Consider the following 285611-nt stretch of genomic DNA (forward strand, 5'->3'; position numbering starts at 1 on the left):
GACACGGTTACTTTAGCTACCTTGCTTAACAATAGGCATGGCCTCACTGCTGTTACTGCCTGGAAGAGAAAAGAAGAATAAAGATTCGTAATATTTTCATTTATGAAGATCAACACTCACCACTGGTGGAAGTACTGGTGGCATCCATCCCCTGGTCTCTCGGTCTCACATAAATTGTTCGCACTTTAATCTTTCTTCCATTTCCATCACGCATTCCTCCTTCAAACAGTCCATGGGATGGATTTTGATGGAACGGCAACAGGAGGCCAGCAGCTCTCTCATCCTGCGCAGACCGGAACATCTAGGGGAGAGCTGTGCTGGAGCTTCTGGCCTCACTGCTGTCACTGCCTGGAAGAGAAAAGAAGAAAAAGGTTTCGTAATATTTTCATTTATGAAGATCAACACTCAACCCTGGTGGAAGTACTGGTGGCATCCATCCCCTGGTCTCGCGGTCTCACATAAATTGTTCGCACTTTAAACTTTCTTCCATCAACCATCACAGTATCTTCGTCCAGAGGATGGATTTTTATGGAGCGGCAACAGGAGGCCTGCAGCTCTCTCAACCTGCGCACACCGGTGCATCTAGGGAAGAATGTTCACCTCCTCCTATTCATCCTCCTCACAGACCAGGGGATGGATCTTTAACATACGACAGTAGGAGACCAGCAGCCTATGGAGCCTTCTCAGACTTCGAAACCTAGGGAAGAAGAGGGAAAATAATCAGGGAATGGGTTCTAAATGCTTCCTTGATACTCTCTATCTTTCCTTTCCCTTCTCCATCACCATCACAGTCTCCTCCTCCAAACAGACCAGGGGATGGATCTTAGTGGCACGACAGCAGGAGACAGTTCAACACTCACCACTGGTAGAAGCACTGGTGGCATCCATCCCCTGGTCTCTCGGTCTCACATAAATTGTTCGCACTTTAATCTTTCTTCCATTTCCATCACGCATTCCTCCTTCAAACAGTCCAGGGGATGGATTTTGATGGAACGGCAACAGGAGGCCAGCAGCTCTCTCATCCTGCGCAGACTGGAACATCTAGGGAAGAAAAGGAAGAAGGTCACGAAATGGATTCTAGTTATTTATCCCTGCACTGCAAGCCATTTCCCTCAAAGCATCTAAGGGGCCCCTGAGGACAATCTTGAAAAATAAATCTAACCATGACCTGGTTCCCTATGTGTCTAAATCTTAAGGGATAGCAAAAGAAACAGACTGTGGAAAGAATATGTGATCCTACTTACAAGCAAGATCATGAAATCTTCATTTCGTCCCAAAACACAAGTCAGAAACCAACTCCTCTCTCACTAAATTCAAATAGTCACTCTTCCCAAAGTTCTCAGCCAAGTCACTCAGCAGGGGGACATGTCACAATGGAGGACATGACACGGTTACTTTAGCTACCTTGCTTAACAATGGGCATGGCCTCACTGCTCTTACTGCCTGGAAGAGAAAAGAAGAAAAAAGATTCGTAATATTTTCACACTCTCACTAAATTCACTCTCTCACTAAATTCTCTCACTAAATTTAGGAATAGCTAAAGAAACGGGAAACCATCAAGCTCTGCTCCGGGAGTCAGGTGACCTGGGATTTCCACCCATGCGCACAACTGTTGGACAAAAGCACTCCCAAGGAATAACAAGAGAAATATTTATTAATTTATTTTTCTAACTGGATTTCTGGGGAAGGGGAACTGAGCAAAGGCAGGGGGAGAGCTGTGCTGGAGCTTCTGGCCTCACTGCTGTCACTGCCTGGAAGAGAAAAGAAGAAAAAGGTTTCGTAATGTTTTCATTTATGAAGATCAACACTCACCACTGGTAGAAGCACTGGTGGCATCCATCCCCTGGTCTCTCGGTCTCACATAAATTGTTCGCACTTTAAACTTCTTCCATCAACCATCACAGTATCTTCGTCCAGAGGATGGATTTTTATGGAGCGGCAACAAGAGGCCTGCAGCTCTCTCAACCTGCGCAGACCGGAACATCTAGGGAAGAAAAGGAAGAAGGTCACGAAATGGATTCTCGTTATTTCCTCGATACTCTCTATTCCTGCACTGCAAGCTATTTCCCTCAAAGCATGTAAGGGGCCCTGAGGACAATCTTGAAAAATAAATCTAACCATGACCTGGTTCCCTATGTGTCTAAACCTTAAGGGATAGCAGAAGAAACAGACTGTGGAAAGAATAAGAGACCCTACTTACAAGCGAGATGAAGGAACCTTCATTATGTCCACAAACACACTCTCACCAAATTCACTCTCTCACTAAATTCTCTCACTAAATTTAGGAATAGCTAAAGAAACGGGAAACCATCAAGCTCTGCTCCGGGGTCAGGTGACTTGGGATTTCCACCCATGCCCACAACTGTTGGACAAAATCACCCCAAAGGAATAACAAGAGAAATATTTATTAATTTATTTTTCTAACTGGATTTCTGGGGAAGGGGAACTGGGCAAAGGGAGGGGGACACCTGAACAGGAGCTTCTAGCCTCACTGCTGTCACTGCCTGGGAGAGAAAAGAAGAAAAATGTTTCGTAATATTTTCATTTATGAAGATCAACACTCAACCCTGGTGGAAGCACTGGTGGCATCCATCCCCTGGTCTCTCGGTCTCACATAAATTGTTCGCACTTTAATCTTTCTTCCATGTCTATCACACATTCCTCCTTCAAACAGTCCAGGGGATGGATTTTGATGGAACGGCAACAGGAGGCCAGCAGCTCTCTCATCCTGCGCAGACCGGAACATCTAGGGGAGAGCTGTGCTGGAGCTTCTGGCCTCACTGCTGTCACTGCCTGGAAGAGAAAAGAAGAAAAAGGTTTCGTAATATTTTCATTTATGAAGATCAACACTCAACCCTGGTGGAAGCACTGGTGGCATCCATCCCCTGGTCTCTCGGTCTCACATAAATTGTTCGCACTTTAAACTTTCTTCCATCAACCATCACAGTATCTTCGTCCAGAGGATGGATTTTTATGGAGCGGCAACAGGAGGCCTGCAGCTCTCTCAACCTGCGCAGAATGGAACATCTAGGGAAGAAAAGGAAGAAGGTCACGAAATGGATTCTCGTTATTTCCTCGATACTCTCTATCCCTGCACTGCAAGCCATTTCCCTCAAAGCATCTAAGGGGCCCCGAGGACAATCTTGAAAAATAAATCTAACCATGACCTGGTTCCCTATGTGTCTAAATCTTAAGGGATAGCAAAAGAAACAGACTGTGGAAAGAATATGAGATCCTACTTACAAGCAAGATCATGAAATCTTCATTTCGTCCCAAAACACAAGTCAGAAACCAACTCCTCTCTCACTAAATTCAAATAGTCACTCTTCCCAAAGTTCTCAGCCAAGTCACTCAGCAGGGGGCGTGTCACAATGGAGGACATGACACGGTTACTTTAGCCACCTTGCTTAACAATGGGCATGGCACCCCTTAATATTCATTTTTCAAATGTATCTTTCAGTGGGTTAAGCGGTTTTATTCAATTTATTTAGAAAAGATCTAGAGCTAGCTTCATCCAGCACGGTGCATTTTTGGACAGGACAGGAAACAACTTGCAAATGCACACACTTTTCAACATGGCGGGGTCACCAATGGAAAAGACGTCTGGCCTAGACTCCCTTCTAGCCTATTTTTTTCAGTCCTTTTCCTTATTAAGATAATAATAACATTGATAATAGTAACAATAATATTAGCACCATTTTTGCCACCTGCTGGCACAACCGAACAAAAAGGGGTCATTTCTCCACCTGGCTCACGTAAGGGCATGGCAAAGGGCGCTCCTAGCCAAGCTGTGCAGATGGCTAAAAAGATTCAGAAGACGTGCAATCTTCAGTTAGGAAGCGTGCCTCCACAAATCCTGTTTCTGATGGAGGCAAGAAGGCAACATTGGTTGGCTCTCCCACACATTTGGGAGCCTTGCGACCACCATCAAGCGGTCAGCTCTCTGCTCCAGGCGTCAGGTGACCTGGGATTTCCATCCATGCCCACAACTGTTGGACAAAAGCACCCCCAAGGATCAAAGACTTTATTAGAATAACAATAGAAATATTTATGAATTTATTTTTCTAACTGGATTTATGGGGAAGGGGAACTGGGCAAGGCGGGGGGACAGCTGTACTGGAGCTTCTGGCCTCACTGCTGTCACTGCCTGGAAGAGAAAAGAAGAAAAAGGTTTCGTAATATTTTCATTTATGAAGATCAACACTCACCACTGGTAGAAGCACTGGTGGCATCCATCCCCTGGTCTCTCGGTCTCACATAAATTGTTCGCACTTTAATCTTTCTTCCATTTCCATCACGCATTCCTCCTTCAAACAGTCCAGGGGATGGATTTTGATGGAACGGCAACAGGAGGCCAGCAGCTCTCTCATCCTGCGCAGACCGGAACATCTAGGGGAGAGCTGTGCTGGAGCTTCTGGCCTCACTGCTGTCACTGCCTGGAAGAGAAAAGAAGAAAAAGGTTTCGTAATATTTTCATTTATGAAGATCAACACTCAACCCTGGTGGAAGCACTGGTGGCATCCATCCCCTGGTCTCGCGGTCTCACATAAATTGTTCGCACTTTAAACTTTCTTCCATCAACCATCACAGTATCTTCGTCCAGAGGATGGATTTTTATGGAGCAGCAACAGGAGGCCTGCAGCTCTCTCAACCTGCGCAGAAATCAGGATCTAGGGAAGAAAAGGAAGAAGGTCACGAAATGGATTCTCGTTATTTCCTCGATACTCTCTATCCCTGCACTGCAAGGCATTTCCCTCACAGCATCTAAGGGGGTCCTGAGGACAATCTTGAAAAATAAATCTAACCATGACCTGGTTCCCGATGTGTGTAAATCTTAAGGAATAGCTAAAGAAATGGGAAAGAATAAGAGATCCTACTTACAGACGAGATGATGGTTTCATTTTTGCCCAAACCACAATTCACTTCTCATACTTTCCCTCTCTCACTCAACTCTAATAGATGCTCTGTCCAAAGTTCTCGGCCAAGTCACTTAGCAGGGGGACATGTCACAATGGAGGACATGACACGGTTACTTTAGCTACCTTGCTTAACAATGGGCATGGCCTCACTGCTGTTACTGCCTGGAAGAGAAAAGAAGAAAAAAGATTCGTAATATTTTCATTTATGAAGATCAACACTCACCACTGGTAGAAGCACTGGTGGCATCCATCCCCTGGTCTCTCGGTCTCACATAAATTGTTCGCACTTTAATCTTTCTTCCATTTCCATCACGCATTCCTCCTTCAAACAGTCCAGGGGATGGATTTTGATGGAACGGCAACAGGAGGCCAGCAGCTCTCTCATCCTGCGCAGACCGGAACATCTAGGGGAGAGCTGTGCTGGAGCTTCTGGCCTCACTGCTGTCACTGCCTGGAAGAGAAAAGAAGAAAAAGGTTTCGTAATATTTTCATTTATGAAGATCAACACTCAACCCTGGTGGAAGCACTGGTGGCATCCATCCCCTGGTCTCGCGGTCTCACATAAATTGTTCGCACTTTAAACTTTCTTCCGTCAACCATCACAGTATCTTCGTCCAGAGGATGGATTTTTATGGAGCGGCAACAGGAGGCCTGCAGCTCTCTCAACCTGCGCACACCGGTGCATCTAGGGAAGAAAAGGAAGAAGGTCACAAAATGGATTCTCGTTATTTCCTCGATACTCTCTATTCCTGCACTGCAAGCTATTTCCCTCAAAGCATGTAAGGGGCCCTGAGGACAATCTTGAAAAATATATCTAACCATGACCTGGTTCCCTATGTGTCTAAACCTTAAGGGATAGCAGAAGAAACAACTGTGGAAAGAATAAGAGACCCTACTTACAAGTGAGATGAAGGAACCTTCATTATGTCCACAAACACACTCTCACCAAATTCACTCTCTCACTAAATTCTCTCACTAAATATAGGAATAGCTAAAGAAACGGGAAACCATCAAGCTCTGCTCCGGGGTCAGGTGACTTGGGATTTCCACCCATGCGCACAACTGTTGGACAAAATCACCCCAAAGGAATAACAAGAGAAATATTTATTAATTTATTTTTCTAACTGGATTTCTGGGGAAGGGGAACTGGGCAAAGGCAGGGGGACACCTGAACAGGAGCTTCTGGCCTCACTGCCGTCACTGCCTGGAAGAAAAAAAGAAGAAAAAGGATTCTTAATATTTTCATTTATGAAGATCAACACTCACCACTGGTAGAAGCACTGGTGGCATCCATCCCCTGGTCTCTCGGTCTCACATAAATTGTTCGCACTTTAATCTTTCTTCCATTTCCATCACGCATTCCTCCTTCAAACAGTCCAGGGGATGGATTTTGATAGAACGGCAACAGGAGGCCAGCAGCTCTCTCATCCTGCGCAGACCGGAACATCTAGGGGAGAGCTGTGCTGGAGCTTCTGGCCTCACTGCTGTCACTGCCTGGAAGAGAAAAGAAGAAAAAGGTTTCGTAATATTTTCATTTATGAAGATCAACACTCAACCCTGGTGGAAGCACTGGTGGCATCCATCCCCTGGTCTCGCGGTCTTACATAAATTGTTCGCACTTTAAACTTTCTTCCATCAACCATCACAGTATCTTCGTCCAGAGGATGGATTTTTATGGAGCGGCAACAGGAGGCCTGCAGCTCTCTCAACCTGCGCACACCGGTGCATCTAGGGAACAAAAGGAAGAAGGTCACGAAATGGATTCTCGTTATTTCCTCGATACTCTCTATCCCTGCACTGCAAGGCATTTCCCTCAAAGCATCTAAGGGGCACCTGAGGACAATCTTGAAAAATAAATCTAAGCATGACCTGGTTCCCTATGTGTGTAAACCTTAAGGGATAGCTAAAGAAATGGGAAAGAATAAGAGATCGTACTTGCAGACAAGATGATGGTTTCATTTTTCCCCAAACCACAATTCACTTCTCACACTTTCCCTCTCTCACTCAACTCTAATAGATGCTCTGTCCAAAGTTCTCGGCCAAGTCACTCAGCAGGGGGACATGTCACAATGGAGGACATGACACGGTTACTTTAGCTACCTTGCTTAACAATAGGCATGGCCTCACTGCTGTTACTGCCTGGAAGAGAAAAGAAGAAAAAGGATTCGTAATATTTTCATTTATGAAGATCAACACTCACCACTGGTGGAAGTACTGGTGGCATCCATCCCCTGGTCTCTCGGTCTCACATAAATTGTTCTCACTTTAATCTTTCTTCCATTTCCATCACGCATTCCTCCTTCAAATAGTCCAGGGGATGGATTTTGATGGAACGGCAACAGGAGGCCAGCAGCTCTCTCATCCTGCGCAGATCGGAACATCTAGGGGAGAGCTGTGCTGGAGCTTCTGGCCTCACTGCTGTCACTGCCTGGAAGAGAAAAGAAGAAAAAGGTTTCATAATATTTTCATTTATGAAGATCAACACTCAACCCTGGTGGAAGTACTGGTGGCATCCATCCCCTGGTCTCGCGGTCTCACATAAATTGTTCGCACTTTAAACTTTCTTCCATCAACCATCACAGTATCTTCGTCCAGAGGATGGATTTTTATGAAGCGGCAACAGGAGGCCTGCAGCTCTCTCAACCTGCGCAGACATCAGGATCTAGGGAAGAAAAGGAAGAAGGTCACAAAATGGATTCTCGTTATTTCCTCGATACTCTCTATACCTGCACTGCAAGCCATTTCTCTCAAAGCATCTAAGGGGCCCTGAGGACAATCTTGAAAAATAAATCTAACCATGACCTGGTACCCTATGTGTCTAAATCTTAAGGAATAGCTAAAGAAATGGGAAAGAATAAGAGATCCTACTTACAGACGAGATGAAGGAACCTTCATTATGTTGAAAACCACAAGTGTCAAACTAACTCTTCTCTCACTAAATTCAAATAGTTGCTCTTCCAAAGTTCTCAGCCAAGTCACTCAGCAAGGGGACGTGTCACAATGGAGGACATGACATCATCACTTTAGCTACCTTGCTTAAGAATGGGCATTGTTTCCATTAACATTTATTTTTCAAATATATCTTCCAGTGGTTTAAGTGGTTTTATTCAATTTATTTAGAAAAGAACTAGAGCTGGCTTCATCCAGCACGGTGCACTTCTGGACAGGAGAAGAAACACGGTGGAAGTCTTTTTTTAAAAAAAAACCACACACTTTATTTAAGGTAGATAAGGACAAATTGAAATTATACAATTGAATATAAATATAGATGGGAAATGGCTATGTATTGTGAGTACTTATCTCCTTTTAAAAATTTTCACCTATGATCTTTTTCTTTTACTTCTTTATTTTTTCTTTGTTCTTTTTTTCTTTTTCCTGATATCTTATCTTTCATTTCACTGCATTATTGTGAATGGCATTTTATAGAGGTATAAATAACTGTAAATATGAAAAGAGACAAAATATTCTCTATTTTCCCCCCTTGGTTATATGTAATTTCTTTTTCTTTTCTGTTTTCTTTTGTTGTAAATATGTATGTTTTCTAATTTGTACTTAATAAAAATATTTAAAAAAAAATTTTAAAGGGGAAAAAAGAAACACCTTGCAAACCCACACACTTTTCAACATGGCGGAGTCACCAAGGGACAACACTTCTGGGCTAGACTATGAATGCTGTTTCTCACTTAATAGTTAAAAATAACCCCTCTCAACACCCTATAGTAATGTGTCCAGTATTATGATGGACAGGAGCAGGACTTCACCCTTAGACCTCCTCATCCCCCTGTTTCTTTCAGTTTCTGCCCAGTGTGTTCTGCCAATAAACAGCTTTCCTTAGGCTGCAAGGAAGTGAAATGTCATGAGTTTCTGGGTGCCAGGCACTGAACCCCTGGACCCTGAACATCTGGGGAGTTGATCTAAGCCTTGTTTAAATTTACCCAGTGCTTTTTTCTGGGGGGGGGATGCAGGGGTACATATACCCCTAAACATTTTGGGAATCTAACAGGAGAAGAAACAAAGATTTCAGAATTTCTTAGTTTCTTCTCTAGTACGGTGAATCGTCAGTTCCAATGCTATCCCCAATTGCAGCCTCATTTCCATTCCCGGTGTTTCCTGAGTCTCAGACGTAAGCGAGCGTTTAATGTGTGGAATGGGGATGTGTGGTGTTTTAGCGATGAAAGTTTGGCCTCATTGAAGGGCAGTATTTTAATATAAGTAGGAAAATTACAAACTATTTTTCATCAACACAGCCAGAAAAGAAGTGTAAAGTTAATGAGGACTCTGTAAAAACAAAAGATGGGACAACGGTGTTGTGTAATATGAGGTAATGCATGTTCTTTGTACTTTTGTCTATTTACTGTTTTTATTTTCCTCGATTTGAACTGCAAAACGGTGATTTCCTCGAGTCAAAATGAGAGTACCCCTAAACATTTTTAAAGAAAAAAAGCACTGAAGGTACCCCAAGCTCTTCGTTTGATTGTTGAAACCATTTTATTTCATTCACAAAAGAAAATCTGACATGTGATTATGATAAAGGTTTATATAATAAAGGTGACACGTTTATTGATCCTTTTTGTAAGTTGTTTTTTGTCTACTTTAATGTATGCTTTATATATAGTAATCAATGAGGGGGTGAGAAGCAGTTTTGAATATGAAACTGGTGGGTGGCTGTCATTAATCCAGATCAATTTCATAGAATCATAGAATCTTAGAGTCGGAAGGGACCCAGGGGTCATCTAGTCCAACCCTCTGCAATGCAAGAATCTCAGCGAAAGCTTCCATGGCAGATGGCCATGCAAGCTCTTCTTAAAAACCTCCATGGAAGAAGAGTCCACCATGTCTCGTGGGAGTCTGTTCCACTGCCAAACAGATCTTACTGTCAGAAAGTTTTACGAATGTTTAGTCAGAATCTCATTTCTTGTAACTTGAAGTCATGGGTTTGAGTCCTACCCTCCAGAGCAGGAGAAAATAAACTTTCTCCATCTTCCATGTGGCAACCCTTTTGATATGTGAAGATGGCTATCAGATCTCCTCTCAGTCTCCTCTTTTCCAGGCTAAACATACCCAGCTCCTTCAAGCGTTCCTCATAAGGCTTAGTTTCCAGACCCTTGATCATCTCAGTTGCCCTCCTCTGCACACATTCCAGCTTGTCAACATCCGTCTTAAATTGTGGTGCCCAGAACTGGACACAGGACTCCAGGTGTGGTCTGACCAAGGCAGGAGAGAGCTGGACTGTGACTTCCCTTGATCAGGACCCTGTTGATGCAGCCTAGAATAGTGTTAACATTTTTCTGCTGCTGCACATTCCTTGTGGCCGAGGCTCAGAGTAACACCGGGACCCTTCAGTTCATGGTGTCCACATGACTGTGAGGTGTTGAAAGTCATTAACTCCTAGCCTCATGGCCATGTCTCTGAAAACACAAACAATCCCAGCTTTTCAGAGCCGGCTATCATGGCTTCTTTAATCTTTGTGTATTGCTCCACCATGTGGCTGAATCATATAAAGCACTGATTTTTATATATCTATTTTCACTTCCAAACGTTGCGGGGGGCCGTTTTCCCACAGTTTGGTGCCGCATTGGAATGAATCGGACAATGAGAACTCCAAGATAAGTAATAATATTGGATGCATTAAGGACATCTCACAATGGGGCAGCAACAAAGAGGAAACCATTCTGTCACACCCATTTCTGTGCCACTGAAAAACAGCAGCTGTTAAATTTTGGTCTTTTGTCAGCATCTGGTTCTGTAGTTTTTCTACTTTTTTTTAACCTCAGATCCTCTTTGGACAATCATTGTCTTTTTTAGCCATATTATATGACAACTATGATTATGGTCATGGTTGCTAGTAAGATCTGCAACAGAGGCTGTTTTTTTAAAATGATTTTTTTTTAAATGATTTTTTTAAAAAATGATTTTTTAAAAAAAAATCTGCGTAACAATTTAAAATAATTTTACATCCTTAAGATATCAATGACTTACCTTCTTCTCTTTCCATGGTTCATTTTACATATCATAAATCCCTGCATATTTTACAAAAAACTATACCAATCAGTTTTCCATTATTGCATCCATCAAAACTTATTTCCATTGTTGAATTTATCTTAATGCTGCCAGTGGTTTCAGCTGTACACAATTCAATATATTCAATAAACTTTTTCCAAGCCTCTTTAAATGTATGTTCTTCTTCTCTTATTCTATATGTTAAGTCTGCAAGTTGTGCATATTCTGTCAACTTAAGTTGCCATTCTTCTTTGGTTGGGACCTCACTCGTTTTCCATTTTGGGGCTAACAGAACACGGGCCGCAGTTGTAGCGTACATAAATAACCTCTTTTTTTTATACCTGGGAATTTCAGTCTGAATTATCCCCAACAAAAAGGACTCTGGGTTTTTTTCCGGGGGGGGGGGGGATTACTGAATTACTTTTAAATGTGCTTTTCAATTCATCACGGATCATTTCCCAATACTCTTTTACCCTTTTACATGTCCACCATATATGAAAAAACATTGGGAGCTGGGCCAGATGTTCTGGGCATCTCTTGACTCTACACTTGAATCCACTACTCACATTTTTCCAGGTTAGGAACGGTAAACATTTCAGGTTCATTGCGTGCGGGCAGATTGCTCAGTGATTATGAGTTTATCTCAGTGAAGACCTTACTTGGAAAATCAAAACATCCCAGTTCTCGCAGTGAGGACATAGCTGTCAACTGTTCCCTTTTTTAAAAGGAAAATTCCCTTATTCCAAATAGGATTCCTCGCAAGAAAAGGGAAAAGTTGACAGCTATGCCCAGGTGGTTAAGAAAGCCCAACAGAGACTCCATCTCCTCAGAGTATTGCGAAAGAACGATGTCAATCGACATTTGGTGATCTCCTTCTACCGGTTCACAATAGAAAGTGTCCTTTCATACTGCATCACGGTGTGGTACACTGGTTTGACAACAACTGATAGGAAGTGCCTACAGAGGGTGGTGAATACAGCACAAGATATTATGGGCTGTCCCGTGAATAGTGGAAGAACCTTGCCTCTGGAGAGTGAGGAAAATTCTCAGGGATGATTCACACCCTGGCCGGCACTTTCTTGATCTCCTGCCCTCAGGCAGAAGATATAGAAGCATGATTAGTCGCACCAACAGGGTAAAGAACAGCTTCTGTCCGTGGGCTGTTAGGCTGCTGAATGAAAAGATAACAACAGGGCAACTGACTTTCGGGTTTGGTGGGTGTGCGTCAGTAAACGAGGGGAATTAAGAGAGCTGAGTGGGGGGTGCTCGTGTAATCTCACTGTATACAAGTCGTACAAGTGACAACAAAGTATTTCAATTTAATTTCAATTAATCATAGCGTTATCCAAAAGGGATGAGACTGTGGCTGCAAGGGATGCTCTCCAACGTCAACTCTTGGCTGCTCCCAAGTGGGGGGACGGACATTTAACTAATGTGCTACTCTAGCCGAGCAACTGATCACAGGCTGCAATTCTCACAGTTCATCTGTCTGTTATGCTTCTGCCCCGAACTCTGCCTTTTTCTCCCATTTTGGGAGGTTTTTGTTTTATTTCCATAAACAGCGAGAAGGCGCAATCATTAAGTGCGTGCAACTGGACCTCCATGCACCAGTAGCCATGGAAACTCCTCCGAGAGCTTCAGTTTCCTCCTCAAGAATTAATTTACATGAAAATGCAGGTGTGGGAGCAGCGCAGATCTCTAACAAGCAACGCTATTTATAGCACAGATCCATAGGCTTTTCATAGACCGGGAGGCAGGGCTGAGGAGCCCATGGTGCTAGCAGGACACATCTGGGTTTGTCAGGGTTTCCATGGTCTCTGGCTGAAGATGTTTTGCAAGGTTCTCCCCCCCCTTCCGCCCGCAATGTCTCAAGGCCCTGCTTTTCAGGTGGTTGAACTTGTACCACCTGATTTACTGCGAAGCACCACTGCAAGGGACGCGGGTGGCGCTGTGGGTTAAACCACAGAGCCTAGGACTTGCCGATCAGAAGGTCGGCGGTTCGAATCCCCGCGACGGGATGAGCTCCCATTGCTCGGTCCCTGCTCCTGCCAACCTAACAGTTGCACATCAAAGTGCAAGTAGATAAATAGATACTGCTCCAGCGGGAAGGCAAATGGTGTTTCCGTGCGCTGCTCTAGTTCGCCAGAAGAGGCTTAGTCATGCTGGCCACATGACCCAGAAGCTGTACGCTGGCTCCCGCAGCCAGTAAAGCGAGATGAGCGCTGCAACCCCAGAGTCGGTCACGACTGGACCTAATGGTCAGGGGTCCCTTTACCTTTACCGTACCACTGCTTTAAAGGTACACCCGAAAAGCTGGATTCTGTGCAATCTGCATGTATTTTGCTACAGCCACCTGTGACACCAAGATGAAGCCCTAAGGCTTCCAGATTCACTTTCTGGGACTGGCTGGATGCTGAGGAGTGCTGGGAGGAACAGGCTGGGGAAGAAGGCTCAGAGCCAGGGGATTGGTGGTGGGACAACGATGCGTGGTCAGAGGGAGAAGAGGGAGCAGATGATGATGATGGCGGCGGTGGTGATGATGATTATATTTTATATACCGCCCAGCACTCAGAGGTCTCAGGTTGGTTCACTGAAAAGATCACAACATACCGTATTGGCCCGAATATAAGCTGCAGCAGAAAATAAGCTGCACCTTTAAAATTCGGGGGGGGGGGGGGAGAGAGAAAAAAAGACAATACCCGAATATAAGCCGCTCCCTTAATATTCCACAGTCACACCCGTTCCGTTTTACCATATGTCTGTTTCAGCATATGCCAAGACCACATAACACTGGTCTTGAAAGACCTACACTGGCTCCCAGTATGTTTCTGAGCACAATTCAAAGTGTTGGTGTTGACCTTTAAAGCCCTAAACGGCCTCAGCCCAGTATACCTGAAGGAGCATCTCCACCCCATCTTTCAGCCCGGACACTGAGGTCCAGCTCCGAGGGCCTTCTGGCGGTTCCCTCCCTGCGAGAAGCCAAGTTACAGGGAACCAGGCACTGGGCCTTCTCAGTAGTGGCACCCGCCCTGTGGGACGCCCTCCCACCAGATGTCAAAGAGAAAAATAACTACCAAACTTTTAGAAGACATCTGAAGGCAGCCCTGTTTAGGGAAGCTTTTAATGTTTAACATACCACTGTATTTTAATACTTTGTTGGAAGCCTCCCAGAGTGTCTGGGGAAACCCAGCCAGATGGGCAGGGTATAAATGATAAATTATTATTATGTCGTGAATTTAAGCTGCACATAAATTTTTGTTTGTGAGACATTCCTAGCCTTCTCATGCCTTGAGAGTGTGTCAGCAGCTGGGGTCTGATGCAGATCAGCAATAAAACAACCGCTTTCAGTGAATTCTTTCTTCAAAAACCCCCCACACCACAACAGCTCATGCTTGGTGATCACACCCACTCTTCCCAGTAGGTCTTGCCCCACTGAAGCTGTTGCAAGGACTGAAGGTCGTCACCTTTCCACCGCTCTCTAAGCCTCCTTCCCCAGCAGCCTAAGGCTCCTTTGTTTTGTCCTCTACATTTATCTGCATGTTCTGGGAGACCAGGGGCAGGGGAGCTGGTCGCAGCAGGAGGGGAAGACTCCCTGGATTCTTCAGCAGTCCGCCTGATTTCTGTTTCCTGGTTCCCCCTCCTCTCCTGCCTCTGAGTCTGGACTGCCCTCTGCCCCATCCGCTTCCTGCTCACTGAACCCTGTTGCTTCTTCAGCTTCCAGCGCCTCCTTCTCCTAGCTTTGTTTCCGGGCCCACTTCAAATTCCTGGCTTTGAGCTATCAAGCCTTAAATGGCTCAGGACTGCAACACCTCAAGGACCGCCTCTTTCCATATGAACCTACCTGGACCCTGAGATCATCTTCTGAGGCCTTCCTTCGTGTGCCTCCTCCTCCAGAGGTCTGGAGGGTGGCAACACAAGAACAGGGCCTTCTCAGCAGTGGCTCCTCATCTGTGGAATGCTCTCCCCAGGGAAGTTTGCCTGACCCCTTCATTATACACCATTAGGCGCCAGGCAAAAACGTTCCTTTTTGACCAGGACTTTGGTTGACCTGATCAACATCCTATACCCTTTTAAAATGTAAGTCTTTTGGTGGGGGGGGGGGCAGTGTTATTGGGTTGTTGTTTCCATTTTGATTACAGTGGTACCTCAGGTTAAGTACTTAATTCGTTCTGGAGGTCTGTTCTTAACCTGAAACTGCTCTTAACCTGAAGCACCACTTTAGCTAATGGGGCCTCCAGCTGCCGCCTCGCTGCTGCTGCACGATTTCTGTTCTCATCCTGAAGCAAAGTTCTTAACCCGAGGTAATATTTCTGGGTTAGCGGAGTCTGTAACCTGAAGCGTCTGTAACCCGAGGTACCACTGTATTTGTTGTGGTGTTTTATGTTGATCTTGTTCTGTGAGCAGCCCTGAGACCCTCTGGGTCTAGGGCGGTATAATTAATTACAATATTCTTTCCATAGACAGAATTATGGAGTAGAAGACCACCAATGGCGACTAATCCCGACGGCGCTTGTACTGCCTTCAGGCACAGAGGCAGCCTCTCGGTGGCAGATTTGGGGGATCGTGGGGAGGGAGGGAGGTTTTGCCCCCCTTTCCAGAGGCATATGGTGGTCTCTGGGGAAGGAGGATATTGCATTAAATAAGCCTTTTGTCAGGTCCAGCGGGGCTCCTAAGAAGGGAAGGAAAGAACAGCTGCTGCCACTATAAGCATCCAAAACAGTTTCAGTGATGAGACTGCAGTTCCGCCCCCCCCCCCCCCATGCCCAAGTTGTCACTGAACCATCCCTCAGTACATCACCTACTGGCAGGGGCAGCCTGGCAAAACAGGAAGGTGCCCCCGCCCCCCCAGGACACTGCTCCTTCCCCCATCCTGGAAGCCTTGCCTGCCAGGGTCCTGCAGCTGCAGTGGATTCCAGCAGAGTTCCACAAGATCCAGCTACAAGCTGCTGCAGCTGTGCCCCCAAGGGAGGAGTCTTCAGGGAACTGTCTCGCAGGAATCGGCCGCCCGAAGTGGCTGCTTCAGTCTGTCTCATGAGCAAGCCGGCCCTCCCTGGTGACCATTTTCACTTCAGCCCCCGATCTCCCTTTTCCTCCAATATAAAGGTAAGAGGTATAGGACCCCTGGACAGTTAAATCCAGTCAAAGGCGACCACGGGGTTGCAGCGCTCATCTCGCTTTCAGGCCGAGGGAGCCGGCGTTTGTCCACAGACAGCTTTCTGGGTCATGGGCCAGCAGGACTAAACAGCTTCTGGCACAACGGAACACCGTGACGGAAACCAGAGTGCACGGAAACTCCATTTACCTTCCCGCCACAGCGATACCTATTTATCTACTCGCACTGTTGTGCTTTCAAACTGATAGGTTGGCAGGAGCTGGGACAGAGCAATGGGAGCTCACCTCATCATGGGGATTCAAACCGCTGACCTTCCGATTGGAAAGCCCAAGAGAATCAGTGGTTTGGACCACAATGCTACCCATGTCCCATGCAAGGAGCTGAAGGTGGCATGAGAAGTTTCCCTCTTCCCAGTTCAGTTCTAGTACAGTGGTACCTCAGGATAAGTACTTAATTCGTTTCGGAGGTCTGTTCTTAACCTGAAACTGTTCTTAACCTGAAGCACCACTTTAGCTAATGGGGCCTCCTGCTGTTGCCACACTGCCGGAGCACGATTTCTGTTCTCATCCTGAAGCAAAGTTCTTAACTTGAAGCACTATTTCTGGGTTAGCTGAGTATGCAACCTGAAGCGTATGTAACCTGAAGCGTATGTAACCCGAGGTACCACTGTACTATGAGAGGGAGAGAAAAGAACCTGCTTCCTCCATGCCACGCATAATTGTATAAACCTCCATCATTGCTAAGCCGCCCTCTCCCCCTGCTTCGGCAACCTGGTCATTCAGTAGCCTCTTCCTGAACCTTTTCCCTTTGGAGACAAGGCTGCCCAGAGCTGAACACGAGATCCAATTGTGGCTGCACCACAGATTTGTAGAAAGGGCAGCTGTGATCAAGGTGAACCCCACACTTGTGGGATGTGAAACACATAGCAGTCAAGTACAACATTCCTAGAATGGTCATGCTAGGGGATGCTTTGTACCAGCCAGGAGAAAACTTTCTGTTTCCTCCTGAGCTGAGACAAACTTCCTCTGCATGTGACTAGATGTGGGTGTGGCCTAATCTAGGTAGGGGAGCACACGTTCTTCTTTTCCTTCTTCTTCTCCATTTTGTTTTTTCACGTGTTAGCAGAAGTGACTGTCGGCAGTCACTTGGGACTAACTCCCTTATGAGATAGTTCCACATGTATATATACTTTTGTAACCTAAGTCTGCCTTCAGGGATCCAACTGTGAACTGAATGAATGTGAGTAAATTGCTTTTATACAGACTCTAATAAGATTGCCGTGTCTATTCTTTTTAAGAGGGACAAGAAGGGATCTTACCAGGAATCTTATATAGAGAGGCTCAGACGAGCCTGCAACAAGCCAGAAGGAACAAGAGATCATTAGGAAAGGGATCCAAAGGGATCCAAAACAAGACTGCCAGTGCCACGATCTCTTAACATGACATTCGCCCTTTTCACAGCTGCCACAGGCTGAGCCAGGGGTTGGATTAAGCTGCCTGCCATGAGTTGCAGGATTTGTTCAACCAGGAACTTGAGTATTAGCATCTAAATAGGAGGGAGTGACACAGAATGGTCCCTAAAATGATGGGGAAGGGAGCCTCCATCGAGTCCTGCTGGTGGCTGTTTTTAGCTGCCTCTTTCGGTTACTCCTCACCCTGCTCCCCCCACACAAAAATTTCTTATCCTCCCACTGTGACTCTGAGATCTCTTCCCTAGTTTAGTATAAGCCTCGTCCTTTGAAAGGATTTGCTGCCAAGGAACTACATAGCATCACTTCCGAATGGATTGCTTATTCTTTGGAAGAAAATAGGTCATCTCTCCTTCCTTCTGGCTTTCATCCAAAGGAAGACTCCCTCTCCATGCCTGCCCCACTGCTCCCTTCGCCGGCAGCATCTTTTCTAACGGCATAGACCATGCCGAGCGTGCAGAAAGCTTAGCATGATGCTCCGAGTCTGGGACTGAATCATTGACTGTCATACAGCCGTTAAAAGCTGACACTCTCTACCTGGGGCAGGGGAGGGGAAGAGCTGCAGCAACAGCACCTAGCTAAGAGGTGAGTCGCAGCATCCTTTGAATTCGGGGCGGTCCCTTGGAGTCCTCCCTGGAACTTGCCTTCATCTTGGTTCCTTTGTACCTCTGCAGGCTGGGCAAGCCAGGGGAAGGCAGGCAATGTTGCTACCACTGTAGCCCTCCAAGGAAGCCCCATCTGGGAAAACTGGCCCAAAGGGCCCCGATGTTGCAACTTAAAAGGAGCTGCCAAATTAAGGGCAATGTTCTGGCACAGATCTAAACTTCCTGGCCAAGTCCTGTAGGAGACACCCTGCACATGCCTGCTAAAAGGGACGAGGGTGGCGCTGTCATCTAAACTAGGGTTACCAGATGTCCCCGGTACCCGGGGACAGTCCCCAGATTTGCAAATCTGTCCCTGGGAAACGTGGCAGAGACAGCAGCAGCAGTCAGCAGCCCAGAGCCTGCCCGGTAGCGCAGTGGGCTCTGGCTGGCTTCAGGAGCTGCTCGCTCCTGGGGACTTCCAGTGAGGAAAAATGGCGGGTGCCACAGCAGCGAGTGGCGAGCAGCTCCTGAAGCCAGCCAGAGCCCACTGCGCTACCAGGCAGGCTCCAGGCTGCTGACTGCCGCTGCCGCTGCCACTGCCAAAGGGGAACCGGGGACGTCCAGCGGTGCAGATCTCCTGCCCACTTCCCTCCTTGTTTTGACTGATCGGGGGAAGATCAGGAGTTGTGGGCGGGCGGCCGTTGCCCAGTTTTTTAAAAATTCTGCGCATTTATGTTTCACAGGGTGCGAAAGAAGGGCTTTGCACCTTTATACAATATGCATGTGTGCTTGGGCCCAGGGTCTTTTGCCTCAGCATCCCCACTATGGACTCCCTGTTGCTACTCAGCTTAAAAAAAAAAAAATTCATTGAAAAAAATCTGGTACCCATAGTCTAAACCACTGAGCCTCTTGGGCTTGCCGATCAGAAGGTTGGTGTGTTTTTGAACCGCTAGGTTGGCAGGAGCTGGGACAGAGCAACGGGAGCTCACCCCGTCGTGGGGATTCGATCCGCTGACCTTCCGACCGGCAAGCCCAAGAGGCTCAGTGGTTCAGACCACAGCACCACCCGTGTCCCTATAACAAGCAACCACTACAAAATAAGGATCCATGTCCAATCACAAAAGCAAAAACCCATCAGGTGACGGCAAGAGCAGCTGTCAGCCTTCCTGGCGGACTGCTTGGCGATGTGCTGGTCCGCTCCTAGGAAGTGGGCTTCTTTCCCCCTTAACCTTACTTTCCTGCATGCAGAGGTACAAAATCAGCTGGTCCTAGTTCTGCAACGGGGGCTGCAAGGTAGTAGGATGGGTTTGGGGAAGAATATCAGCTGGAGGAGTTCTCTGCCATAATTTGGCTTAATGAAACTGGGTAGCTGGCCTCCTGAGAAAGACCGGGAGGAGGATCCTACAGAGATGGACTTCCTGTACAGGTGTTTGCAGATGTTGTTCGGACCTCTGGAGAAGAGCAGGGATGAAATTGAAGTGTTGGCAAATAAGACACACAGATAGTGAAAGCAGCTGCCCGCTGGGTATCCAGAACCCTTTATTACATAAAAACAGAACGGTCTTCAAACAAAATAAAAACAGAGTCCTGTGCAGGGACCAAACTCTCCCTCGGAACTGTGTCGCTTCCCAGGCAAGTGACAACGTGATCTGAGAGTGCCCTCCTGTTGGGTGAGCTCAGCACCTTTCTATACTTCCTTTTCAGGATGGCTGCAGCTGGATGACTCCAAAACACACACCCTGCTGTTATGGCCTGAGAGTAGCGGCTTCGTAGGAGTGGTGGATATGCAAAGAAGGCCCCCCTGGAGGCAAGGGAGGGTTTCAGGACCCAAGAAGCTGCTGCTCCCATGCACAGCACCTTGCAAAACAAGACTCCGCAGCACAGACCCCCTTGAGTCACCCACATTTTCCCAGACACACCCCGTCTCTGCTCACCCTCTGTTTCCATCTCCTCATATCTCTCCCCGCCATTACTTGGCGGAGCGACAATTCCATGGGTCAGAAAGCTCAAACCTTTCCTCTGCCGCTGAGCCTCGGGGTCCCCCTCCTCCTATGCCATCCAATTGGTGGCATGGAACACAATGGCTGGGTATTGCTTGCCCGGTTGAGGGGGACAGGTTAGAGGAAGAAATGGCAACCCATGGGGTTTGCCAGCCCTCTTCCTTTTGCCCCAAGGCCCACCTTCTCAGAGAGGCACCCCATTGTTGGTTTGCATAAGGGAACTGATGTATTCTGTTCTGACACCCAGGCCGAGGTATCAAAATGTACAATGAAAACACGGGCTGGTGGCAACCTCAGCACAATTGGGAACTTGACCGCTTGGGCTATGGCAGCAGGCTGCCAAACGGGACCCCTTCTCCTGTGCAGCTGAATGGGGCAAGTGAGCAATGGGCCTCATGGCTGAAGGGGGTAGGGAGGTGTATGGCGCATGGCGCATGACACATGCAATGGGAGCAGCTGCCCCCAGACACTGCGAGGCTGCCCAGGAGAAGCCAGAGCTTTGTGTGGAAATAGGAGAAAAGATCACCGATAAGGAAGGGGCCACTGGGACACGGCCCTGCTTGGGTGTCAGCCTAATTTGCTGCTAGCAGCTTCAAGGCGGGACAGAGACACTGCAAGACCTTATGTCGGCTTGGTTGGGACCTCCAGTCTTGGTAGCGTTTTCATGGTGCTTGGATCCGACTGCTGCCCATTCTCTGCTGGATCTGACTGCTGCTCCTCTGACCTGCACGGAGGGACCGGCTCCTGCTCTCGCCTAGAGAAAGACTGTGTGGTTTATACAAAAGCAGCCCTGTTTTAAATTCAGCTGCTGCTGCTGCTGCTGCTGCTGGAATAAAAATGAACCTGCATCATCCTTAGGGTTGCAGCTTCCACTTGTAGCCCCATCCGGCCGCTCTCCTCACCCTGACCCCCTCTGGCGAAACACGCCCCCCCCCTGGAAAAATCAAGCCACCAGGACTGAGAGTTGGAAAATGAGAAAATCGTCCTACCCCCCCCCCCAACCCCCAAATAAAATAAACCCAGGAAACTTGTGCTGAATTATTTGACAAAGCATCAGAATGACCCTTACAAAGCATTCCGTTGGCTGTCAAACGCTGTTCCTGGTGCGGCTGCCTTAGCACTTTGGCCACATTGGAGGTCCTCTTTTCCCAGCGAATTGCCATGCCTCAACTTTTGCACCTACACCTGAAGAGAACCAGGAGCTGCTGCCGGATGTTATAAAACCGTTCAGACTCTGCTGGAGTTCCCAGCAATGATCAAACGGGTGTGGCTTTTTCGTCTTAAAAATAAGAAACTGTAAACACAGCGATTTTAAATAAGACACCCATGTTTACAGGGACACTGGAAAAAGTGCAAGGCCTGATTCTCCCCCCCTCCCCGCCCTCCCCTTCCCTTCCTTAGAAAAGACTGTGATAACAAAAATCCTCATTCCCGTCATGTTGTGATGCACAGGTAACAAACAGATAGAAAAGATCAGATGCTGACTGGGGCAGAGTTCTTCTCCGGAGGTCCATTTGGTTTTGTTTTCTTTCTAGAGGGCCCCAAGGAAATACCTGAGATGCATGGGGTGTCCCACCACTGTGATCAGAACCTTGTGCCGGGGGTGGGGGCAGCTCTGGGTGCTGGGGTGAGAGCACAATCCCCCTCTCCCACTCCGCCAAGGGAAGGTGAGCGAGCGCCAACGCCCGAGGAGCCCTGTCATGTGTCCAAGATCTCCCTGGTGGGCGACTGCTCGTGGGCAATGCCCTGCGAACTGTGGACCGTCTGGTTGTGGGGCACCGAGTTCTGCTGCAGCTCAAGCGCAATGGCGTTTTGGGGAAACTCCTTCACCTGCTTCTTGTACTCCAGGAACGTGCAGGCCTTGGTGGCGATAGCGATGATGTTCTTGCCGATGAAGATGGTTGAGACTCTGCTGTCTTGGAACAACACCATGTTGATGGCGCGGATGAAGATGGTGACGACGTTGATGGTCACCAGGCTCAGGACAGGGTAGAGCATCATTTTCTGCGGAGCAATGTGCTCCCCTTGCATGCTGATTTCGCTGAGCGATACGCAAGGGAGGATCAGGAGAAGAATGTAGCAGTAGAAGAACATGAGACCTTCTGCCCAGATGGGCAGCCCCGTCTTGTGTGGCTCCCACAGATTGGCTTGAATGTCCAAGATGTCCAGGAGGTCTAAGGCTACCCAGAAGAGCCTTCCTCGCAAGTCCTCTTTCTTTCGAAAAGTGCGGATGTATTCCATGCTGTCCAAAGCCACGAGCACCAAGTATAGTCCTGGCACGCAGATGGAGAGCAGCAAGGTCAGTGCCTTCCTGGCCACTGTCTCCAGGTTTCTCTTATCAGCCTTGTAGTTCTGGAATATAAAGTAGAGTTTGATTTCCAGTACAAAGATGTAGAGGAACCACAGAATCATAGCATAGCCACGCTTGGCCGTTTTGACCTCAGCCCCCACCCAGACAGCCACGTAGCGCAGCACAATCAGAAAGCAGATGTCTCCTACCAGGACGATGATGCAGACGCCAATCTTACGGGGCCCCTGATTCTGCTCCACTAGATAAGCATCCATGAATGCCATGCTGGTCATTATAACAATAGTGGTGAGACACACATGCCGCTTGTCCGGGGGTGGAAGCACCATGGTGAGACGATGGAAGCGCCCACTCTTCCCTCGGGCCTCCTTGCTACAAAGGCAGGCCTGCGCTCATCTCTGATGGAGTGTCACGAGGCGGGCAGCAGAAGTCCTCTGCCGCAGAAGAAGTTCCAGCAAAGCAATGGCAGATGGACCAGAGACTTCATGTGATGTCCTCAGGCTCCAGTAGCCCAGAAACACAGCTCTCTCGACACAACCATTGCTCCCAAAGGCTTTGCAATGTATGGATGGAGGTTCCTTCATGGAATGACCTCAAGCAAATCCTTCGCTGCCCACTACTGGAACTGCCTTCTGCCCAGGACTATTCTCAGTACCCCTGAAAGCACCAACCTTTCCCTTCCTCCCCCTTCCGTCCCTTCCCACTCTCGATTCTCTCTGACTTTTCACTACTAATTTCCTTCTTAGAGGTAAGAGGAGTCCCGCACTGGCTGGAGGGCAATCTTTCTTATGGACCTCCTGGCAACAACTTGTTCAGATCTTCAACAATTAGAGAAACTATCGGACAGCCGTATCAGTGTAAAAGGGGAATATGTTACTCCTCAGCTGGTTCAGACTCTTCCAGAGCCGCAGACAGGACCAGCACAGACATTCCCCAGGGTATCCTTTCTCCTGTGACATGTTCTGCTCCTCCTGACCCAAACCTATTTGGAGCAGGATCCATGGTGAACAAGACTTGCATTTCCAAGCAAGGGTTCTGCTCAGCCATCGCTTTCCGGGAGACATCCATTCAGATCTGAAATAAACCAAAGGAAAGACATGAGAGGATGTATCGAGAACCTGCATCCCATTCGATGGCGATCTGAGCTAATACCTCACCAGTAAACATCACATTTTTCATTCATTTAGGCAAAGCTGGGAGATCACAGAAGCTTTTGTCAGTCTTGTTGGCATCCTGAAAACTTCTGGGGAGTTGGCTGCCAGCTAGCGTGGCCAATGTGCTCACAGAATCACTTGGTGGGGTTTATTAGATCCCATGAAAAAATTAAAAAATCGTCCAGTAGCACTTTAGAAACCAGCTAAGTCTGTTCTGGATATAAGCTTTCGTGTGCATGCTCACTTCTTCAGATGCCATGCACACGAAAGCTTATACACAGAACAAACTTTTTTTATATAATAATTTTTATTAATTTTAACATATAAATTATAATACATACCACAAAACTTCACCACTTATACAATCTTTTTTTGGACTTCCATCAGCACCTCTGATGATCCACTGTTTTAACCACTTCTTATGCATTTCTTAAATTCATATTGCCTTTAATTATCTTAACTAACCATCCTCCCCTTTATCCATTTTTGCAATAGTTCCAATAATTCACCTCACAAAACTTCTTGCAAACCTACAAACGTAGTCTGATCATCACAATTATTTTTCAAATAGTCTGTAAATTTACACCAGTCTTCTGTGAATTTCTGGTCCCGTAGATTTCGAATCCTTCCTGTTAATTTATCCAGTTCTGCATAGTCCATTAATTTCATCCATTCTTCTTTCATCGGTAATTCTTCTTGCTTCCATTTTAGTGCCAATAATATTCTTGCTGCCGTCGTTGCATATAAAAACAGCTTACATTCTTTTCTATTTATATCACTTCCTACCATGCCCAGTAAAAATGCTTCTGGTTTCTTTATGAATATATATTTCAACATTTTTTTCATCTCATTATATATCATTTCCCAGAAGCTTTTCACTTTTTTACATTCCCACAACATGTGATAAAATGTTCCTTCTTTTTCTTTACATTTCCATATACGCAGAACAAACTTAGTTGGTCTCTAAGGTGCTACTGGACAATTTTTTAATTTTTTAATTTATTTCGACAGCGTCAGACCAACACGGCTACCTACCTGAGTCTAGATTCAATGAGTCTTGGATAACAGATGCATCGGAGGCTCCAAACCAGCCTTCTCCAACTTGATGCCCTCCAGATGTTTTGGACTATAACCTCCATCTTTCCCAGCAAGAACAGCTCTGGAGGGCAGCTGGTTTGAAATATCTGGAGGGTATCGTATTGGGGAAGGCTGCTCGGCACTCCCAGGGCAGAGACGATGAGCAGTCAGATGTGGGGACCAGCAAATGGGAAGGTCTAGATATTGCCACCTTTTCACGCCTGAGACTTTCCCTGTGGCATCTGGCCAGCCGCTGTCAGAATGCTGAGCCATTCCTTTCTCTGTGTGCAGTCCCTGTGCTCTCATTCATTTCCCAGCAGCGAGCAAAGATCTCTATGGAAATCAGAGCTGTGGCAATTGGCAATTGTTGCGATCAAAGGAATGGAGATTCAAAGGCAGCCGGGCTCATGACTTCAGGGGTTCCATTCTGGTTTTGCATGAAAGTGTTTGTTTGTTGCTTCGAATCCCAGATGAGTCCGCAAAGACACCCAATTTGCATATTTGCTTCCCTCATGAATTTGCCTGGCAAGAGCAAGACATGGGCCGGCAAAAGTGGAACTCCCAGAATTAACGCAGCAGAACAGCCTGCGGCAAGGTACCAAAGGCAAGCTTATTCCTAAAAATGGCAGAATTGTTTTAATAACTTGACCTCACTTTTCAATATTTAATTAAATTGTCTCTGCCTTTCTGTGGGTTGTTCTGAATAGCCTGCAGCTACGCACTGAAGAACAACATGGCTCTTCCTACATATCGTATGAAGCAATTCTCCTCCTCAATATAATACATGTCTTTCAAGGCAGAGCTTGTCTGTCATCCATCTTAGGCCCCTCATGCATGCACTTTGGACTGGGGAAACCCAAACATTGGGAAGCATTGAACTCAAGCCCTAGTACGCAGGCAGACCCAAGCCCTTCAAAGTGGCTTTAGTGGAGGTCAGGGCCAGATTTAGGTTTTGATGAGGCCCTGAGCTACTGAAGGTAATGGGGCACTTTAAATGTCCACCCGTCCTTTGTCAACAACAAATGGTCACTGTTTTGGCACTGTGGGTTAAACCACAGAGCCTGGGACTTGCCGATCAGAAGGTTCGAATCCCCGCGATGGGGGGAGCTCCCGTTGCTCAGTCCCTGCTCCTGCCAATCTAGCAGTTCGAAAGCACCTTCCGGCGGGAAGGTAAACAGTGTTTCCATGCACTGCTCTGGTTTGTCAGAAGCGGTTTAGTCATGCTGGCAACATGACCCAGAAGCTGTAAGCCCGCTCCCTCGGCCAATAAAGAGAGATGAGCGCCACAACGCCAGAGTTGGCCACGACTGGACCTAATGGTCAGGGGGTCCCTTTATATGCTATATGATGATTTATGGACCTAATAGGAATCTAAAGCCATTTGCACATGCAGAATGTAGGCACCCTATATATCAGTGGTGTTCAAACTTTGAAAAGAGGGCCAGATTTGATGAAGAGGGCCAGATTTTGATGCATGAGAGCTGGCCAAAGTTGTTGAACTTTTTTTTAAGGATTTCACCCCAAAGTAGAGAGGGTGCCTGCGCGAGCCAGCCAATGGCCAGAAAACAGAACAGGGCGTATGCGCAAGCCGGCAAGTGGACAGTTCCAAGGGTTGATGCAGGAGAGTTGCAGCTCTTCACAGATGCATTGGTTCCTGGGCAGAACAAGCTGACCAGCAGGTGCTCGGAGGCCACAACAGATTCATTTCCCAAATTGCTTGGGGGGCCAGATTAAATCGACCAGGGGGCCGGATTTGGCCCTCGGGCCGGACTTTGGACATGCCTGCTATATACAGAAATGAGCAAACCAGTAATATTTTAGGGAGCAGGCTATAGGAGCCTACACAACACAAAACGCTGTTGCTGTTTGTAGGTTTTATTTTATTTGTTTTTTATCTTATATTTTGGAAATGTACATCCAGGTTTTTTTTTCCTTTGAATTTTTGGGGGCCCCCCAAGAGAGTGGGGCCCTAAGCTATAGCTTGTTTAGCTTATTCGTAAATCCGGCACTGGTGGTGGTAGTGGTTGCTACTGTTCATTTGGGAGAGGGCTGAGGGAGTGCAACCGTGGCATCTCTACTTAGCAAGCACTGGGATCCACCTCTTCTTGGGATCCACTACCAGTCTGAGTCTACAGAATGGCCATGCTAGTTTATTGCAACAAGGTCACCTTAGATCAGGGGCCAGCAACCTTTTTCAGCCGTGGGCTTGTCCACCATCCCTCAGAGCATGTGGTGGACTGGACTATATATTTTTTTGTGGAGGGGATGAACGAATTCCTATGCCCCACAAATAACCCAGAGGGATGCATTTTAAATAAAAGCACACATTCTACTCATGTCAAAACACCAGGCAGGCCCCACAAATAACCCAGAGATGCGTTTTAAATAAAAGGACACATTCTACTCATGTAAAAACACGCTGATTCCTGGACTGTCCGTGGGCTGGATTTAGAAGGCGATTGGGCCAAATCCGGCCCCTGGGCCTTAGTTTGCCTACCCTTGCCTTAGATAATGAATGACGTCAATGTTTATTTCCCTGCCCCCATTCCATATCTGCATATATGGGTGGGTGTGTTTAGGGTGTCACAATAAAAGTGAGGGGTGCCCACTTAGGTGAGCACCCTTGCTTGATTTCTGCAACAAAAATCTGGGTCAGCCTTAAGTGGGCACCTGTCCCAGTCCTGCTTCCATGCTCCCCAATTCTCCTCTCCAGAGGAAATTGTACCAAGCAGGCAGCTATGACACAGCGGTTTCTGTCGGATGAGAGATCCACACCTAGCCTCACTTTCTCCTTTCCCACATTTGTCTGAAAAGGAAAAAGTGCACTTGTAGAGATAGACAGAGATGGTTTTTTAATAAGGAACACTGCCTTGGGGAAAGGAGCAAGTCTGAAAAGCTGCTTAAATATAATTGGAGGGGTGGGGGAAATAAACTGATGCCTCCCCAGGTCAAAGAGATAAGTAACTATACAACGTTTAGAAGACAACCTTTAGAACAATGGCAAGAAAAACTGATGAGCTACGCGGAGTTGGCAAAGTTGACATATAAATTATGTGAGAAGGGCAACCATGACTTCAAGGAAGAATGGGAACTTAACAAACTGTCTAAAAACAACAACAAAATGATTTGGACTCCTTGGCAGGTTTTGAATAAACATCCACAAATTTATTAGTAGAATATATGACAGATAAGGGACGCGGGTGGCGCTGTGGGTAAAAGCCTCAGCGCCTAGGGCTTGCCGATCGAAAGGTCGGCAGTTCGAATCCCCGCGGTGGGGTGCGCTCCCGTTGCTTGGTCCCAGCGCCTGCCAACCTAGCAGTTCGAAAGCACCTCCGAGTGCAAGTAGATAAATAGGGACCGCTTACTAGCGGGAAGGTAAACGGCATTTCCGTGTGCGGCTCTGGCTCGCCAGAGCAGCGATGTCATGCTGGCTACGTGACCCGGAAGTGTCTGCGGACAGCGCTGGCCCCCGGCCTCTTGAGTGAGATGGGCGCACAACCCTAGAGTCTGCCAAGACTGGCCCGTACGAGCAGGGGTACCTTTTTATGACAGATAAGGTAATGATATGTACAATTTTTAACATGCAGAGAATAATATGTGTGAACAAATCAGAGAGGTGAGCTGAGGGAAGTCATTAGGGGGTGGGAAGGGGGGAAAGGGGGTAAATGTAATTGGTTCTTTTGATTGATAATTGTTTTGTTAAAATGGTTTAATAAAAATATATTTTTTAAAAAAGAAGACATCTGGAGGCAGCCCTGTATGGGGAAGCTTTTTCATGTTTTATTATGTTTTCATATATGTTGTAAGCAGCCCAGAGTGGCTGGGGCAACCCAGTCAGATGGGTGGGGTACAAATAATAAATTACAGCCGTACCTTGGAAGTCGAACGGAATCTGTTCTGGAAGTCCGTTTGACTTCCAAAACGTTCGAAAACCAAAGCGCAGCTTATGATTGGCTGCAGGAAGCTCTTGCAGCCAATCAAAAGCTGTGGAAGCCCCATTGGATGTTCGGCTTCCGAAAGAACATTCAAAAACCGGAACACACACTTCCGAATTTTGATCGTTTGGGAGCTGATTTGTTTGGGAGCCAAGACATTTGAGATCCGAGGTACGGCTGTATTATTATTGATATTCTAAGCTAAGGAGGGGTGGGTGTATGGGAGGCCAAGTTGTAAGAGATTTCCAAAAAATAGACAGCCCTGAGCTCTCCTATAAGCAACCTGGAAGTCACTGTTAATTACTCCTTAGCGCTTTCACTGGATGACAGTTGTGCTAACAGAATCATGGCATAAAAGTATCCCTTCCTTGCTCAAGTAAGCTATAAAATGAGCTCCAGTCTGAGTTCAGCCAGAATCAGCAATGCTTGATGTTCTTACATCCCAGGCTGATCCCAGCTGCAAAATCTCTAGTTGAGTTAGCAACAGAAAATGAAGGTAGAACGGCGGGGAGGGGGGAGTATGAAGTAAAATCTGCCATAAATCTAGCATTACTTTTCTTGAAACTGGTGACTTTGCAACTTTAAAAAAATTAAAAATGCTCATATAGACATTCTGGTAACAGTTCCAGAGGACCACTCTTGTCTCCCATCACAATTCTGGGGAACTTTAGACATAGTTGTGCAGCTCATAAATATGAAATACTGATTTTCAAACCTAATGTAAGAAGGAACAGAAGATACATCGTTGGTGTTATGTACTGAAGTTCTCACCCTGGGCCAGCAGGGGGATACTGTAGATAGTTATGCAAATGAAGGATCGAAAGTGACGTTCAGTGATTGGATAGTTTTAGAAAGTTGTTACTGTAACGTTGTACTGGAGCTCTATATAAGCAGGCTGACTGAACCCTTCAGTTCAGTTCTGTTCTGGCCTCTGAATAAACAAGAGCTGTTTGAAGAATCGCTGTGTCGTCTGATATGTTCACCCACAACTTAACAGTTTGGCCCTCAGTTCACTGTGAGGAGAAAGACCCACAGACAGCTCAAGCTGGGGCTCTCGCAGCACAAAGCACAATCCTTCTGCTCATGGGAATGACCTGGTGCCAGGGACCCAATCCTGTCTCACTGCCTGCTGCACTCACTTTCAGCTATTTGCTGCTGAGGAGGTTCGTCCATCTATTCTTCTTTGCTGCCTGCCAGGCTGCAAGCCCACCTGCGGTCTCTTTTTCCATAACTCATATCTGAGCACCTGATTCACACTCTAGAGAGGACTTCCTCTCCATCCCAATCCTGAATTTGCCTTCTCTGCCTGCATGCAAATGCCATCATCCTGCACCGTGTGGGCATGCGCTTAATTAAACAATATATAGTGTCAATAATGTTAATCAAATCCAATTTCTAGGCATTATCCACGAGCAAAGACTGGCATTTATTTTCATTTAAAATCTCAGCCGCTAATTCCAGGATGGATCAGACAGTATTGCCAGTGAGGCGAGGAGAGAGGGGGGGGGAACCACCTGGCGAGATCAGAGCACTGATAGTGACACATGCCAAGCAGCTAAAACTGTATTAAGCGAGTAACATTAATTCATGGTAATTGTGAGAATAACAACAGTGGTGGTGTGAGAGAGCAAGGAGGAGAATGGAGGAGAGTCGCTGCCCTCCTAGCTCCATCCCAAGTGCTGCAGAAGACATGGAGTGATGGTGGGGACTTCACTGACAATTTAGGGAGGTTGAAGATGGGGTCTTGAGAATCTAGGCAACTCTACATGTTATTTCTTGAAGGAGAACTACCATATTTTTTGCTCTATAGGACACACCCGACCATAGGACGCACCTTGTTTTAGAGGGGGAGAACAAGAAAAAAATAATTCTCCCCCTCTCTGCTTAGCGCCCCTTCAGCGAAGCAGCAGGAGAAACGGAGCCCCTTCCATTTCTCCTCCCGCTTGGCTGAAGGGGCGCTGTGCAGCTCTCCCTCTCTGCTGAAGCCAGGAGAGTCTTGCTCTCCCAGCTTCAGCAAAAGGAACCCAAAGCCTCCGGAGCGCAGCAGCTATCCCTGAAGCCTTTGGAGCACAGCGCGAGATCCTGCTGCGCTCCAGAGGCTTCGGGTTCCTTTCGCTGAAGCCGGAAAAGCAAGACTCTCCTGGCTTCAGCGAAAGGAACCTGAAGCCTGTGGAGCGCAGTGGGAACTCGCGCTGCACTCCGAAGGCTTGAGGCAGCTATCCCTGAAGCCTGGAGAGTGAGAGGGATCAGTGCACACCGACCCCTCTCGCTCTCCAGGCTTCAGCGAAAGCAACACAAAAGCAGCGAAAGGAGCGCTCCCTCTGCGCTTTGGAGGCTTCACATTGCTATCGCTGAAGCCAAGGAGCCTGCATTCGCTCCACAGGACGCACACACATTTCCCCTTAATTTTTGGAGGGGGAAAAGTGCATCCTATAGAGCGAAAAATACGGTAGTTGAAAATGGTTTACAGATGGTACCTAACTCTGAGTAGGCTTGCTAAGATGTATAAGACTGAATCAGATAAGTGCTGGAGATGCAATGAGGTTGAGGGAAGGTTCTTTCATATGTTGTGAACTTGTAAAGGGTAAAAGAGTATTGGGAAATGATTTATAATGAATTGAAAAAAATGTTTAAAAGCACTTTTCCAAAACAAAAAACAAAAGCCCAGAGTCCTTTTTGTTGGGGATAATTCAGACTGAAATTCCCAGGTGTCAAAAAAGGTTATTTATGTATGCCAGCACTGCAGCCTGTGTTTTGTAAGCCCCAAAATGGAAAACGAGTGAGGTCCCAACCAAAGAAGAATGGCAACTTAAACTGATGGAATATCTGCAGCTTGTGGACTTAACATATAGAATAAGAGAACAAGAAGAACCTACGTTTAGAGAAGATTGGAAAACGTTTATTTAATATATGGGGGGGGAGATTGTGTGGACTTGAAAACGTGGGCAGCATTAAGATAAATTCAACAGTGTAAATAAGTTTTGATGGATGTACAGTGGTACCTCGGGTTACATACGCTTCAGGTTACATACACTTCAGGTTACACACTCCGGTAACCCAGAAATAGTACTTCAGGTTAAGAACTTTGCTTCAGGATAAGAACAGAAATCGGGCTTCGGTGGTGCGGCGGCAGCAGGAGGCCCCAGTAGCTAAAGTGGTGCTTCAGGTTAAGAACAGTTTCAGGTGAAGAACGGACCTCTGGAACGAATTAAGTACTTAACCCGGGGTACCACTGTAACAACGCAATACTGAATGGTTTAGTTTATATAAAATATGCAGGGATTTATGTTATACAAAATGAACCATGGAAAGAGCACAAGGGAAGTCACTGAAATTTTAAGGTTGTTTAAATGAATATTCAAAATTGTAAAACAGAAAATTTAAATATATATGTGTGTGTGTGTGTGTGTGTGTTTGTGTGTGTGTTTGTGTGTGTGTGTAAGAATCTAAGCAACTCTACACAGCACCTCATTTCACACCATGTGCACAAGTTGCTGATCAATAAGCTTTTAAATATAAAAGACAGGAAATCCTTCTGCCCCTGCCCTCCCTATGCACACACAGAGCCAGATTCCTCCTGCAATTTGGTGACTGGGAGTTTCCTCCCGTGAGAGCTCTGAGCATCTCCTCTCATTCCCCCTGTCAGATTCCCCTTCAGCTCCGACTGGGAGAGCAATCTCTCTAAACAGTTAGGCAGTGGCTGCCACGTTTCCAGCTGAAAGATACTTTAGAATATTACCAGCCTGGACAGCAAGAGAAGGGAAATAGAGAGTCTGCATTGCAGAAAATTTGAGTGACAAGGCAAGATGGAGTAGGTGGGATTTGAAAGAGGACTGCAATTTGGTATCCACGGGTAGAGGAATGGTTTTTTTGCACTTGTAGCCAGCGCTTTCCCCCCCTAAAAAAAAATGTTTAGGGGTACTCTCATTTTGATTCAAGAAAGTCACCATTTTATAGTTCAAATCATGAAAAATAAATACAGCAAATGGACAAAAATACACAGATTCACAAAATGTTTAGGGGTATACGTACCCCTGCGTACCCCCAGAAAAAAGCACTGCTTGCAGCCCTCCCTTCACCACGCAGTTACATAAAATTCATTGAAAATATTGAATTAAAACCACAAAACAACACAAAATCAACGGGGCAGCACACCAGGCATGCAACAAGGCAACAGGAGGTGAAGGCAGCCCTGTCACTAAAAGAGCTAGGTCCTGATCTAGGCAGGTTGAAGACGAATGAGACATTTATTCAGATAGCTAGGGTTGTATATGTCAACATCAACAACACCTTAAATTGGTCTAGGGAGCAGGGGGCAAGATTTTGTAAGATCGGGATAGCACTAAGGTCCTTTTTATGCTTCTGACCATTAAGGTTGCAAGGTTTTTAGCCAGAGCCGTCTTTCTCATAGGGCTTCGTGCTGCGTTGCGCCAGGTCGCAGGCTTTGCCAGCGGCCTCCCCTTTCCCTGCACGCCCGCCAGCTGTGCCACACCAACCATATGGCTGGCGGGCGTGCAGTTTCCCTCCCAAGCCTCTGTGGGGATCGCTCTCCTCCAGTGTGGTGTAGTGGTTAAGAGCGGTAGACTCGTAATCTGGGGAACCGGATTCGCGTCTCCGCTCCTCCACATGCAGCTGCTGGGTGACCTTGGGCCAGTCACACTTCTCTGAGGTCTCTCAGCCCCACTCACCTCACAGAGTGTTTGTTGTGGGGGAGGAAGGAAAAAGGAGATTGTTAGCCGCTTTGAGACTCCTTCGGGTAGTGATAAAGCGGGATATCAAATCCAAACTCTTCTTCTCCTTCTCCTGAGGAGGCTTGGGAGGGGCGCAACTTCACTTCCAAGCCTCTGTGAGGATTGCCCTCCTGCAGCAGCATGGGGGAGAGTTGCACCCCCCCCCCCAGATGGCTGGCAGTGCGCAGATATGACCACCTCAACACTATCCATGGTAATTTGGAGGCGCTGGGTGGATATTTGCACCCCGGTGCCGCATCTGCTAAAGACGGCCCTGTTTTTAGCTGGGGCAATCAGAATAAGATCCACTATTTGACTATTGATTCAAAACCCTAAAATGTATTTCACAGTGGTACCTCTGGATACGAACGCTTCTGGTTGCGCATGAGTTGCGTTACGAGCTGCGCTAACCTGGAAATGAACTTTGCCCCCGGATGCGAGCAGAAATTGTGCGCTAGAGGTGCGCGCAAAGTGGGAGGCATGCTTTTGCTAATGGTGCTTCATGTTAAGAACAGTTTCAGGATAAGAACGGACCTCCGGAACGAATTAAGTTCGTAACCGGAGGTATCACTGTATATAATTGACTTTTTATTTCTATGATTTGTATATCGTATTGTTGTTTTATTGCTATGGCCGATGGCTGACGCAAATAAAGATTCATTCATTCATTCATGCTTCTAATCATGTTTTCAAGGTGTGATGGGGACTGAATTTCAGAATGGAGCTTATTCATAATAAACCAAGCTATAATCTATTGAAAGAGAAGGCTCTCAGTTTTGCTGAGCCCAATTCCAAACCATGCTGCAGCAAGGAGTTACCTTTCTGTATCTCCAAACATCCAAACGCTCTCTCCCAGCGATGCTACCGGTTTGAGAGCATTAAAAGCTGCAATGCCTTCCGTTCTGCACACCCTTCCTGTCCATATTTAGCTCTCTCTCTCTCTCCCCCCCCCCAGCACAGCACTGCCCTATTTATCACCCTCTGCTTCATTTCAATGAAGGGAAAGTAGCAACCGAGGAAAAATATGGCAGAAAGACAGGACGGCAGAAGACTTCCACAAACAGCGTCTTTAACTACAAGTCAGAAAGACCTGACAAATTGCACCACCGAAAGTGATTGAAACAGAGACAAGTTTCCAGAAGGCTGGAGAACTGCAAACGAAGCCTTGAGTGCAAGTCACATCCCTGGAAAGTAATTGCAGCAACATAAAAAAAAAATGGGGGGGGGAATTCACTTTAACATCTAGAAGAAACAGGAATGATATATTTGCAATCAACATGGATTTATTAAGAACAAATCATATCAAACTAACCATGGTAATTTCATTTCATGAATGATTTAGATGAATGATGGAGTCACAGGACTAGAATGTGCCCACTTGTCCCCGGCTTGTCTTAATGCAAGATGTGCATTATGTATGTATGTATAGATTAATTCTTTGCCAATTCACAAAACGGGCACACTTTCAGATTCATTTTTGTTTGGATTCATTAAGACAGGACAAACAGTGCGGCAATGTTTTCAAAAGAAGGGACATGGATTCACAATTACCTCCCCCTGAGACCAAGGTCATTTATTTTGCGAAGCTGCTTCCGTAAGGTTTCCGGTTTCTTGTTCTCATCAGATTTTGGGTTCTCACAGTTATTACAGAAGAGCTCTTAAAATCCTGTGCCTGTGATTTCTGGTTCAGAATTATTACTGATCAATCTTCAAGGCAGTGAGGAGGGTCTGTGGCAGAACCCTTTTGACCAAGTAGGAAGAGGGGCTTTTCTGGGTCGCCCTCCCCCTGTTTTGTTTTGAGGGGTTTCCCTTCATTTCTCCTCCCATTAATATCCAGCGCTGGTGGATAACCCTGGCACATTTTCCGGATCTTTCCAGCAGTTTCTCTCCTCCAGTGGTCATAGACTGGGTGTAGGATTGCAGTCTAAGTAAATGAACAACCAATTATTTAAAGTACAGTGGTACCTCGGGTTAAGAACTTAATTTGTTCTGGAGGTCAGAAACTATTCTTAACCTGAGGTTCCACTATAGCTAATGGGGCCTCCCGCTGCTGCCGCCGTGCGATTTCTGTTCTCATCCTGAAGCAAATTTCTTAACCTGAGATACTATTTCTGGGTTAGCGGAGTCTGTAACCTGAAGCATCTGCAACCTGAAGTGTCTGTAACCCGAGGTACCACACTGTATTCAACTGTCTTTTAAAATTTAAATATAATATCTCAGTTCAGGTGATATTTTGCATCTAGTTAAACTAGGTGGCAGTTTTTAAAAAAATCCTAGGGGTTCGTATAGTTTTCTCATGGTCTGCTTCCGCTTTGTTTCCTATCTGGTGTAACAGAAACTTTCCCCCCTGTTTTTTAAAAAGTTGCCTATGGGTGGGGGGGGGGTAAAGCCGCCACCGGCTGCCACCACAGCAAACACCTGCAACCCATAAACCAAGAAGTCATGCCAGACTAAACTTATCTCCCTTTATGATAGCTCTACTAGCCTGATAGATCAGGGGAATTTTGTGGATTTAGTATACCTTCATTTTAGCAAGGCTTTCCACAAAGTGTGTCGTGATGTTATTGTCAGAATGTGGGCTAGACAATGCTGATGGCGGGGTGTGTGTGTGTGTGTGTGTGTGTGTTTGCTTGCTGGACCAAACCGTGCTCATCAATAGCTCCTTGTCATTCTGAGAAGAAGTGACAAGCAAAGGGCCAAAGGGCTCTGTCCCGGGTGCAGAGCTGTTCCACACATTTATAAATGACTCGTTGAAAGGAATAGCAGGGATGCTCATCAAATTCTCAGATGACACCAAGACGAGAGGGATAGCCAATGCCTTAGGAGACAGAAACAGGATCCAAGAGAATAGGATGGACCCAAACAAACAACTTGCATGTCAACAGATAAATATAAAGCTCTTTCTACAGGTAGGGAAAATCGGATCCACAAACAGAGGATGGATAACGTGTGATAAATACCTAGGTGACAAGCTAAAAAAAGGCTAACACAATTCTAAGCTGGATCAAGAGAAGTAGGGAGTTCAGATCATTAGAAATAATGGTACTGTCCTAGTCTGCTTTGATCGGACCTCATGAGGAATACGGTGCCTGTTTCTCGGAACCTCAGCAGAAGAAGGTGGAACAAGTTCAGAGAAGGGTGACAAAGATGATGAAGGGCCTGGGAACCCAGCTCCTATGAAGGTTGAAAGAGTTAGGGTGTGTTTGGTCTGGAAGCGGGACCATTGATAGGTGAGAGGAGAGCCATCGTCAAAGATATGAAAGGCTGTCACACAACCAGATTTGTTTTCCGTTCCCCCTACGGATGCAATAGATTCACATTACAAGAAAACAGGTCTAGACTAAACATTAGGAAGCTCTTCCTGAATATAAGAGCTGTTGTTTGGCCGTGGAACAGGTTACCTCAGAAGGTGGCGGACTCTCTTTAGCTAATGAATTGTAAGTGTTGACCATGTAAAGGTAAAAAATAAAGGTAAAGGACCCCTGGATGGTTAAGTCCAGTCAAAGGCGACTATGGGGTTGCGGCACTCATCTTGCTTTCAGGCCGAGGGAGCCGGCGTTTGTCCACAGACAGCTTTACGGGTCATGTGGCCAGCAGGACTAAACCACTTCTGGTACAACAGGACACAGTGACAGAAACCAGAGCACATGGAAACGCCGTTTACCTTCCCGCCGCAGCGGTACCTATTTATCTACTTGCACTTTGACATGCTTTCAAACTGCTAGGTTGGCAGGAACTGGGACAGAACAACGGGAGCTCACCCTGTCATGAGGATTCGAACTGCCAACCTTCTGATCGGCAGGCCCAAGAGGCTCAGTGGTTTAGACGACAGTGCCACCCACATCCCCCATGTATCAAGGATGCTGCAGTACAGTGGTACCTCAGGTTAAGAACTTAATTCGTTCTGGAGGTCCGTTCTTAACCTGAAACTGTTCTTAACCTGAGGTACCACTTTAGTTAATGGGGCCTCCCGCTGCCGCTGCCATGCGATTTCTGTTCTCCTCCTGAAGGAAAGGTCTTAACCTGAGGTACTATTTATGAGTTAGCAGAATCCATAACCTGAAGCATCTGCAACCTGAAGTGTCTGTAACCCGAGGTACCACTGTATTGGGTTGTCTGGGAGTTGGGCTAGATGATGTAGCCCAACTCCATCTTTGTGGCGGTGTGGTCACTTTGTGCTTCCTTACACAGAACTTCTTTTGCCCATTTTGCTCCTCATCTCCTAGACTGGAGAGATCTTTGGAGAGCTCTTCATAGTATGAATTGGTTTTCATCACTGAGATTTACTATGAAACTATTCTGAGTGCTCTTGTTAACATGCAAGGCATAAGAATGTTACTTTGATGTATTTATATTGATTCGGTTTTTCATGCTTTACCGCAAATCACCGTGAGTGTAATGTCCCTGGAAAAGCACTATAAAAGGGAGGCAACCAGATTCCCTCACCATCTTGATCACTCTCAGACTTTTCAGACTGAATGTATACTTGCTATATTGAGAATGTCAGTGTGCTGCACACTCAGAACTGTGGGAAAGCCCCTGTGTACGTTTCTATCTCGGGTTCTAGAAACTGTGATCAAGTTCAATTTGTGCAGGACTCGGAAGACAACCTACTTGTCTACAGCTTCCTATAACATCTATCCAACCATTTCACACTGAACATGCGTTATAATTCTGCTTGTCTTGCAACTGTCGGAGAGCCAAAACCGTATCGAGGAAGGTCTGATATACATACAATTTGATATACAGATGTTGTTTTGCTTTCAGAATAGTCGGTGCTGTCTTGTAATCTCACTTTGTATGTTCAACAGCTTCTCTGCTATCTTCATGGCTCACACAGCCTACGAGGAAGTTCGGCTCCAGCCTCATGAAGCTCAATCACAATAAATGCAGCGATATCTCATTTGGGACCTGGTGTTACGAAGGAGGGTGGTGCCTTCAGCCGGTGGGAGTTGTGTACAAAGCAAATATCAAACCCTCCAATTGTCCAGCAAATGAAATGATACAAGACGTAAGAGATATGACCCTGACCTTTACTGGTGCATCTGAGAGAACATTCCACTATGCATTTAAGAAACACGGGATTCTCTGTTGTTTCTGCCATGACAGACCAATATTGAAACGGTTCTGGAAGAGTGCTGATGTATGAGGATTCTTAGGAGATACAAGATGTTGATTCTATAGAGTCACTTGAGCACAAAGGGCAGCTCTTTTTGCAGCACTGTGCCCATTTGAGCTAAAATAATAATAATAATACCGTAATTTGTTATTTATACCCTGCCCATCTGGCTGGGTTTCCACAGCCACTCTGGGCGGATCCCAACACAATTTTAAAAACACGATAAAACATCAAGCATTGAAAACTTCCCTAAACAGGGTTTCCTTCAGATGCCTTCTAAAAGTCAAATAGTTGTTTATTTCCTTGACATCTGATGGGAGGGCGTTCCACAGGGCGGGCGCCACAACCGAGAAGGCCCTCTGCCTGGTTCCCTGTAACCTCACTTCTCGCAGTGAGGGAACCGCCAGAAGGCCCTTAGAGCTGGACCTTAGTGTCCGGGCAGAACGATTGGGGTGGAGACACTCCTTCAGGTATACTGGGCCGAGGCCATTTAGGGCTTTAAAGGTCAGCACCAACACTCTGCCAAGTTACATGTAACCCTATTTCAGCCGCCTAGTGAATATGTACATGGATCATGTACATAGTGATTACATACATGTACAGGGGAACTAATGCCAGTCTACTGGAAGAAGCAAAGATCCCCAGTGTCGAAGCAATGATTCTTCAACATCAACTTCGTTGGAATGGTCAAGTTGTGCGGATGCCTAATTGTTGCCTTCCAAAGCAAGTACTCTATTCTGAACTTAAAAATGGAAAGTGTAGTGCTGGTAATCAACAAAAGAAGTTCAAAGACTCTCTCAAGGCAAATCTTAAAAAATGTAGTATAAACACTGACAACTGGGAAACACTGGCCTGCGAGCGCACCAGTTGGAGAACATCCTTTACCAAAGGTGTCATGGGCTTTGAAGACAATTGAACTCAGGACAAAAGGGAGAAACGTGCTAAGAGAAAGGCATACTTGGCAAACTCTGTGATCAACTCCCACCCAGAAACCTATGTCCTCACTGTGGAATAATAATAATAATAATAATAATAATTTATTATTTATACCCCGCCCATCTGGCTGGGCCTCCCCAGCCACTCTGGGCGGCTTCCATAAAAACCAAAAATACAATAAAATATCACATGTTAAAAACTTCCCTGAACAGGGCTGCCTTAAGATGTCTCTTAAATGTCAGGTAGTTATTTATCACTTTGACATCTGCATCCAGGACGTGTGCATCCAGAATTGGCCTCCACAGTCACTTACGGACTCACTGTTAAAACCAAGTTCATGGAAGACCATCTTTAATCGACTACGAGGGATCGCCAAAGAAGAAGAAGAAGATTAGGTACATGGAAATTTGCTTCCATACATGTATGGCTCCTAGAGTAGGGTTGCCATACATCCGGATTTTCCTGGACATATATGAAATACCACATTTGTCAGTGGCGTCTGGGTGGAAATAGGCTAAATGTCCAGAAAAATCCAGACATGTGGCAGCCCATGTTGGCAGTGCCGATTTTCCCTTAAAATAGCTTGAAATAGTTTGAAACGTGGCAACCCTACTGTAGACAATTTAAAGCAGATCAACAGCATATCATAGAATTGTACAGCTGGAAGGAACCACGGGAGTCTAGTCCAACTTCCTGCAATGCAGGAATATTTTGCCCAACCACGGGCTTGAACCCATAGCTCTGCGATTAAGAGCATGGCTGCGATAACCCATGGCCCTGTGATAAAACAGCATGGCTTAACTACAGAAGCCAACCGCAACAGAATCACCTCTGCAAGCACAGATACACAAATCTACATCAGATTAAACAGCCCCAATAAACAATATTAGAAGGATGGTTGATAAAAGACGCTAAGATTGTTAAAAATGGCTGCAAGCCACTGAAAGTCCTGGAAGGAAAGAAAGGCACTTGCTTGCCACAGAAAAGATTGTCTCAAGCGGGTACCAGGGAAGCCGTTCTCGAAAGAGGTGTCGCCAAAATTCTTGCCAACTGGAAGTAAATGCACACGAGAGTTTTTAACCCTGTTTTTGAGAGTCAGAAGGGGGAAACAGAGAGGAGCCTTTTCAGCAGGGTTAAAAATTCTCGTGTGCATTTACTTGTACGCTTCATTTCATGTCTGGTGGATTTTTGTAATAATAGCATGTGTTTCTTTATAAATAATACTTATTCTGTGCTAAAATTCTTGCTAACTGGAAGCCTTAATACTGCTATCTGGAAGGGGCAAGTTCTAGAGACAAGGAGCCACTAAAAAATGTGCCCTGGGCCACATCACAAGTCGACTAGCATTCGGTACATTAGATGGCAATACATTATGTCCTCACCTTGAAGTAGTTTTATTTATTTTAAAATTCATATTTAAACGGACCAATATACCTATGCACGCTGTTCGTTTGTTATCAAAGTAGTAAACATATGAGGGGGTTTCTTTCCAGCATTTTCTTCATTAAAATATTTGTCACACAAGGCAGCAACAGAATGCTGACTGGCCGGCTGGGTATTGGAATGACACACCCCCACCCGCCAAAAAATGCTAGGAAAATTGAATGCGGTCTCCGGGAAAAGTGCATAGCTGACTGGCCGTAACGCTGAACAGAGCGCGCCACGTGGCAACCTTTTCTTGCAGGTCCCATTTATCTTCAAAAAATGTCACAATAGCTGAAGAGGTTTCAGATTTGTTGGTTTCTTAAGCCCTCCTTGGGCGTTCAGTTGGAACGTGGAAAGGGGTGAGCAGGAAAAGCTCAGGGAGACGCCAGCCACTTTCTTTAATGCTGTATTGTTTTTAACACTCGATTGGGAGCTGCCCAGAGTGGCTGGGGAAAATCAGCCAGATGGGCAGGGTATTAATAATAATAATAATAATAATAATAATAATAATAATAATTTCTTGACTCTGCATGCAGCTTCCCAGCATGTTTGCACTCCTGTCTCAGTGATGCCTACGCTGCCTTGGTCATATCCACAGAACAGAAGATGGCAGGAAGAAGAAGAGGAGGAGGAGGAGTTCGGATTTGATACCCCGCTTTATCACTACCCCAAGGAGACTCAAAGGGGCTAACATTCTCCTTTCCCTTCCTCCCCCACAACAAACACTCTGTGAGGTGAGTGGGGCTGAGAGACTTCAGAGAAGTGTGACTGGCCCAAGGTCACCCAGCAGCTGCATGTGGAGGAGCGGAGACGCGAACCCGGTTCCCCAGATTACGAGTCTACCGGTCTTAACCACTACACCACACTGGCTCTCCACACTGGAACCCCAAGGAGCTGCTGGGATCTGGCTTCTGGCACCAGGCCTGTTGGCAGGCCCACTCTGCGTTACGAAGATGTCTGCAAACGAGTCATGAAGGCTGGCAACATCAGCCCTGCCGTGTGGGAATCCCTTGCAAATGGTGGCAGTGCCAGGAGACAGTCAAGTCATGTATCCCTAGCAGCGACCAGAAGAGGAATGGCAACAAGGAGGAGCTCAAGGAGAAGAAATGCAGTGGTGCATCTGCAGCAGCACAACTGGATGCCTTAATCTGCCCCCGCTGCAACAAAACATGTCTCTCCCGCACCGGTCTCTGCAGCCACAGCAGGCACCGTAACCTTCCAACAGGTTGACCTCACCCACAAAGGCACATTCCTCCGTTGCCTCCTGTGATGGACGGGTGCCAACAACAACTCCCCAGCCAATACAGGGTCAGTGCCAGCCTGACGGGGACTGTCTGACTTGTGAAGGGAGATTGCCAGACAGAGATGGCCACTGTGATCTACCTTTGTTGCTGCCCCCATGCAGGGGCGTCGCAAGGGGTGTGTGGGGGGGGATGCGCCCCTCTTGAGTGTCATGCCTGGGGGGTGGCCAAATACCCTTGGGCATATCGGCGTGGCGGCGCTCACACCCTCAGAGGGCGGATTTTCGTGATTGGCGCAATCGCCGCCGCGAAAATTCGCCCGCTGATTGTGCAAATACGACCCGTGTGTGGTTCTGGCTGCCAGGGATGCACCCCTGCACGGGCAGCGTTCGCACCCTCCCAGCGGGCAGCGCCACATGCTGGGCATATTTGCGTGATCGGCAGGTGGCACTGGCACCCCTAGGAGGAGCGATGCACCCCCATGGGCAGATCGCCCCGCCCCCGGGTGTACATCATGTTTTCCCCTCCGCCACTGCCTCCATGTTGGAAACCCTGCTCCCCTTAAGACTCCTGCGCAGCCGGCATGCATTGGTGGGTTGGGGGTGTCTGGAGGATGCCTAGCTGTTGAGAGGGTGAGGCCCACCCCTGGGTCGCAGCTTGCCTCTTTGCACACTCAAGCCGAATGCCTAAAGAGGGCACCAGTCCAGTATGATGTCAGAATAACGTACAAGTAAAGGGGACCCCTACCATTAGGTCCAGTCGTGACCAACTCTGGGGTTGCGGTGCTCATCTCGCTTTATTGGCTGAGGGAGCCGGCATACAGCTTCTGGGTCATGTGACCAGCATGACTAAGCCGCTTCTGGCGAACCAGAGCAGTGCACGGAAACACCATTTACCTTCCCACCGGAGCGGTACCTATTTATCTACTTGCACTTTGACATGCTTTCGAACTGCTAGGTTGGCAGGAGCAGGGACCGAGCAACGGGAGCTCACCCTGTCATGAGGATTCGAACTGCCGACCTTCTGATCGGCAAGCCCTAGGCTCTGTGATTTAACCCACAGCGCCACCCGCGTCCCTTGATGTCAGAATACCATACTGAATAAATTGTTCCAGTTGTTTATGACTTTTGTATTTTGACTTGAATTTACTGATTCCTTTCCCTTGAAAAATGCATCGAAAAGTACTGGGAATAAAGAAGAACAATTCCTAGCCATGCCCTTGCTTTGAAATTCTTTCGCCACAAATTGGGGCCGATTTCCTTTCAGGGTCAAGTCAAATCCATTTTATTAGCCTAGCACTTTTTTAGATATGTTAATGTTAACTATGTTTTATTGTGAAATATTGCCAGCTTCAATGTCTTATTTTTTGGTATTATTTTACAGTATCGATTTTGTTTGCAATCCTGTGCACACTTATCTGGAAGTGAGCCGAGTGAATGCAGTGGGAGCAGGGCCAGATTATAATGGTGCAATTGGAGCAATTGCACCAGGATCCATGCGTACAAGGGCCTCAGGTTCTAAGCTTTCATTTTTTAAAAGGGCAGAATTCAATGTTGCACAGACTGTCTTCCTCTCTCCTTCTCGCGCTCCTCCAGAGCAGATCTGGGGAAGATTTAGTGGGGAGGATAGGGAAGAAAGCTGTGTTACACTAGCAGTCATCCTTGTGCTGGCTTCTGATAGCAGAAGAGGGGGGTGGGGGCTGAATCTGTCCCAAAGTTTATATCCCTCCTGGAAACAAAGTTCTAGACCAAAACATGAAGGCAACTTTCTAAATGATTTTTATGAGATGAACTGCTCGTACTTCTCAGTCTTCTTACCAAATGATAGAAGTCATATCTATGATTTGCAGGGGAGTCTCCTGTCTTGCGGGACATCTTCGGGAGAAGAACAGGCTCAGGCTACACAAATTGAGAGTGGAGCTCCTAAGGTGGTTAGAGGGCACTTTGCACACCACCTTCTGGAAACCCTTGCAGCCAAGCTGGTGCCCAATTTGTGCATGAATAGGGGGAGCCTGTGACCTGGATTCAGGAACTGAAGTATTAGCCATCACCAAAGAATGGCCAGGCTGCCCATGTAATGCAATCAGTGACCATTATCAGGTATCTTGGCAGACAGGGTTTCTGCTGCCTCCTATGCTGTATGTATTTTGGGGTAGTCTTTGGCTAAGGGGGTTGGGCAATGTCCAAAGTCTTTAAAGGTTCCTGCACACTTTTGTTTGGAGTCTCTCCCTCCTTGCAAGGAGGGAAGAGAACTCTGCTGCAACAGAACAAATAAATATCTGCCTTGCTTTCCACTGGATCCTGCCTCCATCTATTCTTCTCTAACCCATCATAGACTTAGGGGGCTCAGTGTCCCATGGGGAGCTGGGCAGCAAAAGCCAAACCCCATTTTTTTAAATCAGCAGCCAAACCTGAGAGTAGTGGACTCTCCATCTAAAACATGTAATAATCAGACTAGGACAAGATTGGCTTGCAGCCTTGGAGCTGTTCTAATTTGCAGGGGTAACATACGCAGAGAAATAGGAACCTTTACATAGAAAAACACATCACCTGGTTATAATGCAATCCAAACTTGATATCTCTGAAAAAAGCACTCATCCCCCTTTCGCAGCCATTCTCTATATTCGTTAGAGTTGTGTGAGGTCGCTTAGGTTGAGAATAGGTGACGGGCCCAGGACAGGAAGTCAGCAAAGGCAAGGACGAGTTAACTGAACTTAAAAGAGTATTTTCTTTACGATTCTCAAGGTTCCCGAAATGTTTTTGATGTTGTGAAACACCACACGTTCAGCGATTTTTTTGCAGTTCCCAAGGACTTGTGCCATGCTAAATTTCTTAAGTCTTTAAGATACCACCACAAGGCTTTACTTAGCGCAATAACTGTCCCATGTGTTCCTTTTGCAGAGTGGGAAGCAGCCCCTACTTGGGGACTGCAACAGGGCCCCCAACCACCTTGAGTGGCACTTAAAAAGGTAAAGAGACCCCTGACCATTAGGTCCAGTTGCGGATGACTCTGGGGTTGTGGCGCTCATCTTGCTCTATAGGCCGAGGGAGCCGACGTTTGTCCGCAGACAGCTTCCGGGTCATGTGGCCAGCATGACTAAGCCGCTTCTGGCGAACCAGAGCAGCGCAGGGAAACACCGTTTACCTTCCCACCAGAGTGGTACCTATTTATCTTCTTGCACTGGTGTGCTTTTGAACTGCTGGGTTGGCAGGAGCAGGGACCGAGGAATGGGAGCTCACCCTGTCGCGGGTATTCAAACCGCCGACCTTCTGATCGGCAAGCCCTAAGCTCTGTGGTTTAGACCACAGTGCCACCCGTGCTCCTGAGTGACACTTACTTCTGAGTAAATAAAATATGCATCTTGTGCTGTACCTACCCAAACCTAAAGGTGGGTACTGAACTGGGGTGTAGCATGGTGAGGGCCAGGAGGGCCATAGCCCTGGGCACATGATTCTGAGGGGGTGAGAGCCAGGCGCCCCCATACAGGGTTTCCTGTCCTCCCTGCCGCCGGGGTTCTCTGGGCCCCAGAGCCTGGTCTGGCCTTGCCTCCGGTCCTGGCTGAATGTCCCCCTGGCCAGCGTTGGTGTGGATGCTCCTGCCAAGGGCCACGTCAGCCAGCCTCCATGCCCCATGCCCGCCTGGTGGTGGTAGTGAGGGTTGGGCTAGTGTGGGTTTTGTTTACCCTCCACACCCAGCCCTTGGTGCTGCTTGGTGTGCACGCCCGGGGCACCAGCAAAGGACGCAACGCCTCTGCCCCTGACCATTGGCCAACAACTGGGTAGCCCTATGAACAAATGAAACTACACAGCTGCTTCTTTCTATGTTGCAAGATTGGAAAGGAAAAGATGTACGGAAAAGATACACAGATTTCATATCAGCGCTAATTTGTAGTAATCAAGCATCTTCTCCTAGAAATGTGTTAACAAGCATGCTGTAGCGCAGGCAAGAATCAGCTTGAATTGTGGATTAAGCAGCAGCCTATAGCTCCATGGCAGATCGCCTGCTTTGCATGCAAAAGCTCCCAGTTTCAGTCTCTGGCACGACTGGGAAAGACCCCTGCATGAATGCCCAAAGAGGTGCTGCCTGGACAATCCTGGGCTAGAGGGACTCCCTTGGTTTGAGGCAGCTTGCTATCTTCACCTGGAGTCCGCCAGAGCGGCTCTACGGTCTCTAAAAACGTACAGGCCACTTAGGATACCTCGCTTGGCAGATGAATGTAATATTCATTTCACCACTGCCTCATTGAATGCACTCACAGATGCCAGCACTTAAATACTGGATAAGCAAACAAGCTTAATGTTTCCACAGGCTATCTCAATGCTATAGTATGAAAAGGAAATTGACATTTTAGTAAGGTGTAACGGTGCTGCTCTACTCTACTTTGTCAGCTCAGTTCTGATGTTCAGTTCTGAGCACTGCAGTTTAAGAAGGAAACTGCCGAACTAGAAAATGCCCACAGAAGGTTGACAAAAGCAGCGAGGGCCATTGACCAAGTCCTGGGAGGAAAGGTTGAAGGAGAAGCATAGCCTAGAGGCAAGATGAGAGCCATCTTCAGATATCTGAAGGGCTATCATAGAGATGATGGAACAGATTCATCTTGCTATTTCAGAGGGAAGGACCTGTAGCCATGGGTTCAAATTGCAAGAAAAAGCATGTAGAACTAATATGACAGAAAACTTGTTGACTGCATGAGCTGTTTGACAGCAAAACAGACTGGGGACTCTCCTTCTAACCTGAGGCCAGGGATGCAACTATCAGGGATGGATTTCCTGCATTGGCCATGAGTTGGACAGGATGACCTTTGGATCCCTTCCAGTTCTGTGCTTCTATAGCACATCTGTTTCAGATTAGCGGCATTAGAAACCTCCAAGTCAGTCGATGCCCTAGCAATGTTTGATCCAAAGAGAGGCAATGCACAGAGTGCTCATAAGCACATAGAAAAAGCTCCAGCAGGAACACACACAGAGAGAGTCACAGATGGATGGATGGATGGATGGATGGATGGATAGATAGATAGATGATAGATAGATAGATATAGATAGATAGATGATAGATAGATGATAGATAGATAGATAGATGATAGATAGATAGATAGATGATAGATAGATGATAGATAGATAGATAGATAGATGATAGATAGATGATAGATAGATAGATAGATAGATAGATAGATAGATAGATAGATAGATAGATAGATGATAGATAGATAGATAGATGATAGATAGATAGATAGATAGGAGTTTCTAGGGCTGGTTTACACGGAGAAATCTCCACACCCCACCCAGTACATTTTTCAAATGAGTACTGCTGCAGCCTGCCTGGAGGCCAGTCCTTTCCCTAAAAGGCTCACCCCCAACCCTCTCATTCACAGGTTCTTTTTTTTGGGGGGGCGGTGTAAACTGGTTATTCAATTAAGTGAGCATATCGAACAGCTTACCAGGAAAGCCCCAGCCCTTTCAAAGGAGAATGAAAATCCATTTGCGGCTAGCAAGACCCTACCACGTCTCAATCTAGAAGCATTCAGAAAAGCAACGTTCTCCAGACTCGGAACGGCAGCAGCAAAATATCCTGCTGACACCGTCTGCATGCACAACGGCGAGGATGAAATGTATGGAAAAGAAGCTCCCTTTCCTCTCATGACCGGCCGAGTCTCAGCCATCTTAGCCAAGGGATCTTGGGAGCAGGCTGGCCCTGGGAACCAGAGGGTTCTTCTGTTCCAGGGCCTCCCTGACCGAGGCACCATGGAGAGCGACTGGAGAGCATTTGTACAGTACTGCCTTTTGCTGCTGGGGCTGGGATTCTCACTTGAATGCTACAAGTAGTGGAGCATTTGGAGAACAGCTCCCGATTCTTAGGACAGCCATAATCCCTCCCCACCCCTGCCCCAAATCCACATCCGCCCAGCAACACCAGCCTGGCGAGCCCTACTTTGTCAAGATGAAGTGGGACTTTGTCCAAGAGTTGGGAAGATGCAAAATTCGCGAGGATGGGAGCCTTGTCTCTGCATCTGGGAGTAGCAGCAGGGGGAAATCTGCTCCCTTTGCATGCACGCTGTTCCTCTCCGTCTCCACCTCAGCAGCTGAGAGCCAAGAGTCGCCTGGAGAAGCTTTGCAAGCCCCGGTCCCATAGCCCCCCACACCCCTGGCTCCCCTGCGCTTGCCGTCCGAGCCGTGGGGCTGGCGGAGGGCCTGGCGTGTGTGCTCAAGCCCCCCCTCCAGGGCCGGCTGCCCCCCTTCCCTCTCATCGGGGGCGGCCCAGCAGAGAGGGCCCCCACCCCAAAGCCGCCCCCCACCCGTAGGGCCCTGGGGAGGGCAGAGGGACGAATCCGGGGCGCTCGGTCGGAAGAGCATCCAGCTGCGGCCGCCTGGCCCACCTTGCGCGCTCCCCGACGGGCTGCGGGACTGCGGATGGGGCCCGGCAGGCCCGGAGATGCCCAGAGGAAGAGGGCATCGCCGAGGGGGAGGGCGAGGGGCGACCCCTACCCGCCACCAATACCCCCCTGGCGTGCACGCGCCCGAGCATCCTCGACTTCCTGGGCGGGGCGGGGGGCACCGAGATGCCCTCCTCCCCCGAGGCACATGGCCACGATCCACGAAGGGCCTGTGGCTGGAGCCCCCTCGGCGCCGGGATGGGGGGCGCCCGGCCGGCTCTGCGCTCTCCTTACCTGGCCTCGGCCGAGCGGGTTCCGACGGCCGCTTCCAGCCCCCGTCGTGGCCGGGCGCGTCCCCGGCCGCCGACCCGCCTCTCGGCGCGGGCGCCGGGCTGGCCGAGGCGAGCTTGGCCGGCGGGGCTGCTGCGCGACGGGGCGAGCGGAGCGGCGGCGGCGGGAGCGCGCGCGGGCGCGCCGCTTGCGATGACGCGGCCGGGGGCGCGGCTCCGCGGATCGGCCTGGCCCACCCGTCGCAGGAGGACCCCCGTCCCCGCCGCCAGCCAGCCAGCTGCCTCCGATGGGGCGCGCGCGCACGCGGGGATGCCCGGCCTCGGCGCCCCAGAGGAGCCTCGCCGGAATCCCCCGAGGGGCGCCTCGCCGCCTCTGCGCCAGGCGCCCATCTGGCAGGAGGATGCAGATATGGGGGCGCCCTCCTTTCTCCGGGGATGGACGCGCCATAGGATGCCCCGGGTGGCGGAGCCAAGCGCAGGTGCCCGTCTGGCAGGAGGAAGCAGCACAGCTGGACGGGGCGCCCGCGGGCGCAGATATGGGGCGCCCAAAGGACCCCGAGCGCCTGCCTGCCGCTGCACGGTGCCCTCATTTCCCCGGGGATGGATGCGCTATATTATGCCCCAGGTGGAGGAGCCACATGCGTCCCACCCCCCTTGGTGTTTCCCTTTTAAAGAAAAAAATATTTTCAGGTTGATACATTTCACTAATTATGCAATCATTTTAACATTTCAAAGCTTGACTTCCTTCCCCCTCTTTCTGCGGTTTCTTAAATTTATTTTTAAAATCTTCTGCATATCCAAATTAACTTAATTTGCTCATTTATTCATCTACTTTAAATATATACTCTTGTAAAACTGCAGGTTATTACAATAATCCTGCCCATGTTCTTGTCTGCTTACAGTTTATTTGCAAATATTCAAGGAACCATTTCCATTCTTTTATATAAAGCTTGTTATCTTTATTTCTTATTCTTCCGGTAAGTTTCGCTAGTTCTTCATATCCCATAAGTTTTTGTATCCATTCTCCCTTTGCTGGGACTTCTTCGTTCCATTTTGCGGCAAGTAACATCCTTGCCACTTTAGTAGCATACATGAATAAGTTTCTATACAATTTAGGTAGTTCTGTACCTATAATTCCCAAAAGAAAAGCTTCTGGGTTTGGTTGTTGTTGTTTTTTAACAAACATTATTTTACACATCCTTTTCGATTCATCATATATCATCTCCCAGTAAGCTTGGTGTTTCTGTTATCCACAAGCGAATGCTGGCAGGTTGCTTCCCCAACGTGCCGCCCCCGCCTCACTTACCTTCAGGGCTTGGGAGGAACCGGGCGCACCACACAAGTGTGCATTGAGACGGCTGTGCAAATGGAGATGGTGGCTGTCTGACGTCTTCCCATGCTTTGCAATGTGGCCCACAGCTCCTTCAGCAAAGGTGTGTGTGTGTGTGTGTGTGTGTGTGTGTGTGTGTGTGTGTGGATTCAAGCCCTGGTTCAAAAGATCTTAGATCCCTGAAACAATGTCCCTAACTCAGAGCTCCTCCCACCGACTAGTTCATTTCACTTTTAATTTGCATACGGCCTTTCTGTTTTCTAAGATCACCCAGTAGAGTCCCATCCAGCTCTCCCCACGAAAGCCCACCCTAGCCCCACAGTCACTATGTGGAGCCTTTGTACTGGGGGGGGGGGGGCTATATCTCTGAATACAGCAGGGAGCCTGGAATACATAATTCTCTTTTTTAAATACAGTGGTACCTCGGGTTACATACGCTTCAGGTTACATACGCTTCAGGTTACAGACTCCGCTAACCCAGAAATAGTACCTCGGGTTATAGAACTTTGCTTCAGGATGAGAACAGAAATTGTGCTCCGGTGGCGCAGCGGCAGCAGGAGGCCCCATTAGCTAAAGTGGTGCTTCAGGTTAAAACAAAAAAAATTCCTTCCAGTAGCACCTTAAAGACCAACTAAGTTAGTTCTTGGTATGAGCTTTCGTGTGCATGCACACTTCTTCAGATACTTCTTCAGAGTGTATCTGAAGAAGTGTGCATGCACACGAAAGCTCATACCAAGAACTAACTTAGTTGGTCTTTAAGGTGCTACTGGAAGGAATTTTTTTTGTTTTGACTATGGCAGACCAACACGGCTACCCATCTGTAACTGGAACTACTTCAGGTTAAGAACAGTTTCAGGTTAAGAATGGACCTCCGGAACGAATTAAGTACTTAACCCGAGGTACCACTGTACAGTGGACGCTCGGGTTACGAACATGATCCATGCGGAATGCACATTTGCATCCTGCAGCGTCCGCAACCCACAGCGGCGCGTCTGTGCACGCGCGGGTTGCGATTCAGCGCTTCTGTGCATGCGCAACCACCGAAACTCAGAAGTAACCCATTCCGGTACTTCCGGGTTTCAGCGGTCCGTAACCTGAAAAAACGCAACCTGGAGCATCTGTAACCCGAGGTATGACTGTATAATTTTTATTAATTTTTCTATTTTACAATTTAAAGTACTCATTTTTACATCCTTAAAATATCAACAACTTCCCTTCTTCTCTTTCCATGGTTCATTTTACATATCATAAATCCCTGCATATTTTGCAGAAACTAAACCATTCACTATACCATTATTATATCCATCATAATTTATTTACACTGTTGAATTTATCTTAACGCTGCCAGCGTTTTCAGCTGTATGGAATACATAATTCACCGGAACACCTGTCCTGGGTCTTATGCATGGGCTCAGGCATCCCAAAGGATTTCTTTTCGCCAGCGATCCTTCAGGGACAGAATTCCCTTCTGAGTTCCCTGTGGCCACAGTCAGTGGAATGAAGCTTCCCAGCAACACACACTCCTCATGAGTAAACAAAAGGGACTCATTTAAGGTTGAGTCCTAATGGCTAGGGACGCGGGTGGCCCTGTGGGTTAAACCACAGAGCCTAGGACTTGCCGATCAGAAGGTCGGCGGTTCGAATCCCTGTGATGGAGTGAGCTCCCGTTGCTCGGTCCCTGCTCTTGCCAACCTAGCAGTTTGAAAGCACATCAAAGTGCAAATAGATAAATAGGTACTGCCCCAGTGGGAAGGCAAACGGCATTTCCGTGCGCTGCTCTGGTTCGCCAGAAGCGGCTTAGTCATGCTGGCCACATGACCCGGAAGCTGTACGCTGGCTCCCTTGGCCAATAAAGCGATATGAGCGCCGCAACCCCAGAGTCGGTCACGACTGGACCTAATGGTCAGGGGTCCCTTTACCTTTACCTTTACCTAATGGCTAGCAAGACTGGTTTGCTGGCAGGATTAAGCCTCCCCCCCCAAAAGAAAACATGCACCCCCTGACCAAGCCAAATCAGATGCAAGGGCCAAAAATAATGGCACAGCATCCCAGTTTCAAATGCAGTAACAAAAACCCATTTCCACACACAGTTACGTATAAAAATGTTACTTTAATGCAAAGTTACTAATTTATATAGATCAATAACAATTCATTTTCCTTCCTAACCCCCCCACCCCACCCCACCCAAACAGACCTTTCCGGGTTGAAACTCTGCTTGCTTTTTCATCCTGCCTGACACTCTAAATTTGGTGGGGCTTATTTCAGAACAAACAGACCTAGGTTTGGATTGTGTAATCCTCCGCTTCTGATAAAACCAAACGGCGAGCTCTCTGTTCTGCACTGCTTGTCAAGCATGGAAAGGTGAAGTATTTCTGCAGACACTCGGGAACTATGTGGCTGAGCATAAAAAAATAAAAATAAAATCAGTCGAGATCATGAGAGATGGAAGCATCTTGACATTGGCAGTAGCACTGGAACGGAGGGAAAAAATAAGGAGGTCACCTAGTGACTGTGCCCTAGGAGAGAGCTCCTGAGAGAGAGCACAAATGTGAGAATTTTGCCCATCCTTAAGGTTCTCCTGTGGAAAAACGAGAAGCTCCCCTGTTAATTAATCATTTTAAAGAGGCTCTAATTAACCACCATATGCTCAGCCTCACTGAGTACGGAGCATAACACATGATGCTATCACTAATCATGCTGCTCATCATTGAAGGAACGGGTAGGTAGCCGTGTTGGTCTGCCGTGGTTGAAACAAAATAATTTTCTTCTTCTTCCAGTAGCACCTTAGAGATCAACTGAATTGGCCTCTAAGGTGCTACTGGAAGAATTTTTTTTAAAATCATTGAAGGAAACGCCTTTACAGAAGTATTGGAAAGTGTGGCCGTGTGACAGAAGAGGAACAATACAGTGGTACGTCAGGTTAAGAACTTAATTTGTTCTGGAGGTCCGTTCTTAACCTGAATTAAGTTCTTAACCCAAGGTACCGCTGTATTTCACTTGCCCTCGATCATAGTTTAGGCAGATTATGCTCATGCCTGATTAATTCCATTGCCAATCGCTTGTAGAGTTTACTTTTCTACAGTTGTTCAGAATAGCCAGCACGGAGCCTCCGAGATGACTTTGGAAACATTGCAATAATGCAGGAAGACCCAAGTGCCTTCCAAGTCCCAGGAAAATTTGTTGTTGTTGTTTAGTCGTTTAGTCGTGTCCGACTCTTCGTGACCCCATGGACCAGAGCACGCCAGGCACTCCTGTCTTCCACTGCCTCCCGCAGTTTGGTCAAACTCATGCTGGTAGCTTCGAGAACACTGTCCAACCACCTCGTCCTCTGTCGTCCCCTTCTCCTTGTGCTCTCCATCTTTCCCAACATCAGGGTCTTTTCCAGGGAGTCTTCTCTTCTCATGAGGTGGCCAAAGTATTGGAGTCTCAGCTTCAGGATCTGTCCTTCCAGTGAGCACTCAGGGCTGATTTCCTTCAGAATGGAGAGGTTTGACCTTCTTGCAGTCCATGGGACTCTCAAGAGTCTCCTCCAGCACCATAATTCAAAAGCATCAATTCTTCGGCAATCAGCCTTCTTTATGGTCCAGCTCTCACTTCCATACATCACTACTGGGAAAACCATAGCTTTAACTATACGGACCTTTGTCGGCAAGGAAGATAGTTAAGATAATTACTTGAGATTAGGGCAAAACATCCTTACTTGCAGAAGGAAGCAACTGCTCGTCCTAGCATGGCACACCAATTGGACCATCTGATTTTAGCTTCCAGCACTGAACCAGAATTCTGGTTACTGTTTTGTGATCTCTGCTCTGCTTAAATGGAACATTTGTCTGCTGGCAGAGCAATGGATAATCTCTCAAAAACAGGCCCGTTTCTGGCTTCCTTCCTTGATTACAGCCTTCATCCTCTCCTGCCTCTGCCTGGCGACCCACAACTACTGTCCCTGCCAGGGTTGGACCTTCCAGTATTGGTATTGCTAGGGGCCTGGCAGGCAAGTGGCTTTGGGAAAGCAGCAGCTTCCAGTGAGTCCATGACAAGGATCAGGTTGAATTATTGTTGGGGATAATTCAGACTGAAATTCCCAGGTGTCAAAAAAGGTTATTTTTGTATGCAACAACTGCGGCCTGTGTTGTGTTTGCCCCAAAATGGAAAATGAGCAAGGTCCCAACTAAAGAAGAATGGCAACTTAAGTTGACAGAATATGCACAGCTTGCAGACTTAACATATAGAATAAGAGGACAAGAAGAACATAGGGTTAAAGAAGATTGGAAAACGTTTATTGAGTCTAGGGAAATAACTGTGTACAGCCATAAATACTGGCAGCATTAAGATAAATCCAACAGGGTAAATAACCTTTGATTGATGTAATAATGGAAAACCGATTGGTATAGTTTCTTGGGAGTAAAATATGCAGAGATATAAGATATGCAAAACGAACCATGGACAGAGAAGAAGGGAAGTCACTGATATTTTAAGTATGTAAAAGGTTTATCTGGAATTGTAAAATGGAAAATTTAATAAAAAATATATTATACATACAGTGGTACCTCGGGTGAAGTACTTCATTCGTTCCGGAGGTCCGTTCTTAACCTGAAACTGTGCTTAACCTGAAGCACCACTTTAGCTAATGGGGCCTCCTGCTGCTGCCGCTGTGCCGCCGGAGCACGATTTTTGTTCTTATCCTGAAGCAAAGTTCTTAACCTGAAGCACTATTTCTGGGTTAGCGGAGTGTGTAACCTGAAGTGTATGTAACCTGAAGCGTATGTAACCCGAGGTACCACTGTACATACATACCTCTGAAGGACCCTTCCTTTGTTTTGTTTTGTTTTGTTTTGTTTTGTTTTGTTTATCCTGGGATACTCAGAGCAATCAGGGAGTCGCTTCAAAGAGTCAACATGACAGCAGCAGCAGAATCGTTTATTTTGTCATGACGAAAATGGTACAGACAAGCGTTTGCCCGATGTCTGCCCCCCGAATTCTGAGCGAGCCAGCTTTTTTATACATTTGCAGAATACAATACCACCTGATTTCTTGTAAACCACCTGATTTCTGGGAAATCGAAAGTTATAGTAAGTTCCTATTACCATGTAAGGTCTTGGCCTCCCCGCTTCCTGCAATCTCCCTCCTCCCTGCCATGTGCATTCCTGAGTTTGCTTATCTCTTTACAACCTTGAATCATAAACATCTGAGCCTGTTCCATCAATGCCAGCCTTGTTCTCCTGACGGACCTCTCCTTTCTCAGAAAGGTCTTTGAGGGGGGTTTCTTATGGCCCTACACCTCCACGGAAGGAGAGGCCACAATATCCTGAGGGACACTGTAAATGTAGGCGTGCCTGTGAAATGTGCACTTGTCCATTTGCTGAAAAAACGGGGCCAGGGTGGTATTCTCCTTTTCAAAGCAAAATGAGCAAGTGTGGGAGGGGGATGAAACGCCCCACCCTCCTCACCTTGCTCTCTTTGGGTAGCTTAAGGCCTTTCCCCAAGACTAGTTCAGATACTAGTGCAGTGGTGGCGAACCTGTGGCATGCGTGCCAGAGAGGGCACTCAGAGCCCTCTCTGTGGGCACATGCGCTGTCGCCCCAGCAGGGCCTTAGTTCCATGCCGGGGGTGGGTGAGGAAGAGGAGGAGGGCTCGCGCCGTCCAAAGCCTGCGGCACCAGGGCCTGGCGAGCGAGCGAGGGGCTGAGCAGGCATTGACTTTTGATGCTCCAGGGCTTCCGCCTTGAGTCCAGCAGGGCTTAACTCCCAGGTCAGTGAGCATATAAAGATGGCAACCTAAGAAGGGGCTGCTGGGTTTACATGTTTGCTGGGCTTTCCCACGGAAGCCAACAGAGAAATTCATTCCATGGAGGCTGCGATTAGACAGCAGCTGAAGAAACAGGAAAATATAATATATTTATACACCACCCATCTGGCTGGGTTTATTTATTTATATTTATCTGTATATGCGCAAGCAGACAATCATTATCATCTCTTATTAAAAATTGGAAGAGGGTGGCTCTTAGTACAGCCCTCCAGTGTACACTAGTGGCCAAAATTGTGGAACCTTCTGGGGAAAATGTACTATTTCCGAGGTTTGATGGCTCATAACAGCACTTTGTTTTGGAGTATTACCAGTGCTTTTTTCCCTGTGGGGACGCAGGGGGACGCATACCCCTAAACATTTCGTGAATTTAACGAGAGAAGAAATTCAATGTATTTATTTTTCCTGATTTGAACTGTATTTATTTTTCCCTGGTGGTGATTTTCTTTCATCAAAATGAGAGTACCCCAAACATTTTTATTTATTTTTTTTAGAAAAAAAAGCATTGAGTTATACCATAAAATTATATATCAATGGAAAGAAAATTTAATGAAGAATGTAATGCAATAACTTTTACGAAGCATTCTTTATTACAACAGCAGTTGCAAAGAAGACACGTGAAACACACAGAAAAAATGAGATACAGTGGTACCTCTGGATGCGAACGTGATCCGTTCCGGAGCCCCGTTCGCATCCTGAGTAGAACGTAACACGCGTCAGCGCGTGTCATGTTTCGCCGCTTCCACGCATGCGCGGGACATCATTTTGAGCATCTGCACATGCGCGAGCAGTGAAACTTCCGGCGTTCCGTTACTTCCGGGTCACCATGGAGCGTAACCTGAAAACGCTCAACCTGAAGCATATTTAACCCGAGGTATGACTGTATATGCTTGGGACACGGGTGGCGCTGTGGGTTAAACCACAGAGCCTAGGACTTGCCAATCAGAAAGTCGGTGGTTTGAATCCCCGCGACGGGGTGAGCTCCCATTGCTCGGTCCCTGCTCCTGCCAACCTAGCAGTTCGAAAGCACATCAAAGTGCAAGTAGATAAATAGGTACCACTCCGGCGGGAAGGTAAACGGCATTTCCATGCGCTGCTCTGGTTTGCCAGAAGCGGCTTAGTCATGCTGGCCACATGACCCGGAAGCTGTGGCCAATAAAGCGAAATGAGCGCCACAACCCCAGAGTCAGTCATGACTGGACCTAATGGTCAGGGGTCCCTTTACCTTTTTATGACTGTATACAGGTTAAATTGCCGTGTTGGCACTTTGTGATGAATAAGTGGTTTTTGGGTTGCGGTTTGGGCACTCGGTCTCTAAAAAGTTCACCATCACTGCACTGGTGCAACTGTTCAGTTCAGCTAGGCCCCAATTTTTGCTTTCTCTGCTGTGCTTGCACAAATCCTTGCAGAGGGAACCTGAAGACGCCCAAGGGTGTGCTTGGAGTGCCAGCCAGATTGTGCACCCTCACGCCCCGAAAAACACGGCACAACTGACAATCGCCATAAAGAGCGCAGTTGGCGATGCGACCTTTCAGTTACAAAGGGCGTCTTTTTACTCTCTTTTTTTTAACACTTATAGCTGAAAATGTATCGCCTCGCAGGCTCTTTTCCCCGAGTCATGTGCTACGCTCATGTCACCGCTTATTTGCATGTTAATTAAAATTGCCTAGTTGCCTTTCATGATGCTTAGCTACGAGGGGAGGGAAAAAAAACCCTAACAGATTGGCACCGCTGAGTGTTTTGCGCTTGGCCAATCAGTGTCTGGTTCGCAAGTATCACTTTCCTTAATTAGCAAGCTCTTCGGAGACTTCATCTCGTCCATCTGAGAAGCAGTCGAGTTTGTCGCTGGACCAGGGCTGTGCCATTTCAAGCTGCGCATAAGTGAGCCTGGCCAGGCAGAGATGCGATGGTTAAGAGCTCTGCTCCACTGGCCTTTTCCTCAGCAATAAACTCCTTTCTGCAGTTAATTAAGGACTGCATGCCAGTTCCCCAGAGCAGCTGTAGCCACACTTCAGTTTAGCATTGGCCAAGATGACCATTCCAGGGCTTATTTTCACGCGGTAATTGCTCCTTTTGTTTGCCTGTGCTAGATGTGAAGTTGTAGCCAGGAGGGAGAAGTCTTATTCCAAGTGCCTAATTTCATTTCATTTCATTACATTTTATTTATGCTTTTCAGGTTTATACATTTCACTAATTTTACCATCCTTTTAACATTTCAAAACTTGACTTCTTTCCCCCTCTTTCTGCGGTTCCTCAAACTTATTTTTAATATCTTCTACATATCCTAATTAACTTAATTTGCTCATTTATTCATCTCTTTTAAATATATACTCTTATAAAACTGCACGTTATTACAATAATAATCCTGCCAATGTTCTTATCTGTTTGCAATTTAGCTGTAAATCTTCAATAAACCATTTCCATTCTTTTATAAAATGTTTGTTATCTTGATTTCCTATTCTTCCGGCAAGTTTCGCCATTTCTACATATTCCATAAGTTTTTGCATCCATTCTTCCTTTGCTGGGGCTTCTGCTTCTTTCCATTTTGGGGCAAGTAACATTCTTGCCACTATAATTGGCATACATGAATAAATTTCTATGCAGTTTTGGTAGTTCTGTCCCTATAATTCCCAAAAGAAAAGCTTCTGGGTTGTTGGTTTTTGTTGTTGTTGTTGTTGTTTTTACTCAAGACATTGATTCCATAAAACATATTTTGTTGCACTATGCAAAATATGAGAAAACCAGGGCTGAACTGATACTACCCTTGCTGGTACCTTTTCCGGGAAAATCAAAGGCTCACTATGTCAGGTTCCTATTGGAAGACTGGACAAATGCTAGAACATTAGCAGCGGCAAAGTTTTTATCGGTGGTTGCCAATGATCCCTATATTCTGAACAAAATGCTTGTTTAACCTGGAGGTAGGCTGTATGAATTGTGTATTGCTTTGTAACGATTTGTTGGGTCTTGGACTGTAATAAAGATTGTTGTTGTTGTTTTTTACAAATGATATTTTGAACATCCTTTCCATTTCATTATATATCATTTCCCAGTAAGCTTTAACCTTACTACAAGACCGCCACATATGATAAAAAGAACTCGCTTTCTCTTTACATTTCCAACACTTATTTGATTTAGATTTATACATTTTTACCAGTTTACTCGGTGTTAGGTACAATCGATATATCATTTCTGTCTACGTACAGTCGTACCATGAAAGTTGAACGGAATCCGTTCCGGAAGTCCGTTCAACTTCCAAAACATTCGAAAACCAAATCGCGGCTTCTGATTGGCTGCAGGAAGTTCCTGCAGCCAATCAGAATACGCGGAAGCCCCATTGGATGTTTGGCTTCCAAAAATAGTTCCCAAACCGGAACAGTCACTTCCGGGTTTGAGACATTTGGGAGCCAAAATGTTCGGGAACTAAGCTGTTTGAAAACCAAGGTCCGACAGTAATTTTGTCTTAAACCATAGCAAGCTGTGAATTTTATATCCCTATTCCACAATCGTTCCCATGCTTCCATGTCTATATTATGACCAATATCTTTTGCCCAATGTATCATTGAGGATTTTGTTATGTACTGAAGTTCTCACCCTGGGCCAGCAAGGGGATACTGTAGATAGTTATGCAAATAAGGGATCGAAAGTGACATTCAGTGATTGGATAGTTTTAGAAAATTGTTACAGTTATGTTGTACTGGAGCTCTATATAAGCAGGCTGACTGAACCCTTCAGTTCAGTTCTGTTCTGGTCTGTGAATAAACAAGAGCTGTTTGAAGAATCGCTGTGTCGTCTGATATGCTCACCCACAACTTAACAGATTTTACTTGCTCATCCTTTGTCTCCCATTCCAATAATATTTTGTATATTTTAGGCAGCACTTTTATATTACATTCCAACAGGTCCCTCTCCAGTTGTGTCACTGTCATGATTTAGCCCCTCCACATTCAATCCAGACTAAGGCAAAAAGCCCTGAGGACTGGAAGGAAGTTCCAAAACCAATGGCGGAAGGGTGATTGGCCTATTGTGGACTCAGACTTGTTATGATAAAGTTCATAGTTATTACATCTCAGGTTCATATTTATTTCACTATATTATATATTAGGTGCCCTTAGAAAATCTGTTTATAAAAAGCTAGAATTGCATTCCCCAGGTTTATTCCACGGAAATAACACCTTTACACAACGAAGGAGGTCCTTTCGCGTTCCTTCCAAGGGAAATACTTTTCATCACCTGAGCATAAGAAAATAAGGAGCACATCTAAATGTTGAAGGTTGGCTTCCCTTAATCTCCCTAAAGGACCTGAAGCATCTGAAATGCGTTGGGTCAATAAATATCTCCTTGGCCTACCCTTGTCGCTTTTTGCTCTTACTTCCAGTTCCTTCTGAAGGTTCCTACTTTTGTTTCATTGAATCACCGAAAAGACCTAGAATTGCAGAGCTGGAGGAGGCTGTCCAGTCGAACCTGCAGCTCAGTGGAGGATCGGCAGGGCAGAATCAGCTACTGCGGCGTCTCTGGCAACTGCCTGCCTGGCCTCTGCTTAAATGCTTACAGTGAAAGAGAGCTCCCACCTCCCAGGGCAGTCTATCTGTCCCACTGGCTTACAAAGTCAGGCCAGTGAATTGGGCAGGGGCAGCTGGGCACACGTGGGACGCAGGTGGTGCTGTGGGTTAAACCACAGAGCCTAGGACTTGCCGATCAGAAGGTCGGCAGTTTGAATCCCCGTGACGGAGTGAGCTCCCGTTGCTCGGTCCCTGCTCCTGCCAACTTAGCAGTTCGAAAGCATGTCAAAGTGCAAGTAGATAAATAGGTATCACTCCGGCGGGAAGGTAAACGGCGTTTCCGTGTGCTGCTCTGGTTCGCCAGAAGCGGCTTAGTCATGCTGGCCACATGACCTGGAAGCTGTACGCCGGCTCCCTCAGCCAATAAAGCGAGATGAGCGCAGGAACCCCAGAGTCGGTCACGACTGGACCTAATGGTCAGGGGTCCCTTTACCTTTAGCTGGGCACACTGGCCCCAGGCCAGGGGTCAGCAACCTTTTCCAGCTGTGAGCCGGTCCACTGTCCCTCAGACTATGTGGTGGGCCGGAGTATTTTTTGGGGGGGGCGGGGGAATGAACAAATTCCTATGCCCCACAAATAACCCAGAGATGCATTTTAAAGAAAAGGACACATTCTACTCATGTAAAAACACGCTGACTCCCGGACCGTCCGCGGGCCGAATTGAGAAGGCGATTGGGCCGCATCCGGCCGCCGGGCTTTAGGTTGCCTACCCCTGGATTAACCCCTACATTGCTCCATGGGATAGCTCAACCAGACATGCCATCATGGGATAGGTGTTCAGGATCTCGTGTATGTGTGTGTGTGTGTGTGTGTGTGTGTGTGTGCGCGCGCGTGCTTGTTTTTAAAAATTGGCCCCACGAGGCTGCTTCTTTGAGCTGGAAAAAGACAACCCTCCCCAAAGCTGCTATTTTCCCTACAGAGGAAAGCATATAATACAGTGGACGCTTGGGTTGCAAACGTGATCCGTGTGGGATGCACATTCGCAACCCGCAGCGTTCACAACCCGCAGCGGCGCGTCTGCACACACACAGGTTGAGATTCGGCGCTTCTGTGCATGTGCAAAGCACGATTTAGAGCTTCTGCGCTTGCGCGACAACTGAAACCCGGAAGGAACCCGTTCCAGTACTTCCAGGTTTCGGTGGTCCGTAACACAAAAAAAAAAAAAACAACCTGAAGCATCTGTAACCCGAGGTATGACTATACAGTGGTACCTCGGGTTACATACGCTTCAGGTTACAGACTCCGCTAACCCAGAAATAGTGCTTCAGGTTAAGAACTTTGCTTCAGGATGAGAACAGAAATCGTGCTCCGGCGGCCCAACAGCAGCAGGAGGCCCCCATTAGCTAAAGTGGTGCTTCAGGTTAAGAACAGTTTCAGGTTAAGAACAGACCTCTGGAACGAATTAAGTACTTAACCTGAGGTACCACTGTACTTCTGGGTTTTGGTGGTCTGTAACCCAAAAAAACACAACCTGAAGCACCTATAACCCGAGGTACCACTGTAATTCAATGGCTGCTGTTTGTTTTCCCAACCAGAGAACATATATTTAATTTGTAAGGGAAAGAACAGCCCGCTCCCTCAGTGTAGCATCACAGGTCAAATTAACAGATTTCTGCAGCTGCTGGAAAAGTGGGTGATCTGGACCATTGATCTCCCCGTGACATCTAGTCTGTCCCTGGGATGCAGCATCAAATGTTTTTCCAGGATATGTTCTGCGGAGTGACGCTTGGAGGCTGCAGCCTGCCAGGAGGTTGGCAGGAACTTCCATGGGCTCTGTAATTTGTCTACCTCTTCCGTGGCTCCCCAGCTGGGCTGCCCTCCTTTGTGCCTGTCATCTGCCAGGTCTCAGACACACCCAGAAGGCATTATTACAAAGGAAATTAGAGGCCTGCCCACAGCTGACTTGTGCCTGCTTTCTTCTGAGCCTTATTTTCAGCTGTAAGTAAAGGTTTGCAGCAGCTGTAATCACTAGGTTTTCATTTAGTGTCTTTAGTTTCCAAAGCAAGAGGGTGGGAAGGGAGTGGGGTTTTGTTGTTGCTTTTAAAGGTTATGGGGAGCAAATATATGTGTGTGTGTGTGTGTGTGTGTGTGTGTGTGTGTGTGTGTGTGTGTAAGTAAATTACTGTCTTGCATTCTATACTTTCAGCAAATTCCACGGGGCTGCTGCTCCATATATATATAGTGGTACCTCGGGTTACAGACGCTTCAGGTTACAGACTCCGCTAACCCAGAAATAGTACCTCGTGTGGAGGCAGCGGGAAGCTAAAGTGGTACCTCAGGTTAAGAACAGTTTCAGGTTAAGAACGGACCTCCAGAACTAATTAAGTTCTTAACCCGAGGTACCACTGTATAAGATTTCTCTTTATTTTCTATTTTATAATATACTACGTTCACATCATAACACTCCACTTTATGTCCCTGGCTCTTTAGAGCCTGTCAACTTCCTTCCCTCCCGCCTCATATATTTCAAAATTAACCTTTATATAATTGCATTTTGCACGTATTCCAATTCTAGTTACACACATTACAAAGTAACTCAAAATTTAAATAAATATAGAAAGGTAGTACTTTTCTCTTTACAAGTCTTCAACCAACCCTGCTAGAGATGTTAATTGCTTACAATAATCTTTCAGATATCATATATAATTTACTCCAGTCCTTTTGGAATGCTTGATTGGGCTGGTTTTGGATTTTTCCTGTCAGCTTCGCCAGTTCTGCAAAGTCCATCATCTTCACCTGCCACTCTTCTTTCGTTGGTACTTCTTCTTGTTTCCATTTCTGGGCTAAAATAATTCTTGCCGCAGTTGTTGCATACATAAACAGTCTTTTCTCTTCCCTTGGTATCTTTTCACCCACTATACCCAGTAAAAAGGCTTCTGGTTTTTTTAACAAAAGTATTTTTAAACATTTTCTTTAACTCATTATATATCATTTCCCAGAAAGCCTTTACCTCTTTAAAAGTCCACCACATGTGGTAAAATATACCTTCCTTTTCTTTACATTCCCAGCACTCATTAGTTCTTGTCTTGTACATTTTGGCAAGTTTAGCTGGTGTTAAATACCATCTATACATCATTTTCATAACATTTTCTTTAAGTGCACTGCATGCAGTTAAATTAATACCTTCCTCCTATAACCTTTCCCATGATTCTAATTGAACATTATATCCAAAATCTTTAGTCCAGTGTATTGGGGCTGCTGCTCCCTCATCTCTTCTCAAATTTATCTCAAACCTCTCTACCTGCCTGCCTGCTTTGGAGCAACACATTGCTCTTGCATTTGCTAACGGGAGTAGGACAATTTCTGTGCTCAAGGCAGCATGAGCACAATTTCTGCTTTTCCTTTTTGAATCAAACCAGTTTCTGACAGCGGAAATTGACCAGTCTGTTCACCATCCCAGAACATTTCATTTCCTGAAAGCACCCTTGCACCCAGACAGAGAGAGCTGCTTGTGCACATAACATACCCCTTTTCCCCTCTGAAGAAGCTGTGTTATATGGCAATATAGGGTTTGTACAAATGGGATGCGAGTGGTGCTGTGGGTTAAACCACAGAGCCTAGACTTGCCGATCAGAAGGTCAGCAGTTCGAATCCCCGCGACGGGGTGAACTCCCGTCGCTCAGTCCCTGCTCCTGTCAACCTAGCAGTTTGAAAGCACGTCAGAGTGCAAGTAGACAAATAGGTTAGCGGAGTCTGTAACCTGAAGCGTCTGTAACCTGAAGCGTCTGTGACCCGAGGTACCACTGTATTTGCAAAGTCTGCCTCTCTGCCGATACATGCTGCTTTTATCTACTCACAGAACATCTGCTTGCAGAGTGAGGAGTTACAGTTGCACACATTGTACATCGACACCCTTTTCTCTCTCAGATGCTCTCTGGTGAGTGTCAGGTGCTCAGCCTACACTCGAGTAGGACCCTGGCAGAGACACATGTCCGACTGGCATTCTCTCTCCCTCCTGGTTGATCGTTCAGGAGCTTCAAAAGCTTTCTTCAGCCCAAACATCACAATGACCGATGCCAACAGACATCGGCACACTTAGGGTTCCACAGAGCTTGTGCAGTTGCGTAACAGACCTCAGCAACTCAGCATTTTGGCTAATCTACTTTATTTACATATAAGCACACACGGAGCACTGCAACATGGCTCCCTCTCTCTCTAGCATCAGACAGCAAGAGAAAAAGAACAAAGGACAATAATTCCACTTCCCGGAACACAGTAACACAAACATCCTGTCTCCATCACTTCCCACTCTGTGGGGTCAAAACATACACCGTCATGTGATAGACAGCAATCCCATGACTGCAATCATGGAGCAGGAATTCTAACAGTGAGCCGGAGGGTTCCCAGAAGTGCCAACAACTATAGCTTGCATCCAGCCGGGGTGGGGGTGGGGTGGAGAGGTAGTCAGGGTCCCCCACCCTGCTCAAAAAGCAAAATAGGGGCCTGGTTCAGATGTTACCTTTATCCTATCCCAAAGCACCGAGTGCAACAAGGACTTGTTATGAGTCCTCTAAATTTGCCACCCTTCGCAGGTGGCACATTTTGGGAGGACAGAGTTGATTTTGGAGGGGGTGAGCATTTAGGATGCTACCTGTATTGCACACACACATTTTATTGGACCGGCTTTTGTCTGCCAGGCCATGGCCAGAACTCTGCATTTGCCCCCACCTAGGTATCCTTGCGTCCACAAAACGTCCATGGGTATGGGCTCACCTTAGTGGATGATCACAAGGTGGGTCGAGCTTGCCACAGTGCTTTCAGATTTAAAAATAAAATAAAATTGTGCAGATAAATCCCATGAAGTTCCTTTTTCAGGAGAGAGACTTCATACCAGAGACTTCACAAATCTTAGAGGTGCCCCCACACGAGCAGGGAAAGCTGTTTGACAAGTTTGCTTTTAACCCAACCAGTGCATGCTGGGTTATTTTATGCCTGTGCCATTTTAGTGCATTGAAATTCTACGGAGCTGTTCCTAGCTCTTCAAAGGCAGCTTTTGGAAAACATTGAGGGGAAGAAGAGATGGCTGAGCAGCATTTCTTTCTTTCTTTCTTTCTTTCTTTCTTTCTTTCTTTCTTTCTTTCTTTCTTTCTCTAGTTGAGAGATTATTTAGTTCAATTGAAACTCTTTGGGTGACGAGGAATTACCGTATTTTTCGCTCTATAAGACACACTTTTTCCCTCCTAAAAAGTATGCATATGTAACTTTAAACCACATGAGAGCACTTGCTTGTAGCCTATCTGTCTAAGTTAATTCCACCTCTAAAAGTTGAGCCATTTTTGTTTCTCTCTCTCTCTCCTGACATGTTGAGACAAGATGTCTGCTGCTTACTCTCTCTTATTCCCACTCATCCCTGTACATTGTTCCTTCATGAATAAAGCCTTTGAACTCCAGAAACTGTAAGAGATCGTTTCAATCTAATTCACCCAAGCGACAAGCTTTCCTAACACTTGTCAAGATACCTGTCTTCATATTGTTTAAGTTAGAGAGCCTTCTGTGGGTTCCCTGTTGAGGCTACCAGAGAAAGAGCTCTTGTTAATATCCTAGTTGTGGAATTAGTCTCTCCAGAGAGATTCGCCTAGTGCCTATTTTATTGTCTTTTGGGTTTCAGGCGAACACTTTTTAATTTTCCCAATCTTACTGTGTTTACGCCGCTTGTGTGAATTTATGATCTAGAAATTATTATGGGCTTTCTTTCGTACTTACATTTAAGTTATTTCCTGTAACCTGTCTATGGATATGATTGAAGGGGGGCATAAAGATACTTAGAGAAGCTTTTTAAAAATAGCAAGATTCTGTGAGTTCAAGTATTATTATCCCAGGGGAAGGGCATATGCCCACAGGCTTCTGATTGTCTCCTGGGAGTCAAGGCTAAGAGGGTTGCAAATGTTTCCACGCTACATGCTACAGAGATTATCGTGAACCTTCCTTCCCTTTATAGAGCATCTCCATGGCAACTACATGGAGATTTATTAGTCCTCTATTGACATGCTCACTGGGTCACTTTCTGCTTCAGCTCACTTTCTATCTCTAGTCCTCCACTGCATTCATAGAATCATAGAATAATATAATGGTGCAGCTGGAAGGGACCCCAGGGGTCATCTAGTCCAACCCCTTGCAATGCAGGAATCTCAACTAAAGCAACCATGACATAGGACCATCCAACTGCTGCTTGAAAACCTCCAAGGAAGGAGAGTCTACCACAGGCTTCCTCAACCTCGGCCCTCCAGATCTTCTGAGACTACAATTCCCATCATCTCTCACCACTGGTCCTGCTAGCTAGGGATCATAGGAGTTGTAGGCCAAAAACATATGGAGGGCCGTTCCGTTGCCAAACAGCTTTTACTGTCAGAAAGTTCCCCCCAAACTTTATTCAGAATCTCCTTTCTCACAACTTGAATTCATTGGTTTGGAACCTACCCTCCAGAGAAGGAGAAAATAAACTTTCTCCATCTTCCATGTAGCAACCCTTTTGATATGTGAAGATGGCTATCAGATCTCCTCTCAATCGCCTCTTTTCCAGGCTAAACATACCCAGCTCCTTCAAGCGTTCCTCATAAGGTTTAGTTTCCAGACCCTTGATCATCTTGGCTGCCCTCCTCTGCACACAGTCTGGTTCATCAACATCCTTCTTAAATTGTGGTGCCCAGAACTGGACACATAATTCCAGGTGTGATCTGACCATGGCAGATAGAATGGTACTGTTACTTCCATTGACCTGGACACTATACTTCTGTTGATGCAGCCTAGAATAGCATTAGCTTTTTTTGCTGCTGCATCACATTGTTGACTCATGTTAACATGAGTGATCTACTAAGACCCCTAAATCTATCTCTCTCTCTCTCTCTCTCTCTCTCTCTCTCTCTCTCTCTCTCTCTCACACACACACACACACACACACACACACACACACACACACTTCTGGCAAGCCAGGTCTCCCCTGTCTTATATTGATGCAGCTAGTTATTCCTGCTTAAGTATAGAACCTTACATTTTGTCTCTACTGAAATAACAATAATATTATTTACTATTTACTATTTACTATTTATTATTTATTATTTATTATTTATTATTTATTATTTATTATTTATTATTTATTATTTATTATTTATTATTTATTATTTATTATTTATTATCTGTACCCCGCCCATCTGGCTGAGTTTCCCCAGCCACTCTGGGTGGCTCCCAATCAAGTGTTAAAAACAGTACAGCATTAAATATTAAAAACTTCCCTGAACAGGGCTGCTTCAGATGTCTTTTAAAGATAGGATAGCTGCTTATTTCCTTCACATCTGAAGGGAGGCTGTTCCACAGGGTGGGCGCCACTACAGAGAAGGACCTCTGTCTGGTTCCCTGTAACCTCACTTCTCACAATGAGTGAACCGCCAGAAGGCCCTCGGCGCTGGATCTCAGTGTCCGGGCTGAACGATGGGGGTGGAGACGCTCCTTCAGGTATACAGGACCGAGGCCGTTTAGGGCTTTAAATGTCAGCACCAACACTTTGAATTGTGCTCGGAAACGTACTGGGAGCCAATGCAGATCTCTCAGGACAGGTGTTATGTGGTCCCGGCGACCACTCCCAGTCACCAGTCTAGCTGCCGCATTCTGGATTAATTGCAGTTTCCGGGTCACCTTCAAAGGTATCCCCACACGTTGCAGTAGTCCAAGCAAGAGTTAACTAGAGCATGCACCACTCTGGCGAGACAGTCTGCAGGCAGGTAGGGTCTCAGTCTGTGTACCAGATGGAGATGATAGACAGCTGTCCTGGACACAGAATTGACCTGCGCCTCCATGGACAGCTGTGAGTCCAAAATGACTCCCAGGCTGCACACCTGGTCCTTCAGGGGCACAGTTACCCCATTCAGGACCAGGGAATATATTCTTCTAGTTCTGAATTTCAATAGGGACAAATGTATGGTTACCACAATCGATAAAGCAGGGCTTGTCCTCACACCCAGAAATGTTTGGACCTCGTAACATGCAGACACACTCACACCTTGCTGTGTTCTCCCATGGCCTTATGGGTAAATTGGCATTTTTCTACAGCTATGTTCAAATATGGGGCAACATTTGAAGTGATATAGCTGGCAGCTAAGGAGCCCTGATTTTAAATTTTTTTTTTTTGTTAGGGTCTTCCACCCTAAACATACTAATCTTGAAAGTTTAACGAGCCAAATGTTTTCCTTTACACAGTTATGTCCTCTGCTCTGAGATCACAAGATATTAGGTCTTGGCTGTGTACAGGAAAACCTTGGGTCAGCTGCACTTTTAAGATTAGAATGTTAGATATTGTTAACGGGTTCCCTTAAATTTTGCCATAAATTATGATTAGAAATTGTTTTCTATTTAGCAAATGGTTGTTTGGTTCGATTTTATGATGTATCATCACCACCAGCTTTCAAAATGTTATTATAATTAAATTTCTTGAATTTGTGAATCCTTCTGTTTATGGAATCACTTCTACAATCATGATTAAATCTAATACTAGTACTTTTTTCTGTTGGGGTATTGAGTCATGCAAATATAAAGTAGATGAATAAATGAACAAATTAAGTTTCTTTTGGATATGCAGGAAATATTTAAAATAAATTTAAGGAAGCGCAGAAAGAGGGGGAAGGAAGTCAAGTTCTGAAATGTTAAAATGACTGTAAAATTATTGAAATGTATAAACCTGAAAATTATAAATTATATATATACATAGTTATGCAAATACGCAAGTAGCAGCTTTAATGGTGTTTATGGTAACTCAGGCTCTTAATAGTTTTAGCTACCTCCTTCCAAAACCACAGAATCCTACCACATGCAAACAGCATCTGCTTATAATACAACACGTCTTCAACCCAAATGCCTCCCAGAATTATTTGTTTTACTTATTTTTAAAGGACTCAAATGCCAGTTAAAATGATTTCTGATCAATGCTGCCGAACAGAAAAATTCATTCACAAATATTGTTCTGTACTGTTTACAGGTTTTCATTCATCTCTTTCTCACCATCATTTTGTGTTCAAGAAGTGAACTTTCATTTTTCTTCCTTCCTCCATCAAGCCCTAAATAGCATCCTTTGAGTGTCTTGTAACTGTGCTAACAATTTTTTCAAAACATAGCTCCACATGCAGCACATTTAAAGTTGAACCAATTTAACAACCATGGCTTTCTCCAAAGAATTCCAAAGGGAGCTGGGAGATTTTAGGAGATTCCCAGTGTGGTTTAGCATCTAATCCCTCTTCCTGGGGAACTCTGGGAATTGTAGTTCTGCCAGAGGAATTCGGGCCTCCTAACAACTCCCAGGATCCTTAGCAAACTACAGCTCCCAGGATTCTCGGGAGCCACGACTGTTTAAAGCGGTATAAAAATGCTTTATGGTGTGGATGTGGTCCAAGTTGAATTCTGGTGTAGTAAATTGTTTCATAAATGGAATACAATAAATAAATAAGGAGGAATTTCATGCAGTCCTGTGACAATTGTTCAGCCAGTGCAAGCAATAACGTGTGACCTTGAAAATGACCTGGTAATTCACTTTCCAAAGGACTCCCTGGCACATTAAAATACACAAATAAAAAGAAAACATGAATGCAAGTAAATCAGACTTCTCACATCGATATATAGATATAGATAGATAGATAGATAGATAGATAGTTGATAGATAGATGATAGATAGATAGATATAATTGCAGTTGTTTCCTGTACTTGCATACTAAACTGTATTCCTGTATTAAAGCAACAGCATATTATCAATCTCAGGCAGTGTTTTTAACATAAATGTCACCAATTCAAGGTGGAAATTGACCTTATAGCATTATATTTCATACAGAAATGCTGGCAGATCAAATTTCTCATCCAAATCACTAGGTGTAACTCTAAAATCTCACATACTTCCCCTTGAGAAAATCAAGTAATCGGTATATACCATATTTTCCCATGTAGAACATGCCCCCTATTTTGGGGGGCCCAAAATTAAGAAAATGGGGGGAAGAAATGCCCAAAATTGTTGAGCTTTTTTGGGGGGGAGAAGATCAAGCACTCACATGTGTCAAAAACGCAACCAATCCACTGTCCACCCGCCTTATTGCTGCACCAATGGCCAATCAAGCTCAGCCCTTTCTGCAGCCACCAATAACACACCCAATAGCAAAGGACAGTCTCTGGCTCCCGAAAGCAACATATAACATGCCCCCCTGATGCGCTAAGGGTAAAGGGTAAAGGGACTCCTGACTGTTAGGTCCAGTGGCATACGACTCTGGGGTTGCAGCGCTCATCTCACTTTATTGGCCAAGGGAGCCGGCGTACAGCTTCCGGGTCATGTGGCCAGCATGACTTAGCCACTTCTGGCGAACCAGAGCAGCGCATGGAAACCTCGGGTGGTACCTCGGGTCACAGATGCTTCAGGTTACAGACACTTCAGGTTACAGACTCCGCTAACCTATTTGTCTACTTGCACTGTGATGTGCATGACTAAGCCGCTTCTAGCGAAACCAGAGCAGCGCATGGAAATGCCGTTTACCTTCCCGCTGGAGCGGTACCTATTTATCTACTTGCACTTTAATGTGCTTTCAAACTGCTAGGTTGGCAGGAGCAGGAACCAAGCGAAGGGAGCTCACCCCGTTGCGGGGATTCAAACCTCCAAACTTCTGATTGGCAAGCCCTAGGCTCTGTGGTTTAGACCACAGCGCCACCCGCGTGTATAAGATGAGCCCCAAAATGTAACATGCTATTTTAATTTTTTTAAACCTTATCTTACACACGGAAAAATACGGTATTTGATATCGTGCAGGCAGCACCACCAAAGCATGCATTTGTGCCTGTGTTTATAAGTAACTTTACCATAGATTAAGCTGTCTGCCGTTTGACCAAACTGCGGGAAGTAGTGGAGGACAGAGGTGCCTGGCATGCTCTGGTCCATGGGGTCGCGAAGAGTCGGACACGACTAAACGATTAAACAAAAACAACAACAAGCTGTCTGCCAGGATTAGCTAGGTCACAACCCCTCACCTTGCGAGGAAGGACCACCAAACTCCTTGTTGTCTCTTTTTCCACCATGTGAACTGACTAGTAAGGATGTCTAAACTGGATGCTCCAGGCTTAGACTGTGTGGCTTTTGCAAGCCATCTCCGTGTTTCTATACAAATAGTTTAGAAACACCAATTTTGAAAACAAAGTTGTACTGCTTGTCTTTTTTTTTTGTTGCTGTATGGAGAAGCACATGAATCTGACCTTTGAAGCGTTTGTAAGTAAATCATCTTTAACTTACCAAACATGTGGCATCTTTCTATGCTAAAGGAAGCTTTGTAAAAATAAAAATAAAAAACTTAGAAGGGGATATTTTAAAGTTCTAACAGCCCATATTTCCATGCTTTAGTTTGCAGCACGTTTTGTGATTTAAAATGTCTGCTGGGGCTCCTGCACCAACAAGGTACTGTACTTGCTTCAAACCTGAATCTAGGCATTCAGGAAATTCTGCTTTTATTCTTTATAACTATGACCATTCTGAATATGCCTGTGTACTTGGTGCAGGCGGCAGTAAAAAGTTTTTTTTAAAATAAGTGGCAGTGTCCCCAGCTAGCTGAGGATGGGAGAGCAAATCAACTATTCATTGTGGAGCATCCTGCATCATTCTAGTTTCCTGTCAATTTCCCCAAGTAATAAAGAAGTAATTAAATTTGTCAGGCTATTCGGCATGAAAGCCCACCCAGTGTCAACAGTGCCTTGAGTATCCGAAGCTCCTGAGAGCAAGCACAGGTCCCCTAATTAAAGATGTTTACTGGTTTCATGCACTCTCATTTACTACAAGGGCCATAATGAATTTCGGAATTAATTGTCTGCCCATATAAAGTGGGGATCCTTCTGAATTCCACCTCGGTCCCCAAGGCCTCGGAGTAATTTAATATTCTAGTGAGAAAGATAATTGATAGTAATTGGAAAATCAATTTTTCATTGTTTAATTCTCCTTTCCACAGGGTATGTGGGAAACAAATCACCTCCTGGACTGGGTATTCCTGGGACCAGCAAAGCATCGCTTTGCCTGTCACGGTAAAAGCTCAATTGCCAGGTTGCCGCTGTGGGTTGGCTGTCTTTTCTGGAGGGTTTGAAGTGTCTGAAAACATGTGGTAAGAAGCACTCGCCATATCCTTCCTGAGCGACGTGAATCCTTTTCAAACGTCACAGAAAAAGATGCTGTTAAACCACGGTGGTAGTGATGTATGGAAGTGAGAGCTGGACCATCAAGAAGGCTGATCGCCGAAGAATTGATGCTTTTGAATTATGGTGCTGGAGGAGACTCTGGAGAGTCCCATGGACTGCAAGAAGATCAAACGCATCCATTCTTAAGGATATCAGCCCTGAGTGCTCACTGGAAGGACAGATCGTGAAGCTGAGGCTCCAGTACTTTGGCCACCTCATGAGAAGAGAAGACTCCCTGGAAAAGACACTGATGCTGGGAAAGATGGAGGGCACAAGGAGAAGGGGGCGACAGAGGACGAGATGGTTGGATAGTGTTTTCAAGGTTACCAGCATGAGTTTGACCAAACTGCGGGAGGTAGTGGAGGACAGAGGTGCCTGGCATGCTCTGGTCCATGGGGTCACGAAGAGTCGGACACGACTAAACGACTAAACAACAAAACCACGGTGGAAACACAGGGCTCTTTGTGGTTTCCCCCCTGTACTGTGATGGCCTGGGACTCGGGCTCAGACTCAGAACCAGAGGAGACTTGGTCCACACTGGATCCTTTGCCTCAGGCATCATCTGAACCAAGCCTCTATTGGCAAAACCAATTTGGTGTTTCGCAACTTACTGACTAGTTGCAGGACCTTAGCCAGACCTAGCAGAGTCAACGCAGAATCCACGGAAGCAATTGGCAACTTGGCTGCAGGCAGGATAGACGAAGCAGGAACCAGGAACTTGGAGTTAGGTGTTTATTATATACAGTGGACTATTTACAGGAACAGAACATGGATCTTTCGCTAGCTCTCTCTGACACAACTCTCAACACCCACACTGAGACAGAACTCTGAACTCAAACACTGAAGTACCAGTTAGTAGGCTATATCACTCCTTTGAGAGAGCTTGACCAATCAGGGAGCGGTCTCCATGTCTCTGTTATCACCAGGCAGACTTACTCCTTCAGATTGCCTTCTGGCTGTCTGCCAAACCTTAATTGACTCTGTGTGAGTAGCTGCACGTACACAGTTTCCCAACAGTCTGGGGCTTGATCCTGAAGAGTCCTAGTCTGCACAGGTTCCCCTGCAACAAACACAAATAATCTGTATGTAATGTCCAATCCTCTTTCAGCCTCTTGTCATCTTTATTTATTAATCTATTTGTAATACTGGGTAGTTCTATATATTCTAACAACAACTGGGCAAGTGGGGAGGGTGGCAGAGATGAGGAAAACACTAATACTCAAATATGCAAAAACAATAATAAAAACACATTTGTGTTATTTATGTTCACTTAAAGGTAAACAGCATGTTGTACTGTTTTAGTGTTGTTAGCCGCCCTGAGCCCGGCTTCGGCTGGGGAGGGCGGGATATAAATAAAATTTATTATTATTATTATTATTATAAAGGGACTCCTGACCATTAGGTCCAGTCGTGGCTGACTCTGGGGTTGTGGCGCTCATCTCACTTTATTGGCAGAGGGAGCTGGCATACCGCTTCCGGGTCATGTGGCCAGCAGGACTAAGCCGCTTCTGGCGAACCAGAGCAGCACACGGAAACGCCGTTTACCTTCCCGCCAGAGCAGTACCTATTTATCTACTTGCACTTTGACGTGCTTTCGAACTGCTAGCTTGGCAGGAGCAGGGACCAAGCAATGGGAGCTCACGCCGTCATGGGGATTCGAACCACCGACCTTCTGATCGGCAAGTCCTACGCTCTGTGGTTTAACGCCACAGTGTTCACTTACAACCTATCAAAGAATGTGGCAATCTTTTACTCACTTACCTGGGAGCAAGCCCTATTGAACTCAATGAAACTTCCTTCTGAGGAGACACGTATAGGGCTGGGCTGTTAATTTCCTTAGAAATATGTTCAACTGCATCAATAAAGGTTGAAATAATAAAGGAAATAGGTCACTATCTTTAGATGTGCTTATTGACTTATTCAAATGGATCAGTGCTGTATATATTGTGTGTGTTTTACTGTTTTGCTAGATTTTGATAATTTAAATGCATTTTTGTAATGTTGCCATTTTTTTTTAAAGTGAGCATAGTGCAATCCTATACTCAGAAGTAAGTCCTAGTTAAGTAGGCACAGGGGTCAAGCCAGAAACAAAAATTTCCACAAGATGACATCAATGAATCAGGCCTTCGTCTCACGGCCAGTGTGCTGCTTTCGTGTTCATTTTGATGGGCCTATATTTTTTGCCTATTGCATCCGAATAAGTGAAGTCACCTGAACTTTAATGGAAAAACTTTGTTTCCTGGCACACATTTCCTAAAGATGCACAACACCTAGAAGGTATAATTACCTACAAGGCTGCACATTAATCTAAATACAGCCTCCTATCCCATTCTTTACCTTTCCCATTATTTATATTGATTTAGTACTCTCCTCACCACCTTCAATGTTTCGCTTGGTCTTGGTGTAAATCTGCTCCAAATTTAGGAACTGGTGCAGTAAATAAATACTAGAATAACAACTGCGAGGTTTTGTAATAGATCCTCTGCCTCACTAGTTTCTTCTTCTTCTTCTTCTTTGTCTTCTTTGTCGTCTTCTTCTTTCACGATCACTCGTAGCCAAGTAACATTGTCTTCCATAAACACAGTTTTAACAATGAGTCCATAAGTGACTGTGGAGGATAATTCTGGATCCACACGTCCTTCCACAGTGGGGACATAGGTTTCTGGGCAGGAGCTGATCACGGTATCGATTTGGCAAGAGCGCCTTCCTCTTAGCATGTTTCTCCCTTTCATCCTGAGTTTGAGCGTCTTCAAAGCCCATGACACCTTTGGTAAAGGCTGTTCCCCAATTGGAGCACTCGCAGGCCGGTGTTTCCCAATTGTTGGTGTTTATACGACATTTTTTTAGATTTGCCTTGAGACAGTCTTTAAACCTTTTCTGTTGACCACTAGTTCCACCTCCTGGCTGACACCAACCACCACCCAAACCATATTGCGTGGACAGGCGGAGTCCCCTAAACCCTGGGCAGCCCCTGTGTGGACTAATAAGACAACGTGCTATAGGATTAAATTTGGCCACAACTTTATTATGTTTCAGATGTGGGTAGACCTTGGCTCAGGCATTGGGCATTTATCCCTCCCAGTCCCCTGCCAGGGATCTGGGGCACATCAGGGTTATCAGAGTGTGTCTGTGTGGGGAGATGGGCTGGCTCTGGAGAACATATGTTCAAGGAGAGAGAGCCCGCCCCTGTTACGCCGCCGTCACAGGGGAGAGCAATGACAACCTCTAGGCGTATGGCCAAAGCCTCCCCTCAAAACAACCCCTTTAACGGGGAACCCTGGTATTGCCGCCACAAAGAGGAGGGGGTGTGGGTCACCGCTACATGCCCACCCCTATTTAGGGAAGATAGACTAAAAGAGTCTGCCCAAGGTCTGATGCCGCCAAAGTTGTGACGGCGAACCTGCCAATGCAGGAGAATTCCTTTCTGGCCCTTCAACAGCGACCTTGACATAGCAGCGCCTGCATACTTGTGGAGAAAAGGTTAACCTGCAAAAGAAGTCTTAACTGAGGGTGGGTAGGGTGGGAGAATCTCTGGAGCCAACTGACGATGCCCAGGTAAGATCCTCCCCCTATTGTGTGGGCAGGTGGTCCCTCCCCCTACCTGGCCTGGTCACCTTGGCAACACCTCCCCAGGAGGGTTTGGGCAACTGGCTGAGGTAGGCTAATGGGGCTGCATAGGGTCCAGGGGGCTGCGCACGACCACGCAAAGGGCATCCCCCATTTAATGTGGGGAGCGGTCATTCTGTAACCCCTGTTGAGTAGCAGAATTGAACAGGAGGAGTTCACAGCCACGGTCACTCTGCAATGCAGCACAGAGCACACCCTGAAGTCAGGTGGGTCAGTGTTATGCATGCTAGAAGCAAGGAGAGGCATGTGGGGGGCCGGTTCAAGATTGATCGGCACAGCTACTTTGGACACAGGGAGTTTCACATCTTCCGAGCACAGCAATGTCTTCCGAGTCCGGCGCTCATGGCTAGGCTTGTCATCATCTATCAGAGAGTCACAGGCCACCCTGACAGCTTCATCTGCATTCTCCACAAGGCAAATTCTTGTAAAATGGAGATTAAGACACTCTTTCCCCACTTAACCTGCTGCCCACCCACTGAGGAGGCTCTGCTTTGGGTCCCACTAATCACCAGAAGCGAGGCTGGCTGGGACACAGAACAAGCCCTTTTCAGATATTCTGACCCTTGCTCTCTCCAGAGACCCATTAGCCCCCACTTTACAGGCATTTTATTAGTGTTTGTTATTTTTGTTTATTTTATATTCTTTGTTTCAATAACATCTATACAGTGGTACCTCAGGTTAAGTACTTAATTTGTTCCGGAGGTCCGTACTTAACCTGAAACTGTTCTTAACCTGAAGCACCACTTTAGCTAATGGGGCCTCCTGCTGCTGCTGCCATGCCGCTGCTGCACAATTTCTGTTCTCATCCTGAAGCAAAGTTCCTAACTTGAAGCACAATTTCTGGGTTAGCGGAGTCTGTAACCTGAAGCATATGTAACCTGAGGTACCACTGTAATAACATTATTATTTCCATTTTCCATGCTCGAATCCTAAGCTAAATGAATGGGAGGGTGTTTCCCATCCCGCGCCCCCAAAGGGTCAGGAATCATCCTGAACAGTGTGGCAGACTGGTCAAAATTGAGCCAAGACCCACTTGATCAGGGGTGAATCCCCTCCCTCCAGCAGCCCCCCCACCCCAAACTCTTCCAGAGGGCCCTCAACTCCCTGTAGAGGATTTTCAGGCAGGCTCAGGAACTAGGGAGGGAAACTTTCCTCCCATGAACTTCTTTCAGTTCTCTTACCTTAGTATGCAAGGGACGCGGGTGGCGCTGTGGTCTAAACCACTGAGCCTCTTGGGCTTGCTGATCAGAAGGTCGGCGGTTCAAATCCCGTGACGGAGTGAGCTCCTGTTGCTCTGTCCCAGCTCCTGCCAACCTAGCAGTTTGAAAGCACATCAAAGTGCAAGTAGATAAATAGGTACCACTGTGGTGGGAAGGTAAATGGCGTTTCTGTGCACTCTGGCTTTCATCACAGTGTCCCGTTGCGACAGAAGCCGTTTAGTCCTGCTGGCCACATGACCCAGAAAGCTGTCTGTGGACAAACGCCGGCTCCCTCAGCCTGAAAGCGAGATGAGCGCCGCAACCCCAGAGTCACCTTTAACTGGACTTAACCATCCAGGTTAACTCTTAGTCTTAAGCAGGATGCCTAGTTAGGGAAGTTGCCCAAGAAGAAAGCAATTCGTTACCAGGCGGAACAGGTAACAACAAGGCAAGACTTGGAACAACCCTGCCAGCTGATTCTTGCCTCACAGGTACATGTGGAGCCTCAGATCTGAACCTAACGGGGGACCACCTTCATCCCAGTGTGGGCTTCTCGATTTGTGTTTATGAAAGGCTCTTCACTGAAAATCAAGCTACTTAATTTCTTTCTTCTTCCCCCCCCCCCCTTGCAACTCTCTCTGACCACTGAGATAGCTTCTTGCCAATTTAGCTTAAAATGGTACCTTTACCTTTTCAGTATGCAAGCCAATAGGTTTAAATCTAAATACGAACTGGTACCAGCCAGCAAAAGATTATGCTTGAAGCCCATGACCCCCCCCCCCACACCCCAGAGTATGAAATCTTCCCCAACAGGCTCAGAAGCAGCAGGTCTGAGCAGCAAGGTGGACCAGAGCAGGCTGGTTAACCATAGCTTATCAAAACCGACACAACACGGAGATCCGTTTCCCATTATGCCAGCTCTGTAAAATACCGTATTTTTCGCTCTATAGGACACACTTTTCCCCCTCCAAAAATGAAGGGGAAATGTGTGTGTGTCCTATGGAGCGAATGCAGGCTCCTTGGCTTCAGCGATAGCAACGTGAAGCCTCCGAAGCGCAGAGGGAGCGCTCCCTCTGCGCTCCTTGGCTTCGCGTTGCTTTCCCTGAAGCCTGGAGAGCGAGAGGGGTCGGTGCGCACTGACCCCTCTCGCTCTCCAGGCTTCAGGGATAGCCGCCTGAAGCCTTTAGAGCACAGCGGGACCTCGCGCTGCGCTCCAAAGGCTTTGGGTTCCTTTCGCTGAAGCCGGGAGAGCAAGACTCTCCTGGTTTCAGCAGAGAGGGAGAGCTGCGCAGCGCCCCTTCAGCGAAGTGGGAGGAGAAATGGAAGGGGCTCCGTTTCTCCTGCCGCTTCGCTGAAGGGGCACTGAGCAGAGAGGGGGAGAATTATTTTTTTCTTGTTCTCCCCCTCTAAAACAAGGTGCGTCCTATGGTCGGGTGCGTCCTATAGAGCGAAAAATACGGTATTTATTTTGTGCAAATTAAATTCAGAAGAACTTCAGGTCCTGCCTCTTTTGCAATAGTCTGTTCTCCATCCGACCTCCATGCTCCCTGTAGGATTTAGAGAGTCATTTGTTCCTCCCTGTTTTCTTAGGTTAGCAAAAGATGCCCTCCTGACAAAAATGTAAGAGGGGCGTATTTCAGTCGTGGGGCTCACTTTAGGCAATGCACGCTTGGAAAGTCACTTGGCTCCATCTTTGTTTTTTTCTTTTATTAATTATTATTATTCTTTATAATCACATTTTCCTCCAGGGACGTTGAATAACTTACAAAAAAACCATTCAGTCGAAAATCTAACTATAACATACATCAAAATCCTCCTCCTATTAGTTATGCATAACAGTATATTCTTTTGTCCCTACTCATTTATCCTAATTTCCCCCCCTTCCTCCCTCCCCTTTAACCCAAAATTGTTCTCTCTTCAAATTTTTAACCATGTGCACAGATTATTCATTCTAATTTGGATGCTTGGGTTGGCTCCTCCCCCCCGTGCTATCCAATTCCTATAACTTGTCCATTTATTCAAAATCTTTTGACATTTGTTTTCCCATGTATCTTCCGTCATTACCTATTCAGATATATCAGATTGTATATATTCAAAAACATTAGGGACCCCTGACCATTAGGTCCAGTCGTGACCGACTCTGGGGTTGCGGCACTCATCTCACTTTATTGGCCGAGGGAGCCGGCGTACAGCTTCCGGGTCATGTGGCCAGCATGACTAAGCCACTTCTGGCGAACCAGAGCAGCGCACAGAAACGCCGTTTACCTTCCCACCACAGCAGTACCTATTTATCTACTTGCACTTTGACGTGCTTTCGAACTGCTAGGTTGGCAGGAGCTGGGACCGAGCAACGGGAGCTCACCCCGTTGTGGGGATTCGAACCGCCGACCTTCTGATCGGCAATTCCTAGGCTCTGTGGTTTAACCCACTGCGCCACCTGCATCCCTCCATTCAAAAACATAGTCGTTCCATTTTTCCATTGTCCAATTATCCTTTTCTTTCCATCCTGATGCAATAACAAGCATAGCAGCTAAGATCATAATTTTATACCAATCTTGCTCTTTTCTTTCTATTTTACTATTCCCCAGTATTCCTGAGATAAGCCTTTCTCTATTGACTTGTATCTTAACCTGCAATTCATCAGAAATAACTTTTATAATCTTTTGCCAATATTCCTTTACACAAATACACTCCCACCACATATGTGCATATACCCCTAACTCTTGACCGCAATGCCAACACTTAGGACACCATCTTTGTTGTCATTCTGTCGGCAAGCTCTTCAAAACCTGTTTCCTTTTGACTGGCATATTTTGTAATTGTAACTCCAGCTGGCTTTTCAGGGTTTTTTTTTGGTTTTTTTAGAGTTGATTTTACACATTAACGTTCTATGAATTTTGTTTGCTACTCTGTGTTGGGGAGGAATGATTCATAAATGCCTGAAGTGAGTAAGGGAATAAATGACAGGAGTCGCACAGAGAAGCTCAGCAAAACGAATGAATGAAAAGGAATTTAAATAATGCGTATCAACTTTTTAAAATACTGTAGAATGACAGAAAGCAAAGCAAAATGAATATAAGGCAGCTTAACTAAATCTTCATTTAGCATTATGTTATTTGCTTAAGCCAGATGCAGAATGTCGGAGACATCCCATTTAGAGACAGAAAGGATGAGCTACTTCCCTCTCCCATTTTAAACAAAGACTATTCAGCCTCAGTGAGGGCCAGTTGGGATAACATTTCTATTCTAACCAGTTTCAACCTTAGAAAAGGAAGAACTGTGGACACATTGCCAAAGAAAGAGAAATCTCCCGTAATCTATACAATTTTTTCCTAATTATATGATTTGCAAATCCTTGGTGTACTTTCACCTTTTCATACCATAAATAAGCATATTACCAAAATATTACCATGACCTTCTAAGTCTAGAATATGTGAATTCTCTAATGCCACCCATTCCTTCAACCAACAATGACAAGATGCTTCATAGTATAGTCTCATACCAGAGAGGGGAAAACCTTCTTTCTCTTTTGCATCTATCAATATTTTATATTTTATTCTTGGTTTTCCCCCTTGCCAAATATATTTAGAAATATCTATTTGCCATGCGTTGAAACAATCTGTCTTGCCAATCACCGGAATCAATTGAAACAGAAATAACATTCTAGGTAATACATCATGTTTATAGTTGACACTTTGCCTAATAGTTAAAGATTCATTTTGTTCCAAATTTGCAAATTTCTTTTAATATCTTCTCAGGTTTTTAAATAATTATCTTTATACAAACTTATATTGTTTGTTTTTACCCATACACCTAAATACTTAACCTTTCTTTCCATCTTTAATCCAGATACATCTTGTGATTTGTTCTTATTCTCATCATTCATAGTTTTAACCAAGAGTTTGGTTTTATCTTTATGAATCTTAAGACCTGCTACCTCACCAAAAAAAAAATCTCTCTTGTAAAACTGTCAGGATTGACTCTATTGGTTCTTCTACAGACCAGGTAAAGGTAAAGGGACCCCTGACCATTAGGTCCAGTCTTGGCCGACTCTGGGGTTGCAGCGCTCATCTCGCTTTATTGGCTGAGGGAGCCGGCGTTCAGCTTCCGGGTCATGTGGCCAGCATGACTAAGTCGTTTCTAGTGAACCAGAGCAGCGCATGGAAATGCCGTTTACCTTCCCGCCGGAGCAGTACCTATTTATCTACTTGCACTTTGATGTGCTTTCGAACTGCTAGGTTGGCAGGAGCAGGGACCGAGCAACGGGAGCTCACCCTGTCGCAGGGATTTGAATCGACCTTCCGATAGGCAAGCCCCAGGCTCTGTGGTTTAACCCACAGCGCCACCCGCGTCCCTGTACAGACCAACCCAAAGGCTTTTCTTAATTTGTTGAGGGGAGATTTGAGCCCTTTCCAAAGTGTTTGCAACTTGGCAAATTTGCTAAGTAAGGCGGGGGGGGGGGGGAGTTCAGTGGAAGGCAACTGTGTGAAGAAGGAGGCCTGTTTTATTTGTGGAGCACAGAACACTCATCCCCACTGGCCTCCCTCAGGTGATAACTTAACCCCTTTTCAGATGCTCACCATCTGGTGAATTCTTTTCCAGCACATGGTCCCCTCGGACGTATCTTGTGCGATTCGCTTTACTTGCTCCTTATTTTAAAAAAAGACTTGCCTTTGTTCCTTTCAGACTCAAAAGTGAACTGACTTTACTTAGCACTGGGAATCTTAACACGGGGCAGAGATGGTGAGGCTAGCTGGGAACAGCTGCTATAAGAATTTTAAGGTCTCAAATATAGAATATTCATAAATGCACACATATCTAAATATATAAACCATGTGTCTGAAATTGTACAGGAGAGCAATCCTGAAGCCATTTTGACTCTCCCAATGACCTCAAATATTCCTCTGCCTTCTCATTGTATTTTTGCTTGCATATTTGTGTATCTGTGGGTTAAACCACAGAGCCTAGGATTTGCAGATCAGAAGGTCGGCGGTTCGAATCCCTGTGACGGGGTGAGCTCCTGTTCCTCGGTCTCTGCTCCTGCCAACCTAGCAGTTCAAAAGCACGTCAAAGTGCAAGTAGATAACTAGGTACCGCTCCGGCAGGAAGGTAAATGGCGTTTCCGTGCGCTGCTCTGGTTCGCCAGAAGCAGCTTAGTCATGCTGGCCACAGGACCCGGAAGCTGTACGCTGGCTCCCTCGGCCAATAAAGCGAGATGAGCGCTGCAACCCCAGAGTTGGCCACGACTGGACCTAACGGTCAGGGGTCCCTTTACCTTTACCTAGTGTGAGCCTGTGACCTTGATTCAAAACTAAAGTATTAATCATCACAAAAGAATGGCCAGGTTGCCCAGGTAATGGAACCAGTGACCATGATCAGGTATCCTGGCAGACAGGATTTCTGCTGTAGACCCGCCTCCAATGATGTATGTATGATGATTTTGGGGTGGTCTTTGGCTAAGGGGGTTGGGCAATGTCCAAAGTCTTTAAAGGTTCCTGCACACTTTTGTTCGGGGTCTCTCCCTCCTTGCAAGGAGGGGAGGGAACTCTGCTGCAACAAAAAAATAAAGACCTGCCTTGCTTTCTGCCGGATCCTGCCTCCATCCATTCTTTTCTGACCGATCATGGACTTAGGGGACTCAGAGCCCCATGGGGAGTTGGGCAGCAAAAGCCAAATCCCAATTTTTACACCACGGCCAAGAGGTTTTTGATTCAGGTTCCCACTATGCTTGCTGCAGCTTTTAATTCCACTCATATACAAAGGTCCGTATAGTTAAAGCCATGGCTTTCCCAGTAGTGATGTATGGAAGTGAGAGCTGGACCACAAAGAAGGCTGATCGCCGAAGAATTGATGCTTTTGAATTATGGTGCTGGAGGAGACTCTTGAGAGTCCCATGGACTGCAAGAAGGTCAAACCTATCCATTCTGAAGGAAATCAGCCCTGAGTGCTCACTGGAAGGACAGATCCTGAAGCTGAGGCTCCAATGAGAGCCAGTGTGGTGTAGTGGTTAAGAGCGGTAGTCTTGTAATCTGGGGAACCGGGTTCGCGTCTCCGCTCCTCCACATGCAGCTGCTGGGTGACCTTGGGCCAGTCACACTTCTCTGAAGTCTCTCAGCCCCACTCACCTCACAGAGTGTTTGTTGTGGGGGAGGAAGGGAAAGGAGATTGTTAGCCGCTTTGAGACTCCTTAAAGGGAGTGAAAGGCGGGATATCAAATCCAAACTCTTCTTCTTCTTCTTCAATACTTTGGCCACCTCATGACAAGAGAAGGCTTCCTGGAAAAGACTCTGATGCTGGGAAAGATTGAGGGCACAAGGGGAAGAGATGGTTGGACAGTGTTCTCCAAGCTACCAGCATGAGTTTGACCAAACTGCGGGAGGCAGTGGAAGACAGGAGTGCCTGGTGTGCTCTGGTCCATGGGGTCACGAAGAGTCGGACACGACTAAACGACTAAACAACAACAACAATGTATGTGTGGGCACGAACTCTTGGAAGCAGGATTCTGCCTGCTGGCCCCTGCCCTAGCCTCCATTCATATGCATGCACCTAGGCTACATTCAGAGCCCCAGGTGAACCTGTGCTAAGGTTAGGATAGGGCTAGGAGTCATGGTCTCACGTATCCTTGGATCTGTTGCATGAACAGAGATTCCTTGTGGTCTTAACGGAATAGCTGCTCTCATCCTCTCTTCTCCAGCTGCAAAGTGAGAGCGAATTTCAAGCAGGGACACTGTCCGGGTAAATAAGCAAAGGACTGCAATGCAGTTTGGAACTCAAAGGGCTAAATGACTATCAAACAGAAGAGGTAACCACTCTTGAGGGTGTGGCAGCCTCGCAATCTACTAGCCCATTCTGGGGGTGCTCAAAAGCGCCAGGACTCTCATTTCCCTCTCTGCACTTCCTCTCCTCGGCTTCTGCCGGCTGTTGCCATGGCGATGGCTATAACGTTGCAGATGTGCTACAGCCATTTATAAATGACTAATTGTTCTAGGTTTTAAATGGCAGGCTAAATGCCCAAGAAGCCCAAAATAGACTATTGTATCCAACAAATAAAAAGCAGCTGGATTTCTTTTTATTTTAAAAAAATCTCATTTCACACTTTTCAGTATTTATTGTCAAAGGGGCGGACTGGCTCTGCATCTACTGGGGGCATTGGTGCTGTTGATCTTTGCTGTTTGCCAGCAAAGGCTGCTGCTAGCACCTGCTCCCCTGCCCTGCCACTTAGATGGGCTGCGCAGGTCACTGGGAGCCACATTGACCAGCAAAGACAGGGGCAACAGGAGGGAAAGGGAAGAGAAAGGACAGGGGGAGGCTTGCAAGATCTTAGACGTTCATTTGTGAGGAACTGGGTTTAAAAAATAATTGCTTTCTCTAGCAACAAATACAGTGGTACCTCAGGTTACATACGCTTCAGGTTACAGATTCCGCTAACCCAGAAATAGTGCTTCAGGTTAAGAACTTTGCTTCAGGATGAGAACAGAAATCGTGCTCCGGCGGCGCGGCGGCAGCAGGAGGCCCCATTAGCTAAAGTGGTGCTTCGGGTTAAGAACAGTTTCAGGTCAAGAATGGACCTCCAGAACGAATTAAGTACTTAACCCGAGGTACCACTGTACATGTTTCCATGTCATTGTATATCTCAGTCCAACAAAGTTGAGGTCATGTTGTGCAGATGCCTGATTGTTGTCTTCCAAAGCAACTACTCTATTCCGAACTTAAAAATGGAAAATGTAATGCTGGTGGTCAACAAAAGAGGTTTAAAGACTCTCTCAAGGCAAATCTTAAAAAATGTTGTATAAACGCTGACAACTGGGGAACACTGGCCTGAGAGCGCCCCAATTGGAGAACAACCTTTATCAAAGGTGTCATGGGCTTTGAAGACGCTCGAACTCAGGACAAAAGGGAGAAATGTGCTAAGAGGAAGGCATGCTTGGCAAATCCTCACCGTGATCAACTCCTACCCCAGACACCTATGTCCCCACTGTGGAAGGATGTGTGGATCCAAAATTGGCCTCCACAGTCACTCATGGACTCACTGTAAAACCATGTTCATGGAAGACAATCTTACTTGGCTACGAGTGATCGCCGAAGAAGGTACAGTGGTACTTCGGGTTAAGGACTTAATTCGTTCTGGAGGTCTGTTCTTAACCTGAAATTGTTCTTAACCTGAAGCACCACTTAAGCTAATGGGGCCTCCTGCTGCCGCCGCACAATTTCTGTTCTCATCCTGAAGCAAAGTTCTTAACCCGAGGTAATAGTTCTGGGTTAGTGGAGTCTGTAACCTGAAGCGTATGTAACCTGAAGCTTATGTAACCCGAGGTACCACTGTAGTTCAGTGGTCAGAGAGAGTTGCAAGGGGGAAAAAGAAAGAAGGATAGAAATTAAGTAGATTGATTTACAGTGAAGAGCTTTTCATAAACACAAATCAAGACACCCACACTGGGATGAAGGTGGTCCCCATTAGGTTCAGATCTGGGCCTCCACATGTACCTCTGGGGCAAGAATCAGCTGGCAGGCTTGTTCCAAGTCTTGCCTTGTTGTTACCTGTTCCGCCTGGTAACAAATTGCTTTCTTCTTGGGCAACTTCCCTAACTGGGCATCCTGCTTAAGACTAAGAGTTAAAGGACCCCTGGATGGTCAAGTCCAGTCAAAGGTGACTATGGGGTTGCGCTGCTCATCTTGCTTTCAGGCTGAGGGAGCCGGCGTTTGTCCAGTTTTCTGGGTCATGTGGCCAGCATGGCTAAACCACATCTGGTGCAATGGGATACTGTGACAGAAACTAGAGCGCATGGAAACGCTGTTTACCTTCCCGCCACAGTGGTACCTATTTATCTACTTGCATTGGCATGCTTTTGAACTGTTAGGTTTGCAGGAGCTGGGACGAGGAGCTCACCCCGTTGCGGGGATTCGAACCGCCAACCTTCTGATCGGCAAGCCCAAGAGGCTCAGTGGCTTAGACCACAGCGCCACCATATCCCATTAGGGATGGTTAGGACTACAACCCCTATTGGCCCCAGTCAGCACAGGCAGTCTAAAACATGAAATGGTCAGCAGGCTGGGCAAGGCTGAGTTCCACGATAGAAAAGGCAGCATGAGTTCTGTGTCTGTTCTTGTCAAATTTCTTGAAAACAAAACACTGAACATAAATATAGGATATTCTTTCTCCCTGCTAAGCTGCTCGTTATTTCTATGCTGGCTCCTAACTGCAAGCTGAGTTCTCATCTTCTTATTTGATTTGACATCTTTCTGCAGGGCCTACAAGATGGAGCTGTTCCGCCTGGCCTTTGGGTTGGACTCAGTCTACCCCGCCCCCCATTTATTTTTTGATGGAACCCCTCATATGGGATTTTGTATATAAATTTGACGTTTTCTCCCCTTACGGCTTTGATCTATAGGCTACCACTAAAACGAGGCTGCATTTTAAACTGTATTCTAACTTATATTTTAATCAACTGTTTGGGTTTTTTTTTGTTTTTACTGTATTTATAGTCGGTGTTAACCGCCCTGAGCCCTTTTTTGCCCAGGGTATAAATTATTTTTTTATTATCATTATTAAATAAACATTCACAAATTTATTAGTAGAACATAGGGTAGATAAGGTATAACATATATAACATGAAGAATAATATGTGCAAACAAATCAGAGAGGGGAGCGGAGGGAAGTCTCTGGAGGGTGGGAGAGGGAGGGATGGGAGGGAATAAAAGGGGGGAATGTAATTGGTTATATTGATTGATAATTTGTTAAAATTGTTCAATAAAAACATATATATCTATTTTTTAAAAGAATATTATTATTATTATTATTATTAGTAGTAGTAGTAGTAGTAGTAGTAGTAAAGGTAAAGGGACCCCTGACCATTAGGTCCAGTCGTGACCGACTCTGGGGTTGCGGCGCTCGTCTCACTTTATTGGCCGAGGGAGCCGGCGTACAGCTTCTGGGTCATGTGGCCAGCATGACTAAGCCGCTTCTGGCAAACCAGAGCAGCGCACAGAAACGCCGTTTACCTTCCCGCCGGAGCGGTACCTATTTATCTACTTGCACTTTCACGTGCTTTCGAACTGCTAGGTTGGCAGGAGCAGGGACCGAGCAACGGAAGCTCACCCCGTCGCGGGGATTTGAACTGCCGGCCTTCTGATCGGCAAGTCCTAGGCTCTGTAGTTTAACCCACAGCGCCACCCACATCCCTTTTATTATTATAGTTTGACGTTATTGTTCGGTTCCGCAGCTGGTAGTGGCTTTGGGGGGGGGGATGTAGGAAGAGCTACAATTCACCCACTGAAAGCTCAAAGGAAGGAAACCAAAGACTGTACAGTAACATGCAGGCTAAGGCAGGCTCACCACGTTCCAATTGCCAAGCTGAGGGTGGCGAGGTTCAGATGCCTCTGCCGATTGCTTGCCAGGGAACTGTCAAACATAAACGGGTGCATTACTCTTTAAAGTAAAAACCAGGATGTCTTTGGAACATAAAGTTCTCCCTCTGCCCCAAATACCAGCAGTTGTACACTACTTAAGATGGCGGCATTATTTTGGAGGCATACTTCTGGGAGCTGGGTTGTTTAAATGTTTAAAATGCCAAACGGCAGACAGATGACTTTACTTTGCCTGTAACAGCAACCACAACAATTTTATTATTTATTTGGCATCCATCTGACTGGGCTGCCCCAGCCACTCTGGGTAGCTCCCAACAGAATATTAAAATCACACTAAAACATCAACCATTAAAAACTTCCCTGAGCAGGGCTGCCTCCAGATGCCTTCGAAAAGTCAGATTGTTGTTTTATCTGTTTGACATTTGATGGGAGCGCGTTCCACAGGGCGGAACCCCTGTGTTGAGAGAAGAGACTGCCAGTACCAAAAGCACCCAGGGTTTAGATGGTCTCCCACTTTTTTGCCTTGGAAAGCAGCTTTTAAAGGGGTGCCATAAATTGGATAAATGTGTGTCTGGGAGCAGGAGGGAGAGGATCCCTGCCTGGATAGGGACCAAGGCACAGGGACAAGCAGATTTAACTTTTTCGTCTCTGTGCTATTTTCCCACTGAAAATCATCCTGTCACCATAATTTGCCTCCAAGGTGCTATCTGCTGAATACAGCATCTTTGGATGCTAATAGTAGCGTGATTATTTTTTTTTTTGGGGGGGGGGGGAGGAATACAGCTCAGGAAGGAAAGGATTACTCGCCCCACCCCTTCTCCTCACACCAGTTCCAATCGACACAGAACACCCCCTGAACTGCTTTTTGCGAGTGAACAGTTGTTAGGCGTGCAGCTTGACCCTTTACTGCATCTTTTAGACAGAAAGTCTCAGATTTCTTTTGATTTCTTTCTTTCGCACTAGGGTGGAGGGCATCAGATTCCAAAACATGTGAGTATTATTCCACCCACCATTTTGAACTTAGAAACTTAATTTTATAAATCTATTTGCACTTACTGCTGGTTTTGTAAGCTACCTCGAGGGTTTTTATTCTAAAAGGTAGGCTATAAAAACGTCTTACGGAAATTACGGGGGGGGCACATCTTTAAAGTTGTCAAATGTTACAAATACTATGCATAAATGTATCCTTTCGACTTGACAGCTCAGGGAAGTTACCTAGCTTTAAAAATAATATAAAATCAATTCCTTTTCCTTCATTCCACCGCCAATTTGCTTCATTGGCCAAGGACTTGGAAACCACTCGGTCCCGCCATGGCGGTCACGTACTCACAGGAAGGTACTCATAGGTGCCAATCGCTGGGCAAAGGCACTCCTCCAGACTTGCCCAGGTGGCAGACTATGCAAACCAAAGTTCTGTTGTCCCTTTGTAGTAGGTGCTTAGAATGTACTTCCCAGTACATATCCTGTATCCACCTTTTGCCCCAACACATTCCTCCTATGTTAATCATGCATAACCCTCCCCTTTTCTGATGTAGCAATGATGTAGTGATGATGCTTAATTAACTGTATGCTGGGATAAGACAGAAACTTTTAAAAGTCCTTTTCACCCCATCCTCGGGGTTCAAAATTCTTCTTTGAACCTGTTGCGCAATATACTTTGGTCTACAGCTATTTGCTCTGGCTGGTGGCTGGACTCCTTCCTTTATTCCGCAGGGACCCGCGGACTCTGCCCGACGAGCTGGGTGACTGAGCAGCCTCGCACCTAGATTTTTCCGTAACATTAAAACTATCAAATAATTATGTCAGCTTCAACCAAGGGAGGCAGTCGGTGGAGCTCCTCCATTTCACTGGTGCCAGGAGATGGGGAATTCCCATACAGGTGAAGTTCAGAAGTCCTTAGTAGGGCAAGACAGCACCACTCAAACTAATGAAGTTTTTTGCAGGGTATTTATATCACATTACATCACATATATCTTCTTCTTCCAGAAATGGAGGTGGCAGTCTCATTGCAGACACTAGCGATTCAGTGATCACTCAGCAGCAGCTGGATTTCACCACATGGGGCCCTGAATGCTGATGACAAAAGATTGTCCCATAAATTTTGCTGAGTCCAGATGTAGACATTGTTCCCCCTCATTCTTATTGTGAGCTGCAAGGATAATATAGAACCATATGCTTGATTCTTGGTACAAAGCAAAGTGGCAAGGATGATTTGTGCAGTCTTATGGATGATTCTGGAGTGCTTAAGATGTTTACCCTCATCCCACGAGGCCGGCGCTTTCTGTTGTGGCATTCATGATTCCACATTAACAGTCAGGATATTGAAGCAACACATTTTGCAAATACAAGTACAGTGGAACCATGGTTCTCGAATGGCTTAATGGACAAACAAATAGGCTCCTGAATGCCGAAAACCCAGAAGTGTTCTGGTTTTAGAACGTTTTTCGGAAGCCGAACGTCTGATGTGGCTGCCAGCTGTTGTTTCTGGGGCGCTGGCACCAATCGGAAGCCACACCTTGATTTTTGAACGTTTTGGGAGTCAAAGGGACTTCTGCAACAGATTAAGTTTGAGAACCAAGGTACCAATGTATCTGTTATCTTTGTTCACTTCTAAGGCATTATAAGCTTTTGTTTTTAAGGAGCTTTCATTTTAATGTTATATTTACAACTGCTCCAGAATACAAACAGTAGCATAATATCTCATTACTGGTGTGTATGGGTGTGTGTGCAGAATGCTTTGGGACGTTTTGCAGAGCATTCACAATACTGGATACACTACTAAGAGAATGAATTCCATCTTCCCAGTAGAAAAAAAATATGTCTACATTTCCCCAACATTCAGTGCTACTGCAAGGAAAGTACAGTGGTACCCCGCAAGACGAACGCCTCGCAAGACGGAAAACCCGCTAGACGAAAGGGTTTTCCATTTTGGAGGCGCTTCGCAAAACGAATTTCCCTATGGGCCTGCTTCGCAAGACGACAGCCCATAGGGAAATCTCCGGGACAGCGGGGAAGCGCGTCTTCCCCACTGTCCTCGGACCTCCTCCCGCCGCCAGGCTTCGGAAGGCTGCTCCGAAGCCTGGCCGGGGCGGAGAGGTTTTTTAAAAACCCCGGGACAGCGGGGGACTTCTCCGCTGTCCGGGGCGATTTTAAAATGCTGCCAGGTGGCAGCGCTGCCGCCCAGCAGCATTTTAAAAAACCCGGGACAGCGGGTTTAAAATCGCCCCGGGCAACGCGATTCTCCGCTGTCCCGGACGGCTTTTGAAGGCAGGCGGGGGGAGCAAAGACTTTCGCCCCCCTCCCGCCTTCAGAAGAGGTCCTGGAGGTCTTCTGAAGGCAGGCGGGGGGCGAAAGTCTTTGCTCCCCCCTGCCTGCCTTCCCGGGGGAGCGGAGAAACGTGCAGCCTCTCCTTGCGGAGGGGTTGCGCGCAGCTATGGAAGAAGGCAAGGCAGCGAGCAGGATGGATCCCGCTCGCTGTTTTGCCTTCCCCTTTAGCCCCGTGCAGCCTCTCCTTGCGGAGGGGTTGCGCGCAGCTATGGAAGAAGGCAAGGCAGTGAGAGGGATGGATCCCGCTCGCTGTTTTGCCTTCCCCTTTAGCCCCGTGCAGCCTCTCCTTGCGGAGGGGTTGCGCGCAGCTATGGAAGAAGGCAAGGCAGCGAGCGGGATGGATCCCGCTCGCTGTTTTGCCTTCCCCTTTAGCCCCGCGCAGCCTCTCCTTGCCGGGAGACACTGCGCAGGGCTTCCCTGGCTTTTCTGGGAGGTGGGGGAATTCCCCCACCTCCCGCAAAACCGGCAGAAGCCGCGCGCACTTTAAAAGGGCTGCACGGCTTCTCCTGGCTTTCCTGTCCCCGACGGCTTTTGAAGGCAGGCGGGGGGAGCAAAGATTTTCGCCCCCCGCCCGCCTTCAGAAGAGGTCCTGGACCTCTTCTGAAGGCTGGCGGGGGGGGGGCAAAAGGCTTTGTCCCCCCTGCCTGCCTTCCCAGGGGCTTTTAAATCGCCCCGGACAGCGGAGAAGTCCTCCGCTGTCCCGGGGCGATTTTAAAATGCCGCCTGCCAGCATTTTAAGATCGCCCCGGACAGTGGAGAAGCCCTCCGCTGTCCCTGGGTTTTTTAAAATGCTGGGGGTGGGTGGGAAGAAAAGCCCTTGTCCCCCCCCCCCAGCCTTCAGAAGAGGTCGGGGGACAGACTGTCCCCGGACCTGGTCCGAAGTCGGTTCCCATAGGAACGCATTAATTGATTTTCAATGCATTCCTATGGGAAACCGTGCATCGCAAGACGAAAAACTCGCAAGACGAAGAGACTTGCGGAACGAATTAATTTCGTCTTGCGAGGCACCACTGTACTATCTTGAGGACACCCACAGAACCAACGCAAATAAAACAGCCTATTTATAGGATGTTAAAGATGATCACACTCTGCTGGCTGACATGCCACTTCCACAGTTGGGATAAAGGTCTTCTTCCTGAACTTGAAAGCAACGGATGGCATCCAACCAAGTCATACTCAGAATAGATCCACTGAAAGCAATGGATCACGGCCATGCTCATTGTTGCCAGTACTTCCCATCTTCATGGGTGGCCCCTTCCAAAGGGCTTCAGTGATGCCCTTCGGTTTCTTAGGCGCCACTGTGGTCTAGACTCTAGAGGACAGAGCTGAAAGCAAGCCCAGCTTGTGTCTACTGCAGGGATGCAAAAGATGAATTTTGTGACACCCTTTAAACAGATTTCACAAAGGGTACTTTACATTAGTACCTTAAAAAGCAGAGACCTCACCTTACCAAGAAAGGTCCATATAGTTAAAGCCATGGTTTTCCCAGTAGTGATGTATGGAAGTGAGAGCTGGACCATAAAGAAGGCTGATCGCTGAAGAATTGAGGCTTTTGAATTATGGTGCTGGAAGAGACTCTTGAGAGTCTCATGGACTGCAAGAAGATCAAACCTCTCCATTCTTAAGGAAATCAGCCCTGAGTGCTCACTGGAAGGACAGATCGTGAAGCTGAGGCTCCAATACTTTGGCCACCTCATGAGAAGAGAAGACTCCCTGGAAAAGACCCTGATGTTGGGAAAGATGGAGGGCACAAGGAGAAGGGGACGACAGAGGACGAGATGGTTGGGCAGTGTTCTCGAAGCTGCCAGCATGAGTTTGACCAAAGTTCAAGCAAAGCTGCTTATGGTACCCCCCTTTTTTTACAACTAACACCTCTTGTCTGTATATTTAACATGGCAATTTAGTGCCCTCTGCCTGGTTGAGGGCTGCTTTATCTCCACTGAAACCGAGCACTGAATGACAGATACACACACACGAGAAAGTAAAGGGATTGGGGAGGGAGTCTTGTAACTCCTGCCTGCAGACCGCTGCTAACATTAATTCAGTCATTATATCAATTAAGTAGTTAATTAAATGTAATATTAATTTTCTGCTTAAGATTAAGTTGATGGATTATGCCGAAATGGCAAAAATGACCGGAAGAATCAGAAATCAGGAAGACCAAAATTTAAATAATGGGGAAAATTTATAATAAAAACCATTGTAAGCAGTTAAAATTGTTAGTAGGATTGGAATAACACTTGTAGTTTAATGGTGAATTTTGGATATAATGCAGCTGTAAAAGATTTGATTATAAAAGATGTAGGAGGAAATGACTAACAGACTAGATCCACAAAGGGGATGAGGGAAGTCCAGGAGATTCTTTGGAATCTTGTATTTATGCTGGATATGTGATTGTAAAACTGTAATTTGAAAAACCACATATATATATTTAAAAATGTAGTATTAATTTTATTCTCTCTCTCTCTAACACACACACACACACACACACACACACACACACACACACTCTACAGCAAAACCCAAGATGCAAAAAATCACAGTAATCATAGACAACATAGTTGCTCCTAGAAGATAGGAACAGGCATGGACAACAGCCTCATGGAAGGCCCAAGACTGTCCCTTCAAAGCTAATGAACAGCACCAACTTCTACATTCAGTTGGCATCTCTGGTTTGTGCTCTTTTCATGGGTGGGATGCAAAGCACCTGGCCGAGTCCTTGGGCAGCTTCATAAACCTTCTGCTTGCCTTCTTCCTGTCTCCGCTTCAGCTCTGCTTTCAGCCTTGCTTCTTTTTTTCTCAGATCCCTGATCACATCTGTTGCTGTTGCACCTTCTGCGATGGATTTCTGAGGCTTTGCTGACCTGACCGTTTTGCTGGTCTTTAAACACTTGCCTTTAAATACAAGTCTGTATGGTCCGTGCATTGCACCGATTCTATTGCCACTACTGTGGCATTTCAGATCAGACAGCTTCAGCTCCACAATGTCTTGTGTTTTTTTGACAGCCGTGCAAAACTCACTCTCTCCTAGCTGCTCCTGCACTCTTGCTCGGACCTGCGAAGAGGAAAGGACAACTCAGCTGATAATATGTGATCTAAAAGAGCAATGAGAGAACAGTTTTATTTTGTCAGTCTTAAGTTAATTAACAGAGCTCAATGAAACCCTTGTTGTCTTTATAAACAGGACCCCAGGCATCTTGTTACAATTTCTATTAACAGGCCAAAAACATAAATACAGAGTTCTGAAATCAATCTGTCTAGATTTCTAACAGGCCCCCAAATCAACCCTTACCATTCCACAGCAGCTCAGTTTCCTGTAGGCTATAAGCTCACCCAGCCCATCATATAGAGTCAACAGATCTTTCCTGTATCTGTCCAGTTCTTGAATTGTTCTCTTAATGCCATAACAATACAGATCAGCACTTGGCAAAATAGTGTCCTTGTTAAACGTGTTGTGGGGTTTTGCATCTTCTGTTTCAGGACTGAAAAGGGTCTCCTGGAAGGTGGAGAGAGGGGAATTCCAAAGTTGTATTAATTTTTCTTAATGAGGAACTTATTGCCACATTTGTCTAGAGACTGGTGCAACAGATAAACAAGCCAGGTTAGCTTTATATCCAACCTCTGTTTGTGAAATGGTATGCAGTTCTTGAGCAACATATTCTATTCTCAGAGAATACAGAAAAGTTGCTTATTCCTAGCAAAAGGATTTGTTTAGGCACTTGCAAATGGAAACTGGTACCCTCATAAGAGCAAAAAAACTGTGTCGGGAGAGACTTTGCAAGAAAAGCAGATGCAAGACTTCTTAAATCTTTGTCACAACAACTAAAACCACACCACCTTCTGATCCTTTTGTTAATGGCTGTGTTGGAAGGAAACACAGACACATCACTTTAAAAAGAATTGCCCAAAATTAAAATTCCTAACCTTGCTAAATTTAAAAAGAGGGAGAAAAACCTTAGAATTCTACGCCATTTTTGCATTAAGGGATTATATTGCTGATTAACATATTGCAAAAACAGCTGCTTGCTATAGAACTTGTCTAGCTGAATTTACTGCAAATATTTAAAAGATTTGAGCAGAGCTGGAAGAGCTCCAGGTCTGGAATCTAGAATATCTGGAAACGTTGCACAATTTCACCAGTGATCAAGTTGGTGTGCAAAAGTGTTATCGGCTCCTATGCAAGTCAGTGCAAATGCATTTGTGGGTTTTGAACTACTTTACAGAAAGATTCCTAACCTCTTTGCTACATGGGAACAGAATCCAAATACTCATTCTGTCAACACATTGTCTTTAAGGAATATTTTCCGCAGCTGTAAATGTGCTGAATGGTTACATTATATATGTATTTGCTCTTGAAGACTTCATCAGATGCAAAGAGGATTTTATTGATTCTTAAAATCATTCAACACTGTCCAGGGAAATCTGCAATTCCACAATGCTACCTGACTGCAATTCTAGTGGCTCACAAAATTTAGTGCCCTGCAGTTTGTAATGAAGGCATTTTGTTTACAGCAACGTTTGTACTGTCATATTTTAAAAAGTACAAAAGGAGAAGAACAGACATTTCTTTCATTTACAATTACTGCAGATGTACGGCACGGCGCTTTGCTCCTGTCAGCCGAAGTCCAGCATTGCAATTGAGATAAAATTAAGCAGCACAGGGAGTTCTTAGGAAGCTCTTTCACTGGTACTCGTAAGTCCACAAAAAATATGGAATACATGTGGTTTGAAGCAAGATCTCCTAATTTGAGTGTTACGCTTATCATAGCAGGGAAGGAGAGCAGGCATGGTGCCGAATGAGCTGGAGAATGTTTTGGAGTGGAGCAAGACTTACAAGAACCAAGTTTACATTACTGCTTTGACATTCTCATCAGCAAAGAGGGCAGCCATGCACTGGCATAGGCCTCAACATAAGCTCCCACCACAAATACTGTCTTAGACCTAGAGCAAGCATTGTACATTGCCTAGCTTTTAATGAGGTTTTTATTCATAATGATAATCTTCTCCACCTTCTAAGCAGGAACTCTTGCTGGCTATGACCAGCTGGAACAAAAGGCCGGGAAAATATACCTGTGTAGCATTTCCCCCACCCCCCAGAAAAACAATACACAACTTGTCCCTCAAGTATTTAATCATACCATCCAATGCCAGTAAACTGGTTCCAGGAGCTTCCACTTGAGAAAGGCTTCTAGTCGAGAGCTATCCGATTCAACCAACTGCAACAACTGAACGAAAAGGGGGGGTGGGGAGAGAGGAAAGTTTTCCACTATTGCTATGAGACTGAAAGTAATACAGCCACTCAGCACAGATCAGATAGGATTCTGTAACAGATCAATCCAAATTCTGCACACCAACCACCAAAGTTTTGAAGCCAGATTTAAAAAAATTGCTTCCCATCAATATCAATGTTTTGCATTTATGTAAAGGGACCCCTGACCATTAGGTCCAGTCGTGGCCGACTCTGGGATTGTGGAGCTCATCTCGCTTTACTGGCCGAGGGAGCCGGCGTACAGCTTCCGGGTCATGTGGCCAGCATGACTAAGCCGCTTCTGGTGAACCAGAGCAGCGCACGGAGCAGTAGCTATTTACCTTCCTGCTGGAGCGGTACATATTTATCTACTTGCACTTTGATGTGCTTTCGAACTGCTAGGTTGGCAGGAGCAGGGACTGAGCAACGGGAGCTCACCCCGTTGCAGGGATTCGAACTGCTGACCTTCTGATTGGCAAGTCCTAGGCTCTGTGGTTTAACCCACAGCGCCACCCGCGTTCCTTACATTTATGTAGCACTTTACAATTCTTCACATATATTGGGGGGGGGGGGTAAGATCACATCCGTCTAATGCAGAGGTGGAGGAAGGTAAGAAGAGCCAACGTGCCAATGGCCAATCCAGCCCAACGTCCTGTTCTCACAGTCAACAACCAGAAGGTCCCAGTGTGGTCCCTCAAGCCCCCACTGATGTCAGCAGCTGCAGCAGAAAGGGAAAGAAGAAGACATAGCAGTGGAGCAGGCAGGGGGATGCAAATCACACCATCCCCAGGTGTTTGAGGAGTGGGGGGAACTCACCCCCACCTCGGCTGGTCTGCATGGCAGCTGCAGCCTTGTATCAGCAAGCGCATTTGTGTATTTCAGCAATACCCACTGCTGGGATGCAGCCCCAGAATGTTGGCACCTGGGCCAGAAATGTTAGCCAGCCCTGATCCACAGAACACACAGGAATTACCATTCTCTAATGCTGAAAGCTGCTTTGCATAAAAAAAATTCACACTAGACATTTTGAATGTCTCCAAAAGCATTTCATTCCTTCCAAAGGGAACATATTTCACCGGAGTGTCCTTTTCAGTGTCCTCCAAAATTTCCTTTGTTGTTGGAAAAACGGAAAGAAGTCTTTGGGGGGAGGGGGAGAAACCCACCAGTTTTTTCTCCCCGGGACTTCACATATCTAGCTGAACAATACAGATACAGTGGTACCTCAGATTACGTTACCTTTGGGTAACGTAATTTCAAGTTACGAACGTGGCAAACCCGGAAGTGTGTACTTCCGGGTTTTGCCATGTACACATGTGCAGAAGCGCTCTATCACGCTGCGTGCAGAAGCGGCATCTCCGGGTATGGACTTTTCGGGTAAGCATGGACCCCCGGTACAATTTAAGTTCGTATCCGGAGGGTCCATATATAATATATACAACTAACAATGAATCTCACTATCAAATGATCAGCTGCAACAAGGGGGAAAGTTGGAGGAGCAGCTCTTGGGAAATCTTCTCAATGCAACACATGCCATCCTCATTTTGCGGCTGCACCCAGCCTCTCCACTGCCCTCCTAGTCATCGGTTTCATTTCAATTTTCATTGGCAATCTCAGCTCTTATTCCAAAGCACGCTGGGCCTCATTGTATCCAAGATAAAACCAAAGTCAGTGAAAGTCCTAGCTTTGCTGAAACTAAAGTTGCATTCCAAGGCAAATAAGAATAAAGCTGGAAGGGGCTTCTAAGGCCACCCAGTCCTGCAAATGCAGGAAATCTACTTCTACAGCATCCCTAGGAGGCGGCCATCCTGCCCTCTGCTTAAAAATGGCTAACAAAACAGAGCCTAGCCGTTTCCAAGGCAGTCTATTCTGCTGTCAAACAACTCATACGCGAAGGAAGTTCATCCTGCTGTTTAAATGAAATCCTGATTTGTAATTGGGAGCCGCTGCTTTTGGGCCCTACTGTCTGGAGCCACACATGACAAAATTGCTAAACTCCTTCATCCTTTCCTCCTAGCACTCGGACTTCATGCCACGCACCATCTGCCGCCCTCCACTGGGTATTTGCCAATATTCTTAAACTGTGGTTCTCAGAAATGGACACAGTACTCCAAGTAAGGTCTGAACAGAACAATTTAGCTTCTTGTGATCCGGACACTGCACTTCTGTGGACGCAGCAGAGAACTGCGTTAGCCTTTTTTTCCTGCATCACGGAGCTGGTTAGTTTGCGTTCTATTGTTGTTGAGCCAGTTGTGCATCTGATTCTTACTGCCTAAAAGTTTATATATCTCTGAGAGAATTAATTTTGTTTGGCCCAGTTCTCCACCCTCTCAAGACCATATTGGATTCAGTTCCTGTCTTCTAATTCACTAGCTAACCCACCCAGCTTGATGCCATCTGCAAAAAATATAATGGTTTATTCCTTTGTCCAAATCATTTACAAAGAAGTTGAGCCGTGTAGTTCCCACAAGCCACTCCTGGCCAGGTTGATGAGGAACTGTTGCTTGGCACTTTTTTTGGTATGATCGATCAACCAGCTACAAATCCAGCTAATAACAGTATTGTCTAGCCCACATATTAGCAGCTTGCCAAAAAGAATATTATGAGGAACCTTGTCAAAGGCTTTACTGAAATCAAAATATACTATGTTGGAGTCATCAAAGCAAAATGGCAAGGATGCCTTCTGGCAGCCATCTGTCGACAAAAGCAAACTGCTGATGTAGGTTTCTGGAGCTAGAAAGGAGTCTCTGTAGGGCTGTTCATCTGAGGTTTCCCAGCTGCCCCCAAATTCCTGTTCCTCACTCTCCCTCCATATTATAGTGGCGACAAAGTTCGTTTCAAATGTTACCTCAGCCACAAATGTACTTGTGGTCTGAGGCTAGCCCATATTTCTCTGCCTCAACCACCCAAAGGCGTGGTTTAAAAATACATACCTCAAAAGGTGGTTGTAAGAATGACTGTCGTAGTTTATGTGTGAACACTGTAAAGCACTATATAAATGCAAAATAAAAATTCCAAAGACTACAAATATAACATTTAGCATGCAGCCTCAATGTATTACATTAGTTCAGTGCATTACAATGGGGGGGGGGGGGGAGGATTTTAGTTAACGTTAAACAAACTTTTCAAAATAGACCAGAACGAAATAAAATTATGCTGAACTATGAATTGCCAAAACCTGAAATAGGGTACAGTGGTACCTTGGGTTAAGTACTTAATTCATTCCAGAGGTCCGTTCTTAACCTGAAGCTGTTCTTAACCTGAAGCACCACTTTAGCTAATGGGGCCTCCTGCTGCTGCTGCGCCACCAGAGCACGATTTCTGTTCTCATCCTGAAGCAAAGTTCTTAACCTGACATATTATTTATGGGTTAACCGAGTCTGTAACCTGAAGCGTATGTAACCTGAAGCGCATGTAACCCGAGGTACCACTGTATTTACTAATTGATCTGCACTATAAAAGAGGCGTACTTTACTATTATAATGAGGTATACTGCCTTACTCAGATTTAGTAACCAGCAATTTTACACAGAAGAAGAAATATTGGGCACTTCTTCATGAGATGTCCCTCACACTAGAGCCAGGCGATGTCAGGTTTTCAACATCACAATATATTGTTGTTTAGTCGTGTCCGACTCTTCGTGACCTCATGGACCAGAGCACGCCAGGCACTCCTGTCTTGCACTGCCTCCCGCAGTTTGGTCAAACTCATGCTGGTAGCTTCGAGAACACTGTCCCACCATCTCGTCCTCTGTCGTCCCCTTCTCCTTGTGCCCTCCATCTTTCCCAACATCTGCGTCTTTTCCAGGGAGTCTTCTCTTCTCATGAGGTGGTCAAAGTATTGGAGCCTCAGCTTCAGGATCTGTCCTTCCAATGAGCACTCAGGGCTGATTTCCTTAAGAATGGATAGGTTTGCTCTTCTTGCAGTCCATGGGACTCTCAAGAGTCTCCTCCAGCACCATAATTCAAAAGCATCCATTCTTCGGCGATCAGCCTTCTTTATGGTCCAGCTCTCACTTCCATACATCACTACTGGGAAAACCATGGCTTTAACTATAAGGACCTTTGTTGGCAAGGTGATGTCTCTGCTTTTTAAGATGCTGTCTAGGTTCACCCTAGGTTCACATCGCAATATATCGCCAGGCAAACATTGTGATCTGGTGATCAACCGTGATGTTCAAAACACTGCTTCCCACCACAGCACTGCTAGGCGTGGAGGTGAAATTGCTGAGGCAGTTTCACCCCAGTGCCTCACCACACCAGGGAGGAAGCAGCTTCACACTTTCCAGCTGAGCAGCCCCATCCTTCTCCGGCTTGCACATGAGCCCGAGAAGCATCAGGACTGTTCAGCTGGGAGGTGCAATCCAATCTCTTTCCTCCCGGTGGATCGCTCTGGAGGAAAAAGACCAGCTGCCCATCCCGCTGGCTCCCACGGTGGCAAACAAGCAGCCAGCCAGGAAGATGGGAGAGGCTCCCTCTGCCTGGCTGGCTGTGTGTTTGCCTCCTCGTGAGCAAGGCCAGCCGGGGCGCAAAAAGGCTCTTGCCTCCCAGCTGAGCAATCCCCATGTCCCTCCTGCTCTCATGCAAGCCAGAGGGACCTGGGGCATCGGTGGGAGGAACAAGCTGTACCGGTGCCTCGCCGATTGTTTTCCCCTCTGCCGGTATGAGAGGCGGACCATGATGGTGGTTTCACTCAGCAGTATATTGCTGGCGAAACTGCTGTCACTCCTGAGTCCCACTGCCTCCAGTGCCCGGCTGCAGTTTGTTTCTCCCTCATTTGACTCTCCACAGATGTCAGCTATGGACTTGCCTGGTTTTGCTAGTTTGCCTCACAGATCATTCAGAATCTGAGTATTTTCGGCTTTAATGCACATTAGAATGCTTCTGAATCTATTAAGAAAAAATTCTGCAGCAAGACTAAAAGAAATCTGCACCATGTCCAGCGATTGGGACCAGGATGAGAAAACTGAACAAACTAATGATTAAGAAAACTCAACAGGAATAGAGAAGACCACACATCCTTCCTAATTTGTTTGAACGATCACTCAAGTTTGTCAGTAGTGTATATTGCTTTTCCAGTTCTCCTAAGAAAGGAACGAATATAAATGACAACCAGAAATTCTTTGAATACTTGCATCAGTTACCTTCCATTAACACCCACATTTTAAATCTGTGCTTGATACAGTATATCAAGTGATTAATCCATGACATCCTTCTTTAATAAGTTAACTATTTTACAATCTTGTTGTTCCACCTGCTACAAGGTCAGCATTGGGAGATCATGCAGGGACAAAGGAAAGACAGAGATACTGAAGGTACTGGGAAGGGGCAAATTTATAGGTTAAAGCTACGCAAACAGTTCTGCTTCTTTCCAACTAGAATAATCAAGAGTAAAAAGAAAAATTTGCACAGAAACACCTTTTCATGTCCATCAAAGTGTTCTCAGAGTGGAGCGTATTATAATTATTTCAATTTAGTACCTGCCCTTAACCATCAATTCCCAGGACAGGTTAAATCTCTGGAAAGGGTGTCCACAGATTTCCATTTGGGGGGGGGGGGTACCATATAAAGTAACCATCAGAAAAAAGTATGCTTGCTACACAGTCCAGTAATTTATAAAGGCCTTGATAAGCCAGAGTATCATTTTTCAAGAAGCAATAACTCCACGTGCTTGGCCAATAAAACGTGGCAAGCAATGACTCTTTTCTGAAGCTTCCCTTTAAAACGGTGACAGCAACTATAGCACTGCAGCTCTATTAATTCTCTTTCTGGTGTGGAAAATTTTCAACTGAGGGCACATACAGGTGACAGATTACGGCCAAGGGAAAATTTTAGCTCAAGGCAATAATGCCGCCAAGTAGAAATGACCAGCTTGAACATTATTAAACATCACTGGAACGCTGCCAGGGCTTCCCAGTGGGGCACTAATTGCCTAGCTAAAAAAATAATACCTGAAGAAATATGTTGCAGGGGACCTCAGATGCATTCACCCCCACAAGCAGAGCTCCAGGTACTCTGGATCTCAAATATCACACTTGTTCTAATGTGAAGGGCAGATTAATGTATTCCTTGGTATCTCAGCAGTGCTATCTATCATCCATCCATCCATTTATCATCTGTATTTGCCAGTAGAGAAATTACAGCATTGTCTCTTGTAGCCAGGATGATGCCATATTCTGCCAGTGGTGGAGATATGGTATATTTCAGCCTGCTTATGCAGGTGTCTCGGTGGCTACCAAACTTGGGGCAGCAGCAGATGAGGCCCTGCCAAAGATTCTTAGCGGAGGTGATGGGAAAGGCAAGGACAACACTTTTTCTACAGGCCAGTCCATTTTGGTGGACTGGGCCTTTCCCCTCCCAGAGGCAATTGGAACCAATGTGAGGAAGAACAGCAGGACCCTCTGCCCTGGCATGAAGGTGTGTCACTTGGACTCCCCTGAACCTTTACTGCTGCAGCATGTGCAATGAGATCACCGGCAGATTCAAGCAAGGCCACACCCTAAACCACAGTCACTTCAAGGAAGCTCAGGATGACAGGCTATTTCTTGAAAGCACATCCAATCCCTTTACCTTCTGAGTCTTTTTTTGTTTCAGTCTCTGAGCCAGAGGGGAGAGATGGTTTTACTACTAGTATCTCTACTACTAGTAATTCTGGGGGCCTTTTTTTTTAGTTTGAAGAGGATGGTAAAAATGCTTTAAATAAATGGAATTTCATTTGTAGGGAACAACCTTTTTTTTCCAGACAAGTAAAAATGTTGTTGCTTCAGTTGGCCTTTGAGAATTAACAACGGCTCAGCCTTGTTTGTTCTGACTGCTGCATTGTTGCTTTCAGCTCATATTATATACAGTATTTGTTGTTGTTTTGTTATCTTAATTGTAAACCACTATAGGAGCTTATTACAAATATTTCTACAGCACAATAATTGTGTTACATTACAAAATATTACTATACAGTACCATCAGAATAGGATGATTTGCACACGGTGATCTCAGGAGAATGAATGCGTGGCCACATGGCAAAAGTGTCACTAAAATGTTCATCATTTGCTCAGCAAGTCAGACAGTTTTCCCATTTGTCTCATTACCCACTGAATGGCAATCCCAGGAAACTGCCATCTACCCTGTCAAGAGGTCAAGCATGAAGCACATTCATCTTCCCTGAGGACACTCCTGGCACAGGCTTGCATTTTTGTCCATTGTGACTGCCTTGCAAACCTGAAGCAGGTAAGAAAAGGAGCAGTGACAGGTCGGGGGACTAAAGAACAACAAACAGAACAGGAGAGGCAGCAGTGACCTGCCAGGGAGCACCATGAAGGGAAGCAAAGGGCTGCCTTCAGTGATCACACAAACTACACTGCAGAGAAGAAGAACTTGCATTTCTGGGCAACCTGCTTGCACATCTATGATCTATCCCTACAAAGTAGCTGATTACCTGGAACCCTCTCAGATTGGCAACCCAGATTACTTGTTATTTCAAGATGTGACCATCATTCTGATATATTATACAAATCTGTTTGAACTGTTTATGTTAATACTAAAAGTGTTGTAAGTCATTCTGAGCCTTTGGAATATGGCTGGATAATAGTTTTAAATTAAATACAAAAATAGTGACTGGAAATATCCACAGATAAAACTATGCTGAAGAGAAACTTTGAAAGGCAATTTCTTTACATTTAAAAGCAGGTGCTGAAGTCTGACAGCTGGTGAAATAGCTGTATTTTAATTGGAAACGTCCTGTCATTCCTCCCCCACCCCCCAAAAAAATTACACCTTATCTGTCAGAACCAGATTGCTCACTTTATGATAGTTTTCAATGAAAATGAATTATATGCTTCACTAAAAGCAGGCTAACACTTTTAGGATGGCTAGTGGCAGACATAAACACTGTATAGGTCTATCCTTTGAGGGGAAGCTAGAACACAAAGTAATTTGTATCATCATCACCATCATACAGCAAAGGGGCTATTTGCAGTAAGATATACTAATACGGGGAAGCGGGTGGCGCAGTGGTCTAAACCTAGGGCTTGCCAATCGGAAGGTCGGCAGTTTGAATCTCTGCAACAGGGTGAGCTCCTGTTGTTCGGTCCCAGTTCCTGCCCACCTAGCAGTTTGAAAGCAAGTCAAGTGCAAGTAGATAAATAGGTACTGCTCCGGCAGGAAGGTAAACGGCGTTTCCGTGTGCTGCTCTGGTTTGCCAGAAGCAGCTTAGTTATGCTGGCCACATGACCCGGAAAAACTGTTTGTGGTCAAACGCCGGCTCCCTTGGCCTATAGAGCGAGATGAGCATGCAACCCCAGAGTCCTCCGCGACTGGACCTAACGGTCAGGGGTACCTTTACCTTTTATACTAATATGCTGGCTTTTTCATTCAAGTGTGGTATAATTATTCAAAGAAACTTTAACTGAAGTGTGATACAGTTTTGAGAAAGGTCAGTCTCCCTATTATGCCAAGCTAAGAGGAAAAGCAGTAGCAGCTGCCGTCAGGTACCTTCCATCATGTCTGGATCTCACCTGGCTTTCAGCCACTGACTGCCATCACTGAGGCTCCTAGAAGGAGAGGAAGCAGCAGCCCTCCCGCTGTGTTGCATGGCCTGCAGAACCTTGTAACTAAGAACTGGTGCCTGACTTTGCTTTTTACCTATTCCATTCTCATCCCCTTTCCTGTTAGACTGTAAGCCAGAGGGCAGAGATTGCCTTTTCCTATGGTCTTTGTAAGCTGAAAATTGAAGCAAAATCCTTTAAATAAACAAAGTAACTTATGCCAGAGCGGCATGGTTTGAATTTGCATAAGGCCACTTAGGCTTTAGCTGGATGATTCTCAAAAACATATCTGTATGTGAATTATTTAAATGTTTTTTCCCCTCCTTAGTCCCAAACACTTGGATATTTCTCTACTGTCAAGCCAACGTAGAGCCACCCTCAGGTAGTAGATAGCACTCACTGGTGTTTTCGTTTTCCTTGTTTTGTGTCCAAAGAGCAGTAAAAATTAAGCTATGAAGTCCAAAATGTAACAAAATCCTGGCACCGAGGCCTGAGTAGACTGGACAATCAGCAAAAAAGGTCTTAAAAACTTGGGACAGGTATAGGGACAAAGATAAAGGAAAGTCAAAGCCAACAAATGCTTAATACCACCAATTAGAAGCAAAATAGATGTAGATCCTCGCTAGCTGATCGAAAGGATTCTATGGAAAAAGATACTGAAATCTATTAGCATGAAGGGGAGGAGCACAAAGCTCTATTTCCTGTGCCTCAAGGAAGTTAGAGGCTGGAATCTGACCTTTCTAAGTGTACATACTATAGAGAATGGAATTTCCTATGAATCTAGGCATATATGAGTGCTATGCTCTTTGGAATGCATGCAACCTACACAACACACAAATTGGCTCTCCATGCTCCCCTGTCAAGTGAGGTCCACAGTGTGTGTGTGTGTCTATGGGAAGATTCTCTCTGTGGTGTCTCCATGCTTATGCAATGACCTCCTCTTTAAGGTGCATTATGCTTGGCACTGCTCTCCTTTTAAGGCATACCTCTTTGTGCAGGCTTTTGAGGAGGGCTACGGTGCACTGGGGACTGAGAGTGCTTCTGCCTCATTTTTGCTGCTTTTCAGCTTTCTTACTGGGATTTTACTGCAAACTGTTACTGTTAAAGCTTACTGTTAATGATACGGATGTGGGTTTTTTAGTTTATATATCAACTTTTGGTTTTAACAGAGATGTATTCCCCACCCTGGGACATTTGAGTGAAGGGTGGATTGCAAGCGCTTGTAACAATTCTCTTGCAAAGGCCTCAAGGTGCTGGTACAGTCCAATGGCATCAGCCTGCATCTAGGCACCCAGCACATCAAGAGACCAGCCAGTCCGCTTGGGGAATCACAGAACTAGAAGTCTTCTATTTCTGGTGGATTATGGCTTGAGGGCTGAAAATCTAGTCCTCCAATTCTGGCATACATATTGATTCACAGAATTCTCCATAGTTTCTAACATAGCACTATGCCACAAAAGGATTACCTGTTTGTAATTCTCTGGTTGCCTTACAACATCTGCTTCTGTGATGGAGAAATGACCAATAATGGGATCAGTATGAGAACCAATTGTGTATGAATGTACCTGGAACAGAGAGATGTGGGTTTAGAAATTATATCTATCTGTATACATGCACGCACCACTTATCACATAATCACTATACTAATACTATTGGTACACTTGAGGCTAACAGATTACAAGCACGCATGTCAATTTCTAAAGAAAACTATGAATGAATTTTCATTCTGTTTTGATCTCAAATAGTCTTCAAAATTAGAAAGAAAAAAAATCTCAGGATTTGAATAAGGCAGCTTGCTGTTATTTTTTTCTGCGAAGTGTAGTCTGCAGCAAAATAACGTTAGATGGGTTACATCTACAACCCAAAACTAGTTTTACTTTAACCTTAATGCAGAAAGATGAAATATCTACAAGCCAAATCATTACCTTATTCAGGAGCTTGCATTGTTCTTGCTGTTCAGTGTGGCATTTTCGCCACTGGAACTGCAGACGGCCATTTAACCACTGCAGGTATCGGACATCCCTTTGGTCTTTCATATGAGATTTTGGAGGCAGGCTTTCTCCATCCTGCAGGCTTTTCAAAGGGGTATCACACTAAAATTGGAAGAAAGGAACAAAATCTTGAAAAAAATACTTTCCCCCAATATGTGTATCTTTAGACTAGGAATGGCTAAGCTTTTGGGATCAAAGAGCCACAGTCTGCCACTGCAACTCTTCTGGGGGGTGCAAACCAGCAGTTGGTGTGGCCCCCCACCTACTTTCACATGAATGCTTTCACATGCATGCACACAGCCACAGAGACAATAAGCATCACCACACACAGCTTCTGCTTCTTTCTGTCGAGGCTGGGTGGGCAAAGCCACCAGCCCCATGAGGCACAGGGCAAATCTGCCACTCCTCCAGCGCCTGCCTGCTTGTGTTAAGGCGGTCGAGGCAGCCCCACGAATGCAAGGCAGCTCTCATCATTGTGCACAGATGCAGAATTAATTCTTATGGGTTTAATAGATTTATTGAAAGTAAGTTCATGCTTTCACACATTCGATAATGCTTTATAATTGCAAATATGTTTTTCTGCTATACTGACTTTCATTCTGATATTTTGTGTTAATCAAGTTGCTGTTTTCTGTGAGCCGCTTTAGGTTTCCCTCAGGAAAGACAGTTAGAATATAAGAAAGAAACCAATGAAATGAAAATGAATTATTATTCTTGATCATTGCAAGTGGCAGCCTTTTTCTGCTCAAGAGTGGAGTAAAATGTTTTCAATAAATAAATAAAAAGATTCAGGAGATTCAGAAAACTTTCTAAACCCCAGAAGAAAAGGCAGAGAATAGCGATCACAACAAAGCAAAGCAATTCTCACAGCAGCCATATTGCTAGGGAGCATTTTGAATCCATTTAAAGAAGCGGGAAATATGAAAGTCCTCCCCATAAAGTCCACAATCAAGACAACTAAGTTATTGGACTCAGGCAGAGATGGGAGACGAGGAATTGGGGGGGGGGGGGGGGGGAGAGCCAGCTGAATTGCCCACCAGCACAGTGATCACATGAACAAGGCTGGCACAAAAGCTAATAAATCTTTTGCAAACCTTTTAAAAATCATTCTGTGTTCTTGAGGTGCAATGAACCAGTAAAACTGAGGAAGGACCTGTGCCCTTGTTCTCTTAGCTACTCCAAACCCCATTGTATTGCCTGTAGATTCTGTATGATGCTGCAAATTCTCAAAGAGCCCCATTGGAGTCATACCTGTGGCACAACTACACTATCTTGGGGAGCATCAAATATTTATATTTCAATCATTTTTAACATAACCAGCAAGCTGGGGAAATGTGTTCTGCAAGAAAAAGCAAGCTCAAGATGCCTCTGCATTGCTGCAAGTGTAAAACGTTGCTCAATGGAACAATTTTCCTATTGAAAAGACTTTCCACTATAACTGTGCTGCCACCTATTGGCAATTTAAGCAGCACTTACAGAAGTGGGTTGTGGAACAAGGTGCAAAGTTCAAGAAATGCATTTTGCAGGCAACCAAGAGATATATTAATGACTCAATTCTGAGGCTACTACAGCAGTAGTATATTTAAAACCAGGCATTACTATACAACAAGCTCCAGCGTTGGTCTCTGGTGTCTAAATTTTTACAGTTTTATGATCCTCCCCCCTATGTAAACTGCCTCATGAGGGCTTCCTCTAAAACAAGGGTGGGGAACCTCTGGTCCCCAAACCTCTAGATCTGGTCCATGGCCTCCCCTCTTCAGACCTGCTTCCCCATGGCAAACGGAAATGTGCCTGGCCCCAGCTCCCACAAAGTCCAAGTAGACTTTGAAATTAAATATGTTTATTCTGTAATGTTTTTAACTGCTTCTACTTTGGTTTTATTTTTAAGTGGCAGACTGTCCTGAATAAAGTTTCTAAAAAAATAGTGGGATACTAATTATTAATAAAACTAGGTTATTGCATAAGTTAACTTATCCAGTTACAGATAGGTAGCCGTGTTGGTCTGCCATAGTCAAAACAAAAAAATTCCTTCCAGTAGCACCTTAAAGACCAACTAAGTTAGTTCTTGGTATGAGCTTTCGTGTGCATGCACACTTCTTCAGATGTGTATCTGAAGAAGTGTGCATGCACACGAAAGCTCATACCAAGAACTAACTTAGTTGGTCTTTAAGGTGCTACTGGAAGGAATTTTTTTGTTTTAACTTATCCAGTATCAGTTCACAATGAATACAACTGTTTCCTTTAACATTACTCTGGCGGTCTGTTGGCAAATCTTTCCTACCAATAATCCAAAGTTCGATAAATTACAGAAGACAGACAGAGCACAAACACATACCGTACCTGTCAGCTCCTCCACTACAATGTGACCCCAAAGTCACAGAAGGGACTACTGAACTGACATTGCATGCAAAGAGAAGATTGGCAACAGTTGCAGAAAATGCAACAATGAAAAGAACAACTGCTGTGCACAACTAATGTTTCCTGATGTCTTTCAGGAAAGTTTTGATACTTAATGCTTCTTGTTAAAAATGGATCAAGACCTCTTTCGTAATTCAGCTCACCTAAGCAGACTAAAATGTAATGTATCCAACAAGGTATACAGTGGTGCCCCGCAAGACGAATGCCTCGCAAGACGAAAAACCCGCAAGACGAAAGGGTTTTCCGTCGCGGAGGCGCTTCGCAAGACGAATTTCCCTATGGGCTTGCTTCGCAAGACGAAAACGTCTTGCGAGTCTCGCCATATTTTTTTTTGCTCCCCCCCCTTTTTCAAAGCCGCTAAGCCGTTAATAGCCTTTTAACAGCTTAGCCGCTAAGAGCGCTAAATCGCTAATAGCGCTAATCCGCTTAGCCGCTAATGGGGTTGCTTCGCAAGACGAAAAAACCGCTAGACGAAGAGAATCGCGGAATGGATTCTTTTCGTCTTGCGAGGCACCACTGTACATCAGATTATTCCTGAACCCAGGAATTAAATATATTCCTCAAAATGCATTGGGAACCACATCTACTGTATAAGAGTCTTTTCTTAAACCAGCACTGTCATTTTCACGAAACAAGCAACAGCAACAAAACTGAAATACACATTCAAGTCCAGCCCTACCCTCCAATATCTTGTTCCTAGTTTAAAAAAAAGGATACCTGAAAATTATTACCAAAAAAATTACTCACCATGCAAACAGTTGCTTCATCCCAAAGTTTCACTCTATTTAGGGCCAATAACTGCTCCATTAAGCTGATTCTGCATAGAAGCCAAGAAAACACCAATAGTAGTTCTCTGCTGCCCTCTGAACCATCAGGAGGAAGCTGATAAAATTCTGGTCTTCTGTAGCCAAGGCTCAACGCTACACTCCTGACGAATCTGACTTGGGTACCTAGGAAGCAGGTGATGATGATTATTATTAATAGTAGTACTCTGCGCATTTAATAACTGGGTTGCCCCAGCCACTCTGGGCGCCTTCCAACATACATAAAAACATTGCGGATTAAAAAGCTTCCCTATACAGGGAAGGCAGATAAGGCAGCAGTTGTCACTTTCCACAATTTCAAAATCAACTGTGTCCTGGGGGAACAAAGCTCCAGAACAAATTCACACTGCAGGTGGGCTATGCAAATAACAGCAATGCAACCTTCCCCTCTATACAGCAAGTTTACTGGTTGCTTTCAAAGCATGGAATACTCTCCCCGAGGGAGTTTCTGTTGATCATGTGAATGCCCTTTGGGTGCCAGGCCAGAAGCCTTTAATTTCCCAAGACGTTGCAACAGCTGAGGAGATTGCAGACTTGGTTATAGCTATGAGATATTTTTACTCTCCTGTTTTACTAATTGTGGCTCTTTCCTAATGTGGTTGTTCTATTTTGGTTTTTTTTAATGGAAATATCTATTAAACAAATAAAAAGCGCTGTATTATGCATACACTTATCACTAATTTTTGCCAACAAATTAATATGTTCCCAGACTAATAATAATTTGCTACCTGTGTCAGCAGGCTCCATCCATCCTCCGCCTTGGAATTGCTTCAGAAGAGAGTACAGTAGTTTCCAGAATACTACAGTCTGTTTAAGGAAGACAACAGCACTAAAACATTTGCTGTATTGTTTACAATGCAATTCAACTGGGTGAAAGAAATCCACTAATCGCCATTCCGCAACACACAAACCCAAGCTTCCTTCTGGAGGGGAGTAGAATACCACAGTGGGTGGTATTCAACTTCAGTTTTAAACCTACTGAAAGCAATGGTGTTAACTTATTCATTAATTTCCATGGGTCTGCTCTAAGTAAAAGTTAAGCTGAAAACCACTCAGTGCTTCTAGTCAATTTTAGGTGGTTTCATTTTTCAAAAAGTAACGTGTCAAGAGAAATTGGGATTACAAATGGCAAAACCTAGAGGCCACAGTGGAACTTGAAGAGTGCAGGTTCTGCTCTGCTGTCCCCACAAACTGGGGGGAGGAAGCAAGGCTGCCTTCCTTAAGCATGCCAACCACTCATAAAACATTAAACCAACAGAATGCAATTCTCATGAGAGAGTAACCTTGGCTGATAGAAACACATCCAGGTCACAGAATGGAGCACTCCAGGCAGGCCTGAGCTGCATATCTACCCCAATATTAACCCCCCCCCAAAAAACCTAACCACCCTATGTAAGGATCACAACATTTGGGCCAAGACAAATGTAGATGGCTCTAGAACAGAGCTTCCCAAACTTTTCACGTTGGTGACACACTTTGTAGACATGCATCATTTTGCGATGCAGTAATTCAGTTTTGCATCATTTTGTGACACAGTAATTCAGTTTTACAGACCGGTTAAACTAACACTACCTCTTTTAAAAACGCCCTGGGAGGAGTGTGGGGAGCGTTCACATCAAACCTACACACTGGCACACTAAGGTGTCGCTACAGTTTGGAAAGCTCTGCTACAGAAACTGTGCAGTTGTGTCCAATTCAGTGGGACTTCACTCCCTTATAAATGTGCATAGGACTGAAGCTGAACCTTACAGCAATGAGTCTTAGTAGCTCTGGAAGCCTCCCCCCCCCCCAAAAAAAAATCTAGCTCAGCCACAAAGGAGCAGAGCTTTCCCCTTGTGCACTTGCAGAATGGGGATCCTAAGAGGAGGAAGGAGGGATATCTTTTATGCAAACACTTGGGTTGGGCCCTCCTCCTTTTCATGAACTGACATCTAAAGGGCTGCACAGTGCTGTTTTTGCTCAAGTTACCTATATTTTATATATGGTTTTTTAAAAATTAAAGTTTTAATTCTATTGATGCCCAACTGATTGCCGATCTGCTGGGGGGTCCGAGTTGAAGACGCATATGAGGCTCTTAACAACGATCCTGGGTCCACTTCGCCCATGAGATCGCCTTTCGGGGGCACGGACGGCCCCCTTCTACCGGGGGAATAGCAACCCGACTACAGGCGCCACATAAGGGCCCCTGACCATTAGGTCCCATCGTGGCCGACTCTGGGGTTGCAGCGCTCATCTCGCTTTATTGGCCAAGGGAGCCAGCTTCCGGGTCATGTGGCCAGCATGACTAAGCCGCTTCTTGCGAACCAGAGCAGCGCACGGAAACGCAGTTTACCTTCCTGCCGGAGCGGTATCTATTTATCTACTTGCACTTTGACGTGCTTTCGAACTGCTAGGTTGGCAGGAGCAGGGACTGAGCAATGAGAGCTCACCCCGTCGCGGAGATTCGAAATAACCCCCACCTATTTCTCCACGGAGCGCGGTGGCGCCCACCCTGCGGAACTCCCTGCCTCTTGAGAACAGGGCGGCGCCTTCCTGCTTCGGCACTTGCTGGGAAGCGGAAGGACGACCCCGGGGGCTCGGAAACGCTATGGGGAACTTTTTGTGAGGCGATGCCTTTGTCTCGGTTTTTTTAAACCTTTCTCCTATCCCCCCCCCCCCCCGCCAAGCGCTTCGAGGTTCCTCCTGCTTTTCTGGGGTGTTTCGCGAAACAAAGGCGTGAGGCTGAGCGGGGCTGAGGGATCTCCCGCCAGGCCGCCCGCCCTCACAGACAGGCCGCTCGCGCGCCTTCCACCCACCGCATGGGGCCGGCCGAGCTTGGCGAGGCGGAAGGCCTCCGGGGGGACGCGGGGCCCTGGCAAGGCGGCGCCGAGAGCCCCCACGGCCGCCGGGAGACGCGACGCGGACGCCGCCCGCGCAGCCATCGCCCTCAGCGCCGCTTCCCTTTCGCGCCTCTCGCTCAAAGCGAGGCGCGGAGCCCACTGCGCATGGGCAGGGAGGCGCGGGCGCATGCGCGACTCCTTCCCCGGTGCCCTTCTACCCTCCTCCCTTCCTCCTCCTCGCGCCTGTCACTCAAAGCGAGGCGCGGGCCTCACTGCGCATGACAGGAAGCGCGCCCACGGCGGGCGCATGCGCGACAGGCCCCTCCCTACAGCTGCCCTCCCGCCCTTCTCCCCTACTCCTCGTCTTCGCGCCTCGAAGCTCACTGCGCATGGCAGGGAGCACGCGCATGCGCGGCGGAGACCCGCCGACGCTAACCAGCGCTAGGGCCGCGGAGAGACCAGGAGTTTACGGGGCGAGTGCGGAGAGTGGCCTGCAGGGGGCGCTCTTCGGATGGAGGGCGCTCCACAAATTAAATAAATATGTATGCTGCATATATGATGATTTATGGGATGGTCTTTGGCTAAGGGAGTTGGGCAATGTCAAGAGTCTTTAAATTGTTAAAGATATATTGTTAGAAGAAGTATACATGTAAAAATCAATAAAAATTATTTAAAAAAATAAAATAAAGGTTCCTGCATACTTTTGTTCAGGATTTGTCCCTCCTTGCAAGGAGGGGAGCGAGCGAACTCTGTTGCAACAGAAAAATAAGTTTCTGCCTTGCTTTCCACTGGATCCTGCCTCCACCCATTCTTCTCTGACCGATCATGGACTTAGGAGGCGCAGAGTCCAATGGGGAGCTGGGCAGCAAAAGCTAAATTTTTACATCAGAGGCACATGAAGAAGGGCCTCAGAGGATGATCTCAGGGTCCAGGTAGCTTCATATGGAAAGAGGCGGCCCTTGAGGTATTGTGGCCCTGAGCCATATTTGGTCAAACCCAGCATTTTGAATTGGGGGGGGGGGGTGTTATTGGGCTATTGTTTTTATTTTGAATTTATATATTGTGATCTTTTCTGTGAACCGCCCTGAGAACTCTGGATATAGGGCGGCATATTAATTCAATAATTGAACTGAAATATTTTATTGTCACTTGTACAACTTGTATACAGTGAGATCACACGAGCACCCCCCACTCATTTTTTCAAATTATTATTTAATTTAATAATAATTAGAAAATAACCACAGTTTTTACCATGTGCTGCCTGTGCAGGGCTAGAGCTCTTGGCCACAGGAAAGTGTCTGGTGTGGAGAGGAATAAGGCTTACAAACAGATCATACCAAGAATGAAGGGAAAGAGAGCAGTTATGGTTAGTGTTGGCTTTTATTTGATTTTTTTAATAATTAAAATATAATTGCATTATTGAAAGATTTAAAGGTTTCCCAGGAAGCCATAGAGGAGGTGTCATCTAGTGATCGCACACCCAGCCAAGATGAACCAAAGCAGAGTAAACGGTGGTCCCTGCCAATCCGAGAAGCGCCAAAGAGCCGAGGACTCCGCGGTTTCGTTTCTTGGGATCTGTAAGGAAAAGGTGAGGTTCACACGACTCACTCTCGGTATGAGAAGCAAGGTGAGCAGCTGATATCCCGGCTTCACTTGTTGCAAGAAGCCTGTCTTTTCAGCTACCCAGCCAGAGCGCCAAGACTTTCAAACCGTGCAGGATGGAGAAAGGGCAGTTGGCGTGCACAGTATACAGTCATATCTCGGGTTACAGCCGCTTCAGATTGCGTTTTTTCGGGTTGCGGACAGCCGAAACCCGGAAGTACCGGAACGGGTTACTTCCGGGTTTCGGCGGCCGCGCATGTGCAGAAGTGCTAAATCACGCTTTGCGCATGCGCAGAAGTACCAAATCGCAATCCGTGTGTGCGCAGATGCGGGTTGTGAATGTGCATTCCGCACGGATCACTGTACTGCAATCTACCTAGGATAAACGTCTCAGTGGTTGTTTTGTACCTCTAAAACAGACACAGGCAAGCTCGGCCCTCCAGATGTTTTGGGACTACAACTCCCATCATCCCTAGCCAACAGGACCAGTGGTCAGGGATGATGGGAATTGTAGTCTCAAAAAACATCTAGAGGGCCAAGTTTGCCTATGCCTGCTCTAAAACATGAGGTTTTCATTTTTTACCGTCCCCTTCAAGATATCCTATCAAAGGCAAGACACAGGCTTCAATACAAAAAGTTAAAGAGGCTTTGGCGGCCAAATGTCAGCAGGACACACGTTCATGAACTACTATTTCTGCTTTCCTAGACTGCTCCTTCTCACACCTTCTAGAGAGGACCTCCATGCACACTGCCCAGGTTTGCACCCCAGAGAGGTCACTTTGGTCCTACTAATGAAGGAAAAACAATGCAGGAGGCAGCAGTTACGAGTTAACAGTCTCTGCAGCCACAGCAGGCGCTGTGATTCTCCAGCAGTTTGACTTCAGCAGAGGCACACTCCATTGTCTCTTGAGACAGAAGGATGCCAGCTGTTAGTAGCTAGCCCTAAGCTGGGTGGACCAATGGCCCAACTCAGGATAAGGCAGCTTCCTAATAATTAACAGTCTGTTAATTAACAGAGTTAACAGTCTTTGCAGCCACAGCAGGCGCTGTGATTCTCCAGCCGTTTGAATTCACTCTGGAAGGTGCACTCCACTGTCTCTCAAGACAGGTGGATGACAACCAACCACAACAATGTATTTTTAAAATAATGTTGCACACTGCCTTGATGTTATGCATGAGAAGGTGGTCTATAAGCATTTTACAAATAAATAAATTTGATAACGAAAACCAGCAACCTTGCTGATTCTAAGCAGGGAGAAGTCTGGTAGTTTTGAGATTTCAGGGTGTGTTTGGAGGGGGGGTATGTGTGCAACCTTGAGACCCCCTGTGTACATCATCTAGTGTTCCATATGTGAAATATTTATTTTATTGATTTCCCAAAATTTATATTCTGCTTGATTGTAAAACCACCACCACCACCCCAAAGCGGTTTGCAAAAAAAAGCAATGAAATTATCAGTGTACTTCTCTACTCTTGAGTCAACACTTCAGTACAGTGGTACCTCGGGTTAAGTACTTAATTTGTTCTGGAGGTCCGCACTTAACCTGAAACTGTTCTTAACTTGAAGCACGACTTTAGCTAATGGGGCCTCCAGCTGCTGCCGCGCCACCGGAGCACAATTTCTGTTCTCATCCTGAAGCAAAGTTCATAACCCGAGGTACTATTTCTGGGTTAGCAGAGTCTGTAACCTGAAGCGTATGTAACCCGAGGTACCACTGTATGTGCTCCAGAGAATGTATAGGGCTTTCTCTTTTTCTGGCAAAGGAGGATGGAGTTAAGGCACTGCGTAAGCAGGGGTCAGCAAACTTTTTCAGCAGGGGGCCAGTCCACTGTCCCTCAGACCTTGTGGGGGGCTGGACTATATTTTGGAAAGAAAAAAAAATGAATGAATTCCTATGCCCCACAAATAACCCAGAGATGCATTTTAAATAAAAGGGCACATTCTACTCATGTAAAAACACGCTGATTCCCGGACAGTCTGTGGGCTGGATTTAGAAGGCGACTGGGCCGGATCCGGCCCCCAGGTCTTAGTTTGCCTACCCATGGCATAATGGGATAAAATCCCACTATTTTCATTCTAAACATAGCTTCCTACCCTTATGGAGGGGGGGGGGGGAGCATAAGATAGACTGTTCCTGGTTTCCAAGCTCTTGCACACTGCATGGAAGAGTTTGGCAACAGATCCAATTGGGAATCCAAGGGAAACTGTCCAATCGGAGCAGCTCTGCAGGCGACGAATGGATTGCGTTTAACCAGCCCCATAAACCCACCTCCTGTGTAGTAGCCGTAAGCATAAAGCAGTCTTCCGATGATCCAAGATGCACCGAGTCCTGTAGCGACACGCTGGGGGGGAAAAAGCAGAAATCGTCACTGCAAACTGAGAGAACTGGTGCTGATATGAATGTGCAATAGGGAAGAGGACATCAGCTTCCATTTTGTCCCCAGTTTTGTTTTAACATCTGTATGACTTTTAGAAGACATCTGAAGGCAGCCCTGTTTAGGGAAGCTTTTAATGTGTTATACATTACTGTATTTTAATATTTTGTTGGAAGCAGCCCAGAGTGGCTGGGGAAGCCCAGCCAGATGGATGGGGTATAATAATAATAATAATATACTACTACTATTATTATTATTATTATTGAACAACAGGGGGCAGTCACTAGAGGTTTCGGAGGGAGTGGTCATCAGTATGATGACACTGAGAGCTGTTCCGACAGTGGAACGGACTCCCCTCGGATGGCTGTGGGTTCTCCTTCCTTAGACATTTTTAAGCAGAGGTTGGGTGGCCATCTGTCATGGATGCTTTAGTTTGAGATCCCTACATTGCAGGGGGTTGGACTGGATGACCCTTGGGGTCCCTTGCAACAATTCTATGGCAACGTTTGAATCAGGAACAGCTGCCTGGACACAGTGGAGTGCAGAATGGGAACCAATAAGAGGCGTTTCAGTCCTGAGAAGGCAGAGACCCAGTTGAGCGGTGGTTCCCATGTCCAGGAAACTGGTCAACTGCCTTTTCTGGACTTGATTACACTCTCCTGTAAAGGAGTTTTGGAGTCCTCCTGGGATTTGATATCCCGCTTTATCACTACCCTAAGGAGTCTCAAAGCGGCTAACAATCTCCTTTCCCTTCCTCCCCCACAACAAACACTCTGTGAGGTGAGTGAGGCAGAGAGATAATAATATAATAATAATTTATTATTTATACCCCACCCATCTGGCTGGGTTTCCCCAGCCACTCTGGGTGGCTTCCAACAGAACACTAAAATACAATAACCTATTAAACATTAAAATCTTCAGAGAGAAGTGTGACTAGCCCAAGGTCACCCAGCAGTTGCATGTGGAAGAGCGGGGAATCGAACCCGGTTCACCAGATTACGAGTCCACTGCTCTTAACCACCACACCACACTGTATGGATGTTGCTGAGCTCTGTTCCAGAGAAACTTCAGCAGGGAATCAAGTACCTTGGGCTTCGCAGTCACACCCGGGCTTTGCTCCCACTGAGCAGCCTGGGGAAAAACAAACCCCCAAGTCTCTCATCTTGGTACTTACCGGGAAGTAGATTCCGCTCACTCCAAGAAAGAATAAGAAGGAGGAATACACTTCTAACCTGCAAGAACAGAGACAGGTGTGTGCGTTGTGGCTTTGTATCTGTTTTTAAATGGCCTGGAATGAGCTCCCTCATTCTTGCCAGCTGGTGTCAGAGACCAGGACCATCATTCTCAACAAGAGACTGCAAGGAAGAAGGCAGCAGATTTCACAGCTGTCCCTGAATAATTTGCACGCTTGCAATGATTCCTTCCTGTTACGGGAAAGTCAGGCCTCTGCAGCTCTCTCAGGGCACCATGGAGTGTATCCCTTATTGCACAGTGTATCCCTTATTGCATCTTCCCCATTCCAACCTCTGGGATGTGCACACATGAATTAAGAGGAGGTTCAGAGCAGAATACAGTGGTACCTCGGGTTACATATGCTTCAGGTTACATACGTTTCAGGTTACAGACTCTGCTAACCCAGAAATAGTACCTCAGGTTAAGAACTTTGCTTCAGGATGAGAAGAGAAATCATGTGGCGGCAGCACAGCGGCAGCGGGAGGCCCCATTAGCTAAAGTGGTGCTTCAGGTTGAGAACAGTTTCAGGTTAAGTACAGACCTCCGGAACGAATTAAGTACCTACCTCGAGGTACCACTGTATCGAGAATTTGTATATAAGGGGGAGAAAACGAAGGCCGAGGCAGGTACACAGTTGATGTGCAAAGGTCCAAAGACAGGGACTCCCAACATATATTGATGTAGGAATTGCATGCTCTCTCTCGGCAGGAAAGGTCAGCAAAATTTCGCTTCCGCAAGCTGCAATTTCCCCTGGGATTCCGTAACCCACCTTCCTGGCTGTTGCACGAGCTCTGTGCTCCAGCAATGCAGACTTCTGAACCACCTGCCTCCGACAAGCCTTTTGCTGACAAGCCACTGGCCGTAGCAAGACACTCGGCAGTCAAAAGGCAATCTCAAGAGCTGACACATGGAAGAGGGAACAGGCTTGTTTTCTCCTGCACTGGAGGGTAGGACTCGAACCCATGGCTTCAGGTTACAAGAAAGGAGATTCCAGCTAAACACCAGGAGGAACTTTCTGGTGGTAAGGGCCATTTGACTCCCTTGGAAGGTGTTGGATTCTCCTTGCTTGGAGGTATTTAAGCAGAGACTGGATGGCCATCTCTCAGGGAAAGCTTTTGCTGAGATTCTTGCATTGCAGGGGGCTGGACAGGCGTTTAGAAGATGGATTTCCTCAAGCGATTTTATCACGGCTGCTACAGGCAGCACGGCAGGGATTGCTGCATTGAGAATGGTTTCCCAAAACAGCAGCGGCTGCACCAGTCGAGGCATTAAACACTTAAGAAACCAAAATTAAACTCCTTGTGCGGAGGGCTACTCACGTATTCTGGTGTGCCCTCTGGATACAGTTGAAGAGATGTCCATTTTCAGGGTCTGTGCTGTACATGTTTGGGTACTTTTGAGGGAGGTTAGTGGGGGAAGGGAGAGAGAGAGAAAGAGAGAAAGAGAGAAAGAAAGAAAGAGAGAGAGAGAGAGAGAGAGAGAGAGAGAGAGAGAGAGAACATAAATGTCCACACCTCATCAACTGTGGAGTTGGAGGAGAAAAATGTTGTTGTTGTTGTTATTGTTGTAATTTATATACCGCCCTATACCTGGGGGTCTCAGGGTGGTTCACAGAATAAAATAATAATTATAAATATTATATAATATTATTATATAATAATAATAAATAAATATCAAAATATAAAACCACAAAATACATAATAAAAATAAAAACAACAACCCAATAGCCCCCCACAAAAAAGCCACCCACATTTTAAAAGGGCATAGGATGTCAATCAGTTCAACCAAAGGCCTGGTTAAAACGGAACATTTCTGCCTGGCGCCTAAAGGTGTATAATGAAGGCGTCGGGTGAACTTCCCTGGGGAGATCATTCCACAGACAGGGAGCCACTGCAGAGAAGGCCCCGTTCTTGTGTTGCCACCCTCTAGACCTCTCAAGGAGGAGGCACACGAAGGAGGGCCTCAGAAGATGATCTCAGGGTCTGGGTAGGTTCATACGGAAAGAGGCGGTCCTTGAGGTATTGCGGTCCTGAGCTGTTTAAGTGTTCCATGTGCTACCTAGTTATCAATGTGTTACTCTATTCCCACACCCAATGGGCACACAAGGAATGGAGCTATAGTAGCTACTGACTGATTGGGCTTCTGTTTTGCACTTTGCCGGAAACACACATTCATAGACATACCATGTCAGGTGGGTGAATTAAAACTTTGTGTCTGAGTGGGCTCCTTCTGTGTGAGACTTTCCTGTTTTCTGCCATCTTTCCCTTGCCTTCTGCTACAAGCCTTCCCACCATGGCAGCAGAGGAAGAAACTCTCTTTTTTTCCCCAGACCTGGAAGCAGCCACGGCGTCTCAAGCAAAAGTCAACAAAGGCTTCAGCAAACAGTAGCAGGTGAAACAAGCCGGGTCACTCGCCACAAGGGGGAATAAGAGCCCAAACACAACAGAAGCAACCCTCCCCTCCCAAGTTGCTTCTTCTCCCTTTATGTTTGCCTGCAAAGTGCATTTCAAAGGCTCTTTGCAGGAGTTACTGTATTTTTCGCTCCTTAAGGCGCACCTGATAAAAAGACCCACCTAGTTTTTAGAGGAGGAAAACAAGAAAAAAATAATTCTGAACGAAACAGTGGATGTATGATTTTTGTGGTTCATGCTGTGGCCACAGACATGTGATCTGATGGTGAATTTGGGTTGACCCAGTGCAAAAATCCTGAGAATCCATGTGGATCCGTGCCTTTTAACCACGTTTTAAGTGGGGAGGGAAGGAAAAGCACTGAAGGGACAAGGAGCACGCGTGGGGTGTGTGGAGAAGGAGGCTGCTAACAACGGAGGAGAGGGGTTTAATGGGAGGGAAGGAAAAACACTGAAGCGAGAAAGAGCACGTGTGGGGTGTGTGGAGGAGCTTTTCAGCTCGCTGAGCCGGGGAGGGAGGGAAAGAGAGCCTGGTTGCTTTAAAGGAGCCAACCGGACAAGAGCCGCTTACACCCGTGTAAGCGGCTCCTCTCCTCTCCTGCTTTGTTCCTTTAAAGCAAGCAGGCTCTCCTTCTATCCCTCCTCCCCGCTCAGCGAGCTGAAAAGCTTTGCTGCTATTTAGCAAGCTAAGTGGGGAGGAGGAAGGGAAAGAGAGCACGCTTGCTTTAAAACAGCCAACCCGACAGGAGCTGCTTACACCCATGTAAGCGGCTCCTCTCCCGCTTTGATGTTTCAGAGCGAGCCACGGACGAGGGAAGGAAGGGGAACCATGGATCCTGCAGCAGATCCCCCCGCCATCCGTAGACATCCGCTGCATAAGAGGCACAGACATTTCCCCTTACTTTTTAGGAGGGAAAAAGTGTGTCCTATGGAGCGAAAAATACGGTAACTAACACAGAAGCGAGAGTGCCAAGGCAGAGGAGTGGTAGGGACACGGCTTGCCAGTCTTGTGGCTGAAGTCCCCCACCCATCCCTGAGCCACGAGAAACCATTCACAAAGCCTGGCTCCAGTTGTTTTTAGAGGGGCTTATGACTCACCGACTGAGAGCAGAGCAGACACACCCTCTGGCCTCCTTCCTAACTGCGGCACCAAAGCCTTCCAGGGAGAGGAGAGGAAGTTTTTTCTGTGCACAAATTGGAGCGGAGGGTTTCTAACAAGACTCCTCTGTTTCAGAGACCCCTGCAAAACGGCTCCCCAAGTGATGCTAGCAGCTGAGAACCACAGAAACCAGCAAGAGCGGCGATACAGCTCGTTCCCCCGCGGCAGCTTTCAGATCAGAAACATTTGTGCAGCGTTGCCAGCTGTGGGCGTTTGCAAAAGCCAACTCCCAAATTCCTTGCCCAAGTCCTCACAGATTAAAAAACCAGGGAGAGTTGGAAGCTATGATGTGAAGATCAAATCTACTATCAAGGACGCCCCGAGCCACCTTCAAGGCCTGCCTACATAATGCGTGCAAACACCAGAACTGGAACAGATTCATGGTCTATCTAGGCCGTTTCCACCAACGGCCATCCAAGTGCTATTTGGGCGTTTGCAAGCAGGACATGAAGGGAAGAGCCATCTCAGCGGTACACTGCCTTTGACTATGGAGGTTCCACTGAGGCAGCATGTCACCTGGCAGAAAGTAGCGATAGCTGCCTGCATTGTTCCATTTCCACACGGCTTACTCAAGAGCGCACCAAAGGAAAGGGGCGGGGGGAAACCCACCCACTTTCCAGCCACCAAAGGGGGAAAATCCCACGCCACTGGCCATGAGGTCTGAAAAAACATGGCTCTTTGAAAAAAGGAAGAACAGACCCCACAGGAAATAAGCAGAATGATCAGATTATATGGGATATGCTGCGTCTTTACTCTTGTCTTCCCAGAGTCGTGATGCAGCAACTCACCTGAACATTGTATTTCTTGCGGGCTTTCCCCACATTGATGGCAAGGTGTGTTACCAAGATGAAACTGGCAGCACCGGTGAGAATCACATAGCCGTATTCCTTTGAGAGAACCACCATCTTGGCACTGAGGAGAGGGGGAAAGGGGAAGGTTAGCACAAGCCCAAGAATCAGAATCGCTACCCCTCCCCCGCCCGGCCTTTTCTGCGGTGGTGCCTCTGCTACTGAGCTCCCTCCCTCCTGAGATTTATCGATGCTGCTGCTGGTCATTTTTCTGAACCCCATGAAAAACCTGTTTATTTCTCTACTATTATATCTAGAGCCATCAACATTACTGTTGAGGAGTCAGACATGAGAGCCAGCGCTATTTTTCCAGAGGCCAACAATCTTATCTCTCCTCCATAAACAAGTCCCATGAGGGCAATGTCTGATTTGAGTCGCTGTTAATAAAATTAATGTTCCCCAAAATGCCCCTGACTCTAGATTAGTGTGTCAGTCTGCGCATATTCAGATCAGATAGACGATGCCTTTGCAACAAGTCCTTGCAGGATCGAGGAGTGAAGAGCTGTTGTTGCAGCACATACATGCGCCAGGGTGCAAGCACAATTTCAAACTACTGGCATGTTTCCCCCTGGCATTCTCTATCTCCAAATGCCTGCATCAAACATGCCAGATACTCCACTCTGTCTTAACCAACCACCCTAGATCTCCGGGTACCTGCCAAACTTGCCTATGAAGTTGAAATCTATACACTCAAGGGAGGCTTTTCGCAAGCAACACCTGCCTCCCACAATGGCAAAAATCCTAGGCTGAAAACCCCAGCGATGCACCCACAGGAACCGCCTGAGCTTGAAGTACTGGAAAGGAGGAAGACAAAGATCAAAGGATGCCAGGAGGCAGCTATAAAGTGCTCTGGGCCAAAGGCTGGCTTTTTGCAGGATTTCCCCTCTACTATGTCTCAGTGACAAAGGAAATTGCACTTTGTGCGGCAGCCAAGTCTGGGCAAAGTTGAGGGCCCAGGGACTCGAAGACCTGGTCCAGAAGAAAAAGCAACAGCGAGCGGGTTCACCTTGTGTAAAGTTGCCCCACCAAGAGCCGTTAAGGTGTAAAGTCCAAACACACAGGGGCGGCTTATCTGCAACCTGATGTCCTTTCACCCCATCAAGTTAAACTGTACAACTGCTGTGCCCACCTCCCTTGCAAGGCTCAGTCCTTAGGAGCAGGTGCCAGCCGGCGTGATTTGCCCCAGATATATCAGGTCATCCATTCTGAAGGAAATCAGCCCTGAGTGCTCACTGGAAGGACAGATCCTGAAGCTGAGGCTCCAGTACTTTGGCCACCTCATGAGAAGAGAAGACTCCCTGGAAAAGACCCTGATGCTGGGAAAGATGGAGGGCACAAGGAGAAAGGGACGACAGAGGACGAGATGGTGGGACAGTGTTCCCGAAGCTACCAGCATGTGTTTGACCAAACTGTGGGAGGCAGTGGAAGACAGGAGTGCCTGGCGTGCTCTGGTCCATGGGGTCACGAAGAGGCGGACACGACTAAACAGCAGCAACAACAACATACCAGGTCAAGCCCACACTTCATTCCAGAGGTGTCCGCTTGCCACAAAGGGGAGAAAGCCCCTCCACTGAGTCAACTGCTTGTGTGAAAAGCCTAGCATGTGGTTTCGGAGAATGGGAACGGCGCTAGGAAAGCGCAAACCAGTTGCTTGGGGCAAAATTATGCGAGGGAACCGACTTGCCGCCAACGCACTACTCTAATACCCCTTGCTCATCCCACAAGGCTGAAAGTCAAGACACCCCCTGCTGAAGGACGCCCCCCCCACCCCCCACCCATGGCAAGGGGTTGGCAGCATCCTGCCAGCCCTGGACAAGAGCCCCATCTTCCAGCATGTTGAGCTCAGTTGGTGAGAGTGTGGTGCTGAGAACGCCAAGGTTGCAGGTTCGATCCCCGCATGGGGCAGCTGCATACTCATTGCAGTAGGGTTGGACTAGATGATGCCCAGGGTCACCTTGCACCCCTATGATCTCTATGCTATTTGATCACAAGCCCTGCCGTTTTCAAGACTCGCCACAATCTCAGTCCAACCGGCAGCTGCTTGCAGCCGGCAGGATTCGCACTCGAGGTCCGGGAGCCGCCAGCTTCGCCGCTGGGACTGGGAGCCGCCCGCAAAGGGCAAAAGCGCCCCGGCGGACGGGGCGGGAGGAACTTGGCCCGCGACGCCCGAGCTGAGCCAGGGGACACCGGGCCCAAGAGCCGGGGAAAGGGCCGAGCCGGGCGTAGGGCTGCGGGAAGCTCCGCCCGGCTCCGAAGACCCTCGTCCTCCCGTCCGACCGCCCCGTCGACCCGGACTCACCACCACCGTCGCCGCTGCCGCCCAGCAAGTGCACACCGAGAAACGCAGCGCCGCCCCGGGCCGAGAGCGAAGGGTTGCCCGGGAAGCCCAGCCCACGCCGGGGCGGATCCACCCGAGGGCGCGGCTGCTCCGAAACGCGGAGCGCGCAAGAGCGCCCTCTCCTATGGAGAGAGGAAAGTTTGAGTACCTCTCTCTCTCTCTGTGAACATTAGCATTGCCTAGTTAGGTCTAGTTAGGCCTAGTATAAAGAAAATTTAATAATGGTTTTTTAAAAAGCATTGCCTAGTTAGCCCTTTTAAAAAAAAAAAAATGTTTTTCAGGTTTATGTTGTTGTTTAGTCGTTTAGTCGTGTCCGACTCTTCGTGACCCCCTGGACCAGAGCACGCCAGGCACTCCTGTCTTCCACCGCCTCCCGCAGTTTGGTCAGGCTCATGTTTGTAGCTTCGAGAACACTGTCCAACCATCTCATCCTCTGTCGTCCCCTTCTCCTTGTGCTCTCAATCTTTCCCAACATCAGGGTCTTTTCCAGGGAGTCTTCTCTTCCCATGAGGTGGCCAAAGTATTGGAGCCTCAGCTTCACGATCTGTCCTTCCAGTGAGCACTCAGGGCTAATTTCCTTAAGAATGGATGAATTTGATCTTCTTGCAGTCCACTGGACTCTCAAGTGTCTCCTCCAGCACCATAATTCAAAAGCATCAATTCTTTATGGTCCAGCTCTCACTTCCATATATCACTACTGGGAAAACCATGGCTTTAACTATACGGACCTTTGTTGGCAAGGTGATGTCTCTGCTTTTTAAGATGCTGTCTAGGTTTGTCATTGCTTTTCTCCCAAGAAGCAGGCGTCTTTTAATTTCATGGCTGCTGTCACCATCTGCAGTGATCATGGAGCCCAAGAAAGTAAAATCTCTCACTGCCTCCCATTTCTTCCCCTTCTATTTGCCAGGAGGTGATGGGACCAGTGGCCATGATCTTCGTTTCACTAACTTTTATACCTGTCAACTTTCAGATTTGAAAATAAGTGATCAGCAGCCTCAAAAATAAGGGATCAGCAGTCTCACCTGTCCCGGGGACAGTCTACAGGATATCTAACAATCTGGGATAGCAGCGGGAAGCAGCGTGAAAGAATTTCCCGCAAAAAAGGGAAGGTTGACAGCTATGCTAACTATACAATCTTTTTGACATTTAAAACTCAACTTCCTTCCCCCTCTTTCTGCGGTTCCTTAAATTTACAGTGGTACCTCTGGTTGCAAATGGGATCCGTCCCGGAGGCCCGTTCGCAACCTGAAAAGAACACAACCCGCGTCTGTGCATGCGCGGGTCACGATTCGCTGCTTCTGCACATGCGTGTGACGTCATTTTGTGCGTTTGCGCATGTGGCGAAACCCGGAAGTAACCTGTTCCATTACTTCTAGTTCGCTGTGGGACACAACCTGAAAACATGCAACCTGAAGCAAACGTAACATGAGGTATGACTGTATCTTCTTTTGCACATCCAAATTAACTTAATTTGCTCATTCATTATTTTAAATATATACTGTTATGAAACTGCAGGTTATTACAATAACCCTGACAATGTTCTTATCTGTTTACAGTTTGTAAATATTCAAGGAACCATTTCCATTCTTTTATAAAAAGTTTGTTATCCTGATTTCTTATTCTTCTGGTAAGTTTCGCCATTTCTGCATATTCCGTATGTTTTTGTATCCATTCTTCCTTTGCTGGGACTTTCACTTATATTACCACTTATATTTCTCTTCTTTGCATCTGTATGGAGGTTCTGCCTTGTTTATTTGTTTGTTTGTTTGTTTGTTTATGTTATCTTCTTTTTTAAATAAAAAATATTTAGTTATTTACAACCATTTTATGCTGCCCAATAACACATTTCCCTGGACAACTAATATAACAATAAAAACTTGAAAATATAATGAAAGTCTCTTGCATTAATGTGGCTGTGTCCTTTGTGAATTTGTACTATATACTGACAGATAAAAGCACACATTGAACAGCCTTGGGAATTATATATATATGAAGAATAAGCTCGCGAAGCAGTGTGGGCACATTCTTCAACATCTGGAGGGAGTGCCCAAAATGTGGGGAAGTTTTGAAGCACACAGCTGATAAGGAAATGAAGCTTATGCTATTGTGCAATATCGACAGTGACTATCTGTTGTACCTGTGAAGGAAGTCACTGTCTTGCTTGTTCCTGGTACCTCCGACAGCTCGGCTGAGCAAGTGGCGTCTTCCATCTTCTCCCAGCCATGTGGACTAGATGGCAAAAAATGTGGGAGGTTATATCATACACTCACATATCAGATTAGGAAGGCGAAAACACAAAAGACTTGGCAATTCTTTTATGACACGCAATTCCTGAAGAAAAAGGCGATACATCAACCAAGGCTATATACAAGCACAAGTCTTTATTGATACATCAAGTTTGTGCAACTCCTCAAAAAGGGAGGAAGCTGAATGGAGTGGGTTTGAGAGAGGGTAAGTAAGAGAGGTTAATATTCATTGATTTGTGAAATTTCTCTACTCACAGCTACCTCTGATTTATTGCATGCCAAAGTAACTTTCACTTCGTCAATTTGTGAATAATAGTAATAATAGTAATAATAATAATAATAATAATAATAATAATAATAATATATTGTTTATACCCCACCCATCTGGCTGGGTTTCCCCAGCCACTCTGGGCAGATCCCAACAGAATATTAAAAACACAATAAAACATCAAACATTAAAAACTTCCTTAAACAGGATTGCCTTCAGATGTCTTCTGAAAGTCAAGTAGTTGTTTATTTCCTTGACATCTGACGGGCGGGCATTCCACAGGGCAGGCGCCACTACCGAGAAGGCCCTCTGCCTGGTTCCTTGTAACCTCGCTTCTTGCAGTGAGGGAACCACCAGAAGGCCCTCGGCGCTGGACCTCAGTGTCCGGGCTGAATGATGGGGGTGGAAATGCTCCTTCAGGTATACTGGGGCGAGGCTGTTTAGGGCTTTAAAGGTCAGCCATATCAGGCTGAGGAGGAGAGCCAGTGAAAAATTGTTTCAACCTGAGATATATAGTAGTTAGACTCAATTAATTGGGGATGGGGGTGGTCTTTCCTTGGCAGTCAGCAGTGTTCGTGCTGGAAAGGAGCTTATTTTATGTGCTTCAAATCCATGTTTTCAGTAAGCATCTGAAAGGGTTGCTATCGCATTGCATCTCGCTAATAATATTTCTATTGCAAGTAAAGAGCAATTCTGAGCCATTACCAAATACAGTGGTACCTCGCAAGACGAATGCCTTGCAAGACGAAAAACTCGCAAGACGAAAGGGTTTTTGGTTTTTTGAGTGGCTTTGCAAGACAAATTTCCCTATGGGCTTGCTTTGCAAGACGAAAACGTCTTGCAAGTTTGTTTCCTTTTTCTTAAAACCGTTAATACAGTTGCAACTTGACTTCAAGGAGCAACTCATAGCATGTGGTGTGGTAGCCTTTTTTGAGGTTTTTGAAGACTTTGGTGATTTTTGAAGCTTTTCCAAAACTTCTTTTGAAACTGTGCTTCGCAAGACGAAAAATTCGCAAGACGAAAAATTCGCAAGACGAAAAAACTCGCAGAACGAATTAATTTCGTCTTGCGAGGCACCACTGTATGAGGAAAGCTGCACTCCAATCTAGCGCCAGGCATAGCAGCAACATCTTAACAGAATAATATCACTCTCCAAAGCCAAACTATTCCAGTAAGGTAATTTGCTGTCATTTGCTGTCATAGAGTTTCAAATATGATTCTGAGGATGTCTTAACTTTCAGGCATTTTACGCTTATTTACTCTGAAGTATGCCCCACTGTCTTCAAAAAGGATTGCTTCCTAGGACATGCGTGGTGGACTGCAGTCCTGGTCACATTGTGATCAGCGGGGTTTACTTCCAAGTAAAGATACATAGGACGACGCTCTCAATATATCACCAAGTCCATTTTCAGAGTCTACTAGGCTCATTCGTCCCAGTCCTCTTCGTTTTCATCGTCTCCTGACGCAGTTAAGAATTCATATACAGCCGCGCAAACTCCCAGGAGCCAGGCAAACACCGTGCCGGCAGAGAAGATGCAGAATCCAACCAGACCCAGGAAAAGATAGTCTTGGTCATCAAAATGGATGAAGCATTTATAATTCAGTTGCTCCTGTGCCTCTTCCAGCATCTTCAGGTCATGCACAAAAGCTGGGCTGTAGCAGGTGACGTTGTCAGAGTCTGCAGAGGAAACGCAAGAGGGACAAGAAGTCTCGACTTGTGCATAAAAAACATGTCAATTAAGGACATGTCTACAGGCCTGTGGCCTTGATCCTCACCAGACCCATGAAGACACCCTCCCCTTTAAACTCAGACCTAACTTGCTTTCATGTTTGTTCCAGTCAAGTGGTATATACATTTCAGGAAACAAAATAAATCAGCATTTATGGTTGTTATCTTTCTACTAAACATCTAAAATGGCAGGCCAGAGTGCTTACTGCCCAATAGACTGATTACTGGACCCATTCCCAGGGGAAAAATATTCTTGGAGGGGGAGGCAGAATTCTCCATCACTTTGGGGGGAAAGATTTCTGCAGCTGAGGTGGGTTTTCTTGGTAATCCTTCTGAAATAATTGTCTTGGTGCATACTGAATGAAAAGCTATTATTAGTCCATGTTAGTGGGTGAACCCAAGAGTGATCTGGCTATGACAGGGGTCCCCAAACTAAGGCCCGTGGGCTGGATAAGGCCCAAGGGACTCGTTTATCCGGCCTGTGGCGACCCCCGCTGCCCACTGCTGACACCCGCTCTTACTGGCGCTGCGCAGCACGGCTGCCCACTTCCAGGTTGGAGCAGCACTGGAAACAGCTTGTGTGCATGCGCAAGCGTTATTTGCGCATGCACAAGCGTTATTTGCGCATGCACAAGCGTTATTTCCTTCTCCCCTGGCAGCGGCAAGCCCGCCATTTTGTGGTTTGCCTCGGGTGCCAAAATGTCTTGGGCCAGCCCTGCAGATGGGTCACATTCACCTGGTTTTGGGCCTAGTAAAGTCCGGTAAAGTCCAGTCAAAGGCGACGATGGGGTTGCGGCGCTCATCTCACTTTCAGGCCGAGGGAGCAGGCGTTTGTCCACAGACAGCTTTCTGGGTCATGTGACCAGCAGGACTAAACCACTTCTGGTGCAGTGGGACACCGTGACGGAAACCACAGCGCACGGAAACACCATTTACCTTCCTGCTGCAGCAGTACCTACTTATCTACTTGCACTGGCATGCTTTTGAACTGCTAGGTTGGCAGGAGCTGGGACAGAGCAACGGGAGCTCACTCCGTCATGGGGATTTGAACCGCTAGCCTTCTGATTGGCAAGCCCAAGAGGCTCAGTGGTTTAGACCACAGCGCCACCTGCATCCCCCATGTACCAAGGATGCTGTGGCATTGGGTTGGCTGGGAGTTGGGCTAGATGACGTAGCCCAACTCCATCTTTGTGACAGTGTGGTCCCTCTGTGCTTCCTTACACAGAACCTCTTTTGCCCATTTTGCTACCCATCTCCTAGTTTGGAGAGATCTTTGGGGAGCCATTGGTAGGAGCTGGGACAGAAAAATGGGAACTCACCCTGTCGCGGGGATTCGAACCGCCAACCTTCTGACTGGCAAGTCCAAGAGGCTCAGTGGTTTAGAGCACAGTGCCAGCTGTTTCCCAACTTCCCCAAACGGTGTGGATGCCATTGGCAGAACTCATGCAGTGTTGGACCACCCAACTCTGGCACTAGAGCCCCCTAATTTTATTGGACTTCTACCCTTCGCCTAGTGCAGACAGGTTGCCTGCCCTGAGCTGGCTCTCATACTGTAGAAGACAGCTGTCAAGTGGGGCCACAAAGTTATCATGATGTGCCATTTTGTGCCACCAGCTGGCATGGAGCATGGTGTGTCTTATTTCATTTCCAGAAGGAAAGAGGAGCTCTCGTTGCCAGATAAGCTTGCAGCCAGCATTAAAGTTTAACCGCTGCTCTCAAACAAGGCGCAGAGGAATGCAAAGGGATGTGTCTGTTTCACACACAAACAGTGATGCTGGCTATTTGAAACAGCCGTGGCAAGGCTATAAGGTGAGTTGTGTGACATAAGTGGGAAACAGAACTGCCTTCCCTGACACATAAGCAGCCTCCTTCTTCCCCCTTCCCCTTCTCTGAGAGTTACGACGCAGGAATAGAAATTTTCTTCTGGAAGCGTAGCTTTGTCTCTGCTTGGAATATGGGAAGGGAGGGGAGGATTCAGAAAGGGAGTAGTGTATCAGAATTAATGGGAAAGGGCCTCCTCTTTGGTAAACGCGTGAGGGAAGGATTGAAACTCTGTATTAGCAGAAATTGAGTGATATTTGTAAATAAAAAGATCGAAGGAATATATACAAAGCAGAAAGAAATGATATTATACAGTGTAAACCTGTGTAAAAAAGAATGTTATATCAAACAATATGATGAGAAGGATGGGAAGAATTGTGCTGATGAGTACTTTTACTATGTAAATAACTTTGTCTCTCTCTCTTTTTTTAAAATTGATTTCTTTGTTACTTCTTTATTTCCTTTTTTTCCTTTATAAATTTTCTATTTTATATAATTTTCTTTTTTTACCTGTTAAGAGATAGTACATAATGTTTGTATAGACATGCAAACCTTTTAATCAATAAAGAATTGATGATGATAATAATAATAATAATAATAATAATAATAATAATAATAATAATGAAATATTGTAACGTAAAAGAAACACCTTTGTGAATTGCATGGGTTGCCCCCCCCCAAAAAAAACTACCATGATAACACAGCAAGCCTTTTAGGTGGTTCTTCAACAATAAGAAGCAACAACAGCTGAAAAGAATGGCATCAGCAAAACTGCAGATAATAAGGCAAGAAACACTCCGCTCAGAATAGTGGAGAAGCTTGCACACAATATTTTGACTCGGGAATCACAAGAAATTCAGGATAAACAGCAGCAGAGCTCTCTGTTGCCTTGATGGCTGATGAGGGGAGAAGGGGGCAAGACAAAATATTTGTGTGTGTTTGCTTGACATTTTCAAAGAGCTTCTTATTCTCCCATTAACTTTGGCAAGAAAGTACCTTCCTAGTGCAATAGTTATACAGTGGTACCTCGGGTTAAGAACTTAATTTGTTCTGGAGGTCTGTTCTTAACCTGAAACTGTTCTTAACCTGAGGTGACACTTTAACTAATGGGGCCTCCCGCTGCCGCTGCTGCGCGATTTCTGTTCTCGTCCTGAAGCAAAGTCCTTAACCCGAGGTACTATTTCTGGGTTAGCGGAGTCTGTAACCTGATGCGTATGTAACCTGAAGCATCTGTAACCTGAGGTACCACTGTACTGCCACTTCATTGAAAAGTAAATTATTGCTGTCCTTCCTTGGCTTTGACTCTTCTGAGGCAGAGGAGCAAAGTCGTGGTACATGCCTTTGCTCTAAGCATAGGAATGCAGAGGACTTATTTTTAAAGGCCAAACGCCAGAGGGACATAGTTGTCCTAAGTCCACAGACTGCTCACCCTCTCAGCCCAGCAGCTGGGTAAGCGCCCTACAGCTCACCTGGAGATGGGACCCCATCCCCTAGATGCTCAGAATTCCCACTCACCTGGGATAGTTATGCCACTCTCTTTTATGAAGCTGCACAGTTCCATGAAGGAGCAGTTGCAGAACCAGGGATTCCCGCTTAAGCCCAGGCTTCTCAGGTTGGGCAGGTCCCTGAGGGTAATTGCATCAAGGAACGTCAGGCTACAGCGGCTCACATCCAGGTGCCTCAGCCAGGTATTGTTGGCAAAGGAGTCCTTCTCAATCTCCACCAGGCCGGGGTTGTCGGAGAGCTTGAGGACAACCAGGCTGCCCAGCTGGGAAAAGGTCCCAAACGTGATCAGGGTGAGGTTGTTGAAACTGAGGTCCAAGTAGACCAGCCTGATGATGCTCACAAAGGTGAAGTCCAGGTCCTGGCCCAAAGCATTGCCGCTGCAGTCTAGATAGATCAAGTCGCTGAGGAAGTTCAGCTCCACGGACGGCAAGTAGCTGAGCTGGTTTTGAGCCAGGATCAGCTGCCTGGTGTCCAGAGGGATGGTCGCCGGGAACTCTGCAAGCCCCTTCCCTGTGCAGTTCACGGCCAGATACTCGCAAGTGCACCCCTGGGGACACGACACACCTTCTGCCGTCCCACCAATTCCTAGGAGCAGCACCACCCACCGCAAGCAGCAGCCGGCTCCCTTTGCACCCCAATGTTCTCCACTCCATTCTGGGCGGGGAGCCATTTCTTCTCCGCACCGATCCTGTGGAGAGCTCAGGGTGCTCTGCTTTCTGCAAACTCTTCGCTCGTCAACATCTCGGGCAAACGGCCAACTGAAGCACCTGGGGCAGAGAGCTCACTTTCTTGAATGTGCAAAACGGCCACTTGCTGCTCTGTATCGTGTTGACTGCCAGTTGACACCTTTATGTCATCCAAGGTTCATCCCTGCACAGGTTTTGGGCATGCTTTGTGTGTATACACAAGAGAAAGTGTACGTCTTCTGCCAATGGCAAATGAAGATGATGGATTTTTCGGAGCTAGCCGACCTAACCGGAAGAGTCCGCAACCGGAAGGAGGAGGAGTATCAGGAAAAGTGGATTAAATTTAATGATTATTTAGTTAAATATGTTAAGTTAAATTAACTGAAAACAGCTTGCAGATACTTAATTGGCTTAGGGTTTTATTTATGTTAAGTGATGAATTAATATGTTTAATTTCGTAATGTGAAGATTTAAGGATGTTAAAGTTAAATTTTATGAGAATTGTGATTTGGAAAACCGTTAAAAGTATATACAGTGAAATTCAACCAAGGGGAAGCAAGGAAGTCACTTAACAAAGTTAATAAGTGTGATTTTCAATAAGGCTATGATTTATGTTTGTTTGTCTTATGTGTTTGTTTGTTTATAATTTTGTGAAAACCAATAAATTTTTTTTGGAAAAAAAGAAAGAAAGTGTCCGTCTTCTGTACCTGAGGCAGACTAGGGTGCCTGACAATCACCAAGAAAATTTTAGAGAGTCCAAGGCTGAGAAGCCAGGTAGGGCTTGTGTGATGGAACTTAATTAAGACTTCTAAACCCCCCCCCCCATCTTTTAGAGTGCATTACATAAATAAATACAACCAAGGTGCATAGCTGTCAACTTTCCCCTTTTTAAAAGGGAAATTCCCTTATTCCGAATAGGATTCCTCGCAAGAAAAGGGAAAAGCTGACAGCTATTCCCAGGTGGTTAAGAAAGCCCAACAGAGACTCCACCTCCTCAGAGTATTGTGGAAGAATGATGTCAATCAACATTTGATGATCTCCTTCTACCGGTCCACAATAGAAAGTGTCCTTTCATACTGCATCACGGTGTGGTACGCTGGTTTGACATCATCTGACAGGAAGTGCCTACAGAGGGTGGTAAATACAGCACAAGATATTATGGGCTGTCCCGTGAATCCGCTGGATGAAATAGTGGAAGAACGTTTCCTCAGGAGAGTGAGGAAAATTCTTAGGGATGATTCACTCCCTGGCCGGCACTTTCTTGATCTTCTGCCCTCAGGCAGAATATATAGAAGCACCAACAGGGTAAAGAACAGCTTCTGTCCATGGGCTGTTAGGCTGCTGAATGAAAAGATAACAAGAGGGCAACTGACTTTGGGGTTTGGTGGGTGTGCGTCAGTAAATGAGGTACCGGTAAATTAAGACTAAGAGAGCTGAGTGGGGGGTGCTCGTGTAATCTCACTGTATACAAGTTGTACAAGTGACAATAAAGTATTTCAATTACGTTCTTCATTAAATTATCTTTCCATTGATATATAATTTTATGGTGCTACTCCCCCCAAAAGTGGTGCTATGAGCCATCAAACCTCGGAAATACATTTTCCCCAAAAGGTTTCCACAATTTTGGCCAGTAGCGTACAATGGAATGGTCTCAGTGGGGGGGGGGGAGCACATTTTTATTCTGATTATGACTTTATCAAAATAAAATAATATGTAATAAAACACACACACACAAGGCTTTGCGACCTGTTTACATCTGCAAGAGCTCTTCTAAGCACCGAATAGGTAACTTCCAATCTTTCTTCATTTTGGGGAGTTTTCTTGTTGAATGGACAGGCTCCCACCACTTTTCCACCGCTATTGTTAGTATGAGTACTCTCTCTCTCTCTCTCTTTTAGGAATTTATTGTTTAGTTTAGGAGTGTGAATGTAGCGGGTATTAGGGGAAAGGCACTCGTGATTTGGTTTCAATGCTGCACCCCATTGATTAACAGAATTCTCCCCTCTAAATCTTCTGTAAGGAACGCCATTTAAATTTGTGCTTTTGTCATGGATAAGAATTTCTGACTTTGGAGCTCTTTTTGACATTTTTCCCCAGCATGGTGGGCAGCTGACCCACATAAAAGATTCCCTTCGTGCAAGCATGTTTGAAGGTCATGTGTGAAGCGCACAGACTCCCGGAGACTAATGCAACATCTGACCCCACTCCTCTAAATCAATGGCCGCAGTTGTCTTTTGCTTGGGGGCCCTTTCAGAAATGTCCTCAGCTCTTACGGAGCAGGTGGGCCACCAGTTATTGGCTATCACACTCGCCCCCCAGGAACCTCCTTCCCACTTGACTCCTTTGACGCCTCGGGGGCCGAGACTTGGACTTGCATCCTGGTGTGATGACCTGGGACTTGGGCTCAGACTCAGAATCAGAGAAGTCTCAGTCCGCACCGGATCCTTTGCCTCAGGCGACATCTGAACCAAGTCTGGGGCCTGATCCTGAAGAGCCCCAGTCTGCACAGCTGGGCCGAGTCAGGGGCCTGAGCCTGCCCTGGCTCCAGATGCAGGGATTACCTCATTGCCTTCAGCTGGGCCATCACTTACAGCTGCTCCACTACCAGTTGGGTCAGGAGAGGCTGAGGTGGCTTCTGGGTCTAGTAACCCACCGACATCTCCCGAGCTGCAGAGACTGAGGTCTGAGAGAAGGAGAGACCTGAGTACTCGCAGGAGGAGTGCTCGCCTTTAGGCGAAACAGGGAGGTGAGTCGCCGGGGGATCAGGACTGGCCGCTACCCTGACAAAGATAAAAGGCTGTCGGACCCCGCCCCAGGTTGCGGGAGCAACACTGCCTGAGATCCTGTTTCTGACCTTGCCTGGTTTCCTGCCTCGTGTCCTGCCTTGGCCCTGTCAGACTGACTCCTTGTGGAACCCTTGGATTCGGGACCGGACCTGGGCCACGTTGCTTGGGTTATATACATAATAATAATAATAATTTATTATTTATACCCCGCCCATCTGGCTGAGTTTCCCCAGCCACTCTGGGCGGCTTCCAATCAAGTGTTAAAACAATACAGCATTAAATATTAAAAACGTCTCTAATCAGGGCTACCTTCAGATGTCTTTTAAAAAGAAGATAGCCGCTTATTTCCTTCACATCTGAAGGGAGGACGTTCCACAAGGTGGGCGCCACTACCAAGAAGGCCCTCTGTCTGGTTCCCTGTAACCTCACTTCTCGCAATGAGGGAACCGCCAGAAGGCCCTCAGAGATGGACCTCAGTGTCCGGGCTGAACGATGGGGGTGGAGACGCTCCTTCAGGTTAACCCCTGGGCCCAGCACACCCGGAAGCACCCAGTCTCCCATGCCCTCTACCCTGGCGCTGACACCTGGCACAGTCAGGCCCCGTTCTATACCGCAAGGTTATACTTGTGCACACAAAGGAGGGGCAAAGTGAGACCATCCTGGAAAGGTGGGGAAACACCAGCAAATGGATTTTGCCATGAAACAGAAGGGCTACAAGCCATTGACACTTCTCAGAGCTCCAAAACAGCAGGTCTAAATCATTCTGTATTCCTCCTCGTCCAATTCCTCGTCCACCTTCATTACGGGGTGATAATAGATCACTGTGGCTAGCCCAACCAGCCAGGCCACCAGAGTTCCTCCAAAAAAGATGCAGAGGGCCATCAGACCCAAGAAGACGAAATCTTGGAAGTCTAAATGGACAAGGCAGAGGTAGTGGAGCTTCGTCTCGGCCACATTGACTGTCAGACCCTTGAGAAGTTCTGGTTTGTTGCAAGTCATTTCCTCAGAGTCTGGGGGAGGGGGAAAAACAAACAAATTTAAGAGGAGTTACAGTCAGCATTTTAATTTGTTAATTGGTAGATCTATAATAGGAATGTGCCTTAACAGACCAAGGACAAGCAAAAAACGAGTGAAGGACCCTGGAGAGATCATGGAAGGGAGAAAACTACTCTGGCTCACAGAAGTCCAGAGCATCTTCAGTTGGGTCAGACATTCATGCTCTAGAGCAGACCTCTTCCACCACCACCAGTATATTATGAACAATCTCCACCTTCTCTGACCTTCCTCCACATAAGCTAGATTTAAAGTTTAATATAAAGTGGTACCTTGGATCTCAAATGTCTTGGTACTCAAACAACTTGGAACCCAAACACTGCAAACCTGGAAGTAAGTGTTCCGGTATGAGAACTTTTTTCAGAAGCTGAACGTGCTCCGTTTTGAGTGTTACGCTTCCAATTTGAGTGCCACACTTCCGTTTTGAGTGTTACGCTGAGGTCTGTCTGTTTTTGCTATTTATTTTGCGTTTTTGCTTTTGCGGCTCTTTTGTGTGTGTGATTGTGTGGAACCCAGTTCAGCTACTGATTGATTGTGTGACTGCAGTACATTGTTTATTGTTTTCATTTTATGGATCAATGGTCTCATTAGATAGTAAAGTTCATATTAAATTGCTGTTTTAGGGGTTGTTTTTAAAAGTCTGGAACGGATTAATCCATTTTGCATTACTTTCTATAAGAAAGTGTGCCTTGGTTTTGGAATGCTTTGGTTTTGGAATGGACTTCCAGAACGGTTTAAGTTTGAGAACCAAGGTACCACTGTATTCTTCGTCTTCTTCATCATCTTCATCAGCATATCATCATCGTTACTAACCTGCCCTTCACCCTAAGGTCCCAAGATGAGTTACAACATTAAAACACAATACTTAAAAATCTACACTTCAAGTGTCAAAAGAGGGCGGTGAAGGAAATAGAGCAGTATTTGCAGCAAGGATGTTACTTGCCCCAAAATGGAAATAAGTAGTCCCAGCAAAGGAAGAAGGATACAAAAACTTATGAAACTGCAGAAAGAGGGGGAAGGAATTCAAGTTTTAAAATGTCAAAAAGATTGTAAAATCAGTGAAATGTATAATGTGGTTCCTTAAATTTATTTTGAATATTTTCTGCATATCCAAAATAATTTAATTTGCTCATTTATTCATCTGCTTTAAATATATACTCTTATGAAATGGCAGGTTATTACAATAATCCTGCCAATATTCCTATCTGTTTACAATTTATTTGTAAATATTCAATAAGCCATTTCCATTCTTTTATAAAAAGTTTGTTATCTTGATTTCTTATTCTTCCAATTTTTTTTTGCCATTTCTGCATATTCCATAAGGTTTTGCATCCATTCTTCCTTTGCTGGGACTTCTGCTTCATTCCATTTTGGGGAGAAAAACATTCTTGCCGCTGTAGCAGCATACATTAATATATTTCTGTACAGTTTAAGTAGTTCTGTCCCTATAATTCCCAAAAGAAAAGCTTCCACGTTGTTGTGGTTTTTTTACAAGCGTTATTTTAAACATCCTTTTCAATTCATTATATATCATTTCCTGGTAAGCTTTAGCCTTCCTACAAGACCACCCCATATGATAAAAAGAACCTTCTTTCTCTTTACATTTCCAACACTTATTTGATTTAGATTTATACATTTTGGCCAATTTACTCGGTGTTAGATACCATCGATATATCATTTTCATATCATTTTTCTCTTAGATTATAACATGCTGTAAATTTTATATCCCTATTCCACAATCGTTCCCATGCTTCCGTGTCTATTTTTTTTAAAAAATAATATTTATTACTTTTCCAACAATTTAAACACAACAAAAAAAGAAAAAAAAACAATACAATACAACACAAAGACACTACATAACACTAACACATTAAACTAACAAAACAAAACAAAAGCCATTTAGAACACATCAAACAATTTCAATATCTTATCTTTCATTCGCTTATTTCAACGACCTCCTCACACCTCCCTTTTTGTATTCCACTTCTGTTAATTGTTTCAGCAATTCCTTTCCATCTTCCTCTGTTTTCTATCCTATAATTATCTTAACACATTCTAACCTTATTTTTTCCTTTAATATTCTATTAATCTATTTATACTTAGTTCCTTATAACATTTCTACTAAAGCCATATAACTTCATTCCAACATTTTTCTAACATTCATTAATTTTACAGTATTTCTGTAAATAGTCTTTAAACTTTTCCCAGTCTTCTTCCACCGACTCTTCTCCCTGGTCTCGGATTCTGCCAGTCATTTCCGCCAGTTCCATATAGCCCATCAACTTCATCTGCCATTCTTCCCCCATGCTTCCGTGTCTATATTATGAGCAATATCCAATGTATCATTGAGGATTTTACTTGCTCATCCTTTGTCTCCCATTTCCTCATGCTTATCTTCCTCTTCCTCCTTGGTACCACTTCTCAGGATGCCTCGTCCCGCGTCCTTGGTGCCTGTGAATAGGAGAAGGCGCCCCACGGAATTCACACCTGGGAAAAGGTCTCACCTGGATACACAACATCAGCTTTCTTAATCCAGTTGCAAAACTCCAAGAAACTGCAGTCACAATTCCAGGGGTTCCCCTTCAGTCTCAAACTATGAAGGTTGTGCAGATCTTTGAATAATTCGCCGCCAACGTACGTCAAGGCGCAGTCGCTCATATCCACAAATCTCAGAAGGGGGTTGCTGTCAAAGGCTTTGTCCTTCACTTCCACCAACTTTGGGTTGCTTGAGAGATTCAGCAGCAGCAGCTTGTTGAGTTGCGAGAAAGTGTAAGGCGTTACAAAGGAAAGCTTATTGAAACTGAGGTCTAGGTACGTCAACTTGACTATACCGGGAAAGGTGAAATCCAGGCCCATTTCTAACAGGTTGTGGCTGCAGTCCAGATAGACCAGTTCGTTCAGATAGCTCATCTCTAATACCGGCAACGTGACAAGTTTGTTGTAGGACAGAATCAACTCCCTGGTGGTCAGCGGAATTGAGCCCGGAACTTTGTCTAAAGCCTTCATGCTGCAATTCACTGCCTTTTGTTCACAGCTGCACTTTGATGGACAGCTAAGGCCCTTTCCTGTCCACCTTATTACAATGAGAACGGCTATCCACAAGGGTGTGGAAGTACGGAAAGAGGGCAGAAGATGTCCCATCCTATACACCTTAAACGGAAGATGAAGGGTTTCCCTTCAGCACTAAAGGAGAAGTGTTTCCTGCTGCTGCTGCAGCAGCTCCCATGTCATCCCAGTTGGTACCAGTTGCCTTTATGACATCACCAGTTTGGCCCACAAATCTGGAGTGATGATGTATCAAGGAGTTACTGCCTAGGTCATATGTTCTGGGATTTTTTTTTAAATTAAAAAAAAAAAGCATTTTCAAAAACAGGAACAAAGAGCATATTTAACCCCCTCCCCTCCCCCTGTCCCACTTACAACTTCATACCAAATACAGCCTGTATACATACCATATGACTTCCCTTCCATCCTTTTCCTAGTTCATTTTGCTTTTCTACTGCTTCACGTAATCCACATCTTTTTAATCATCCAATCTGTTATCTATTTAAAACTCTATCTGCTAGATTCAGGTAGGTAGCCATGTTGGTCTGACGCAGTCGAAAGATATAAATAAATAAATAAATAAATAAATAAATAAATTGTCCAGTAGCACCTTAGAGACCAACTAAGTTTTTTTCTGGGTATGTGCTAGTCCCAGGGGCTAACCGAGAGGCGAGGTCCGAGTCCAGTCCGAGGTCGATGGTACGGTATGGAGGCTGTCCGTCAAAGCTGAAGCGGGGTCCAAGGCAGGGAGTCGGGTGAGGTCAGGAACTCTGGCAGAAGAGCAGGACAGGGTGCAGACAGGAACCGGCTACCAACAACATTGCTCCCGCAACCTGGGACTGGGGCTGGCTGGCTTTTATCTGCTCTGAGGCATAGGGCAGCCCCGGTCCACAGGTGACTCGCCTCTCCTGGCCTGGAGGCGAGCACTCCTCCTGCGGGAACTTAGTTCCCTCCGCCTCTCTGCCCTAAGCCTCTGCAGCTCAGGAGAGGCTGGAGGGTTACCGGACCCAGAGGCAACCTCAGCTTCCCCTGACGGGGCTGAGAGTGGAGCACCTGCAGGCAGTGGGTCCTCCATCCCCTCAGGAGCCAGAGCAGTCTCAGCTGATGCCTACACCTGAGGATCCAGCACAGGTGAGGACCCTTCAGGCTCAGGCCCCAGCCCTGGCTCAGCTGGTTCTGGAGGCAGGGACTCCTGTGCAGGCTGGGATTCCTCAGGTTCAGCCTCTGAGTCCGAATCCCTGGCCATCACAGGGTATAAGCTTTCATGTGCATGCACACTTCTTTCTCAGGAGGGTAGTAGGAGATGGGTGATTGACTCAATGGGTATGGTAGACCTGTTGACGACTGTTAATGACTGCAGTTTATCACTAAACTGAAAACTATGGAGAGACCTGGTCTTAATAGAGATATTGGATTCCTGCCTTATTACATATGTTAATCATCTGCAATACCATCCCTTGTTTTTTCCTATAGGACTATTGCAGTCATTAACAGTTGTCAACAGGTTTACCATACCCATTGAGTCAATCACCCATCTCCTACTACCCTTCTGAGAAAAACCCCAGCCCACCCTCCCACTATATACAAGGGTCTGGTGACTTCTGTTTCAGTGTATCTGAAGAAGTGTGCATGCACACAAAAGCTTATATACCCAGGACCAACTTAGTTGGTCTCTAAGGTGCTACTGGACAATTTTAAAAAATATTTTTAATATGTTCTATCTGCTGGATTTACTCGAGACCTGCTAAGCTATGTATTTGTCTATACTGGTTCTTAAAATATTCAATAAATATTATTCATTCTTATATTCCTCATCTTCATTTTCTCTTATCCTATTCGCCAGACCAGCCAGTTCAGCGTATTTAAACATTTTACGCTGCCATTCTTCCTTGGTGTGTACTAGACTTGTTCTTCACCTTTGTGCCAATAAGGCTCTCTAGGCTACAGGTAAAACTGGCTTTATATCTCTTTGGACATGTCTACACCATAATCCAATATTGGTTTTATGCAAGTTTACCTAGCAAGGCTTCCTACCAAATATCCCAGGAATTCTAACCGGGGGGGTGGGGGGGCATGAGGCATCCCTTCAGAGCTCCGGTTCCCAAAGTTCCCTGGGGAGAGGGAAGGACAGTAAAGCTACTTTAAGTCTGTGCTATAGATTTGCCCTTGGAAGGGTAAAAGGGTAGAAGAGTATTGGGAAATGATCTATAATGAATTGAAAAAAATGTTTAAAATACTCCCCCCCCCAATACCCCCAGCGTCCTTTCTGTTGGGGATAATTCAGACTGAAATTCCCAGGTGTCAAAAAAAATGTTATTTATGCATGCCACTACTGCGGCCCGTGTTCTGTTAGCCCCAAAATGGAAAACGAGCGAGGTCCCAACGAAAGAAGATTGGCAACTTAAGTTGACAGAATGTGCGCAGCTTGCAGACTTAACATACAGAATAAGAGAACAAGGAGAACATATGTTTAGAGAAGATTGGAAAAATGTTTATTGAATAGATGGGAAATAATTGTGTACAGCTGAAAACGCTGGCAGCATTGAGATAAATTCAACAGTTCTGATGGATGTAATGATGTACGGAAGTGAGAGCTGGACCACAAAGGAGGCTGATCACTGAAGAATTGATGCTTTTGAATTATGGTGCTGGAGGAGACTCTTGAGAGTCCCATGGACTGCAAGAAGATCAAACCTATCCATTCTGAAGGAAATCAGCCCTGAGTGCTCACTGGAAGGACAGATCCTGAAGCTGAGGCTCCAATACTTTAGCCACCACATGAGAAGAGAAGACTCCCTGGAAAAGACCCTGATGTTGGGAAAGATGGAGGGCACAAGGAGAAGGGGACGGCAGAGGACGAGATGGTTGGACAGTGTTCTCGAAGCTACCAGCATGAGTTTGACCAAACTGCGGGAGGCAGTGGAAGACAGAAGTGCCTGGCGTGCTCTGGTCCATGGGGTCACAAAGTGTCGGACACGACTAAGCGACTAAACAACAACAAAATGATGGAATACTGAATGGGTATAGTTTCTGTAAAATATGCAGGGATTTATGATATGTAAAATGAACCATGGAAAGAGAAGGGAAGTGACTGATATCTTAAGGATGCAAAATGGCTTCTCCCTGCCCTGCCTAGAGGAGGAAGGAAGCTGGGCTGAGCTGGCTGAGCGCCATTTTAAGCAGGGGCTGGTGCTGGGGGGTGGGAGTACTACTTGCCCCCTTCGCCTCTTCTTCCAGCTCTGCCCCCCAGTGCCGCTACCCTGGCCCACCACAAGGTCTGAGGGACAGTGGACCGGCCCGCGGCTAAAAGAATTTGCTGGAGTTTAGCTTGCCCTTTGGGTGGGGTGGGGGCCTGCAGTGGCCCTTGGCCCAGTAGGTTCTTTGGCAAAATGAGTACGTTTAGCCTAGCAACCATTGTTAGGAAGGAAACAGCTTTGAAAAGGTAAAGGGACCCCTGACCATCAGGTCCCGTTGTGGCCGACTCTGGAGTTGTGGCGCTCACCTCGCTTTATTGGCCGAGGGAGCCGGCGTACAGCTTCCGGGTCATGTGGCCAGCAGGACTAAGCCGCTTCTGGCGAACCAGAGCAGCGCACGGAAATGTCGTTTACCTTCCCGCCAGAGTGGTACCTATTTATCTACTTGCACATTGATGTGCTTTCGAACTGCTATGTTGGCAGGAGCAGGGACCAAGCAACGGGAGCTCACCCCCTTGCGGGGATTCGAACCGCCAACCTTCCGATCGGCAAGTCCTAGGCTCTATGGTTTAACCCACAGCGCCACCTGCGTCCCAGTAGGTTCTTTGGCAAAACGAGTACGTTTAGCCTAGCAACCGTTGTTAGGAAGGAGACAACTTTAAGTAACTGCTATTGGAGAAGAGCCCTCTGTCACTTCATTGTGACATGTGGCTGACAAAAGAGATGCTGCCAACACAGGTGCGGGAAGGAGCCCTCCCCTCCCGGTCCCTAGGCACCAGGTAAGAAGTCCCAATGCCTCTCTCCGGCAGCTCTGAGACAGTGTCCCAATAAACGCTCAGCAGGAATGACGAGTGAGGACAAGAAGCAGTTTGAGATCTCTAACCTCGGCAAAGTAGCCGCTCATGTCCCCGACCTCATAGTTTATGGTGATTTCTCCCAGGAAGTGCCTTTCATTGAGAGCTTCGATGGCGTGTTGCTCTTTGTGGACATTTCAGGTAGGCAAAGGGAGATCGGCGTTGGGAGGGAGGGATGGGAGCAGATGGGTTATTTACACAGATATACAACCTGAGCCTGATGGGGAGGAGTTCAAAGCGTTGCACCCCGAGAGGCTCTCTCGCTTCTCTCATAGGCTTGGATCCAAACCAGAGGCCAGCCATGCATAAAAGCAGTCAGCCCCCAATAATAAAATATTGGGGGGTGGGGGGAAGGGAAGAAAAGAAACCGTCTCCCAAAGTGATGTGAAACCTTCCGCCTGCCTTTCCCACTTCCATCCTCTTGGCTGTAACTCAAGCTGTGTTTCACTAATAGCAAGTGCTTACATATCTTAAAGGTTTCACGGCACTGACCGAAAAGTTCAGCATGACCACCAACCTCGACCGCGGTGCTGATGAGCTAACGCTGGCCCTTAATAACTATGTGGGAGACATCGTGGAAGGTCAGTAGAGCAACCTGAATGCCAAGACCCTGTGACCCCGCAGTTCTCTAGTAGATAATGAGCACACGTACACAAGTATTTTGGTTTTTTATATATTTTTTATTTTTACCAACCACCAAAACACAAACAGTGAAACGCCCCCCCCCAAGGCGGTTGATACATTGGGTATACAATATTCAGTAATATACATATTCAGTAATATACATGTTCAATAATGTTCAATAATAACATACTCAAATAAACCATATGTACGATTCTATATACATTAACACTCCTCCCTCCACAAGGTTTATTTAACTTTTAACATTTTAATAAGCCCCAAATTGTTCAAACCTACTCAAATAATTCAATATCTTCTCAAACCAATCTTCCTCTTTCTCACTGACCTCAAACCCTTTCATTCTATGTATTTCACAGTCAGGTATTCTAAAATTATAATATTATTCAGTTTTTTCCTCCATTGGTTCACCCCTAGCTCTTCTGCATTTTTCCAATTACTCGCTATAACCTGTCTGGCTGCAATTACCATCAATTTTACCCATTTGCATTCCTCTTTAGTTTTTAACTCGGTACTACTCAGTGTAATAAGAACCATTAATTTATTTCCACGTTCCTTCCCACAATTCCAGATATTTCTATACCAATCTGTTTCCAAAAGTCATTAACTAACAGACAATCCCACCACATATGACTGTACATTCCCATCACTCCACATTTTGGTTTATGGGTTCAAATAGGCCACGACTTTATTGGTTACAGAGGTAAGCGGTTTGGCTTAGGCATTGGGGTGAAGCCAGGCTATATCTTGACTCCTGCCCATCTGCAGGGCGTCCAACTAAGGGTAAACCACCAATAGAGCCCTATGATTTACATCATAGGGATGTCCCAAGCCCACGTCCAGGCACTGGACAGGATCCACACCCCCAGATCCCTTGAACAGTATACCCTTGATGAGGAGGGTATCATGGCACTGCCAGAGAATGCCGAGCAGGAGCAGGAACGGGCAGAGGAAGGTGGGCAGGAAGCAGCGATGGAGGAAAGAGGGGAACGGCAGGAGGCGGGAAGGCCCTAAGATGTTGAAGCAGAGCCCCAGCACCGCACAGGAAGTTCTAGCACCGATAGTGAGACAATGCCTATTCCATCTGCCAAGTAGAGGAGAGCGTTAAAGAGGAGGGGGGAGAGGCATTACATGAAACTTCCCCACTTTTTCTGTTGGAGAAGAAGCCGGTGTAGGCCACTCCCAGAATCTGAACTGGAGGATTCAGATGCATGAGTGTAATACACTGCTTGTAAGTAAAGGTAAAGGTACCCCTGCCCATACGGGCCAGTCTTGACAGACTCTAGGGTTGTGCGCTCATCTCACTCTAGAGGCCGGGAGCCAGCGCTGTCCGCAGACACTTCCGGGTCACGTGGCCAGTGTGACAAGCTGCATCTGGCGAGCCAGCGCAGCACATGGAAATGCCGTTTACCTTCCCGCTAGTAAGCGGTCCCTATTTATCTTCTTGCACCCGGGGGTGCTTTCGAACTGCTAGGTTGGCAGGCGCTGGGACCGAGCAACGGGAGTGCACCCCGCCGTGGGGATTCGAACCACCGACCTTTCGATCGGCAAGTCCTAGGCGCTGAGGCTTTTACCCACAGCGCCACCCACATCATAAGTAAAATAAAGAACTGTATGTATCTCTGAGTGAGCAGAGGCACTTCTTGCAAAGAGCATTTACAAGCCATCACAGAGGGGCAGACGGCGGCTACAACCTCCCCTCGCAACCCTCACTTTGGTTCCAGAGATATTCTATCGTCCCAGCACTCAGACAGTGCTGGGAAGTGCCACGCGATCCTACAAGGGCTAAAATATGGCCAGGACCAATTCTGAGCTGACCTAAGTCCTAAGTAAGGGACGCGGGTGGCGCTGTGGGTTAAACCACAGAGCCTAGGACCTGCCAATCAGAAGGTCGGCAGTTCGAATCCCCACAACAGGGTGAGCTCCCGTTGCTCCTGCCCACCTAGCAGTTCGAAAGCACATCAAAGTGCAAGTAGATAAATAGGTATCGCTCCAGCGGGAAGGTAAACGGCGTTTCCGTGCACTGCTCTGGTTTGCCAGAAGCAGCTTAGTCATGCTGGCCACATGACCCGGTAAGTGTACACTGGCTCCCTCGGTCAATAAAGCGAGATGAGCACCGCAACCCCAGTCACAACTGGACCTAATGGTCAGGGGTCCCTTTACCTTTTTTTAAAGTCCTAAGTCAAAAATGAAAGATCACAGGTTGGAATGGGCTTCAGTCGCTGCCACCTTTGTTCACAGGTTTTCCAAGGGCAGGGCTAGGAGAGACTCCGGCCGAAAAGGTTGGGGCATTGTTGCCACTGCCAGTCACGACAGGCAGTCGAGGGCCAGATGGACCAAAAGCTGGACTCCAGGAGTCCAGAAATGGGGGGGGGGGCAAGTGGAGGGCACCCCCTTTTGGCACTGTCCCGTGGCTGAGCCCAAATTCAGAACACTCTCTTGATTGGATCAAGGTTCAAATCTCAGATCATCTTGGGATCATTGAACTCTCCTGAGGGCTCGAGCCTGGATTTTAAACTGGGAATTGTGGCCCACCAGCACCCACAGTTGCTATAAGGGCGATCGATACTGGTGGACTAATAACAGCCTCTAATTAATGCTCACAGGGAGGAAAAGCAGCAGAAAGTGGCAGTGCCCTTTCTGGGTTGCAACTTTAGTTGTCTTTCTTTTTTCCTCCTGGTAGGGGCTGAGGTGGGACGCGGGTGGCACTGTGGGTTAAACCACAGAGCCTAAGACTTGCCGATTAGAAAGTCAGTGGTTCGAAACCCCATGACGGGGTGAGCTCCCGTTGCTTGGTCCCTGCTCCTGCCAACCTATCAGTTCGAAAGCACGTCAAAGTGCAAGTAGATAAATAGGTACCGCTCCGGCGGGAAGGTAAATGACGTTTCCGTGTGCTGCTCTGGGTCGCCAGAAGCGGCTTAGTCATGCTGGCCACATGACCCGGAAGCTGCATGCCGGCTCCCTTGGCCAATAAAGCGAGATGAGCGCCGCAACTCCAGAGTTGGTCACGACTGGACCTAATGGTCAGGGGTCCCTTTACCTTTACCTTAGGGGCTGAGGTGGTGAAGTAAACAACCCCAATTTAAAACTTTATACCCTTGTCTGTCTTCTTAAGGTATTAAGAGCACACAGAGAGTTAGAAGAACTGTGGAAGCAATGGAAGCTACTTCTGTAACCCTTCTCCCTTTCTTTTTCCTTTGCAGAGGTGTTGGTGTTTGGAGGCGATGTCTTGAAATTTGCAGGTAGGACCCTTCTGTGGGTGGGTGTCACACCTGTGTGTGTGCTTTCAATTGTATGTTTCACAAATCCAAGTCTTTCTTCTTCTTTCGTATATAATTTTTATTAAATTTTCTGTTTACAATTTAAAGTACTCATTTATACATCCTTAAGATATCAATGACTTCCTTTCTTCTTTTTCCATGGTTCGTTTGACATATCATAAATCCCTGCATATTTTACAAAAACTAAACCATTCAGTATTCCATTAATGCATCCACCAAAACTTATTTACACTGTTGAATTCATCTTAGTGCTGCTAGCATTTTCAACTGTACACAATTCAATATATTCAACAAATGTTTTCCAGTCTTCCATTAATGCATCCACCAAAACTTATTTACACTGTTGAATTCATCTTAGTGCTGCTAGCGTTTTCAACTGTACACAATTTAATATATTCAACAAATGTTTTCCAGTCTTCTCTAAGCGTATGTTCTTTTGTTCTCTTATTCTATATGTTAAGTCTGCAAGCTGCGCATATTCTTTCAACTTAAGTTGCCTTTCTTCGTTGGTTGGGACCTCAATCATTTTTCCACTTTTGAGCTAATGAAACATGGGCTGCAGTAGTGGCATGCATAAATAACCTTTCCTGACCCCTGGGAATTTCAGTCACAAATCCAAGTCTTTCTGAAGGAGCGTCTCCACCTTCATCGTTCAGCCCAGACACTGAAATCCAATGCTGAGGGCCTTCTGGTGGTTCCCTCACTGCTAGAAGTGAGGTTACAGGGAATCAGGCAGAGGGCCTTCTTGGTAGTGGCACCCGCCCTGTGGAATGCCCTCCCATCAGATGTCAAGGAAATAAACAACTATCTGACTTTTAGGAGACATCTGAAGGCAGCCCTGTTTAAGAAAGTTTTTAATGTTTGATGTTTCATCACATTATTATTATTATTATTATTATTATTATTATTATTATTATTAATAATGTTTTGTTGGGAGCCGTCCAGAGTGGCTGAGGAAACCCAGCCAGATGGGTGGGGTATAAATAAATTATTATTATAATTATTATTGTTATTCTCTCTGGCTTCTGTAGGGGATGCATTGCTGGCACTCTGGAAAGTGGAGCGATGCCATATCAATGATATCATCACTCTGGCACTGAAATGTAGCTTCAGCATCCAGCAAGAGTACGGGGTTCGCGATACGGAGGTGGGACTGGAACTGCGCGTTAAGATAGGTAATGCATCCTCTGTTGGGATACTGCCAGGGAGACAAAGTCCATCATGGCCCTACGTCGCCTCCAGACGTCCATCGATCTCCCGTAGACACGCAGTATCAGCAATTAGCGGCACGAGCTCCAGAAATAGCTTGCCACATTCTAGGGCTGATGCACGCTCTTATCAGCAGATAATGCACAACAGAAGATGCACGCAGGAGAGCATTATTTATGAGTTTATTCTGCGTTAGTCAGAACAGAGAAAAACATGACTGCCTGCTTCAGTGTTTCAGGCATGGAGAGAGAAAATGAAAGCAATAGAAAACATAAACATCCTGTGAACAGGAAATACGCAGACTCTGTGACTCACAAAGCCTGCTCCCTTTTAAGGTGGAACGGAAATATCCTAACATCCTCCCCTACATGGAGCTCAGAGCCTGTGATCCTTGGAAAGTCGAAATGTGTGCCTCTGCCTGAGAGAGACAGGAGCACAGACTGGCACAGCAAGGCAGGAACACTCAGGGGTCCTTGCTATAATTTCCCCCGGGTTCTTCTTCTTCTTTAGCGATCACTCTTAGCCGAGTAAGATTGTCTTCCATGAGCATGGTCTTAACAGTGAGTCCGCAAGTGACTGTGGAGGCCAATTCTGGATCCACACGTCCTTCCACAGTGGGGACATTGGTTTCTGGGCGGAAGTTGATCACGGTGAGGGTTTGCCAAATGTGCCTTCCTCTTAGCACGTTTCTCTCTTTCGACCTGAGTTCGAGCGTCTTCAAAGCCCATGACACCTTTGGTAAAGGCTGTTGCGTGTTCAGACCCAGAGACCTCCCCCCTAAATAAATTCACACTTGACTCAAATGTTAGTTTTGGTTTTTGGCAGAATTTTGGCCACTACTTTATTGATTACAGAAGGTGAGTGGTTGCATAGGCTCTGGTTCGACTAGCTCCCTGCACCCTTGCAGGCAGCGCTGACCCAGGGCACCAGCATAGGTCAGCCAAGGGTGAACACCTGGGTAGGCAAAAAGCCGGGAACAGACTATGTTCACCACCCAGATGCCCCCCTGGACTCAGGCATGGGCACAACCCCCTCTCAGGGGTTGACCAAACCAAGTTGAGTCCCTGGATTCCTTTAACGGAATACCCTTCACATAGGGATGACGAGAGCGTTCTCCCATCCCTATCACCTGAACCAGAGCCTATCTGCAACCTTACAAGTTGCGACAATTTGCTGTGTGGCAGGTTAAACCCAAATGGCAACAGCCAATCAGCCAAGTGGGGAAAATTCCTGCCATGCCCCTGTCCCAACGACAGACGACACACGACGGCATAGCAAGGTCAAGCGCAAAATGCCCTAAAAGTAGGGAGAGGTGGGCGGGTGTTCCAATTGCATGAGCCGAAAGAGGAAGCTCTGGGTCACGTGCATGGGCATAAATAGGTCCCTCGAACCGTTTGGACTGCGTCCCATTGGCCAGATTGAACCCAACATCGAGGGACCTACCAACTGGGTGTTGTGGCTGACCAATCTTACCCACCCACAACAGAGGTGGTCAGTCTCCAGGTTTCACCGCAACACGTGCCCTCTTTTAGGGAGGACATGATTTCTCCAATTGGAGCGCTCGCAGGCCAGTATTTCCCAGTTGTCGGTGTTTATACTACATTTTTTTAAACCTCTCTTGTGGACCACCAGCATTACGCTTTCCATTTTAAAGTTCGGAATAGAGTAGCTGCTTTGGAAGACGATAACCAGGCATCCGCACAACATGACCAGTCCAACCAAGTTGATGTTGAAGAATCATTGCTTTGACACTGGTGGTCTTTGCTTCTTCCAGTACATTGGCATTAGTGTGCCTGTCTTCCCAAGTGATGGGTAAATTTTTTCGGAGACATGTTGATGGAATCAACCCCTGGTTCTAGCCAGCAGGCAATCCCTCTCACTTAACAGCCATGCATTACACAGAAGTTACCTAAATCTCTTCTATTCCTCCCATGGTCTGCCAGGGCTCATCCACAGTCCCGCTTGCCCTGATGCTTGCCCCCAGGAAAACCAGCTCTTTACTGCGGAATCAGAGCAAACATCCGTCAGGTTTCCCACACATTGGTGTGGGCTCCAATTCAGTGCTAAGGAGCGGCTTTCCCCGGGGAAAGAGGCAGGTTAAAGTCAAAACCGCTAGAAAGCATGGGGCGTGTGGAAAACCTCATGGACCCCTGCAAGGTGTCGAAGAGCCTTTACTTAACTGTTCATTTCACAGAGTCTTCTTTCTTTCTGTTAAGTTGTGGGTGAACATATCAGATGACACAGCGATTCTCCAAACAGCTCTTGTTTATTCACAGGCCAGAACAGAACTGAACTGAAGGGTTCAGCCAGCCTGCTTATATAGAGCTCCACTAGAACGCAACAGTAACCATTTTCTGTAACTATCCAATAACTGAATGTCACTTTCAATCCCTTATTTGCATATGTGGACCTGAGTGAAATCTATCTACAGTATCCCCCTGCTGGCCCAGGGTGAGAGCGTCAGTACATAACACTTTCTTTGGCGATCACTCGTAGCCGAGTAAGATTGTTTTCCATAAACATGGTTTTAACAATGAGTCCGTAAGTGACTGTGGAGGCCAATTCTGGATCCAGACGTCCTTCCACAGTGGGGACATTGGTTTCCGGGCGGGAGTTAATCACGGTGTGGATTTGTCAAGCGCGCCTTCCTCTTAGCACGTTTCTCCCTTGCGCCCTGAGTTCGAGTGTCTTCAAAGCCCATGACACCTTCGGTAAAGGCTGTTCTCCAACTGGAGCGCTCACAGGCCAGTGTTTCCCAGTTGTCAGTATTTATGCTACATTTTTGAAGATTTGCCTTGAGACAGAATAGCTCCTTGTTCTCCAGACTGTAAGGAGCCATAAGGAGGAAACGTCGGACTGCCATTCGTTTGGAATTTCCCAGACATACCTGGGAACTGGCCGTCGGAAACAGTGTCCGGGCAGTAATCTCTGAAATGTCTAGGAAACTCCCATGTCAGGAGTGTAGATTCTGGGGTGAATGTCCTTACAGTAGCTCAACAACTTTTATTTCTGGATTTTCACTTTTTGAAATATGGCAGCCCTAAGGGAAGGGCCAAGTCAGAAGAGCAGACAATAGTTTAATAGACCTAAATCCCCCTCACCCTTAAGAGCCATTAAGGGAGAAATTGGAAGAACGAAACTGTTCCCACAATAGTAGAGTGGCAAGCTCTAATGACAGAACACCTTCAGTTGGCAAAGTTATCAGGAAGAGTAAGAAACGACACGAAACAGAGAGTCTATAAGGAATGGAGAATATTTAAAGAATACTTAAAAAATCATTATAAGAATGAAATTCTCTTGGCAGAGCTAGACTGATTGTGTTAGGACATATGAAGATAACTGAATGTAATATGAGGCTGCATATTATAAAGGAAAGAATAGACATAGTAAACGATAATTTTTGGAAGCCTTTTAAAAGTTTATTTATAGAAATCTTTTTTCTTTTTGCTTTCTTTTTACGGAATTGTATTTGTATGAACATAAAGGACAATTTGTTATTATATTCGTGCAGAACAATTGTATAAAATTATGTACTTGTTTCTCCTTATCTTCTTTTTCTTTTTTCTTCTTTGTTCCAGCTTTTGTATTGAATATTGTTATATATATAGACTTCTCTTTTTCTAATTAAAACTAATAAAGATTATTTTTAAATAAGACCATTAAGTCCCAGCTGCACCACTGACTAGAGGATATGCTATGGCCCTGGATATGGTGGGAATTATTTCCATGCAAAATGAGAACTATTGAATTAATTTCCATTGCCATGTATGATTTCATGTTATACCTGGGATGCTTAACAAACGTCTTTTGCTGCAGCAAATATTATTTCAATCCCCAACTACTAAATAAATGTTCTTGGACAATTAATCAGCAATCTTGCCTGATTTTTGTCCGTGTTATATGCTGTCCCTTTAGATTTTGTTTTATTTATATGTTTTCATCCATGCATTCTCTCCATTGTTAATCTAGCCATTTCTGTGAGGTGTTCAAATGGATTACGATGTTGTACCTTTCTCCAGGACTATCTGCAGGTCACATCTCAAAAGTTGTGGTCGGAGACAACAGGCACCAGTATTTCCTGGTAATTGGCCGAGCAGTGGATGAAGTGCGGTTGGCCCAGAACTTGGCGAAAGCAAGTGAAATTATCCTGTCGCCAAATTGCTGGGAGCTCTGCGACCGGAAACTAATTGAGGTGGAAAAAATCAAAGATGAGCGAGCTGTTAAGGTGGGTGGGTGCCGGCGGTGGACGACACGCTTGCCGCTGCCTGTTGTGGCATCCTTTCTCTCTACCCAAAGTTTAAACTTCCTAATAACTTAATTAGAAATACTTGCAAGTACCAGATTGGCTTAGGATTTAAATATGTGGCTGTTATAGAATAATATGTTTAAAGTTATTATGAAAAGAAAGAAAGATGTTACTTGATTAAGTAAATTTAAGAGAAATTAGTTTTGGAAAACCGTCACAATGATATACCGTATTTTTTGCTCTATAAGACTCACTTTTTCCCTCCTAAAAAGTAAGGGGAAATGTGTGTGCATCTTATGGAGCGAATGCAGGCTGCGCAGCTATCTCAGAAGCCAGAACAGCAAGAGGGATTGCTGCTTTCACTGCACACTGATCCCTCTTGATGTTCTGGCTTCTGAGACTCAGAATATATTTTATCTTGTTTTCCTCCTCCAAAAACTAGGTGCGTCTTGTGGTCTGGTGCGTCTTATAGAGCGGAAAATACGGTACACTGAAACTCAGCCAGGGGGACTCGAGGAAGTCACTTAATGTCAACAAAAGTAGAATTATTACAGTTAGGATTTATGTTTGTTTGTTTGTTTATAAATTTGGAAAATCAATAGTTTTTTTGGAAAAAAAGAAAAACAAAGTTTAAACGCCTGGTGGAGGAAATAGAACATGGCTGAGTTCAAGATCCTTGGCCCTCCCAGGTTACTGCTGTTTGTTAGAAAAGGCAGCTACTCTCTGTGATCTTAGGGTTTATCCACACTTACTTTTGGCTCCATTCTTTCCAGGTAGAGGTCCACACTTTAACACTCTGTGACCAAGCAGTTGTTGTTGTTGTTGTTGCTGCTGCTGCTGCCCTGAGCTTTCCCTGCAAAAGCCCACTCTTTAAATCATACTGGTGCTGAACAGGGTTGGGACGTGAAGAGACAGATAAGGGGGGAATGTGGTGGTAATTTGCATCCAAGGATATGTGCTTGGGGTCTCGTGGTGCGGGGAGAGATTAATGTTGGGAAGTTGACTGACAAAGGTCATATCTGGCAGAAACAGGGGTGAAGATGGTTAAAGGTAAAGGTAAAGGTACCCCTGCCCGTACGGGCCAGTCTTGCCAGACTCTGGGGTTGTGCGCCCATCTCACTCAAGAGGCTGGGGGCCAGCGCTGTCCGGAGACACTTCCGGGTCACGTGGCCAGCGTGACAAAGCTGCATCTGGCGAGCCAGCGCAGCACACGGAAACGCTGTTTACCTTCCCGCTGGTAAGCGGTCCCTATTTATCTACTTGCACCCGGGGGTGCTTTCGAACTGCTAGGTTGGCAGGCGCTGGGACCGAGCAACGGGAGCGCACCCCACCGCGGGGATTCGAACCGCCGACCTTTCGATCGGCAAGCCCTAGGCGCTGAGGCTTTTACCCACAGCGCCACCCGCGTCCCGTGGGTTAAACGGGTTTAACAGATGGTTAAACAGCTGTAATTCTGTTTGCCAGGTTCGATACATTAGAAATACCCTGGATTTTGACACTGAGGAGTTCTTTGATAGATGCACACAGTACCTGTACCAAAATCGCATCTGTGACAATTTTGGTGAGTTCTTTGGCTATTGTAAGATGTCTAGAAAGAGGTGCATAGATGTCCCTTGAAGGGGTGCTGGGCTGGGGCAAGTCGTATGGTGTGGGCTCCCCTTCTCATTTTCTGCAGTCGAAATCTGCCTCCCAATGTGAACCAGAAGGCAAAGGCACCAATAATAGGGAAGAGCCCTAAAATACTTTAAATAAGTGCTACGGAGTGAACCTGAAACTATATTCAAACAAAGCACATGCCATGTCATTGTTAAAGTACTTTTTAAATCTGCATACATCACAAAAAACACATTAGGATATTTGGGATTGCATTATACCCGGGCTTACCCACCCTTCGGGATTATCCACACCTCTTTCCCCCAGGGAAAACAGCTCTTTTAGTGCTCAATCAAAGCAATAGCAGTCGGGTTTTCTGCAGATTGAGGTTTGTTCTGATTTAAAGCTACAGAGTGGGGCTTTCCCAGGGGCAAGGGGAAAACTGCTTGGACTCATGCCTAGAAAATGCAGGCCAAGCTGAAAACTGCTTTAAACTGTGCATGGGAACAGAAGCGGAAGTGTAGACAAGCCTTAAGACAACACAAATTTTTCTTGCCTATTACACAGATATGGGTAAGGCCTTCCTTATCTATGTGTTCATAAAGCCTCTGCAGTACCAAACAGTACAATTCACACATGGTAAAACTCAGAATGGGCTATATAAAGGGGTAAAGGGACCCCTGACCATTAGGTCCAGTCGTGGCCGACTCTGGGGTTGCGGTGCTCATCTTGCTTTACTGGCCGAGGGAGCCGGCGTACAGCTTCCGGGTCATGTGGCCAGCATGACCAAGCCGCTTCTGGCGAACCAGAGCAGTGCACGGAAACGCCGTTTACCTTCCCGCCAGAGCGGTACCTATTTATCTACTTGCACTTTGACGTGCTTTCAAACTGCTGGGTTGGCAGGAGCAGGGACCGAGCAACGGGAGCTCACCCCGTCGCGGAGATTCGAACCGCTGACCTTCTGATCGGCAAGTCCTAGGCTCTGTGGTTTAACCCACTGCGCCTGCACTACAAATATCAAATGCAGCAAATTGCCTTTGTAAATTGCCTACAAATATCAAATGCAGCAAATTGCCTTTGCAGAACTATCAAGAAAGGAGCCAAGCCACGGGTTCAAGTCATACCACACATCAAATGCCTCATGCAATAAATTCCTAGGAAACATATGCCCAGATGGGGCACAAAGCACCAGTGCTTGAAAGATGGCAACACAGAGAGACTGTTTCTTTCACGTGCACAGACAGAGCTCATGCAATCATTTTTTGCCCTTGTCAGGGAAAGGAAAGGGCCTCTCGCCATAAGGAAGCTCTAAGGCATTATCCTAAAAAATTAAATCTCCTCCTCAATCACACTCAGATAGACCAAGAAACTCTTAACACTCACTTATTCTCTGTGTTCACAGAACAACTCATTTAGTCCAAGATATTGCAGAGGGTTAGCGCCTGTTGCAGCAAAAACGCCTGAGTCTTTTTACATTTTAAACATTGGTTGGGCATTTCGTTAGTTGATAATAATAATAATAATAATAATAATAATAATAATAATAATAATAATAATAATATTTATACCCTGCCCATCTGGCTGGGTTTCCACAGCCATTCTGGGCGGCTTCCAACAGAATATTAAAATACAATAATCTATTAAACATTAAAAGCTTCCCTAAACAGGGCTGCCTTCAGCTGCCTTCTAAAAGTCTGGTAGTTTTCCCCCTCTCTGACATCTGGTGGGAGGGTGTTCCACAGGGCGGGTGCCACTACCGAGAAGGCCCTCTGCCTGGTTCCCTGTAACTTGGCTTCTCACAGCAAGGGAACCGCCAGAAGGCCCTCGGCACTGGACCGCAGTGTCCGGGCAGAAGGTGTAATAGTTGCCTAACATAAATACATGTGATGTCTAGTGACATATATACATAGTGGCTCAAGCAAATGGCACCAGACCCTCCATCAACCCAAAATTATTTAGCACAGGGATAATCAACTGGCTGTAACTGGCCCCCATACATTTTGCGCAGCCCTGCACAAATATGCAAGTGGGTGCATGGCTGCTGCGCATATCAGGAGAAGCTTCCATCCTGTTCTAAACTTTCCTAATCACGTCTTTCTTTCCTCCATGAAAATGCTCTCACCTTTCCTCCCTAGAGATTTTGAGAAATGCCTCTGTGTTGCCTCCAAATGACAAACTTGAGAAGTGTTTGAGAAAATACGTGATGAGGAATATCCTAAAGAAGGTACTTCAGTGCTTGACAGTTGCTTTCTTACTATTACGTGGCGTGTTGCAAACAGGCAGTGCTATTGTCATTCTCTGTGTCTTATTATTATTTTTAAAATTAAGGTAATGTGCGTATTTCTTCTATGTATGAAGCCTCCTGAGTCACAGACCTTAAAGTTACCTTTCTTGAACAAAGGAACTTCAAAAGGAGTCTCCAACATAAAACCACTAAATTGCACCTCATCAATAAGTCCAGTTCTATCCCAATGGTCTGAATTGAGATACAGTGGTACCCCGCAAGATGAATGCCTCGCAAGACGAAAAACTCGCTAGACGAAAGGGTTTTCCGTTTTTTGAGTCGTTCCGCAAGACGAATTTCCCTATGGGCTTGCTTTGCAAGACGAAACATCTTGCGAGTTCTTGCGAGTTTGTTTCCTTTTTCTTAAAGCCGCTAAGTCGCTAAGCCGCTAATAGCCGTGCTTCGCAAGACGAAAAAACCGCAAGATGAAGAGACTCGCGGAACGGATTAATTTCATCTTGCGAGGCACCACTGTAATGTCTATCATCAGCTTATCAGTTCTGTGTTGTTTGTGTTACCATCAGCCTGGTTAGTGAATGATCGCTGTGGCAATTTTATATATTGTTCCACAACACTCTGATCTCTGAGCCGTGTGAGATTCCAGGGGTTTTTTTGTGCTTCCCCAGGGTTGGGTTTCCTCAGACTAAGGCACACTTTGGTGTCTCCAGAACACATGGTTTATTTACACATATAAACAACCTGAGCCTTTTAATGAGAGTGAAAGAGGAGAGTGCAAAATATGGTCTGAAGCTCAACATCAAAAAAACGAAGATCATGGCCACTGGTCCCATCACCTCCTGGCAAATAGAAGGGGAAGAAATGGAGGCAGTGAGAGATTTTACTTTCTTGGGCTCCATGATCACTGCAGATGGTGACAGCAGTCACGAAATTAAAAGATGCCTGTTTCTTGGGAGAAAAGCAATGACAAACCCAGACAGCATCTTAAAAAGTAGAGACATCACCTTGCCAACAGAGGTCCGTATAGTTAAAGCTGTGGTTTTCCCAGTAGTGATGTATGGAAGTGAGAGCTGGACCATAAAGAAGGCTGATCGCCAAAGAATTGATGCTTTTGAATTATGGTGCTGGAGGAGACTCTTGAGAGTCCCGTGGACTGCAAGAAGATCAAACCGATCCATTCTGAAGGAAATCAGCCCTGAGTGCTCACTGGAAGGACAGATCCTGAAGCTGAGGCTCCAATACTTTGGCCACCTCATGAGAAGAGAAGACTCCCTGGAAAAGACCCTGGTGTTGGGAAAGATGGAGGGCGCAAGGAGAAGGGGACGACAGAGGACGAGATGGTGGGACAGTGTTCTCAAAGCTACTAACATGAGTTTGACCAAACTGCGGCAGGCAGTGGAAGACAGGAGTACCTGGCGTGCTCTGGTCCATGGGGTCACGAAGAGTCGGACATGACTAAACGACTAAACAACAACAACCACCTGAGCCTACGATGGAGGGTTTACAGCATCAGCACCGCAAGAGGGTCTTGCTTCTCTCATAGCCACAGCCTCGGATTCCAAAAGAAATCGAGCACGGCTCTGTCACTCAGCTGCCCAGCTTCTAACTTCTAGTCTCAACTCTGCCTTTTTGTCTTACTAACAGGCAGTTGAGGGATGGACCCCCACTCATTTGTCATCCGGCACAGAGCCACTTCCTTTTCTTCTTTTTTTGGTCGTGTGATATTTTATTTATTTATTTATTTATACTTTTCAAGTTTATACATTTCACTAATTTTACACATTTCACTGATTTTACAATCATTTTGACATTTCATAACTTGACTTCCTTCCCCCTCTTTCTGCGGTTCCTTAAATTTCTTTTTAATTAACTGAATTTGCCCATTTATTCATCTTCTTTAAATATATGCTCGTAAAACTGCAAAAACTTATGGAATATGCAGAAATGGCGAAGCTTACCGGAAGAATAAAAAATCAAGAATGAGAACATTGGCAGGATTATTATCCTTGCATTTCCAACATGTCTTACTACTCATCTTGTACGTTCTCCTGTCCTGTTTTTCAGATCGATGACAACCAGCCCCTGGAATATTTATCAGAGCTTCGACCTGTGACGATCGTCTTTGTGAATTTGCAGTTTGACGAAAGCGCCAACACTCAGCATCTCTGTAAGGCCATCCAGGATGCCAACACGAAGATTGCGGCGATCATATACCCGCTCAGTGGCAAGATTAACAAGGTCTTCATGTTTGACAAAGTGAGTCTCCTGCAGGCATGGTCCATATCAGCAAAGCATGGCAAGAGTTGGAGTTGGTACAGATCACTGTAGGATGGAAGGTCCTACAGACCTTCTTTATATGATGTACTCATGTCATCAGGGTAGCTGTGGGCACTTTTGAGCTGTGCCCTCAGATAATAATAATAATAATAATAATAATAATAATAATAATAATAATAATAATTTATTTATTTATACCCCGCCCATCTGGCTGGGTTTCCCTAGCCACTCTGGGCGGCTCCCAATAGAATATTAAAAACACGATAAAACATCAAACATTAACAACTTCTTGAAACAGGGCTGCCTTCAGATGTCTTCTAAAAGTCTGATAGTTGTTTATTTCCTTGACATCTGATGGGATGATGTTCCACAGGGCGGGCGCCACTATCAAGAAGGCCCTTTGCCTGGTTCCCTGTAACCTCACTTCTCGCAGTGAGGACATAGCTGTCAACTGTTCCCTTTTTTTAAAAGGAAAATTCCCTTATTCCAAATAGGATTCCTCGCAAGAAAAGGGAAAAGTTGACAGCTATGGTGAGGGAACCGCCAGGAGGCCCTTGGAGCTGGACCTCAGTGTCCGGGCTGAATGATGGGGGTGGTGACGCTCCTTCAGGTATACTGGGCCGAGGCCGTTTAGGGCTTTAAAGGTCAACACCAACACTTTGAATTGTGCTCGGAAACGTACTGAGCGCCAGTGTAGGTCTTTGAGAAATTTTGTTGCAGTCATGTGGTGTGAGTAGCACGTGATGAAAGCTCCCGAGGCGGAAGCCCGGTGGGTGCACCTCTTGCCCCCAACACGGACACAGTAACGTCGCTGGTAGGGGCACAGTTTTCGGCTAAATTACACTCAGAATTATGAGAGATCTCGCAAGCGCACGAGATCGTGTGTAATTTGGGCATGCGGCAATATTGGCAGCACTCCTCTGCCAGCGGCAAAGGCGGCAGAGCAGGAGGAGAAGTGGGGCTTGTGGCAACAGATATGGTGGCAGCGGCAGGGGGAAGTGGTACTTCCTGTATCGCCCAAGCAGTGAAACAGGATGTACCAACCCTGCTTCTGGGGTTGGCAGAGGTGTCAGTGGCAATGCCAACCAAACATGCCTCAGATTCCCTCCCTGCTCCACATTCTGCAACTGTTAACAGTGCAGTATTATTATTATTATTATTATTATTATTATTATTATTTGTATATTTTATTTTATTTATGATTTTCAGTTGTATGCATTTCAATAATTTTACAATCATTTTAACATTTCAAAACTAAATTTCCTTCCCCCTCTTTCTGCGGTTCCTTAAATTTATTTCTAATATCTTCTTAACTTGCTTATTTATTCATCTACTTTAAATATATATTATAAGAGTATGTTTTTAAAGTAGATGAATAAATGAGCAAATTAAGTTAGTTTTATAAAACTGCAGGTTATTACAATAATCCTGCCAACGCTCTTATCTATTTACAGTTTGTTTGTAAACATTCAATAAACCATTATCATTTTTTAAATAAAAAGTTTGCTATCTTGATTTCTTATTTTTCCAGTAAGTTTCGCCATTTTTGCATATTCCATAAGTTTTTGCATCCATTCTTCCTTTGCTGGGACGATTTCCTCATTCCATTTTTGGGCAAGTAACAGTCCTGCCGCTGTAGTCGCATACGTGAATACATTTCTATACAGTTGGGGTAGTTCTGTCCCTATAATTCCCGAAAGGAATTAATACAGTGCAGTATTAATTAACATGTTTACTAACCCACCTTTCTTCCAAGAAAAAAAGAATCACCTTTCTTTCTCCCTCTCAGTTTACCCTCCCCAAAAGTCTACAAGGTAGGCTGAGAGGCAGTGATTGGCCACCATCACTTAGTCAGCGCCACGAATGAGCCAGGATTTGAATCATGGCAACATCTCCGTCAGAGCTGGTCGATGGCCAGTTGGCGTTAAGACATCCTCACTGCAAACCCTCTCTGCCAGAACTAACCGCCAGTGATGAAAACACAGTGTTCTTCTATTTTATTGTATGGTTTACTTGACATTAGGTTTCCCTACTACAGTGGTGAGACGCGGGTGGCGCTGTGGGTTAAACCACAGAGCCTAGGACTTGCCGATCAGAAGGTTGGCGGTTCGAATCCCTGTGATGGGGTGAGCTCCTGTTGCTCGGTCCCTCGGAACTGCCAACCTAGCAGTTCAAAAGCACGTCAAAGTGCAAGTAGATAAATAGGTACCCCTTTGGCGGGAAGGTAAACGGCGTCTTCATGCGCTGCTCTGGTTCGCCAGAAGCGGCTTAGTAATGCTGGCTACATGACCCGGAAGCTGTACGCCGGCTCCCTCGGCCAATAAAGTGAGATGAGAGCCGCAACTCCAGAGTCGGTCACGACTGGACCTAATGGTCAGGGGTCCCTTTACCTTTACCTACCTCGGGTTAAGAACTTAATTTGTTCTGGAGGTCCGTTCTTAACCTGAAACTGTTCTTAACCTGAAGCACCACTTTAGCTAATGTGGCATCCTGCCGCCGCCGCGCTGCCGCTGCGTGATTTCTGTTTTCATCCTGAAGCAAAGTTCTTAACCCGAGGTACTATTTCTGGGTTAGCGGAGTCTGTAACCTGAAGCATCTGTAACCCGAGGTACCACTGTACTTAGCTTTGTTTCATGTATTAATTTTATGGGACAATTATTTTAGAATTTTATATGGCGGCTTCGGGAGACCATAGCCTGAAAATCTGCACACAGAAACCCTCCATGCCTAAATATCTGCATTTTGCAAATGGCAATAAGCTGCTCTTATAACAACTTCTCCGATCTTCTTGCCCCTGCCCCCATAAGGGTTGCACGTTGCTTTGCATCTTTGGCCTCCCTGGGGATAAACAGTCTGACGAAGGTGCAAATGCTCTGGACAGTGCCAATAAAATCCATGCTTTCTGTTCCACGGCTCTCATGAAAGTAAGGTAAGTGACTGATTGGGCCGGGGATATGTCTTTGGCAGGGTTACGGGTGCCGCTCACACCAGAATCACCACCCCCGGCTTGCCACCCAACGGGACTGTTGACAACTCCACCCTCTTACTCCTTCCTGGCGACGCTTGTGCTAGGATGTGGGTTCAATGCAACAGAGCAGGGTAATGGGAAACTAGGGCCCATCCAGTTTTGTAGAGGTGTCTGGCATGCCCACCTTCTACCATGCCCTAGATTACAGCAGGCAGTGGTTGGCCGCTGTCTCCCACTCCTCTATTGCAGTACTGTTTGCTTCGAGTGGAAAGAGGTGGAAGTGTAGACGTGGGTGAGGAGTAGAGGCCCCAGCCCAGACATGTCACTCAGTGCTGAAGGGAAAGGACTGTGCTAGGGGAAGGAAAGCAAACCAGAATGGCTGAGCAACCCTGAGGAGTTTCGGCGGTTGGGTGTGGTTGGCTGGTCTCTTTCTGCTCCAAAGGGGAGGAGACTGACTGTTTTCTGTTTTCCAAAAGGCATTCCAATGAGGAGCACGACAGCATTGCTGAATCCTGGTGCAAGCTTAGTTGGATATAATAGGAAGCCAGTATAATAAATGAAGGGACGCGGGTGGCACTGTGGGTTAAACCACAGAGCCTAGGACTTGCCGATCAGAAGGTTGGCGGTTCAAATCCCTGTGACGGTGTGAGCTCCCGTTGCTCAGTCCCTGCTCCTGCCAACCTAGCAGTTTGAAAGCACGTCAAAGTACAAGTAGATAAATAGGTACCACTCTGGCGGGAAGGTAAACGGCGTTTCTGTGCGCTGCTCTGGTTTTCCAGAAGTGGCTTAGTCATGCTGGCCACATGACACGGAAGCTGTACGCTGGCTCCCTTGGCCAATAAAGCAAGATGAGCGCTGCAACCCCAGAGTCGGCCACGACTGGACCTAATGGTCAGGGGACCCTTAGTGAAATATACTCAGAGTCGAGTGTGAATTTCATGCTCTTTATTCAGCTCATAGTAGCAATGAATGAAAGTTTTCCCCAAAACGTCTAGCTATATATACATTATTTACACAATGGGCCCCACGTGATTGGCTAATTCTGGGCTACTCCTGTAGGCCAATCAGGTTGCTGATTCACTTCATGCAGGAGCCTGATTGGCTGCTCCTGCAGGCCAATCAGGTCGCTGATTCACTTCCACCTGGAGCTGGATTGGGTGACTCCTGCGGACCAATCAGACTGCTGCATTCTGGATCCTATTGTTCTAGCATTCAGCTCAGTACATAACAATAAGGCATACAGCCAAAATCGCCAGTTGATCCAGGACTCTTGAAACCGATTTTTGCCAATTCCCCCTGCCCACCCCAATGATGCTTGTAATTGCTGAACCAGTTCCAAACGGAGTTTCCATTATGGTTTAAGAAAAAGTGGGCCTCATAGGCCAGGAAAGGTGTTGGCTATCTGACTCCTTGGCCCGCAGGGTCAACTCTAATTCTGTCCTTAGAATTTGAAAAACCTAAAGGCGGGAGTCAACATCACACTGTTATGAATGTTTAATCTATGTAATTGTATTCATTTACCCAGATAGCAAGGCAGAGGGTGAGACCTGCTCTGGACAGGTAGAGATGGTTTCATTGAGGGAGGTTCTTGGGGTTCCTGGCTTTATGCAGTTTTGCATTTCTGTGTGGACGCCCCAGAACTGAACCCTCGCATAAGCTGTAGGTGCAATATTGCATACCGCGGGAATGAAGAGCACTCTCCAGAGACAAAAGGTTCACACGAAGCTACAGAACTGAGCTGGGGAGCACATTGACACAGGTAGATGCGGGTGGCGCTGTGGTCTAAACCACTGAGCCTCTTGGCTTTCCAATCAGAAGGTCAGTGGTTCGAATCCCCGTGATGGGCTGAACTCCCACTGCGCTGTCCCAGCTCCTGCCAACCTAGCAGTTCAAAAGCACACCAGTGCAAGTAGATAAATAGGTACCACTGTGGCGGGAAGGTAAACAGCATTTCCGTGTGCTCTGGTTTCTGTCACGGGGTCCTGTCGCGCCAGAAGCAGTTTAGTCCTGCTGGCCACATGACCCGGAAAGCTGTCTGCGGACAAACACTGGCTCCCTCGGCCTGAAAGCGAGATGAGCACCACAACCCCATAGTCGCCTTTGACTGGACTTAATCGTTCAAGGGTCCTTTACCTTTTCTCTCTCTTGTGCTTTCAGACTTGTCTCCATTGGAGTCACCAGTGGGCCAGTTTTCTGTGGCGTAGTTGGCCATCGTTTGAGACATGAATACACAGGTATCGTGACTGTAGCCTCTTGTACCTTCCCTGGGTTCAAGGCCAGTTTTATGTATGTTGGTGCAGTAAGTGAAAGATTCGCTCCCACCTCAGTGCTTCCCAGCAGTGCTTCCTTGTTCGCCCCCTCATGGCCTGTGCTTTGGCAAACTCCCAGCACCGGCTTCCTTCACCTGCAGACTCCTGCTCCGGTTACCGCTGCCTGGAGCTTTTGCCTTGCTGCTCAACCCAACTAGTGTTCCATCAGTGTGGTGTAGTGGTTAAGAGCGGTGGACTCGTAATCTGGTGAACCGGGTTCGCTTCCCCGCTCCTCCACATGCAGCTGCTGGGTGACCTTGGGCTAGTCACACTTCTCTGAAGTCTCTCAGCCTCACTCACCTCACAGAGTGTTTGTTGTGGGGGAGGAAGGGAAAAGGAGAATGTTAAGCCGCTTTGAGACTCCTTCGGGTAGTGATAAAGCGGGATATCAAATCCAAACTCTTCTTCTTCATCATCATCTCTTGGTGGGTTGCCTTCTCCAGGTTGCTGCTTCTAAGGATTCTCCCGTACCGCACAACTGGGCAGAAATCTAGCTGCTTACGATGGGGTGGAAATTTGCATACTATGAAGGACTTGCTCACTAATTTATTGACAGCTGCGCAAATTCTGATAGCTAGGAAGTGGAAGGAGCTAGCAGAATATAAAATGGAAGAATGGTATAAAGAGGTGTGGGATATAGTTATTAATGATAAATTAACATGTGCCATTAAGGCTCGGGGGTGGCGTGCACATTTTATTCTTATTTATGTATGATTATTACTTTGTCAAAATAATGTAATAAATTAAAAATAATAACAATAATTTAAAAGCAAAATTTATATACCAAAAAAAGGGGGGGGGGGAGAAATCTGGCTGCTGAAATCCTTTTGGCTTATAACATTGGTTTTTCCCGTGCCCTCTATTTATTTCTTTCCCCGTGACCTCTATTTATGCAAATGTTTAAGCCTCCAAAGTAGCTTACATTAAAAGAAGCATATAGTAGCAACAAAATAGTTCAATAATAAAAAAAAACCAAATAAAGTGTTAGAATGCACAGCAACATTAAAGAAACAACAAGATGCAGTGCTGATCCACACTTCTGTTCACCCTGCTGCTTTCTCCTGGGAAAATCCCGTGGTTTAGCACTGAATTCAAGCCCTAAACGGCCTCGGTCCTGTATACGTGAAGGAGCGTCTCCACCCCCATCGTTCAGCCCGGACACTGAGGTCCAGCACCGAGGGCCTTCTGGCGGTTCCCCCATTGCGAGAAGTGAGGTTACAGGGAACCAGACAGAGGGCCTTCTCGGTAGTGGCACCCGCCCTGTGGAATGCCCTCCCATCAGATGTGAAGGAAATAAGCAGCTATCTTATCTTTAAAAGACATCTGAAGGCAGCCCTGTATCGGGAAGTTTTTAATATTTAATGCTGTATTGTTTTTAACACTTGATTGGGAGCCACTCAGAGTGGCTGGGGAAACTCAGCCAGATGGGCGGGGTATAAATAATAAATTATTATTATTATTATTATTATTATTATTATTATTATTAACACGAATTGCCATTTGCTCTGATTTAGTGCTAAAGAGCGGTGGGTTTTTCTGTGGGGAAGCTCTGCAGCAAAGGCAAAACCACTACAGTGGTACCTCGGGTTACATACACTTCAGGTTACATACGCTTCAGGTTACAGACCCCGCTAACCCAGAAATAGTGCTTCAGGTTAAGAACTTTGCTTCAGGATGAGAACAGAAATTGTGCTCTGGCGGCGTGGCGGCAGCAGGAGGCCCTATTAGTTAAAGTGGTGCTTCAGGTTAAGAACAGTTTCAGGTTAAGAATGGACCTCCGGAACGAATTAATTACTTAACCCGAGGTACCACTGTACTGGAAAAGCAGAAAACCGCTTTTCACACAGAAGTATGGGCAAGCCCTGAGACATCCCGAGTAAGCGGCCACAAGGAAAGAGACTCGGTGCCCTAACAGCCAGACCACACCTCTAAATCGCCCTGCTGCCACTTCTACACAGATTGTTTGGCACTATGGGCGCTCCCTCCCAGAGAGAGTCCCCCATCAGGTCTTGTTGAGACCTGGTGCTGTGAACGGAGGAAATCAAGCAGGTTTCCATGAGAGGGGCCTGTGGGACTTCTGTCATTTATTTTCCCACTGCTCTGTGCCACAGGACGTTCCATCTTGGTCTGGCAGAAATGTTGTCCAGGGCAAGGCGGTGCTTGAGGTGGCCCAGATGTAATGCCGCTCCTGTTTCTCTGTGTTAAGAGACCAGTTAGAAGAAAGACAAAGTATGTTTTGTCCTTATTGTTTCTCCCGTGACACAGTCATCGGCCGGAAAGTGAACCTTGCGGCCCGCATGATGATGTATTATCCCGGGGTAGTGACCTGCGATGCTGTCACTTGCGTCAAATCCAAGTTGCCATCCTATTTCTTTGAAGAGCTCCCGTTAATTGAGATGAAAGGTGTTCTGAACCCTGGGACAGTCTATAAATTCCTTGGGGTCACAGAGAAAACGTAAGTATTACCTTTGCGTGCAGCCGGGCAATAAAATGGGATTTTTTTTTGTCATGATGGGTTACTAAAACCCTGGCGTGGGACACTTTTGAATGAAGAATGGGCTCAGGGAACGAAAGCAGCTCCCAGTTTGAGTTGAAGAACTTACGAGGTTTCCTTTTCTTGTCCTTAATCCTTTAGAATGATTTACAAAGCATATCTGAGCCGAGAGAGATGCGAATATTACCCTTTGCTGGGTAGGTGACATATTCTTCATTCAGCGACATTGATGATGATCATTTATTGGAGCAAGAGAGAGAAAAGGCTATGGATCTGTGATATTCAAATGGTTACGTATTATAATCAGCTCTGTTATTGATGTTCAGGTGCAATTGCTGTTGCCTTTGTAGCCCAAACAGCACCACCCATGCAGAAAGAGGTACCAATAAGGGGGGGGGGCAAGGTTTGCAGACATAACCCCCACCCTCCCTCCTCCCCAAAGGGAACCTTAAGCGGGGAACTTTCAAAAGCTGCAATGCCCTAGGGCAGTGATGGCCAAACTTGGCCCTCCAGCTGTTTTGGGACTACAACTCCCATCATCCCTAGCTAACAGGACCAGTGGTCAGGGATGATGGGAATTGTAGTCCCAAAACAGCTGGAGGGCCAAGTTTGGCCATCACTGCCCTAGAAGATCAAATGATATCATTAAGTACCAAGAATACAATCCAGCCAGATTTCAGAGAGGGAGCCATGCTAACCCGTAGAAACAAAACAAAACAAAACAAAACAAAACCAGACCAGACCAGACCAGACCAGTGACATCTTAATCAAGTGAGAGTTAAAAGATTTTGAAACCCCACTAGGCTTAACTGTCCCTCTGAGAGCAAAGGCTGCCACATGCTTAAGCTTAGACTTGATTATGTATTTCATGTAAAATGGCTTATTTTTAAAATCTGGCAGCGTTTATTTATATACACTATGTTTGCATCTTACGTGGGGCTTTCGTTCTGGGGATAGCATGTAGAAATAGTGCGTCGTCAGCAAAAACCAGGAAATGGTCCATAAAGAACACACTTCATAATATCCTGCCACATCCTCAGAATATTTTTCTCTGCCTCTTTGCTCTCCATCCTCCCACCTCCTTTTTCGACTCCTGAGTCCTTCCCAACACAAGCTTCTTAAAGCGTAGACTTGCAGCTAACAGCACGTAAGAAGTGGGTTATGGGTTTAACAAACAAACAAACAAACAAACAAACAAACAAACAAACAAACAAACAAAAACAAATAAGCACTCAAAAACTCAGGTGTAGGACAGCACTGAAATGTTAGCACCAGTGGAAGCTATTTGCATTCAGAACGCAAATTTAAATTTTGAATTCAAAATATGAAGAATTTCATGAATATTTGTTTGAGTCGTGCGAGGCTTCCTCTTTTGAAGACGTCCCACTGGCTTTATTTGCTTCCCCTAGGCCGCAAGAAGGAGACAGACCTCTTTGAAAACTTGCTGAGTGATTTCAAAGCCGACAGAAAAAGCCGCATTATCATCTACGAAGGCCTCATGGGATATGGAAAAAGCCAGCTGTTGGCTGAGATTGCCTTCTTAGGACAAGACACAGGCCACAGGTTAATGCTTTTAACCGTACTTTGCTGTGTATTCCAAACTCTCTTGACTCAGGGCTGGACAGCAAGAGTCTTTAACTCCAGAAACACTTCCCTGTCCCCCATGTAAGCAGGATCTATTGGTAAAACCAATTTGGTGTTTCGCAACTTCCTGACTAGTTGCAGGACCTTAGCCACACCTAGCAGAGTAAACGCAGAATCCACGGAAGCAATTGGCAACTTGGCTTCAGACAGGATAGACGAAGCAGGAACCAGGAACTTGTAGTTAGGTGTTTATTATATACAGTGGACTATTTACAGGAACAGAACACGGATCTTTTGCTAGCTCTCTCTGACACGACTCACAACTCCTACACTGACACACAGAACTCTGAACCTCTGAACTAACACATTCCAGTTAGTAGGCCATAAATTAATTGAGAGCCAGTGTGATGTAGTGGTTAAGAGCGGTGCACTCGTAATCTGGTGAACTGGGTTCGCGTCTCCGCTCCTCCACATGCAGCTGCTGGGTGACCTTGGGCCAGTCACACTTCTCTGAAGTCTCTCAGCCCCACTCACCTCACAGAGTGTTTGTGGTGGGGGAGGAAGGGAAAGGAGAATGTTAGCCGCTTTGAGACTCCTTCGGGTAGTGATAAAGCGGGATATCAAATCCAAACTCTTCTAATTATCACTCCCTTGAAAGAGCTTGACCAATCAGGGAGCTGTCTCCATGCCTCTGTTATCACCAGGCAGACTTACTCCTTCAGATTGCCTTGTGGCTGTCTGCCAAACGTTAATTGACTCTGTGTGAGTAGCTGCACGTACACAGTTTCCCAACAGGATCCGTTCCAGAAGCCCTTCCCAGCTGTTACTTTCTGGTGGGCAACAGCCACCTGTGCCCTTGTATGTTCGGGCAGAGGAGGCTAACCACCCAGTTCAAGGGTCTGATCTTCCCCCACCCAGCAGCAAATGTTTCTCCATCGGTCGTGGAAGCGGCAGTGAAACCTTTTCACCAATAGTTCTTGTCATCATTCAGGGTTGTGGCGATGGAGCTCACAAAGATCAATGTGTGGCAGAACTTCTTTGTCATCCGGACCCTCATGGCTATGTTTCTGGGGATTGATACTTGCAAGACCTACGATGCAAGACAGTATATCCTTGTGACCAGAATCCGAGGAGTAGTTCAGGAAGAGTATTTCTGCCTTCTCAACAATCTCTATCATGTTAAGGTAAAGATGCAAGCAGGCAAGACCTTTATCTCTTCTGAATTCATTTTCCTGGTGCTTGGTGGTTTTGTTTGTGAAATATACTGGGAGTCCTGTAGTGATTTCATGCTCTTTATTGCAGCTTGTAAAACAGTGGTTGAATTGTCCCCCCCAAACCTCAGGCTTTTATATACACTATTTACACAATGAGTCCCGTCTGATTGGCTGATTCTGCTTCCCTCCTGGAGCCTGATTGGTCTTTTCCTGCAGGCCAATCAGCTGTTGCATTCTAGGATCCTACCAGCCTAATAGGCTGATTAACTTCTTCCTGGAGCCTGATTGGTCTTCTGCTGCAAGCCAATCAGTTGTTGCATTCTAGGATCCTACTTGCTATTGTTCTAGGATCCAAGGTTAGTACATAACAGTTTGTTTGTTCATTTGTTTTACGTATTCCGATAGCACAAACTAATATAAAATACATAGTGTAAAAAAAAAAAAAAAGCTATAACCATGTTGGTTTGCAGAAGATTCCCTGTTCTTCTCAGGAAACTCTGGAAATTATATCCCTTTGAGGGGAATGGAAGATATCTCCTAACATCTCTCATAAGATCCCTTAAACTACATTTCACAGGATACTCTGGGGGAAGCCATGACTGATTAAAATTGTATGGTGTTGTTTTAAATGGGCAGGTGGCACCTCAGGCAGTTTCTGGGGTGGCAAACCAGTAGCACTAATACACTACAGAAGGCAATGAAGAAGTGAAAAAACACTCCTATTGTGGCAGCTAAATTTGACACTCCCACCAATGTTTTCTTCCTTGTTCCTGACTGTAAAATCAAAGAGCCCTGAATAGTCCAGCCCCCAGTATTTCAGGCAACTCAGCTAAAGCATCCAGGACAGATGCTCATTGAAACAGCGATCCTAGGCCATTTACCTTCCCGCCACAGCGGTACCTATTTATCTACTTGCACTGGCGTGCTTTTGAACTGGTAGGTTGGCAGGAGCTGGGACAGAGCAACAGGAGCTCACCCTGTTGCATGGATTTGAACCGCCGACCTTCCGAGCAGCAAACCCAAGAGGTTCAGCAGTTTAGACCACAGCGCTGCCAGCATCCCAAAAATGGTAAATGGTGTTTCTGTGTGCTCTGGTTTCCATCACGGTGTTCCTTTGCGCCAGAAGCAGTTTAGTCATGCTGGCCACAAGACCCGGAAAGCTGTCTGTGAACAAACGCTGGCTCCCTCGGCCTGAAAGTGAGATGAGCGCCGCAACCCCATAGTCACCTTTGACAAGGTGACTTTGACTGGACTTGACCTTCTAGGGGTCTTTTACCTTTACCTATAATGTATATAGAGGGATGCGGGTGGCGCTGTGGGTTAAACCACAGAGCCTAGGGCTTGCCGATCAGAAGGTCGGCGGTTCGAATGCCCATGACGGGGGGAGCTCCCATTGCTCGGTCCCAGCTCCTGCCAACCTAGCAGTTTGAAAGCACGTCAAAGTGCAAGTAGATAAATAGGTACCACTCCGGTGGGAAGGTAAACGACGTTTCCGTGCACTGCTCTGGTTCGTCAGAAGCGGCTTAGTCATGCTGGCCACATGACCCAGAAGCTGTATGCCGGCTCCCTCAGCCAATAAAGTGAGATGAGCGCCGCATCCCCAGAGTCATCCGTGACTGGACCTAATGGTCAGGGGTCCCTTTACCTTTATAATGCATATACAACACACATAAAACACTTTTTCCTCATCAGTCCCAAGTTCACAAGGTGAGAAACCAACACCTTGAGGTTTCAAATGGATTTGAGGTTGCTTCTTACCATAGGCACTTCTGACAAGGAATGTAGAACTCTCTGTTGCTAACCAAAGGACTGTGTGATTTCTTTGGTTTCTCTGGTCAGTTCCCCACATCAGAAGAGGTTTCCAAAATGAGTAATGAAGCAAAGAATGAAAAGCTGGAGAACATTCTCGTCAATATTCTAAAGAATGTAAGTGATACTTTTCATCATGCAGAACTGCAAGGTGGGCAGTAGTTATTATGTTCTTGGCAGCTCCCAATAAACTGGCTGGGTGATATACAACTAGGTCCTACTCAGAGTAGGCTCAATGAAATCAATGGACCTAAGTATGTCCATTGATTTCATTGGGTCTGCTCCAAGTATGGCTAACACCTATTGTAGGGTTTCCCCAACTTGGGTTTCCAGCTGTTTTTGGAATACAGTTCCCATCATCCCTGACCACTGGTCCTGCTAGCTAGGGATGATGGGAGTTGTAGTCCCAAAACACCTGGCGATCCAAGTTCAGGAAAGCCTGAGGTCCCACCCAACCAAAGAAGAGTGGCAACTTAAGTTGACAGACTATGCACAACTTGCAGACTTAACATATAGAATAAGAAAACAAGAAGAACATACGTTTAGAGAAGATTGGAAAACGTTTATTGAATATATGGGGAATAATTGTGTACAGCTGACAACGCTGGCAGCATTAAGATAAATTCAACAGTGTGAACAAGTTTTGATGGATGTAATAATGGAATACTGAATGGTTTAATTTTTGTAAAATATGCAGGGATTCTATGATATCTGAAATGAACCATGGAAAGAGAAGAAGGGAAGTCAGTGATATCTTTAGGATGTAAAATGAGTATTTGAAATTGTAAAATAGAAAATTTAATAAAAACCATATATAAAATTATATATGAAAAGGAAAGACTGACCTACTGATCTCTATCACATTTACTTTCCCACGACAACCTCAGAACCATCTGCATTCAGTTGATCCCTTAATCTTTCTGGTTTGAAGCAGATTCTGTAGAACCAGTCCATGGTATATGGGAATCTATCTCTAGGCAAACCCATAGATCCTAACCACTGAAACATGGCTCATCAACTGGGTCCCTATGACATGGATCTGATTTTCAATACAATCTTTATCTCACCCCTGACAGCCACACAATTTTTAAAAAAAGAATATTTATTGAATTTTATAACAAATAAAAATACAAATCTCAATCATATTATATACATTTATTCTCCCCCCCTTCCCCCTGAACTTCCCTCAGCTCCCCCTCTTTTGTCTGATTTTATTTCTTGTCTCCTGCATTTTTTATATAAAAGTAACTTCCCTTATCATTTCTCTAAATTATATGTTACTGTAATAAAGTTGTGAACGTTTATTCAAAACCTGCCAATGAATCCAGTCCGTTTTGTTGTTTCTGCAAATAGACTGTAAATGGTTCCCAGACTCTTTTAAAGTCCTTTTTGTCCTCTTGTAGTTTATCTGTTAGCTTTGCTAATTCTGCATAGTTCATCAGTTTTTCTTGCCATTGTTCCTTTGATGGTATCTGTTCTGTCTTCCAATGTTGTGATTCTAGCCGCTGTTGTGGCATACATAAACAGTGTCCATTTTTCTTTTGGCAGCTCTTGATTTGAAATACGCAACAAGAAGGCTTCAGGATGTTTAACAAAATTCATTTTAAACCTTTTTTTCAATTCATTATATATCATTTCCCAATTTTTTAAAATACTTTTACATTCCCACCACATATGATTAAAAGTTCCTTCCTTTTCCTTGTATCTCCAACATCTATTATTTTCTTTCCTAAACATCTTAGCCAATTTCACTGGTGTAATATATCATCTAGGGACGCGGGTGGCGCTGTGGGTAAAAGCCTCAGCGCCTAGGGCTTGCTGATCGAAAGGTCGGCGGTTCGAATCCCCACGGCGGGGTGCGCTCCTGTTGTTCGGTCCCAGCGCCTGCCAACCTAGCAGTTCGAAAGCACCCCCGGGTGCAAGTAGATAGATAGGGACCGCTTACCAGCGGGAAGGTAAACGGCGTTCCGTGTGCTGTGCTGGCTCGCCAGATGCAGCTTCGTCACGCTGGCCACATGACCCAGAAGTGTCTCCGGACAGCGCTGGCCCCCCGCCTGTTAAGTGAGATGGGCGCACAACCCTAGAGTCTGTCAAGACTGGCCCGTACGGGCAGGGGTACCTTTACCTTTACCTTTAATATATCATCTATACATCATTTTCATGTAATTCTCTCTTAACAGCCACAGACATTTTAATCATGGTGTGGAAACTGCTTTGGTCATGGTTTCAGCTGTAAGGAGGGGGGGGGGAGATTTTTTTTTTTTAGTTTTACAATGACTAGTGCAGTATTAGGAAAAATAGTTGTAACTACAGGAAAGAGAGGGGACCATCAGGTTGCAGGGTGGTTTTGAAAATATTACAGTTGCTTTTTTAAAAACCAGCAGCAGCAGCATGCAAACTGGATTAAGAAAATTCAGTTTTCTGCCTCTAGGTACATTCTTTGGAAGAGTGGGCTATAAATTCGATAAGTAATAAAATAAGAACAACAACAAAAAATATATGTAGTGACTAAATCAAAGGCTAAACAGTGAGTTTATTTATGAGAACTCTTCTATAATGCGGGTGGCGCTGTGGGTTAAACCACAGAGCCTAGGACTTGACGATCAGAAGGTTGGCGGTTCGAATCCCTGCGACGGGGTGAGCTTCCGTTGTTCAGTCCCTGATCCTGCCAACCTAGCAGTTCGAAAGCACATCAAAGTGCAAGTAGATAAATAGGTACCACTCTGGTGGGAAGGTAAATGGCATTTCCGTGCGCTGCTCTGGTTTGCCAGAAGCGGCTTAGTCATGCTGGTCACATGACCCGGAAGCTGTACGCCGGCTCCCTCGGCCAGTAAAGCGAGATGAGTTCCACAACCCCAGAGTCAGCCATAACTGGACCTAATGGTCAGGGGTCCCTTTACCTTTACCTTTATAATGCCTTCCAGGCAGTGTAAAGAAAAAATGAAACAATTTAAAATGCGTACCAGACACGAGCCATCTAAGATAAAAGCTCCTGGTAACGCAGGGAAGAGTTAAAATGTACAGCTCCCTGCAGGAGTTATCACTTCATTTTTTGTGGGGTTTGTTGTCATTTTAGGCAGTGATGAAAGAAGTTCTCATTTTTGTCATTGATGAAGCTCAGTTCATGGACCCGGCCTCGTGGGACTTCCTGGAGAACTTGCTAAGCGATATTGGTATCTTTGTGGTCATGTCGTTGTCTCCATCGCCCCGCAAGGGGAGACTGCCTTGCGCTGCCGCAGCGCGGCTCATGAGCAGCGAATACACCACCTACGTTCAGCTAAGGGAGTTGACCCCTTCAGTCATCGTTCAGAAGGCCTGCCAAGATCTTGGGGTGGTCAGCATTGCCAGGGAGCTTGAGACGTAAGTATGAAGTGCTTGTCCAGTGGATCTTTTTAATTTTTCTCTTGAACCATTTTGTTATTGTTGTTTAGTCGTTTAGTCATGTCCGACTCTTCGTGACCCCATGGACCAGAGCACACCAGGCACTCCTGTCTTCCACTGCCTCCTGCAGTTTGGTCAGACTCATGTTGGTAGCTTCGAGAACACTGTCCAACTATCTCGTCCTCTGTCCCCTTCTCCTCCATCTTTCCCAGCATCAGGGTCTTTTCCAGGGAGTCTTCTCTTCTCATGAGGTGTCCAAAGTATTGGAGCCTCAGCTTCACGATCTGTCCTTCCAGTGAGCACTCAGGGCTGATTTCCTTAAGAATGGATACGTTTGATCTTCTTGCAGTCCATGGGACTCTCAAGAGTCTCCTCCAGCACCATAATTCCAAAGCATCAATTCTTCGGCGATCAGCCTTCTTTATGGTCCAGCTCTCACTTCCATACATCACTACAGTGGTACCTCGGGTTAAGTACTTAATTCGTTCCAGAGGTCCGTTCTTAACCTAAAACTGTTCTTAACCTGAAGCACCACTTTAGCTAATGGGGCCTCCTGCTGCCGCCATGCTGCTAAAGCACGATTTCTGTTCTCATCCTGAAGCAAAGTTCTTAACCTGAAGCACTATTTCTGGGTTAGCGGAGTCTGTAACCTGAAGCGTATGTAACCTGAAGCGTATGTAACCTGAGACTAAGAGCACATATTGATATAGGAATGTATTAGATAATATGTAAACAAATATACAATAATAAGAGCACATTCATTTGTAAAAAAGGAATATGCAACGGGAAAGACAGGAAGTCTAGTGTGTTGGTATGTATATGATTTGGGGGGGGGGATTGTTTTCCCTCTCTCTTTGTTGTTTCTTTTTTGTTTCATTTTCTTTCTAGGTATATAAAATTATATTATAGTAAGTCCTGTAATGTAATATGACAACGTTTACTGATGTAATATAAGAAAGTTATCAAATAAATAAAATGCAAATTAAAAAAAATAATAATTAAAGTGTCCCCGGATTCATTGAAAAAAATCTGGTAACCTTATCTTAGAACTCACTTGTGACTCTCTGCCCCCAGGTTCTTAATACAAAGAAGCCACGGGAACCCACTGTACTGCGAGGAACTCCTGCGGAACCTCCACTTAAACAACGTCCTTCAGTTCCACATGCTAGAGGAAGACGAAGAGAGAGAAGACGAGTGGGACAACCTTTTCAGTAAGTGGCTGCTTATTAACTGGTGTGGATTTCTGTGCCACTTCTCCTGTAGAATGGCCGGCGCTCGGTGCTGGCAATGGCTCTCCCATTTTGGCAGCATCCTAACATCTCCATTAGGAAAGGCTCAGTGACACACAGCTGGCCTGCAACGGCAGCAGGAGCCGGCCGTGCAACAAGACACAGACCAGCAGATTTTGCAGGGAAATCCAAGAGAGTCACTGCTTACCGGGGAGCAGGGGAGTCGCAAGGGGTACCCGCAGAAACACCAGGTCCTCAGAATGCCCAATCTGAGGTTTTTTCGGGGTTCCACAACACTCTCGCGGTCACCCCAATCTTCAAAGCGCTCGGGTTCTTTCAACCGAAAGAACTCCCATCCGCCATTAATTGCGCGGCCAACCGGAAGTCCGGTCTAGCTTCCCATTTTAGGGAAGTTTTTAACATTTGATGTTTTATCGTGTTTTTAATATTCTGTTGGGAGCCACCCAGAGTGGCTGGGGAAACCCAGCCAGATGGGCGGGGTATAAATATTATTATTATTATTATTATTATTATTATTATTATTATTACCCTGCTCAGTAGTGACTAAGCTTTTATATCCATTCTTCCTTTGCTGGGACTTCTGCTTCTTTCCATTTCTGGGAGAGTAACATTCTTGCTGCTGTAGTCGCATACATGAATAAGTTTCTATACAGTTTAGGTACTGTAGTTCTGTCCCTATAATTCCCAATAGAAAAGCTTCTGGGTTTTTTTACAAACGTTGTTTTAAACATCCTTTTCAATTGATTATATATCATTTCCCGGTAAGCTTTAACCTTACTACAAGACGACCCCATATGATAAAAAGAACCTTCTTTCTCTTTACATTTCCAACACTTATTTGATTGAGATTTATACTTACTTGGTGTTAGATACCATCGGTATATCATTTTCATATCATTTTCTCTCTGATTATAATATGCTGTAAATTTTATATCCCTATTCCACAATCGTTCCCACGCTTCCATGTCTATATTATGACCAATATCTATTGCCCAATGTTTCATTGAGGATTTTACTTGCTCATCCTTTGTCCCCCATTCCAATAATATTTTACACATTTTAGACAGCACTTTTACATTACATTCCAACAGGTCTCTCTCCAGTTGTGATATTTGTTCCCCAAACCCTTGAAAACACGGTATTTAAACACTGTTATCTCGTTGTTCTTTCTCCGTGCAGCTATTACTGCTCTCAAGACTCAAACCTCCAGGACCTCCAGTGAGTCGGATTCATACATTTGCACCATCACACAGAACGTGAAGATGCACAACATAATGCTCCCTCCGACATTAAAAGGTGAGGCATTGGGCCCGTCTCTGTGAAATCCTTCCTCCTGAAGTATGTACAGCATGGGACGTTTGGCTTTTTATTAAAGTTATATTTTAAAACCTTTTTCAGTTTGTTATATATTGTGTCCCAGAAGGCTTTCACTTTAGAACAGGTCCACCACCTACGGAGGAAATTCCCTGAGAGGGGTTTTTAGCCAGCTGAGTATCTTTGTACAAATTATAGAAGTCAAGGATTTTAGACAGAATATCCAGCTTTCCTCTCTGATAAAGCTGACATTTGATTGTGCTATTCATCCTTCAGCGGCATTTTTAATGTTGGCCTGTTTTCTCACTTCATGACTTAATCCCCCCCCCCCCCTGTCTAGGGATTGCTCTGGCTGAGTTGGACAACATGAACCCTTCTGAACAGATGGTGGTGAAATGTGCAGCTATTATTGGTGTGACCTTCTCTACAGAGTTGCTGTTTCACATCCTCCCTGAATGGACCAAGATGAAGATGAACCAGACCTTGGCAGCCCTGGTGGAATCTCACATCTTCAAGTGCTTTGGGGAAAGGAAAGAAATGAACACCAACCAAATTCAGGATGAACTTTCTAATGAGCTCTGCTTCTCCCCCAAAGCTGTGAAATCAATGGGGCAAGAGTCCGGTAAGCACATTCCTAGGAAACTGATGCTTTCCAGAATATTCCAAGTTGGTTACTCAAAAGGAAAAGGGTGATTTCACAAGATCTTGGGTGTTTCTATATGTGCATTTCATGTCGAACTGGTAATGTATATGTACTGTATTTTTCACTCTATAGGACGCACTTTCCCCCTCCAAAAATTAAGGGGAAATGTGTATGCATCCTATGGAGCGAATGCAGGCTCCTTGGCTTCAGCGATAGCAACGCGAAGCCTCCGAAGCGCAGAGGGAGCGCTCCCTCCGCGCTCCGGAGGCTTCGCGTTGCTTTCGCTGAAGCCTGGAGAACAAGAGGGGTCGGTCTCCAGGCTTCAGGGATAGACTCTCCTGGCTTCAGCAAAAGGAACCTGAAGCCTCTGGAGCGCAGCGGGAACTCGCACTGCACTCCAAAGGCTTCAGGTGCTCCTGGCTTCAGCAGAGAGGGAGAGCTACGCGGCACCCAAGCGGGAGGAGAAATGGAAGGGGCTCCGTTTCTCCTGCCGCTTCGCTGAAGGTGCACTGAGCAGAGCGGGGGAGATTTTTTTTTCTTGTTCTCCCCCTCTAAAACAAGGTGCGTCCTATGGTCGGGTGCATCATATAGAGCAAAAAATGTTAGGATATTTCCGTTCCACCTTAAAAGGGAGCAGGCTGTGAGTCACAGAGTCTGCGTATTTCCTGTTACAGGATGTTTATGTTTGCTATTGCTTTTGTTTTCTCTGTCTGTGCTTGAATGCTGAAGCAGACGGTCATGTCTTTCCTTTGTTCTGACCAACGTTGAATAAACTGTAAATATGCTCTCCTGCTGTGCATCTTTTGCTGTGTGGATTCTGCTGAAAGAGTGTGCACCAGCCTAGGAATGTGGCAATCTATTTCTAAGGCTTTGTGCCGCTAATTGCTGATACTGCATGACTGCGTGACTACGGGAGGCCGATGGATCGTCCGGCAGTTGGCTTGAAGGCTCAGATGGACGTTATCTCCCTGGCAGTATCCCAACAACAAGGTTTCAGGCCCAGATTCACGGCACTTATAGGAGAGTAAAGCTGCGACAGACTGCTGAGGTACGTGTTGGAAAAGCAAAAGCAGAGGCTTTTCTGTGGGCCGCGGCAAGAGTCTCAGAACTCCGGCTGGCTTAATTGGCCTGGGAGCTGAGCCAAGAAGGCTTCGTGATTAATGGGAGCCGAGATAAGAAGTTTTTGAAGGCATAAAGGCTCACGGCTCAAGTAAAAAGATGGAATGGAGTTTTTCCACGCTTTTGAAGCTTCTGAAGCTGCTGAGTGCCCAAAGTTAAATCGGCACAATTATCAGACCTGGGCAAAATGGTGTGAGAGTTTGCTGCGTCAGTATGGAGTCTGGCGTACTGTGTCTCAAGCCCCCCCAGATCCTCTGACAGAGAAATGGGAGGCCCAGAATTCGAGGGCCATTGACATAATAGTCTTATCCGTCTCTCTGGAGGAAATTGCTACGCTTGCTGGCAACGTGACGGCACGTGAGATGTGGAATGCTTTGAAAGCTGCCCATCTGCCAGTCATCCCAGCCCAGAGTTTGAATGCATCGGAGGTCCTGGCTGTTTCCCAGAATGCGAATGAATGCAGGGGTGCTGAGGGCACCGGTTGCAAGTTGCAGGGGGAGTTGACTGTCACGTCATCCCAAGCAGCATTCCAGCCTCCAGGGGGAGCCAAGGAGTCGGCAGCTGAGAGCTCTGTTTCTCGTGGGAACCAAGGTCATCGCCTTTGCAGAGGCCGGAAGGCCAGAGGTAAACAAAGCATGATGCCTGCAGATGGCCCGAAGCAGAAGGGGGGGTGAAGAGCCCACGCCAGGGAAAAACAAAGCGTTGTTTGCTGGCACTGCTTCGCCAAAGGCTAAAGGCAAGTCTGATGGCCAGGAGCAGGGGGGCAAGCTGCAAAAGCCCACGCCGGTGGAAAACAAGGTTTTGCTTGCTGCAAAAGCTGCTCCAAAGGCCAGATTTGTTGTGGACTCTGGTGCCAGTCGCCATCTTGCGAAGGACCGCCATCTGTTTATCTCCTTCACACCTCAAGAAGGAGAGATCCACCTGGCTGATGGAAGGACGTTGCAAATTGCAGGAGAAGGGACTGTTAAACTTGCAAGTTTGCATACAACCATCAGTAATGTACTGTATGTTCCAGGAGCTGCGGACAATTTGCTGAGTGTCCCACAGCTGATTCTGCGTGATTTTGAGATTTCCTTCAAGAGGAAAGGCTGTATCATCAGGAAAGGCAAAGAGGACATTTTGCATGCAAAGTTTATAGATGGCTTATTCTGTATAACTTATGATGACAATGCTGTTGTGTCTAATGCTGATTCTTGTTGTGTTGCACAAACTAACAAGGTTCTTCATGCAGGATGCATTCACGATGCACATCGAAGATTTTGTCACATGTCTTGGCAGGCGCTGGCCAAGATGCCAGGATTGGTTGAAGGTTTGAACATCAAACCTTGTAAATTTCACATGAAATGTGTATCTTGTGCAGAGAACAAGGTGAAGGTTGCTCCAAAAGGCAAGGAGTCTAGCAGGCAGGCTTCCAAACCCTACCAGCTAGTGCACGCAGACCTGGTTGGTCCTCTTGCGCCCTCTTTGGGAGGAGCAAGGTACTTCATGGTTCTAATTGATTCTTTTTCCAGGTACATTCATGTGTTTATGCTCGAGCAGAAATCGCAAGCGTTTCCTAGGTTCAAAGCATTCTGTGCTTGGCTGGAGAATGCTCACGGCAAACGTATCGGCTGTCTGTTTTCTGATCGGGACGGGGAGTTCACTTCTCAGCAGTTTGAAGCTTTCCTGACTGAGAAGGAAATCCAGCATGACATGTCAACGCCTAGATCGCCATGGATGAATGGGCTTGCGGAGCGAGCAAATCAAACGTTGCTGCAAGGAATGAAAACCATGTTGCATGATGCCAATCTCCCTGATAAGTTTTGGGGGGAGGCTCTGTCAACGGTAGTTTATACCGTTAATCGCAGACTGTCATCACCTATTGGTTGTACTCCGTACGAGAAGATGTTTGGTAAGAAACCGAACATCAAGCACCTGAGAATCTTCGGTTCTGACATGTGGGTACACACCCCACAAACCAACAAGCTTGGGAAGCGTGGGGCACATGGTTTGTTCATGGGGTACGAAAAAGGTGCATACAGGGTATGGATGACTGACTCTAAGTCCATTAAGTTCACAAGGAGTGTTGAGTACAATCCAAAGTGGGGGGAAAATGTGGGAATTTTCCAGAGTTACCCAGAGGAGGATGAAGGTGATGTGAAAAAGGCAGATGATGTTGAGGAAGATGAGGATGAGGATGATGATGATCAGAGTTCGGATTCCAGTTCAGTGGGTGGCGCTGCTGCTGGTGTCAGTGACAGTGATGACACTGCAGACTACAAGAGCGCAAAGGCCTCAGTCAGACCGTCTGATGCGTCTGACAATGAACTGGAAGAACCACTGTTCACCATTGGTCACTTTTCTCCTAAGAAAGAGGAGATGAGTCCAGAAGACTTGCGTCTGGTTCGCAGGTCTGAAAGGGCGACCAAAGGCAGACCTCCAAAGAGATTTGCTGATGAGTTTGCTAAGACGGCAACTGCTGTTCTTAGTAGCTCAGAGAAGGTGTGGGAACCTTCAAGCTTCAAAGAGGTTCAGGAGTTAACCTCTAAAGATGCTGAGCCTTGGCTTAATGCCATGAAGGCTGAAGTTGATTCCTTGAACAGGAACCAAACTTGGGAACTGGTACCGGTAGTCCCAGGTATGAGACTGGTTGGCAGCAAATGGGTCTTCAAGGCCAAGACAGACCAGAATGGCAAGGTTGTTAGACACAAAGCCAGATTGGTTGCCAGAGGATTTTCACAGGTACCAGGACAGGATTACCACGAGACTTACTCGCCCACCGTCAAATATGAGAGCATTCGGCTGATGCTCAAGATCGCTGCGGAGGAGAAACTGCATGTTTCCCATCATGACATAAATACAGCTTTTTTGTATGGGATTTTGAACAAGGAGCTGTTTATGCTTCCACCTGACAGGATGCAGATACAGAAGGGAATGGTCTGTAAACTGCGGAAATCCTTGTATGGTCTCAAGCAGAGTGCCAGGTGTTGGAACACAAAACTCACTGAGACGTTGCTTTCTCTGGGTTTTCACCAGGGCAAAGCTGATCCATGTGTGTTTGTCAAGGAGGAGGGGCAAAACAAACTGTATTGTTTATGTTTTGTTGATGATCTTCTGATGTTTTGGAAGAATCAGGCTTTCTATCAAAGCACCCTAGCTCAACTGAAGGAGCACTTTGACATGAAGGATCTTGGTGAGGTATCCAACTATCTTTCTCTGCAGGTGGAGAGGGACCAAGCAGGTAATTTTCTGGTACACCAAACACAGAAAATTGCTGATGTATTAACCAGGTTGAATTTGGTTGATGCAAACCCAGCAGACACACCGATGGTGACAGGTTACCAGGTAGATAGTACTGCTGAAGCGTTTTCTGACACTACGCTGTACAGATGTATTCTAGGCAAGTTGAATTTCATTGCTAGATGCTCAAGACCTGACATAGCTGTAAGCACTAACCTGCTTAGCAGGCATGCTAACAATCCTACTGTTCAGGATTGGAAAGCTCTGAAGCGCATAGCCCGCTATTTGAAAGGGACTATGCACTACAGGCTGAGGTTCACCAGTCAGAAGACTGGAGGTCTTGAAATCTTTGCAGATGCAAGTTTTGGAAGTGACACCGCGGATGGTACAAGCACTTCTGGAGTGTGCTACATGTACAACCACTGCCTGTTTGACTGGTTGTGCAAGAAGCAGACGACAGTGAGCCTAAGTTCCTGTGAAGCAGAACTCAATGCTCTGTCATTTTCACTCATGGATTGTGAATGGTTGATACAACTGTTTAAGGACATCGGGGTTTCTGTGAAATGTCCTATACAAGTGTATCAAGACAATAGATCTTGTTTGGCTTTGCTAAACTCAGAGAGTTGCAAGCAGAGAACCAAGTATTTGCAGATTAAGCTACATCGTGCAAGAGAGTGTATTCAAAAAGGACTGATTCGGGTGTCCTACATGGCAGGAAATGAAATTCCTGCTGATCTGTTGTCTAAGGTTGTTAACAGAGAACAACTTAAGGTTTATGTACAGAGGTTGCAATTGGGTTAAACCACAGGTACTACAGGTTACACGGAAAGGGGGAGGATGTTAGGATATTTCCGTTCCACCTTAAAAGGGAGCAGGCTGTGAGTCACAGAGTCTGCGTATCTCCTGTTACAGGATGTTTATGTTTGCTATTGCTTTCGTTTTCTCTGTCTGTGCTTGAATGCTGAAGCAGACGGTCATGTCTTTCCTTTGTTCTGACCAACGTTGAATAAACTGTAAATATGCTCTCCTGCTGTGCATCTTTTGCTGTGTGGATTCTGCTGAAAGAGTGTGCACCAGCCTAGGAATGTGGCAATCTATTTCTAAGGCTTTGTGCCGCTAATTGCTGATACTGCGTGACTGCGTGACTACGGGAGGCCGATGGATCGTCCGGCAGTTGGCTTGAAGGCTCAGATGGACGTTATCTCCCTGGCAGTATCCCAACAGAGTCCTAAGCTCTGTATGTATTAGTGGCTTAAAACACAGTGAGGCTGCTTTCCCTTGTTGTGTTTCAGGATGCATTCTCCTGTTGCAGAACACACCAGAGAGGGAGCAGAAATGAGAGCAGGGATGTCTTCGCAATACCCGATTCTCTGAGCGTGAAACACATACTCACACGGACAATTCCTATTCTGTGGACCTGCCGTATGCTTATTTGATTTAGATTTATACATTATTATTTTTTTGCCAATTTACTCAGTGTTAGATACCAGCTTTTAATTATCTTAATCAATCATGAGTTTAGCTGGTCCTACTGCTTAATAAGGGACATGGGTGATGCTGTTGTCTAAAAACCACAGAGCCTAGGGCTTGCCGATCAGAAGGTCAGCGGTTCGAATCCCTGTGACAAGCTGAGCTCCCGTTGCTCGGTCCCAGCTCCTGCCAACCTAGCAGTTCGAAAGCACGTCAAAGTGCAAGTAGATACTGTATTTTTCGCTCTATAGGACGCACCGGACCATAGGACGCACTGGACTATAGGAGAGGGAGAAGAGGGGAAATTTTCCCCCCCTCTCTGCTCAGCGCCCCTTCAGCGAAGCGACAGGAGAAACGGAGCCCCTTCCATTTCTCCTCCCGCTTCGCTGAAGGGGCGCTGCGCAGCTCTCCCTCTCTGCTGAAGCCAGGAGAGTCTTCCTCTCCCGGCTTCAGCAAAAGGAACCCGAAGCTTTTGGAGTGCAGCGTGAGGTTCCCCTGCACTCCAAAGGCTTCAGGCGGCTATCCCTGAAGCCTAGAGAGTGAGAGGGGTCAGTGCGTACCGACCCCTCTCGCTCTCCAGGCTTCAGTGAAAGCAACGCGAAGCCTCTGGAGTGCGGAGGGAGCGCTCCCTCTGCGCTTCAGAGGCTTCGCGTTGCTATTGCTGAAGCCAAGGAGCCTGTATTTGCTCCATAGGACGCACACACATTTCCCCTTAATTTTTGGAGGGGAAAAAGTGTGTCCTATAAAGCGAAAAATACGGTAAATAGGTACCACTCCGGCGGGCAGGTAAATGGCGTTTTCGTGCGCTGCTCTGATTCTCCAGAAGCGGCTTAGTCATGCTGGCCACATGACCCGGAAGCTGTACGCAGGCTCCCTCGGCCAGTAATGTGAGATGAGCGCCGCAACCCCAGAGCCTGTGACTGGACCTAACAGTCAGGGGTCCCTTTACCTTTTACTGTTTAAGAACCATTGAAATTCTAGCCGCTGCAGTTTTGTGTGGGAGGTATTCTGTGCTTTGATAAGAGCTGAGAGCACATGGAACCTTACGAAAGGACAATACAAGTGGACTCTCCATGCTCTTACCACGGCCAAAAAGACTGATACTGATGAATGGGGAAAATAAAAGTGCGACTCCCTTCTACGATTGGATTGAAGACTTAAACAAACTCGCAACATATGAACAACTTGCATATAAACGCAGACTTGTCATGGACAAATTCAATGATATTTGGAACCCATTCTTACAAATACTGTAACAGGTTAAGATCTGGTAAAGTACAATAATAACTTTGTAAAATATACAGTTTTGGGGGTTTTTTCAACCCTCGCCTTTATTTCCTATTCTACATGGGTTCTGTTTCTCTTTTCCTGTCTTTTATTTATGTCTCACAGTGTTTAGTGCACATATAATTATGCACTTTTGAACTTTCAATAAAGATGTTATAATAATAATAAAATTAATTGTGATGGAAAAGTTAACAGAAAGGGTACGTGAAAGAAAGCAACGTGAGAAACTACATAACTTTTACATAACGTGGTCCTCCTTTATTACATATGCATCAAAGAAAGAACATGCATTTAAAACACCTAAGACACGTGGGAGCATGTGGAATGGTATTTTTTAAACCAGCAACTGTAGAAATAATTTTTTCTTTGATTATATTACTAATGTAATTACCTGGACGTAGTCGGGGCTGTTTTGGGAAAGGGGTGGTTGGGGGGGGGGGAACTGCATTTGATTGCTTGTATTTGATTATATGTTGTTCTTCTATTCAACTAATAAAATATTAATAATAATAATAATAATAATAATAATAATAATAATAATAATAATACAGTACCTCTGGTTGCAAATGGGATCCGTTCCGGAGTCCTGTTCGCAACATGAGCAGAAGGCAACCCGAGTCTGCCCGCGCATGGGTCGCCATTCACCACGTCTGTGCATGCACGTGACGTCATTTTGCGTGTCTGCGCATGCGCAAGTGGCGGAACCCAGAAGTAACCCTTTCCAGTACTTCCGGGTCGCTGCGGGACGTAACCTGAAAGAACGTAACATGAAGCAGACATAACATGAGGTATGACTGTACAGTGGTACCTTGGGTTAACTACTGTATTTTTCGCTTTATAAGACGCACCAGACCACAAGACGCACATAGTTTTTGGAGGAGGAAAACAAGAAAAAAAATATTCTGAATCTCAGAAGCCAGAACAGGAAGAGGGATTGCTTCGCAGTGAAAGCAGCAATCCCTCTTGCTGTTCTGGCTTCTGGGATAGCTGCGCAGCCTGCATTCGCTCCATAAGACGCACACACATTTCCCCTTACTTTTTAGGAGGGGAAAAGTGAGTCTTACAGAGCAAAAAAGACAGTACTTAATCCGTTCTTAACCTGAAACTGTTCTTAACCTGAAGCACCACCTTAGCTAATGCGGCCTCCCGCTGCCGCCACACCGCTGGAGCACGATTTCTGTTCTCATCCTGAAGCAAAGTTCTTAACCCGAGGTACTATTTCTGGGTTAGCGGAGTCTGTAACCTGAAGCGTATGTAACTTGAAGCGTATGTAACCTGAGGTACCACTGTATTTGATTATATGTTGTTCTTATATTCAACTAATAAAATATTCAAAATAATAATAATAATTATTATTATTATTATTATTTATTTATTTATTTATTTATTTATACCCCGCCCATCTGGCTGGGCCTCCCCAGCCACTCTGGGCGGCTTCCAAAAGAACATTAAAATACTGTGATACATCAAACATTAAAAGTTTCCCTAAACAGGGCTGCCTTCAGATGTCTTCTAAAAGTCTGGTAGTTGTTGTTCTCTTTGACATCTGGTGGGAGGGCGTTCCACAGGGAGGGCGCCACTACCGAGAAGGCCCTCTGCCTGGTTCCCTGTAACTTGGCTTCTCGCAGCGAGGGAACCGCCAGAAGGCCCTCGGTGCTGGACCTCAGTGTCCGGGTAGAACGATGGGGGTGGAGAGTAATAATAATAATAATAGTAGAGCTGAGAGCAAACCCTGCCTTGGCTTTCAGATCTTGGAATGGTCGTTGCCAACAGGCTGAAGCAAGAGGAGTCCGTGATGCAGTGTAAGGTGATGGGATTTTGCACGCCCCTGCTGCAAGAAGCAGCCTACGAGCTGTGGCTTAAGAGCCAGAAGAGAGCCCTGCATCTCAAATGCGCCAGTTACCTGGAGAGTCAGGCTCACAGATGCCTGTGCTGTGGTGGAGGAGACTTCATTCCCTTCCACCGCTATGCCGTGGACGGCATGCTGCAAAACATAGACCCGCAGGGAGCGAAAGCCACCAGAAGCAAGGAAAGCATCCTGAACGAGGCGGCCTCTGTCATCGTTTCCGTAACGCTGAAAAAACTGGAGCAAACAGATCAAGGAGGTAAAAGCCATGGCCTTAGCAGGTGCGAAACTCTGGTGATGTTTGAAGGACGGGAGTGTTTTGGGTGCGAGCGTTGTCACTTTGCAGAGAGCCCAGAGGGCAGGAAGTAATCTGTAACGGACGGAAACTCTGTCATGAATTCGCCGTGCCGCTTTAGCAGAAACGCTCAGAGTTCCAGGTTATTCGGTGCAGTATATTTATTGTGAGCTATATATACACATAGGGACGCGGGTGGCGCTGTGGGTAAAAGCCTCAGCGCCTAGGACTTGCCGATCGCATGGTCGGCGGTTCGAATCCCCGCAGCGGGGTGCGCTCCCGTTGCTCAGTCCCAGCGCCTGCCAACCTAGCAGTTCGAAAGCACCCCCGGGTGCAAGTAGATAAATAGGGACCGCTTACTAGCGGGAAGGTAAACGGCATTTTCGTGTGTGGCTCTGGCTCACCAAAGCAGCTTCGTCACGCTGGCCACGTGACCCGGAAGTGTCTGCGGACAGCGCTGGCTCCCGGCCTCTAGAGTGAGATGAGCGCACAACCCTAGAGTCTGTCAAGTCTGGCCCGTACGGGCAGGGGTACCTTTACCTTTACCTATATATACACATAAGGGACGCAGGTGGTGCTGTGGGTTAAACCACAGAGCCTAGGGCTTGCCGATCAGAAGGTCGGCGGTTCGAATCCCCGCGCCAGCGTGAGCTCCCGTTGCTTGGTCCCTGCTCCTGCCAACCTAGCATTTCAAAAGCATGTCAAAGTGCAAGTAGATAAATAGGTACCGCTCCAGCGGGAAGGTAAACGGTGTTTCCATGCGCTGCTCTGGTTCGCCAGAAGCGGCTTAGTCATGCTGGCCACATGACCCGGAAGCTGTACGCTGGCTCCCTCAGCCAATAAAGCGAGATGAGCGCCACAACCCCAGAGTCGGCCACGACTGGACCTAATGATCAGGGGTCCCTTTACCTTTAATATGTTAAACATATCTGTGTGCTGTGTGAGATATATGCCTATTATCTATGCTTTGGGTCCACCAGCTTTGTGCTGTGCTTCACCCACCACTGGTATGCAGCCCCCTCATGGGGACATGGTCGCGCAAGGAGCAAAAGGTTCTCAATCCCTCTGTAATGCAGCCCAGAGTTTGTACTGGTGCTAAATACAAATGCAAGAAGTGTTCACATCAGCTCCTGTCTCCCTTTAACCGCAGGTCTGAAAGAAGATGCCTCAATGTTTGTTCCGTTCCAATCTTCAGGCAGCATTGCAGGATCTTCTCCAACATCCGAAACAGGTAAAACTCCTTCTGGAAGTTTTATATTGATTGGAGGATGAATGGGATTGCATGATGTAGAAATTTGGGGTTTGGCTTTTGCTGCCCAACTCCCCACGGGGCTCCCCTAAGTCCATGATCGGTCAGAGAAGAATGGATGGAGGCAGGATCCAGTGGAAAGTTGTTCTGTTCATAGCTGTCAACTTTGAGATTTGAAAATAAGGGATCATCAGCCTCGAAAATAAGGGACCAGCAGCCTCACCTGTCCCAGGGACAGTCTACGGGATATCTAACAATCTGGGATAGCAGCGGGAAGCAGCGGGAAATGGCACTGGAATAGGGAATTTCCCGCAAAAAAAGAGGGAAGGTTGACAGCTATGGCTCTGTTGCAACAGAGTTCCCTCCCCTCCTTGCAAGGAGAGAGAGAGACCCTGAGCAAAAGTGTGCAGGGACCTTTAAAGACTTTGGACATTGCCCAACCCCCTTAGCCAAAGACCACCCCAAAGTCATCATACATACACCATAGGAGGCACTCTACAGCAGAAATCCTGTCTGCCAAGATACCTGATAAAGGGGGCTGGTTGCATTACCTGGGCAGCCTGGCCATTCTTTGGTGATGGTTAGTACTTTAGTTGCTGAATCCAGGTCACAGGCTCACCTTATTCATACACAAATACGCCCTTAAGACAGGATTTGTAAGCGAAAAGACAATGAGAAGGCTTTCCCCATTTGCCTCCCTTACTGCAGAGGAATATTTGAGGTCATTGGGAGAGACAAAATGGCTTCAGGACTGCTCTCCCGCACTATCTCATATATTTAGATATGTGTGCATCTATGAATATTTATTCTATATTTGAGACCTTAAAATTATTGCAACAGCAGATGGAATGCAGGGTGATGGGAACATAAAAGATAACTGATCTTAAACAGTGGGCTCACACAACCTATCGAGTATAGTAATGTCACTATTTTGAATCTCTCCCTTACGGAGAAGAGTCCAAGATTCTTGGTCCCTCTGCTGAGCAACTTGAGAATTTTCAACAGCTCAGAACATGTCAGCTGCCCCAGTCAGCATCCCTGACACTGGCACAGACTAAATGTCTCAGATGACCATGTTCTTACTAAGCTCTGCTGGACAGAGCAACTAAGGACAGGTGGCTGGGCACAAAAGTGTCATGATAAGCTTAGGGTTTATAATCTCTAAATGGAGAAATAGTAATGATGATGATGATGATGATGATGATGATGATGATAATGAGAATAAGAATAAGAATAAGAATAAGAATAAGAATTTATTATTTATATCCTGCCCATCTGGCTGGGCTTCCCCAGCCACTCTGGGTGGCCTCCAACAAAATATTAAAATACAGTAATCCATCAGACATTAAAAGCCCTAAACAGGGCTGCCTTCAGATGTCTTCTAAAAGTCTGGTAGTTGTTGTTCTCTTTGACATCTGGTGGGAGGGCGTTCCACAGGGCGGGTGTCCCTACCGAGAAGGCCCTCTGCCTGGTTCCCTGTAACCTGGCTTAGCCCTGAGTTAGCCCTCAGTCCATGAGAAACTGGATCTTTGATCAGGATGCCCACCAAGATAGGGCATTCATTATGGCTGCCCCCATATCAAGATTAACCACTTAAAGCCTCATTACCTTGAGACACTGACTTACTGCAGCTGCATGGGGCGTTTGTTGAACTAAGGTTCCAACAGATGCCCTCGGTGTATTTAGAGGGGAAATACCTCGGAATCGCCTATATGGAACACAAGCGCATTTATGGATGCAATCAGGTTAATGGTATCATACATTACCTGCTGCTTTGCCCCTTATATTCAATCCCCAGATAATTTTTTTTATCCCCTGTTCTTCACTGTCTCTCTTGACTTTTGCACATCTTCGGAAAGCTTTTACAGAGTTACGACTAAATACAATAAACTCTGCTTATAGACACGGGAGACACAGAGGCATACCAAAAAACGAACGTGTTTGCATTAGGGGATGTTCTGAATTAGAGGACCTTATGCATTATATCTTGCACTGTCCCTTATATAATGATGCAAGAAAAAGATTTTTAGTACCTATAATGACAAGGTCCCCTGGCCAGAACCCCCTTGACATGATTTTATATCTCCTCGCAGACACAGATAAGTATGTGACCTGGCGTGTAGCACTTTTTGCAACTGCTGCTAGGAAAATTAGAGCAAATTATATAGCCAAGGTAGCCATTAACTGTAAAGGAGATGAATTTATTTGATCCTATCTATCTACTTCAGGCTATGCTCTATCTTTGTCACCAAACTCTGAGTATAAATTGCACACTGTATTAATTGACATTGTTTTTAACATTAGTGGCCATGTGATGATTTTAGCTTATGAATTTTATTGTTTAATGTCTTGATTTGTACATTGGGGTACTTTTATAGCTCTGTTTAGAGTACGTAATGTTTTGATAATGTCTTAAGTCTTTTGTATCAATTCAGTATAAAAGGTAAAGGTACCCCTGCCCGTACGGGCCAGTCTTGCCAGACTCTGGGGTTGTGCGCCCATCTCACTCAAGAGGCCGGGGGCCAGCGCTGTCCGGAGACACTTCTGGGTCACGTGGCCAGCGTGACATCGCTGCTCTGGCGAGCCAGAGCCGCACACGGAAACGCCGTTTACCTTCCCTGCTAGAAAGCGGTCCCTATTTATCTACTTGCACCTGGGGGTGCTTTCGAACTGCTAGGTTGGCAGGCGCTGGGACCGAGCAACGGGAGCGCACCCCGCCGCGGGGATTCGAACCGCCGACCTTTTGATCGGCAAGCCCTAGGCGCTGAGGCTTTTACCCACAGCGCCACCCGCGTCCCCATCAATTCAGTATATTTTCTTTTAATTGCCAAATAATTCTGTGTACATCGCGGCAGCCTTTGGCTATGTGCAATAAAACTGACTGACTGTCTCTCAGAATGATACCCCAGGAGCGGATTGTTGAGCTCCTAGCTGATAAAGACCTACAGATTATGCACCTGGTAGCCAAATTTGCTCTGACACCTAAGAAGCTCTGTTCTGGATATGTTAATTTTAAAGTTTTATGCTGTAAACTTTTTATAGGGTATATCTATAATGCGATTTCAGAGGGAGGCCTTGCCTTGCCCTCTGCTATGCATTGTAGAGGCCTTTGGTTACGCACAATAAACTGATTGAAAACCAATCAAACCCATAACCAAGAAACAGTGGTGTTAATGCAGGTACTGAGAGATGCTAGTAGGCTTAACACTGGACTTATTCTTGAATTTTGTTTACTTTACAGTATACCTCTCCAGCATTAAACAGTGTGCTTCAGAGCGTTTTCTAGGATCAAGTAACGGTAAACGGATTTCACCGAAACCCCAGATGTACACAATTAACCGCTTTCTTGAATGATGGAATCGTAACAGATGCATCTTCCTTTGCTTTCGTTTCCTCCCTCAGAAATTCTTGTTTCTGACACCTGGATGGAAAATAGAATCGCAAGACGCAATCTTAGCAAAGGTAGGCTCAGCCGTATTTAACAGCTCACGACTGAAAAATCTCCATATGATGCTTCCATGTTCACACACACACACACACACACACACACACACAAATGAGTGTTTGGTTTAGTCTCATTTATACCTATGAATTCCATTCCTTTTCTTACTTAACAAGAAACCATAATATCTGCAGCAATGCATTTATCATTCTTCCCTTCCCTTCCTTTTCCAGAAGAGCTTCAGGGGAGACCCAGCTTGCAAGAGTCCTTTAGGTTTGATGAAAAGAACTTCTATATTCTTTGGCATTCTGCTATGACTGGGGTACTTTAAGGGTCTAAGAATCTCTCTTATATGAAATCAGAGTAATAGTTCATGTTACCTGGTACTAAAAACGTTGGCTGGTATTTGTTATTATATCTGGTTGATCAACTGGGGGTCTTTTTCAGCTCTGTTCACCTGAGAGCCCTTAGCTTAGAGATAATGTAGGGGATTAAATAAGAAGCCCACTGATAGTTGTCATGATCAGAAGACTACCAGAGGTTGTCTACTAAGAGTCAGAAAATAGAGAGTTTACAGGCAGGGCTTTTTGCCATCCGTGAATCCATATCTGATGTATCTTGGCAGATTCCGTGTTCATTTTTCTTGACTGCATTTCACCACCCTTTCTCCAAAGAGTGCAAAGTAGCTTAAGGTGTAAAGGTACCCCTGATGGTTAGGTCCAGTCATGACCGACTCTGGGGTTGTGGCACTCATCTCGCTTTATTGGCCAAGGGAGCCGGCGTACAGCTTCCGGGTCATGTGGTCAGTATGACTAAGCCGCTTCTGGCGAACCAGAGCAGCGCACGGAAACACCGTTTACCTTCCCGCCGGAGTGGTACCTATTTATCTACTTGCACTTTGACGTGCTGTCGAACTGCTAGGTGGGCAGGAGCTGGGACCGAGCAACGGGAGCTCACCCCGTTGTGGGGATTCGAACCGCCAACCTTCTGATCGGCAAGACCTAGGCTCTGTGGCTTAACCCACAGTGCCACCAGTGTAGGGCAGTAGCTTAGGGCAGAACTAAAGATCTGGGAGACACAGGGCAGTCTGCTCCCCATAATTTGGTGCAATTCATCACTTGATGTGACATTGCTACTCCCTGTTTTCCCCCCAAGTTGTAATTACGTGCAGCAGAAATGGGGAAACTCATGATACGATTATGTCATGATAAATATGGCACAGTGAGCTTCCTTAGAGGTTAGAATTGGGGACTCAGCTCTTTTCAACTGAAATTGCCCTGAGGTCCAGTTTTATAGGGACACAGGTGGCGCTGTGGTCTAAACCACAGAGCCTAGGACTTGCCGATCAGAAGGTCGGCGGTTCGAATCCCCGCAACGGGGTGAGCTCCCGTTGCTCGGTCCCTGCTCCTGCGAACCTAGCAGTTCGAAAGAACGTCAAAGTGCAAGTAGATAAATAGGTACCAGCGGGAAGGTAAACGGCATTTCTGTGCACTGCTCTGGTTCGCCAGAAGCGGTTTAATCATCCTGGCCACATGACCCAAAAGCTGTACACTGGCTCCCTCGGCCAATAAAGCGAGATGAGCGCCGCAACCCCAGAGTCGGCCACGACTGGACCTAGTGGTCAGGGGTCCCTTTACCTTCACAAGTTTTATATTTTGACTCAAAAGATGGTTCAGTCACAATATAGTAAAATATTTTGTTGATTTTTCAATCCCATGTTTTCTTTTAAAGCCATTCTCTATTAATCATCTTTATTCTTCATAACCCCAAAATATACTTCCCTCTCCACAGGTTTCTTTTGAACCCCACTGCCCCCTTTCCTTCCTTCTCTCCCTTCCCTAGAATGCTTTAGCTTCCCTGCTAGTTCTGTACTTTTTCACTTTTTCATCTCCCCATCCCCCCCCCACCTCACCCCATTTCTTCATGGTTTCCCTGAAGCCCTATTTCTCAGGCGCTCCCTCTTCTTCTCTCCATCTGTGACAGTTAATTAACTTCCTGCTCTGCTCCAAAGCAGTTGTCTGGATTGGGGTGTCACAGGGTTTTGTCCTGGGCCCCTTGTTTTTTCAACGCCTTTATAAATGACTTGGATGAAGGAATTGTGGGGACGGTCATCGAATTTGCAGATGACACCCAACTGGGAGGGGTAGCTAATGGCGCAAAAAACAGAATCGGGATTCAAAAGGACTTTAACAGACTAGAGCAGGGGTCAGCAACCTTTTTCAGCCACTGTCCCTCAGACACTGGTGGTGGGCCGGACTATATTTCGGTGGGGGGAAATATGAACGGATTCCTATGCCCCACAAATAACCCAGAGATGCATTTTAAATAAAAGAACACATTGTACTCATGTAAAAACACCAGGCAGGCCCCACAAATAACCCAGAGATGCATTTTAAATAAAAGGACACATTCGACCCATGTAAAAACACACTGATTTCCGGACCGGATTGAGAAGGCAATTGGGCCGGATCCAGCCCCCGGGCCTTAGATTGCCTACCCTTGGACTAGAGAACTGAGCCACAACGAATTTCAGTAGGGACAAATGTCAAGCTCTGAACTTAAGACAGGAAGAACCAGATGCACAAATATAGGATGGGGGACACCTGGCTTACTAGCGGTACATGCGAAAAGGATCTAGGGGTCTTGGTGGACCGCAAGCTTAAAATAAGTCAACAGTGTGATGCAGCCGCAAAAAAGCTAATGCTATTCTAGGCTGCGTTAACAGAAGTCTAGTGCCCAGGTCAAGGGAAGTAATAGTGCTCTTCTGCCTTGGTCAGACCACACTTGGGAGTCCTGTGTCCAATTCTGGGCATCACAGTTTAAGAAGGACGTTGACAGGCTGGGATGTTTACAGAGGAGGGCTGTTAAGATGATCACGGGTCTGGAAACTAAGCCTTATGAGGAACGGTTGAAGGAGCTGGCTATATTAGTGCAAATACCATACAGAAATGTATATATTAGGCAAAAGCGCAAATAAGAATGTTGATTAGGAGAAATTTGCGCATGAAGGCTGATGAATTTTCACGAGATTCTTTTAACTGGAGAAAACAGCAACTCGGATTTTCCGCCGATTGCTATTTGCTCCAATTCAGTCGTAAAGAGCTGATTTTCATGGGGAAAGCATTGGGGCAAAAAATAAAAATAAAAAGGAGTCTCGGACCTGGACCTGAAAAACCTGGACTTGTGCCTAGAAATGAGGAGCAAAGGTTGTATTTATTTATTTAATTTTCAAAAAGTTCAAAAAGTACAACTAGACATCATGAGACATAAATAAAAGAGGGGGTGAACAGCACCTGTGTAGAAGGGAAAATAAAAGGGGCAGGGGAAACTGCCCCCCAAAAAACTGTATACTTTACAAAGTTGTTATTGTACTGCACCAGATTTCAACCTATTACAGTATTTGTAAGAGTGGTGTCAGGAGCTGGCCAGCTGCCGGCTTGAGAAAACAACATGCAAGCGGTAATTTACAGAAGATTTATTGCATACAAGCAATTAGCCTCTGGCCGCTCTCTCTCAGAGCGTCCATAAATCACAATCAAGTTGAGTCTTCTGAAGAATACTTCCGGCTACTGCAGAATATCCTGAACTTTCCCCCCTTACGTTTATTGGTTTTCCTTCTGTCTTTGACCCTTTCCATTCACCTAGTTTTGGGACTGACAGGTTCAGAGAGCTGGCTCTCATCCAGCCCGCTTTCGCTCTGCTGATAAGCAACATTCCTAACAGCTTCAGAAAGGGGAGGCATTCGCCCCCTGTCTCTCGCTGCCTGAGAAATCTGTCAGTCTCCTGTCCTTCCTCTGCCTGCCTGCTTTCTAGCTCCGGCTACTCTTCACGATTTTCTGTCGTGTCGATGACAAGTGGATTCCAAATACCATTGAATGTGTCCTTGGCAAGTCTGCCTTTATATGCAAGTTGTTCATATGTTGAGGGTTTGTATAAGTCTTCAATCCAATCGTAGAAGGGGAGCTGCACTTTTATTTTTCCAACTCACCAGTATCAGTCTTTTTGCCGGTGATAAGGGCACAGAGAGTCCACACACATTGTCCTTTTGTAAGCTTCCATGTGCATATAATTCAAAAGGATATTTTGCTCTGTAAAGGTAAGGTTGTTCCGTACGCTTCCATTGATGGTTTCAGTTACCTTCTGCCAAAAATCTTTCCGTATAGGACAATCAAAAGACATACATTTTAGAGAAGCATTATTGCATCTCCAGCAGTTAGATACCTTAGATCAGTGGTGTCCAAACTTTTTTCAAAGAGGGCCAGATTTGATGAAGTGAAGGGCTGTGAGGGCCGACCAAAGGGCCAGCCAAGGTTGTGGACCTCTTTTTAAGGATTGAAGTTGTTGAGCTGTTTTAAGATTTTACCGCAAAGTTTTTGAACTTTTTTTTAAGATTGGGGTTGTTGAACTTCTTTTAGGTTTGAAGTTGTGGGGTTTTTTGTTTTAGGATTGAAGTTATGGAGGTTTTTTTTTTTTTAGGATTTTACCCCAGGAAATAAACTGCCAAAGGGGCCAGATTAAACCGACCAGCGGGCTGGATTAGGCCCCCGAAACAGACTCTGGATATGCCTGCTCTAGGTAGTCCTTTTTTAAACAAACGTAATGGGCTCCAGTATATTCTAAATACAGTGGTACCTCAGGTTACATACGCTTCAGGTTACATACGCTTCAGGTTACAGACTCCACTAACCCAGAAATAGTACCTCGGGTTAAGAACTTTGCTTCAGGATGAGAACAGAAATCGTGCTCCGGCGGCGCAGCAGCAGCAGGAGGTCCCATTAGCTAAAGTGGTGCTTCAGGTCAAGAACAGTTTCAGGTTAAGAACAGACCTCCGGAACGAATTAAGTACTTAAGCCGAGGTACCACTGTATCAGAAATGCGGAGCAAAGGTAAGGGTGGACAAGCCTTAAGTCTTTCTGTCCTGGGTTGAGGAGCCAAGCATACGTTAGAAGTTGCTGAGATTTCGCCCCCCCCCCCCACTGTCCCCATTTGGTCAGAGCGGAAGATATAGAAATGAAGTTTTTAGAGAGGATGGATGAGATCATCATGCTTACTGAGAAGGGCAAGAAAAGAATCAAGAACCTGAGCTCCTGTGAATGTGAAGCGATTGTGGAGTACATCATCATCCCTTTGTCTCAACACTGCGTGGCTGTGGAAGATACCCCTCGGGCCCTTTATTACTTGTTGGAGTCTGCATGTGGTTATGTCCACCTTTCCAACAATTATATGGTGAGTAAGACCTACTCAATCTTCCCCGCTCCAGCTGCCCATGTCCTTCATCCCTCTCTCCTTCTCCACAGTCAGGTAAAAGGTAAAGGTAAAGGTACCCCTGCCCGTACGGGCCAGTCTTGACAGACTCTGGGGTTGTGCGCCCATCTCACTCAAGAGGCCGGGGGCCAGCGCTGTCCGGAGACACTTCCGGGTCACGTGGCCAGTGTGACAAAGCTGCATCTGGCGAGCCAGCGCAGCACACGGAAACGCCGTTTACCTTCCCGCCAGTAAGCGGTCCCTATTTATCTACTTGCACCTGGGGGTGCTTTCGAACTGCTAGGTTGCCAGGCGCTGGGACCGAGCAACGGGAGCGCACCCCGCCGCAGGGATTCGAACCGCCGACCTTTCGATCGGCAAGCCCTAGGCGCTGAGGCTTTTACCCACAGCGCCACCCGCGTCCCTCTCCACAGTCAGAGGCTACTCTAAACGCACAACATTGCATGTGTCAAGTTTTGTCAAAGTCCAAGCTGCAGGATAGTGGTAGGGCAAAACTGTGTATGGTAGAAGTTTGTACTCTTATTTGTAGTTCCACGTGGGGAACAGAACCGTTGCCAGTTTAATTTTACCCTACTGCAGGGCAGTTTCCCCTGCTCGGTGAGTTTGCTCCCTCTCTTCTGTTGGCTGAGTGGGTGAGAGGGTCAGTTTTGTCAATGGACAAAAATGGCTTGGGCTTGGGCAACTATTCAAGCTTTGTAGGACCAGGCACTGGGCTCCCCATAGCCCAACCCATATAAATAAGAGTCCAATAAGACTGGTTTTGGGTCAGAACAGGCCACAACATTATTGGATACAGATGAAAGAGGTTTGGCATGGGCATGGGGCAATCTAAATACCGTATTTTTCGCTCCATAAGACACACTTTTGTCCTCCTAAAAAGGAGGAGGAAATGTCTGTGCATCTTATGGAGCGAATGTGTGGTCCCTGGAGCCAAATTGCCCAGGGGCAAAAAGGAGACCGTGCTCTTTTTTTTCCCAGAAAGAGGGGAGGGGGTGTTGAAACAAAGCCGCTGAGCAGCTGATCAGCAAGTGATCGGGAGGGAGATAAAGGACTCTGGCGATAAAGGAGGCTGCCCGGGAGGGGTGAGGTAAAGACAGCGAACTTGCAAAGGGGGGAAAACAGGAATACTAAAGCAAGCAATGAGGAGAGAAACTCACCGTCAAATCACATATCATGTCTGTGGCCACAGGATGAACCACAAAAATCATACATCCACTGTTTCGTTCAGAATATTTTTTTTTCTTGTTTTCCTCCTCTAAAAACTAGGTGGGTCTTATGGTCAGGTGCGTCTTATGGAGCGAAAAATACAGTACTTCTGGCCCGCTCACCGTGGTCAATCCAGGCGGGGGTTCCTAAGACTTACATCCAGTAGGGTGACCCCTGCAGGGACTGCCGTCTGGGGGAGTGCCTTTGGCCCTGGGCCCCCCCCCCAGGGCACGTGGACATGGCCACTCCCCCCAGATCCCTGTAACGGGATACCCCAGCATTTGGAGGGGCAGGCAGAGACTACAACCACCCCTCCATCCAAAACAAAGGATTGCCCCAATGCCCAATCAGTTGTGACAATTGCTATGAGGTAGGCAAAACCACCAGGTCAAAGCCAATTAGCTCAGTGGGCAAATTCCTACCCGGCCCTATAAAGTGGCAATGGCTGTAACCACAGCAGAATCATTGACTATCAGCTTAAACCGAGGGTGGGTGGGTTGGTGGGGGAACCTGGCGAAGGAACAAACAGGTAGTGCCCCAGGTGTAGGCTGCTTAAATGGGCAAGGGGCAGACCCGAGGGAAGCCCACTCGCTCCATTGGCTCTGCCCCCTGGCACAGCCCAAATCTCAGCCTGCAGCCCCATTCGCCAAAGCAGGATGCAGGCTAGGATCTGGTTTCCGATAGGCGACGGGGGCTTATGCTCCCACCGCCTATCAGGAAGGGCCCTGAAGTTCCAGTTCCCTCTTTGGGGCTCCAGTGAAGCTTCTGCTGTCCCACAATGCCGTGGCACTTAGAGGAGTGAGCAGAGTTGTCAGAAAGGCAAAGAGGAAATCTTGTCCCCTCGCCCGTCTCCCCGTACCCCTCTGATGAATGGAGAGTGTGCGTGCTGAGCTCAACCCCAGATGCAGCGGAATATGGGCAAGGGATGGGAGTAAATGGATCAAGGAACTAAATATTCCGTTCTGTGTTTTCCTTCTTTGAGGCTTTTACATATCTGAACACAGCAGAGCTCATGTTGAAATCTGTGAGTCCCAAGCAAAGAAACATTAGCTTGTTTGAGGAGTCAGTATTGCACAGCCTCAAGGGAGAGGTAAGAGGACCTGCTGGATTTGGTTGATACGGGGAGGGTGGAGATTTCAAAGTACGAAGCCCTACATGGATTGGGTCCAAGCTTTCTGGAAGACTGTATTCCTTCATAGGAACCTCCCTGGGCTTTGAGATCTTCAGGGGAGACCTGTCTCTTGGCCCTGCCACCCTCACAAGCACCCTGGGGTGGGGGGCCTCTCGGTGGCTACTCCCAGACTCTTGAACTCCCTCCCTAGAGATGCTCGACTTGTTCCTTCCTTGTTGTTGCATAATCAGTCGGTGAAGACCTCCTTCTTCCAACAGTCTTTTGGGAGCTGACTGCTTTTAATGAAGGGGCTGACGCTGTGCTTTCTAAATTGCATTTATTTCTATGGCTTTAATAGATCTTACACACATGCACAAACACACCCTGAATTCTATTCTATTAGTTTTTAATGGTTGGTCTGCATGCAGAACTAACAATGTGCACCTTATCACTTGGTGCACACATGCCCACAGAGATGGCCTGAGGGCTAGAGCTATGGGGCTTCCCTTTCTTCTCAAGTATGACCCCTTTCCCCACATTTCTATTTTTAAATCCACCCATCATTTCCTACCCAGCTGCTCTGTCAGAAGTCTTCTGCAGGCCGAGATGCGAATTCCACTCTAAGTTATTTGTTAAAATGGAAATTACTATTCATTAAGCAGTGAAGGGTTTTCAAAATAGCAACCTTCTCAATTCAAATTGGTTAATACTGGACAGTATGGGCAGAAAGCCACCGCCCTGTGGATGACCGGCGAGGGTGTCTTAACCTTTTTGAAACAAAAAAAATTCCTTCCAGTAGCACCTTAAAGACCAACTAAGTTAGTTCTTGGTATGAGCTTTCGTGTGCATGCACACTTAACCTTTTTGCTCCTCCCACAAGCTGTTTCTCTACCCCCCATAGGAACTAATGGAGCCACTAATTCACATGGAGGCAGGAAAATGACCCTGCAATGGCAAAATCAGATAATAGAATCATAGAATTGTAGTGTTGCAAGGGGCCATGCAGGGCCGTCTTTAGCATATGTGGTGCCAGGGTGCAAAGATCTGCCTAGCGCCCCCAAATGTGCCAGGGTGCAAAGATCTGCCTAGCGCCCCCAAATCTTGCTGCTGCCGCCACTTCCTCCCGAGTAGTAATAAATGCTACTTTCACAGAGGGAAGACTGGGGGTGTGGGGTGAGGGAGGGAGGGAGGCTTGGGAAGGAAGCTGCACACCAGCCCACCAGCCATGTAGTTGGCGGGGTGCAGCTTCCATCCTAAGCCTCTGCAGGGATCGCTCTCCTCCCGCGGAGGCTTGGGAGGCAAGCTGCACACCTGCCAGCCATATGGTTGGGCGTGTAGGGAAAGGGGAGGCCACCGGCAAGGTGCGCAGCTCCCCCACTCACTGGGGCGCCCCTGAAAGGCCAGCGCCCTGGCGCAACGAACCACTAAGCCCTATGGGAAAGACGGCTCTGGGGCCATGAGGATCATCTAGTCCAACTCTCTGCAGTGCAAGAATATTTCGTCCAATGCAGGGATCGAACCCACGACCCAGAGATTAAGAGTCTTGTGCTCCACCAACTAATCTATCCCCTCATGGTGTGGTTTAGGGTAACCCATCTCTTGGGCATTCCACACTGGGATAACCTTCATCTCCCACCCCTTGAGTAAGTTCCTTCTTTTTCTCACCCCTTCTGGGAAAACTGGCTACAATAGTTCCTACAGAAGTCGTTGCTGCTGTGTGGTGAGCAGAGCTGGTGCACACCCCACGATTTTCTTTGCAAACATTAAGTAGTGGTGTTCACTTTTATGAGCAACTTTACACTGCTTCTTGCAGCAGCCCCTCTTGTAGGCACATACTCCCAATCGCTGCGTGGCAACATGGATGATCATGGGCAAGCATTATCTCCATTGGAGTCTTGCTGCACAAATGCAATACTCCTTGCCCCATATCAACCCACCCCCACAAAAAGATGTGCCCAAGAGGCTCTCTTGTAGGTCCATGCGTTAAACAAGGTGTCCGGGATTCAGGGGGAGGCCTGTGAAGGCGGTCAAGGTCCTGTGTGAGTGTCTGGAGGCGGCTGGAGGATGGATAGCAGCTATCAGATTGAGGTTGAATCCTGACAAGACAGAAGTTCTGTTTTTGGGGGATAGGGGGTAGGTGGGGGTGGGGGACTCCCTGGTCCTGAACAGGGTAACCATGTCCAGGAAAGACCAGGTGCACAGCCTGGGAGTCATTTTGGACTCATAGCTGTCCATGGAGGGGCAGGTCAATTCTGTGTCCAGGGCAGCTGTCTATCAGCTCCATCTGGTACGCTGGCTGAGACCCTACCTGCCCACAGACTGTCTTGCCAGAGTGGTGCATGCTCTGGTTATCTCCCGCTTGGACTACTGCAACGTCCTCTACGTGGGGCTACCTTTGAAGGTGATCCGGAAACTACAACTAATCCAGAATGTGGCAGCTAGACAGGTGACTGGGAGCAACCACCAGGACTATATAACATTGGTCCTGAAAGACCTACATTGGCTCCCAGTACGTTTCCGAGCACAGTTCAGAGTGCTGGTGCTGACCTTTAAAGCCCTAAATGGCCTCAGCCCAGTATACCTGAAGAAGCATCCCCACCCACATTGTTTAGCCCGGACACTGAGGTCCAGCTCCGATGGCCTACTGCTGATTACCTCACTGCGAGAAGCGAAGTTATCAGGTGATACCAAAGAACTCGCCAATAACCATTGCATTGTTGTCTCCCTCACGTCTCTGTAGGTCTCTTACAACATGGGTCAAATCAATTTGGCAAAAAAACTGGTGAAGAAGGCTTTGCGTTTATTGAAGAGAAGCTTCCCAATGACCATTATAGGAGTCTTTTTCAAGTCCATGGTGGAAACTTCCAAACACTTGTCTCATCAGAAGAAGCAGGTTCCTTGGCAAATGTCCAGTGGGTATGGTGATTCTGGCAAATTGTTTTTAGAAGGTGGAGTGGATGTGCTGCTGAGTTATAGAACTGAAAGGGGTGTTGTGGATCAACAGGTCCACCACAAGATCTCAAGTAACCTACAGTTGGGTGCCTGTAAAGCCTCTAGTAGGAAGCTTCTCAAGTTGAGGAATTGTTCCAACTCTGTCCCCCTCTAGGCAGCATATTGTTCTGCTCAACTGCTGTTTGGGCCATAAACTTTTCTCATAATATACTACCTTAGAGTAAGGTGTTGGGTTGGATTTTATCCCAGTCACTGTGCATAGGATGGACAATTGTTCCTCATCTTCTTAGAGAGGATGAGAAATACAGTAGCTCCTCGGATTATGCTACCCTCGGGTAACGTAAACTTTGGGTTGCAAAAGCGGCAAACCTGGAAGTGTTTCACCGCACATGCATGCGCAGAAGCGCTCTACCATGCTGCGCGCATGTGCAGAAATGGTTCCTCTGGGAACTCCGGAACAGATCCCATCAGCAACCAGAGGTACCACTGTACGTTTTTCTCTGCATCTGCACCTATGTTTGTGCTCCCACATCACCTGGTGCAAGACAGGTCAGCTTGCAGCCTTGTAACTCCAACCTGTCCCATCAGCTATGACGCATAGGTCAATCCAGGTGGGGGTTCCTAAGACTTATATCAAATAGGGTGACCCCAGATGGACTGCCGTCTGGGGAGTGCCTTTGGCCCTGGCCCCGCCTGGGCAGGTGGACATGTCCACTCCCCCCGGATCCCTTTAACGGGATACTCCAGCGTTTGGAGGGGTAGGCGGAGATTACAATATCCCCTCCATCCAAAACAAAGGATTACCCCAATGCCCAATCAGTTGTGACGGTTGCTATGAGGTAGGCAAAACCACTGGGTCAGAGCCAATTAGCCCAGTGGACAAATTCCTGTTGTTGTTGTTGTTTAGTCGTGTCCGACTCTTCATGACCCCATGGACCAGAGCACGCCAGGCACTTCTGTCTTCCACTGTCTGGTCAAACTCATGTTCGTAGCTTCGAGAACATTATCCAGCCATCTCGTCCTCTGTCGTCCCCTTCTCCTTGTGTGATCTTTCCCAACATCAGGGTCTTTTCTAGGGAGTCTTCTCTTCTCACGAGGTGGCCAAAGTCTTGGAGCCTCAGCTTCACGATCTGTCCTTCCAGTGAGCACTCAGGGCTGATTTCCTTCAGAATGGATAGGTTTGACCTTCTTGCAGTCCATGGGACTCTCAAGAGTCTCCTCCAGCACCATAATTCAAAAATATCAATTCTTCGGCGATCAATTCTTCGGCGATCAGACAAATTCCTACCCGGCCCCATAAAATGGCGACCGCTGTAGCCACAGCAAAGTCCTTGACTAACAGCTTAAACCGAGGGTGGGCGGGCAAGGAACCTGATGAAGGAAAGTAGGCAGGGCCCTGGGTGAGGGCTATTTAAATGGCAAGGGGGCGGACCCACGGAAAGCCTTCCTGCTCCACATTTCCACCCCCTGGCACAGCCCATGTCCGAGCCTGCATCCCCATTCGCCAAAGTGGGGTGCAGGCTAGGATCCGTCTCCTGATAGGTGGTGGAGTAAGGTTACCAGGTTTTTTCCAGTGAATCCAGGGACACTTTTCAACTTCAATGGATTTTGTATGGGGGCTGATTTGTAAATCCGGGGACTGTCCCCAGGAAATGGGGATGTCTGGTAACCATCCAGAAGGGGCACTGAGGCCATGCCTCTCTCGTTGGGGTCCCAGGTGAGCCTCTGCCGCCCTGCGACCAAAAGAGGTAAGCGGACTTATTGAACCAGTAAATTGGAACTTCCTGGATTATCTGAAAGATAGGAAGGGGGATTGTGAGGAGAGCGGGTAGCCTGAGGCTTTCTGATCCCCTGCACTCCTATGGTATCTTTTATAGCAGGGAGAAGAAACTAGCTTTTCTGTACCAGCAAGGGCACTGCCTTTCCCTGCTGTGGCAGCTCTTCAGCCTGGATCTTGCCAGCAGCAGCAAAAAGTTCTCCCGCTTAGCAGCTCTCATGAATGTGAACTGCGCAGAGGAATCTCAAGACGAGTCCCAGGTACAGAAAGCTTTTGCTCCCGACTTTTTGCCGGCTGCTCCTTCACGGGAAAATTTGCCCGTGAGGTGTGCAGCAGCACTTGGCACCGACTGCATCTCCCAAATCATCTTCGTTGGCTACTCTCTTTAGATGGCATTGCAATGATCTAACCTAGTTGATATGGAAGTAAGGACCATCATAGTGAAATCTAAGCTGTCTAAAAGAGGGGAAAGCCTCCTGGACAATTAGGTAAAGGTAAAGGGACCCCTGACCATTAGGTCCACTCATGACCAACTCTGGGGTTGCAGCGCTCATCTCACTTTATTGGCCGAGGGAGCCGGCGTACAGCTTCCGGGTCATGTGGCCAGCATGACTAAGCCGCTTCTGGAAAACCAGAGCAGCGCACAGAAACACCGTTTACCTTCCCGTCAGAGTGCTACCTATTTATCTACTTGAACTTTGACATGCTTTCGAACTGCTAGGTTGGCAGGAGCAGGGACCGAGCAATGGGAGCTCACCCCGTTGCGGGGATTCGAACCGCCAACCTTCTGATTGGCAAGCCCTAGGCTCTGTGGTTTAACCCACAGTGACAATTAGAGACCCCAAAAAAGGACACACCTAGCTCTATATTTCTCCAAAAGCAAAGCAAAAGGTCACACTGACCACATCATTCAGAAGTAGGCTTATCACCTCTAAATGTCAGGGAATAGCAGGGCTCTGAGGAGTGGCAGGATTAGCTGGAGGGGGGCAGGAGGGTGATGCGGGGGAAGGGGGTAGAGATTTATGGGTTTTTGTGCCAGAGCTGGAAGATGGGGAGAGGGGGTCTGTGCTACACCGTCAGACGAGGGTACAGGATTATGGAGTGTAGATGTTGCCATCCATTGCTCCAACAGTCCTGGCACGGCTGGCGCTAAACCACTGAGCCTCTTGGGCTTGCTGATCAGAAGGTCAGCGGTTCGAATCCCCTTGACGGGGTAAGCTCCCATTGCTCTGTCCCAGCTCCTGCCAACCTAGCAGTTCGAAAGCACGCCAGTGCAAGTAGATAAATAGGTACCGCTGCGGTGGGAAGGTAGACGGCGTTTCTGTGCGCTCTGGTTTCTGTCATGGTCTCCTGTTGTGCCAGAAGGTTTAGTCCTCCTGGCCACATGACCTGGAAAGCTGTCTGTGGACAAACGCCGGCTCCCTCAGCCTGAAAGCGAGATGAGCGCCACAACCCCATAGTTGCCTTTGACTGGACTTAACCGTCCAGGGGTCCTTTACCTTACCAACAGTCAAGCTCAGAGAACAAGTCAAGGAAGGCGTACCAGCTGCCCAGCCACCAGAAGCATGTGTGTATGTGTTTGCATTAGTGCACCTCAGGAGCTCCCTGAGGTTCATGTTTTGTCACTGGCCCTTTATTCTTCCTGGGCTGAGTGTGCACAGGACCCTAAACTTGGGTCATCTCCAGACAAATGTTACCCACCCACCAGAGTCACTGACTCCCCCCTTGGCCCTCTCACTGGGGTGGAAGTCAGAATGAAAAGGGTCCTATTCCCCTAGTACCAGGAAGTCTAAAGGAAGAAGACAAGACATTATATTTACATGCAGCAGTAGCCGCAAGGCTATTGATTGCAAAAAATTGGAAAAGTGGTATTATACCAACAGAAACAGAGTGGCTTGCCAAATTATTGGAGTATTACAATATATCCAAAACAATGGGAGAAATTGGAAGGATCTCAAAAGAGAAGATAGACAAGGACTGGAAGGTGTTTAAAGGATACTTGCAAAATTATATCGGAAAATCAGAACTCCTATTAGAATAAACAAGTTCTGTTATAAATACGGAAATACTAAATAAGATGGATAACAATGTGTAACAGAAAAAGAAGCAGAAAATTGGTTTAAAAGTATGTGAAAGAAAGTAATAGAAGCAGAAAGAAATTGCAATTGAGTAGATTGGAAGTTTAGGGGACGCGGGTGGCGCTGTGGGTAAAACCTCAGCGCCTAGGACTTGCCGATCGCATGGTCGGCGGTTCGAATCCCCGCGGCGGGGTGAGCTCCCATCGTTCGGTCCCAGTGCCTGCCAACCTAGCAGTTCGAAAGCACCCCCGGGTGCAAGTAGATAAATAGGGACTGCTTACTAGCGGGAAGGTAAACAGCGTTTCCGTGTGCTGTGCTGGCTCGCCAGATGCAGCTTGTCACGCTGGCCACGTGACCCGGAAGTGTCTCCGGACAGCGCTGGCCCCCAGCCTCTTAAGTGAGATGGGCGCACAACCCCAGAGTCGGACACGACTGGCCCGTACGGGCAGGGGTACCTTTACCTTTACCTTTATTAGAATAAACAAGTTCCGTTATAAATACGGAAATACTAAATAAGATGGATAACAATGTGTAACAGAAAAAGAAGCAGAAAATTGGTTTAAAAGTATGTGAAAGAAAGTAATAGAAGTGGAAAGAAATTGCAATTGAGTAGACTGGAAGTTTATCACAAGGGTGGGGTGAGGGGTGAGGGATGGTGGTGGGAAAATGAAGTATTTGTGGGATTGGGTATGTATGAATGTTCTTAAGGATTGTATGAAATGTATGTTTGTATGTTTGTATATTCGTAACATGTATGTATTAATGTTGAATTATTTTAATAATAAAAATAAAAAATAAAAATAAAAAATGGAAAGGGTCAAGGGAAGAACAGCATCAATTCAGAGGGCTTCTGATCTATCAAGATGCTTCCTTAAATACATTTTGAGTGCTGTCTGATTGAGAGCTCTCAATAGGTGACAAAGTTCACTTGTCTTATTGTTTGTATCGTCATAGATAATCTCCTCCTACATGGAATTCTCACTCTGTTGTCAGCTGATGGGCTACCAGCATGAATGGATGAAATATGAGTTAATGGCTATCCAACGTAGCGCGCACCTTCGAGTTGTTGGAGAAGAGCTCTTAATCATAGCTAAGCTGGCATCGTCACTAGCCTACATGAAGCTCTGCTTGGGGAACTTGCCTTTAGCTGTCCAGCTTGGTAAGTCAGCTGGCCGGCTCCCAAATACGACTTTTGGGATCGAAAGAGTGGCAATTTTATGCATTGCTTTCTTTTCAGGTTACCGGGCACATGAGCTGTGTGTGCAACTGAAGAAGCCCAAACTCGACTGCATTGTTCTCAACGACCTTTTCAACGCTCTTTTTCTCAGGACAAGGTACTTTGCTTCGTGCATCTCCCATTGTTGACTAAATGTCTTGCCAAATGAATGTGGTTCTTTTAAAATGAGACTCAGAAGTAATATAAAACACAAGTGAGCGAGAAGATTAAAGATTTTATTCTAAACAGCAAGCAATATACAGTCGTACCTTGGAAGTCAAACGGAATCCGTTCCGGAAGTCCATTCGACTTCCAAAACGTTCAAAACCAAAGCGTGGCATCTGAAGCTCCTGCAGCCAATCAGAAGCCCCGTTGGATGTTTGGCTTCCAAAAATGGTTTGCAAACTGGAGCACTCACTTCCAGGTTTGTGGCGTTCGAGAGCCAAAACGTTCGAGAACTAAGCTGTTCGAAAACCAAGTAAGCACTCCAATCTGCCATTTGGAAGCTCTCAAGAAGCAGTGAAGTGACTCCCCCAGGTAGCCTCAGTTTACATGGCCGCCATGCATGAGCTTCTCTCTAAAAACTCTGCCCAACCATCCAATTTATAGCTAGCTAGCTTGTGTAGCTTGCCCGACTGGCTACGTGCAGATCATTCATTACTGGTTACATGCAGATTATTCATTAGCTACCCGCTCCCAATGCCTCACTTTCTCAAAACAATGTCCAACATCAAAGAAGGTACCTGTTATGTACTAAAGTCTCACCCTGGGCCAGCAGGGGGATACTGTAGATAGTTTTCACTCAGGTCCACATATGCAAATAAGGGATCGAAAGTGATGTTCAGTGTTTGGATACTTACAGAAAATGGTTACTGTTGCATTCTAGTGGAGCTCTATATAAGCAGGTTGGCTGAACCCTTCAGTTCAGTTCTGTTCTGGCCTGTGAATAAACAAGAGCTGTCTGAAGAATCGCTGCATCGTCTGATATGTTCACCCACAACTTAACAGTACCCAGCACTATTACTTCCTTCCAACCGATAAGGGCATTAAAGGCTGTTCCTCATGCCATCAAAGAACTGAAGGAACAGAGGCAGGAAGATCACGAACTCCTCAAAGTACAATTGATCTTCCAGATAGATTGCCCATACACTAAAACAGCAGTTTTAAAGTTTCTGTCTCATAGAATGACCCTCCTCCCCTAAGATGAGAAGGAATCAAGCCCAATCACAATGCCCAGTAGGCTGCCTGACTTTCTTAACCCTAAAAAAGTAGCTGTACACTTTATGCAGAAACATGAATTACAGTGGGATACACTGACATTATCTGGTGAGAGACACCTATGTTTCCTGTAGCAACAATACTACGGGTGGATGTTACGCACAGATCTTTCAAGCCCCATGTTGACACCAGTTTGTAGTGTAGATACAACTCAGTGTGCTTTCATCCTTGAGGTTCAAGCAGGGCCGGATTTAGGTTTGATGAGGCCCTAAGCTACTGAAGGTAATGGGGCCCTTTATATGTCCAGCTGTCCTTTGTCAACAACAAATTGTCGCTGTATTTTGTGTTGAATATATGTTATATGGTACAGTCATACTTCGTGTTGTGTCCGCTTCATGTTGCGTCTTTTCACGTTTCGTCCCGCGGCAACCCGGAAGTACCGGAACAGGTTACTTCTGGGTTTCGCCGATTGCACATGCACAGAAGCACTAAATCATGCTCCGCGCATGCACAGAAGTGCCAAATCACACTGTGTGCCTGCACAGATGCAGCACTTTGAGTTGTGGGCATTTCACATTACGGACGGGCCTCCGGAACGGATCCCATCCGTAACACGAGGTACCACTGTAATTTATGGACCTAATAGGTATCTAAAGCCATTTGCACGTAACAAATAGGATTAAGTTTGAGAACCAAGGTACCACTGTATATAGAAATGAGCAAACCAGTGATATTTTAGGGAGCAGGCTAGCAGGGGGCCCCCATTACTTACATCATAGGAGCCTACACAACACAAAACACTATTGCTGTATGTAGGTTTTATTTTATTTATTTTATTCGTTTTTTAGCTTATATTTTGGAAATGTACATCTAGTGGGGGTTTTTTCTTTATTTTTTGTCCCCCCCCCCAAGAGAATGGGGCCCTAAGCTATAGCTTGTTTAGCTTATACGTAAAGCCAGCACTGGGTTCAAGTCACCTTTAAGCCCCTCACATGCTATTTCTTGTGAGGAGGACAGCACAGCTTTTGCATTCTCACAAAAAAAGTGCTTTGGGCAACAAACAGTTTGGAAAGCCTACATGAAGTGCACAGCTATGATAAGTCAGCGGCTGCCTAGTATGATGGTCAGAAAAATGCCCACCCACCATGTTCCTGTCAGGAGTTCAGTCTACACTCGAGTAGGACCCTGGCAGAGACACATGCCCAACTGGCATGTTCCCTCCCTCCTGGTCAATCGTTCGGGAGCTTCAAAAGCTTTCTTCAGCCCGAACATCACAGCGACCGATGCCAACCGACACCGGCACACTTAGAGATGCAGAGTTTGCACAGTTGTGTAACAGACCTCAGCCTCTCAGCATTTTGGCTAATCTACTTTATTTACATATAAACATACACGGAGTACTGCAACATGGCTCCCTCTCTTTCTAGCATCAGACAGCAAAGAGAAAAAGAACAAAGGACAATAGTCCCACTTCACGGAACACAGGAACACAAACATCCTGTCTCCGTCACTTCCCACTCTGTGGAGTCAAAACATATACAGTGGTACTCAGGTTAAGTACTTAATTTGTTCTGGAGGTCCGTTCTTAACCTGAAACGGTTCTTAAACTGAAGCACCACTTTAGCTAATGGGGCCTCCTGCTGCCGCCGCGCCGCTGGAGCACGATTTCTGTTCTCATCCTGAAGCAAAGTTCTTAACCCAAGGTACTATTTTCTGGGTTAGTGGAGTCTGTAACCTGAAGCGTCTGTAACCCGAGGTACCACTGTACCATCATGCGATATACAAAAATCCCATGACTGCAATCATGGAGCAGGAATTCTAACAGTTTTGACAACAAACCAAGCCAGCCTTGGGAAGAACTGCAGTACCTTACCAGAATTGCCTGGAGAGATTCCCACCCCACTCCCTTGTTCTTCTCTCTAGATACCAGGACTCTGTGTATGTGCTGAGCTGGCTGGAGGACTTATCCATGCGAGATGATAATGTCATTGGGCAGGCCTGCTTTGTGACCGGCTGTCTCGATCTCATGCTTTATGCTGGTAAGAACTGTGCGCACCTCTTTTTCTAGAAAAATAGCACTGCGTGTGACCTCTGAGAAACAAGCAGCTATGGAAACATCGATAGTACACCTTGTAGCAAAATACCACATTTTTTGCTCCATAAGACGCACCAGACCATAAGGCGCACCTAGGTTTGGGAGGAGGAAAACAAGAAAAAATTATTCTGAATCCCAGAAGCCAGAACAGCAAGAGGGATCTGGTGCTACGAAGTCCCTTCTGTTCCTCCTCCCGCTTCGCTGAATGGGCATTGCGCAGCTCTCCCTCTCTGCGCAGTGCCATTCGCTTCATAAGACGCATTCACATTTCCCCTTACCTTTTAGGAGGAAAAAAGTGCGTCTTATAGAGCGAAAAATATGGTATTCTCAAGGCATCCTGAGAAGAAGAAAACAGAGAGGAATGCCAAAGAAGAGAAGCAAGTACAGTGGGACCTCGGGTTAAGTACTTATTCATTCTGGAGGTCCATTCTTAACCTGAAATTGTTCTTAACCTGAAGCACCACTTTAACTAATGGGGTCTCCCGCTGCCACTGCGTGATTTCTGTTCTCATTCTGAAGAAAAGTTCTTAACCTGAGGTAATATTTCTGGGTTAGCGGAGTCTGTAACCTGAAGCGTCTGTAACCTGAAGCGTCTGTAACCCGAGGTACCACTGTAACTGGAAAGCATGGGTCTCAAAATGTACAGCTGTTAAGGCTGGTAAGGAGTTGGTTAAAGGAAAAGAAAGATGAGGTTTCTACCAAAGGGCATGTTTTCAAGTTGGAAAAGTGTTTTCTGTAGGCAACTCCTCCCTCGAGACTACGAAAGCAGTGGGGTAGACAGAGTGCCGCCTCTTGGACTTCTGCTGCCTGAGGCGGGTGCATGACCCTGCCTCATGGGCGGGCCGGCTCTCTGCATTGGGGAATACTTGGAATGTCCCAACTGAATTTCACAGTGGAACTCCATAAATGAAGAGGAAGAAGAGTTTGGATTTGATATCCCGCTTTATCACTACCCTGAGGAGTCTCAAAGCGGCTCACAATCTCCTTTTCCCTTCCTCCCCCACAACAAACACTCTGTGAGGTGAGTGGGGCTGAGAGACTTCAGAGAAGTGTGACTGGCCCAAGGTCACCCAGCAGCTGCAAGTGGAGGAGCGGGGAATTTAACCCGGTTCACCAGATTACGAGTCCACCGTTCTGAACCACTACACCACACAGGCTCTCCAATGCAGAGGATGTAATTTCAGAATTGAAATCCATACGTTCAATGCTTTTTTTTCTATATAAAAAAATCATTAGGGGGTACTCTCATTTTCCTACTCATATTGAAATACTGCCCCTCAATGAGGCCAAACTTAAATTCACAGAATGTTTAGGGATATGCCTACCCCTGCGTACCCCTTAGAAAAAGCACTGCATACATTTATTTCGTTCCCTGTGAGATCAGAGGCAGGCTGCCTGTTTACAGGTGTCTTTCCTTTTGCAGGTTTTTCATTTAAGTCCTTTGACTTCTGCCTGGACTTTGTTTTGAACCAGCAAATGAACTGCATCCTTATGTCTCAAAACAGCATCATGCTTGGCCTGTATTCTTCTCTGGCGATTTGGTAAAGTTTAGCACTCGGTGTTACTCATCTCAATCTTAAGACTGCATGTGGTGGACTTGTAAAAGGGTAAAAGAGTATTGGGAGATAATCCACAATGAATTGAAAAAAAATGTTTAAAAGTACTTTTCAACGCCCCCCTCAAAAAAAAAAACTAGAGTCCTTTTTGTTGGGGATAATTCGGACTGAAATTCCCAGGTGTCAGAAAAGCTTATTTATGTATGCTACTACTGTGGCCCATGTTTTGTTAGCCCCAAAATGGAAAATGAGCAAAGAAGAATGGCAAGTTTAATTGATGGAATATCCGCAGCTTGTGGACCTAACATATAGAATAAGAGAACAAGAAGAACATACGTTTAGAGAAGATTGGAAAAGGTTTACTGAATATATGGGAGGAAACTGTGTACACTTGAAAACGTTGGCAGCATTAAGATAAATTCAACAGTGTAAATAAGTTTTGATGGATGCAATAACAAAATACTGAATGGTATAGTTTATGTAAAATATGCAGGGATTTATGATATGCAAAATACCATGGAAAGAGAAGAAGGGAAGTCATTGATATTTTAAGGATGTAAAACAAATTTTTTAAATTGCATAACAGAAAATCTAATAAAAATTAGAGAGAGAGAGAAAGAATTGGGGGGGGGGGCTGCCCCATAGATGGCGTCCCTGCAATACTTGCCTTGTTTCTTAGAAAGAAACAAAATGTTGTGGGCGAAAAAGGCCGAAAAATATTTCAGCAACACACTAATTTCCACGTTTTAGCCATTTATTCTAGGGGCAATACAGTACTATGTTTATTTGCAACTCTGTTTGGAGGGGCAGTGTTTGAGGTTGCGCTTTTCGGTTGCACAGCTCTACCTCTCTTTCAAATCAGAACCAGTGAAGGCGGTGAAGGTTCTGTGTGAGTGTCTGGAGGCGGTTGGAGGATGGATGGCGGCTAACAAATTGAGGTTGAATCTTGACAAGACAGAAGTACTGTTTTGGGGGGACAGGAGATGGGCGGGTGTAGAGGACTCCCTGGTCCTGAATGGGGTAACTGTGCCCCTGAAGGACCAGGTGCGCAGCCTGGGAGTCATTTTGGACTCACAGCTGTCCATGGAGGCACAGGTCAATTCCGTGTCCAGGGTGGCTGCCTACCAGCTCCATCTGGTACACAGGCTGAGACCCTACCTGCCTGCAGACTGTCTTGCCAGAGTGGTGCATGCTCTAGTTATCTCCCGCTTGGACTACTGCAATGCGCTCTATGTGGGGCTACCTTTGAAGGTGACCCGGAAACTACAACTAATCCAGAATGCGGCAACTAGACTGGTGACTGGGAGCAGCCGCCGAGATCATATAACACCGGTCTTGAAATACCTACACTGGCTCCTAGTATGTTTCCGAGCACAATTCAAAGTGTTGGTGCTGACCTTTAAAGCCCTAAATGGCCTTGGTCCAGTATACCTGAAGGAGCATCTCCACCTCCATCATTCTGCCCGGACACTGAGGTCCAGCGCTGAGGGCCTTCTGGCGGTTCCCTCGCTGCGAGAAGCCAAGTTACAGGGAACCAGGCAGAGGGCCTTCTCGGTAGTGGCACCTGCCCTGTGGAATGCCCTCCCATCAGATGTCAAAGAGAAAAATAACTACCAAACTTTTAGAAGACATCTGAAGGCAGCCCTGTTTAGGGAAGCTTTTAATGTTTAATAGGTTACTGTATTTTAGTGTTTTGTTGGAAGCTGCCCAGAGTGGTTGGGGAAACCCAGCCAGATGGGCGGGGTATTATTATTTATTTATTTATTTATTTATTTATTTATTTATTATTATTTTAAGATAATGCAAGGCGCTTGCAACCTTAGAAATATCACAGCATCAAGGGTGGACCTTGGTAATAGGGCACCCTTTGCAAGGCCAAAATCTGACGTGCCCCCTATCCACTGCCTCCCCAAAGTACAGTAAGTAGGCCTGCCCAGCTTTGGGTAGGAGGCGCAGCGGCTCTAGGAAGGTCTTAGAGCCCTCCCAGCTCCTTCCCTAAGCTGGGCAGGCACACACCGGACTTTGGGAAGCAGGAGGGAGGATTCTAGGACATGTCAGCACCCTCGCGCTGTAGCCCCCTTCCCAAAACAAGTGCTTACTGGCCTTTGGGAAGATGGCGGAAAGGCGTCCACTTGGCCCCTGAACCCTTTGTGGGGAATCTGGTCACGTTGCCCTAAATCTGCCTCTGACATCATTTTAGATCTATTGTCCTTTCGTGCTGGAAGTTGGAGCTTAGAGTCTATAGTTTTAGAAAGAGGACTCTCCTCTTGACCTGTAACTGACACCGCTCCGTCTTACAGGTGTGGCAGACTTCAAGAGTGGGATGACTTTATGGAACTGTTTGAACAGGCAAGAAGGTTGGTGAGGAGAACGAGCGCTTCGCTTTATGCTAACCATGGATTCTGCAAGTTTGTGGAGTGTGAGGCTCTGCTGCTGAGAAAATATATCGAGGAAAGTCCTGGGAAGGCTCGTGAGATGCGCAACAAGATCACAAAAGTAAGGGCTTGGAGGTGGGCTCTGGAAATTTCCTCTGTCTTAAGTACTGAAATTAAGAGTCCCCTACAGTACGCCAAGGGACACGGGTGACGCTGTGGGTTAAACCACAGAGCCTAGGACTTGCCGATCAGAAGGTCGGCGGTTTGAATCCCTGCGACGGGGTGAGCTCCTGTTGTTCGGTCCCAGCTCCTGCCAACCTAGCAGTCTGAAAGCACAAAGTGTAAGTAGATAAATAGGTACCACTCCAGCAGGAAGGTAAACAGCATTTCCGTGTGCTGCTCTGGTTCGCAAGAAGTGGCTTAGTCATGCTGGACACATGACCCGGAAGCTGTCTGCGGACAAACGCTGGCTCCCTCGGCCAATAAAGCGAGATGAGCGGCGCAACCCCAGAGCCGGTCACGACTGGACCTAATGGTCAGGGGTCCCTTTACCTTTACAGTATAGGAGTCACAGCATGTATTGTCTCCCTTAGCCTCTTGAGACCACACTTTTGCAAGGCATTAAATACAAGATAATGGCCACCAAACAGCTGATTCTGAGATGGGCTATATTGCTTCTCCTTGGGTCTTTTTGCTCCTCACCATACTGAGGAAAGCTGAGGTTTATTGCCTGAGCTGTGACCTGCGGTTACGCTATCTGCTCGCTAACCCTGAGCTGCAGCCAAGAACAAACCTTGGCTACAGTTTGTCTTTAGTGAGGTGAGGGCTTCATCGCAAGCCACAGTTTGGACAGCAGTTTGGCTCCCTGTCTTGTGCGAACTAAAAAGGGAGAAGTCGTGTTTTGTCTTTGCTTCCCAACCTTCTTCTCCTATTCAACCTCGTCGTCCTTCTGACTCTGCCTGGTATGATTCTCCTATTGCTCCCATTAGAATTTGGAACAAGCAATTACACAGTGCTCCACAAGCCCCGTCTACTATTCCAGGGTTTACCATATGAAGGCCTACGTCCAACTCATGCTTGGGCAGGATGAAAACAGCCAAAGCTTCCTTGAGAAGGCATTCGCGGACAGCGAGTTGTATGGAAACCATCTGGAGCAATCCTGGCTAGAAATTACCAAGGTAAAGTCTTGAGATCGCCAGTCAGTAAAAAATATTTCTCCAGGGACAATGGACGATGGACCAGGCAGAGGGCCTTCTCGGTAGTGCCGCCTTCCCTGTGGAATGCCCTTCCTTCAGATGTCAAGGAAACAAACAACTATCTGACTTTTAGAAGACATCTGAAGGCAGCCCTGTTTAGGGACGTTTTTAAGAATGTTTTCATTATATTTTTAGACATGTTGTAAGCCGCCCAAAGTGGCCGGAAAGCCAGCCAGATGGGCAGGATATAAATATTATTATTATTATTATTATTATTATTATTATTATTATTATTATTAGTGATGCCCAAGAATAACATGGTGCTACGTAACAGATTGGGAGTAAATGAAATAGGGGATATAGATATAAATGGGACAAGCCTGAGATTGGACCAATATTCCTGGGAGACGACTAGATACAGAATGGCATGGCTGGCGTGGAATTTTGACTGATCTGTATTAATAAAAAGGCAACAACTTAAAAAAAAACCTCAATTGCACATGGTTAAACATCAGAGTGGCTTCATATCTTGTGCAGCCTGCTCTTTTCCATGTGGTATGCTCAGAACCTTTTTTTCAGCCAGAACTCAGTCCCAGCAAGGAAGGAGTTCATGGTGAGTTCTGTCACCTCTTTCCCTGGAAAAATAGCACTGGCTATTTTGTTGTTGTTGTTTAGTCGTTTAGTCGTGTCCGACTCTTCGTGACCCCATGGACCAGAGCACGCCAGGCACCTCTGTCCTCCACTACCTCCCGCAGTTTGGTCAGGCTCATGTTTGTAGCTTCGAGAACACTATCCAACCATCTCGTCCTCTGTCGCCCCCTTCTCCTTGTGCCCTCCATCTTTCCCAGCATCAGTGTCTTCTCCAGGGAGTCTTCTCTTCTCATGAGGTGGCCAAAGTACTGGAGCCTCAGCTTCAGGATCTGTCCTTCCAGTGAGCACTCAGGGCTGATTTCCTTAAGAATGGGTGCGTTTGATCTTCTTGCAGTCCATGGGACTCTCAAGAGTCTCCTCCAGCACCATAATTCAAAAGCATCAATTCTTTGGCGATCAGCCTTCTTTATGGTCCAGCTCTCACTTCCATACATCACTACTGGGAAAACCATGGCTTTAACTATACGGACCTTTGTTGGGAAGGTGAACATAGCACTGGCTATGTTCCTTGTCAATTCCCACCAAGCAGAGTGGTGTGCTGGCCAAAAAGTGACTCTTTCACAACTGTGTCACGATTCTAGGGTGCAGCCCATGATAGATAGAGATAGTAGCAGGCAAAAGATGAATGGATTCCTCTCCGCTCCTCTCTCTCTCTCTATTCCAAACGGACTCCCTCAGGTAACTTTCTGAGCAGTTCCTGTTTCCTTATTTCTCCTAGGAGTGGTGGTTCACTGGAAAATGTCCCATGGAAGACTACTGGTTAAAGACGGCTCCTGATTTTCCCATATGGGAAGTAGGAATGGGAGAGAAAGACATGGGAGCCTTCCATAAAAACAAGTATCTGCTGAATGTGCCCGAGCTGGACATAGACAATCCATTCCCAGACTCAGTGAGTGAGGTTGAGATAAGCTGAGAGAATTCTGAAGTGCACCAACTCTCTTCAGCAAATCCTTTCTTCCTTTGCTAAACTCTAATATTTAGCCTGTCCGTCCCATTTCCTCGTCACTTTATCTTTTCAAATAGATAGCATCCCATAAAACCTTGCAACAGAACACTGAAATTCAGCTTCTTCAATGTGGATTTCAGTAAAGCTTTGAAATGAGACGGTGATATCTATTTAAGCATATTTTCATGCTTTCATTCCACAAGACACAAAACCTACATGCACTGCTTGCCCTTGGCTGAGGGTGCTTCTGAACAAACTGATTGTTCAGATTCCTTTTTTTCCAGTCCTGTAGATTTTTTCAGGTATACAGGGCCGAGGCCCATTTAGGGCTTTAAAAGTCAGCACCAACACTTCACCCCCTCTCAGCCTAATCTACATTGTGCTCAGAATTGTACTGGAAGCCAATGTAAGTTTCAGGACCGGTGTTATATGGTCCCGGCAGCCGCTCATAGTCACCAGTCTAGCTGCCGCATTCTGGAATAATTGTAGTTTCTGGGTCACCTTCAAAGGTAGCCCCACATAGAGCGCATTTCAGTAGTCCAAGCAGAAGATAACCAAAGCATGTACCACTCTTGCGAGACAGTCTGCGGGCAGGCAGGGTATCAGCCTGCATACCAGATGGAGCTGGTAGACAGCTGCCCTGGACACAGAATGGACCTGCACCTCCATGGACAACTGTGAGTCCAAAATGACTCCCAGGCTGTGCACCTGGTCTTTCAGGGACACAGTTACCCCATTCAGGATCAGGGAGTCCCCCACACCCTGTCCCCCAAGAAAAGTACTTCTGTCTTGTCAGGATTCAACCTTAATTTGTTCGCCGCCATCCATCCTCCAACTGCCTCCTGACAAGACATACGCAACAGGGTGTTGTTCCCTGTGGCTCCAAATCTTATATTGGAGTGGGACCAGAAGAAGTCGTAGAGATTCCCCCAAGACGAACTGGCTCTGAGTGGATTCTTTGGCGATCACTCGTAGCTGAGTAAGATCATCTTCCATGAACATGGTCTTAACAACGAGTCTGTAAGTGACTGTGGAGGCCAATTCTGGATCCACACATCCTTCCACAGTGGGGACATAGGTTTCTGGGCGGGAGTTGATCACGGTGAGGATTTGCCAAGTGTGCCTTCCTCTTAGCACATTTGTCCTTTTTGTCCTGAGTTTGAGTGTCTTCAAAGCCCATGACACCTTTGGTAAAGGCTGTTCTCCAACTGGAGCGCTCGCAGGTCAGTGTTTCCCAGTTGTCGGTGTTTATACTACATTTTTTAAGATTTGCCCTGAGAGAGTATTTGAACCTCTTTTGTTGACCACCAGCATTACACTTTCCATTTTTAAGTTCAGAATAGAGTAGTTTCTTTGGAAGATGGTAACCGGGCATCCACACAACATGACCAGTCCAAAGAAGTTGATGTTGAAGAATCATTGCTTCAGCACTGGGGATCTTTGCTTCTTCCAGTACACTGGCATTAGTTTGCTTGTCATCCCAAATGCCAAGTGGATAGACACTGAAAAAATACAACAGTGACACCCTGTGGCTGTAGCATCTCAAATCTAGCCTTGTTTTGGAATATTTTCCCAAGGTAAATAGACAGGGAGTCAGCATAGTGTGGTGCACAGTGTGTTGGACAGGAACTTGGGGAAACCAGGGCTCAAATCCTTGATCGGCCATGAAGCTCACTTGGCGACTTTGGGCCAGTCACCCCCTCTCAGCCTAATCTACATCTCAGGGCTGTTGTGGGAATTAAATAAGGAAGGGGAGAAAGCCCCCCCCCCCCAACCCCAGACAGGAGGTGGGAAAGGCATTCCCAGGGTTAACAGTCACAGTTACAGCAACTATTATAGTCATATAAAAATCAGAGGAGATCACAAGAGACTAGGGCCCTGCGGAACTTGACATCTTTCCGCAGGGCCTGCAAGACAGAGCTGTTCCACCAGGCCTTTGGCCAAGGTACAGTCTGACCCCCTCCTTTGGCAATCCTCACAGAACTCTAGCCCAATAGTTGCCATTAATTTGATTTGAACTGATTTTATAATGTAATGATTTTAGAATGTTGTATTATTTTACTGTTGTTACCCACTCTGAGCCCGGCTTTGGCTGGGGAGGGCGGGATATAAATAAAATTTTATTTTTATTATTATTTTTATTATTACTCTCCTATCTGACTTAGACATCAGACGGCAACCCTGTATGGGGAAATTTTTAATGTCTAATGTTTTACAATTTATGTGCTGTAAGCTCCCAAGTTTGCTCAGCAGGGTATAAATAATAAAATTATTATTAATTTATGTTGTTGTTGTTGTTGTTGTTCCCCGCGAGGTGGAAGATAAAATAAATGAAAACAGGAAGGGAATTCAGTGTTCAGAGCACTGCTCTCTCCCCTTTGACCTTTTCGTCACTCTACTCCGTGAATTCCCGCCGCCATGACACCAGAGGCAAGAGAGGAAAACCCTCCTGGCAGCTGAGTAGAATGAACACAGCTCCGTCAGGAAAATACAGAGCGGAGAAATTTCCCCACCTCCTTTCCCCCCTTTTTCTCGTAATTCCCATTCTTTTAACGTGTTTTTTTTCCATAAAAAAGTGAATCTGAGGACGATCAACAGAAATCCTGACACGTGTTACCTTCAAGGACCGAATAGCGGGGAGGGGGGGGCGTGGAGGAGAGAAGGTAAGCGAGAAAACAAAAGGCTTCTCGGCAGCCGATTGAGCGTGACGTCAAGGGAAAGACGCAAACGCACGCACGCACGCGCGAGGGAGGGAGGGAGGGAGCGAGCGGAACGACGCGAGCCGGGCCGCTGATTGGGCGAGACGTCATCCGAGAAGCCGGGCTGGTGTTTGTGCGCGCGTGCGCGAGGAGTTACCCGCCAAATTCAAACGGCCGAAGAGGAGGGCTCGGTTCTTCCGGACTTCCCGAGAGGAGCTTCCGCTGTCGCTTCTGGTGAGGCGTCTCTCCGCTGCTCGGTTGCGGCAAACAGAGAGGCGAGGATAAAACGGCGACTTCGTAGGCCTCTGGGTAGGAATGTTTTTCGGCTGGAGCCAGAAAGAACCCCTCTCCCCCAAAAACATGGATTATTATTATTATTATTATTATTATTATTATTGTTATAGCACCCCAATGCGAACATAGTTTATTGCTGCTGCTGTTGTTATATTGGGTTTATTATTAATATTAATATTATTTTATTTTGCTTCTTATTATTCCCGTGAAGCTCTTTTTTTTCTTTTTAAAGTGTTTAATGGTGTTAAAGTGCTGCTATGAAGGAGAACCATAGGCTAACATTTAAGCACAATTCCACAACATTGCTTAAATGAGGTTACCCTGTTTTTTGCTTTTTGTTGAACATGGTTTATTATTATTACTATTCCGGTGAAACTTTTTTTTTTTAAGTGTTTAATGGTGTTAAAGTGCTGCTATGAAGCAGAACCATAGGCTAACATTTAAGCACAATTCCACAACATTGCTTAAATGAGGTTACCCTGTTTTTTGCTTTTTGTTGAACATGGTTTATTATTATTACTATTCCGGTGAAACTTTTTTTTTTAAGTGTTTAATGGTGTTAAAGTGCTGCTATGAAGCAGAACCATAGGCTAACATTTAAACACAATTCCACGACACTGCTAAATGAGGTTGCCTTGTTTTTGTTTTGTTTTTGTCGCCCAGCCCTATCTAAAGAATAATAAAAATCTAAATTTACAGGATTGAAATTAACAACCCCATAATTATAATTGGCAATGAATTGTGAATTTTATAAGCATTTCTCTCTCGCTCCCCCCCCCCCTTAGTAATTATGGGGTAGGTAAATTACTTAGTCTCAAGCAAGTATCATTAATGAGGTCCCTAAAAAAAGTTTAAACTTGATAAAGGACCAATAATAAAAATCCTTGTAGTTAAAAACTTAAAAGGGTAAGCAAAGAAGACCTCAAATTGCAGGTGAAACTTAATCGTGAAACTTACCAGAAAAATAAGAAATTAAGATAAACTTTTTATAAAAGGATGGAAATGGTTTATAGAATGTTTACAGATAAATTGTAAATAGATAAGAACATTAGCAGGATTATTGTAATAACCTGAAGTATCATAAGAGTATATATTTAAAGTAGATGGATAAATGAACAGATTAAGTTAATACATGGATATGCAGAAGATATTAAAAATAAATTTAAGGAACTGCAGAAAGAGGGGGAAGGAAGTCAAGTTTTGAAATGTTAAAATGACTGTAAAATTATTGAAAAGTATAAACCTGAGAATCATAAATAAATTATTATTATTATTAGTTAAATTCACAGGCAGCTCTCGGTCCCAACATCGCAGCATAAAAATTCAGGAAAAGAAAAGTAAAGAAACGCACAACACTAGCGAAATAAGCAGGTGGGAGGGGAACCTATAACGCTCTCTCCCCCCCCCCCTACACACAAAATATCTCCCACTTCCAAGAACCCCTGAAATTAAAAATAAGCTATCACCTGTTTGGTATCAACCCCTTTGCACGCACACATTTCACAAAGGTTGGTGAGAGAATTGGGGCGGGGACCGCAGAAACTGGTAGTTGGTCTCTCTCGCCCCCCCCCCCCCCAAATGGGCAGCAGTTTAAAAGTTGTACTTGACTTTTTCTTTTTAGGGCAGACCGCCTTACGAAATGGATAACTGCACCTTTCCGAGGTACAGTGAGAATGACATCATCACGCACATCCGCAGCTGCTTGCTCACAGCAAACGAGGCCAAAACCTTCTCCAAGGGTGACTTATTTCCAAATGTCAAGGTAAGTGCTGTAAGAGAGTGGATTTACGGCACAGAATCAAAGTGCAGCACTGCGGTGGGTAAAATACGCATTTGATTTTTCCTTGTGTACAGAGCCAGAATGAGTGAATTTAGCCAAAGTAGCTGTTTGCATGTAAATATGTCGCTTTAACTCAGCGCTATGGTAGCGTAGCATATGACTGTATGGCAAAACAGACCCAGCTCAGGGGGTGGAATTGTAGAGTTGGAACTGATCGCGAGAGTCATCTAGTCCAACCCCCTGCAATGCAGGAATCTCAACTAAAGCAGCCGTGGCAGGTGGCCATCCACCCTCTGCTTAAGAGCCTCCAAGGAAGGAGTCCAGCAACTTCTTAAAGAGTCCATTCCTCTGTTGAATAGCTCTTATTGTCCGAAAGACCTCCCTGATGTTTAGTTGGAATCTCCTTTCTTGTTACTTGAATCTCTTTGTTCGTGTTCTAGCCTCTGGATCAGGAAAAAAAATAAGCGCGTCTTCCCCACTGTCCTCGGACCTCCTCCGAAGCCTGGCGGCGGGGAGGGGAACACCTCCTCCCGCCGCCCGGCTTTGGAAGGCTGTCCTGAAGACTTGGGGTGGGAGAAGGGTTTTCCATGCTGTTCTGAATGTTGGCGGTGGGGAGGAAAAACCCTCCTCCCACGCAAGCCCCGGGAACAGAGGAAAAGCGCTGCGCACCTTCCCCTCTGTTCCCGTACCTGTCCTGAAGGCTTGCGGTGGGGAGAAAAGCCCTTCTCCGCACCGCCAGCCTGGCAAGTGGTTTCCATAGGAACGCATTAATTGATTTTTAATGCATTCCTATGGGAAACCGTGCTTCGCAAGAGGAAAAACTCGCAAGAAGAAAAAACTTGCGGAACGAATTAATTTCGTCTTGCGAGGCACCACTGCATTTTGTTCTGTGTTTGTTCAACCATAGCTTGTTGCATCATCTGGACCAACAAACTGGTTAATGTTAATACTTGCTACTTGAAAACCAACCAGCGTCAGACTGTGGATTACCAAGCTGACTTCCAACTAGCCGTAGTTAAGATCTGTGGCTGTTTTTATAATTTCTTATGTTCTATTTTTGTACTGGTCGTGAGGGTGAAGTGTGAACCTGAGGCTTCCTGTAGCTCATTCCCCATGGTTTAGTGTGGCATTCAAATGTTGCTATTGTGCAGAAACATACTATTATTAATTATTAAACATATTATTAATAATAATAATTAATGCATTATTAAATATATGCATTTGTTTAAAAAATTGCCTCTGGCAGTGGAAAGTGAAATAAATAAAATCTAAACTTAGTCTGGTTTGCCATGGCAAATAAAATTTTACCTCTTCTTAGCCTGAAGTGCTGCAGATGATCTTTATGAGAGCCTTGCAAGTTGTGTATGGAATCCGCCTGGAACACTTTTATATGGTAAGTATATAAACAGGACATGGGGAAAAGTGCAATGAATCCAGAGTATAATGGAACCATAGTTATTTTTAGTGAAGAGTTTGGGGCACCTTAAAAAACAACAAATTTATTTGCTATATTTTCCACTCGTGGTAAACTATAAATCATTGTTCAGCACTCACAAGCAAATTATGCCCATTTAGCCTCTCCTTTTTCACGTTGGAGGAAAAGCAAGCCACAATCTGTGACATAGTGTTGCCTCCAAACCAGGGATCATTGTTTATTGGGATCCACACCAGGATTTTCTGTGGTGTGTGACTGCAGCCGTTGTTTCGCTTAGGCTGCAAGAAATAACGTTAGGCCTTAAGGAGTCTTCAACATTCTTAGCCTATTACAGCGAACATGGCTTCCCCGCTCAGAAGAGTCAGTCATTTTCATAACGCAGGAGATAATGCTAATTTGAAGCACTTGTGTATTTATGCAGAGTTATAGCAGACACGGGTGGCGCTGTGGTCTAAACCACTGAGCCTAGGGCTTGCCGATTGGAAGGTTGGCAGTTCAAATCCCTGCGACGGGGTGAGCTCCCGTTGCTCGGTCCCTGCTTCTGCCAACCTAGCAGTTTGAAAGCATGTTAAAGTGCAAGTAGATAAATAGGTACCACTCTGGTGGGAAGGTAAACGACGTTTCCGTGCGCTGCTCTGGTTTTGCCAGAAGCGGCTTAGTTTTGTGCGCCTTGGTGCCATGAAAATCAGGACATCTCAGTAGACCAAAAACCACAGGCTACATTTTATGGGTTAAAATTGTTCCACAACTTTATTGATTACAAATGTCAGTGAGTTTGGCATGGCACTGGGTCAGTCACCATCCAGCAGGCGGGCTGGAGGGATACCAGGGGTCAAGGCTGAATCTAGGATTGACCCATGGCATACACCAAGTGGATGCAACCCCCCCCCCCCCAGTCTTGCTGTGTTGTGTAGTGCTGTGGCCCTCAGCCCCTGCCTGGGCTTATGGACAGAAGCCCCTTCCCTGGGATTCCTTTAATGGGATACCCCACCGCCCTGGAGGGGGAAGCAGAGGCTCCCAGTTCCCCCTTTGCCAATGACTAGGAACCAACCCAAATGCCATATCTGTTGGCATTGTGTTGTGACGATGGTTGCAAGGAAGGTGAAATCCACAGACGGGCCCAATTTGTCTGATGGGGAAAATTCCTGCCTGGACCCAAATACGGTGACAGTAATGACCGCAGCAAAGTCCATAAAGGTACAAGGCAATTGAAAAACAGAACATTATAAACCATTAATATAGGTCTTGAGTGAAGGCCATTCTGGCTTTTAAATGCTGGGAGTCCTGAAGACTCCTGAGAGTCGGCCTCAGGCCCACATGCTCTCTCCGCACATGATTGGACAAATCACAGGCAGGAATTTTGAATTCCAGCAGCCACCAAGAGAGGGGAATTTGTCTCCTGTTGGTCTCCAGAAGCAAGACCCACAGCGGTATGGCAGATGGTGGCAGTAAAGTCACTGAGCCACAAATGCTGTGTTACCCCAGGAGGGGGTGAGCAGATAATAATGCTACAAAAAGAAAATTTTCAGGATTGTCTGAAGAATTAAGTAAAGAAATTGCATCTCTTTACTGATTCTGTTACATTCTTAGATGCCAGTGTCCTTTGAAACTCCATATCCCCAGATTTTTGATGGCTTCCTGCCAATAGCGAATCTCTTTACTAACATGTGAGTATGCTGAAATCACATTCTGTACACTCATTTCTATCCTTTGAAATGGAGCTGCGAATGTATTTTGTATGGTTTGATTCAATTCTTTTCATTGTGTTCATCTTTTATTCTGGTGAGACATTAAATGTGTTGCAGGTGTTGTGAGTTCAGGTATAGATATTGTGGCTGTGTCTGGGTTATGCAGCTGCCTGGCTCAGGAGATCTTTCTAGCCCATCTCTCCTGATGCTTTTAAAAAAACTTTTCTTTGTTTCAGCAGGCTGTTGAGTTTTTAATAGCTTAATGATCCTTCGTCCTCAGTGTGTTTTTAATCTGTTGTGCCCATCTCTTGCTTTTATTGCACCGTTTTCATGACTCATTTTTGTAATTTTAAATTTTCTTGAAGCTACACTGGGCGTTGTAATAGTGAGGGAAGAGCAGGGCATACATTTTCTCAAATACATAAATCTTGTGTAATGGCTGATCTTCTGCTAAATTTGCAAGCTGAGTTCAAAGTTCCACTCAGCCAGGCTTTGCACCACAGCTTTTTCAAGTGCTGTGTCACATGCAGTGTGTTTCATAGAGTTAAGCACATGCTTCTGCTAGATATCTTTATTTAAAAACAACAACAAAAAAATTTAATTTTTCGGATTCAGAGCGCTAAGATGAAATCTGCAATCCTAAACATGTTTACTAGGGAGTAACCCCATTAAAGGATATGTCAGGTTCTAATCGTTTGCCCTATTAATAAGTTTATAAGTATATGTAGAGTCTATTTTAAAAATGCTTAATGTTTTGTACAATTGACAGGGAACGCTTTTTCCCGCTCTGCCGTGTCAACGACTTTCAGATTGCTGACCTTCTAAATCCAAGTAAGCTTTTAATGTCTCTTGTGATAGATTCCATCTATTGTGGGTTTAAACTTCAGGCATCTTTTTGAATTTGAAAAATTGTATGTCCCATATGTCTTACAAAAGCATTTCCTTTTATGTTGCTCTTCTAGAAGCCAAGAGGACAGCTCGTTTTTTGAGTGGCCTCATTAACTTCCTTTTCTTCCGTGACTCGCGTCGTGAGGTCTACCTGGAAATCCAGAGCACGTTTGTAAGATTAATTACAGGGTTTGGGGTTTCTAGACTTTACATGTCACAACACAAAGATCACTCCATAATAATAATAATAATAATAATAATAATAATAATAATAATAATAATAGTAATAGTAATTTATTTATACCCCGCCCATCTGGCTGGGCCTCCCCAGCCACTCTGGGCGGCTTCCATAGAAACAAAAAATACACTAAAATATCACACGTTAAAAACTTCCCTGAACAGGGCTGCCTTCAGATGTCTTCTGAATGTCAGGTAGTTGTTTATTGCTTTGACATCTTGTGGGAGGGCGTTCCACAGGGCGGGCGCCACTACCGAGAAGGCCCTCTGCCTGGTTCCCTGTAGCTTTGCTTCTCGCAATGAGGGAACCGCCAGAAGGCCCTCGGCGCTGGACCTCAGCGTCCGGGCAGAACGATGGGGGTGGAGACGCTCCTTCAGGTATACAGGACCGAGGCCGTTTAGGGCTTTAAAGGTCAGCACCAACACTTTGAATTGTGCTCGGAAACGTACTGGGAGCCAATGTAGGTCTTTCCATAGTATCATTTCATAGAATCGTAGACTAGTACTGACAAAATGAAGCTGTGGGCAATAGGATATATGCAGTATTTCAGTTTCTTTTGAATAAAGGTCAGTTTGGCAGAAAGTGGGACAGCAGGAGGCAAGATAAAACGGCCAAGGGTAGTAAATCTCATTAGGAAAATATCCCAGTTTAGGAAGTCGATCCTACTTCCTTTAGTTTGCCTAACTCCCTATCAGCTCTTCTACAGGAAACCTCAAATCTTCCTTTCAACAGCAACTATGAGAAATAGTGGGTGGTGGAGGCATGGGTTTCAACGAAAGGCAGGTCAAGGAGGGGAAGAAGATTCAGACAGAGATAGGAGGGGTAATAGGTGACAGCAGAAAGGGACTTCAAAGGCAAAGTTTAGGGATTTGGTGGTTGGGGGGGAGGAAGCCAAGGGATCCCAGGATCCTAGGTTTGCCAGGTGGGTTCTTGTTCTTTTGGAATGCCACCTATTTATTGCCAGAACTAAGAGAAAAACCCACACCTAATGAAATGATTTCCTTTTAAACAACCTTTTAGTTAAGATACAGGACTCTGGATATAAAGACTAACAAATGTGGCAAAACCCAAAAGGCAGTGAGGGAAGGATATGGGGATCTGAATTTCACAGACTGGTGATTAACAGGAACAGGAGGAGGAGATCCAGTGTGAGTTCTCACATCAGTCACTGGAGACAGGGCTTAGTAGAATTGGTAGTAGGCCTGGGCGATGCATGCAAGGGGCAGACTGATGGCGGCATATTGCAGGTGAAACTGACGCCGCTCCTGAGTCCCTCTGCTACCAGTGCTGCTTTCAGCACCGGGCTGCTGGTAGCAGAGGGACTTGGCGGTGGTTTCACCTGCAATGTACCACTGGGGGTACAATGTACATGCAAGCTGAAGAGGTACAGGGCTCACTCAGCTGGGGGGCAGGAACCCTCCCTCTCCCCAGTTGTGCCTTGCAAACAAGCTGCGTTGTTCCAGCTGCGAGGTGCTGGGGTGAAAAGTGCCTTGGCTTCTGTGGTGAGAGCTGAGGCAGTTTCACCCCGCCTCTTGCAAGCTGGGGCCAACACAGCTCATTGTTTCCACATTGCAATGTATTGCCAGACCACAATGTTTGGCTGGTGATGCATCGTGATGTTGAAAACCAGACACCCCCCAGCCCTAGTTGGCAGCAGAAGTTTCTTCCCAGTTCTTGTACCTAGAGGTACCACACTGCAGGGCCTTTCTCCGCGTGCTTCTGCTAAATATGCCTACCACAATGTGGTCTGATGGGGCTGAAATGCCACTTTGCTGAAGCGAAGCAGGTCTGGGTGTAGTTAGTGCCCGGGTACATGAATGTCTGGGAACTCCTTGCAGGCCACCTTAGGTCCAATGGTGGAAGAAAGGCAGTATATAAATGTAAGAAAGTGAATAAATATTTTCCCCAGCTGCCTTGCCTTCAGACAATCAGTCTTCTTACCATCAGGGTGAAGGAATAACGTGTGGTAAAGTTTGGAATTCCAATCTACTTTGGGGGCTGGAACACCTTACTTTTGTAGCAGCGGCGGCAGCGATCCTCCCTGTATGGAAAGTGCTCCTATTTCCACTGTGGGAGTTAGGAAGAGCCACTCATGGTTTTGACTCCCCCAGCTAGATAGGCCTCTAGGTTAATGAACCTTGCAGACAGTCATCACTTTATATGACATTCAACTGTCTTCAGAAAGTCATGGAATATTGAGTCTATAAAGTACAGTACTATAGCCTAAAAACAGTCACTGCTTCAGTGGGACCTAAGCATAGGCCCAGGTAATATGCAAGTTCTCTGGCCTGTAAGATCAGACTGTTTTGTGGACCCAAGTGTACATTTTGAGTTGCATGTAATGTAAACTGTTCTTCTTCTTTTTGCAGAAATCAGTTGTGGAAAAAGAGCAACGACTTCAAACAGCAATTCAGGAGGCAACATTGAAGTTGGAGAAACTTGAGTAAGTCAACTAAGGGTTGGATACCTCACTTTAAAGCAGGGGTCAGCCAACTTTTTCAGCAGGGGGCCGGTCTACTGTCCCTCAGACCTTGTGGGGGGCCGGACTATATTTTGAAAAAAAGAATGAGCGAATTCCTATGCCCCGCAAATAACCCAGAGATGCATTTTAAATAAAAGCGCACACATTTTACTCATGTAAAAACACCAGGCAGGCCCCACAAATAACCCAGAGATGCATTTTAAATAAAAGGACACATTCTATTCATGTAAAAACACGCTGGTCGGTGGGCCAGATTTAGAAGGCGATTGGTTCGGATCCGGCCCTCGGGCCTTAGTTTGCCTACCCACGCTTTAAAGCAACCTTTGGAATTTAAGGGACAGTTCCTAGGGCTCCAGAGTATGGAAATACATGAATTACGCCTTAAGACATGCATGCCTTTCCATACAATCTGTAGTCTTACTTGGAGCTGGCAAGAATAAACAGTGCTTACCTGTCCTCTGTGCAATCTCTTCCTGCATTCTTCTAGGGCTGGGCGCTACCAGTTTCCAACTTTGTGATGTATCCCCAGCCAAACATTGCAATATTGTGATGTTGAAAAGCAGAGGGAGGAATGAGCTGTATTGGCCAAGGCACTGGAGGGAAACCACCTCATCTCCCTAGGTGGGAACGGTAGCTGGAGGAGGAACAAATTGCATCGGTCCTGGTGCCTCACAGGGCCAGGGCCAATGCAGCTCGTTCCTCCCACTACATTTTAACATCCCGCTGCATATAAAGCCATGCTAGTTTGGTGTGCCAACTAACCTTAGATGGAATTGTTCAGTGCTGAACATTAATTCCAGCGTGCCAATGCATTCTTGAACCTACAAACTTTAAGGAAATTGTAACTCTCTTTTTCTCTGGTAGGGAGTAACAGACAGCAAGTTCAGGGGGTGCTGTCAGATTGAATCATTTTACCTTTCTCCCACAGAAGTCAGCCCCTGCCTACATGAGAGTAAAGTAAAGCCTGTAATCTCCAGCTCACTTTTGGCCTGTTCTGTTTTCTCCTTGCCCATAAATACTTCTGTCTTGTAAGTGGGAGGGAATTTATATGCAATATCAGAGGAATCTGCAGGCTGACCATGCTAATAGGTTACCGTGCTAGCAAGCACTGGGACCTATGCTTTTAAACTTGTTTCTAAATGACCTAGAGTTACGAGTGAACAGTGACATGACCAAGTTTGCTGATGATACTAAATTGTAGGTAAAGGTAAAGGGACCGCTGACCATTAGGTCCAGTCGCGGCCGACTCTGGGGTTGTGGCGCTCATCTTGCTTTACTGGCCGAGGGAGCCGGCGTACAGCTTCCGGGTCATGTGGCCAGCATGACTAAGCCGCTTCTGGCGAACCAGAGCAGCGCACGGAAACGCCATTTACCTTCCCTCTGGAATGGTACTTATTTATCTACTTGCACTTTGAAGTGCTTTTGAACTGCTAGGTTGGCAGGAGCAGGGACCAAGCAACGGGAGCTCACCCCGTCACAGGGATTCAAACCACCAACCTGATTGGCAAGTCCTAGCTTCTGTGGTTTAACCCACAGCGTCACCCGCTTCCCAAAATTGGGACTGAATTGTACATGGTCATAAAAAAAAGAAGATGATTTCGAAGAGCTTCAAAACTGAGTGAATGGGTGGTGGTGGTAATACTACTACTACTAATAATAATTTTTTTATTTATACCCTGCCCATCTGGCTGGTTTTCCCCAGCTACTCTGGGCGTCTCACAGCATATATAAAGCACAATAAAATAACAAACATTAAAAACTTCCCTAGAGAGGGCTGCCTTCAGATATCTGCTAAAAGTTGGGTAGTTCTTTATCTCCTTGACATCTGATGGGAGGGAGTTCCACAGGGAGGGCGCCACTACCGAGAAGACCGGAGAGCTCATATGCAGTAGGACTACATTTGGTTTAGACAAGTCTTTTAAGCAAATCTATCTGAGAGATGTTAGTTGAGAGAATGCTTCACATTTATACGCTTAAAAATAAATCCTAAATTTAGCAGCATCCTGTATGTTGTGAAAATTGGGGGTGAATCCAGTGAAGTCATTGCACTTGTGAACTTCAGCTCACTCACCAGAATTTCCCCTCTCTTCTCTCCTACATCACTCTCCCTGCCACCAGATATAGGGATTAGGCAAGGGAAAGCTCAGCTGCGTGCAGAGCCTTTGGTGAGATACTGCTCTTGAGACTGACCCAGAAACTCCAGCGGGTGCAGAATGCCGCGGCGAGACTCCTTACAGGGTCCTCGCTGTGAGATCACATTCACCCGGTGCTATACCAGCTGCACTGGCTCCTGGTGGAGTACAGGATCAGGTTTAAGGTGCTGGTTTTGACCTTTAAAGCCCTATACGGCCTAGGACCCTCGTACCTACGGGACTGCCTCTCCTGGTATGTCCCACAGAGGAACTTACGGTCTTCAAACAAAAACATCTTGGAGGTCCCAGGCCACAGGGAGGTTAGGCTGGCCTCAACTAGAGCCAGGGGTTTTTCGGCTGTGGCTCCAATCTGGTGGAAAGCTCTATCACAAGAGACTAGGGCCCTGTGGGACTTGACATCTTTCCGCAGGGCCTGCAAGACAGAGCTGTTCCACCAAGCCTTTGGTCAGGGCACAGCCTGACTCCCTCCTTTGGCAATCTTCACAGAACGTTAGCCTAATGGTTGCCATCAATTTAAGTTGAATTAATTTTAATGAAATGATTTTAGAATGTTGTATTATTTTATTGTTGTTAGCCGCCCTGAGCCCGGCTTCGGCTGGGGAGGGCGGGATATAAATAAAAAATATTATTATTATTATTATTATTATTATTATTATTATTATTATTTATTATTCTGTATGTGCAGTACTGTTCCTGCAGATCAAGAGGCAGAGTTCAAGGAGCTCTCTCAGGATATTCAGGAGCTGGAGCAAAAACTGAACCATGAATATCGGCAGAAAACGGTGTGTGTTATTTCTTAAAGTAGTCTGCTGGGGATCCAAAGTTGCTTTGCTATTAAAATTTGCTATTAAATAGTACTTGGGGTTTTTGTTTAGTTTTTGTCTTTGCTGGAGAGTGTTGAACACCTCGTCCTTTAACTTTCTCTTGTTGCCATTTGTAGAACATTAAAGTCAATGGCATGAGTGGTTGCCTCTCTTTTTGAGGGTACATTTGGAATTTTAAGATGATGGGCACCAGTCACAAAATAGCTGTTGCTAGGGGTGCGGCTGAGAAAAATGGTTGCCACCTCCAAAATAACCGAAATAGAGATGGGAACATAAAATGGCTCAAATATGGAAAAATCTATTCACTTTTTAATTAACAAAATATGTTTGAAAAATCTTGCTTCTTTTCTATGCTCTTGCTCATTATGCTGTGCCGCTGTAGATAAGATAACCAGGAATAATTCTGAATTACTAGAGCCAGCTATAGAAACATGCTGGCATCTCTCTCATTTGAGTGGGGGTTTAGGAAAGCCCTGTGCAGGAGCAATATGAGACAGAGAAAGAGACCAGCTTACTTGCATTGGGCATCTATCTACTGCCATTATTTCATCTATGGTCCGTGGGTATGTTATTCCCCTAGCTTTCTACAAAACGGCTCATGTGAGGTAAAAGTCTAGCTTCTTCTAGAGTTCAGAGTGAGCCCCTTCGAATTTCATTTCTTAACTAGCAAAAGTGATTGTTCTTTCGTACTAGGCTATTTTGCAAGAAGAGATCTCCCAGAAGAAAACAGAAGTTGCAGAAAAAGCACAGAAGCTGGTAAGTGGAGCTCAGTGGGGAGCTGGAATGGTAGTCTTGAAGAAATACCAGCATATATTGATCTCTAATAGCTATATTTGATATGGGAATCCTTAGTTTTAAAATAGTCTTAAGAAATGCCTGTCACTGAAAATTTTCGTTTGAGAGGTTTTTGTTCAGCAACTTATGACAACAAATTTGCTGAAAAATGGAGTAAATTCTGTTCTTAGCATTTACAAATTTTAATCCCCCCCCCCAAAAAAAAGATTTATGTGATGCTTGTGATAGAGCAGTAACAAAACAACAACAAACCTATGGTTACGTGAAACATACTCGATAAACACACAAGACGTAATTGGCTGTACTTTTGAATAAATAAAGTATACTATTCATTGTATCTAATTGTAAATTTCAATGGAAGTCTCATAAAGTTCAATGAAAAAAGCAGAAGACCCAGTGGATCAGTTCATTCTCTAATAAGTTCATGCATAAGGTCCATACATGTATAAGTGTCTATTATTCCACTTGTCTGTTCCTGGAGTCCAATAATCCATCAAACCCACATCATTTACCTTTTCTTCATCTAGAATTTTTTGTGGATGAATCAAGAATTAAAGTGCGTCCTTCTAAGAAAATCACAGATAGAAATTCTTTGTTAGAGAATGAACTGATCCACTGGGTCGTCTACTTTTTTCGTTGAACTTTGAGACTTCTGTTGAAATTTACAATTTGATACAATGAATAGTATACTTTATCTACTCAAAAGTACAGCCAGTTACGTCTTGTGTGTTTATTGTGATAGAGCAGTAGCAAGGCTACATACTCGATAAACACACAAGACGTAATTGGCTGTACTTTTGAATAAATAAAGTATACTATTCATTGTATCTAATTGATACAATTACGTTACGTCTTGTGTGACAAAGCGTAGCAGCAAAGAGAGGAATTTCTGTGTTTGGCATTAAGCCACATGTTTCTTCTATAGACAATGTGCTCTCAACATTCCACAACTCCTGAAATATCTCATGGTTTTGGTTCTTTCGTTCTTCTGAGTGACCCAAGGTTCACATGAGGTAGTTTTGTGCCCTTTTAATCTAGGGGGTTCTATTTTAAATTAGCATGTGATCATGGACACTGCAATGCCAATACCTATTACTAGTTTGTAAAGTAAAACTTTGATAAATTCTGTATTCAGCTGTTTACAATTCTTTATAGTGCTGAATAGGGACGCGGGTGGCGCTGTGGGTTAAACCACAGTGCCTAGGACTTGCCGATCTTATGGTCAGCGGTTCGAATCCCCGGGGCGGGGTGAGCTCCCGTCTTTCGGTCCCAGCTCCTGCCCACCTAGCAGTTCGAAAGCACCCTTAAAGTGCAAGTAGATAAATAGGTACCGCTTTCTAGCGGGAAGGTAAACGGCGTTTCCGTGGGCTGCGCTGGTACAGGCTCGCCAGAGCAGCGATGTCACACTGGCCACGTGTCTTCGGACGGCGCCGGCTCCCGGCCTCTAGAGTGAGATGAGCGCACAACCCTAGAGTCTGACAAGACTGGCCCGTACGGGCAGGGGTACCTTTACCTTTATAGTGCTGAATAAGGCATCTCCTCTACTTTAAGGCAGAATTACCCGCATGGTGCTCCTTGTACAGGGGTCTGCAACCTTTAAGACAAAAAGAGCCACTTGGACCCGTTTCCGAAGGAAAAAAACCTGGAAGCCGCAAAACTCGTCATTATAAAAATAACTTTTTTGTCACTTTTTTATTATTTCTTTGTTTGACCCCTCAGAATTACTCCTCCTCATAGAAATAAACGTTAAATTAACAAGTTACCTTTTTGTGTGTGTGTGTGTTCTTCACTCCCCTTCAAAACAGTGACCAGCGTACATGCCCCGTTTCAATGCTGTGACCAGCATACATGCCCCTTACAATGTAGCGGGCAGGCGGGAAGGTGACATCGGGACGGTGCGTGACTAACACACGCACCGCCCCCATGCGACGTCACAGCCAGTACAGCGCCCGCCACAGTGGGGAGTGTCGGGGAGCACAATGCGCCTCCTCCCCTCGCTAGTATCTGCCGCGGCAAAGGTGTAAAAGAGCCACATGCGGCTCCGGAGCCGCGGGTTGCAGACCCCTGCTTGTAGAACAGGTTCTAAAGTTTGGAAATTCAGAAATGGCTGCAGGTTGCACTCCTTGTGCTGCTCTCCAAAGTATGTGCATGGAAATGAAAGCCTTGACTACTTTAATCAAGTGAAATGGCTTTGTTTTGTTTTGAAAGCAGAAAAAGTCTAATCATAACTATCTTCAGTCCAGTAAAAGATGTGCTTCAAAAGAGTTGTTCAATATCTAATTTAAATCTGTGGTAACATTAAGAATATTTATATTCTTTTGCTAATTAGAATGAGCAAAAACTAATCCTATGTAATCTAAAAGAAGAACAAAAGCAACTAAAGTCCAAAATCGCAGAGGATCCAGAGGAGCTGGCTAATCGTAAAGAACAGCTTCAGCAGACAGTGCAAAAACTCAAGAAAGACAAGGTGAGTCCTCTTTTCCCCCTTTGTATTTTAAATATCAGCAGCAATTAAGCCCGCTGGACAAGTGAGCAAAAACAGCTTTCCTCTTGCTTGTTGTATGCTTCACATGCAGAAAATCTTCCTTTTCTGCCTTATGATTGCTTATCTGTATGATTGCATCAGAGGAGGAATTGAATGCTTTTTCTGCACCCTTCAGAAAAAAAGTATAATAGATTATCTACCTAGAATATCTAGAATGCTGATGTGTTTTTATAGCTTATTGCTGTTTTAATTTTTTTGAATCTTTTAATGGCATTTGCTAATAATTTCATTTTATTCTTTTCCCTTTTATATATAAAGTTTATTAAAGAAATAATAAATGCATACAAATCCTTCAGAAAATTGTGCTAAGTTCTTGCAAGTGGCCAGGTATGGTAGGTTTTCTGAAAAATGTTGCTATACAAAGTTTCATGGGATGCTAAAATTCTGCTCAATTTTTCAAAAAATTATAAAGCAAGAAGTGATTAAGAAGTATGAAAGTTACAGAGACCTGGTAGAAATCTTACCACCGTGCCAGCAGGAGATCCAGTTGTACCAGAAAAAAATGGAAACCCAAGTAGCCAATGTGGCTAAACTGTCAAATATAATTGCAGAGGTATGTATTACGAATTTCTCTCCCTTACATTTTAGCTATGGAACTGTTGCTAAATCTATTTTTTTGGTATTAGCACAACTCTTGAGGTTAATTCCTGGTAGGTTCCTGGTATCAAGATGGAAGACTGGATGGGGAAATGAGAAAAATAAGACCCATCATGTGGCAGTCCCTGTGTGTGTGCAGAGGAAGGGAAAAGTTCAAAAGGGGCTGTGGACTTAGGGCAATCTTTGCAGCACACAGCCATATAATTCTGACGTAAGGAAATAAGGAGAACCTGCTAGGCTGGCAACCTTCTCACAGTGGCCTTGCCTGTACTTATGAAATGTCCTCAAGCAGAACCAGAGTGCAGCAGCGCTCTCCTCTCTTTCGCTTCTCTGGTATTCAGATGTAGAATGCAGGTGGCTTGCCGATCAGGAGGTCAGCAATTCAAATCCCTGCGGCGGGATGAGCTCCCGTTGCTCTGTCCCAGCTCCTGCCAACCTAGCAATTCGAAAGCACGCCAGTGCAAGTAGATAAATAGGTACCACTGTGGCGGGAAGGTAAGCAGTGTTTCTGTACGCTCTGGTTTCCATCACAGTGTCCTGTTGTGCCAGAAGTGGTTTAGTCCTGCTGGCCACATGACCCGGAAAGCTGTCTGCAGACAAACGCTGGCTCCCTCGGCCTAAAAGCAAGATGAATGCTGCAACCCCATAGCCGCCTTTGACTAGGCTTAAGTGTCCAGGGGTCCTTTCCCTTTGCCTTATTCGGATGCCTTTGAGACTGGAGGTAGAACTTGGTCATTGTAGCTAGCAGCCATTGATAGTCTTGTCCTCTGTGATTTTGTCTTTTAAAGCCATCCAAGTTAGTTTAGTGGCCATCACTACATATTGTGAGAGCAAATGTAGTTTTTATGAAGCGTTGTGAAAAAGCACTTCCTTTTGACTTTCTTGAATCTTCCAACATTCGGTTTAATTAATGCCCCCAGAATTCTAGTATTATGTCGGGATTCAACCTCAGTCTGTTGACCGCCATCCTTCCTCCAACCGCATCCAGAAACTCACACAGGGCTTTCATTGTCTGTGTGCCTGGTTCCAATTTAAATGAGAAGTTGAGCTGGGTATCATCTGCATATTGGTCCAGTCCATAATGGTCCCTCATCACCCTGTTACAAGTGGTGTGCCACAGGGTTCTGTCCTGGGCCCGTTGTTGTACAACGTCTTGATAAACGACTTGGACAAACAAATTATGCACATGGGACCCTCATCAAATTTGCAGATGACACCAAACTGAGAAGGGTAGCTAATGCCACAGAAGACCTTAACAGATTGGAGAACTAGGCCCAAACCAGCAAAATGAATTTAATAGGGATAAAGCTTCTACAGTTAGGCAGGAAGAACCAGATGCACAATTGTAAGATGGGGGACATATGGCTTGCCATATGAAAAGGATCTAGGGGTATTAGTAGACCACAAGCTTAACATGAGTCAACAATGGGATGTAGCAGCAAAAAAGGCTGGCGTTATTACAGGCTGCATCAACAGAAGTATAGTGTCCAGATCAAGAGGAGCAAATTCCATTCTGTTCTTCCTTGATCAGACCACACCTGGAGTACTATGTCAAGTTCTGGGCATCACAGCTTAAGAAGGATATTGACAAGCTGGAGCATGTGGAAAGGAGGACGAAGATGATCAAGGCTCTGGAAATCCAGGCTTTTGAATGACGGTTGAGGGAATTGGATATGTTCAGCCTTGCATAATAGGAGATAGGATAGCCATCTTCAAATATCTCAAGGGCTGTCACATGGAAGATGGAAAAGGCTTGTTTTCCCCTGCTCCAGAGGGGAGGACCCGAACTAATGGGTTCAAGTTACAGTGGTGCCCCGCAAGAAGAATGCCTCGCAAGACGGAAAACCCGCTAGACGAAAGGGTTTTCCGTTTTTGAGTTGCTTCGCAAGACGAATTTCCCTATGGGCTTGCTTCGCAAGACGAAAATGTCTTGCGAGTCTTGCCATTTTTCCCCCGCTCCCCCCCCCTTTTTCTAAACTGCTAATAGCCTTTTAGCAGCTCAGCCGCTAAGCCTTTAATAGCCGCTAAACCGCTAATAGCGCTAAGCCGCTAATGGGCTTGCTTCGCAAGACGAAAAAACCGCTAGACGAAGAGAATCGCGGGACGGATTCTTTTCGTCTTGCGAGGCACCACTGTACAAGGAAGAAGAGTCCAACTAAACCTCAGGGAGAATTTGATGACAATAAGAGCTATTCAACAGTGGAACGGTCTGAGGAGGTCATGGACTCCTTCCTTGCAGGTTTTAAAGCAGAGGTTGGACAGCCATCTGTCTTGGATGATTTAGTTGAGATTCCTGCATTGCAGGGGGTTGGACTAGATGATCCTCAAGGTCCCTTCCAACTCTATTGTTCTATGATCAGAGCATCTACTTTAGCTAAGCTTATTACTATAGAGGCATTTTTCCTCTGCCTGAGAATAAGAAATGTTAATGTAATTGGGAACTAAGATTTCTACTGTGGCTCTCCACCAAAGTCAGTTTAGCTTGGGTTAATTTCTAAACTGGGGGAGAATTATTCCCCTCTTACCCCCAGCAAGAAAGACAAGAAACATTTCTGCGTGATGAACTGACCTATTTGCTGATTTGACCATAAATAGCTTGGCTTATATCTTAGCCAATCTGATGTGAGTGGGGACAGGGACGCTCATTTCAAAAAAAACCAACCCCAAACATAATTCAGTAGCTCAACAATACTGTGAAGTGACTTTATATAACCGCTGTTTGTATTTTTTGCAAATCAGATCCGAACCCTAGAGGACCAGATAGAGAGCAACAAAAGTGAATTAAAGAATGCCAAGATGGAGGAAATAACCTTGAGGAGACTAGTGACGGTGAAGCGGGAGAAACTCACCACTGCTGAAATCAAACTTAAAAAGACATGTGAGGATATTGAACAGCGCAAGCAAGCAATAACTCAGTAAGAATGAGTTAATATTTCTGTTCTTATTTTGCTCGGTATCTTAAAACCATCATAATACAGCTTCAAAATTTGCATTCTGACAAAAGCATACATGTTTATGACACCCTTTGGGAAGGGGTTGTGCTACTTTGTGAAGACACTTTTGCTTCTGGCAGGTGGTTTGTCGCAATGCAAGTTGACTTTGAGCACAGTCCTCATTTAAGGCTTTCATTCTCTTGAAAAAAGCCACAAAGGCTCGCTCGAAAGTCCGTTTGCCTTTCATGAATCTTTCATAATTTTCTGCCTCTTCTGGTTATCAAGAATCTCGAGACCTGTAGGGAATTTTTGTGCTTGTTTCCGAAAGAGATGCAACACATCTCTTGTTCGTTGGTTTGTTTCTTCTTTCTGCTGCAGCAGATTCATATGGCAACACTTGCCGCATCACAGTTCCAATCCCCTCCAAGGAATTAGGACTTTGACGCAGCTTAGCTCCTGAGTTACTTAGAATGCAAGGCCCATTCTTATTTCTCCATCTCCGCCCTCAGGGCAGAAAGGGGATTGGAGGCTCAAGTTGAGCAACAGGTCTTTGAGTAAATAAGCAAAAGTCTGTGGGACGCGGGTGGCGCTGTGGGTTAAACCACAGAGCCTAGGACTTGCCGATCAGAGGGTCGGCGATTCGAATCCCTGCAATGGGGTGAGTTCCTGTTGCTCGGTCCCTGCTCCTGCCAACCTAGCAGTTTGAAAGCACGTCAAAGTGCAAGTAGATAAATAGGTACCGCTCCGGCGGGAAGATAAACGGCATTTCCGTGCGCTGCTCTGGTTCGCCAGAAGCGGCTTAGTCATGCTGGCCACATGACCCGGAAGCTGTACGCCGGCTCCCTCGGCCAATAAAGCGAGATGAGCACCACAACCCCAGAGTCTGTCACGACTGGACCTAATGGTCAGGGGTCCCTTTACCTTTACCTTTACTTTAGGCCATTCTCCTAATCTTCAGAGGAGACACTGGTGTGGAACTTGGGAGATGAATCTTCTCCTAGGTGCCTCAGTCCTGAAGGGGAGGAAAGTCCACTAGTTGTGAGGACTCTATCCTCTGCTAAATCACCAGTGAGAGAAAGGGCAGAGAGGATGCCCATGCCCTCATTTATTTGGTTTTCAATGTTTATATCCTGGCTTTTTTGATAGAGGATCTCAAGGTAGCTCACAAAATGCGACATCCGAATTAGCGTGAGAAGCAGGCTAATAGAAAGTGCCTCATGTCTTCTCCCTTTGTCAGCTGCTGGGCCTATGTTGTTGAGATGTTCCTGCTACTATGTAATTAGTAAATTTGGTCAGTAGTGACAGGGAGAGCTCATGGAGGGATGGAATAGGAGAAGCAAGAATAATCTTTAGAACTGCTCTCCTTTGGAAAAAGGAGCTTTTTTTAAAAAGGTAGATATGATAAAAAAACAAGGTAGCTCTATTGCCATGCCAATAGAACTGAATTCAAGCAAAACTTCTCCCAAAGTTATTTCCAAAACTTCAGAAACAATTGACATCATTGGTAAACTCAGCTATATGTTTCTTATCCTAAAATCCTCATTCCATGGTATTTTTTTGTGAATAGAGTAATATTAATCTAGACCAGGGTTCCCCAAATTTGAGAAACTGCTCTAGCTGTTTTTGGACTACAACTCCCATCATTACTACCTAACAGAAGCAGAGATAATGGGAATTGTAGTCCCAAGACAGCTGGGAAACTCTGGTCTAAACATTCACGTGTAGAGAAACCCAGTTCTGCTTTTGTCTTATTTCAATGTAAAGCATGAAAGAAAAAACAGATGTAGAGAATTGCCGGTATGTGAACTGACATTTGCTGCTAGTACAATTTTTATCTATGTGGTTTTACTTGAGATTAGTGCTACAATAACTAGTTAATTAATTTCTAGGTACTGCAACAAATTTCAGGAGAAGAGAGGAGCTGTCTGTGAGAAGTTAACAGCAACTCATGCAGAAATCAAGCAGCTCAAAAGTGCTATTCGGGAGCTAAATTACAATGCGGAGAAAGAGAAGTTGAAAGCTCAGGTGAGTGCAAAGATTAGACATGAAGCAGACACATGCATAAGTGGAATAGGTCAAACTTCACAGAAGCCAAGTGGGCAGTCATGCTGATGGAGCTTCTGCTGATGAGAAGGGATACACACTAGTACTTAACGTGTGTGGACCCAGAGAGGAACCTGTGGAACATTTTTATAGAGGTTTCTTTCTGCTTGAAATCAACACCTACCTATACATGCACACACAACACACATGCCAATGGCCCTGAACATATTTAGGTTCCCAATATAAAACATGTTCTCATTGCCTGTAAATGGCCTCGGTGTAGTATACCTGAAGGAGCATCTCCACCCCCATGGTTCCGCCCAGACACTGAGGTCCAGCGCTGAGGGCCTTCTGGTGGTTCCCTCGCTGCAAGAAGTGAGGTTACAGGGAACCAGACAGAGGGCCTTCTCGGTAGTGGCACCCGCCCTGTGGAACGCCCTCCCACCAGAAGTCAAAGAGAAAAACAACTACCAGACTTTTAGAAGACATCTGAAGGCAGCCCTGTTTAGGGAAGCTTTTAATGTGTGACGCATTATTGTATTTTAATATTTTGTTGGAAGCAGCCCAGAGTGGCTGGGCAAACTCAGCCAGGTGGGCGGGGTATAAATTATTATTAATCCAAGATGGTAAAATGGTGAGTATGCTGGTAAAGCCTTTGCCAAGAAAAATGGCTGGGTTATGCGCTTATAATTTTGGGAAATGTCATTGAAGCATTAGGACCCAGCTCAGAAAGCCTGGTGCAGTTTGTATAGAATTCCATAATAAAGGTAAAGGACCCCTGACAGTTAAGTCCAGTCGCGAACGACTGTGGGGTTGTGGCGCTCATCTCGCTTTACTGGCCGAGGGAGCCGACGTTTGCCCTCAGTTTTTCTGGGTCATGTGGCCAGCATGACTAAGCCGCTTCTGGCGAAACCAGAGCAGCGCACGGAAACGCCGTTTACCTTCCTGCCGGAGTGGTACCTAGTTATCTACTTGCACTGGCGTGCTTTCAAACTGCTAGGTTGACAGGAGCTGGGACCAAGCAATGGGAACTCACCCTGTCGTGTAGATTCGAACCACCGACCTTCCAATTGGCAAGCCTTAGGCTTAGTGGTTAGACCACAGCGCCACCCGCGTCCCAGAATTCCATAATGGCCAGCAACAAAACACTGGCTGTCATTTATAGAGCTTCCCTATGCACCAATTGCTAAGGGTCATATAAAGTCCTTGCATGGCCCTTGGATGGATGTGGCAGAGATGAGATGAGGCTGCAGATGATACCATTATATGAAATGCTTTGAAGACAGCGGTCCAGTTTTGTGCTGCTCTGATGAGCTTATCACATGTCAGAAATATGCTGTGCTTTATAGCAGAAGGATATTGACACCTATAGGTTTGTCCAGCATGTTTTTTCCTCGCTTGTAACAAGTAACTCTACCTATCTCTCCCCCACCATGACCCCAAAAGGAGATTTGCCTTAGCCTGAGGGTTGGCTTGGATAAATACCATGAACTTCTGGCAAGTATAGTGGAAAAGACGACATCTGGAAGAGAAGAGAAGATCGCCGAGTTAACTAAACTGCTTTGAGTTAATATTTCTGCAACTGATTTGTACATATTTTGTTCTGTCTCGTTCATCTTTAAGGTTGTATTTCAGCTGCGCGTGAACAACGGTATTCTTTTGGCCTTGATTGGCGAGGGAGGGGAGCAAAACTAGACCTAGCTGTACCAACCAATAAATCCTGCTGGAGTGCTTTGTTCAGGCCATCTGTACTTTATTTTTGTTTGCTATTTCATTTTGTTCCTATGCTACAACCATTCTAGCATTTGCAGATCTTAGTGGTAGGCTTGGTCTTCTCTAAGAAATGGCTGTGCTGCGCAAACAAGCCATGTCCTCAATGTCAGAAAATGCAAGCTCCAGTTCATGTCAATTTCTGCTAGTAAGCTTTGGAGGCTTCCCACAACTTGAAAATGGAAGCATGTGATTTTGTCGCTACAACTGGGAACCATTATTTTTTTTAAAAAAAATAATGTATGCAATAAAGCTTAATACACATGGAGATAATCAGTTTTCTTTATTACAGTACAGTAAATCTGAAACCATTTCCCCCAATATTTTCTTGACACACGCACATGTTCACTATATCTGGTATAAGCCACGTCTTCCAAAGCAACTGCTCTACTCCAAACTTAAAAATGGAAAGTGTAATGCTGGTGGTCAACAAAAGAGGTTTAAAGACTCTCTCAAGGCAAATCTTTAAAAAATGTAGTATAAACACTGACAACTGGGAAACACTGGCCCGCGAGTGCTCCAGTTGGAGAACAGCCTTCACCAAAGGTGTCATGGGTTTTCAAGACACTTGAACTCAGGATGAAAGGGAGAAACGTGCTAGGAGGAAGGCACGCTTGGCAAATCCACACCAGGAACTCCCACCTGGAAACCTATGTCCCCACTGTGGAAGGATGTGTGGATCCAGAATTGGCCTCCACTGTCACTTATGGACTCACTGTTACGACTGCGTTCATGGAAGACAATCTTACTCAGCTACGAGTGATCGCCCAAGAAGAAAAAAGCTGAGGTGGAGGAGGGCTGGCCTGCATGTGGCAACGGGTGTGCCTTACCACTGTTTGGAGGACCTTGTTCGCTGCTTTGTGGAGAGAGATGGGTTAGGCTGCACACTTTCACAGCATTCACATGTAACACAGGGATGGGGTTGGGGGAATATAGGAGAGGGGGTTGCAGTGGTTATCCTATAAGGCTTGTGTTCCCCCTTACCTGTGTAGAGTGCTCTGTCCTAGCATTCCCAAGGGTTTGGGTGTGTTGGAGTCAACAAACGTATCTGTTAGGATTCTAGGTTTCTCTCTGTTGTGACTGAGATCAGGCTATTCTGTGCAAGCTGCCCTTTCCCCAGACTACTTTCTCCCCAGCCTTTTCCTTTGTTGTCGTTTAGTCGTGTCCGACTCTTCGTGACCTCATGGACCATAGCACGCCAGGCACTCCTGTCTTCCACTGTCTCCCGCAGTTTGGTCAAACTCATGCTGGTAGCTTCGAGAACACTGTCCAACCATCTCTTCCTCTGTCATCCCCTTCTCCTTGTGCCCTCCATCTTTCCCAACATCAGGGTCTTTTCTAGGGAGTCTTCTCTTCTCATGAGGTGGCCAAAGTCTTGGAGCCTCAGCTTCAGGATCTGTCCTTCCAGTGAGCACTCAGGGCTGATTTCCTTCAGAATGGAGAGGTTTGATCTTCTTGCAGTCCATGGGACTCTCAAGAGTCTCCTCCAGCACCATAATTCAAAAGCATCAATTCTTCGGCGATCAGCCTTCTTTATGGTCCAACTCTCACTTCCATACATCACTACTGGGAAAACCATAGCTTTAACTATGAGGCCTTTTCCTATTGATGTAGAAAAATAGGGGTGTTCGGCTTTCGCTGACCAACTCCCCATGGGACACCGAGTCCCCTAAGTCGATGATTGGTCAGAGAGGATTGGATGAAGGCAGGATGCAGTGAAAGCAAGGCAGATCTTTGTTTTTCTGTTGCAATAGAGTTCCCTCCCTTCCTTGCAAGGAGGCAAAAGAGACCCAGAACCAAGAAGAAACATCTCTTTGAAAGGTTTGCCTTATGGCGTGGAGAAGGCGGACTTCCCCTCTACGAACATCCCACCTAAGATGGAGTGACTGTGGCTCAGGCAGGCCGAGGTGTGATATTCCTGAGGATTTAGCAAGTTTCACATGGTTCCAGACACAACTTACACAAAACATTAGCGTTTGATAAGACAACCAGGATGCCTGTCAGACATCCCTCAATGCAGAGCACCTGGGCAAACAATGACAATACCATGGAGGTTCATAGATATATAGGAGTAGAATCCCTTCAGGAACTCCCCCTGACTGCTATCTGCCTGCCTGTTCTCAGGCAAGGGAGATTAAGGAGGCAGAGGAAATATTGAAAGTCTTTAGAAGAACCAAGATGGCTTTTGGGTTGCTCTCCTGTACTATTTCAGACATGTGGTTTATATACTTATGTATATAAACAGCGGGTGGCGCTGTGGGTTAAACCACAGAGTCTAGGGCTTGCTGATCAGAAGGTCGGCGGTTCGAATCCCCGCGACGGGGTGAGCTCCTGTTGCTCGGTGCCTACCTAGCAGTTCGAAAGCACATCACAGTGCAAGTAGATAAATAGGTACCGCTCCGGCGGAAAAGTAAACGGCGTTTCCGTGCGCTGCTCTGGTTCACCAGAAGCGGCTTAGTCATGCTGGTCACATGACCCGGAAGCTGTACGCCGGCTCCCTCGGCCAATAAAGCGAGATGAGCGCCACAACCTCAGAGTTGTCTGTGACTGGACCTAATGGTCAAGGATCCCTTTACCCTTTATGTGTGTTTACCTTGTGCAATTATCAACATTTATTCTGTATTTGAGACCTTAGAATTCCTATAACATCATAAAAGAGAGCCTAAGTCCCTCATCTGCAAGAGAGAGGCTGATGTAGGATTACTGTGATGTGTGTTTGTGGAGTGCATGTAATTCACAGAAAATACTATATAGATACTATATATTATTCTAAATCTATTCAGTGGTGAAGATAGAATTTGGATCTTGGAATTAATTTATTTGCTGTGAAGTAGGTCACTTGTGCTACTAAGAATGTTGCATTATCATATTTTGTTGGGATGCCCAAGTTTTTATGTTTGTGATATCCCACCTCCCTTTGCATTCTCTAGAATAGATAGAATAAGGAAGTGTGCCTGTACAAATAAGTTCCATGTGTGTCCACTGGATGACACTGTTGCACCCTGAAATTTATATTTGGCTGAACAAATCTTTATTTCCAGCCTCCAAGACAAAGTTGGATCCTCTTGCCAGGCCCTCAAATGGAAGCTTTGAACACTGCTAGACCTGCACATCACCGTGATTGCCCCCAAAAGCCTGCATGCTTCCGTTGCCCATTTATATGCTCTTACGGGTGATCCAGAGGAGTTTAGTCAAAATGGCTGTGACCAATTTCTTACATCAACATCCAGAAGCAGAGCAAAAAGTATGCTGGGTTATAGTTGATGCAAACTTTGAATTGCTACCTGGGTTTTTCTTAAACTGAAAAGAGAGTCCTGAGATTGGGGTGCGGTGAGGATAAAGAGAGCAAGTGACAAACAGACTTGGGGAATAGCCTGAGAGTTTATAGGAGGCGCTGATTTCTTACAGCCAGGAAGATGCAGGTGCATTTAAAAAAATCTTTTTTATTTGATTTTACAAATATAAATTTATAACAAAACCAAAGACATTTATTTTACTCATTCATTCCCTGCCCATCTGGTTGGGTTTCCCTAGCCACTCTGGGCAGCTTCCAACAAAATATTAAAATACAGTAGTCCATCAAACAAAAGCTTCCCTAAACAGGGCTGCCTTCAGATGTCTTCTAAAAGTCTGGTAGTTGTTCTCTTTGACATCTTGTGGGAGGGCGTTCCACAGGGCGGGTGCCACTACTGAGAAGGCCCTCTGCCTGGTTTCCTGTAACTTGGCTTCTCGCAGTGAGGGAACCGCCAGAAGGCCCTCGGAGCTGGACCTCAGTGTCCGGGCAGAATGATGGGGGTGGAGACGTTCCTTTAGGTATACTGGACAGAGGCCGTTTAGGGCTTTAAAGGTCAGCACCAACACTTTGAATTGTGCTTGGAAACGTACTGGGAGCCAATGTAGGTCTTTCAAGACCGGTGTTATGTGGTATCGGTGGCCGCCCCCAGTCACCATTAGTTGTAGTTTCTGGGTCACCTTCAAAGGTAGCCCCACGTTGAGCGCATTGCAGTAGTCCAAGCGGGAGATAACCAAAGCATGCACCACTCTGGCGAGACAGTCTGCGGGCTCTTTATATTCCCATATTCTCTGAATCTCGCCCCCCCCCATCCCCTCCATGGGTCCTATTGTCAAAGTTTTCAACTGCATATTATCTCATCTATATTTTATATCTATCAATATTATCCATAGTACTTGTTACATTACAAGTGAGATTAAAATCCTGCTAATGTTTTTATCTGCTTACTGTAGTCTCCTAAATAAATTATAAATTATAAACTTTTCCCATTCTTCCTTGAAGTTTTTGTCTTCTTGCTTCCATTTCGGCGTAGTCCAACAGCTTGGTTTGCCATTTTCTCTGGTAGGGACTTGTTCTTCTTTCCATCTCTGGGCTAGTAGCATCCATGTGGCTGTCGTTGCATATATAAAAAGTCTTTTCTGCTCCTTTGGGATATCAGCACCTAGAATTCCTAATAAAATTCCTAATAAAATTCCTAATAATTCCAGCAGATATTTGTACTTGTGCTAGGACAGGCACGTCCGAAGTCCAGCTGGGGGGCCAATGGTTTAAAACGGCCCCACAGGCGATTTGAAAAGTAAACCTGTTGCTGCCCCTGAGCGCCTTCTGTTCTGCTCTCCCCTGGAGCCAACGCTCTGCCAAGGAACATTAGAGGTGGGCAGGGCGGGCTGTGATTGGTGCATCTCCAGCGGTGGCATTGCATGATTGATCGCTTGGGCAGTGCTGCTCTTGTTGCACCATTCGTCGGGAGCTCAGCGCGCAGGTGCGGCGCGAACGAAGCTGGCAAGGCGAAGCGAGAAGGGAATTCTGCAGAAGCAGCTCTGCAGCTGCCACCCGCGGGGATCAGGCGCCGAAGCCCCTGGAATCTTTGTTCCCCTTCCTGCACGCAGCCATTCACCTTAGATCACTGCCTGCTCGCTCTGTTGCCTGCTGTTCGGCTCTGTTCTGCCTGCGAACCTAGTTTCTGCTATTCCAAAAGGTATTTCCTAAGAATTGTGAGACCCTGCACAATCCTAAAAAAATGCCAACAACTTTGGGGGAACAATCAAATAATGTCAGGCAAAATGGTCGGCCCTCATGCATGTGCGCTTCATCAAATCTGGCCCTCTTTGAAAAAAGCTTGGAAGAAGAAGAAGAAGAGTTTGGATTTGATATCCCCCTTTATCACTACCCTAAGAAGTCTCAAGGGACAAGGGTGGCGCTGTGGGTTAAACCACAGAGCCTAGGGCTTGCCGATCAGAAGGTCGGTGGTTCGAATCCCCGCGACGGGGTGAGCTCCCGTTGCTCAGTCCCAGCTCCTGCCAACCTAGCAGTTCGAAAGCACGTCAAAGTGCAAGTAGATAAATAGGTACAGCTCCGGCGGGAAGGTAAACAGCGTTTCTGTGCGCTGCTCTGGTTCGCCAGAAGCGGCTTAGTCGTGCTGGCCACATGACCTGGAAGCTGTACGCCGGCTCCCTCGGCCAATAAAGCGAGATGAGCGCCGCAATCCCAGAGTCCACGACTGGACCTAATGGTTGGGTCCCTTTACCCTTTAAGGAGTCTCAAAGCGGCTAACAATCTCCTTTTTCCTTCCTCCCCCACAACAAACACTCTGTGAGGTGAGTGGGGCTGAGAGACTTCAGAGAAGTGTGACTAGCCCAAGGTCACCCAGCAGCTGCATGTGGAGGAGCAGGGAAGCGAACCCGGTTCCCCAGATTACAAGTCTGCCGCTATTAACCACTACACCACACTGGCTCTTTGGACACTGCTGTTCTAGGAAGATGGGCTTTCTTGGAAGGGGAACAGTATGCTACTGTCTCACGTAGGAAGCCTTTCAGAACTTCCAGCAAAGTGGCTAGCAAGATTTGAAATTCTGCTGAATACCCCACCTGAAAAGGCAGCTTTTAAAAACAAAGTGTATTGCATCCTGCGTGTCTCAAATGAGACAAGCTTTTAAGTCAATTAATTTTCTTTTAAACTGGGAGTTCCTGTGCCACGTAGCTCCTTCCAAGTGAAACTTAATTTGTCCTAGCCAAAGGCCATCCAGAGTCTTAAGGTTCCCACAACAGTTCAATTTATTTTTATTATAATTTCTAAGCAATTATGTGTATAATTGATATTGCACCATTGATATGCACGGTGCTCTATAGGAGTAACAAGCTACAGGCAGGGGGAGCTTGCAGAATAAATTCCTAAAGGAGGAGAAAACAGGACGGGGTGGGCAGGAAGGAAGTAGAAGCAATTGGGCCGTCAACGGTTTCTGATGAAAACCACACTCAGTTAATTTTTTTTACTTGAAATTGTACAAGCAGCTAAGGTTAAAAACAAAAAAACAGCCACTGACTAAAAGTCGGTGCAAACACCTATTGTGCAATTCATATCACAGGCTTGGAGATGTATGAGTTTCAGCTGAGTCTTCTGTGACGTTGGGTGGTTTTTGCTTTTTTCAGCAAGTTAATAAATTGGTACCCTTTTAACTAGGGTGGCGCTGTGGGTTAAACCACAGAGCCTGGGACTTGCCGATCAGAAGATCAGTGGTTCAAATTCCCATGATGGGGTGAGCTCCCGTTGCTCGGTCCCTGCTCCTCCCAACCTAGCAGTTCAAAAGCACGTCACAGTGCAAATAGATAAATAGGTACCGCTCTGGTGGGAAGGTAAACGGCGTTTCCGTGATTCACCAGAAGCGGCTTAGTCATGCTGGCCACATGACCTGGAAGCTGTACGCCGGCTCCCTCGGCCAATAAACCGAGATGAGCGCCACAACCCGAGTCGGCCACGACTGGACCTAATGGCCAGGGGTCCCTTTACCTTTTTACCCTTTTAACTGCTGCCATATTAGAAGCAATCTCTGCATTCTCTGTATCGGCATCTCCTCCCCATTAGCTATTTCTTTGTCCTCACCCGAAGCCCAGAGGCCCCGATCTTAGGACTCTCAGAGGGCTACATTATATGTGGTTCTGGTGTAATGCCATCTAGATGGGCTTTTTTAAAAAAGCACAGGAGGCTGAGAAGCTGGTGCAATGCTGTTTTGATTTCTGTTTTGACACCTTGTGTTTTTAAAGCAAGATCAAGAGTATACAAACCTTCAAAGCACACACCCTGCGCCAGAAATGCGCACACAAACATCTGAACTCGCACCTTTTTGTGAACAGCCTCTTTGCATCCCTTTCCCACGGCAAATGGTGAAACTCACACAGCCCAAACCAGCCGAAATTATCAGCACAGCAGAAGTGTTTCCTTTGAACAGCTTCTTGGCCGCATTTTGAAGACATTTTGCTGTATTTGGCATTCTGGGAAGATTTTGAATTCTTGACTGTCCCTTTCAGCTTTGTTTTACCAATCTCCTCTTTTTTAGATGTTTCCTCATTTGAAGTCAAATGTTGACTGTTGGGTTTTCTTTTTGTATGTAATTTTTATTAATTTTTCTGTTTTACAATTTAAAATACTCATTTTACATCCTTAAGATATCAATGACTCCCCTTCTTTTCTTTTCCATGGTTCATTCTGCATAACATAAATCCCTGAATATTTTACAGAAACTATACCTTTCAGTATTCCATTAGTACATCCATCAAAACTTATTTACACTGTTGAATTTATCTTAATGCTGCCAGCGTTTTCAGGTGTACACAATTATTTCCCATATATTCAATAAACGTTTTCCAATCTTCTTTAAACATATGTTCTTCTTGTTCTCTTATTCTATATGTTAAACTGACTGTTGGTTTTTTCTTGTCCGCTTTGACACATGTTGCAATGGAAAAGTATTTGCAGTTGAAATTCTCTGAACGCTGGGAGCCGGACCTCTGCAAAGGTGCTTGTGAATGCTACAGTCTCTGTTTCCATGGAGGAAGTAGAAGACCATAGTTAAAAATAGATTGAAAGTGGTTTTAATTTTAGTGTTTTGTTTAGCACACATGCTGCTTTTAGTTCAAGAGCCTAGTATTAAAGTAATAATATTAAAATTAGAAGATACGAAAGGTTCTGGCTATCTAGATATCCGACACAAATTATGGCATTTCCAAAACCGCCAGTCTTATGGGTACCGTATTTTTCGCTCCATGAGACACACTTTTCCCCTCCTAAAAAGTAAGGGGAAATGTGTGTGCGTCTTATGGAACGAATGCAGGGGGGAGGCAGGCAGGAAAAGCCCCCAAGAGCCACACACAAGCTCTGCGCGTCTCTTGCGGGCTTTTCCCCAGGAGGAAAAAGGGACTGACGTGGCCAGTCAGTCCCTTCTCCCTCCTCATAGAAAAGCCTGCAGGAGCCGCACGCTCCTTAAAGGGTGCACGGCTCCTTTGGGCTTTTGCGGGAGGTGGGGGAATTGCCATAGCCTGTCCGTTGCTCTTTGGGGCTGGGGGGGGGATAATATTTTTTTTCTTGATTTCCCCCTCTAATATTGGCATACATGAATAAGTTTCCAAACAAGTTGGGTAGTTCTGTCCCTATAATTCCCAAGAGAAAAGCTTCTGATTTTTTTTTTATAAACATTATTTTTTTTTATAAACATTATTTTAAACATTTTCATTTCATTATATATCATTTCCCAGTAAGCTTTAACCTTACTACAAGACCACCACATATGATTAAAAAGAACCTTCTTTCTCTTTACATTTCCAGCACTTATTTGATTTAGATTTATACATTTTTGTGTATCTGAAGAAGTGTGCATCCACACGAAAGCTTATACCCAGAACAAACTTAGTTGGTCTCTAAGGTGCTACTGGACATTTTTTTAATTTTTATTTTGACATTTTTGCCTGTTTACTTGGTATTAGATACCATTGATATATCATTTTCATATAATTTTCTCTGAAAGATCTTCTTTTTAAAATATTTTTATTGGGTTTTGCATTTTTATCACAATCACATCATAACAAATAACAAAAAATTGAATCCCCCCCCCCCGGTGACTTCCCTCAACTTCCCCTTCTGGATTTTTTAATGTATGAACTTGTTATGCTTGCAATACTATACTTCAAAATTATGTTCTTTGAATCAGATGTTGTTGTATTCTTATCACTTTAACCTCATCTTTATAGCTTCTATGTTGGTTTTGTTAGTTGTAAGTCTTTACTGAAACCCTACTAGTGAGTCCATTTCTTTACACTGATTCTGTAAATACACCCTACCGTATTTTTCGCTCCATAAGACACACTTTTTTCCTCCTAAAAAGTAAGGGGAAATGTCTGTGCGTCTTATGGAGTGAATGTGTGGTTGATCGCTGGCTCCCTTTCTGGCCCCACCCCGTTGCCCAGGCCTCCATTGTTGAATGTTCTGCAGACAGAGGCTGTTTGTTTCTCCAGCGACATGTGACTGGATGATTAGATCATCTGTCTGGAAACTGTAGAAAAGGCTCCCTTTCCTAAATAAGCTGCAGAACTGTGAGTTGAACCCCATAAAAACAGGATTTCCCCCCCTTTGCAACGTGAGCTCAACAACTGTGAGCTGATCCTCAAAAAAACGGGCTTTTCCCCTTTGCAAAAGAAGCTGCACAACTGTGCGCTGATCCCCCCAAAAACGGGGCTTTCCTCCTTTCCTCCTCTAAAAACTAGGTGCGTCTTATGGTCAGGTGCATCTTATGGAGCGAAAAATACGGTAAATGGTTCCCGGTCTTTTTTAAAGTCTCTCTTCTCTTTATCTCTAAGTCTTTCAGTTAACTTTGCCATTTCAGCACAATTCCATCATTTTCTCTTGCCGTTGTTCTTTAGCTGGTATTTCGTCGCTTCTTTCTGACGCATCTTCCATTTTAATCTGTTAAATCTTTGGTGATCCTCGAAACGCTTTGGATCACCATTTCTTAGCCAGTTGAAATGAAAAGTTGATGCAGCAAAACCATCGCTCGTTGAGTCAGATGGTCCAGACAGTTGTATGGAGATGGAGGAGTTGTAACTTGCAAATCCCGAAGGCAGTTGCTACTTAGCAGAGCCGATGGGGATGCAATGGACCATTGGTCTCATTTTGGGCAAAGCAGCTCCTGGCTGCTGCTTCCTCCCCTGGTCACCATTATATTAATTTGTGCTTCCTTGCAATTCCCTTGACATCTACCAGTTAGACTTCCTAACCTGTTTGTAGAAATCAGAGCACCTTCTGTCCAAAGGGTACGCACACATTTGCAAACTTCAGTTCAGTAGGTATTAAGTAAATTATTTCTTTAAGATCATATGGCATATCTATAATTAATTAAACCTCTCCACAATATTGGCACAAGATGGTGTAGCCTTTCTGAAAAGGTGTGTGTAATTTGCCAATGTGGTATTCGGGAATGCATGCCCCAGAATCAATTCCTTTAGTTTCCAGAGAATAGAAATGAGAAGCAATCTCATTTTAATTATATCTCTTTATTGCTAACAAAGGAATGATTTATGCAATTAAATTAACTGGCTAGAAAATTTTCCTCAGCTGGGCTGTCCTAATTCTTTGCTTTTTGAATTGCAGGCTCTCGTGCTTTTCTATGGAGATTAATTTTTCTGATAATGCAAACAATGTTCCTTGTGTGCAGTTTGAACACTTTTAATTCAGCTCCCCTTTTCTTCACGCAAATGACATGAGTAATATTTGTGAACTGCTGGGTTGCGAGTCGGTTTTTTTTTCCAATGTAGGAAGTAGAAGGCTGAAAGGGGAGAAGCATTTTCTCTTCAATCTCATTATTGCGAGCACAGAGAATGGCATTCAAGTAATTTTATCTATTGCAAAGGAACATGAATAAATTGCAGATCTACAAAAGATGCAGACTTCTAAGCAAAACACATTAACGACTGGAAGGAAAGGGCAGCCTTCTGGAACCAGAGTCAAAACACACCCAACTTTACTCTGCCCTCTTATCATGGTCAAGGGATGTGTGGACCCTGCCCCAGGAATCTCACTGGTCGTAACAAATCATTTTTCTTTTTGCATGGCTCAAAATTCCTTGGAATTCCTTTCAAATAAAAACCTCAAAATTCTGCTTTAACAGAAATTCAGCTGCGAATTCAGTGCCTGCCTGCCAACCACCTAACTTTCCCACCTTATCTAAAACCCTGCTGCCTTCGCAGAAGCTTACAAAAAACTTGGCCTGTGCCCTGACCAAAGGCCTGGTGGAACAGCTCTGTCTTGCAGGCCCTGCAGAAAGATGTCAGGTCCCGCAGGGCCCTAGTCTCTTGTGACAGAGTGTTCCACCAGATTGGAGCTGCAGCCGAGAAAGCCCTGGCTCTGGTTGAGGCCAGCCTAACCTCTCTGTGGCCTGGAACCTTCAGGATGTTTTTATTTGCAGACCGTAGGTTCCTCTGTGGGACATACCAGGAGAGGCAGTCCCGTAGGTATGAGGGTCCTAGGCCGTATAGGGCTTTAAAGGTTAAAACCAGCACCTTAAACCTGATCCTATACTCCACCGGGAGCCAGTGCAGGTGGTATAGTACCGGATGAATGTGATCTCGCAGCGAAGACCCCGTAAGGAGTCTCGCCGCGGCATTCTGCACCCGCTGGAGTTTCTGGGTCAGTCTCAAGGGCAGCCCCACGTAGAGCGAGTTACAGTAATCCAGTCTGGAGGTGACCGTCGCGTGGATCACAGTGGCTAGGTCAGGGCCAACTCCTCGAAAGATTCCATCAACGGTGTCTCCGAAAAATTATGCACATCACTTGGGAAGACAGGCGAACTAATACCAGTGTACTGGAAGAAGCAAAGATCCCCAGTGTTGAAGCAATGATTCTTCAACACCGACTTTGTTGGACTGGTCATATTGTGCAGATGCCTGATTATCGTCTTCCAAAACAACAACTCTATTCCCAACTTAAAAATGGAAAGTGTAATGCTGGTGGTCAACAAAAGAGGTTCAAAGACTCTCTGAAGGCAAATCTAAAAAAATGTAGTATAAACACCAACAACTGGGAAACACTGGCCTGTGAGCGCTCCAATTGGAGAACAGCCTTTACCAAAGGTGTCGTGGGCTTTGAAGACACTCGAACTCAGGATGAAAGGGAGAAACGTGCTAGGAGGAAGGCACATTTGGCAAACTCTCACTGTGATCAACTCCTGCCTGGAAACCTATGTCCCCACTGTGGAAGGAAAAGTGGCCTCCACAGTCATTTTTGGAATCACTGTTAAGATCGTGTTCATGGAAGACAATTTTATTTGGCTATGATGGCTCACCAGAGCAGAAGGGTCTGTTTTGCCATCTTTGTCTGGTTCTTTAAAAAACATGCCTACAGGCAGATCTTTCCAAAATAGCCTCACTCTTCTTCCCCATAGCTTTTGTGCGGCGAATACCATGATATTTGAAATCTTAAGCATTCTATAAATGCTTTTAAATAGGTGTTTAAAAAATAATGATTGGGAAGGATCTAAACCATTCTCTATCTAAAATGAACTCTTGTAATGCTAGTCCAAAACTTCAGAGGAACAAAGATGGGCCAGATTGTTGCCTTCCAACTCTTCAATCTTACTTTTTTATGAACCCGTTAAGCACCTCCATTTTCCCACACCTGCCCACATTCCTTTAGCAAATCTCTCACAGAACATAGGCTGACCCTAAGCTTGGCAAGCCGTTGCCGTACATTTCTAACACATCATTGATACTAAATGTGTTGAAAAGTAATAGTTGAATTTTGGGAAATGATTTATAATGAGTTGAAAAAAATGTTTAAAATAACTTTTTCTAAAAAAACCCAAAGCTTTTCTTTTAGGAATCTTAGGTGCCGAAATCCCAAGGGAGCAGAAAAGACTATGTATGAGACCATGGCTGCGCGGTTGTTACTGGCCCAGAGATGGAAAGAATATAAAGTCCCTACCAGAGAAGAATGGGAGATCAAGTTGATGGATTATGCTGAATTGGCCAAAATGACCAGAAGAAGCAGGAAGACCAAAATTTCAATAAGGAATGGGGAAAATTTACAACTTATCTTAAAAACCATTGTAAACAGTAAAACTGTTAGCAGGACTGGAATATCACTTGTAGTTTAATGGTGAATTTTGGATATAATGGAGATGTAAAATATTTGGTTTATTATAAAAGATGTAGAAGGAAATGATTAACAATAGGACCCACAAAGGGGAAGTCCAGAAGATTCCTTGGAATCTTGTTTCTAGGTTATATATTTGGATATGTTATTGTAAAATTTTGATTTGAAAACCAAATAAGCAAATTTTAAAAAGAAAAGTAGTAGTTTCCAATATTTGCTATGATATAATGCTGACACTGTAAATCTAGTGCCGAAACATATTCACGCTTCTGACAGTCCTTTCCCCAAAACTTTCTTGCGAACTGGCGAAACCACCTTTAAAAACGGTAATTGCAACTCTTTGTTTGGACAGGGCAATTGTTCAAACTGCACTGAGCTCTTCCCTTTCTCTTTACTTTTACACATATCCAAACACATTTACAGCCTTGTGCAAATTAATTGAAACAAAGCATGTTTTCTATCTTACTCGTAATCCTGTACTCAAAACAAACACGAAAAGTCAGTTGATCATTATGGTGTCGGAAGCCTGCAGCCAATAGAAGGAATGATGCGCTCGCCACAATATATTGAGGTTCTACGAAAGAGATTAATTCCAGAGCTGGAAAAGAGGTATCTTGACGGTACTGGGATATTGCAGCAGGACCTAGCCCTCTGTCACACATCGAAAGTGGTAAAGAAATTCATGACAGAGCAGCAAATACAGGTACTTGATTGGCCAGGGAATTCCCCAGACGTAAATCCCATTAAAAATTTGTGGGCTATATGCAAAAGTCGCCTCCGTGCTGTAGACTGTACAACTATGGAGAAGCTCATTCAGGCGCTGATTCAAGTGTGGTACAGGGATCCGAAAATCTACAGTGACTGTTCGGAACTAGTAGACTCCATGCCAAACTGTGTTCAAATGCCGCTTAAAAATAGCAGAGGTCATATCCATTACTAATGTACGTATATGTGAGTTTTGTATATGTATATGTGAGTTTTGTACAATAAACTACATTGTTTATTTCAATTAATTTGCACAAGGGTGTAAGTCGTTCAGATTTTTAGCCGCCCTCGTTGTGAAAGCTTGGCAGGGATATACAAGCAAGGCTGCAAGCTTCACCATGTCTAACCAGAAGCAAGTCTCATTGAATTCAGATGGTCTTTCTTCTAGGTAATTGGGGTTAGGATTGCAGCTTAAAAGGTTTAATAATTCTGCGACATCATGGAGCAGTGGAACATTAATTCCAATGGGTGATATCTGACTTAGTGATATTTTGAGTAGATGTGTTGAAATCAATAGACCTCATCATCATGACTAACTCCGCCTATTTCTTTTGGGGGTCCACTTTAAGAATGACTTAGTCAGATTCCACTGCAAGATTTCTGCTTTCGGAAACACCCCAAGTTTCACGGCACCCCACAAAATGAGCCCTCGGCCCCCAAACCCGAAGGGTCACAATTTCGCCGAAAACCCAACGTTGTAGGATTCAGTCAAAAGCGGTGCCAAATACTCGCAAAAGACCCCCTGAAATGTTTGGCAGTGAAAACCTCACGTTTCACAGCACCCCAGAAAATTAGACTTTGGGTCTAATTTGGGTCACGTTTTTGCCAAAAAAAATATCTGACGTCTGTTTCACTCCTGACGGTAGCCCTGTTTAGGGAAGTTCTTAATGTTTGATGTTTTATCGTGTTTTTAATATTCTGTTGGGAGCTGCCCAGAGTGGCTGGGGAAACCCAACCAGGTGGGTGGGGTATAAATCATCTTCTTATTTCTTCTTCTTCTTCTTCTTCTTCTTCTTCTTCTTCTTCTTCTTCTTCTTCTTCTTCTTCATATTCCCCCACCATGGTCCCTCCAAACCGGCCAGACTCTCGGTCCTTCCAGGGCTTAATTTGAGCCAAGCATTAACCTTGGCACCAGCTTTCGTACTCAGATCCAGTAGCATCTCCTGTAAAGCCCTAGTGCCCTCAGCAAAGACCAAGTGCTTTTCCTTCATCATCAGGTAACCAGAACTGGTCTCCATTCCACATATTTGGGACAAGAGAGTCAGGGACGCGGGTGGCGCTGTGGGTAAAAGCCTCAGCGCCTAGGGCTTGCCGATCGAAAGGTCGGCGGTTCGAATCCCCGCGGCGGGGTGCGCTCCTGTTGCTCGGTCCCAGCGCCTGCCAACCTAGCAGTTCGAAAGCACTCCCGGGTGCAAGTAGATAAATAGGGACCGCTTACAAGCGGGAAGGTAAACGGCGTTTCCGTGTGTGGCTCTGGCTCGCCAGATGCAGCTTGTCACGCTGGCCACGTGACCCGGAAGTGTCTCCGGACAGCGCTGGCCCCCGGCCTCTAGAGTGAGATGGGCGCACAACCCCAGAGTCTGTCAAGACTGGCCCGTACGGGCAGGGGTACCTTTACCTTTACCTTTAGTCAGGAGCTCGCGGTGCAACTCTGAGACTGCCCTGAGCTTTGGGATTCTTGTTTGGAAATGGAGACTTCATTATGCCATATATCAGAAGGGGCAAGAGGAATGAAAGCCTGTTGATCATTAATCCATATAGGTCTGGATCAGCCTACAAAGCAAACAGTCTAATTGGTCAACATCTAAAAGATATCGAGCATCAGAACAACCTGGCCACTATAAGGAAATTCTGCCCTTGGTATGTTCATTTTCCACCTCTCCATTTTGATTCTTTGGCCCCATATCTGCACAAACTTATTATCCCAAAATACAGACGTGCTTTTACACTTGCGAGACTGGATGTTTTGCCATCTGCGTGCGATACTTGAGAGTCGATTCCAAAAGATCCCGCCTGAGAAACATCTTTGCCCCTGTGGAGATGGTAGCACCGAAACAGCGGCTCACGTCCTCCTGTCTTGTACTCTCTACAAAGGCCTGAGGAACGAGATCATCACCCCACTCGTACTAACCATCCCAGGGCGCTCAACCACTGCCACGATGTCCTTTCTTCTATCAGATCAAAATGAGCAGATAACAGCAAAGGTTGCTAGGTTCATAGCAGGGGCAATCAGAATAAGGGCCACTAACTGACTGCTGATTCAGGACTTTAAATTGTGTTGTTATATCAAATTTCCTTTTCTGAGTATACTGTAATGTTCTACTGCTGCTATGGCCATTGGCTAATGCGAATAAAGTTTTATCTATCTATCATATAGGTCTGGCATAGGAATTATTGATTAGTGTGTTTGCATTAATGGGGTGAGTCTTCCAAGCGCTTGTTTTGAGGAACAGGTCAGCTTTGCTGGCCAGGATCTGACACCATCTGAGATCCATCAGAAGCAATTCCTCTACGTCGTATTGATTCCAAACACTTGAAATCATGCTATAATGAGGAAGCCGCTTGGGGGATGCAGGCTCTTTTGGGCTTCTTTTGGCCTCTGTAGACCTCCCTTTATGCAAACCAAACTTTGCTAGATTGTGTTACTCATTGAAAGGTAGTTTCAATTAAAAATTCAATTACACTGTCTTGGGGAGACGGGGCTGACAGTTTTCTTTGAATTTGGCACATTATAGAAAGTTCCAAAGAACCATAAATCTGCTAATTGATTTCTGTACCTGTAATGTTTGATTAGGTGTCTTTTATTGTCTTCTTGGTTTTAATTAACCCCAGGCTTGTCAAAGTGCTTCCACTGACAAAGGATGTATGATGAACTGTGATAAACTATTAACGGAGGCTGGCTCTTGTCAGTAATTGCTATCATGCCTAAGAGTTATTAGAAATTAGCATATACACAAAGGGGAAGAGAGAGAGAGAGAGAGAGAGAGACTGTACTTTTGGAAGCAACCTTTAGTGGCTGCTATAAATCTCTGGTTTGCCCCGTTGTGTGAAAGATACGCCAATGCGAATGACCAGCAGGTCCCACCAAGGATCAATTACTTGCCAGATGTCTTATAAGTATAAAGAATGACAACGTGGGAAGAGTTATGAAGTCTAAGTGTTGAATGTTAAATGGCTACTAATATACCTAATCAGTTTACAACCAGCCGCTGGTTGCTGTGTCAAGAGGGGAAGACGCAACGATGGGGCTCAGGTGGGGAACAAGGCAGAATAACAAGCGACCTCACCTGTGAGGAAAATGCATAGTAAAGGGAAGAAGAGAAGAAAGAAGAGCTCACACTGAATGAGTATTGGTCTTGATAGTTTTTGGAATCTCATTCTCTGGTCATGAATGGGGTAACTGTGCCCCTGAAGGACCAGGTGCGCAGCCTGGGAGTCATTTTGGACTTACAGCTGTCCATGGAGGTGCAGATCAATTCTGTTTCCAGGGCAGCTGTTTACCAGCTCCATCTGGTACACAGGCTGAGACCCTACCTGCCTGCGAACTGTCTTGCCAGAGTGGTGCATGCTCTGGTTATCTCCTGCTTGGAGAACTGTAATGCGCTCTACGTGGGGCTGCCTTTGAAGGTGACGCGGAAACTACAATTAATCCAGAATGCGACAGCTAGACTGGTGACTGGGAGTGGCCGCCGAGACCATATAACACCTGAAAGACCTACACTGGCTCCCAGTATATTTCCGAGTGCAATTCAAATTGCTGGTGCTTGACTGATGGCAGCAATTAACCAAGTTACTTTGTCTAGTAAATGTGAACTTGCAAAGGAGATTGACTTTCAGGGCTAATTCATTATTTTTACCTGACCATCTTTTTAGCTGAAGAACAAGCGGAAAGAAATGAAATGAAAAAGACCAGAAAAATCAAGCTATGAAGTAAAGTGGTCTGTTTCTAAGCAGGTTGCAGTCATGTCCGTCTATAATAAGGATGTTTTTAAAAATCAAAACACCAGCAGGTAATTAATAAATTACCTTTATTAATGTAAGCGAAAATGTTACCAAACAGTCAAACAGACTGTTATGTTTTACAAAAATAGCAAAAAGAAAAGAAACGGGGGAGGGGGCATAGCAGAAAACCCCATGTATGGTATGATTTCAGACATGTGGAAAATGGCATTTCAGTTTTGAAGCAGAAGCTTCTACTTTGTGACTCATGAGAGGGTGGAGTTTTGGAATTGGGGTTGTGAAAGGGGACCCAAATTACATGTTTGTACTGGGCTCCAAAATGAAATTCGGACCACGGTCACAACTTGATCAACGGCACTTTACTGCAACCTACATACTTCCCAGAGATCCTAATTTAGCAAGTTTTCTTCCCACCTGAAGCAATGGGGGGGTGTCACAAAAAGCTGTTTTTTCAGCTATTTTTATGGAAATACGGCACTGCCAACATGGGGTGCCATATGACCAGATTTCCCCAGACATTCTCCTGATTTCAGCCCAGCCTGCTGTACGGCAACCCTAATATATGTGCAGCTATAGTCATGCATATTCACTGAACATAATATTCAAAGAGAGGTCATTTTGTTAAGATTTAAGGACCTGCAGGTGAATGAAGAAATCACAGCATCAAGTATCAGTTGATGCACAGCAGCCTGCATTTCTTGGTACAGAAAGTATTGATCAGTTGTGCAGAGAGATCTCTCCTGTTCTAATTCATTCAAGAGGGTTCTGGAAGCTTCTCTGTGTGAAAGAAGCAAGCAGAAGGTTCATGATGTTTGGGTTATTCCCTCAGAGAAGCTGAGTACAGCTGGCTTAAACTGGCTCTGTTATCTCTTTAGTCAAGGTCATGCTGACTATAGGGACGCGGGTGGCGCTGTGGGTAAAACCTCAGTGCCTAGGACTTGCCGATCGCATGGTCGGCGGTTCGAATCCCCGCGGCGGGGTGAGCTCCCGTCTTTCGGTCCCAGCTCCTGCCCACCTAGCAGTTCGAAAGCACCCTTAAGTGCAAGTAGATAAATAGGTACCGCTTTATAGCGGGAAGGTAAACAGCGTTTCCGTGTGCTACTCTGGTGCTGGCTTGCCAGAGCAGCTTCGTCACGCTGGCCACGTGACCAGGAAGTGTCTTCGGACAGTGCTGGCTCCCGGCCTCTTAAGCGAGATGGGCGCACAACCCTAGAGTTTGTCAAGACTGGCCCGTACGGGCAGGGGTACCTTTACCTTTACCTTTATGCTGACCACAGTCAAACCTCGGTTCTCGAACGTCATCTGTTCTGGAAGCCCGTTCAGCTTCCAAAATGTTTGACAACCAAGGCGTGGCTTCCGACTGGTGGCAGGAGCTGCCTGCACTCAAGCGGAAGCCTTGGTGAACGTTCGGCTTCCGAAAAATGTTTGAAAACCGGAGCATTTACTTCCAGGTTTTTGTCGTTCGGGAGCCGAGGTTTGACTGTACGGTGGTACCTCGGGTTAAGTACTTAATTCGTTCCGGAGGTCCATTCTTAATCTGAAACTATTCTTAACCTGAAGCACCACTTTAGCTAATGGGGCCTCCTGCTGCTGCTGCGCCGCCAGAGCACAATTTCTGTTCTCATCCTGAGGCAAAGTTCTTAACCTGAAGCACTATTTCTGGGTTAGCGGAGTCTGTAACCTGAAGGGTATGTAACCTGAGGTACCACTGTATAATAATAAGGCCAGAAGGAGCCTGGATTTCCCTTTCTCTTTCTATCCCTTCTGGTGTGGTGTTCTGTACATAGTATGCTTAGTGTTCAGGTTTAGACTTATTATAAGTTATTGTAAGTTTAAGTTAAGTCTGCTGCAACTGGATTTCTTACGGACAGGGCCAATCCTGAACGTTTTGGATTTGCGACCATGCTGCTCATTTGCCTTCAGGAGCAGTAACGCTCTGCAGGATGAAATACAATTGCCTCTGGTCTATTTTTTTTGGGGGGGGGGGAACCCCGCAGTGTGTTTAAGTTTTTACTTTGCTAACTATAAGCTGGAGTTCTGCTCTGGATCATATTGAGTAGAATTCCATGACAGTCCTTTGACCGTTCTGCCTGGGGAGACTATTTGGTTGAGCTTGCAAAGGATGTTGGTGAGAGCAGAATGCTAATGCGGTGGGATTTGGATAGAGCCCAGGGTATTCTTGGCCAGACTTGCTCGCCTTTGCCTTTGCCTTTGCCTCCCCCCCTGGGGATGTCTACTAATAGCTCAGCTGCCTACCTCTCCTTTTTGTTTATTTAATGAACAAGCCGATGAGTTATGGGCAGCACAAACTGCATCTAAAGCAGGACACTCCGAGTTTATTATATTCACATAACTCAAAACACAGCCACATTGATTTCATTTCCACATTCTGTAAATCTTGCAAGTGGATTTAGTGCTGCTGGACGGAAGCTGATCTGACAATATGGAGAATGAAGTTCTGGGGAGGCAAACAAGCAACACAAGGAACTGTATGTCGGGGCAACCTCTCTGCGTAATTATTTCCTTAGGTTTCCCTGCGGGGAGCCATGGAGAGAGAGAAAACAAAGGGGTAGAAAAACATCCTTAAAGGAAGTCCTGCTTCGTCGTTTGGTTTCGTTAGGAGTGTGAACCAACAACAATTCCTTATTTGTACTTCCCAAAAACTCCTGACAAACTATCTCCACCAAAGTGCCTAAGGAACCTTAAACTGTCGTGGAATAGAAGGACAAGTCCCTGTAGCAACTTAAAAGAACTGGAAGCAGAGAGCAGGACTAAATAAATTAGAGCCGAGCTGAAATTCCTGTCAGGAGGTTTTTCTGATTTTTATTTTTCTTATCCCGCCTGGAAGAATTTTCTCTGAATACTCTCAACCATTTTGTTTTGTTTAACTTTAGAGGCAGCTACCATCTCTCCCTGACAATACCCCAGAACCACAAGCCCAGGGTAGCATGGGACAGGCAAAACAGCGGGCAAGAATGGCAACACATTTGCAGCAGCAGAGCATGCTAAGAAACAGACCTCAGGAAAAGAGAAAGCTGTGCTACTGCCCCTGCTAACAGTGTGCCCTGCTCCTGAAGAAAAATGGGAGAATTTCTTCTCCCCGTGGAGAAATTTGTTTAAATGACTCTCCCCATCCATGCCAGTGAACGTCTCTGTCCCACAAAGAGCGTGGAGAATTTTGAGAGTCCATTTGTGCACAGCTTAGAATAAATTACGGATAGGTGAGAGTAGCTGTTCTTGCTCTGAAAATCAATGGCACCCCCAAGTGTTATTGACAAACTCAGGCAAACCCTCAAGGGGGACTGATAAGTGCTCATGAAACTAAACTTAAAAGGGTTGCGTTCAACAGAGCACTAAAGCGAATGTTCCATCAGCACCCGGATTTTTCCTTGCACAACAGAACATTCTCCCCATCTCTTAGCCTTGCATCTGTTCCGGAGCACAGGAGAGGAGAGAGGGGAGAAATCCCCTTGTGCAGTGTCAATCCTTGCACAACATGTTACTCGAATAACATCCAAACAAACACAAAGCCACACCCACACCGTCATTCTCTGAGCACGGGGAAGGGAAGAAAACTACAAGATCTAGCACTGCAGTGATATCTCCATTGAGAATTCAGACCTACCAGGTACCCACTGACCAGAGAGCCAGTGTGGTGTAGTGGTTAAGAGCGGTAGTCTCGTAATCTGGGGAACCGGGTTCGCGTCTCTGCTCCTCCACATGCAGCTGCTGGGTGACCTTGGGCTAGTCACACTTCTTTGAAGTCTCTCAGCCCCACTCACCTCACAGAGTGTTTGTTGTGGGGGAGGAAGGGGAAGGAGAATGTTAGCCACTTTGAGACTCCTTCGGGTAGTGATAAAGCGGGATATCAAATCCAAACTCTTCTTCTTCTACTACTTTGCAAAGCCAGCTTATCGGTGGTGACTCAAAAACCTGGAGCTAAAAGTGCCATAAAGTGCCCAGTTTATGATTTCTACAGTGGACATGAGTCTATGGAGGCGCACGGGATCTACTGGTAGCAGTTGGGAGAAGAGCTGTTGAAAAACTAAGCAAGTACAAATACCTGCTGGAAATGTAAGGAGAAAGAAGGTACCTTTTATCATATGTGGGGGTCATGTAAGTCAATAAATGCTTTCTGGGAAATGATATATAATGAACTGAAAAAAAATAATGAACTGAAAAAAACGTTTGAAATAAGTTTTGTAAAAAACCTCAGAAGCCTTTTTTATTAGGGATTTTCGGTACCGACATCCCAAAGGATCAGAAAAGACTATGTTTGTGACAACAGCAACATGGATGCTACTAGTTCAGAGATGGAAAGAAGGAAAAGTCGCTATTAGAGAGGAATGGCAAACCAAGCTGATGGACTATGCCAAAATGGCAAAACTGACAGGAAAGCTCAGGTACCAAGAAGACGAAAACTTTAAGAAAGAATGGGAAAAGTTTGTAATTTATTTAGGGGACCACTGTAAGCAGATGAAAACATTAGCAGGATGAAAACATTACACTTGTAATGTAACAAATACTATGGACAATATGGATAGATATAAAATATTTGTTGTTGTTGTTTAGTCGTTTAGTCGTGTCCGACTCTTCGTGACCCCATGGACCAGAGCACGCCAGGCACTCCTGTCTTCCACTGCCTCCCGCAGTTTGGACAAACTCATGCTGGTAGCTTCAAGAACACTGTCCCACCATCTCGTCCTCTGTCGCCCCCTTCTCCTTGTGCCCTCCATCTTTCCCAACATCAGGGTCTTTTCCAGGGAGTCTTCTCTTCTCATGAGGTGGCCAAAGTACTGGAGCCTCAGCTTCAGGATCTGTCCTTCCAGTGAGCACTCAGGGCTGATTTCCTTAAGAATGGATGCGTTTGATCTTCTTGCAGTCCATGGGACTCTCAAGAGTCTCCTCCAGCACCATAATTCAAAAGCATCAAGTCTTCGGTGATCAGCCTTCTTTATGGTCCAGCTCTCACTTCCATACATCTCTACTGGGAAAACCATGGCTTTAACTATACGGACCTTTGTTGGCAAATATAGATTATGAAATAATATGCAGTTGAAAATGCTGACAATGGGATCCATGGAGGGGATGAGGCGGAAGTCTTGAGATTCAGAGAAATCTCTTTGTATGGATATGGATTTATTATTGTTATAAATTTAGATTTGTAAAATTGAATAAAAACGATTTCAGTGAAAAGAAAAGAAAAACGAAGCAATTTCAAGAGGGTCCAATTTACTGGATATATTTTTCGCTCTATAAGACGCACCAGACCACAAGACGCACCTAGTTTTTGGAGGAGGAAAACAAGAAAAAAAATATTCTGAATCTCAGAAGCCAGAACAGCAAGAGGGATTGCTGTGCAGTGAAAGCAGCAATCCCTCTTGCTGTTCTGGCTTCTGGGATAGCTGCGCAGCCTGCATTCGCTCCATAAGACACACACACATTTTCCCTTACTTTTTAGGAGGGAAAAAGTGAGTCTTATAGAGCAATAAATACGGTGTTTTTCAGGTGGGGAAGGTAACCACAGCCCCATCTCGTGGCAAAGGGGTGTGTGAAGAGGCTTAAGGGTGCCACGTTCGGTACACCAGCTATACCTGCTTATCTCAGGGTGCAAGTCCCATTGAACTCATTCCATGAAAGGCACGGTCTGAATTGCTGGGTGTCTGCCTGGGCCACAGAAAGCACCCAAGCCCTGGCACAAGAAGAACTAGGAGAAATGTCTTAAGCAGCATGAGAGGCGCTGAATATGTATGACCTGGGCCTCTGTGTTTTGCCAAGATCTAATGCTATTTATTCTCCTTGATTACACATTCCGGCTCTGGCACAAAGGGCTGGAAGGAGCTGCTCTCTTGTGCTAAATAATTTGAACAAATTTCCATTTCAATGCAGCCCCTGATACGTTCTTTCCTCCCGCCCCCCGCCCCCTCTGTAAGGAGCTGCATGGAAAGAACTGTGGATCCTTACTCTGGGGAGCGGAGCCCTGGTGGTGCTCCCGAAAGACTTACTGCTGCTCTTTTCTGAATTTATGCCTTCGGAGCGCTGCGGTTTTAGCTTCACTTTGTCTGTAAATCACAGATGAACAAGGAGGAAAGGTACAAGACCCAAGCAGCATCCAGGAGCCAAGGAGTTGAATTGGTGCAGGCAGGTTCAGGATGAAGCCCCATATTTGCTATGGGTCATTGACAGATCCTTCCCCTCAGCCTCGGTTTCCTATGCGTAAAATAGGAATAGTAAAGCCTTGGTTGTTGCTAAAGCATCATTAAAATGTTGTGTTTTTTTTAAAATGAAAACAAAACAGTCTTCTTGCGGTGCTTCTCTCAAGTCTGTATTGAGATGCTTTAGTTTTGAGAGGTCTGACTTACGAATGGTCCTATTTTGGAGGCGAGAGACTGGGTTCAGTATGGCCTCACTGGCCCTGAACGCCTTCCATCAGCTTTGGCTGGTGACCCAGCCGCGCCTCTATCTGAACAGGGATAGACTAACTACTGTTGTCTATGCTCTGGTAACCTCATGGTTAGATTATTGCAATGCGTTATACGTAGGGCTGCCTCTGAAGACAGTTCGGAAACTTCAGCTGGTGCAGAATTCAGCAACCAGGTTGCTCACCAGAGCAAGATGGTTTGAGCATATTACACCGATCCTGGTCCAACTGCACTGGCTACTCAAAGTGCTGGTTTTGGCCTATCAAGCCTTAAATGGCTCAGGACTGCAATACCTCAAGGACTGCCTTTTTCCATATGAACCTACCCGGACCCTGAGATCATCTTCTGAGGCCCTCCTTCGTGTGCCTCCTCCTTGAGAGGTCCGGAGGGTGGCAACACAAGAACGGGGCCTTTTCTGCAGTGGCTCCCTGTCTGTGGAATGCTCTTCCCAGGGAAGTTCACCTGGCGCCTTCATTATACACCTTTAGGCGCCAGGCAAAAATGTTCCTTTTTAACCAGTTTGATCTGATTGACATCCTATGCCCTTTTAAAATGTGGCTTTTTTGTGGTGGGCTATTGGGTTGTTAATAGGGACACGGGTGGCGCTGTGGGTTAAACCACAGAGCCTAGGACTTGCTGATCAGAAGGTCGGTGGTTTGAATCCTTGCCACGGGGTGAGCTCCCGTTGCTCGGTCCCAGTTCCTGCCAACCTAGCAGTTTGAAAGCATGTCAAAGTTCAAGTAGATCAATAGGTACCGCTCCGGCAGGAAGGTAAACGGCGTTTCCGTGCACTGCTCTGGTTCGTCAGAAGCGGCTTAGTCATGCTGGCCACATGACCCGGAAGCTGTATGCCAGCTCCCTCGGCCAGTAAAGTGAGATGAGCACCGCAACCCCAGAGTTGGCCACGACTGGACCTAATGATCAGGGGTCCCTTTACCTTTACCTTATTGGGTTGTTCTTTTTATTTTTATTATTTTTATTTTGTGATTTTATATCTTGATTTTATTCTGTCAACTGCCCTGAGACCCCCAGTATAGGGCAGTGCATAAATTCACTAAATAATAATAATAATAATAATAATAATAATAATAATAATAATAATAAATCTCCTTCAACCAAGTGATCCCAGCCACGCTCCCACATCTCTCTTTAACCCCTTTGCTTCTGTGCTGACTTCTGTGCTGAGTTTAGTGGAGCTCCTGCCAGCTTTCCCAGGATCCCTTGGCCCTCGCCACCAGCGGGCAATGATTTGATGCCTGCCTTCAATTCCTCCTCCTGCGCCAGGTTCTCCATGTCCCTGGCTTTGCTCCTACATTCTTCTGCTCATGTTACCCAAAGGAGACTCAAGGAAAGAATGTTCTGAGCAGGAAGAAGAATTCCAGGATGGAGTGCTTACCCAAGTTTCAGTTTCTGTGGAACAAGCCTGCAGGAGAGTGGCTGGCTGTTTGTGCTCATAAGGATCGCAAAAAAAAAAAAAAAAAACTACAACCAATAATTAATGGACATTTCATGGCAAGAGCCTTAGGATAGATGGATCAGTCTGTTTTCTGGTTCATATCAATTCTGCATGTGTTCTTTCTTAATTCTGTTCTCCTCCAGTGCTCTTCCATTTCCACACCAGTCTGCAATTATCTTTTAAAACCTCACGAAAATTCGTGTGTGAGTGAGGTGGGTGGGTGTTTTGGATCAGGTTAGCCATATTGATTTGTATGCTGTTGGTGGATTATTGTCATTGTCCTGTTGGGCTGTGTGTGTGATAAAGGGGAGCCATACCAGGGTGAAGGTGTCTTCTTCTGTTTATTAGTTAATTTTTCTAGTAGGGCTGTTTCCCAACTTCTGTAAAACAAGAAAATCCTTAATAAAATATTCAGTGAAACTGAAAAAAAAAACCTCACGAAAATGAATTATTTTTCATTCATAAAATCGGCGTTTTGTGTGCATTTTGTCTTAAAATACACATTTTGGTTTGCAGCGACGGAAGGATAACCGTGCTCCTTCTTTTAACTGTATTCCAGTCTGCTTTAGATCAAAGCTCAATTTCCTCTGTGTGGATGTCTCTCTCTGCCTTTCTCTCCTTGCCATAGGAAATGCTACCTTAAGAAATACCCTTTCGCAGAGCTTGGAAGACTGCTAATGCTACATTTTCCCCTATCAACTTGAGATGCTTCTGCAGAATGATTGGCTTACGCTTTAGATCAGGCTGCGATCAATAGCAAGCCTTTGCCAGCTTCTTATTAATTGAGTCTTATGCTTAGAGTCCTGGCAATATTGATTTTAACAGTAAGTTCAGCTGAAATTTGGGAAGCATTTATTTGAAGTCTGAAAAATAAGAGGAGAGAACATTGCCTTATTGGGTCGACTTCATTTCCAGCAGATTACACGCTAGTAATTGCATGTGTCCAGTCACTTTCATTGCTTGTAGTCCTAATAACAATGCTTTGAAGCCTTTGAGATTTCCCTTTGTGGGGTGAGTCTGCCCTCACCTTAGAACACAGCCAGAGGGACGCTTATTCAGCATAAAGGCATGGTCACTTCTCTTCAGGTTAGGGTGCCATTTAAATTCTATTCCTTAAATAATAATAATAAATACTGGCCCGAGAAATACCAACCACTCATAGGGTCCATTAATATCTCATGGGCTTATCCAAAAACCAGGACATTTTCTGCAGAACAAGGGGTGCTTCATTAAGGAACAAGAAAGAAGCAGCAAAAAGAGTGGAGCGCTGGGAAGCAAGCACTACTTAGTTTTACTGATAAGTGGGGGCCCTGCAATAAAATGTTGCAGTATGGAGAGCTTCTGTTCAGGGTTCCAGTCACTCTATTTCAGCCTCCCTTTCACTCCTGGTTTTGTGCCAGGGTACGTTTCTTTAACATCAAGAAGAGGTGGCAAGAATACACAGAGGAATTATACCAGAAAGAAATGGATGTCTCGTACACCCCAGGTAGTGTGGTTGCTGACCTTGAGCCAGACATCCTGGAAAGTGAAGTCAAATGGGCCTTAGAAAGCACTGCAAATAACAAGGCCAGTGGAAGTGATGGTATTCCAGCTGAACTATTTAAAATTTTAAAAGATGATGCTGTTAAGGTGCTACACTCAATATGCCAGCAAATTTGGAAAACTCAGCAGTGGCCAGAATATTGGAGAAGATCAGTCTACATCCCAATCCCAAAGAAGGGCAGTGCCAAAGAATGCTCCAACTACCGCACAATTGCACTCATTTCACACGCTAGCAAGGTTATGCTTAAAATTCTACAAGGAAGACTCAAGCAGTATGTGGATCGAGAACTCCCAGAAGTGCAAGCTGGATTTAGAAGAGGCAGAGGAACCAGAGACCAAATTGCAAACATGCGCTGGATTATGGAGAAAGCTAGAGAGTTCCAGAAAGACATCTACTTCTGCTTCATTGACTATGCAAAAGCCTTTGACTGTGTCGACCACAGCAAACTATGGCAAGTTCTTAAAGAAATGGGAGTGCCTGATCACTTCATCTGTCTCCTGAGAAATCTCTATGTGGGACAAGAAGCTACAGTTAGAACTGGATATGGAACAACTGATTGGTTCAAAATTGGGAAAGGAGTACGACAAGGCTGTATTTTGTCTCCCTGCTTATTTAATTTATATGCAGAATACATCATGCGAAAGGCTGGGCTGGATGAATCCCAAGATGGAATTAAGATTGCTGGAAGAAATATCAACAACCTCAGATATGCAGATGACACAACCTTGATGGCAGAAAGTGAGGAGGAATTAAAGAACCTTTTAATGAAGGTGAAAGAGGAGAGCGCAAAATATGGTCTGAAGCTCAACATCAAAAAAACGAAGATCATGGCCACTGGTCCCATCACCTCCTGGCAAATAGAAGGGGAAGAAATGGAGGCAGTGAGAGATTTTACTTTCTTGGGCTCCATGATCACTGCAGATGGTGACAGCAGCCACGAAATTAAAAGACGCCTGCTTCTTGGGAGAAGGGCAATGACAGGCCTAGACAGCATCTTGAGAAGTAGAGACGTCACCTTGCCAACAAAGGTCCGTATAGTTAAAGCCATGGTTTTCCCAGTAGTGATGTATGGAAGTGAGAGCTGGACCATAAAGAAGGCTGATCGCCGAAGAATTGATGCTTTTGAATTATGGTGCTGGTGGAGACTCTTGAGAGTCCCATGGACTGCAAGAAGATCAAACACATCCATTCTTAAGGAAATCAGCCCTGAGTGCTCACTGGAAGGACTGATCGTGAAGCTGAGGCTCCAGTACTTTGGCCACCTCATGAGAAGAGAAGACTCCCTGGAGAAGACACTGATGCTGGGAAAGATGGAGGGCACAAGGAGAAGGGGGCGACAGAGGACGAGATGGTTGGATAGTGTTTTCGAGGTTACCAGCATGAGTTTGACCAAACTGCGGGAGGTAGTGGAGGACAGAGGTGCCTGGCGTGCTCTGGTCCATGGGGTCACGAAGAGTCAGACACGACTAAACAACTAAACAACAACAACAACGTTTCTTTAAGACAGCCAAGCTCTGCAGTCACAAAGCCTTCCGAGCAATCAAATCATGTAACTCCCATCACTTTTGCGTTAACAATCGGAGTCCTTCCTTGAGATACCCTGTTTGCCAGGCAGCGACGGAGCAAGCCGATTGGGCACCTGAGGTGGCACGAGTGCCCTGCGCCCTGGGGCAGCCGCTCACAGGGCAGGGCGGGCTGTGTTGACATGCAGAGGGCAGGGAGGCCAGTTGGCAAGCTCCAGCTGGGCCATTTCCTTCCAGCCATCCCACTGCGAAGACCATCGGCCTCTGCTCCGATGTAAATCAGCGACCCGGGCTTCAAAGCCAAGGCACACTATCAGCAGAGCAAACTGTGCACACAGAATAGGCGTGAGGCTTGTGGAAGCATACTACAACTACGGATTTATTAATCATAAATCAGGACAAAGAAACATGTCCCCCCCCCCCCCTCTCTCTCTCGTCTTCTGAGAGAGAACAGGAAAAGCAAAAGCTATACACAACGGAAGTTCCCAGTAAGCTGTGCTGGAATGTAAACAGACCTGTGACACGCAACAGTTCCACACGTCTGCTCCTTAAGGTGGAACGGAAATCTCAACAAGCTGGGGCAGAACGCTCCGCAGGGCCTCTGAGGTGTCTGCCTGCCTCCTCCCACTCAGTCGCCCTACAGCTGAGGGGGAGGCAGCGGGCAGACCGTTTGGGGCCGCGTGGAGCCTGCGGGTGCCCAAGCCACTGCGTCACTCCCAGGAGAGACGTGTGGCTCGGGTGCGCTGCAGGCCCCACGGTGAGTGCTGCCTGGCATTTTGTCACCCCCCTCAGTGGTGACACCCGGGGCAGACCGCCCCCACCACACACCCCTTCCTCCGCCCCTGCTGCCAGGAAAAGACTGGGTGCTCTTCCCATCTCTGCATTGCCTTCCTGGCCATGTTTGACTTTTGCCCATTGGTTGTGCCAGGCACTCAAGGCCACCTGGGGTTAAACACCTTGAATATGGAGGATGCTGCCAATATTCTTTTGTTCCCATTCTAGCCACCCAAGGATGATGCATCTACACTTAGTGACTCAACCTACACGAATAAGACTCTTTCTAATCGGTTAGCTAGTTCTTCAGTATTTGATTGAAGCCAGTACTAGTCAGGAAACCCAGAATATGGCCGATCCAAGCAGGGCTTGAAGTCAGCTCCAATCGACTGGTTGACAGCGGCTTCAAGCCCCACTTGGGTTCGCTGGGACCTGCCTGCTGATTAGGCTGCTGTTAAGCATGTGGATTAGCAATTGGGGCCTCTCACTCAGAAAGCTGAGCTGCTGCAAAGCCAGTGCTGTTTGGGGTGAGAAGGCCCTTTTGAAGTGGACTCCCACCGAGTGCCTCTGTGGTCTAAACCACTGAGCCTCTTGGGCTTGCTGATCGGAAGGTTGGTGGTTCGAATCCCCGCAATGGGGTGAGCTCCCATTGCTCTGTCCTGTCTCCTGCCAACCTAGCAGTTTGAAAGCACACCAGTGCAAGTAGATAAATAGGCATCAAGGTATCACATGGGGGGAAGTGGAATGAATTTTATCCAGAATAGCAGTTTAGTTTGGATCAGCCCTAGAACGCCCCACCATACATGAACTCATCTGCAGCAAGCATATTGTTATGGATTTTGGGGGGTGGGGCAGGAAGCAGTCCGTGTGCGAGACCCTTCTACGCCCTGGATCGAGCAAGTGTTAAATATAAGCCAGGCTAGCTTCCTGTGTTGTGGTGATTGCCTGGGCGATGGGCCATTAAGGGGAAGAAAGGAAGGGGGCTCTGTGCGAGACAGCAAATGAGTGGAGCCAGTGGCGTAGCGTGGGGGGTGCAGGGGGGGCCGGCCGCACCGGGAGCAACATCTGGGGTTAGGGCAAATCCATGGGTTAGGGGGTGAAAATCCACAGGTTAGGGGGCGCAAATCCACGGGTTAGGGGGCGCAAATTACTTGCCTTGCCCCGGGTGCTGACAACCCACGCTACGCCACTGAGTGGAGCCCCTCCTTTGACTCCTGGATAGTTAGGACAAAGCCTGAGTTTATAGTTGCTGTGAGGTGAGCTAGAAGAAAAGCAGAAAGCTGGAGAGAGAGAGCCATGCCTGATTTCTGCTGGTATCCAAGGCAAGAAGCAAGACCTTCTTGGGGGGTTAATCCTGTGGACCTCTCCATCACAGGCTCAGGTTGTGAAGGTAAAGGAGACCCCTGACCATTAGGTCCAGTCGTGGCTGACTCTGGGGTTGCGGCGCTCATCTCGCTTTATTGGCCGAGGGAGCCGATGTACAGCTTCCGGGTCATGTGGCCAGCATGACTAAGCCGCTTCTGGCAAACCAGAGCAGTGCACAGAAACGCCGTTTACCTTCCCACCGGAGCAGTACCTATTAATCTACTTGCACTTTGACGTGCTTTTGAACTGCTAGGTTGGCAGGAGCTGGGACTGAGCAACGGGAGCTCACCCTGTTGCGGGGAACCGAACCGCCAACCTTCTGATCGGCAAGTCCTAGGCTCTGTGGTTTAACCCACAGCGCCACCTGCGTCCTGGCTCAGGTTGTATATGTGTGTAAATAAACCACGTATCCTGAAGACACCACACTCTCCTCTGTGCCTCATTGCAAAAGGAATCTCGCACTGCTAGGAGATCGGGATATATTGCTTTTTGAAAATGTGGCATTTGAGGAATGCAATGGACACCAAAAAACAAGGAGGAAAAAAGGAGGCTCTTGCACTGACACTCCTGCGCAGGGAACAGCAGTGGCGGTGGCAGGCGGCGGCAGCAGCAGGAGCAAGAGTTGAATTCCCATTTAAATAAAATGCCAAAAGGCCGTCAGTGGAAGTGACATTTATGGTGTTACTACAAATGCACTCAGTGGGAAAGCTGAGGAGCAGGAGCAGGAGCAGGGGGGAGAACAAGCTGTAGTGAAAACTGCCATCTGTATATTGTGCCCCGTTTTTAATATTCTGTATTCTCATAAAAAGTGTTGTTTCTGTCACCATTCAATCTCACAAACTCACACGGAACACTGTTAAAAGTCAGCAGTGTGTGAAATGGTATTTTAAAATAAATGAAACCGGCTCGCAGAGCTGCGGAGGAATATTGCAATGCTGGGGTGCTGACAGACAGGCACTGAAAAGTAACAACCGTTATCATCTTAAAGCAAAGCGGATTAAATAAAACCCACAGCTACTGGTGCATTACCAAGTCTGATATTGACACAGCTGCTGGGGTGGTTATTTTTCATTGTCTCATCAAGACAAAGCATCACGGGATATCAATCTTCCCTCTGTCAGGCCAAGCCTGGTATAAAGTTATCCCCCCCCCCTTGTTGTTGTTTACATTTTCATTATATTCCTTTTATCTCAGCAGCCAGCAATTTGGGGAGGGCGGGAGGGCGTCCGGGGGCAGCTCCAAATTGTGCACCGGCCGCCCGGACCGCTCTGCCATGGGTGCAACATTCTTGTGTGTGTGTGTGTGTGGGTTTTTTTCCCCCCTCGCCCAGCAATTCTTCAGAGAATGTTGGTCGTTATTCTTGTGTTTTGGTGAGAGATTAAAATCTGTGCGAGGATGAGCTGAGAGGTGGGATGGAAGGTACAAATTGCTTCTTTTGCATCTATCCGCTAGAGATGAGGTTGGTCGCACGTTGGAAAATTCTTGCTCCCTCGAGGCTAAAAACAGCTGAGAAATATGATTAATGGACACCCCCCACCCTCCCGGACGACATATTCTGGAGCGGACTTGCCGTTTCCAGTAACCGGCTTCAGTTTCCAATGAGCTCGGCTGGCCTAGGAAATGGAATTCAGCTTATAGTGAATTATTTCTCAGGTTGCATTTGTTTGCTGTCGCACATTTTCCGTTCTTCTGCACATGTGAGGTGTCTTGACGGGTTGATTACAGCTGAGGTGGGGGGCCTCTCCCCCCCCCATTTAACCATAGGTGAAATTCACAAGGCCTTGCTTAAATGGGCAGAGGCCAGCGGCTCTCAAACTTTCCACTTGGGATGGCGAAAGAACGAGGTGGATCCTCCAGAGACAACGTGGTGGTGCCAAAGCAGAGCCGGTCACAAAGCGGTGCAAGAGTTTGGCATAATTGTCTTCCGACATCTCATCCATCCTTAGATAAAGGGACCCCTGACCATTAGGTCCAGTCGCAGACAACCCTGGGGTTGCGTGCTCATCTCGCTCTATAGGCCGAGGGAGACAGCGTTTGTCCACAGACAGCTTTCGGGTCATGTGGCCAGCATGACTAAGCCGCTTCTGGCGAACCAGAGCAGCGTACGGAAACGCCGTTTACCTTCCCGCCGGAGCAGTATCTATTTATCTACTTGCACTTTGACGTGCTTTCGAACTGCTAGGTTGGCAGGAGCAGGGACCAGAGCAAAAGGAGCTCACCCCCTTGCGGTGATTCAAACCGCCAACCTTCAGATCAGCAAGCCCTAGGCTCAATGGATTAGACCACAGCGCCACCCGCGTCCCTCCATCCTTAGAAATTGCTAAATTCTTTGCCCATCCATTTCTCTTGTGGCAAGGAGTGCCGCTGCGCTGCTTTCCTCAAACTAACTGCAGACATTTGCTCTGGATGCCTTGTGGCAGCCTCCCTGGTTTAGGCAGAATCACAGAAAGGCAGATATTAGTCATCTGCAGAGCTCCATCTGACTGAGATGATTCAGAGAGAGGGGGGTAGACCATGGTTGTCATCCACATACTGGTCGCATTGTGCTCCGATCCCTGAAACGTCATGCTGGCTACCTCACAGACGCGATTATCCAGCGGCAAGGTAAAGGTAAAGGTACCCCAGACCATTAGATCCAGTCGCAAACGACTCTGGGGTTGTGCGATCATCTCGCTCTATAGGCTGAGGGAGCTGGCGTTTGTCTGCAGACAGCTTCCGGGTCATGTGGCCAGGATGACTAAGCCGCTTCTGGCGAACCAGAGCAGCGCATGGAAACGCCGTTTACCTTCCCGCCAGAGTGGTACCTATTTATCTACTTGCACTTTGAGGTGCTTTCGAACTGCTAGGTTGGCAGGAGCAGGGACCGAGCAACGGGAGCTCACCCCGTCGTGGGGATTGGGGGGGAGGGGCAAGCCAGGGCCAGATTTAGGTTTGATGAGGCCCTAAGCTACTGAAGGTAATGGGACCCTTTATATGTCCAGCTGTCCTTTGTCAACAACAAATCATCACTGTTTTTTGAGTTGAATATATGCTATATGGTAATTTATGGACCTAATAGGTACCTAAAGCCATTTACACATGCAGAATGTAGGCATCCTATATATAGAAATGAGCAAACCAGTGATATTTGAGAGAGCAGGCTAGCAGGCGAGGCCCATTACTTACATCATAGGAGCCTACACAACACAAAACACTGTTACTGTACGTAGGTTTTATTTTATTTGTTCTTTATCTTATATTTTGGAAATGTACATCCAGCTTTTGGGGGCCCTAAACTATAGCTTGTTTAGCTTATACATAAATCCGGCATGCTATAAATCCATATGCTATATGGCAGGGATGTCCAATAGGTAGATCGTGATCTACTGGTAGATTGTGAGGGGTCTGTGGTAGATTCCGGGGAACCCAAACTTACCCCTCACCCCCCCCAAAAAGCTCAACAACTTTGGTTGATCACTGCCAGTTTTTTCAATAGTAGGAGTAGATTTCACTCTCTTGAAAGTTGGACGTGCCTGCTATATGTTAATTTATGGACCTAACAGGTATCTAAAGCCATTTGCACAAAACAAAATACATATTTTATCAAAGTCATTCTTGAACTTATCTTATATTTTGGAAATGTACATCCGTTTTTTCCCCCTTTAAATTTTTTTGGGGCCCCCAAGAGAGTGGGGCCCTAAGCTATAGCTTGTTTAGCTTATATGTAAATCTGGCACTGGGACAAGCTGAAACCCTGCAATAACTCCCAGCACAACTGCCAAGAAGTCGGACAGCTGTTCTCAAATGCCTCACTCTGAAAACAGTCATACAGGTCAAGTGTATCTACTTGCACTTTTTGGCATGCTTTTGAACTGCTAGGTTGGCAGGAGCTGGGACAGAGCAACGGGAGCTCACCCTGTCACGGGGATTTGAACCGCCGACCTTCTGATTGGCAAGCCCAAGAGGCTCAGTGGTTGAGACCACAGCGTCACCTGTGTCCTATCTGATACTACAGCTATAGGGGAGTCTACCCACCTGCTCACTTCGTGTAAGACAGCCAGAATTGTCTGCCTGGATCAAAGGAAAGGCTCAGCTACCTTTTGGTTTCCCACCAGCCAGGAAGTGCAGGAGCAGGACCTTGGAGGTGATGGCCCCATGTTTGTACCCAGCGTTCTGATATGTAGAAGCTAATCTCCTCTGAATCACTTAGCTTTCATTATATAACTTTTTTAAAAAATTCTGTTTTACAATTTAAAATACTCATTTTACATCCTTAAGATACCAATGACTTCCCTTCTTCTCCTTCCATGGTTCATTTTACATGTTATAAATCCCTGCATATTTTACAAAAACTATACCAGTCAGTAATCCATTATTGCATCCATCTAAACTTATTAACACTGTTGAATTTATCTTAACGCTGCTAACGTTTTCAGCTGTACACTGTTATTTCCCATATATTCAACAAACGTTTTCCAATCTTCTCTAAACATATGTTCCTCTTGTTCTCTTATTTTATATGTTAAGTCTGCAAGCTGCGCATATTCCGTCAACTTAAGTTGCCACTCTTCTTTAGTTGGGACCTCGCTCGTTTCCCATTTTTGAGCTAACGAAACACGGGCCGCAGTAGCGGCATAAATAAATAACCTTTTTTGACACCTGGGAATTTCAGTCTGAACAGAAAGGACTCTGGTTTGTCTGAATCACTTAGCTTTCATAGCTGCCCCCTACTGATAGGCCTATGCCTTGATAAACTACTAACCATTTCTTAAAGCCATCTAGGTTTGTGATCATTGCATCTTTGGTGCATTCTGCTAGCAGGACTTGGCTTGGAAGAAAATCACCTGGGGTAATGTGAAGCATGGCAGGAGGGGAAGGTTCAGCTTCTCTCACCGGTGCACCAGTTTCGATCCCAAAAGCACCCTGCAATACTCTTTGCTTTATGTAACGATGGGGAAGATGAGTGTACAGCTTCTGTGGCGTTTGGCCTCTTTACTGGAAAATCTAAAATATTTCATCCTCCATATGCACAAATTCACTGCAGATGGTGACAGCAGCCACGAAATTAAAAGACGCCTGCCTCTTGGGAGAAAAGCAATGACAAACCTAGACAGCATCTTAAAAAGCAGAGACATCACCTTGCCAACAAAGGTCCGTATAGTTAAAGCTATGGTTTTCCCAGTAGTGATGTATGGAAGTGAGAGCTGGACCATAAAGAAGGCTGATCGCCAAAGAATTGATGCTTTTGAATTATGGTGCTGAAGGAGATTCTTGAGTCCCATGGACTGCAAGAAGATCAAACCTCTCCATTCTGAAGGAAATCAGCCCTGAGTGCTCACTGGAAGGACAGATCCTGAAGCTGAGGCTCCAATACTTTGGCCACATCATGAGAAGAGAAGACTCCCTGGAAAAGACCCTGATGCTGGGGAAGATTGAGGGCACAAGGAGAAGGGGACGGCAGAGGACGAGATGGTGGGACAGTGTTCTCGAAGCTACCAGCATGAGTTTGACCAAACTGCGGGAGACAGTGGAAGACAGGAGTGCCTGGCATGCTCTGGTCCAGGGGGTCACGAAGAGTCGGACACGACTAAATGACTAAACAACAACATGCACAAATTAATAGTGGCTGCAGGCCCAAGGCAGCGGTAAGGATTCCTTGCAGAAGTACCGTTTGTTGCCTCTGCTCACAAACTTCTCCTTGTCTGTAAAACTCTTAGATTCCTCTGAAGACGAGTGAGCTGAATACCCAGAAGAGGTGAATGTGCTTGCTGAAATCCCACTCCAAATTGTTAAGGAGGCAGCGGCTGTGCCTTGATTTCTCCAGCTGACAACTGCAGTCCCTGTGGGGGGTTGGCTCCCAATCTGCTCTCTCCCTTTCCCTTCCATGCTTATATGCCTGGCAGTCTCCCTCTTCTTGCTCTGTGGGGTTGCCAGATACAGAGCACAGGGTACCGCGGTTGCATACAATATACACGATGTTCGCATTCGATCAGGGCTGCTTTTGCCCCAATGCTTCTTTCCCCCTGAAAGTTTCACAATTTCCCCCCTCCCCAAAAAAGTTTATTAGTTTTCTCTTATAACACACAGACAAAAACACAAAAGAAAAACATGACATTTAACACAACATAAAAACTTAACAACAATAAAAACACACAAAATAAAAGAAGATTATTTTCTTCATATTCCCTGCTGTATTTACATTGCTAAAAGACTTTCTCGACACCCTCCAATCTGAATTTCATCATATCACATATTTAGCAGTTCCCAATTTCATATTTATAACATCCATATCTTCTTTCATTACATACTTCTTAACCTTAATTCCAATTATAATCCATAATAATCTTTATTATTAATCTTTTTCTATCCCTTAGCCTAATCTGTTACTCCTAGGGATTTTTTAATTATCTTATATTACAATATCTCACTAAATATTCTTTAAATTTCTTCCAGTCTTCTTGTGTTTCCTCCTCTTTCTGGTCGCGGATTCTTCCAGTCAGGTCAGCCAGCTCCGAAAAGTCCATCATCTTCATCTGCCATTCTTCTATTGTCGGTATTTCTTGCGATTTCCAATTTTTGGCTAATAAAAGTCTTGCTGCTGTAGTGGCATACATTTTTAATCGCAATGGGCAACAGGGCAAGCAAACCCTGTGTATTATTTGGCAAGGTTATTATCGTATTTTTCGCTCTATAGGACGCACTCTCCCCCCTCCAAAATTAAGGGGAAATGTGTGTGCATCCTATGGAGTGAATGCAGGCTCCTTGGCTTCAGCGATAGCAAAGCGAAGCCTCCGAAGCCTGTGCTCCGGAGGCTTTGCGTTGCTTTCGCTGAAGCCAGGAGAGTCTGGTCTTTGAGGCTGGCGGTGGGGGAAAGCAGCGCTTCCCCCCACCGCCAGCCCCACAGGCTCAGTCAAAAAACCCGCAGGAGCCGCATACCCTTTAAAGAGCCCGCCGCTCTTGGCAGCTTTTCCCTGAGGAGAGACAAGGGACTGACTGGCCGCGTCAGTCCCTTCTCCTTCCTGGTCGAAAAGCCTGCAGGAGCCTTGCGCGGCTCCTGTGGACTTTTGCGGAAGGTGGGGGAATTCCTCCACCTCCCGCAAAAGCATGGAGAAGGTCTGGGAGCAGTGCACAGGCTGCCTGCAGCCTGTCTGCTGCTCCCAGAGCTGGGGGGGGGTCATATTTTTTTCCTTGATTTCCCCCTCTGAAAACTAGGTGCGCCCTATGGTCAGGTGCGCCCTATAGAGCAAAAAATACGGTATTTGGCAAGGTTCCCTCTCCCCTGGCCTGCAATCCGAACCCTGGAGGGAGGGGGGGGGGAGAGAGAGAGAGAGAGAGAGAGAGAGAGAGAGAGAGACATATCCAAGTTCACTTTATCTCTGAAGAGGGATTTGAATCTGGGTCTCCCGATTGCAGGCCAGTATTGTCACACTGGCTCCGTTCTGCCTGGTCTCAAAAAGAAGAAGTTTAGCAGTCGCAATTCACATTAACTAGGGGAAAGTCTACAGTGTTGATTCTATAAGGTAAAAAGGTAAAGGACCCCTGGATGGTTATGTCCAGTCAAAAGTGACTATGGGGTTGCGGCACTCATCTTGCGGCACTATTCTCTCACTCTGTCATCCTCCCCCACCCCAGCAAAACGCTGAGGGCCAGGCCCACCCCATCTCTCCTTGCAAGGATGTGCAAAACTGGGGGGGGGGGGGGGAGAGAGGAGCTGCTGCTTTCTTTCCACATTCATTTTCCTTCCAGTATGTTTCCACTATAAAAGTAAAGGTAAAGGGACCCCTGACCGTTAGGTCCAGTCGCGGATGACTCTGGGGTTGCAGTGCTCATCTCGCTTTACTGGCCGAGGGAGCCGGCGTACAGCTTCCGGGTCATGTGGCCAGCATGACTAAGCCGCTTCTGGCGAACCAGAGCAGTGCACGGAAATGCAGTTTACCTTCCCGCCGGAGTGGTACCTATTTATCTACTTGCACTTTGACGTGCTTTCAAACTGCTAGGTTGGCAGGAGCAGGGACCGAGTAACGGGAGCTCACCCCATCGTGGGGATTCGAACCACCAACCTTGTGATCGGCAAGCCCTAGGATCTGTGGTTTAACCCACAGCATCACTTGCATCCCTTTATGTTTCCACTATGCTTTGCCTTATGTGCAAATAAAAGAAGTATTAAAAAGAAATAACGAGTCTCCAGGGCTCCTTCTCTCACCCAAAGTAGGAAAGGATCAAAGAACTAAACTAAGCAAAAGGTCTTTCTTTCTTTCTTTCTTTCTTTCTTTCTTTCTTTCTTTCTTTCTTTCTTTCTTTCTTTCTTTCTTTCTTTCTTCTGTTCACCCCCATGGAAACAGCTGGGAGGAGTCTGCTACTGACTAAATTGTTAGCCACCTTCCGAGTGTCCCTCCCTTGCTCCCACGCTCTCCTCTCTCCAACATATCAGAGATGTTTATTAAGAGATGACAAGTCTATCAGGCCTCATAAGCAGCCTTCACAAGGAGGAGATCTTACACCCAGAGAGGATCATCAATCTTCTCCTTGCTCTGCTCTCCTGAACAACAGAGAGCCTACCAGCCTCCCCCCTCCGCCCTCGCCCCTCGCTGCACACACGGCAAGAGATATTGTTTGCAGGAAGAAAATCAGGGTGCTTGGAGCAGAGCAGAGACACCCCCCCCCCCGAGTTTTGATTCTCAACTCCTAAATGTGCTTATTTGCATCTGCTAAGGCAAAACTCTTTTGTTTCTGTGTTGTTCAGCCAAGGCCTGGGTTCCCTTCTGTGTTACCCTTCCTCCTAGTCCACAATATCGGAGACAACTCCTAGGGGCTGAGGTCTCTTTGTCCCCCCCTATAAAATATTTGAGGGGGTCAGCCCCCCGCCTCCATTGCCATTCAAATGATGTGTGTGGACTGTATCTTGTGATCGATTATGTGGGGTGGGGCTTACCTCCCCCCACCAATATTTTATTTAAGTTGGCACCCCTGGTGCAGAGGATAAGCTAATCTCTCTCTCTCTCTCTCTCTCTCTCTCTCTCTCTCTCTCTCTCATTTTTTATTTATGATTTTCAGTTTTATACATTCCAATAGTTTTACAATCATTTTAACATTTCAAAACTTGACTTCCTTTCCCCCTTTTCTGCGGTTCCTTCAATTTATTTTTAATATTTTCTGCATATTCAAATTATTCATTCATTTACCATTCATTCATTTACCATAATCATTCATTTACCATTCATTCATTTATTCATCTACTTTAAATATATACTCTTATAAAACTGCAGGTTATTACAATGCTCCTGCCAATGTTCTATTTGTTTGAAGTTTGTTTGTAAATATTCCACAATTATTTCCATTCTTCTACAAAAAGTTTGTTACCTTGATTTCTTATTTTTCCAGTAAGTTTCGCCATTTCTGCATAAGTTTTTGTATCCATTCTTCTTTGGCTGGGACGTTTTCTTCTTTCTATTTTTGGGCAAGTAACATTCTTGCCGCTGTAGTCGCATACGTGAATACATTTCTATACAGTTTGGGTAGTTCTCAACCAAAGGATACAACTTAGCTGCTTAGAAACCAAAAAGTAGGTTTGGTCTTCAGCTGACTTTTAAGTTCAGCTGAACCCTGCAGGGTAGTTATAGAAAACAGTAGATTTGTTTTTTGTTTTTGTTTTTTAAATAAATTTTTATTGGTTTTCCAAACACAAAAAATAAAAACAAACAATACACAATACACAGACATACAAACATATAAACATGTATAACTTCATAATCTTATTTTCATACACCTTACTTCCTGGACTTCCCCATACCTCCCCTTTTCTGCATCCTTGTTTTACATTTCTTCAGCAGCTCCTCCAATTAGCTAATTATTCAATTCAATTTCTTGTAAGTTCTTCTTTAACTTATTGATTACAGCTGCAATTCTCTATTTCCCAATTCCTTGACATCTTAACACTCCTCAATTTTACAACAATTTTAAAGATATATTTTGAATTTCTTCCAGTCTTCTTCCACTGCCTCTTTCCCCTGGTCACGGATTCTGCCAGTCATCTCCGCCAGTCCCATGTAGTCAATCACCTTCGTCTGCCATTCTTCCAGCGTGGGTAGTTCTTGTGTCTTCCAATACTTTGCTAAAAGAATCCTAGCTGCTGTAGTAGCATACATAAAAAACGTCCTATCCTTCTTTAACACCAATTGGCCTACCATGCCCAAGAGAAAAGCCTCAGGTTTCTTAGGAAAGGTCCTTTTAAGGACTTTCTTAATTTCATTATAGATCATTTCCCAAAAGGCTTTAATCTTCGGGCAGGTCCACCAAAGGTGGTAGAAGGTACCTTCAGCCTCATTACATTTCCAGCATTTATTATTGGGCAAATGATAAATTTTTGCAAGCTTGACTGGGGTCATGTACCACCTGTAAATCATTTTCATAATATTTTCTCTTAAGGCATTACATGCCGTGAACTTAACACCGGTGGTCGAAAACAGTAGATTTGGTCAGGCTTCAATTTAGTGAGACTGTTGTCTTCCCAAAGGGAACAACTCCTCTTCAGTCTTAACACCCTTTGAGCATCACTCACTGTTCAGTCACTCCTATTGTAAAATAAAGTACAACACTTCATGGAGTGTTGTAAACTTCATGGAGTGTAGTAAAACTTCATGAAGAAGTGCGACCGGCCTCTTGCCCTATTCCTCTTGGCTAGTGACAGGTGGGGAAAAACCTCAGAAGTCAAAGAACATTTATTTAGGACTGGAAACAGCTTATTGACTTTTTGCGTGAAAGAGAAAATGAACTTGTAATATCTGGATTTGAAGATTGAAAAAATACTGGTTGATAGAAGATAGAATGGTTGGATGTTAATGACTGAATACAGTGGTACCTCTGGTTACGTACTTAATTCGTTCTGGAGGTCCGTTCTTAACCTGAAACTGTTCTTAACCTGAGGTACCACTTTAACTAATGGGGCCTCCCACTGCCGCTGCACGATTTCTGTTCTCATCTTGAAGCAAAGTTCTTAACCCGAGGTACTATTTCTGGGTTAGCAGAGTCTGTAACCTGAAGTGGTATGTAACCTGAAGCGTATGTAACCCGAGGTACCACTGTAGTATGTCTTCTTCTTTTGAGATCACTCATAGCCGAGTAAGATTGTGATGATCCAGGGAGTGAGATACTATGTGTTAAGTTGTGGGTGAACATATCAGACGACACAGCAATTCTTCAAACAGCTCTTGTTTATTCACAGGCCAGAACAGAACTGAACTGAAGGGTTCAGCCAGCCTGCTTATTCCACTAGAATGCAACAGTAACCATTTTCTGTAACTATCCAATCACTGAACGTCACTTTCAATCCCTTATTTGCATATGTGGACCTGAGTGAAAACTATCTACAGTATCCCCCTGCTGGCCCAGGGTGAGAACTTCAGTACATAACACTATGTATAGCTGCAGGACAGAGAAACAGAAGTTTTAGATTTCTTTATTCTTTTGTCTCTTCTCCTTCCTTCCTTCCTTCCTTCCTTCCTTCCTTCCTTCCTTCCTACCTACCTATTCTTTTTGCCTCTGTTCTTCTTTAGATTAAGTACAGTGGACGCTCGGGTTGCAAATGTGATCCATGTGGGAGACACGTTCGCAACCCGCAGCGCCATGTCTGTGCACGTGCCGGTCGCGATTTGGCACTTCTGTGCATGCGCA

General features: G+C 45.9%; 7 protein-coding genes across 10 annotated transcripts; 2 read left to right on the plus strand and 5 right to left on the minus strand.

The window, feature by feature from the left end:
• Nucleotides 1–19586: 19586 nt before the first annotated feature.
• Nucleotides 19587–48795, minus strand: LOC114598615 (transmembrane protein 121). Of its 2 annotated transcripts, XM_028732491.2 has the most exons (3): nt 48674–48795; nt 22584–23466; nt 19587–22436 (listed from the first exon to the last, which is right to left on the minus strand). In XM_028732491.2, the coding sequence occupies exons 2-3, from the start codon at nt 22719–22721 to the stop codon at nt 21783–21785; spliced, it is 792 nt and encodes a 263-aa protein (XP_028588324.1). In that variant the 5' UTR covers nt 22722–23466; nt 48674–48795; the 3' UTR covers nt 19587–21782. The 2 variants fall into 2 exon arrangements, with proteins under 2 accessions (XP_028588324.1, XP_028588323.1); XM_028732490.2 differs by having other exon boundaries at nt 19587–23466.
• Nucleotides 48796–93478: 44683 nt separating this feature from the next.
• Nucleotides 93479–113096, minus strand: TEDC1 (tubulin epsilon and delta complex 1). The gene is made up of 8 exons (XM_028732488.2): nt 112865–113096; nt 110798–110876; nt 109993–110195; nt 106762–106929; nt 106303–106401; nt 96191–96277; nt 94345–94548; nt 93479–94107 (listed from the first exon to the last, which is right to left on the minus strand). Exons 1-8 carry the CDS (start codon nt 113075–113077, stop codon nt 93709–93711), a joined length of 1452 nt encoding a protein of 483 aa, XP_028588321.2. The 5' UTR covers nt 113078–113096; the 3' UTR covers nt 93479–93708.
• A 1153-nt stretch (nt 113097–114249) lies between these two features.
• Nucleotides 114250–124970, minus strand: MGST3 (microsomal glutathione S-transferase 3). 3 transcript variants are annotated; one of them, XM_028732484.2, is made up of 6 exons: nt 124814–124969; nt 122455–122578; nt 119419–119492; nt 118041–118098; nt 116761–116833; nt 114250–114463 (listed from the first exon to the last, which is right to left on the minus strand). In XM_028732484.2, exons 2-6 carry the CDS (start codon nt 122569–122571, stop codon nt 114354–114356), a joined length of 432 nt encoding a protein of 143 aa, XP_028588317.2. In that variant the 5' UTR covers nt 122572–122578; nt 124814–124969; the 3' UTR covers nt 114250–114353. The 3 variants fall into 3 exon arrangements, with proteins under 3 accessions (XP_028588317.2, XP_077784404.1, XP_028588320.2); XM_077928278.1 differs by lacking the exon at nt 124814–124969 and adding an exon at nt 123182–123321; XM_028732487.2 differs by lacking the exon at nt 119419–119492 and having other exon boundaries at nt 124814–124970.
• A 3647-nt stretch (nt 124971–128617) lies between these two features.
• LOC114598414 (leucine-rich repeat-containing protein 52-like) lies at nt 128618–133092 on the minus strand. The gene is made up of 2 exons (XM_028732077.2): nt 132432–133092; nt 128618–129044 (listed from the first exon to the last, which is right to left on the minus strand). Exons 1-2 carry the CDS (start codon nt 133090–133092, stop codon nt 128791–128793), a joined length of 915 nt encoding a protein of 304 aa, XP_028587910.2. The 3' UTR covers nt 128618–128790.
• A 3555-nt stretch (nt 133093–136647) lies between these two features.
• On the minus strand, nt 136648–140088 carry LOC114598413 (leucine-rich repeat-containing protein 52-like). Its single transcript, XM_028732076.2, has 2 exons — nt 139452–140088; nt 136648–136904 (listed from the first exon to the last, which is right to left on the minus strand). Exons 1-2 carry the CDS (start codon nt 140086–140088, stop codon nt 136648–136650), a joined length of 894 nt encoding a protein of 297 aa, XP_028587909.2.
• Nucleotides 140089–144030: 3942 nt separating this feature from the next.
• ADCY10 (adenylate cyclase 10) lies at nt 144031–218231 on the plus strand. The gene is made up of 31 exons (XM_077928106.1): nt 144031–144181; nt 144517–144621; nt 147883–147921; nt 148992–149135; nt 153189–153394; nt 154880–154976; nt 157144–157232; nt 159315–159506; nt 162335–162456; nt 164653–164729; nt 167070–167259; nt 167440–167495; nt 168708–168861; nt 169874–170066; nt 171936–172022; nt 174982–175265; nt 176361–176497; nt 177716–177832; nt 178191–178472; nt 187337–187715; nt 197415–197646; nt 199874–199981; nt 202743–202918; nt 204832–204991; nt 207764–207968; nt 208047–208143; nt 211167–211282; nt 212762–212879; nt 215195–215390; nt 216259–216447; nt 217835–218231. The coding sequence occupies exons 1-31, from the start codon at nt 144031–144033 to the stop codon at nt 218027–218029; spliced, it is 4893 nt and encodes a 1630-aa protein (XP_077784232.1). The 3' UTR covers nt 218030–218231.
• A 2681-nt stretch (nt 218232–220912) lies between these two features.
• Nucleotides 220913–243212, plus strand: NUF2 (NUF2 component of NDC80 kinetochore complex). Its single transcript, XM_028732479.2, has 15 exons — nt 220913–220965; nt 221004–221070; nt 222677–222817; nt 224154–224228; nt 225861–225937; nt 226728–226789; nt 226921–227018; nt 229454–229527; nt 232405–232501; nt 233237–233299; nt 235668–235805; nt 236296–236436; nt 239220–239395; nt 241303–241438; nt 242903–243212. Exons 3-15 carry the CDS (start codon nt 222695–222697, stop codon nt 243020–243022), a joined length of 1380 nt encoding a protein of 459 aa, XP_028588312.2. The 5' UTR covers nt 220913–220965; nt 221004–221070; nt 222677–222694; the 3' UTR covers nt 243023–243212.
• The last annotated feature ends 42399 nt before the right edge of the window (nt 243213–285611 follow it).

The sequence above is a fragment of the Podarcis muralis genome, chromosome 5 (genome assembly GCF_964188315.1).
Source record: "Podarcis muralis chromosome 5, rPodMur119.hap1.1, whole genome shotgun sequence".
Taxonomy (NCBI): Eukaryota; Metazoa; Chordata; class Lepidosauria; order Squamata; family Lacertidae; genus Podarcis; species Podarcis muralis.

Excerpts from the sequence above, each read along its gene's own strand:
- LOC114598615 (XM_028732490.2), bottom strand. The coding sequence starts at position 22,721 with ATGGTGCTTCCACCCCCGGACAAGCGGCATGTGTGTCTCACCACTATT.
- TEDC1 (XM_028732488.2), bottom strand. The coding sequence starts at position 113,077 with ATGCGCCCGCGCCTCCCTGCCCATGCGCAGTGGGCTCCGCGCCTCGCT. Across the intron at positions 106,930-109,992 it reads ATGAAGCAACTGTTTGCATG|TGTGATACCCCTTTGAAAAG; the intron begins GTGAGTAATTTT and ends TTCCAATTTTAG. Across the intron at positions 94,549-96,190 it reads CAGTTTACTGGCATTGGATG|GAGACCCTTTTCAGTCCTGA; the intron begins GTATGATTAAAT and ends TCCACCTTCCAG.
- MGST3 (XM_028732484.2), bottom strand. The coding sequence starts at position 122,571 with ATGGTGGTTCTCTCAAAGGAATACGGCTATGTGATTCTCACCGGTGCT. Across the intron at positions 119,493-122,454 it reads GCAAGAAATACAATGTTCAG|TACCCAAACATGTACAGCAC; the intron begins GTGAGTTGCTGC and ends CTCCCTCAAAAG. Across the intron at positions 118,099-119,418 it reads CAGAGGGCACACCAGAATAC|GTTAGAAGTGTATTCCTCCT; the intron begins GTGAGTAGCCCT and ends CTGTTCTTGCAG.
- LOC114598414 (XM_028732077.2), bottom strand. The coding sequence starts at position 133,092 with ATGGCTCCCCGCCCAGAATGGAGTGGAGAACATTGGGGTGCAAAGGGA. Across the intron at positions 129,045-132,431 it reads GAGTGGCATAACTATCCCAG|ACTCTGACAACGTCACCTGC; the intron begins GTGAGTGGGAAT and ends TTTCCTCTGCAG.
- LOC114598413 (XM_028732076.2), bottom strand. The coding sequence starts at position 140,088 with ATGGGACATCTTCTGCCCTCTTTCCGTACTTCCACACCCTTGTGGATA. Across the intron at positions 136,905-139,451 it reads AGCTGATGTTGTGTATCCAG|ACTCTGAGGAAATGACTTGC; the intron begins GTGAGACCTTTT and ends CCCCTCCCCCAG.
- ADCY10 (XM_077928106.1), top strand. The coding sequence starts at position 144,031 with ATGACGAGTGAGGACAAGAAGCAGTTTGAGATCTCTAACCTCGGCAAA. Across the intron at positions 154,977-157,143 it reads TCGCATCTGTGACAATTTTG|AGATTTTGAGAAATGCCTCT; the intron begins GTGAGTTCTTTG and ends TTTCCTCCCTAG. Across the intron at positions 202,919-204,831 it reads CCTTGGCAAATGTCCAGTGG|CAGGGAGAAGAAACTAGCTT; the intron begins GTATGGTGATTC and ends TATCTTTTATAG.
- NUF2 (XM_028732479.2), top strand. The coding sequence starts at position 222,695 with ATGGATAACTGCACCTTTCCGAGGTACAGTGAGAATGACATCATCACG. Across the intron at positions 225,938-226,727 it reads GCGAATCTCTTTACTAACAT|GGAACGCTTTTTCCCGCTCT; the intron begins GTGAGTATGCTG and ends TACAATTGACAG. Across the intron at positions 227,019-229,453 it reads TGGAAATCCAGAGCACGTTT|AAATCAGTTGTGGAAAAAGA; the intron begins GTAAGATTAATT and ends TTCTTTTTGCAG.